The 288,358-nt window shown below is 38.7% G+C and overlaps 4 protein-coding genes across 12 annotated transcripts; 2 read left to right on the plus strand and 2 right to left on the minus strand.

Annotated features, from left to right (window-relative positions):
• Window positions 1-20,803: 20,803 nt before the first annotated feature.
• On the minus strand, window positions 20,804-191,540 carry FTCDNL1 (formiminotransferase cyclodeaminase N-terminal like). The gene is made up of 10 exons (XM_042949635.1): window positions 191,324-191,540; window positions 189,381-189,449; window positions 188,245-188,332; window positions 178,153-178,269; window positions 143,149-143,273; window positions 140,120-140,207; window positions 118,325-118,338; window positions 117,161-117,328; window positions 24,917-25,067; window positions 20,804-21,080 (listed from the first exon to the last, which is right to left on the minus strand). The coding sequence occupies exons 5-10, from the start codon at window positions 143,261-143,263 to the stop codon at window positions 20,885-20,887; spliced, it is 732 nt and encodes a 243-aa protein (XP_042805569.1). The 5' UTR covers window positions 143,264-143,273; window positions 178,153-178,269; window positions 188,245-188,332; window positions 189,381-189,449; window positions 191,324-191,540; the 3' UTR covers window positions 20,804-20,884.
• Window positions 191,541-191,667: 127 nt separating this feature from the next.
• On the plus strand, window positions 191,668-218,066 carry CC1H2orf69 (chromosome C1 C2orf69 homolog). Of its 5 annotated transcripts, XM_042949627.1 has the most exons (5): window positions 191,668-192,109; window positions 202,347-203,241; window positions 204,239-204,311; window positions 214,878-215,039; window positions 217,542-218,066. In XM_042949627.1, the coding sequence occupies exons 1-2, from the start codon at window positions 191,771-191,773 to the stop codon at window positions 203,172-203,174; spliced, it is 1,167 nt and encodes a 388-aa protein (XP_042805561.1). In that variant the 5' UTR covers window positions 191,668-191,770; the 3' UTR covers window positions 203,175-203,241; window positions 204,239-204,311; window positions 214,878-215,039; window positions 217,542-218,066. The 5 variants fall into 5 exon arrangements, with proteins under 5 accessions (XP_042805561.1, XP_042805562.1, XP_042805563.1 ...); XM_042949628.1 differs by lacking the exon at window positions 214,878-215,039; XM_042949629.1 differs by lacking the exons at window positions 214,878-215,039; window positions 217,542-218,066 and adding an exon at window positions 206,861-207,040.
• Window positions 209,180-228,822, minus strand: TYW5 (tRNA-yW synthesizing protein 5). Of its 2 annotated transcripts, XM_042949631.1 has the most exons (8): window positions 228,628-228,822; window positions 223,783-223,937; window positions 218,981-219,050; window positions 216,082-216,126; window positions 214,883-215,020; window positions 212,602-212,689; window positions 212,105-212,221; window positions 209,180-209,779 (listed from the first exon to the last, which is right to left on the minus strand). In XM_042949631.1, the coding sequence occupies exons 1-8, from the start codon at window positions 228,703-228,705 to the stop codon at window positions 209,523-209,525; spliced, it is 948 nt and encodes a 315-aa protein (XP_042805565.1). In that variant the 5' UTR covers window positions 228,706-228,822; the 3' UTR covers window positions 209,180-209,522. The 2 variants fall into 2 exon arrangements, with proteins under 2 accessions (XP_042805565.1, XP_042805566.1); XM_042949632.1 differs by lacking the exon at window positions 214,883-215,020.
• MAIP1 (matrix AAA peptidase interacting protein 1) lies at window positions 228,720-238,632 on the plus strand. Of its 4 annotated transcripts, none has more exons than XR_006205638.1 (5): window positions 228,720-229,473; window positions 234,390-234,461; window positions 235,079-235,205; window positions 236,503-236,656; window positions 238,328-238,401. XR_006205638.1 is itself a non-coding variant. In XM_042949633.1 (5 exons), exons 1-5 carry the CDS (start codon window positions 229,033-229,035, stop codon window positions 238,404-238,406), a joined length of 867 nt encoding a protein of 288 aa, XP_042805567.1. In that variant the 5' UTR covers window positions 228,741-229,032; the 3' UTR covers window positions 238,407-238,632. The 4 variants fall into 4 exon arrangements, 2 of the variants coding, with proteins under 2 accessions (XP_042805568.1, XP_042805567.1); XR_006205636.1 differs by lacking the exon at window positions 236,503-236,656 and adding an exon at window positions 236,364-236,465 and having other exon boundaries at window positions 228,731-229,473; window positions 238,328-238,414; XM_042949633.1 differs by lacking the exon at window positions 236,503-236,656 and adding an exon at window positions 236,318-236,465 and having other exon boundaries at window positions 228,741-229,473; window positions 238,328-238,632.
• The last annotated feature ends 49,726 nt before the right edge of the window (window positions 238,633-288,358 follow it).

Raw genomic sequence — 288,358 nt, forward strand, 5'->3', positions numbered from 1 at the left:
ACAGACTCCCTTTGGATTTTCAGAAGGTGGTCAATATAGGGTTTGGGAGCAGATTCTAGAAACTGTAAGTAAGTAGACATGATATTGTTATCTTGAAGAATCCTGGAAAGGACAATTAAAACAGGTGGGCTGTTGACCCTAACAAAACAAAATGCTGATCAGTAGGATCTGGTGTGTGTTCATAATGAAAATCCACTCCAAATGTGCTTCATTCTCTGTATAGTAAATAGAGTAAATAGATGAGCAGGTAATAAACATGCACCATAAACCTGGCACAGAGGAACTCTTATCAGGTAGTCTCTGTAAACACCAATGTGAGAAGCAACTTTTCAGCAACCTTTATGCCACAAGGGATTTTTTTTCCTTTTTAAAAAATAATTTATTTTCTAAATATATAAGCAATATTTTTTAAAGCATGTGGACATACAGTTCTTTTCCGACTCCAAGATGCAATTCATTTTGAGATAATGCAGCAATATAAAAACAGCTTTTGGGGTTGAGAAAGGAAATACGTTAAATATATAATACATCTTAATTTATGAAGCACTAAAATATGAAAAATGTACCTTAGAATTGAGGAAACGCACACACACACACATTTATAGGACTAAAATCATACATTTCATTCACTTGACATCTGATTATAATCTTTGACTCCATGTCATTTAAAACTCTATAAACATAGGGGCGCCTGGGTGGCTCAGTCGGTTGGGCGTCTGACTTCGGCTCAGGTCATGATCTCACAGTTTGTGGGTTTGAGCCCCGCATCAGGCTCTGTGCTGACAGCTCGGAGCCTGGAGCCTGGAGCCTGGAGCCTGGAGCCTGGAGCCTGGAGACTGGAGCCTGCTTTGGATTCTGTGTCTCCCTCTCTCTGCCCCTCCCCCACTCATGCTATGCTCTGTCTCTTTGTCTCTCAAGAATGAATAAACATTAAAAAAAATTTTTTTAAACTCTATAAACATAATTTCTAATGGATCCATAACACATTATAATTTATTCAGTCATTACTCTATTATTCTGAAAATTTTTTGTTTTTATGTAAATAATTTTGCAATTTATTATTCAGAAATAATTACCTGCATTTCTGATTATTTCCTTAGGACACATTTCTAGAAGTGAAATTATGGAGCAAAAAGATGTCTTAAAGATTCCTGATACACAGTACTGAACTAATTCTTTGAAAGCTTGCACCAATTTACATCACTACCGGAACTGGTTTGAGAAAAAACCCATTTTACTATGATTCAAAATAATCTTTCCTTTTCAAATTCTTTGTTGATTTGGTAGGCAAACAGAGCAAACAATCTCAAATTTTCTTTTAATTTGGTTTGGATTTTATTGACTAGAGCAACACTGAGTATTTGTTCATACAAATATTACCATTTGTGTTTCTTCTGTAAATTGTTATTCTTTTATTCATTTTTCTAATGGAAATTTTTTTTTATTTTGTCAATTAGTATGGGGTCTTTATATATCAATGATATTAATCACTTTTTGTTCAATTAGTTGTAATTTTTTATGTTTTTATAGTAAACATTTGTGTCATTTGGTTTAAATCTGCCTATTCTTTATCTTTTCTTAAGCTCATCCTAAAGAATATATGCTTTTAGAAAGCTTGCAACACTTACTTCAATTGTTATACCTGATATTTAACTTTACCTCTAGTATTTTGTTTATTCCTTCTGTTTCTGGGTAATGTCTTGCTGTTTATTTTGTGTGTGCCTGTGTTTTGCTCTATGATTGGTGTTTTGATTGCTTTTATCTTCCACAGTGATTTGGAACATAGACATCTTATCTTTTTTTATTTTACTTGTGATTGCTGCTAAGTTTTTCAAATCATATGGGAACTTGTATTTCACAAGATATCAAATTCATGAATGAAACAAAACCTTTGATTCTCTTTGTGTGATATTAGGAATTTGGTATATTTATATTCTCCCTATCTCATTCACTTTACTTCATGCACTTTCTGGCCTTTATTGATATAATCTGGGATTTAGAGCTGGATCATTACTCCTCAATTATTAATTTTCCATTTATAACTTTTAAGATATTTTTATATTTCCTTTCAGAGGAATTATTTTATGTTTGCATTCAATTTTGTTCTCATGTAATACTGATCATTTTTATTTAAATGTATGTTTATTTGGTTTCATTGCTCACACGCAGCAACAGTTCTTTTACATTAGAACCTTAATGTTTCTGGGTCCTGGATATTTTATGTAATTATCAGACAGCTAGATTTTGAAAGGCCAGAACAATAGATTGACCAGATAAAATTTAACAACGAAGATGGAGAAGTAAGGATGGAGAGGTTCTTGACTGGCAATGATTGTAATGAAAAAGACCAGGAGATTTGAGTTGTTATAATCTCAACATGAGGGGCATCTGGATGGCTCGGTAGGTTAAGCATCTGACTCTTGATTTTTGCTCAGGTCATGATCTTATGGTTCGTGAGATGGAGCCCTGTGTTGGGCTCTGTGCTATAAGCTTAGGATTTTCTCTCTCTCCCTCTCTCTCTCTCTCTCTCTCTTTTTCCCTGAAACTCCCTCTCCCCCCGCTTTCTCTCTAAAAATGAATAAACATTAAAAAAATAATCTCAATATGAGCAAACCATGAAAATGATGGTTAATAAACCAAATGTAACTACAATTGTCATGCTAATAAGAGTAAGTCATAGGAAAATACAGTAGTAATTCCACTTTACTAGTGCACTTTGGCTGGTGTACTTAGGTCAGTTCTGAGGCATAACATTTAAATCTAGCAAACATCCAGAAGCACAATTAAGAGAGAGAAGAGTCTAAAAATCATGTCATATAAAGATTGATTGAGGGAACTTGGGGCTTTAAACTGGGAAAAATGAGATTTAGGAGCATGTAGTAGTCATGTATTTAAAGGGCCATGATAGGTAATAAAGACTCATTGTTCCTGGAGGCAGACGTAGGAGAATGAATCAATTTGCAGAGGAGAAGACTTTGACACAAAGGAGAAAATTTCCAACAGTTAGAGCTGTCCAAAATTGATATGTGCTGTCTCACACACTACCATACTTCCCATCCCCTTACAGAGTGGAGGGCATCAGTTGAAGAGGGCATATGACTTACATGATTTAGGCAAAGAAATGATTCATTAGAAATGTCCTTGGGACAAATATATTATTATGTGTGATCTCCCAGCTTTCTCCTCTTTGCTACACAACCTTCCCTCACCCCCACTCCCAATACTTCTAAGGTTCTCTTCTGCTAAAGAGAACCTTGCTTTCACCTGCTCATTCTTCTCCTCATTCATCTTTAAAGAGAGTTCTGCTTTTGCAGGGTAAGGCCCTGGGCTTGTTGTACAGAGATATCAGGTCTGGAGAAGGGGAAGGAAATTGGGAAACACTCTTGCTTGCTGGCTTAGTTTCTAGAATCACTTGGTTACTGAGAATCCAGGAAAAGTATGATTAATATTTTTAAAAGAATTGCCTGATTCTTGAAAAAAGTTAAATGGATAGAATGCTGTGAGAAAAGAGAGAATGGCCAAGCTTTGTCTCTGAATGTTTGCAGGTTTTAGAGTATGAGAAGCTCTGAATGTCTGTGAGATATTGCAGGGCAGGAGAGAAGAGAAAAGTAGATATGATCAAGTTCAGAAGACTGCCACCCTGAAATAAATAATATTCCCTGCCTAGACTGGCTTGAGACAAGAGTCTTATGGAACAAACAAAAGATGAGAAGAATCTAGAAGAGTTTCTGGATCTTATTTACATAGGCAAGTCACAAGACTCTCAGTGGGAAGGAAGTAGAATTTTAAACAAAATCCCTTCCCCCACTTTAAATATTATGCAAATGGATATATGTACTGGCTAGTGTTAATTATCTGGCAAAATGTATAGTGTTGTCATTTCATAATGTGAATCCATTCATTCTCTATTAACTATTCCCTGCTTTCACAAAATCTAACTATGAACTCCTGTGTGTGTGTATTTGTATTGCTTCCTATCACAATCAAAATTGTGCTGCCCAAATTGGGAAAAAAGAGAAAAGCAACACTCTCCTTCAAATGCAGCTATTGGCTATCATAATGGTTAACTTTATGTGTCAGCTTGGCTGGGACATGGTTCCCAGATATGAGGCCAAACATAGTATTCTGAGTTTTTCTGTAAGGGTGTTCTTGGATGAGATGAACATTTAAATCAGTGGACTTTGAGTAAAGCAGATTGCTCTCCATAACGTGGGTGGGCCTCATCTAATCAGTTGAGGGCCTGAATGGAACAATAGGTGGACCTCCCATAAGTAGGAAAGAATTCTGCCAGCAGGCAGCCTTCAAACTTGAACTGCAACATCAGCTCTTCCCTGGTCTCCAGGCTACCAGCTCATCTTGCAGATTTTGGACTTGCCAGCCTCCATAATTATGTGAGCCAATTCTTTAAATATTCTTTTTATATATACACACATCCTGTTGGTTCTGTCTCTGTGGAGAACCTTGGCTAATACAGGTTTTCCATACACTGGAGCTATAAAAAGTCACTCCATCTTTTCTTTGAAAGTCTCCATCTTTTATTTGAAAGACCAGACCACATGAACCTACAACTCTGGGCCTACTCTGAGATTTTATATTCTAACAGGCTCCAGATTCCATATAAAATTACAGCACATTGTTTAACAGACACAGTGTTTATATGGACAGGGTTGCAACTCACCAAAACTTTGAAAATGTCTTAATCTACCTACAAATAGATTAGGCAAAAATATTCAGGAAGGTACTGTTTGGGTTGAGTGATGATAATCAAGGCATATGTATATTATGTATATTATCAAAAAATGTGAGTAAATTCTTGAGTTAAAACAGAACTGGTGGCAAGTAATAGATTTCTTCTCCTGCTCAGACCCTTTCACTTAGAGAACACCTATCTAAAATGGATTACTTACCATCAGATGCTACAGTGAGAATTCTTCTATAGGAAGCATTTTATAGGTTCTCTTCAGAACACAGAGAAGATAATCTGTCCTCCAGGAATTCATATTCAAGACAGATTATTCAATGACATCATTTGGGTGTCCTATTCTGCAACTGTAAGGAAGGGACACATTGTTTTCAAAGACCAAAGTCCCTTTCATCTCTCCCCCCACTATACAACTCCATTTAGGTCTGAAGTTTTGCATCCATCCAAAACTATGAGCTTTTAAGACTTAGATCTGATTCATCACAATCCTTTCCAAGAAAAATTATCTTGCAGTTTCTTCCAAATTAAAACAGCAATAGAATGCTATTCCATTAAAAGCACAATGACATTATGTGAATTGTGAATAATATATTAAAATAGAGTTTGTATTTGGATGAAGTTGCTAAAATAAAGAGCAGAGAAGAACAAATGATCATGATGAGTCACAATGCATATGATAGGGCCTGCCTTACTGCTTACATATGCTAGAAAAACAATAAGTCATAGGGTCCTTTTTTGCCACTCAAATATTCATATTTCCAATTAAATACAAGTTCAAATCCAGTGTATCACTCAGGGGAATATTAAAATTTAAATTTCCTCTTTAGCTCAAGCTCATTGCAAAGCCTGCAAAAATAAGCCCGCGAAATAGAGACAGGAAGAATAATCAGGAAGTGAAGTGTCCTAGGTTTTGGGACTCCGTTGTGTGTCGGGGGGGAGGGGGGGCGGGGGGGGCGGGGTTCTTACATATTTCCAATAGGTTGTAAACCTATTGTTAATTAGACAGCAAAGCTTTTATTTGGTATTTCTGAAAATGATTCATCTCCTTTACTTCTCACAATAGGCAGGGAAGGGGACATGTGGGATGTGCTCTTCTAGGCACTCCAGTGCTATCAGGGCTTTTCTGTTCTGGTGTTTGGAATGTTCTGGTCATTGCAAAATGTCTTCATCAGTGTCTCAAGGAAAGGCATTAAGAAATAAACACAATGCTTGGGTGGCCTGGGTGGTTCAGTCGGTTGGGCATCTGATTTCGGCTCAGGTCATGATCTCGCAGTTCGTGAGTTCAAGCCCTGCATCAGGCTCTGTGCTGACATCTCAGAGCCTGGAACCTGCTTTGGATTCTGTGTCTCCGTCTCTCTCTTCCCCTCCCCTGCTTGTGCCCTCTCTCTCAAAAAGAAATAAACATTAAACAAATTTTTTTTTACATAATAAAAATTAAAAAAAAAAAGCACAATGGGGTTAAGCTAGAGCATGAGTCAAAAAAAAAAAAAAAAATTTAAATTTCCTACAGCTTTAATAGGCTTGTTTTGAACACTGCCAGTGACAATCTCATGTGACTGACATTTCCATATAAGTGGGAAGTTGGCTAAGTGGCCTTCAAGATCCTACCCAAATCAGATACTCCGGAGCTTTCTTCTGGGAGAATGCAATTGGCTGGTGGAAGGATGAAGTGGCCCATTCACATTCTTGACAGAATTTTCCTTTGATCCTGAATGTATTTTTGTATTCACGCACTCTTAGGGTAATACCTGACTGAGGCATTAAGACTTTCAATTCCCTGTGGAAATCATAATTCTCCATCTTTTGTCTTAGAGCTTACATTTTCTACGGCAGTTTGCCCAGGGATATACGGCAGCCAGCAAAGTCATGTTGTTTGAAAAAACAAGAGGATTGAGAAGTATTCAGTTTGCACACATGATGATCTGCTGCTATCTGTTCTCTCTGGTAGGTGCCTAGAAGTCAAGGTCTATGCCCACTTTAATTGTTAGTATAATCCACCGTGTGTGGCCAGTGGCCTATGGGTGCTTAATAAACACTATCAGGTAAAGTGATGATGGGTAACTGTTGCTGATGTTGTTATCACTTGCCCAAGAATTAGACTACATTATACTTTCAGTAATTACCTCTTATGCCAAATTGTTTCCATATGGACCCAAACATTGCCACATTAGGCTGGATTCACATGATAGCAGTGATTACTTAATTATTCTACTGCGAACAGAGGCCGGTATGCAAAAGAAACAACTTTCACAACTCACTAAACAAACCTTTGGTTTGCAGAGGGTATGATCATGGCCCAGTTGAGAATGAGATGGGAGTGGGATGCAGCAACTTTTACTGAAGACAGATGGCGCTGTAACTGCCCTGCTTTCCAGAGCCATGGCGCCTAAAGTCCCACATCTTTTCAATAAAGCAGTTACATTGCTAACCATCTCAAGTATGAAACCTTAAATGAGGTATACACAAACATGCATTATATCAATAGCATTTTTGTACTGAATCATGTGCAACTTCGATGAAAGAATCTGAAGGTATGGATTGGGATAAGGCATATGCTGCCACAGACTCAGGCATGCTCAGCAGACCACAGCCCTACCCTCCTCTTTTCAGTTAATACTCTCAGTTTCCAAATTCTCTGGATTAAATACCCACAATGTTGAATAAGAACATTTTTACTGAATCTCAGATTAGGTGTCAATTTAGTTGACAGGGGAGAGAGGAGTTGGGGGCAGGGCAGATTTTAGAGAGTATCAAAGTCACTTATAATCTTTTTTTTTAAGTTTGTTTATTTTGAAAGCACACAAGCAGGACAGGTGAAGAGAGAGAGAGAGAGAGAGAGAGAGAGAGAGAGAGAGAGAGAATGAATCCTGGGGGAGAGAGAGAATCTGCACTGTCAGTGCAGAGCCCCATGTGGGGCTCCAACCCATGAGCCACAAGATCATGACCTGAGCCAGAGCTGGAAGCATAACCAACTGAGCCACTCAGGTACCTCTAAAGTCACTTACAGTCTTTAAGGAACATTTCACTTCTAAGCATGAGGTACATATAATTTCTTTCTAAAAATTATTAATTTGGTAAATAATAACTTTTGAGAAAATACATATGCTTTTTTAAAATGTGGCAATAATACAGGTGACATATCTAGGAATAGATTTAAACTACAAAGGATGGTTGTACTTAAGCTTCTCCACAAACAGACAAAGGTTTCTGTGGTTTTCTTTTTTCCATTGAGTCTGTAATCTTTTATGATGATCACTTCATTAAAATTTACCACATGCTGACTTGTATTTCCTCTGTGGAGTTGTGCTTCTTCCGTGATGATGTTGCTTTCCCTTTCTCTGGACTGATCTTGACTTGACTGAAATAATGCGCAGTCAAAATAATAACTTAAAGATGTAAAACCTTTTATTCCAGATCATGATATAATCAGCTTCAGTAATCTATAATGGAAACACTAATACAAAGAGAAACACCAACCCAGAGGCATATAAGGAGAAGAAATATTCAGCCAATATTGACCACCATTTAGTGCCTTCGGCAAGAATATGACTCAAGTGACAGGATTTTGAAATAGAGCCTTAGATTGGATAAAAGTGCCTTTATCCAGATACTGTACTACCTCAAGAACCTCCTAAGATACCCTCGTCCCCAATACACACATACATCATCTTTCTCTCTATACTTCAGGCCACCCATCCATTCCATATTATATTCATTTGACTGTACAGATTTTTCTCAGCCAAATGTCTCCCAGAATTTACAGGTAGCTCCATTCTTACTGTGTGGCTGATCAGCATTACAGTCTTGTTATAATTCTAATGTGCTTATGCATGCATATATAAGGGGAAAAATTAAAGCAAATCTTTTAAGTAATCCAGTTAAGTTGCAACCAATTTATATAATTCAGTCAATAAGTGTTTTGAAAATACTATACTCCTAATCCAATGTTGCAGGAATATAGAACCCAATTTCTGCACCCAAGAGCTTGTAATATTAACCAGATACAGAATGCAACCTCACAAACAAAAGTGACAATACAGCAACTGATATTAAAATATAGGCTAGTAGAAGTTTAGAGAAAGAGCCAGTGTGTGAAAGATAAACCAATTGGAGCAATCAAAGGCTCCCCTTGACCTCACATGTTCCTGGAAAGCTCTAGGCTCTTCTTCACTTCATATGTGAGAAAGATCTGACTGAAGTCTTAATCTGTAGCACGAATAGCTATGGAACATAAATCCTACATTTTACTTAGTAGACCACTGGGAAAATTTCAGTTAATAACTGAAAACTAATGTGGGTTATGGCAGGACAGCTGGGGAAGTATCCCAAACTCACTGCACACCCCAGAAGGAAGCCAGTGGGCTATCTCCACCGTTCATCATGAGTGTGAACAGAGATAGGATCATGTTGGTAAAAAAAAAAAAAAAATCAATTGGTTTTCTAAAAGGAAACCTTGGGTAGTCAGATTTATTTTTCTTTGTCATACGCTATGAATAAAATGATACTCATATCACTGCATGGTTCAAATTATTTCCTGGAGTGCCGTTGAGCTTTGGAAGTCAGTGATTTTAAAGTAATTTTAAAGTAATTCTCGGGGGTGAGGGGCAAAAGGAGTTGGCATTGCACAGTGAAGCATTTCATCACCTAAGCTCCCTCACCCCCTACCCCCTAAAAAAGAGAGAGAGAGAAAAAGAAAAAACTCTTTATATTTTAGGTACAAAAATTCTATTACTTTAGCCTGAGATTGAGTTTCATCATTCCATAGGTTCAGTTAACACACTCCAAATGAAAGAATACAAACAGACATTTGATAAGCTATCTACCATGTATTGAGTCCATGCCAGGTGATTAGACGAATATATTCTGAAATGACTAGCACTTCTTTGACAATACTAATTTATTACCTGTCAAGCTGCAAGGTACGCTTTTGATATGCAGAAGTGAAATAATATTGAAATAAAACTAACACAAAGTTAAAGCAGGAGTCATGCTATTCCAAATAGATCCCAGATGACTACGAAAAACTTATTTGTCTGGAGAATAATAATTAGATAAGTGACACATGGTTATTACATAGATGACAAACTTCAATGCAGTATACTGTGTAAGTGCTTCTACCCTATTAAAATACAAGACAACACTGAACCCAGGAACACAAATGGAATATAAATTTGGAATTAGGAATTTGAAGAGTGATATACGGCAAAAGTTTGGTAAGTAGCATCAAGGATATGAGTTATTTCCTTCAAGTCAGTTAAGAAAACATCAGGAAAAGTCAGTTTACCTCTGAGTTTCAGACCCATACTTTAGAGAAAATGTGTTATAATTGGTTCACTTTGGGTGAAATGACTGATATTTTCAACATACGAAACCTGTTATTTTGTAGCTGAGGTTTATCCTGCTTTCCTATAGCTTCACAAACTTTCCATTTTAAATTACAGAACTTCCATGCTAATTATAAACTTTTATCTTTAAAAGTGCTGCTGCCTTTAATCATTTGCTGTAGTTGAACCTTACAGAAACAGTACTGTTCTTAATTTTGACCAAGAAAGATTTTATTCGTTTCGCAGAAGCTCAAGGTCTTATTGATATTCTAGGAAGTCTTGGTAAAAGGCAGAATTTGATGCAAAGCAAGATGTTTAAACACAAGAATTTATCCTTAGAACATACAAATGTTTATCTAGGTTAGCAAAGGAAAGAAAAGTTCTCATCGTTTTCTACCTGTGGAATATATTGAGTACTATTTCTCCCTTTCTCAAAATTAGCCATGGCTGGGTTGGCTCAGGTAATGAGGAAAGCTGTAGTCAGCTCATGAGGGGCCAGTTAGCATTATTCTCTTCTCTATCATCTCTAGCTGTGCCCTAAGCTTGAAAATCTGTGCCTCCGTGCCTCTGGAGGTGAAAGTCGAGGGGTAAGTGTAGATCCATCTCCAAAGAAGCCTAAACTGCTAAATATATGTGGCCCAGGGATAGTGGTTCAGTAGCCTTAACCTCAAGTGACAAAGAAACACAGGAATGGATGGGCTGTGGAAGACTACATTAATGCTAGTCATTAAGTACCAGCCAGTGTAAACAGCAACAATAATAACTGTGATTTAATTTAGTGCTCCTTAAGACCAGGCATTGTGCTATGTATGTCCTCCCTCTGTGTAATGTGTTTTTGTCTACATTTTACGGAGGCTCAAAGTCTATATAATTTATGCAGTGATGGACCCATGATTTGAAGCAGGCATGCCTCATCCCAAAGCCCATGCTTATAATCCAGAGGCTTTCAAACCTGGTTCTATAGACCAAGAAGATCAGAGTCACCTAAGAAGTTTCTTGTAAGCATATTTCCTGGCCCCAGGAGCCAAAGAATTTGTTTCTGTGAATCTAGGGGCAGCCTGGAAGTTTGGTGTCTCCTTTTTTTTTTTTTTTTTTTAAACTGTTCTCTAGGGGATCCTGACCCTGATCTAGACTTGGAACCCATTGCTTTAACCAGTGTCTCCCAATCTTGTTCACATCAAGCCACATTAATAATGACACTATCTGTATGGTTTACAGGGAAAGATGGACAAAACTACTCCCAAACAGAAGTGATGGGTCTGGATCTAGCCAACACTGATCCTACCCAGGCTCAAGGGGTCAAAATTCCAGCACACAGGTAAGCCAGTCCAAGAATACTAGTGGGATTCGTGTTGCCTCAGTTAGGACTCCCCAATCTAACACCCTAAGCCAGGCGGTGAGAGCCCTACACTGCTTCGTGTTTTGATACCATCATATAGAGAAACACTTGTATCAGAAACCAAAAGAACCAAACTTATGAAATGGCTTCAAAGTTTCCAAGCCTGTAACCCACTCCCCAGGAAAGGCTGCTGTCCTGAGAGCTATATTACTCATTGGTCTCAATCTTGGCTGAGAAGTGAATTACCTTTCAGACAAAATGTAAGGAGCTTAGAAGTGGAAGGTTGGAGAAGAGAAGGGAGAGAATTTTTCGTCACTTGTTTCATGAAGGTGATTTTTCTAATCTTGATAATACAGAATTAGCCCATAAGCTAGCAAATACTCAACAGATGGATAGGTTTCTTTGAACTTCTCTGTAATGTATAGGCAGGATGGGGCAAGGGTCTACCTAAATGCACTCTCATGCAGCTTTGCTCGTAGGTTTTTGTTTTTTTTTTATTAAAAAAAATTTTTAATGATTATTTTTGAGAAAGAGAGACAGAGAGACAGAGCATGGGTGGGGGAGGGGCAGAGAGAGGGAGACACAGAATCTGAAGCAGGCTCCAGGCTGTAAGCATATAACCTGATGTGGGCTTGAACTCAAGAACCATGACATCATGACTCGAGCCAAAGTTGGACACATAACCGACTGAGCCACCTGGATGTTCCTGCTCATAGATTTTTAAATCTGGGTTTGCATTCGGACTCTGTCACTCACCAGCTTTATGATCTCCTTAACCTAATCACGTGAACCTCCTATGAAGACTACATGAGACAGTATGTTGCACAGCAAGCATCCTTTAAATGCTGGCCTTATTGTCCAACCACATTCATTGTGAATGAATGGTAGCCTGCATGGTGAGAAAGGTGAAGGATTCCCCCCTGCCCAACCTTTCTGTATTGTTAGGGTCATGCTGTGAGCAATTAAATGTGGCAGGTCCCTTATGTTCTGAATAATGAAGGGCCACCCTGGCACCAGCGCACACCCTAACCATACCACCATCCATGAAATGCCCAAGCTGGAAATCTGGGAGTCACCATGATTCCTCCTGCCTAGACACGCTGGAAGTCTTTCAGTTCCACTACTGCAGCATTATTTACAATAGCCAAGATATGCCCACTGATAGATGAAAGGAGAAAGAAGAAATGATAAACGTACACAATGGATAACAGGTAAAATAGATGAAGGGGGTTAACTTACAGTTAAAAAATAAATAAGTCATACAGATTTAAAAAAAATACAGCATACAGAACATAGTCAATGATGTTGTAGTAACATCATATAGTGACTACACTTAACCTGGTGAGCATTTCCTAGTGTATGTAACTGTTGAATCACTAAGCGGTACACCTGAAACTAATATAACATTTTTTTAAGTTTATTTATTTATTTTGAGAGACAAAGAGCATGCAAACAGGGAAGGAGCAGAGAAAGAGGGAGAAAGAGAATCCCAAGCCATTCCGTATTGTCAGCAGGATTGAACTCACGAACCATAAGATCATGATCTGAGCCGAAATCAAGTCAGATGCTTAACTGACTGAGGTACCCAGGTGCCCCAATATTTTATGTCAACTGTACTTCAATAAAAACAAACCAAAAACCCCACCAATGCCTCTTTGTTCTCTCTCTGTGTGTCCCCTCAGCCTAGAACACTCTATTTTTCATCTTCTTCTCTTCTGGTTAACTTTCTCCCAAAGATGCCAATTCCTTTGTAAAGACCCCCTCTGATGCTAGAGTCTGGCTCAGGTGTCCTCCTGCAGCTTTCCCAACACCCTGTATGTCCAGTATCTTAACACCCACTGACCTGCATCGTAATCGCTTGCTTCCTTGTCTAGATGAACCTTCTGCTACTAAAAATGTTGTAAAGCGACAATCTTGTCTTTATGTTTATCTCCCCAACACAGAACATAGCTGCTGGCATGTAGCAGCGACTGATAATTATGTGTTGAATAAGAGATTTAACTCTGCCAACCTTTCCTATTTGAAACAAGAAATGTCCTAGGTAATTAAAACTCCATTCTTATTTAACCAAGACCTAGGCAGTGCTCTCAAGTCAACCCTCTGTGTTCACTTTAAGAAAGAGGTGTTGTCTTTAAATTGTTGGCTCCTGGCTCAGGACTGCACAGGATGGGAGAGGGGAAGGATATAAGGTGGAGAACCACAATGGGGTGCCTGGGTGGCTCAGTCAGTTAAGCTTCCGACTTTGGCGCAGGTCACGATCTCGTGGTTTGTGAGTTTGAACCCCTTGTCAGGCTCTGTGGTGACAGCTCAGAGCCTGGAGTCTGCTTCGGATTCTGTGTCTCCCCTTCTCTCTGCCCCTCCCATGCTCATGCTCTGTCTCTCTCTGTCTCTCAATAATAAATAAACGTTTAAAAAAAAAACAAGGTGGAGAACCACAGGACCTGAGTTCTATTCCCCTGTAGCACTCTGAAAACATCATTTCATGCATTCAGGCTCAGTTTTTCATCTATAAAAGGAGGAAGGTTAGACAAAAAGACACTTTTTAGTTCTAAAATTCTGTGTCAGAAAAAGCACATGCCTGGCTTGGAAGCAACATCAGTGCCGTTCTGTCTTTGGTTGATACTGAATTCCTTCATTCAGGGCCATGATGATAAAATACCTGCCCCAAGCCTTTCCAAGTACACATCCTCGAGTTTTTTTGTTGCCCCCTTTTCCTGCCCTCTCTATAACCACCATGTAAAGAGCTGCGCATAAAGAAACTACTCAGGTAATGTTCATTTGAATTAAGTGGGGTCATTTTATTTACCTTAATAGAGAATAAAATAAAAGAATTTTTAATAAAAGAAAATTAATAAAAGAGACTTTTTCTAATGATTTAAGTCTCAGCATTTAGATCAAAAGAAGTTAGGGGTGCCTAGGTGGCTCAGTTGGTTGGGTGTCCAGACTTTGGCTCATGAGTTAGGGCCCTGCGTTGGTCTCTGTGCTGACAGCTCAGAGCCTGGAGCCTGTTGGGATTCTGCGTCTCCCTCTCTCTTTGCCCCTCCCCCACTCATGCTCTGTCTCTCTCTCTCTTTCAAAAATAAACATTTAAAAAATTAAAATAAAAAAAGAAGTTAAAAAGTTGGTGATGTAAGGAATAGGGAGTAAGGCAGAATACTCGTTCCTAAGAAAACTTAGGGTACATAATACAGGACTCCTGTACTATCTTTGTCATTTAGGTATATCCATGTTTCCCACCATCCAAGATAGGAAGCTGGAGGTCATCCCAGTTGTCTTCTTCTTTTTTTTTTTTAAATCATTCATATATCAAATATTTATTTAGCACATATTATGTACCAGGTAGTGTGTTTGGGCTATAGGCAAAAAAAAAAAAAAAAAAAAAAAAAAAAGAACAAAGATCTAGCTTCTGACTTCAAGGTTGTCTCAGACAGTTTGGGTTAACAAAAAAGACATAATAATTACAAGATCTATTGCAGATGCCTTCCTTTTTTGATCTATCACATTCAAAAGGTCACACTGATAATTCTCATTTGATCAACAGAAACAGTCTTCTAATATATCTCTTGGCCTATAACCCTACCCTTCTCCAGGACAATTTTCATGTTTCTCTGGAGGGCGATCTGGCAATATGTATCAAAGTCATTGTAATTGTTCCTAATCTGTCAGCTGGCAATTAAACTTTTAGGAATATATCTTAAGAACCTAATCACATATGGGCACAAAGATGTATATACACAACGATGTTTCATGGGCTGTTGTTTATGACAGCAAAAACATATGAAAATAATACATATATCCAATAATTTTTTCTCAATTGGAATTCTTCTCCATGATGGAATATTATGCAATTGCTAAAAGTCATTTTGTAGGGGCGCCTGGGTGGCTCAATCAGTTAAGCATCTGACTTTGGCTCAGGTCATGAACTCAGTTTCTGGGTTTGAGCCCTGCGTAGGGCTTTGTGCTGACAGCTCAGAGCCTGGAGCCTGCTTCAGATTCTGTGACTCCTCCTCTCTCTGCCCCTCCCCTGCTCACACTCTGTCTGTCTGTCTCCCTCAAAAATCAACATTAAAAAAAAATAAAAAAATAAAAATAAAAATCATTTTGTAGAAAAAAATTGATATGGTAAAATGTTCAAAATACACTCACTGTAAAGTGAAAAAACAGGTTATCAAACAGCTAGTATGAAGCCATTTAAAATATGTGTGTGTGTGTGTGTCTGTGTGTGTATATATACACACACACACACAGATAGATACATACTACAATATATACATATATAGAAGAGTGATCAGAAAAATCTATACCAAAATGTTAACAATAGTCATCTCTAAGTTGCTGGAGTATTAGCATGTTGAGGTTTCCATTATATGTGTTTAATGTGTTGCATTTTATAATAGAAAATATATTATTAAGATGCAACCACAGAAATCCAATTATGTCGACTCTTTGAGTGATTAATTACCTCAAAAAGCAAAATCCTAACATGGCACCTAAGAGCCCTCCCAACCCAACTCCTGCTTAACTCCTGCCTAACCTCGGTCCTCACGCTCCCTTCCATTCACTTCACTCTCCAACGCTATCAGACCTGCTTCCTCTTTCACCCACTGTGACTTTGCACACACTGGGCTCTCTCCCTGGAATCCCCTCTGCCTTTCGTGACTGGCAAATTGTAACTGACCCTGCAGAGACCACCGCAGAGAGGCTCTCCTCAGAGACAGAGACGCTTTCCCTTCCTCTTCTGCCGCAGGCCTGTGAGGTGGTCACAGCTTCCTTTGCGCTATGTCCAAGGACACCCCCTTCCACTAAGGTTCTACGTTAACTTTTCTGTTTTCCCTACAACACTGTGAGCTCTGAGAAAGCAGGGACCAGGTCTGGGTCTCACCAGAATTAAGCACTGAGGTGGAACATTTTTCAGGGATTCAAAAATTACATGTTAGATTGAAACAAGTGACAGAAATTGAAGGAGGAATTTCTGCTTCCTCTGCATTTTTGGTAGTTAGGCTTCAAGTTCACAGCTGGCTTCCTCTACATTAATTTACTCCAGGTTCTGAACTTTTGGACCCAATGAAATTTGCATGCCCAAACTATACAAGCTTAAGCTCTTTCAAAGTAGCTAATTTCCATCAGATAAGCTCATTAAAATAGTGAAATGACCCACATATACAAATACAGCTAAAGTCGATAAATAAAAAATGAAGAACAGTTTCACTCCTGAGTAAAATGGTTTCGAGATCCAAGAAGAAAAGTGTAGTACTTGTTAAGTTGCATTGCTTTTGGTTAAATGTTTTGGTGAGAATAAATATGGCCAATTTTTATCAACACTAAATAATTGTTGACATAAGAGCCACATTTTGTAGAATTATATTTTTCTATGTAAATATTTTCCTCCAAGAAAACCCCAAACTACTTCAGTCATGCCAATGTTACAAATGGTAAAGTGTAAGTCCAATAAGATCATAAAACTGGAAATAAAAATTATTTTTAGTTTGGTCGTTTTACCAGAATTTCTCAACTTTGGAGGTAAAATATCATTAGCATTTTAAAAAAATTTTTTAACATTTATTCATTTTTGAGAGACAGAGAGAGATGGAGTGTGAGTGAGGGAGGGGCAGAGAGAGGGAGACACAGAATCCAAAGTGGGCTCCAGGCTCCAAGCTGTCAGCACAGAGCCCCACGCGGGGCTTGAACTCACGGAGTGTGAGATCATGACCTGAGCAGAAGTTGGATGCCCAACTGACTGAGCCACCCAGGTGCCCCTCATTAGCATTTTTAAAACTGTTCTATACTGTTCTTTTGCCACATCATCATACCATGGGTGATTCTGCCTTAAATGCAAATCCAGCTGAACATCATTCATTATTCATTTTAGCAAATATTATAGCTTTGACATTCTCAAGTTTCTCTTCCTCTATCCCGCGCATGTACCTAACTTTATGAGATTGGTATTTAATGTGCAATTGTCTTCCAACTTTAAAAAAACAAATTATTGACCAATAACAGCAGGGCAAGAGACACAAAAGGTTTTATTGATAGAACTCATAGAAATAACATACTGAGATGACTCTCAGAAATTTCTCCACTCATGCATCTATATTCTTGAAATAGCTTCTATTAAAATATAACAACACTCATAAGGTATATTCTATGCTATTAAGTCAAAATTTAGAGCAAACAAGTAAGGGCAGCAGAAGAAAATGTGTAAGAAGAATGGCAAAAAACGACATTATCCAGATCTTTTTTTTTTTTTTTTTTTGATGTAACATAGATCAGACTAGCTTCATTCTTCCAAGGCCTCAATAATACTCTACCAGGCATTAATTTTAAAGCCTCAAGCCACCTTGAGTCACTCAATAGAAACAAAAATCTAAGCAGGGGGCAGAGAAGACTAGCAATTTTTTTTTAAAGAAATGCAACTAGAGAAAATGAGATGTGTTTTGTTCCACTAGAAATATGACTCTTCACTTTCCCAATCTAACCAGAGCTTATTCTTGTAATATGAATAATATAGCTGTAACTCATCAGAATTGTCTACATTCTAATTTGAAAAATAGTTCCTATGTTAATCTTTAATAGCCTGTCTTCTGGACCAACAGAAAGAGTTACAAAAGAAGTCATTTACAGTGGCTTAATTAAGGCCTATGAGAAGCATATTTAGTAATGCGGTGCTGTTCTCCTTTTCATCCAATGGCCTTGCTGGTATATAGATCCACCATTTGATCAGTGCATCTGGCCCCAGGGGCTTCATGGTCTGCAAGCCACAACCTACTAATAAGCACCCTCCAGCTTGTTTGCTAAACAGATCAGTCCTGGCAGGCACCCAAAAACTCCAGTCCTTGAAACTTGGAGCTCTTTAACTTGCAGGGTCTATTGTGTGGCAAGCAAGAGAATAAACTATGTACCTCATAAATGCAGAGCAATTATGGATCAGTTAGTAATACAGCTGTGGCTCAAAAGATTGCTTACCTAAACCAAATCGAGGCCTAATTTATTTTTGTATTGTCTTTGTTAAAAACCAAACAAACAGCTCTACAGAGCTTAGATACACAGTTAAGAAAATGGCTCCATTTTCCTTATAAACAAGATGGCAACTACTGGCTAAAAGAAATCATACTCACTAGCTGAAGGTTTTCATTCTGAACCGAGCCATTGCTTGCTGTAGATTTATTAGGTTGTTTAAGGAGACATGTGGAATGTTTTATCTGATAGAAGTTCAATGTGCTGGAGGCTGGGGGACTATATGGTGCTATTTCCAGTTATAGACACCAGGTAAGGTACCATCAACTTCAGGCAAAAGGATTTAAAAACAAAATAGCCTTCATTTAAAAAGAAACAGTAATGGAAATCCTCAGCATACTCAATAAATATTTTCCCAAATGCTTATTTCAATTTTTGGTAAATGAATATTAGCAAATAACCCCTGGCATGAATTCTGAAATGTTCCCAAATCAGTCCTAATTTCATAGGACTCTTTTTCTAATGGCCCCTCGGAGGTCAACTGAACCATGCCTCTAGCAGAATATAGCTCTGACTAGAAAGGACCTCATATATACAGTGTTACCCAAATGCTAAAAGGTGAGAAACTGAAGAAATTTATAACCAAGGTAAGAGTTCCTAAATCAATTCATATCTCTCAACATATTCTTAAAGAAAGAAAGAAAGAAAGAAAGAAAGAAAGAAAGAAAGAAAGAAAGCAGCAACAAAGAAGACTACATAAAAACATGCCCTCAATGTGAATAAAACTCTGAATATCCAAACTTCAAACTATTTCAGGTAAAAAAGTATACATCAAATCCCAGAAAGCCACCTTCATGCTCCTATTGCCCTAAGCCTCCAAGAGGAGAAGGGCAGTCTGGGGAAGACTTCAATGGAAGAGAGAGAGGGCAAAAGCCATAGACTGAACTAAATTAACAGAAAGAGAAAGTCCATCCTGCATGTGAAAATGTTGGAAAGGAATCACGGTCAATCAGAGCAGAACTAGGGAAGAGATTTAGTGTCTGCAGGATTAGAGGTAGCATCTTAGAAAAGCAACTTTTCCAGAAAAGGGGGAAGGGGAAGCAGTTAAATGGGAAGGGAGAGGTAAGTGCTTTACAAAACTGCATAGTGATGGGGGAGAAAGCAAGAGTGGAGAAGTTGGGATCCTTGAAGACAAAAGATTACTAAAAAACATCAAAGAATGCATAACTCTTCCTCCCATCAGTACCCTCAACACACACAAACACACACACACACACACACACACACACACACACACACACACACAAACATACACAGAGGCAACCAGTAAAAAACCACCGACCAACCAACCAAAAAATCTCACCCATACTTTGCCACACCAACAGCAGAGGGAACTCTTGAACTAGGAATTGTGCAAACCATCCCAAATCACCACCCCATATGTAGAAATGCAGAGATGTTAAGAAATTTTTATTTAAGGGGTACCTGGATGGCTCAGTCAATTGAGCTTTTCTTGATTTCAGCTCAGGTCATGATCTCATAGGTTTGTGAAATCAAGCCCCATATGGTGCTCTGCACTGGGAATCTTTCCCTCTCTCTCTGCCCCTTCCCCACTCTCACTCACTACTCTCTCTCGCTCTCTCCCTCTCAAAATAAATGAATAAATGTAAACAAAGAAAAATTTTTATTTAAAAAATATCATAAAATAAAGATTAAAACAATTCTGCTGATGTAATTTACTGCCTCCCCCCCCCCCCCCACACACACACACATACACACACACACACACACACACACACACACTCCCCAGTAAGTCAGGTTCCTTGGAAGCCTCCACTCAGGAGTCAGGACTGTTCTGCTAAGATACATGCTCAGATAAATGTTTGCTTGTGAGGTCATGGCCCCTGAAACAGCAAATGAAAGCACAGAGGCCAGTTAAGAGATCATGAAAGGGAGACAATGTTGGAATGCTCTAGGAGAGGTGGTGAAAAGTAGTAGGATTCAAGATGTATTTTAAAAGTGGCACCAGAATTGTTGATGGACTGCATATGAGATGAGGAGGGGGGAAAGTAAATATATCCTATGGTTTTTGTCTGGATAGCCGGCAGAATGTAGGTACTATGGGCTGAGACAGTACTGAGGGAAGTGAGTGAGAATCAAGAATTTGGTCTTGTTAACTTTCAAATGGCTTCTAATACATATTTACAAATTTCATGGGTTTTATGCCATTATAAATTGTATTATTCTTTTAATTTTAATTTCTAATTGTTTAGTTCCAGAATATAAAATCATACTTCATTTTTATACATTAATCATGTGTCCTGCTACCTTGCTAAACTCACTTATTAGTTCTAGTAAGTTTTTTTATAGATAACTTAGGATTTTCAATGTATATAATCATGTCATCTGTAAGTAAAAGCAGTTTTATTTTGTCTAGTCTAGTACATACACTTTTTATTTATTTTTCTTGCCTTGTTGCTCTGGCTAGGACCTCTAATACAATGTTGAATTGGAGTACTCTGAGTATATGTATTTGCCCTATTCTCTGTCTTAAGGGGAAAATACTCAGTGTGATGTTGTAGATTCTATGTAGATGCCCTTTATCGTGTTGGTCAATTTCCCTTCTGTGTCATTTGGTTCCCCAAGGAAGTAGATGTCAAGACTTGATGAGATGTGCAAGAGATTCACTGGGGGGAAGGATAAACGCGGGGCGGAAGCGAAGTATTCAGGAGAGACTTCATATCTGCTGCAGGTCCAACACCTGTGAAAGGAGAGTAGGAAATACTGGTAGCTAACTCAGTGATATGAACCAAACCTTCACACTTCATGGGTCTGAACTCTTGGTAATAATACCTTTTTCAGGCAGAGATTGCCGCACATGTCCATTCACAGTTACAATAGGGTAAAAGAGTACCAGGCGGTGCCCAGGAGGATCACCTGGGTTCCACATGTTGAGCCTTTGAATATTTGAGTCTGACTCTGGAGCTCAGAGAAGAAGTCTAGTCTGAAGCTATAAATCTGAGAGTCGTGTGGCATAAGTGTTTCTCCAGAATTGATTACACTGTATGGAGATAGCACTCCTCTCAACCCTCAAGGCAGCTGGCTGAGAACTGTCGCCTGGACCCGGCCAATAGCTCCAATAGAAAAAAATGTTAAATATATATTATTTTTACCTATGGTACTAGAAGAGTTATATGAAGAAGAAGAATATAGAGCAAAGGGTTAAGCCCTGGGCATTCTAATATTTAGAGATTTGGGCAAAAAGGGAAAATCTATCAAGGGAAGTAAGAAGAAGCACTCGTGTAGTAGGAGAAAACCAGGACAGCATGGTTTACTGAAGGCCAAGTGACTAAGATGTTTTAAGAAGGCTACAGTGATAAAATGGTGTTAGAGGTTAAGTAAGATGAAGAATTGAACACTAGATTAGGCAAAATGGAGAATTAATAATCCAGCAAGAGTATTTTCAGTGAAATGGTGAGAGAAGTGAGGGAAGGAAGCAGACAAGTTGTCCTGAAGAGGAGCAGAGAAGGCACCTAGAAAAGAGGGGAGGTGTGTGGGGGGATGGGTGAAATAGGTGATGGGGATTAAGAAGTACACCTGTTGCCATGAGTGCTGGGTGATGTATGAAAGCGTTGAATCTCTATATTGTACACCTGAAACATATAACACTATATGTTAACTAACTGGAATTAAAATTAAAACTTTCAAAAAAGGATGAAGAAAGTAGGATGGATTAGTTTTCAAAGACAAGTGTTCTTTACAGAGAAGTCCTATTTATTTCTATAATAAAAGGTCCCAGTGTTGCCACAGAACCTCTTTTGTACCCCTAGCTTGCCCCATTCACAGATTTTTTTAAATCACCTTTTCCATATACAATTGATCCTCATTATTTGTGGATTTCATATTTTCAAATGCCAAAATCAGGATTCATAGCATTTTTGTGGTCATTCGCAGATGTGCAGAATGGTGAAAATCTGGAGTGGCCCAAGGTGTGCATTGCTAGCTGACGTGAACAAGGCAACACACTGTCTCGACCTGTTTCAGCTCTCAGGCTGTAAATACGTGTCCCTTCACAACCTATGCAGTGCCACATTTATCACATTTTTGTGCTTTTTGTTGGTGAGTTCACTGTTCAAAATGTCCCTCAAGTGTAGTGCTGAAGTGATATCTAGTGTTCCTAAGAGAAAGAAGGCTGTTTATACCTTATGGAGAAAGTGTATGTGTTATATAAGCTTCCTTCAGGCCTGAGTTATAGTTCTGTTGGCCATGAATTCAAAGTTCATGAACCAATAATGTATTTCACATAAAATGTCAAACACACCATACACTGACCAGCTGACAACAGTGTTGTGACCAGAGACTCACAGGATCCTAACCCTGTTTTCCCCCTAAGAGCAGTGATTCAGTGGTTGCCAATTAGCAGCAACTTTATAGAACTTACCTGTTGCAAATTAATGAGAATTGACTGTATATGTTTTTCTTTATTTTTTTAAATTTCTTTTAACGTTTATTCATTTTTGAGAGACAGAGAGCGTGAGCAGGGGAGGGACAGAGAGAGAGGAAGACAGAATCTAAGGCAGGCTCCAGGCTCTGAGATTTCAGCACAGAGCCCAACGCTGGGCTCGAACTCATGAACCACGAGATCATGACCTGAGCTGAAGTTGGATGCTCAGAAAGACACTCAAAAAGAAAGTATGGTATAGTACAAAAAGCACTAGACCAAGAATTTCAGACTTTGGTTCTAGTTCTGATTCTTCCAATAACTAGTTGTATATCCTTCAGTGAATACTCTGGCTTCACTTGTTTTCTTCATCTATGAATGGAACTCTTTGAATTAGATTATTGCTAAGGCTCCTGAAAGCCCTAGCATTCTATGACCTTGACTTATCAGGCAGGGAAATTCCCAATGATAGTCACTTCCCAAGAAAGTCTCTCCTGCTTTAGATCTAACCACCTCACTCCGTAAGAGGAGTGCAAGAGGGAATAAGGATCTTTTTTATTTTTAATTTTTTTAATGTTTATTTATTCTTGAGAGAGACAGAGCATGAGCATGAGCATGAGCAGAGAAGGGACAGAGAGAGAGGGAGACACAGAATCCGAAGCAGGCTCCAGGCTCTGAGCTGTCAGCACAGAGCCCGACATGGGGCTCTAATTCATAAACCGCGATATCATGACCTATGCTGAAGTCGGACGCTCAACTGACTGAGCCACCCAGGTACCCCTAAATAACAATCTTATAATAAGACAAATGAGCACCATATTCTAGAGAGTGCCACAGAGATAAAATAAAATACACTGATTTTAAAAAAAACTGGGAAGTTTTCCCAGGAAAAGAGTTGCTTATGTCTTTGGAAGTCATATCAAAATAACCCCCACATGTTAACAGTACATGTCACATTAAGAAATAGATATTAATGAGGGATTTTAAAAGAAAACAGCCACAGTAGGTTTAAATAGGGTGCAGCCTTCTGATGACAGCTTTGAACACAGAGTGCCAAAATGCAGCCAGACTGAGTGAGGTCTGGGCACATTGCTAAAATTATAAGGAATACAAAGAGTACGCTAAGGTGGCAACCTGAATTCACACTCAGGGTTTTTAATATCAGAAGCAAGAAAGCCATTTGCAACTCTTTGCTAAAGGATGAGGCTCTAAGTGTTAAGAATACAGGCCCATATGTGTAATGACAGAAGGTGAATATCTTACGGGGGATGCAAGGGGGCAGGGAGGGGATTGAAAAGTGAAAAGAATTCACTGCATAATTTGGCTTTTTTTTTCTTTATTAGAAAAACATTTATAACAGTAACTTGAAAAAAGTCAGGAATAGATTTTTTTTTTTAAGTTTTTCCCTGAGTAGCCTTTGGTGCTTTGTGTGGACCTCGATACAGGGTTGTTGGGGACCTACACCCCATCATGGGTTCTTGTTTGTATGGGATCATGCTGTTTTACAACACTGGAAGTGAGGTTTGCCAGCTGGTCTGTGTGGGTCAGAAATGCTATCAGGAAATTGATGGCAAAAATCAAACTGGGGTAGTTTCAAGAGAGTTTTTAAAGGGACCATTAAAAAAAAAATCATGTGGAGGGTTGCCTGGGTGGCTCAGTGGGCTGGGCATCCGACTTAGGCTCAGGTCATGATCTCACAGTTCATGAGTTCGGGCCCTGAGTGGGGCTCTGTGTTGACAGCTCAGAGCCTGGAGCCTGCTTTGGACTCTGTGTCTCCCTCTCTCTGTCCCTCCCCCACTTACACTGTCTCTGTCAAAAAATGAATAAATTTTTTAAAAATGTTGAAAAAAGGGTGTGGGGAAACCACAAAGAATAGGGCAGTCCCCTAGGACTGGTAACAGTGAAAATGTTGCCACCCTTCTCTAGAGCAGATGAAGGGAAAGATGGGTTTCCAGATCCTGCGTTTGCAGACACTGGAATGAATCATGAGGAGAAGGTCATGAGAGTCATGAGGAGTCATGAGGAGTCATGAGGAGTCATGAGGAGAAGGTCACCTTGGGAGGAGCAGTGAGAACTGGTCAGTCATCAGCCAGCCCAAGACAAGTCTACAGGAAGGGAACTATAGAACATATATTGCAATTGTACCCACGTCTCACCTCCTGATGGCTTGCCTCTGTTGCTCACTGCACAACCAGAAACCAGAGAGTAAAAGGCCTGATGATGTGGCCCAGCCAGGAGAAGCCAAAACAATTCCAGGCAGAAGTTGCTGATTACTTTCAAGGTAAAGGTAGTCTGAATAAATACACACTTTGGTCAAAAAAGGAAAAAAAAAAAAAAAAGACCAAGAATGAAAATCTATATCCAGCCAAAGCTAAAAATCGCCATCATTGAATGAACCTAAGAGATGCAAGAATAAATTTGAATTTTGTTTCAGAATTTTTTATTTTTCAAAAAAAATTTAGTTAAATTTTAATAGGGCAAGAGAAACAATTGTTCAGAACTGCTCCTAACCTGCTCCTGCAGTCACTGCAGCATTTGGGATATTAAGTTGGCCTTCACTTCAACTGGCACTTTTAGTAATGTCACTAATCTTTTATATGCAAAAATATATAGTTCAGAATATTTTGAGTAGTGTGCTTTCTAGAAGAAACCCTATACCTATAATGCACTGTTATCCCTTATCTTCAAGAACTTAAAAATGGTTAGCAAACGATAGGAATCATTTAGTAACTTTTTAAAAAATGTAGTCTCCATTTCAGGGCTGCCAGAGCAAAGTACTGTAGACGAGGTGGCTCAAAACAACACTGATTTATAGTCTCACGGTTCTGGGGGCTAACCCTCAGAAATCAAGGTGTTGGCAGGGCCACCCTGAGTCTCTGGGCAGATTCCTTCCTTGCCTCTTCCCCTCTTCTGGTGGTGGTGGGCAACCCTCAGTGTTCCTTGTCTTATAGCTGCATCCCTTTACTCTCTGCCTTTGTGGTAACTGGCCTTCTTCCCTCCTGTGACTCCATGTTCATATGATCTTAGAAAGACACCAGTCAGGGAATGCAAATTGATGCAGCCACTCTGGAAAACAGTATGGAGGTTCCTCAAAAAGTTAAAAATACCCTAAAACCCAGCAATTGCACCACTAGGTATTTATCCAAAGGATACAAGGTTGCTGGTTTGAAGGAACACATGTACCCCAATGTTTAAAGCAGCACTATTGACAATAGCCAAAGTATGGAAAGAGCCCAAATGTCCATTGACTGATGAATGGAGAAAGACGATGTGGTATATATATTATACAATGGAATATTACTTGGCAATCAAAAAGAATGAAATCTTGCCATTTGCAACAGCATGGATGGAACCAGAGTGTATTATGCTAAGTGAAACAAGTCAGAGAAAGACAAATATCATATGACTTCACTCATAAATGGAATTTAAGATACAAAACAGATGAACACAAGGGAAGGGAAGCAAAAAATAATATATAAAAACAGAGAGGGAGATAAACCATAAGAGACTCTTAAATACAGAGAACAAACTGAGGGTTGATGGAGGGGTGTTGGGTGGGGGTGATGGGCTAATGGACAAGGGGCATTAAGGAGGACACTTGTTGGGATGAGCACTAGATGTCATATGTAAGTGGTGAATCACTAAATTCTATTCCTGAAATCATTATTACACTATATGTTAACTAACTTGGATTTAAATTTAAAAAAAAAGAAAAAGAAATGTTTGAAGCTGCATTGTAGTGGTGGCTACAAAAATGTATACATTTACTAAAAGCCATTGAATGGTACCCTTACATGGGTAAATTGTATGCTACCTAAATTACAGCTCAATAAAGCTCAATAAAATTTTTCAAAACCCCCCTCCCAAAAAAAAGACCTCAGTCATCCTGGATTAAGGGCTCACCCCACTGCAGTATGACAGTGTCTTAACTAGTTACATCTGCAACAATGCGATTGCCAAATAAGGTCACGTTCTGAGGCACTGGGGTTAGAATTTCAAAATATCTTAAAAAAAAAAAAAAAACTAGAAGTTTTCACCTCTGTTTTTCTTTTTATTTCAAGTTCTTATTTAAATTCTAGTTAGTTAACATATATGATAAAAATGGTTTCAAGTATAGAATTTAGTGATTCATCACTTACATGTAATACCCAGTGCCCAACACATGGAAGTTTGCACCTCTTAATCCCTTTCACCTATTTCACCCATCCCTCCACCTCCTCCCCTCTGGCAACCACCAATTTGTCCTCTGTATGTATAAATGTGTTTCTGATTTTTTTTAGTGTCTTTATTTTTGAGAGAGAAGGAGAGTGCATGCAGGGACGTGGCAGAGACAGAGGGAGACACAGAATCCGAAGCAGGCTCCAGGTGCTGAGCTGTCAGCACAGAGCCCAACGTGGAGCTTGAACCAGTGAACTGGGAGATCATGACCTGAGCTGAAGTCAGACGCTTAACCAACTGAGCCACCCAGGTGCCCCAGTATGTCTGTTTTTGTTTGTTTGACTTGTTTTTTAGAGTCCACATATATATGAAATCATACAGTATTTATCTTTTTCTGTCCGACTTATTTCACTTAATATAATACCTCTAGGTCCACCCATGTTGCAAATGGCAATATTTCTTTCTCAAAATGTCTTTTTGGGAGACACAATTCAAACCATAATAGTGCCATCAACTCAAAATAACAGGCAATTGCTTCTTAAATTTTTTTTAAAAAGTTCTTTAAGTTTATTTATTTTTGAGAAAAAGAGAAAGCACAAGTAGAGGAGGGGCATATAGAGAAGGTGAGAGAGGATCCCAAGCAGGTTCTTTGCTGTGAGCACAGAGCCTGACATGGGGTTTGATCTCACAAACCATGAGATCATGACCTGAGTGAAAATCAAGAGTCAGAGGCTTAACTGGCTGAGTCACCCAGGCACCCCTTAAAGCATTCTTTAGTGAAGTTTTGTAGAATAAAACAAATGTGTTCAGAGTTCCCCATTTTTCACTAATTTTTCTTCATCTGGTGCATTTTTAAAATTCTTTATTATGTCTGGATCTTTAATTTAAACCATCGTGAGCAGTATTCTACTTGGTTTAGATTTCCTTCACGTAAAAATTTAAGTTTACGGTACTTTCACCTCTAGTTAAGATGGAATATAGGAGCCATATTTATCCTTCTGCTTAAAACACCTGAAACACCAGACAAGACATATAAAATGTTCTTTGGGACACTGGGCATCAGGCAACAAAGGAGAATGATTCTTAATACATGGAAACAAACTAAGTAAGCCCTACAATTGATTCAGTTTATAGCCTGGAGAGAGTTTCCAAAACACAGCACAGGGAAAGAGAAGCCCGGCAGTGCCCAGAGATCTGCCAGAGGAGGAGAAACAGGGCTGGGAGTTACCTATCACATACTGTCTCCTAATGGTACTATTAACTCTCAATCTCTTTGCCTCCTTGTTTAAATATTTGAAAGTTCTTGGTAATCATTTTTAACATTGTAATATTTATTCTTAATATCACTACTAATTATTAGTGTGACATTTTAGTCTTATCATAACTATGACACATTTATACTTTGATTGATAGAACTTTAAAATACAAGAAAATGTTTTTCTTACTAAAAGACCTAAAAGGCCTACCTATATTTAAAAGGACTAAGATATTAGCAATATCTGAATGTTAGCAATCTGAATGACATGTCTTACTTGTAATATTATTATTAGACCGATTAAATAAACTTATCTAAGCACATGATTATTGATCATACGTAAGTTCAGGGACACCAGAAATGACATTGAAATCTCATCTATTTTGACTTGCAGTGGCTGAAACCAAAACCTCACAGTGGAATTGGGCCAAATACCAAGACTAAATCAAAATATGGCATATCCTAACAAGGGAATGAGAGTCATATTGACTTTGGACATCAAAATAATTGAATTCCAGAAGTCAATGGAACCATATTTCAAGAAGTCTGAAGGAAAACTTGAATTTAGAATTCTACAAAACCAGGACTAATAATTTTAAGAACACAAAGTGAAGACATGTTCATATATGCAATGATTCAAAAGGTTCACCTCTCATGTCCACTTCCTGAAAACATTAAGGATATGCTCCAGCAATGCAAAGAAGAAATCCAAAGAAAAGGTAAAGTCCTAAGAGTTAAGAAACAGTAAAACAACTAAAGGGTTCAAAGGAAAAATAATCAGTCCTAAAATGAACTGTGTATCTGGCTCAAAAGACAGTATGTCCAGGGGCACTTGAGTGGTGCACTTGTCTGGATCAGTCAGTGGTTCAGTCAGTTAAGCATCGGACTTCAGTTCAGGTCACGATCTCACAGTTCATGGGTTTGAGCCCCACATCGGGCTCTGTGCTGACAGCTCAGAGCCTGGAGCCTGCTTCAGATTCTGTGACTCCCTCACTCTCTGCCCCTCCCCCACTTGCGCTCTGTCTCCCTCTCTGTCTCAAAAAATGAACATTAAAAAAAATGGTTAAAAAAAAACCAATATGTCCAAAATTAACCATCAATAGTATTTGTCTCCTATTAACATCAGACATGAATACAACATTAAACATGACTATAGTAACAGAATAACATGTGAACGTTACAATTTATGGCAGGGCAAAAATAACGATACGGGAAGAGCAGGGAGACGAGAGAGGAAGGGAAGTGTGGGAGGTTAATTTCTAAGAAAATGATAACAGATTGAAATGTGATAGATCAAGAAAGAGGCTTAAGTATTTTATTTAAAATGGTAAGCTAAATAATAGAAGAACCAAAAGATAAAGTTTAAACTAACAAATTGAAAGGCAATGGGAAGAGATGGACTAAGTAAGTGGGAAATACATCTCTACTTTGAGTCGGTGTTATTTTGTGTTGTTGATACAACTAATCCTATCTGTTACATAGGAAATCATCTCATTTAATCATCCCAGCAACCCTAGGAGGTACGTAGTATCATTACCTTTACTTTACAGATGAGCAAACTGAGGCACAGAGAGGTTAGGTTTCTTGTCTAATGTGACATCAATGGTAAAAGGTATTGCCAACAGGGCAAGGAGAACGACAGAGAGTAGAAAAGCGTTGACAAGAGTAGCAATCAGAGTAAGGGCACAGGAATGGGTCCCTAAACCAGCAGATTAATCCACATCCAAAACGCATCCTTTCACATTTTGTCTATAGGAATATCAGTCCTGAATTGTCTGAAGTCTTTAGAAATTGACTACCACAGGTAAAATGGGATCCTCAACTATACAGCCTATACAAAAGAAAAAAGCAAGAGGCACACATAACAGATTTTAGAGCAGAGAAGTAGCAGCCTCAGGACACCCTGGTAATTGACGGTTCCCTTTTAATTCAAGATTGGGCACAAACACTATTTTCACTCTCCTTTCAAAACTTTATCAATTGGTTTTCCTGCTTTACTAAGTGTAACGAGGATACTGTTAGTTTTATTTGACAAATGATGATCTAGAAATTGCTCCAAACCATTACGCCGGATAAAACAGTCACCTTGGCAATTCAGAGGCCATGGTGGCCACCGATGAGCTCCCGATTTCAGACCTTGCAATTGACATCCTGGGTCTCTGTTTCCTCATTTATTAATAAAGATGGTTGCACTACTTCATATTTTCTAAGGCCTTTCCAAAAGTCCTAATTGTCAATGATTCTGAATATAATTATATCCCGTATAAATGAAGAAAAAGTAGAAGGCGTTTCCCGAAGGTTTTTTTTTCTTCGTAATTCCCTGTGAGGAAGTTGTTTAACTAACCCTGTTACCTAGCCTCCCTGCACCCTGAAACAGCAGCATGCAGTAAAAACATGAGATTGATGGAGGTTCCTGATTATTTAGGAGCTGCTTAAATAGGACTTTATTATAATACTATTTACCATGAGGCCCGAGAAAATTGGTGGGATTAGAGTTACAGCCCTAATAATTTGCCTTTATAGATTTAACCTGAAATAACAGGCTGAAAGGACAAATAAAATTAGCAGTTTCCTGAATAATTCCTGGATAAATGTAAGTATAAAATCCTGTTGAAAAAAAAAAGCAACAAGTTGGTAGCTATGGTTCAAAAGAGGCAGAAAGGGAAATAGGTAGGGTTACTCAGACCCCAATTAAGGTCTTGGCAAAGTTCTGGCTCCTGTAGAGTGCCTCACCTTGGAGCCGTTCTGTTCCTTTTCTTGCAGTGTTAGGTGTCAGAATGACAAATGTCTTTCTTTGTGGGCAAAACCTCCCTCATGTGGCACTTTGCCAGGTATCCAGTAATAAGCAAGATGGGGGGAGGGGGAAGCCCTCTAAGGAATCCAACAGGGACTATGAATTTAGTTTGTGTCCTTAATATAATCTCATTCATTCATTCATTTATTCATCCACTCATTCATTCATTCATTCATTCAAGTACCTTCCTTTTGTTGGCACTTGTCTAGGGGCTGTGGGACACTAAAAGATCTAGAAACTATAGAAGATATAGCTATCTCAGTCATCATGGAAATGACTGTATCCCTGATACTTCAGCTTCCACCAACAGAAGGGTGTTTTTAAAAATTTTGTTTTACTGGGTGTTGTATGGAAACCAATTTGACAATAAATTTCATATATTGAAAAAAAAAATAAAAAATAAAAATAAATAAATAAATAAAAAAAGAAAAAAAAAGAAAATATATTATCAAAAAGAAAAATTTTGTTTTTACCTTTGCATATTGATTTAGTACTGACTTTGGCAATTTTAATGTTCATCCTTACCTTTACCTTTGCCTCCCAAACCTCCATCTTTGTGTCTCCTTTCTAAAAAATTTTTCAACGTTCTCCAATATTTCTTTAGAATTGCTCAGAAGAGAGAGAATCTCACGGCGGCAAATGGCCACATGACAAGGAGACATTTTCTGCTTCGTCAGGCATAGCAAAGCCTGTTTTCACTGTCATTTCATAGAAAAATATTACAACCAACAAGGACTGTTTCCAGGTCTTTATAAAAGCACCTTTCTACTAAGAGGAAACAAATTTCAGTGGTGATGCAGACACAATGGATTAGCACTAGCTCACTCCTATGTGATCATGAAGGTAAGCAGGGCAGGATTTCAGAGCTCTTCAAGGGGCAAAGCTTCACTCCCAGGGCGGGACAAATTAAACCCACTTCATCACTTCCAGCACTGTCAGCAGTGCCTGAGCATCCTGGCCCAGTCATTTTCAAAGAACAAGATCCTGATTACAGATGCAGCCAGGAGATCTACAACTGACTAACTTGCTACTCTACCAACCATGGGAAATAGGCCAGGGGCAAAGGCTGTAGCAACACAATCATCCCTGGATTCACTGCTCAAAACGTTCTCTTAATTCTCCTGCAAAAAAAATTCTCCTGCAAAAAATGGCCTAACTAATGTTTCCAAAGAACTTTTGAATTGTATGATGCCAATGAAGCTGTCCTTGGGAGTTCTTAACTTCCTGTAATAAAAATTGGGCAAGACTGATGAAGAGAAGAACTTTATAGCATAATATGAAATTGGATTTGGCTGGTGAGTTACTATGCACATTAGTTTCCTAGAGCTGCCCTCACAAATTACCACAAACTGGCAATAAACAGCTTAAAACAGCAGAAATTCATTGTTCTGGAGGGCAGAAATCCAAAGTCAAGGTGCTGGCAGGGCTGAGATCCCTTCCAAGTCTCTCGGGGAGAATCCTCCCTTGCCTCTTCCACGTCTCGTGGCTCCAGATGTCCGTTGACTTGTGGTGGTACAACTCTAATCTCTTTTTGTGTCTTCACATGGTCTTCTTCTCTGAACCCTTTTCCATTCTTCTCATCTAAGGACATTTGCCATTGGATTTAAAATCCGACCTCAACTAAGATGATTTCATCCTGAGATCCTTAACTTAAATTTTATCTCTGTAAATATCCTTGTCCCAAATAAGTTGATATTCATAGGTTCCAGGTAGACAGGTCTTTTGGAGGCCATTCAACACACTATACTATGTAATTCTTTTAATTAGACCTTATCCACTTCAGAAAGTTTTGTACTGGACGCTAGTTGAGATCTTCCTGCTCTTTAAGATACAGATGTAATTTGCTAGAATCCCTATTCCATGCCCTGGGAAAATCTGCAGATTCCCGGAATTGGGTGAGAGAGATAGGCAATAACCTCCACAAATTAATTCAGTTCATAAATTGTCTCAATGTCTATTATTTCTTTCCTTCACTTTGTAGACCCAGAAACACAATTTGATCTAGTTCTTCAATTAAAAACAGCCATTCTCACAAGGCTCTTACAGAAATAACAGATTTTAGTGGATTATAGATAATAGGGGGTTGAACACAGGAAGGCAAATCCCTTTAAACTGAATATAAGAAATTCCTGTTCTTAAATTCTTCAGCCACATTCCCTGCGACTTGGCCATCATCCCTCTTCTCTTTCTTTACTACCTTCTCATTCCTATTTATTTCTTAGTAGGACAGCTTCATTACCTACCTTCTTTCCTCTGTCAGCAAGGCTTGCCCTTAGGGGCTTACCTTTTACCCTGACATCTTATTAAACTAGTTTCCTTTTAGGGACAGTCTCAACCTGAGAAGAATTCTGGTATAAGCTATCAAGATTCTAATCCCCTCTTCCCTGCCTACTGCAAATCATTTAAGATCTATTAGAAAAGATCTTCAAGATCAAAACCTCTGTGCTAACACTGTTTCCACAGGAATATTACAAATTAACCTTACTACTTTTTACAAAATTTATTCCAGTGCTGCTATTTAGACAATAAAAAAGAAGAGAGGGAAAGTGCAAAAAAGAAGAGTCTGTATTAATGACTAGAGGAGTTGCTGCTACGATCATATCGAATCTGATCTGTAATTTAATCACACTGAGGCTGTACTGATTCCCTCATTTAACAATATGAAGTCACAGGTCACTTTCTTCCTTTCTTCGGAGAAATGTGAGCCTCTACCAAAGCTTGTGAGCTGCAATATTCAGAGTGACACTAAATGAGCAGCAGGACATGATTGATTAATATGTGCTGATTTTCCAGGTTTCCAACAGCCCTAGACTACCAAGTGCTAAAAGTGCAACCCCCAGCATGGATTTGTCCTTCCAGATACCCGGGAGGGGGGAGGGCAGGGAGCGGGGGGGGGGGGGGGGGGGGGGCGCTAAGAAGAGAAAGGTGTGAGGAAGCAGCTGTTGCCAAAAATGTGGATAGACCTACAACACTGAGGTCTAAGGCAAACAGTCAAGGCCATTGAGAAAAGAACCTTCACTTCCTCAGTCAACTACCTTGGGATGAAATGAGAGAATAGACAGTGTTCGGAAAATAAAAACTGGAATGTATAGAGACGATGACTTAAATAATCCTTTTAAAGGCACAGGTCTGACACACGAATGTCTATTTCTGGGATTAGGCCTGATTTCAAAGTCCATCCACTACCAGGTCATGGCTCATTGATGCTGATGGAATTGTAGCCTAAATGGAGATGAAGGAATGAAATGGCAGACTTCAACAGCCAATCTACCTGAAAGAATTTATGTCCAGAGAACCGTATTTAAAAGATGAAGAAAGGGGCACCTAGATAGCTCAGTCAGTTAAGTGTCCATCATGATCTCTCTTGGGATTCCCTCTGTCTCCCTCCCTCTTTGTCCCTTTTCTGGTGGTGCTCTCTCTCTCTCTCTCTCTCAAAATAAATAAATAAACTTTAAAAATACATATATATAAAATTAAAAAAAACTTTTTAAAAAGATGAAGAAAAAGAAGTTAAGAACAATACAATTAAATAGATGATCTGGACTCTCACATTTTACCCCTTCGTTAACATAAAAATAGTGCCCCCTAGGAATTTGAGTTTGCTGAATCAGTTACAATAGCACAAGCTAAGGGCTTACAGATAATTGCGAGCTAATAAATTCTCCACCAGGAAACATCCCTGAGAAGTCATCTATGTCAGCTCCTTTGCTATCTATTAGATAAGAACACTGTTATACTCTTCTTAGAGAGGAGAAACAAATTTGCTTTAAACGTCTCAAAAGGGGGACTCATAGTTATCCTGGATGTAACAATTCTCATGCTGACTCTTCTTATGTTCACAGTTTTCTCTGTAGACAGACAGCAGTGATTGTCGCAGTTACAATATTATCATGTTCAAAGACTCCATTGTAGTCTTCCTTCCTAGCCCTTATTTTTGACTCCTCTAATCTTTTTTAGCCTCCTCGAATCCCCCATTTATGTTCTTCATGTTTCACCCTAACTGTGAATACCAAATATGAGCTGTCCTCCAGGAAATTTCTTTAGGCCACCACAAGTGGTTCACGTTACTTGTGTCCTAAACAAAAAGTTAAAAAGTCAAAAGAGCTTGGGAAATCAAGTCAACTCCACAAACATTTATCAAGTACTCATATGTGCAAGGCACTGTGCTAGGTTCGAGATAAGAGAGAAGCAAGTGTTTGTAATAACACAAAAGCAAAAACAATCCTTATATGCAGTGGTTAAGTGACCTCTGCTGCCTCCATTCTTGGAATGCTATGGGCCAGTTACAAAGTCAGGCAGATCTATGGGTATTGATATGATCACATTTCTAAGACAGATTGCTGAATGACATAGATAAGTTGCAGAACAAAAGTAATAATAGCTAATTCTAATATAGGTCTTGGCATGTGTACTCAAAAACCAAAACTACTTCAACAGTCATACATGTAAATACAGAAAAAAGGAAAGGTGTCAAAAAATGTATCCCAAACAACTAAACACAGGATTATGGTTACCCAGGAGACTGAGATTAGGAGAAGTGATCAAGGGAAAATTACCTTTCTCCGTATTGCTTGATTGTTTTTATGACCAAGGGAATTTATATATTTACTCAGTAATTAATAACTTTTATTTAAAGGATTAGTAAAAGTCATGGCCCTTCACTTCAAATTGTCCATAACTGAGTTGGGGTGGTGGTGAGGAAAAGCAGAGGGAAGCTGTTCAATCTAATCCACAAAGCTATGCTGGGCAGAATAAGTGAGAGGTCCAGTTTGTTACAGAAAGGACAGAGCACATCCCCCAACAGTGACTTCTCTGGGAAGATGGTATGTGACATAAGCTTGAGAGGTGAGGAGAAGGCAAATGTCAGGATACTGGAGCTGGGGGGCATTTTAAGCCAAGAGGATAGCATGAGAAGAAGGTAATGGGCAGTAAAGAGGAAGGCAGGCAGTGCTTAATTTGACAGACAGCAGGGAACCTTAGAAGATCTGTGAGCAAGGGGTGATGTAATTAGGGGTGCGGCTGAGGAATGTTAATTCTGCTATAGCAGGAGGTGCCTCCGACTGAACTGAGGCTGGAGTGGCCCAGCAAGAGTACCTCTCCAGAAAGGTAGCAACAGCAAGAGAGAGAGAAGAGAGATGCCTGAGGAGTACAAGTTATGGGTATGGGAAATGGCAGAATCTAAGATGATGCCAAGGCATGAAGCCTAAAAGAGCATCACTGAACATTTAAATGTGAAATATTCAGAAATATGTCTCATAAATGGAGCTACTGCATCTAGGAAAGCAGAAAGATGGCAGTTGAAAACCACACATGACAAAAGTTAGAAACCACCGATGTCAGGAGCCGGAAGCAGAACATCCGTAGGATAATAAGTTGTCGTTTCTTCCTGCTCCATCTGCCAAAGCACAGCTACTCAAAGTGTGGTCCGTGGACCAGTGCAGGTCCGTGAGCTATTTGTTAGCCTTGTGTAAGGCTATAGGAATTGAAATTGAGAGACAGTATTTAGAAACTTTTATACCAATTTAACGGATTAATCTTGTGTTTATTGTCTCTAATCATTCTTCAAATTGCACTTATATTTTTGTATGTCTTTTAAATTTCATTTTTCTAGCAATTCATTATTGTATTCTATAAAAGTTTCAACCCACAAAAGATTGAAGGGGAAAAAAACTCATTCACCAAAAATAGTTTGAGAATTACTATTATAGATATGCTTCACACTTAAAGATTTGATAGTTCTTTTTGTTATTTCACTTTATCCTGAGAAACATATTCAAATAAGTACTACAAGCCTGTTTCCCCCAATTTTACACAAGGAAAGACCCAGTCTTAGAAGGGTTTTATAAATTATCATAAAATCACACAAAAATGCAGGGGGCTGATGAGGGGTGGGGAGCAGGTCTGGAAAGCTGAGTTTCTGACTATGAGCCAAAGAATTTCCAGTATTCCAGGTTTCCAGAATTTCTAGTATGGTATAGGCCAAAATTGCTTTCTAGAAGACAGATGAACCATTTTGCTTTATAAAACATGCAACCTGTACTGCAGGGTTCTCAGAAGCAAATTTAAGATACCATTGGATAGAGGCAAAAAGCTTCCAACTTTTTACTTTCTCTTAACTCAAGGATCTCAAATGAATCTCAAAGAGCTAGGCTGGCATCAACAAATATTTTAATGAATTACTAATGATTATATAGTAGGCAGGATATTTGGAGATGATCAAACTTTCCCAAATATCCCCTTTTTGGGAAATCTTTTAGAGTTGATATTTAACTTAAAAGCCATCTTTATATCAAATTATTTTTCTTATTTTTGCTCTGTGCCCAACAAATTTGAATGACACACCATCATCAAAGGCTGTGAACACGTTGGTATTTCAAATAGCACCAGAATGATTGGTTCCTGTAAATATAGAATCATGACGTTCAAATTTTGTTTATTCTCAGAAACAGTGGCAGAAAAAGGATAGCTTGCTGGAGGATTCACCAAGCTCCTAGACAATGAAAGAATTCTAGAAAAATAACATTCTGATGAGCTAAGTGTAAATGAACTAGGGATATGTAGATTAAATTTCTTTTGAGACACACATGGTTTTTTAAAAATTACCAAAAGTGCTTGGCAAATGTGCTAAAGGAATATGCCAAACCCCAAATGTTTGACAGACAGTTGGAGAAATGAGGCCAATACAGAATCTCTGGTTGGTCATCCATTCCCTCTAGGTACTAGCCACAAAGGTGTCTTAGACCCCCATCAAGGCTACAGGAGACTAGAATATTCTTAAGCTACTTTACTAGTCAAACAAACAAACCCCATCAACTTTAAAAAAAACTGATCATTTTTCAGGGAAATTGGTCCTAAATTAGCCTAGTGATTAGCAAGACAGAAACTCTAAGAAAGGCTTGATTTTTAAAGAGAAATTGACCATAGGGCTGAATGACCTAATCCTAATTTTGACTCCTGAATTGATCAAATGTTGGTCAAGGTATGGAGGACAACTACGTGCCACATCACTGACGCTGTGCTTCCGTGCAAGCACACCAACATTAATGACATAGACTAAATGTTCAGCTTTATGAGATCCATTGTACATAAAAGTATTTTATAGAGTAAACGGTTGGTTTGATTTACCCAATAGTGAATACTACTCTGCTTTTTCTTTTTTTTTTACTTGTGTCTAACAAATTAAAGTTTACAGCTTAAATTATTATCGGGGCCTATTCCATGCTTCCTTGGTTTTTCCCTAGACATATCTTTAGTGATAGGCAGGAAGATTTGTATCTGCCCCTCAGGTAAGAGCTTCTTTTATAGAAATGGGCAAAGAAAACAGGAGAGTTCTTGTTTGTCTTCTTATGTTTGGTAGTGAAAGTGTATGTATCCAGATACCCCATTTGCGGGTTTCTCTCTCACTAAAAATTGTAGCTTTTTGGAGGCAGCATTCTCATCTGCCTCATTCACCACTCTACTATCATTCATAGCATACCCCTAGGCAGAAAGAAGGCACTCAATAACTATCTGTTGAATATTTATGAATGAATAAAGCAGACCCAGAATAATTCGCATCTATTTTTCTCTCAGAGACTCACATATGACAGTGGACAAAGCCATCATCTGAGTATGTACACTATCTTCTAATAGCCTTTCCCTTCATGGTGCTGAAGTCATTCAGAACGTTCCAAGATTTCCTGCCCAGCAAAGTTGTTGGAATAACCAGTGCCAAACCTGAATAGCTTTGAGACTGTTGAGAAGTGAGTGGGACAGAGGGCATTTTTATCAGTCAATCAGCTCCAGCGGCAACCGCCTTTAAAAAGTGCTTTCTGATAAGTAAAGCTCCCCAAGCCCCGAGGCACTTAAACATTGATCTGTAAATATTTAACAGTGATAAAGAGATATGTGGAGGTAAATGGATCATCCTGCTGATCTTTACAGAGCAAAGAGACTACCCACCTGACTCTTAAAAACATTCCTCAGGTTTTGAGTCTGCTGCCTTTCAGAGCTTCCATGAGCCTCCTTGGATCACTGACCTGCCTTAACCAACCTTAAACAAATACGGGTTTGTCCTCTGGCCTCCAACTTGTTCTTCCAGAGCCATAGGGGATACCTGACTTGCTTATTGGCTTTAGAACTCACAAATGTGGGCACTAACCTTGACTTTGTGGATAGAAGAAAATCTTCTCAAGTATTGTCAGCAGCATTCTCCCTTAAAGGTATAAATAACAGTAGGCCTTTGTCCTTTATTTCATCTTTTCCACTGTATTATAGATTCAGTCCATTATTTAAACCATTTAGCTGCCTTCACAGAGGAATAACAACATTTTAACTTGCTTAGATTCAGTCAGGGAAAAAGCAAATGCCCTTTCCACAGAGTCAAGTCTGATGATTTGGATTTTGATAGTGAAAAATTGGGACTAATGTCACTTAGCATCACAGTGCTGGCACATCACTTCAATCAAAGGCTGTGTCTGCACTGCCCTGAAACACCCAGATGCCCATTCACTCAGTTCAGATAACCAATCAATCAGCCAAGTCAAATAAGCAGTCAGGAAAACTGGTGATTTAACCAAGTTCAATGGTTGTTTGACTGAACTGATTAATTCAGTTCAAAGCAGTCATCCTGGGGCCCCATGTTGTCCATACCTGCCTCATGGTGGAATGAGCGCTGACTATAGAGGACACACAGAAATATAGGACTGTCTGGCAGAAGGTGACTGGCTGCCAGACTGCTTGACCATAGTACCTGAATGGTCATGGGATAAACTTCCAAACCAGCAACGTGTCCAAGGGGCGTGATGTATAGGGAAGGGGTATAAACTCTGGAATCAAGACTGCCTGGGCTGAAATCTCAGCTCGGTCATTTAGCACCTTTGTGACCTACATGTACCTAACTGTTCTCTGCCTCCAATCTATAATTTGAACATAATATGACTTTATCTTAAAGGGTTGGGTGTTTGATGGATCAGTGAGGTAACATAAAGCACTTAGTAAGCACCCAATAAATGTTTGCCATTGTTTTTATTATTATTATTTAACAGAAAGAAACTTCAGATCAGTTGGAGCCTTCACTGTATGACTAGAATTTCCCAGTGCCTTGGATGCTTTTAAATTTGAAATGATATATCTCCCAGCAAAAACATTTTCATTTGTCAATAAATATTTTATTTTTCAAGAGTTCTCTAGGTACTCATAGTTTATACTAGGTGTAATATCAACAGATAGGTTACCTGGAATTATCCTGTGGAAAACTTCCATATCGGCTCCAAGATGACCAGAAATCTTCTTGTGCTCACTGAAACGTATCATCTTTTAGGAAGGTGAAATATGTGGGAAAAATACATGTTGAGTGGAGGGCGAGGGCCACTGTGTGTCCTAGGTGCGGAGGTGACTTCAGAAGTGTACAGCCTGTGAGGTTTCATAGTGCAGCATGCGAAGAAGTCCCTGCACTTGGTGCAAGGTGCCGCTGTTCTCGTCTTGAGATTCTTAATAACTTTTGAATAAAAAGCGCTGCAAATCATTTAGCTGGTCCAGACTGGGTGTGGCCTACTATTGGTAACTAAGATTCTAGAGTAACTAATACACCTCCACAGATCAGAGCCTGTTAGAAGATTTTAATAAAATATTGATTAGCTCAGCTGGTGTGATACTCGTAGCTGAAATATGAGTTTTCCTGTGGTTATTATCCGTGAAGGAGCTACTTCAGATGACCATGTGACCATGACTGCCTCACAATACGGACTCACAAGACAGAGCCACAGAGTGTCTCCATGAAGCACTTCACTGGGTTCTCAGGTGGGGGGATGCTGATGAGCAGGAGTGATTGGGGGTCATTTCTCTCATGTGTGATTCACTCGTGTCAGCTCGTTATTCAAGAATGTATGTTGAATAATCTCAAGAGCCTAAAAGTATCTCATACCAAACGCTAGAATAAAGATTTGGATTCTCTGTCCTTCATCCAGCCTTCCTTAGTTCACATCCCATTCGTAAACTCTTGACATGATCTCTGTATTGTTTTTCTACGGCATGAGACAAACCACTGTTTTAAGTTGTTTGATTTTTACTGTGTGATTAGTCTAGGCATGACAGAGAGAAAAGCACGTAAAGCATTATTTTATTTGAAAGCCAGAAGCGCATAATGTTTATTAATAAAGAGCCTGGTTTACATAGATTTTATTATTATTGAGCATAAAATGGTTTATATTACAAGCAAGGGTGAAATTACTAACTAATTAGCCTGTGAAGATCATGTTTAATGGAATATATAAATCTAGGGTGTTGCTTTTTTTGCAAACCTTAAGGGTCTTATTCATTAAACATGTATATATGCAGCCTCTATGCTGAAACAGGGGGCTGTGATACACAGTTCAAGGTCAAATGATTCATTTTGTGTTTCTCAAAGTCCAAAATCGAGGACTTTAAATTCCTTAATCCTTATCAAAGTCAATTTCAATATACAGCTGCCTTAGTGTGAACAATGAATTCAACTATAAATGATGGCAATTGAAAAAGCAAAAGTGAAGAATTTAAGGGCTACATTCTCCCTCTCTCGCTCTCTCTCTCTTTGGGTACTACAGCTTAAGACCCACTTAACTCTTCCAAAGGAACTTTGTTTCTATTAACTTAGAGGGTTGCACAATCTTTGTAAACACACCATTCTCATATATTTCAGTTTAAATTTTGTAATAGCACCATAAAATGTGTCAAGCATTGCAATAAACTATCAGTCACAGGAAGCACAAATTGTATGGGAAAATTACTAGAAACCATGTCTTAGAAGGAAGAAAAAAGCGAAATTCTTCAAGAAGTTGGAAAAATAATCCTAAATGTTTCCTTAAAATGTGTGTTTCTCATTTTTAATAAAAATAAAGACCGTGTGTTTTAAGTCAGATTTCCAGGTCTGAAGCAGTTGTGGCTCCTTTAATCCTCAACAAACGCTGGTTCCTCAAGGCCACTGAAGAGCAGATAACCTTCCCTCTTTACCCAGCCCCCGCCGCTTTGGAGTGAGGGCATTGTTAGCAACAGGGGGCTAGAGCAGAGAGATGCACAGGAAAGCATGCTGCTGTTTCTTTCATCTCAGAAAACGTTCTGTGTGTAAAACTTAGAGGACATTGGGTTCGTCGTATATTACATTGTTGGCTAAAAGTTGACTTGTGACAGATCCTGAACCTAGTCCTTTCACTCAAAATCCAGCTCAGCACAGGTGAATGATTCACTTCAGTTCTGGGAGGCTATAGAGTGCTCATTCGAAAGAATAAAGAAGCCTCATTTGATTGAATGACACCCAGTTGTCTCTCTTTGGTCTCTTGCTTGTTTGAACAGCCTTAGGGAGGCTACAAAAAGCAAAATCGAACCCAAACAAAAAACTCCGTTTAGCTGCTATGATAATACCACAGTGATTTTCACTTACTCTGTGACCATCCCCAAAACCCCAAACTATTAAAACATTAGTCACAATGATGATAAGGCAGTGTGCTGCCATAAAGTCTCCAATGTTCTGTTTTATGAAAGTGCTTTGTTTTAATGTCACGACTAAGAGCAAATCTAGACTTACCAAGCCATAGATTTGTATTCAGGAAATTTGTGTTTAGGAAGAACCTTGAATGTTTGCTCTGGGGGGGTCTGGGATTCTTGGACAGGGGCAGGCGTTTGCAGGCTCCAAGTTGGGCCAGCCAGGTTCACGTCATTTAAAGATGAACACTGCCCCCTGCTGGGAAGAGGCCACATTACCTCCAAAGAACCACATTTGAAAGTGAAAAGCCACACTGTGTAACTAGGGAATTTAATTTTTATTTTTTCATCTTTTTTCAGTTCTTAGCTTGACAGCTAAATTCAGAAGAATTGTAACTTTGGAGAAACATTATTGCATTTCAAGACAATCTTATTCTTGTTACTCAGCCCATTATTATGAACTACCAGCCCTGGCAGAGAATCACCCAAAAGAAAGGATAAGAAAAACAAAGGCAGGGACTGTGGTAACTGGGGCGTGGGGGGTGGGGGGTGGGGGGGGGGGCTTTCGAAATAGAACAAGACATGGAAAAGAGAAAACTCTGCAAAAGGTTTTGATAGTTGATAGTTCGACTGTAGCCAGCGACACCACCAAAAGCTAGAGAGAACCAAAGCTAAATTATCGTGCTCAGAAGAGCTCGCAAACAAGTCTGAATCGCCTTATTTTCTGCCCATACCTTTTCCCCTAAACGAGCACCCCCGACAGAGCTGCCTGGAAGAATGTGTGGCGCTTAGGGCTGGAGACCAAGCCCTAAGGAAGGGGTAGAACACTACAAGGACGTTCCACGCCCTGCCCTCACCCTGACTCCCTTCCTGCTTCCTGGGGTTTAATGCAGTTGAGCTGAACATCAAGAGCTGCAAGGGAGAAAGACTTGGAAACAAAGAGCTGCCTGCTCATCTTGCCACCTCAAAGGCAGTGCATTTTGTGGAACCTCCGGAAGCCCTCTTTGGTGAGGAAAATGTGTGGCTCGGTTGCTGAAGGGACCCTGTAAAGCATAGCTCAGATTCATGTGACAGGGAGCCGACAGTCCCGGGGAGAGGTCACAAGTGACTACTCTCGATTTTGAAAGTCCAGTCATGCAGACTGAGGAAGCACCCATTTCCCTGCTGCTAGAAGACAGCACCAAGACCTGCTTTTATTGAATGGTTCAGCAAATGTTATTGAAGGCCCACAATATACCAGGTTCCTCTAGTGTTTAACAAGTACTCATTTTGGGAGTTCTGTCTAGTTCACAAAGTACTTTAATGACATTCTATCATCACAATTCCTGGAGGCAGGAGACAGTACTTGTCACCTGTACAAGCTAAGAAATTTGGAATTAAAAAGATTAAATACCTTGCTCATGGTCATGCAGTTAGTAGGTTGAATAGACCCTGTGTTCATCCTACTTTATACATCTCTAGACTTGACATAGCTCTGCTTCTCAAAGTCACTGTATCTATCTATCTGAAAGAATAAGACAGGAGAGACAGAGAAATGTGCTACACTGAGTAATCCAAGAATTCTATTAAATATTCACCCAATTTGTTGATAAATTCCCCGTAAGAAGTAGGGCACTGGCCTTCAAAGCACCACCATGCTTTGTAAATAAGAACTAATTCAATATTTTAGTTTTTAATTAACAATCCCTTTAGATTATGTGACATTTTCATTGCCCAATTCCAGAATAATATTATACTTATAGAACAAATTATTATATTCCTTTGAAAACATCTTTCCTTCATAGAAGTTAACCCTAAATAAAATATGATAATATGCCACTCCCCTCCTTAAAGTTATTCATGATTCTCTGAAACTGAATGTTAATAGATGCTCAATATAAAAAGTATTCAAAGGGCGCCTGGGTGGTTCAGTTGGTTGAGTGTCCGGCTTCGGCTCAGGTCATGATCTCACAGCTGGCGAGTTCGAGCCCCGCTTTGGGCTCTGTGCTGACAGCTCAGAGCCTGGAGCCTGCGTCTGCTTCTGTGTCTCCTTCTCTCTGCCCCTCACCCACTCGCATTCTGTCTCTGTCTCTCTCAAAAATAAAGAAACATTAAAAAAAAATTTTTTTTAAGTATTCTAAAATCACATTAGTTTAGAGAAAGGTTCATTTTATAGCCTCCTCTTGGTATACTAACAGCTCTAAACAAAATCCTACAGTAAGAAAAACTATTTAATTTTGTTGTTAATAAACATTTCTCAAACTTATTGGGCCACAGAATTTTGTTAACAGAATATCTACTAACATATCAAGGAATCTAGGAAATGCAGTTTAGGGAACACTGGCTTTCAGGATAAAATCTAGACTCTTCAGCTCAGCACATAAGCCTTTCATAAACCAATACTTGCCCACCAACTCCAGCTTCATTTCCCATCAGTCCCCTCCATGTGCCATGGACCATGGCTGTTTCCTGAATTCATCTTGTTCTCTCATGCCTGTATGTCTTTAAAAATGCCAGTCCTTCTGCCTGGAACATCTTTGGACTTCCTTTTCTACCTGGCCATCTCCTAACCATTCTTTCAAGTCTCAAATCAACTCTTCTCTTCTCTGAAGACTCTCCTTCCCTAACTTCCCCTAGGAAGATTTAGACACTGCTCCCTCTGTATCTGGACCTTTATGGGTACCTCTCTCCACTCACCACATCAGTGTGTACTTTTTCCTCTGTTTCCCCACTAGCTCTTCCAGGGACTCAAAAGTTATCTGTTCCTCAGGACTTATGGTACCTGGAACACTCATGGATCCTTGCCTGGTGGATTTATTCTGGGATTTCCTTCTTTATTTACCATCCTTTTTTTTTTTTTTTAATAATTTTTTTAATGTTCATTTATTTTTGAGAGGGAGATGGAGTGCGAGCAGGGGAGGGGCAGAGAGAGGGGAGACACGGCATCTGAATCAGGCTCCAGGCTCTGAGCTATCAGCACAGAGCCTGATGCAGGTCTCGAACTCACGAGCCCTGAGATCATGACCTGAGCGGAAGTTGGATGCCCAACCGACTGAGCCACCCAGGCGCCCCTAACATCCTTTCTTTACTAAAGTAATTTTTTTCCTTCATGAAATTACACAAAGTAATCTTAAAAGTCTTGATGATACTACTAATAATAATAGTAGCTAATATTTATTGAATGTCTACTATGGGTCAGGCTCTACACTAATTATTCTTACCAGACTAGCCTATTCAATTATCACAGACAAATTATATGAATATATGATTATTTCCATTTTACAAATCAGGGAATCAAGGCACATGGAAGTTAAGTAATTTGCTCAAGGTCACACACAACAGGTGAATGCAGAGCTAGGATTATTCGTAACCAAAGATTCTCTTAGTTCCTACATTATAGTATGCTCATGTCTATTCAAACATGGAAAAGGTTCACAGCAATAGAAATAGAAAAACAAAGTATGAGTTTTCCTCCAATTCCCCAAGGAAGAGAGGGAAGGCTTAGATATCTGCGGTACAATGTAAGGAGGATCGTAGAAGCACTACACACAGGTCTCACAAAGAAGCCACCTGTCCGCTTCTAGGGGAAAAAAAGAGAGCACTATAAAAAAGATTAGAAATGTTATTTATTCATAAAAATGAAGCAGCCTTCAGGGGTTACCTGCAGTGCCAGCTGGAGGCTAATCTCTGATCAAACCTGTTCTAGAACTGGAGCCGATGGAGGGGCGCCTGGGTAACTTAGTCGGTTAAGGGTCTGACTTTGGCTCAGATCATGACCTCGTGCTTCATGAGTTTGAGTCCCACATCAGGCTCTGTGCTGACAGCTCAGAGCCTGGAGCCTGCTTCAGATTCTGTGTCTCCCTCTCTCTCTGCCCTTCCCCTGTTCGCACTCTGTCTCTCTCTCCCTCAAAATAAATAAACATTTAAAAAAAAAATTTAAAACTGGAGATGATGGGAATATCAATGGCAGGTGTATTAATAGTAGTTGGAATCACAGTCATGTGGCAATAACAACCACAATGACCACTCCAACAGCTCAGATGTATCTGTCCTCACCCCTGCAGTTTCCCCTTTACAGGTAGGGAAAGTGAGGTTCGGTGAACTCCATCATGGCTCAAGGTCACCCAGTTAGTAACACAGTTGAGTTCATCTAGATCTGACATCAAAGCCACTTGAAACACTCCAAGAAAACCAAGCAGTCTTTAAAAGCCCACTAGGCTTTAAAAGCCCACTTCTGTGATACCATGGTTTGTTCTTGTATTTTTTCTTGAATTTTAGCCTGGTCATCCAAAACCAGTGACATCTCTTGAAACAGAATGTTAAGCTTATCTCTATTGTTGTTAACATAAAGCACAGATTCACTTAACACTTGTTCACTGATTGATTAAATGAGGCCCAAGAACAAATGTGTCTGTCAAGTGGCCAGAAGCCCTCTGTGACCTTCAAACATCTGTCAAAGTCAGCCAGTGAGAAGGCTCCAGGCATTTCCTAGACCACACTGGAACCCAGGCACTTTTGTTCTACCTCTGACTGGCTGCAAACATTCATTAAGTCTTTTCTCTGGGTCTGCAGTACCTTAGTAACAAAATGAGGATACAGATTTCTCTGAGCGTCCTTCTAGCTCTAAATTTCTAGAGTGAGATTTTCATCCCTGAAGGAAATAGGAATTTCCCCAAGAATGCTGGCATTCCCGGTAAATAATTTGTATTTTTGGTACTTTGCATAAGAATTTGAAAGCCTAAGTACCAGGTTTCCAGTATATAACTTGGCTTTAAAAATACGTGAATAACGAAATAGATGGGCCCTCTTTCTAATTAACATGCCCGTTGTCTAGGCTTTCCAATCATAAAGCAGGCCTTAGGTTTCATATGTATCTTGTGGCATAACTGACTGCCACAATTCAATAGTAATAATGGTGCTTTAAATAGAAGTCAGAGATCATTGACATGCCTTACATTGCCACCACCTTAACACATGAGAAAATTCTTAATTTTTAATGCCCCTGCTTCAGGAAAACTCCCCCGTGGCTGGGCCTCAGAGATGGCCCTGGATGCTGGCATCTTCACTTTAATCTAAGAGTGGAACTGTTTTACCCCCTGTTATGGACTAAAGTGTGTGTCTCCCTGAAATTTATACATTGAAACCCTAACTTCTGATGCAACTGTATTTGAAATAGGTCCTTTAGAGAGGTAATTAGGGTTAAATGAGGTCAGTTAGGATGGAGCCCTAATCCCACAGAACTAGCGTTCTTTTAAGAGGAAGAAGCTGCAGAGGTCTTTCTCCGGACACAGCAAGGTGGCCCTCTGCAAGTCAGGAAGAGAGGCCTCAGGAGAAATCAACCCAGCCAACACTTTGGTTTTGGACCTCAGCCTGCAAAACTGCAAGAAAATAAATTCCTGTTGTTTCAACCACCCAGTTGGTGGCACTTTGTTTCGGCAGCCCTAAGCGGGGTTACACATTCCCTAAAACCAACACTGTGAAACCCCTAAAACAATTCCAATTTTTATTCAGCAACTAAATCAGGGCAACTTGTTTTTATTATTCCAGAGTTTATGGATTGAAGCAAAATTTCTAAATTCTCCTACCCTCATCTCATTTCTTTCCTCTATCCCCACAGCCATTCTGGGGGTAAGAGATTTGATTGTCCCAGAACTCCTCCTTGTATCCCAGCCCTGGAGACTTGGCCACAGGCCAAGGGACAGGAAAATGCCAAGTCCTCACAAGAGCCCCTCCATTTTGTTCTTAGAGAACAAGTCCTTGACTTGCCTCTCAGCCAGTATCATTCCCAGACATATCGTGGAAGCATGGCCACTCAGGGCACCAGGATCCAGAATTTCCCACTTTATGCATATGTCTGCCTATCTGCCATGTTCCCCATATGTCATTGTACTGCTTTGCCTGAGGACATCTCTCCCCTGCTGTGCCGAGGTGTACTGATATTTTTCCACCCATTCTATCATTCAGGAGATATTTATTGAATGCCTTCTAGATTCGAGGCATGATTTCAGGGACTTGGGAGATTACAGTGAGCAACATAAGCAAAAATCCCATCTTCATGGAGTTTATGTCCTAATGTAAACCCTTCTGATGAAATAAGTTCCAATGGAGCAAAAATTCTCTTTTATTGTATCTTATTTGCTTTTTCTTATTTTAACACTGCTCTTTATTTTGCCCTCTCCTACTCTACGGCAGGTTTCTGTCTTTAACCATTTCCTTGATCTGCTCTCCCATTTCCTCAAGAAAGCGAGTAACATTACCACAAGTCCATTTTACCAATAGGGATGTTGAAGGACAAAAAGTAATTGAATCTGCTTTTCCCAAAGCACTCACACACCTCATATCAGTGCAAGGCTTGGAAATCAGGATTTCTAAAGTCTGGAGTACAAATTAACCATCAGAAAGCAAAGTACAAGTGCTTCATATTCTTAGTTTCCACTTAAGCCCTGTACTGGCAGTAAAAATACAAACAAAATTCCCCATAACTTCTCCACAGGGACCCTTCTTGGCTGATTTCTTATAACTCCACTGCACTGGTTCAGACAAAATCAACCAAGGTCATCACAGTGAAATGCATATTGCACGCTGATTGGAGAACCTGGATGGGAGTTACAAGCATGAACTCAAAGCCAGAACACTGAATTTACTCTGTAATTATTTTATTTTCGACTATAGCAAGTCTCAATCAAAGTGCTATCCTGGGCTCAAAGCACTGTTTTCTAAAAACATCTAAAAGCCAACTTATACTTACGTGTATAATGTACATATTAAATATAAATGATTCAGCAACATGGATCAGATTTTACATAGTGTAAAACTCTCTTCTTTAAAGTTAACCAACCAAGAAATTACCTTTATCATATTTAAAAATGTGTTTGAAGATAAAGTCTTTTTTTTTTTCCTTTACCAAAATTAGTTGACAATTGTCAGTATCCCAAGGTTTTAAATTAAAGCGGAAGACTTTCTCTAGGCTGTGGTCACCACCCTCTGCACTGTACATTCTTTCTTAATTCCTCTGACAGTCTGTCTCATTGAAAGCTCACCCCCTCCAAAACTAAGGCTGTGACAGCAATGCCAGTGAGGGGTGGGGGTTGGGGGAGGAGTGTGTTTAGGGATCAAAAAAAGGATGGAGTCTAATTCCAAGAAACTTATCTTAGAGAAGTTGCCTAGACTTGGCCTTCTTCCATGGAGGGACAAGTGAGAATCATTTCTTGGACTGGTTGTACAGAGTCAAGGCAATCTGGTCATTAAGGCAGCACTTAATTTCCACGTCACAAGGTCCAGATCACCACAGAAATCTAAGTCCTTGTCCTTGGACTGCTACGAGGTCAGCATCTAATGTATACATGAAACCAGCTTGGTAGGCATTAAAGATAACAGGCATTGTTAAAAATCACTACTGTTTGGCCACCATACTTCAAGCTGGTTTTCAAAAATCAAACTTAATCTTCCTACCAAGGGCTCAGATTCTCTTGAAGACAAGTTGAAACACTAAAGCCTCATGCCTGAGATAATAAAAAGACAGCCTCCACTGCGAATCCCAAGTAGATAGCCAGCGCATCCCATGAACAAGAAAGGTGTTCTTTGTGTTTATTTTTCTTTGGGAAATCAACTGAAAAGACTCCAACCCCGGCACCCCAGTTGAAGAAGAGAGAATGTTCCTTGTGTTCTGCCAATTCGACATCCTTCTTAAACCCTCCTCCTGCCTTCATCTCCCACTACCTTAAACCTGTCAGGTTGCCAAGGTCAGATTCAGATTGACGTTCTGATTCTGTTAGGCTGGTGTTGGCATGAGGAACATCCTGTTTCAAATAATAAGGCTTATTTAAAAAAATAATAAAGCTCCTTGGACATCAAATGACTCTTACAAAACAACAATTTGATGAATTAAGTGTAAATGAATCAGAAACATGTGTATTAGATTTCTCTCAGAATACGCATGGGCTTCAATACTCAGAGGAAAGTGCTTGGGAAAACGTATTCTGAATTGTCCTGGACCCAAAATGTTTGAAAAATAATCTCAAACTTACGCGACAGCTTCCCCACCCCAGGTCAAGCCAAGTGATAAATATATGTATATAGGTATAGCGCATGGTCACAGAGACGTTCACAGCTCTGCTGCCCAGAGTAATAACTATGGTATATGGAGTGTGCCGTGAAGACAGGCTGTGAGGCCTCGGGCTTGTCTGTGTTCCCACTCACACAGGGTTTGTTTTTGTTTGGTTTTTCATATGAGAGAAGAACGTTGTAAAGATTTCCACTACCACTCACCCACCCCCTCCCAATCATTTTATTCCCATCGCTGAAACCCTCGGGGAGAATCTACTGTGTGTGACAAAGAAATATGTCTTTTCTCTGTGTTACAGACCTTGGATCGCATCCAGGGCCCCCTTTTCCCCGGAGGCCAGCTCTCATGGTTTATGATTTGCATTTCATTGCCATACACTGAACCCAGCAAGAAGTAGTCTGAACCAGCAGAATGACGAGAGCTAAAAGTAGCAAGCAAGAAGTCTCCATTTTCCAGCTCATTCTGCAGAGTCTGCATTGCCAGAAATCTAAAGCCAAATATGATTTAAAATTTATACAAGCAAAGAACATCAACACTAGTACACTCAGTCTCTCTTCCCTTCCCCTTTCCTAAGACCCTTCTTGGCCTGGGAGTCTCTATTTTATGTTTAATTTAATTTGGATTGCTAATTATTACCTTTTCTCTTTCCTCTACCCACATTTAATCTTGTCATCTACTTTCACAAGGTCCTTATTTTCTTGAGCTCTCTTTACCCATGAATCTTTCACTTGTAAAACTGAACAAAGTCAACTTCCAGGATGTGAACAATATGAATTTGAAAGAGGAAAGAATGAAGAGTAGTCTCGTATTTGGAGGGAAAAATTCAATTTAGAAGGTATTAAAATACATAAAATATGCCCTATATAGGGAAGGAAAATCTATTCATCCTGTCCTGTACATCATCAGTCTTACAGATGTTAATGAAAGAGTTACAGGAAAGATTTTTTTTTAATGAAGTCATCTCTGATATACCGATAGGTTAGTTAGCACTACAAAATAAATCTTCTAATTTGAAAACAGGACTCTTTCCATAACTATACATTTATTTCTTTTAACAGATATCAAAATGTCTCCATGGGGAAGTCTTACTGGCATCTCCAAATAAAAAGTAATCTGCTTTCTCTCCTATAGTTCTACGTTTGTTAGAAGAAACCTCCTCTTTCCACACACCATGTCCGAGAGGCCATAAAGAGCGATCATTTTCTAAATGCTTCCTTTTTTAGCTCACCCCTGAGCCCCTCTGCCTGAATTTGTACAATCACATGCTAATCTGTCCCTGATCTATATGTCAGTCCAGCATCCACACTGCAACCCTAATGATGGTTCTGAACACACACCCCTGAGTGTGCCCCTGCCCTGCTAAAATCCTCCCATGTCTTCCACTGCAGGGGAAGGTGGTTCTCAAGGGTCAAGGGATGGATGGAAAAGAATTTACCCAGATCTCCCCAGGAAACTTTTTTTAAAAATATTTTTTTCATTTTTATTTATTTATTTTGAGAGAGAGAGACAGAGCATGAGCAGGGGAGGGGCAGACAGAGAGGGAGAGAAAGAATCCCAGGCAGGCTCCTCACTGTCAGTGCAGAGCCTGATGCAGGGCTCAAACCATCGAACTGGAGATCATGACCTGAGCTGAAACCAAGAGTCGGATGCTTAACCATCTGAGCCACCCAGGCACCCCTGCCCAGGAAACTTTTGTACTCTGTACCATTTCTGCAATAACTGCCCCTCCTCCCTCTTGCCTGGGATATGCTATGAGAGTTTGAAGGGGACCTGGGAAGGTTCTAGTTCATTCATCCCCTTCCTGCCAACCTCCTCTTCTCCCTCACCACTAACCCCTCTGACCTAGAGGATGAAGTCCAAACTCCTCAGGGCACAGGAGGCCTTGCAGGAGCTGAGGCCTGGCGGCCATTCCCCACCCCTCTGCCCTGCACATACCCCATTGCAGCCATCCCAAGCTCCTTGCCCATCCGGACTCTCTCTGTTTCCATATTAGTAGTGCCTGCTTCTCCCTCCATTTGAAACGCTTTCTTTCCTGGCCATTCCCCCGCTTCTCTATCAAACTTCAACTCATGAATTCCTACTGGAAGGGGCTCTTTCATCACCTGGGGCACACTGGCCCTTCTCACAAGTGTGTTACCTATCTTTTTCCCAGTCAGGACTTTCTGAGACCAGATCTTATGAGTCTTTGTCCCCCCTAGTAAGTGCTTGATGTTTTTTGAATGACCACATGCACTCATGTGCAAATAAATAAATGGGTGAAATCATGGTAATCAGGACTATATGAGCTGATTGATCATATATGTTTTGCAAACAGTTTGTAGTAATATCATATTATTATACAATCAATCCAATTTGGCCACTAAGCCACCAGCAATAACCAGAGTATGGTACAACTGAAGTAGTTATTTTGGTTATCTTAACATGTAGACAAGATTTAGCCATTTGTTGACTGAGTCACACATGAAATAAACTCTCCATCTGAAAAAGAGTATATACCAACTATTATGAATTTTTTAAATGCTAACATTTATTTATTGACTGCTTACTATGCACTGGGCAGTGTCTTAAGTGTCTTATGTGTACTAGTTTATTTTGTCTTACAAAAACTCTAAAAGGCACATGAATTTCTGGTGCCCACTTTACAGATGAGAAAGCCACGTACCCAGTGGGCACACCGGGACACACACAGCCCATGTTCTCACCCACTAGGCTATACTGTCTCTCAGGACACAGATGGCTAATGGGTGATTTCTACTAGAAACAACAAATGATTTTTCCAAAGTAGAGCCATAATTAAACTATCTTTAGCTTCAAACTTATATTCAGATCAAAAAGACACCAGAAATCCCAGTTGCTCTGCTCTAGATCCTGTCCCTTCCATCGTTCACTTTATTCATAATATATAACACACCAAAAATCCGGCAAGAAAAAGTTTCCAACTTGACCAAACTGATTTTTCCCCATTCCCTTGTAAAAATGACCTCTCTCTCTCTCTTTTTTAATGTTTATTTATTTGAGAGAGAGAGAGAGAGAGAGAGAGAGAGAGAGAGAGAGAGAGAGACAGAGCATGAAGGGGGGAGGGGCAGAGAGAGAAGGAGAAATAGAATCCGAGGCAGGTTCCAGGCTCTGAGCCATTCATCACAGAGCCTGATGCGGAGTTTGAACCCCCAAACCATGAGATCATGACCCAATGTGGGGCTGAAACCCACAGTGAGATCATGACCCAAGCCAAAGTCAGACGCTTAAGTGACTGAGCCACCCAGGAGCTCCTGTAAGATCTCTAAGATGACCTTTACTTAATCATTATCTGGAGAGCAAAAAATACAGGTGCCCTGCAGCGTCAAGTACACTGGGTTCCAGAAATAACCAAAGAAATGTACTGAGGGGCAACACAGAATCCGAAATGAACAGGAGAGAAAGGGAGGGGCCCCAGGACTCTGAAATGAACAGTGTTTCCGTGGCTGACTGTCCACACATCCTGATTTCCCCTCAAAATCTGAACTTCTGAATAAAATCCACTACTTTACCTGCCTGTCAATATTGTTTATCCAAGACAGGAAAATTGACTGAAAGGAGATAAAAAAAACTTATTTGCAGTCATGCTACCTTTTGCTACTTCCTTTGGTAACCCTGTATTATGTTATAATTACTACAAAATAACAATGAAAATTAAATCAATAATAGTTCCTCTTTCATAAACGGTAGGAGGGAGGCTTTGATTTCTCATCCTTACCTTCATGGCCCCACCTGTTTCTGAGTGAGTGAGAGAGAGAGAGAGGACACCTCCAGCCCTACCACACCCTGGGTTGAGCCTTCTGATCTACCAGGAAATCCTATAACCTTATGGACCTGAGATTGAATTCTATGCCCAGTTCCTCAGTGGAAAGTGGACTATTTAACCTCCCTTCACCTCTACGTCTCCATCTGCAAAGATCTGAAATAATGCAGGCCACCAGCTGCCCTCACAGGAGAGATGAGAAGCAATGACATTAGGTGAACACCATCAGCTTTCTGAAGGGCTCAGGGAATTTGGAACAAGAGACTCAGCGTGGACATCAAATAGGGTTTCCTAATCAAAGGACTTTGGGCTGTCCATATATCTTCAGAAACAGGAGCACTGCAACACCAGCTTTTCTATTTGTTTTTTGAAATGGTGCCCAAAAGAGAAGAGGACAAGACATGACTGAAGGATATGATCGCGGCAACCCTTCTGGTGACTGTCCATTCAACATCTGTCCAAGGGGAGGTGATTATGGGCCCTCAGATTGCCGAGTCCATTATCATTAGCGCATTATTTGGCGCTGAATGCGTTGAAAGGACAGGTCAGGCCACAGATGTCTTTGCTAAACGCAGAGTAACCCCCACAGTCCAGCCTCCCGTTCCAGGTTATGGTACAGTGAACCGCGGGGCGCCTTTCCCCCTTCTGTGTACCCCGCCTCTGCTAACACCCACTCCTGGCCCCCACCCTTCGTTTCGGAGTTCACAAACTGTTCCTGCCAGTTTAAGCAAAAAATGTTCTGAGAGGTAACAGGGCCACGGTAATTAATTTTGTTCCTTGACTGGAAGGTGAAAAGCTTTTTATTATGTAAATTATAAATGTCCTGAAGGGAAACTTTATCTCCCTCTCACCAATGAGCCCATCAGGCTGCCTGAATCAGGATTTTTTTTTTTATGTTTATTAGTCTAGGGGGGGCAGTTAGGACGTTTCATAGCTTCTAAGTGCTGACATTTATCTATTGCTTCCAAATAAGCCTAGTGGCAGGGAGCCACGGGCAGATCAGTAAATATGAGGAGGGGGGGCATTCTGTCCACAGACAGGCAGAGAGCAGGGGAGCACCTCAAGGCCTGAAGGCTGGGTGGGAGCCTGCCATTATCTCCAGACTCAAGGCTCTTGCCTTTCTCATTTGTTGCCCCCCCATCCTCCTCCCCACCATGATTCCTCCTTACCTGTCTCATCTCTGCCTTGGGTCAGTGACACCCTAGAGCTCTGTGCACAGCAGACTCTCCCTGGGGCTGAGGATGCCCTACTCCTCCCTCTACACCCCTCCCACATCCCCAGCCATGCTACTTCTGGTCTTTGGGGACTGTTCACGCTCTCAAAAGGACACTGGAACTTTTTTTCCTCCAGAAGGACAAGTTTGTACACTGTGATGGTTACATTTAACACATCACCTTGGCTAGGCCACAGTGCCCAGATATACGGTCAAACATTCTGGATGTTTCTGTGAGGGTGTTTTTGGATGAGATTAACATTTAAATCAGTGGGTTTTGAGTAAAGCAGATTACCCTCCGGAATGTCAGTGGCTATCTTCAATTAGCTGAAGGCCTGAATAGAACAAAAGACTGACTTCCCCTGAGCAAAAGGGAATTCTGCAGCAAATGGCCTTTGGACTTGAACTGCAAGAGGGGCTCTTCCCTAGGCCTCCAGGCTGCTGGCTCACCCTACAGACTGGGGACTTGGCAGCCTCCAGAATCACTTGGCCAATTCCTTATAATCTCTCTATCTATAGATAGAAAGTCATAGTAGATACAGAGTAGATAGACAGAGACAGAGTCTATTCGTTCTGTTTCTCTGGAGAACACTGATGACTATATATGCCAACGAGAAAATATATATATATATATACATATATATATACCCACACACACATATATATATATATATATATATATATATATATATATATATATATAAACACCATTCCACTCCAAAAAGTTAGGGTATATGGTAGTGATTTGGGTCTAACAGGCCTTGAGAAAGACTGAGTTTTGGCTTTCTTATTTTATACAACAACATCTCTTTATCTATAGCTGGGCTGTCATATAACACATCTTTGGCTACGGGGTAGAGCAGAAAGTGGATGGAAATGAAACAGGAAGAGGTGAAATGAGCATTTCCTAAATAGTCCAGATTTGGTGTAGGCTCTGGGTAGGTAGAAGGGACATATCTATTATAAGAGGCTTATAGGGAGAATTTCACCCTCAAAGGTCTAGGTACATGGTGGTCGGTGCAATAGTGCCTTGCTTTCCTGAAGCTTATAGGCTAGTGAAGAACTCAGGGATTAAACAAATAAAGTCACATATAAATGTTCGTCAAGGTATCTGCTAAATCCCGTTAGAGGAAATAAACCTGTTTCATTGTAGACTGCCAAGTCAGGAAAGGCATCTCTGGAAAAACAGCATTTCAGAGAAATCGACAAAACACATAGGAGTTGCCTGAGTTGGGGAGAGCACTTCAGGTAAGGCAGCAGCCGAGGTGGAGCTTCTAGGCAGGAAAGCTCTGGATGAAGAGCAGAAGGGGAGACAGGCTGGAGTGCAGGCTGGAGTGCAGGGACCCTGGCAGGAGGTGTGGTGGGCCCAGCCACACCACAGGGAAGCCTGTCTGCCCTGCAGAGGAAGCTGTGTTTTCTCCCAGTGCAGTGAGAAGTTTGTGAAGTATTTCAAGCCCAGGAGTGACATTATCCTAATTTATATTTGTAAAAATTATCTTGGCTACCTCTGTGTGGAAAATAGATGGGAGAGTACACATGGCAAGACCAACATGACGGCATTCTCTTGTCACTGCCCTGTCCAGCTGTATTTCCAGGTGGTAGATCCAAGGAAGCACAGTCCAACAACCAACAGTAATGAATACGTAACTCAAATCCTTAACTTATTTTTCTTAATAGATATGGAAAGATCCCATCATAATCCACAGTAATCCTATATTTGGAAACACAGGAAAGCCTGTATTTGCCTTCTCCCCCTTAGCTTGTTAGCTTTCAATCGGAGAGACTCTTGCTTATAGGAAATAGACCTAACTGAGGTATATGCTTTAAACATGGAGAGATGGGAGAGACAAAAAAAACCATTTGGGCTGAATATTGAAAAAAATTTGTGAGAGAGGGAAAGGGGTTGCTAGTAAGTAAGATGCTTATTTGGGGCTTTTTTTTTTTCTTTAAAAAAAATTTTTTAAATGTTTATTTATCTTTGAAAGACACAGAGAGACAGAGCACAAGCAGAGGAGAGCAGAGAGAGAGAGAAATCACAGAATCCTAAACAGGCTCCAGGTTCTGAGCTGTCAGCACAGAGCCTGACACAGGGCTCAAACCCACAAACTATGAGATCATGACCTGAGCTGAAGTTGGATACTCAACTGACTGAGCCAGCCAGATGCCCCTCTTGTTTTTTTTGTTTGTTTGTTTTGTTTTTGTTTTTTTTTAAGAGCAGTTTCCCAGGATAGAGAATCAGGGAGAAGGCCAAGGGAGATTTGAAATTATTACTGTGGATTATGATGGGATCTTCCCATATCTATTAAGAAAAGTAAGCTAAGGATTTGAGTTATGTATTCATTACTGTTGGTTGTTGGACAGTGCTTCCTTGGATCTACCAACTGGAAATACAGCTGCACAGGGCAGTGGCAAGAGAATGCCATCATGTTGGCATGTGGTTCCTGGTATCTACCATTCCTCCATGACTAGACCACATAGAGTTCTTTATAAAGGGTCGTAACTTTACAAAGGGATGCTTAAGCACCCAACAGATGAGAGCAATAACGGCTTGGATTTCACTGTGAGAAACTAGGGCCTGACCTTCTTGTGGCGGCGGAGACATAAAGCAGAAGAGGTAGCAGAGCTGATATTGCTCCCAAATAGCAGTTCTCTCTTTCTTCCATAGTAATAACATTTTTACCTCAGCATTTGGGCACCCAGAATATAGATTTTAATTCCAAGCTTCTGGAATTGAGTGTGACACACAGCCAAATTATGAATAATAGGAGAGTAGCGGGAATAAATGCAACTTCCAGACCACACCTCAAAAGGGAAGTGGTGTACTCTCTCCTGGCCCCTTATCTCCATCTCCATGGACTGCACTATGGGTACAGTGATGAGCCATCTTGGATGACAGGACCATGGAGCATAGTAGGGGTGGAGGAGCTGAAGACACAAACAGCCTAGATATTTGACACCATGGATCCCACATCCCACCAGGCCCAAATGGCTAATGCCTGGGCTTGTATATAAGAAAAAAATAACTTCTATCTTTTTTAAGCCATATCCTAACTAATGTAGCCTCCAGTGCCTTACAATTTTCCCATCCCCTCCATTCTAGAGGTATGGGGGTTAAAGAACAAGAGGAGAATCTTCCCACAACCCCGTTCACAGATCGGAGGACTCAGGAGACCCATCACTGTGCCCAGAAGTTAAGGTTAGCAGTGATTTACAAGGTTAGTCCATGTCCTGTAACTACTTTCTTAGTTTCAATTAATTACAAATTAAAACACACACACAACTTAAAAAAAAAAAAAAATTCCCAGTATCTCTTCTTTTTAAAACAGTTTAAATGCTTTCAGTGTTAGAAAACTCTACCCAGGCTTTGGAAATCTCTGCAAAAGACATTCTCAGATAGTTGAAACTGTGAAATCCATCATATAGAACGTGATATCTGAGTAAAAGGACCTTGGTTTTACTAGCAGCCCCACAAGTGACATCAGAGTTAAGCAGCCTGAGCACTTTAATATTCTGTACCTCTATTTCATGTTTTAAAAAAGAGGGGGGAACAATAGCAACTTTCCTAAAGAAATATTGTGAGAATTATAGCGTCATACAGACGAAGGGACCAGGTGCCTGGTCCAAGCACCATCCAATGCCTGTTTCCCCTTCATCACTTCCTTGATGAGAAGGTTGCCATCTGCTCAGAGGCTATGTTTCTAGGTTTTAGACCTCACTATTATTCTACTTAGTGCATTTGATCCATAAAGCAGTAAAAATTTACTGAAAGCAATGCCTTTACTCTGTCACACTGGTTTTTTGGTTTGTTTGTGTTTTTGTTTTTGTTTTTTTGTAGAGAGGGCATGAAAAACAAAAGCAGCATGGAAAAATGAAGGAAGGATAGACTTTGAAACCAGATGGATCTGGCCTTGAACATCAGGTTCACCATTTATGTGACCTTGGACAAGTCACTTGATGACTTTAAACTTCCACTTCCTAAGATATTGTAATACATATTTTAGGGATCACAAATCAACATAAAATGATACACTGTACCTGAACATAGCAATTGCTTTATTATTACTTAATCACTTCATTATTACATGACTGTTGTTGCTGCTACTGTCCCTTGATCATTATCATCATTATAGCCATTCTAGGGACAGTGTGGCTAGGCTGCCTCAGTACAAATCCCAGTTTCACCATTCACTACCTATGTGACCCTGGGTAAGTCACTTAACTTTTGTGTGCCTTCATTTCCTCATCTGTAGATGAAGAGTGATAATAATACATCGTATCACACATTTGCTGTAAGGGCTAAGTGTATACAAAGATATAAGGCATTTTGAATAGTGCTTTAGTAAGATTAACCATTATATACCTGTGACCTTCTGTTATGATTAAGGAGCAACAATTTACAAAATAAGAAGGCCTGTTTTCCAGGAAGTGAGTGGAACCCTTCATATGCACGAAAGTAAAATTAGACATAACCGATTTAGAAAAACAGTTGCACAGAGACAACTCTTAACTCTATGGTAAATGAAGAGGATGGTGAATGTGGGTATTTTGGAACAGTGCCTAAAAGAAAAACCTCTTATGCTTGTCCTTTAGAGTACAGCTTCTCTAAATATGCATTTCATTTTGGTAATATTAAATGTCTTCAACATGAAGCAGCAGTATAGGGAAAGGGAAACAATCTGAGGTTTCCAGTGGGCAGATGGAAATTTCACGTGTGGAAGGCTTTCAGACATATTTTAAATAAAATCATAGAAAATTTTTACTTAAGAATCTTCTCTTAGATCTCTTTAGCACTGCTGGTGAGAATGCAAACTGGTGCAGCCACACTGGAAAATAATATTGAAAACAGTATTTTTTGAGGTTCCTCAAAAAATTAAAAATAAAACTACCCTATGACCCAGCAATTGCTACTACTAGGCATTTACCCAAGGGATACAGGAGTGCTGTTTTGACAGGGCACATGCACCCCAATGTTTATAGCAGCACTATCAACAACAGCCAAAGTATGGAAAGAGCCCAAATGTCCATCAATGGATGAATGGATAAAGAAGATGTGGTGTGTGTGTGTGTGTGAGATATACACACACACACACACACACACACAATGGAGTATTACTTGGCAATCAAAAAGAATGAAATCTTGCCATTCACAACTATGTGGATGGAACTGGAGGGTATTATGCTAAGTGAAATTAGTCAGAGAAAGACAAATATCATATGACTTCTCTCACATAAGGACTTTAAGATACAAAACAGATGAACATCAGGGAAGGGAAACAAAAATAATATAAAAACAGGGAGCAGGACAAAGCATAAGAGACTCTTAAATATGGAGGCCAAACAGAGTAAGGTTACTGGAGGGGATGTGGGAGGGGGGATGGGCTAAATGGGTAAGGGGCATTACGGAATCTACTCCTGAAATCACTGTTACACCATGTGCTAACTAACTTGGATGTAAATTTAAAAAAGAAATAGAAAAAGAAAAAGAATCTTCTCTTAGAGTTTTCTCACTGCTAACTGAGCAGAGAGCCCCAGGAGAAGCCATGGTTGACAGAGCACGGGAGTGAAGACTGGCTTCCTCCAGTCTAGACTGCATTCTTCCCCCAACCAGTTGGCTGGATTCAAGTGTATCACTTAACATCTTGGAGCCTGTTTCCTTATGTGCAAATTGAGGGCTTCATTAGAACTCTAAGATCCCTGAAATTTCTCACATATTAAGATCCCCTGTTAACCTGGCCAGATACACATTAGCAGGCAAGCAGCACTGCCTGGTTTTAGGGATAACTTTCCTAGATTTCTTATTCCATGTTCTACCAAGTAATTTCAGCGTGTTAAGAGCATTTTATCATAGAGATCTACAAATGAAAGGATATAGTGTCAGTCAGAGCAGGCTAAGTTGTGCTGTAGTAGAAATCCCAAATATCTCAGTGGCTTTCAACAATTGTTTTCTCTAGCACTATGTGTCCATCAAGGCACAGCTACTGAGCTACTCTAAGTCTTTGTTTCACGACCTAGGCTGATGGAGCAGTCAGTCTCTGTCTGAGCATTGTTGCCCCTCTGGCAGAAGGAAAAAAGACTTTTCAAACAAGGTGGCTCTTAAAACTACTGTGTGGAAGTTACACACATCACTCCTACCCACATTTTATTGGTGGAAGCAAGTCACATGGTTTCTCCTGACTTCAACAAAAAGGGGATGAATAATCAATCCCACCCACAGGGAAAAGCAAGGGGGGGGGGGACGGAAAATGACAAACACTAGTGCAATCTACTACAGATGTCAATGAAGAATTTCTCTCCTGAAATGGAAAATGATTTGCTCCTAAATGGAAGGAAGAACCACCTCTTGTGGTGGGGAAACATCTATACAGGAGTATTTGGAACCCAAGTGCACAAATATGAGAACACATCTAGGCAAACACTAGCAGAGGAAGCACTTTCTTTTTGCTGTTTTGTAAAAGAGAAAAATGCCAAAAATAAATCAATAAATAAGGAGGGAAAAACAAGGAAAAGGGTGCTGTTAGGGCTGGAGGGAGAGACCAGGAGCCGGGGAAACCCAGACTTGGAGAGATGACACCATTTGCTGCAGCTCCAGGCGGTTCCAGCTAATGACTGTGCGCAAGCAAAATGTGAATGCAGAGGATGCCAGCAAGTACATAAAAGGCAGAGAAAGAAGGATCAACATGTTTTGCTGCCATTTCCAGGAAAGAAATGGTGTCCCCAGCAGCCTCCCACAGTAGATGACCAGAAAAAAAAAAAAAAAAAAAAAAAAAGCAAACACAAATAACACTCATTGAAAATCTGAGTCGTGACTACTGTGTTTCACAGCACATCCTCCCTCAAATCCTGGCTACGAACCAGCCCAGCCACTTGAAGCAGCGCTGGCAGCCTTGCGCTCTCCTGGCACCGGGGACGCGTGGCAGCTGGATGGCTTGTAGTCAGTGTAGTTTTGCAGCTGGTGGTGGTAGCAATTGGCAGACGCTAACTGTCCAGATGGGCATTAAATTTTCTTTAATGTTTATAATATGTCAAAAGAGAATAATCCCTATGTCAAAGTGGTTTAGAAACTTTTACTCAGGAGCTTACGGAAATTCCTTTCTGACAAGACGGAAGTTGCTTTATTTCAACTACGAATGTGAGTTTTATCCCCTGAATTTAGGTTGGGTGCTCCTCCAGCGATGCAGTGCCCTTTGGCTAAAAGAGGCTGGGGAATGTCCAACCTATTCCCTTTCTCAGGTTCTCCACAATCTGTTGATCTGGTGAGCCCACAGTTAGCAGTATGGCCACAGGATTTGAACTGAGGGTCCAACAGGAAAATAAGGTGGTATTCTGGCATTTTTATGATTCTCAGAGGGACCAATACCATTCAGGTAACATTAAAATATTACGAATAAAGTAATAACTGTATTGTATAGAAGAAAGAGCACTGGGCAAAACATTTTCAGACATGAAACAAGCAAGGGATTAATATCTGAAATATATATCTTTAAATTGCTATAAATCAATGAGAAAAACAAACCAATAACCTATTTTTAAAACATGCTTAGGATATAATATGCAATTCACAGAAGAGGAGATGCAGATGACCTGTATGTTACAAAATGATGATCACCCTCATTAGTGATTAGGGGAAAGCAAGATACCATGCTCATCAAATGCACTGGGGACAAACTAAAGACTGTAAGTATCAGGGGTAGAAAGGATGTGAGGAAACACTCTCATACTTCATATACTGCTCGGGGGCAATAACCAAATATACAGAGCAGTATAGCCACTTTGGAGGGTAACTTCTCAGTATCTATAAATTAAAAATACACAAACCTATGTATGACCCAGGAAATCCTTCTTCATATCCACCTTCTCCTCCCACCCCCGTCCAAGGGCACTCACACATTGCCGGCATTCCCTGAGAGCTTGTTAGAAATGTTAGAAATGAAGTGGATGTCCCATCCCAGGACTACTGAGTATGTGGAGGTGGGGCCCCAGAATCTATTTTAACAAGCCCCTCTGGAGATTCTGTTCCACTGCTCAACTTTGAGGAGTGCTGTGTCATAACACCCGTTGTAACGAAGGAAAATGGAAACAATCCAACTGTCCATCACATGCCTTGGCTTATTTATATTTCAGAAAATTATCCAGCAGTTTAAAAGAATAGGGTAGATATACGCTGATCCAGAAAAATATCCAAGATGGTCATACTGCAGAACCACATGTAAAGTATAATGTTAATTATGTTTTTTAAAAAGTACAGAATGTTATCACATGTTTCTACACACACATTTCCACATACACATGTACACGTATGCATAGGTATAAACAGTCAACAAAATGTCTGGAGAATCCACATTAATTGATAATAGTTGTTATCCTGGGAAGGATATTGGAATTGGGAGGGTAGTCAAGGAAGACTACAGTTGTTTTATCTTCTGTTTTTTTGTGCAAGAAGAGCTCATATATGTACTATTTGTGACACTATTATTTTTATCTGGAGACCCAGGTTCTAGACCCAGTCTGGGCAGCATCCTGCTGTGTCATCTGAAGCAAGTGCCAGCCTCCTTGGACTTCAGCTTCTTAACCTGCCAAACTAGGAATTGGGCAAATTAACACCAGCATCCTTTTACTCAGCTTTATCATGCTATGGTTCTTTTTTTCTTTTTTTTTTTAAGTTTATTTATTTATTGTGAGAGAGAGAGCACAAGTGGTCAAGGGGCTAAGACAGGAAGAGAAAGAGAATCCTAAGCAGGCTCTGCACTGTTAGCGCAGAGCCTGATGTGGGGTTTGAACTCACAAACCATGAGATCATGATCTGAGCTGAAATTAAGAGTCAGGGGCTTAACTGACAGAGCCACCCAGGTGTCCCCATCATGCTATGATTCTTGCCAGAGTTGTCTGAGTATGAAAATCAGATTGCTTAATAAATTTGACTAAAGAAATAAAGAGATGCCTGCATTTCTGTGTCCCTTGAGGAACTAGTTAATAATTATTTCCACATGTCATTTTAGGACAAATGACTTACATGAGATTTCCTGTGTTTAAATATCATTGTGACTGAGAAGCTATTTATTTTTAAAGTAAATGTTTAGAGACCTGATAAAACAAATTGCTCCCCCAAATTTTTCAAGGGCTTGGATTTAAGTGAATCTTCAGGACTTTGGTTCCAGTAGCATCAGTGTGTAAAAATAAATAATATGACTGCCCTGGCAGAATGGATTGGCTCGGATGATAATCATGCATGTGGTGAGCATGTAATTACATTGGGCACATAGGTGATGCCAGATTGAAGACCTAGAGTGATAGTATCACGTTTCCATTCTAACAGAAAAACTAGAGATTTGTGTCATTCACTCTGCATTTTTCAATTTTACATATCATTTTTTTTTTTTAATTAAGAAAGAGAAGTTGCTTGTATCATGTATGAACCTGGATTGGTTTTGACCAAGATACAGAGAAATCTAAACAAACCAGAATTCCCATAGGGAGATAGATAGATAGATAGATAGATAGATAGATAGATAGAAAAAATAGGAATTAAACAGAAAAAAACTGTATTAAAAAGCAAAGAAAAAGGCAAAGCTAATTATAAAACTCAATCAACTTTGACCCTTAAGAAAAAGTCCTGCTTTCCTGATCAAATGCAGTATTCAAACACAGCAGTGAACCAGAAAGAGCTTTAGAGACCATTAACAACCCTGTCATTTTATAACCAGTTAATGATAAACTGGGGACTTGAATCCAGTTTTCCTGACTCTTAAGCCAGAGATCCTTCCTGAGTGTAAACAGAACACACATGAATGCCTTTAGCACCTGTATACAAGTGGATGAGTCAAACCAATTTCATAAGGAAGCTATTTTTGAAAAACAGAGTTAAATTCCTCACATTGTATATCTTCAAAGTTAATTTTTAAAGAAGATTCATGGGGAAAACATTCTTTTGTAAATATAAACACAGTATACTTTTTATTAGAATTTAAGAATTCTAGATATGAAGTAATTTTCTATTAACCTTTAAAAAAATAAAATGGTACAAGGTACTCCACATGTGCCATCCCAGACCTATTCTCCATCTTTCTCTGCTCTGCTGTGGTCCCTGGAAGCTGACCTCCACCTTCAAAGTAGGCTCCCTTGCCTACAGGCTTCTGCTGGGTTTGTACAGTGGGAGTAAGGCAGGAGAGATTAGTATTTGGAGGATAAAGTGAGGTGAGGGTCTTATCCCTTTGCACCTCGGCCCCCATTCCTCTTCCACCTCCTCACTGTCTTGCTGGCAGTGGCTACCTGGCAGTCTCCTCTCTCAAGGCTCCAAGTTCTCTCTGGACTTGGTGACACTGGTCCCTGAGTCCCTCACCATCCCTTATTGGTGTCCAGCCCATATCTCTATAACTAGCCCCTTCACAAAACCCTTTTCAGTTAATTCCTTAAATACACCATCAGTTTCCTGCCAGGACCCTCTCTGCTCACTGCACAGAGTAATAAGAAGCCTGTAGGTAGGTATCTATGAATACTGGTATAAAGCCAACAACTGGCAAATGAAGTCTCATGCCATCCCCGAATAAATCCTGGACAGGGACACATCAGGTCTTGCACAATTCAAGTCTGCCTCTCTGCATGCGCTTCCCCTGTGTTGGGATGGGTCACCTGCCAGGAACCTGAGCATCTGGTGAGTTCTTGCTGGGTGTATGAAGAATGCAAGGGCCTGCCCACTCTTGACCCAGATCAGTTGGATGAGATAACGTCTCTCTGCAGGACAAAGAGCAATCTTGCTTGCCGTTTGTTATAAATAAAGCAGTGGGATCCTGAGCTCAGTGTTACTGGTCTGTACACAAACCTACTGAGTACTCAGCATCCACCTGGCCCATCTATGTTGCCCCCATGGGACTTGGGGAACAAAGGGAACTGATACTATGATGTTCAAGCTGCTTGCTATGCTGAGTCTGACCCAGAAGTCTCAGGTCTTTGTCAGTGTCCACGAAATAGGAACGGGCTAAACTATGAGCTTGTAAGTAGGGTAAAATCTCAAACCCCGACATCCTCATCTACTATACTTGGCCACACTGGCCTCTTCCCTCCCAAGACACACAGCTGGGTCCCAACTGTAGGATTTTGCACTTTCTGTTCCTTTCTTGTGGACTGCTCAGTCCCAAGGTCTTCCCATGGCCAGTTCTGACTTTTCTCAAGCCCCAGATTCCTTATCATCTTCCCAAAGAGGCCCTCCTTCACCATCCAAGCAAGACTGGATCCCATAAAAAACACTCATTTTATTTTCTTCTTAACGTCTTTCAAAGATAATGCCTGAACGTTCTTCTGAACGTCTTTTCAAAGATAATGCCTATCTTTCCCCTAGTAAAATGTAAGGTCCAGGAGAAGAGGGGTCTTTTCAGTCTTGTTCTCTATCTCCCCAGAACATGGAATAGTTTCTGCCCCAGGGAAGTAGCACAAATGGATATTTGATGAATAAATGGATAACTGAATGAATGAATGAATTTCTATAATGTTATATTTTCTTGTGTTATATTAAACTTTCTTTGACTTTTGGGTGTCTCATCTGTACAATGATGGTAAGAAAATAATATGTCTTGTGTCAGATATATTATATTATATTATATTATATTATATTATATTATTACATTATATGTATCATATAATTGTATATTTGTATAAAATAACAAATTTCATCTTATATATGTTCCATATAACAATCAAATAGGATAATATAACAATAACCTGAAGTACAATATCATTCCTATAAAATGCAAGATTTAGTTTTAGCATAAATGAATATATGCGAGGTCAACCTTAATATTTTGTTGTGTATATAATTTAGAGAGATAACATAATAGTTACTAGATGCATGTTCAACTCAGAAAGGGGATGCTAGAGAAATGAAGGAGTGAGAGAGGCATTTCTCAACACATCTAGTTCTAAGTAATAACATATCAGTGTCCTCTAACCAAAAAGCACTGCAAAGGGGCCATCCAGTTCTAAGTCACCACAATTATAGAGACATCCTGCAGAGATGACAAGGCTCCAGTGACTTCCAGGACTTTACCCTCACTAATGAGGTAGATTCCACCAATCCTTCAGGAAAACCAGGCTCATTGCCTGATGCTCCATCTCGGGTTTGGAATGTTCACACTCTCCTCTCCCCCAGCATGACTTGTTTGTACTGAGTTTTGCAAAGCCTCTTGCCACGTGGGTGATTTGCATCCCTATGCTACAAAATAAGTCTGGTACAATATTACAAGGTGGAAGAGGACAGAAGGCTCCCTGCTTTAGATATTTTTATACAGCCCCCAACAACTGGAGATTCACTGGTGGTCTTTGCAGAAGAAATAATGATGCCTTCCTCACCTTTCTTTCAGCTCCCTCCTCGCCCTTCCCCAGCATTCCACTATCCACTTCTGTTCCCTGACTGCATCTGCCTGGCCTCCAAACCATTTCTGGTGGTCCTATCCAGGGATGGGGCATTCTAAAGGCTTCAACATACAGACCATTTAGTAAGAAAGAGCCTCATGCACTGCTGAGAAGTAATTAGAAAAAACTTAAAATTTTGATACCTGTGACTTCATAAATACAGGGTTTTATGGTCAGAACTGGAGAAATACCTATGAAAATTTGAAGTAAATACTACATGCCTAAGACAACTTCCCTCATCTGTTAGGTGACAGAGTTAGAGTATTTATTTAACAAATACTTCCAGAATACACACTACATGCCAGGCAATGTCCAATATGAAAGACACTACTAAAACATCACTAAATTACTAAACATTACTTTGCTTAATCCTCACAAAAACCCTTTGAAACAAGCACTATTATTCCCCCATTCTACAGATGAAAAAATTGAGGCACAGAGAAATCAAGTTACCTGCTCAAAATCACACAGATGACAAAGCAGCAGAACTGGGTTCTGACCTCTGGCAGCCCGGTTTTCAAGGGCCATCTCTCAACCGGTGTGCCATGTGGCCACTTAGATTATCACCAAATCTCATATTGTGCTAACGTTCACGATTTGGCTTCCTCAGTGTCTTAGTATCCAGTATGTTCTAACATCTAATATTCATAAGATAGATTATTTGGCTAGATTCTCTCTTTCTGTCTGATAAACCTGCTTTCTGGATTAGTGTGGGATACAGGAGAGGGATGCCACTGTTATTTGGAATTCAAAGCTATCGAAAGCTACCCCTTTCCAGGGCCCAGAGAAGCCAGCCTGCTTATTTTACTGGAGAACTTACTATGACTACTTTAAAGAAAACGTCTCCAGTGGACCCAGGCATGTGGATCCTGCAATCCAGATGTGCCTTCAGTTGTGATAGCTCTGAGTACACGTGGGACCTTCAAAAACCCTGGGCCCTGCCCACCAGCTCTTCCCTGGCACCCACTTTCCCCATCCCCCTCACTAGCATTCAGACCTGGACAGGCACAGCCTTGAGACTTCTCTGCTCTGGATACACAGTCCTGGTGAAGCTCTCTTGTGTCATCCAAGTATAGCTTTGTGAATGGTCCAAGGCCTGACAATACACTTCAGTGTCACTCATGGCTAAGCGGCCCACATCTAGAACCTGAATCCATCTAAGTCTTCCTTTTCCCATCTCAACACCCAGATCAACAAGATTCAGTCCCAAAATATACCACAGCAAAAAAGCATTGAATAATAACATAAGTAGTGATAGGCAGAGCACAGAGGATTTTTAGGGCAATGTAGTTATTCTATATACTACTGTAAAAGCAGACACATAATTTCACATACTTGTCCAAACTCACATAATGTACAACACCAAGAGTGAACCCTAATGTAAGTTATGGCTTCTGGGTGATAATGATGTGTCAATGTCAGTTAATCAATGGTAACCAATGTAAAACTCTGCTGCTGGATGCTGATAGTGGGGGGAGGCCAGGGAGAGTGTCGGGCAGGGACTTTGTGGGAACAGTGGGCTTTCCACCCAATTTTGCTATAAACCTAAAACTTCTTTTTAAAAAAAATGGAATCTATTTAAAAATGACATGAATCTCTATATCAATCTCCTGAAGAAGAGCAAAAAGAAAATCCCACCTGAAACTACAACCACATGGCATCTTTTCTGTCTCCCCAAAGACTTCAGCCTGCTGTGGTTTTTCTGCCTTGCCATTGGGTCCCTCTCTCATCCTCTGTCCCTCTCCGATTCTCTTTCTACTCATAGATGCACACGCATACACAGCAACATGTAATTCAACATAGCTTCTCTTTTATAGTTTCCCTCACACCCCTTATTCCCATCATTCAGCAATGTACAGACAGCCTGGACAGGCCCTGCATGAAACCTTCAAAGTGTCCGGCTGGAAATGCTGTGAATGCAAGAAGGTAGCATTGTAAGAGCAAATTTAAATTTAAAATTGTACATGGTACAAAACTGGGTGATTTTAATGATACTAAGAGCTTCACTTTACACACAGATTTTGAAATAATGTGCATCCCCCACAAATAAACATTTTATAAAGATTACCTTAAAACTGATAACATAAATAAACTGTGAACTGAATTTAGCCATTGCCATGGCCTTAGCCACAGGAACCTATGAACAGAAATCCCACCATCCTTTGGCCTGAGATGTGGCCTTGAACTATGGCAGATTAGAATTCCATAAGGGCATTGGGATGTATCTTTTGATGAAATGAGAAAGATGGTTGTTATACTTTAATAATTTTGTTCCTGCTATATAATTTAGGTATCATGGCTATGTAGATAATCACAACATACTAAATTATAGCTTTAATACAGAATTCAGTATTTCATTGTCTACTTAAAGTGTTAAGTATTTTCCAAAGAAAGATAATGTATCCATGCACAAAACCATGCATTTTCAGCATATGTGGCCATGAACTGAAGCGCTGACTTGATGGTTAATAATGCGTCTAAGTGTACAGACTATAAAGACAGTAGTTTCTATTGTTCAATAACATGTCCTATTTAATTGCTCTGTTATTGAATAATAATCCCTAAAGAATTTTCACTTCCAGCAATGGTTTCTGACTTTCTTTTGGTGTCTAGACAATAATGATTTACTGAAATGTAGTGGGGGGGGGGGCAACTTAAGAAAAGTCCTCAAAAATATTTAATATTTATAGTTAGTTATTGGAGTTAGGGGGAGGGAAGAGAAAACAAAACAACATCGTGGGTTGCCACTGAGTTTCCAGATCAAAGCAATTTTGATATAAATATGATTTCATGATCAAAAACTCCAATGTAAATTAGTGATATGTGATCAAGATGACAATACCAGGATCAGAGGTGAGAAGTCTATGAAGTCAAAATGCTTTTCTATTAAAAGTTCAAAGTAAAGTGACAAGTAATCTTTAAGAAACAAAAAGTTCCTGAAAATTCTATTCTTTTCCACACCAGGTACCATGTTTTCCATGAGTATTCATAAATAAGTACATCAATCACAGTTTTCAGAGAACCCTGGAAACTCAGGGTTCAGAAGCCTTTAAAGCCTTATCTTTCACTTGGCATCTGAATCTTATCAATTTGATCTCTGTGTCTTAGCCACCAAGCATTAATGGGAGCCTTGGAACCTACTTGAACCTCTCTCAATACCACTTTACTCCATCATGAGGTAGCTTGGTTGGAATTAAATTTCACCCTCTGATATTAACCCTGTGGGACAGATGAAAGAACTGCATTCGTTAATATTTGTATAATCTTTTATTTTTTTAAGTTTATTTATTTATATCATGAGAGAGGAGAGAGAGAGAGCACAAGCAGGGGAGGGGCAGAGAAGGAGAGACAGAATCCCAAGCAGGCTTTGTGCCATCAATGCAGAGCCCGATGCGGGGCTTGAACTTACCAACAGTGAGATCATGACCTGAGCCAAGATCAAGAGTCAGATGCTTAACTGACTGAACCATCCAGGTGCCCCCAGTCTAACTTTTAAAACCTCCAAACAGGGGCACCTGGGTGGCTCAGTTGGGTAAGTGTCTGATTTCAGCTCAGGTCATGATCTTGCAGTTCTCACAGCCTCCGAAGTAGGCTCCAGGCTCCGAGCTGTCAGCACAGAGCCCGACACAGGGCTCAAACTCACAAACCGCTAGATCGTGACCTGAACTGAAGTCAGACGTTTAACCAACTGAGCCACTCAAGCGCCCCACAAACAAAAGTCTTTTACAGTCATCTCAAAGCCTTTCTGAAGGAAGAATCTACAACCCCACTTAGTTTTACTGACCCAAGTAAAATCATGAAGAAGGTAAACTTTGTCTTTGACATTTCTTTCATCTTCCCCTTTTGAGATCAGTTTTTCTCATTTGGAAATCAGAGACGAGAGCATTTAAGGAAGGAGAGGGAGACCACTTAAAGAGTAATGGTAGGTGTCTGATGCTAAGAAAGCCCCCAGAAGGCAGGCCCTCCATGGACCACAAGGTGTATCACAGGACACTGAAGGCTTTCTAGGACTACTTCTAATGTGAAAAGTGAGAATTCGACTTTTATTATTATTTGTTGAGGCTCCAGCATTCCTCATCTGCCTGGCACACACTTGGTAAGAATGAAAAGGGATGAGTGGTGTAGGAGTTTGCCCCTCCAAAAAGGGAAGTTCTGAATGACGGGGCATGGCGAGCACTCTCCCCACAGCCAAGAAACACTCAGAAGTGTTCTCCAGGCTCTTTCACACGCCCAAACGCCGTGAACAATCGGCGGTGGTCCTGCAATGAAGGGACACTGCTCAGCAGCTGTATGTGTGCAATTCCCCTTCCTGACTTTCCATACTCCCTACAGAGAGCTCTCCATCATTCCTTTGGTTTGCACTTGTATACCTGGGAGTGCAGGTCTCTGGCTCTGCTGGATGCCTTCTTTTTGCTTCTATAAATCCACTTTTCACCCTTTCTCAACTGTGCCCCAAGAGGCTGACCTTCATGGATCTTCCAGTTGAATTCAGCCAGGCAGAGGCTCCAGAAGGAAACTGAAGGCACAAGGAGAATGAGGTTTGGGTATTTGTGTCCCTCACTCCTGCCTGCTGGGTCACGGTGGGTTGACTGCCATCAGTGCCTCTACTGAAGGCTCCCCTTCCTTTTCAGTCACTCTGAAAAGTCCTTTCATGGTAAGCATCTAACCTCCTGCTTGTTCAGGCCTAAAGTGGTAATGACACACTTCTGCTAGCCCAGGGCACTGCATCGTGTCCATTCCTTTACTTAAGCCTCGGCTATCCTTGTGTAAATGTCCTCTTTTTTTTTTTTTTTAATTTTTTTTTTTTTTTAACGTTTATTTATTTTTGAGACAGAGAGAGACAGAGCATGAACGGGGGAGGGGCAGAGAGAGAGGGAGACACAGAACCGGAAGCAGGCTCCAGGCTCTGAGCCATCAGCCCAGAGCCCGACGCGGGGCTCGAACTCACGGACCACGAGATCGTGACCTGAGCTGAAGTCGGACGCTTAACCGACTGAGCCACCCAGGCGCCCCAATGTCCTCTTTATTAAAGTCTTCTCAGTTACCCAGTCTGACTGAATCATCGATTTTCTGCCAAGAGCCTGATTTTCCCTCAAACCAGGAATGATCTACTAATCCTTTCTCTACCTACCCAAATCCTACCTATCCTCTATAGCTCAGCTCACATTTCAGTTCAAATCTCACCTCACACTTGTGGATTCTACATTGACATCTCCCATCTGAGGTTCTTCAGACTTGGCATCTACAGCTCACAGCTTATCCTCTGTTTCAGCCTCTTTTCCAGTCCTCTGTTTCAGTTTCAGCGTCACCATACAGCTGATAACATACTTCGTGTGTATCCTTACAACTGAGCACTACGTAATGGTGCTGAGTATCAGGCACTCAGTACAAGTCCTTCTTGGACTGTGGAGGTCACTCCCTCCCTTGAAGGTGGCATGAGTGCTTGCGTACCTGAAATCTTACCAGCATGCCAAAGGATCATAGTTAGAGTAAGAGGAACTAGGGAACTAATTTGACCCGATCTCTCCATTGTGGTGATGAGAAAACTGAGGCTTAGAGAGGTGACCTAATAGCCCAACATCTCACAGTCAGGAGGCAGCAAAGCTGGGGCCCAAAGCCAGAATTTTTTTATATCATTCTTTGCCACCCTGATACTAGTTCTAGTGTCTCTGTGTCTTATTAGCAAAAACTTCACCTCTCCACACCTGGATCCTCAGTATATTCCTTCCTTTTCAAAGACAGCATATATTTGTTTCCCTAGTGAAATACAATTTTCCTGAGTCCCCCAGAGCTATTACCTATTCATGCATTATCCCTACACCTACCACTTTGAAAATTTACCACCCAGTCAAAGACTGGAGTCTATTCTTCTGTGCATATCTGAGAAGGGAAGAATAGAGCCCTTTAGCTCTTTATTTCAATATTCTCAGACAAATCCAAGCTAACAGAGAGAGTATTCTGGCCACTGTCTGTAGCTTCACTCACAGCTACATGCTGAATAGAAAAGGGATCAACGACCCACATTTAAAACATTCAAACTTACACTCTCTGACCCATGAGGAGCACCTGGCATACACATGGAGAACTGCACGGGGCCATGAGCCCCTACTCTGCTGTGGAATCCAGTTTCTTTAGAGGTTGAAACACTAGAGTTCTGAATATTCAGACCAAATTCAAACTCCCAGTACATGTGCACACTGAAGGAGCCGACCTCCTCTCAAGTCTCTGACTGCCACGTGCTAGGAACCCTGGATATGCAGTTGTGAATTTATTCCCTACTCTGATGGAGAGTGAGTGAGAGGCATGTGCATTAGTCACCTGAAGGTTAACCAGACACGAATGTCGAGATTAGCACTTTATTACACCATTCAGTCTAGTCACACAAGTCAACGCGAGGACAGCAGAGAACATGAACCATGGTGCAGTGCTATGGCCCGTGACATGACCTGGAACATCGCAGGGTGGGTTTCAGACAATGAGTGAGCCACCACTTCCTATGTTAGATGCATCATTTGGTGCAACATTTTTTATTACATTAAAGAAGGCTCCACATAAAAATGTCAGCAGCATCCAGTTGACTCATGGAATTGAGAACTGTGCATTAGCTGCCGATTTAAATTAATTTTGCTTCTTGAACCATGAAAAATAGTTCTTTGAACAAGAATTCATGATAAATACACATGTGTAAAAGGCTTTTAATCATAATTATTTTAAATACATAAAACACGGTTTAAGACTCTCAGCCTCATTAATTTCTTATGGTATTAAAGAACAAAAACAAACAGTAAATGAGAGAAGTAGAAGTCATAATTTAAATGTATTACACATGGTCATTTGGCTCATTAAATGAAAAGATTCTTTGTAAACTCTGGGCTATGGAATATTTCTCCATTAGCCAAAGATGAGGAGAATTTTACAATTTTCTCATTGACAACCAATGTTTGATGTCATTTAGATCTTAAAAGAATACCACCTACAATTAAAACAGTAGAATTAGAATAATGTAATCATTTTCTAATACCCTGGACTTCCTTTTTCACATCACTTAACTCTTGTTTTCTCTGCAGAGTCCTAAAGAGCAGGGGTCACATTGTCAAGACATGGCACATAGTAAGGTCTTAGTCAATGAGAAAATGGCCTTAGGTCCCTTGGGAAAAAGTACAGATGAGCCATTACCATACACACTTGCCATGTATACACATGATCCTTCCTCCTAGAGACTGGCTTCCCCTTTCAGGTCTGAGAACTAGCTCACGTCCAGACGCTGGTAAGGGATTGCGACTTTTTTGTGAGATGCTTGCCCTTAGCCTCCTTGAGTTCTTTTCACTGCATAGATTGAAAGAGTCCTTTGCTGAGATTATCTGGCTGTGTTCTAGTAACCATCTCCACAGTTCTACATGGATTACATCCCCGTATTACTACAACCTTGCAACCTACAACCTGGCATGGCCAGCTGGAGACCAAGGGACACTTCAGGCGATGTTGAAGTTCAAATGTGAAGGTGGCCTCCTGGCAGAATTCTCCTTTCTTCAAGGAAGGCCAACCATTTCCTATGAAAGTCTTCAACTGATTGGGTGAGGACCACCCACCTTACAGAGCACACTCTGATTTACTCAAAGTTTACTGATTTGTTTTTTTATGAATATTTATTTAATTTAAATTTTAGTTAGTTAATATACAATGTAATATTGGTTTCAGGAGTAGAATTCAGTGATTCATCACTTACAAGTTTAACAATTTAAATGTTAATTTCATGTTTAAAATACCTTCACAGAAACATCTAGAAAAATATTTGACAAAATATCTGGATACTGTGGCCTAGCCAAGTGAACACAAGAAATTAAATATCATGCTTATATGATGGAGATTTCTGAGGGGAACAGGGCTCCAAAGCAGATCCAAAATCACTTGAGAGAGTTTGGAAAAGGGGCTGGCTTGGGATTTCAATGGTAGTGAGGGGGTGGGGCCAAGGTGAGGGTTCCCACAATCAGGGGTTTGCATGGTTTGAACCTCCCTCCAGCACTAAGGGGGGTAGCACCCAAGCTTCCTTAACATGAATGTCGAAATGTGGGGTACAAGGGGAAGAGGGGGGTGAACCTTAAAATAGGTCAGCAATCACACATCAGAAAATGGAGTCAGATGGTTACAAAAGGGAATGTAGATTTTACTCAATTCAATGGATAGGAAAGTATGACAAAAGAGGCAGCAAACTAAGAGGAAGAAATATGAACCAAAGCAGGTTTAAATCCTGCTGGATTAAAACTGCAAACACCTGCCACTTAAAGAGAAAGCCCACTTGCTGCTACCACCATACACAGTGCAAACTAACCCGGGGTATCATAGATGGCAGCTGGAATGTAGCCAGCCAGTGCATTCCTAGTTCCAGAGAGGAGCCAGGCCATGTCTCCCTCACACATCAGTGATTCTTGTTCTTTACATATTGAAAACATTTTTGAAGAAGCAACAACCCAATAGCCAGTATGTTTCTACTTCCTAGCCAGGAAGAAAAAATTGGGAATGCAGTAGAAATGTAAAAAAATAGAGAAAATCTCCACCCTGTGGGATTACCCAGAAAATTTCCATTTAGTCTCTAACTTTGCCGAGAACCATTTTGTACTTGATGTTATTTAAGGTAACAACATATCAGCGTCAAACTCCAGTGCCCTCCATTCCCAGTGTCTAAGGGCACCTGAGAGCACTTGAGGCCCCTTTAAGCCATTACAAGACTTTAATTCGGCCTTCCAGGGAGCCAGGAGGGTGGTGAACTCAACAAGCCTATAAATTAAGTCATGAGTCTTATTTTCCCAGCAAAGCAAGTTCAGAATGTACCATATAATTCTCCAGGCTTGACATACCTCCATTAAAGGGGATGCCCACTGAGTGTGGGATTACAAAAAGAAATTACAGATTTTCTAATAAATGCTTCAAACTGCCAAGAAAATCTGGTTCTCAGGATATTTTTTTCCTTTGCGGCTGAAAATAAACATGTTCATTGCTTTATAGTTTCCTGAAATGATGACATTCTAGCGTAATTGCAAATTCTTGTGACAGGCAAACAACGTCTCCTGACTGCAATGATCTATGAAGCGCATTTATAATGGCTCAGGGTAGCCTCTATCAGTAGACACCAGTATCAAGTAATCATCGCAAGGACTTTTTTGCTAAGAGGCACTTGCTCATGTATTTTCCCATCAGATTACAACTGAAACCTCTGCTCAGTCTTAAACGGCACCTGTCCAAGTTCATGAGCACAAAGACTGACAGTAAAACAAAGACTTGAGACAGTACTGGTCTCCTGATCATTTAAGAGAAAGCCTAACTGAAATATTCACTACTGCAGTCAGATGATAGTTACAAGGAGAATGAGGGGTTTTTTTGTAAGTTGGCTAAGTCATCTGAGCCAAAGGCTTCATTAATGTTCACTCAAGTAAAACTTCAAGACTAGAACTATAAAGTTGAAGTGAAACATATTCTAGATGAGTTATTTGGTATGCCAAAGAATCTAAATTTCCCAAATTTACTGGACGATTATGTAAGTGTTCTTGTCAATTAACTAGGGCTGGCATCATTGCTTCATGTGGAAGGTCTACCCATCACCCACATTCACACTCCCAATTCCAGTCTATAGGTCTCTCATGGACCAAAGAGATGCTAGAGCGTTCGGGCTCTACTACATGCCTGCAGCACCTTCAGGATACAATTCCTCTCCTCCCTGAGCAGGTCCAGCCCTTCTCCAGCCAGGTTACATTGGAAATCACCAAGTTATTGGTCTGGCAGCCTGCAGGCAGGAAGGCAGGGCATATTCTAAGTGAGCCACATGCTGGCACATCATGTTCAAGCAATAAGGGAATACCAGCCTTCAATAGGAAGGAGTGGACCGCTTCTGCAGGCCTAAAGAGTTCAGATGAATCTGGGGATTCAAGGTTTTTGAGTGTGTCACCCCACAGGCCTCCATTCCAAATCTCAGGGTCCCATTCTTTCCCAGCCATGGCCCTAATCTCAATGCATCCAAACTCTCAGAGCTAAGAAATGGCCTATGTGATGCTCTAGTGCCTTTATCAGTTAAGTCCAGGTTCTGATTCTTAGTCTTTTCTGCCGTTCTATTACAGGAGCTGACAGCATCCTTATATGCTAGCAAGTAGGCCCACTTAGAGTAATTACCCTCTAAACTTGTCTTGTTCCAATGTATCAATGGTTCCCAGGAAGAGCAATCTGTTTCCAAAATCCTTATAATTACTACTCTCAAATTCCACCGGTGCCTTCCAATCTATACATACCCTTTCCCTGCTCACCACCAGGTAAAATTTATGAACTGCATCAAAACCATATGCCAGGGGGCTGTCGGTACTCCATCTAATACTAGCAATGGAGGTCCTCACTGTCAACCAGCAGCACATGATTCAGCTCTAAAACGTCTGCTGTAGATTGTGTTCCTTGGGAAATAAGCTTTGAGACCCTGGGACTTGCACGCTAGAGGTTTATTGAGGGACACTGACAGAAACACTGCCTGTCTGGGGTAAAGGCAGTAGGATTAGGCAGAGGGAGTTTAAATGTGATGCAGTTGCATTAGAGGCCTCAGCCCGTCCCTGGGGGTCAGTCAAGGGGGTCAGAGCAGGGAAGCTCCCTCAGAGTTGCCCTGGTTGTGGCAAGGATGCTCAGGCTTTGTAGCACACGTCTGCCAGTGCTTGTGTAGACTCTTTCCAAGGGGGAAACATGACTTGGGCAAGGCAATTATCCTTGTCTGGGGACAATTCCTAGGGAGAAACTCATCTGTGAGCTGTCAGCAACCAACTGTCCTAGCAGCTGGGAATTGACAGTTTCTAGAAAGGGAGATCTGAGTGGTTCAGCATCCACTATGTCATCGGAGAGGGATTCGTAGCCAGAGAACAGTGAGAACACATAGAACACACAGAACACATACCCAGTTAACTAGAATTGATGGAGACATTTGGTATTCATTTGAACAAAAATATTAAAATTACACAAGGCTATTCATCTGAAGCTCAAAATTAGGATTTCCCAACTATATAATGACATGGCAAGGTTGCTCACCACTGTTTGCTCTTTCATGTTCCCCAACTTATCTGTTCTGCTTCACTCACTGTTTGGGCATATTCTTGTGTAGTTTCACAGATCTCAAATGTGAGTGATCTGAATTATTATATATCATAAGATACTTTTCTTACTTTGCTTTCTATAAGGGTCTTTGAATCCTTACAGATTCTTAAGTTGCAGTGTTTTTCAGTCATAACCTGTATATTGTTTCAAATCACATTTTTATAAAGTTTTACCTATTACTGGCAATAATTCACATGATGGGATTTAGTCGCCAACAGAACAATAATGGTGCCGGAAACAATTTTTGTGTTACACCCCTGACTGCAGGGTAGTGAAATGACCACAGATTTGAATATTGTCTCAATTCTTATCTGGGACAACAATAGGCTGCCTCCAGCCTTATTTATAGTATATAATTGGGGGTGGGATGGGGTAGCTCCAGAACTTTAAAAGAGGATGTCACTGGGGCGCCTGGGTGGCGCAGTCGGTTAAGCGTCCGACTTCAGCCAGGTCACGATCTCGCGGTCCGTGAGTTCGAGCCCCGCGTCAGGCTCTGGGCTGATGGCTCGGAGCCTGGAGCCTGTTTCCGATTCTGTGTCTCCCTCTCTCTCTGCCCCTCCCCCGTTCATGCTCTGTCTCTCTCTGTCCCAAAAATAAATAAAAAAAAAAAAAAAAAAAAAACGTTGAAAAAAAAAAAAAAAAATTAAAAGAGGATGTCACTTAGCCCATTTCCCAGTTGCCACATCAGTTGATTAAACTTTATAATTTTTTTGGCTCTTACGTATTTACATATATTCCCACTTAGCCCTAAAGACCTTTGAACTCTTAGAATCTCACTTCTTCCCATATTTTTATTTGTGGCACCATTATTATAGACATTAAAATGATGTCTAGCTGGATTCTGTGTATCACAAGACCATCTGGGTCCACAGTCACAATTTCTAAGATGATCCTTCCTATGATGCTGATTTAATATACATTTTCCATATTTCATTAATTTTAAGGTACATATTTTTTCACACTTTAATGTCCCTGAAATCAGGGTATGTCATCGAATTCCTATCAGCCAGCTGTCAGTCTTGAAACATTATCATTACTAGTACACTGTACTAGTTTTTTATTGCTGCTGTAACATACTGCCACAAACTTAGTGCCTTAAAGCAATACAAATTTATTACCGTTCTGGGCTTCAGAGTCTGAAAGAGGTCTCATTAGGCTAAAATTAAGGTGTTAGCAGGACTGTATTCCTTATGAAGGCCCTGGAAAAATCTGTTTCCTTGTCTTTGCCAGTTTCTAGAGGCAGCCCTCTTTCCTTGGCTCACAGTCCTCTTCTTCTGCCTTCAAAGCAGGTCAGCTTCTCACAGTGCATCACTCTGGCATCCTGTTCTGCTTCCCTCTTCTTCATGTGCAGATCCTTGTGATTAGGTTGGGTCCATAGGGATAATTAAGGATAATCTCCATATTTTTAAGGTCGACTGACTGAGAACCTTAATTCTATCTTCAATGTTAATTCCCTTTGGCCATGTAACCTATTCACAGGGTCCAGGGATTAGAATACAGATAGCTTTGGTGGCCATCACTCTGCCTACCACCCATGTGTATATTAAAACTTGCAGAACTGGTGTCAGAGGTTGGGAAGAACATCTCAGAGACAATAGTGAAGCATTCTTTTAAAATATACTGCTTCTCTAAGACTCTTAATGTCACAGAGGATATTTTGTGGGGGGAAAATGTGAATATCAATAACTATGATTTGAAGGTGACTCAGAAAAGTCAAACTCTTCCTAGGAAGAAGCTTGGGGAAAACCTCATCTAATTTATTTCATTTATCTGTTCCATTTTATCTATGACAAGAATAATGTATAATTAAAAATCTGTATCTAAGGAAGTCCAAAAGCACTCAGTGACTCCATCAAACATAATAACATTCATATCATAAGGAGTCCCAGAAGAAGAGAGAGAAAAGGGAGCAGAAAATTTATCTGAAGAAGTAATAGCTGGAAACTCCCTAATCTGGGGAAGGAAACAGACATCTAGATCCAGGAGGCACAGAGAACTCCCACCAAAATCAACAAAAGAAGACCCACACCAAGATATACTGTAATTAACTTTCCAAAATATAGTGATAAAGAAAAAGTCTTAAGAGCAGAAAGATAAAAGAAGTCAGTAACTTACTAGGGAAAATCCATAAGGCTAGCAGGGGATTTTTCAACAGGAATTTTGCAGGCCGGAAGGAAGTGCGGCAGCAGTATAAAGAATACTCTATCCAGCAAGGCTATCATTCAGAATAGAAAGAGAGATAGTTTCTCACACAAAAACCAAAAGAGTTCATGACCACTAAATCATCCCTGCTATATGCAGAAGAGGTTATAAGCAAACCAAATGGTAACCATATATCAAAAACTGCTAATAAACATGGAAAGAATAAAGAAAAAGAAATCCGGGGCGCCTGGGTGGCTCAGTAGGTTGGGCGGCCAACTTCGGCTCAGGTCATGATCTCACAGTCCATGAGTTCGAGCCCCGCGTCGGGCTCTGTGCTGACAGCTCAGAGCCTGGAGCCTGTTTCAGATTCTGTGTCTCCCTCTCTCTGACCCTCCCCCGTTCATGCTCTGTCTCTCTCTCTCAAAAATAAAATAAACGTTAAAAAAAAATTTTTAAAAAAAAGAGAAAGAAATCCAAATACATCACTAAAGAAAATCAGCAAAACATTAAAGAGAGAAAGACAAGAAAGGATCAGAGAAAAGCTCCAGAAACAACCACAAGTAATAAAATGGCAATAAATACATACCTATCAATAATTACTCTGAATGTCAATGGGTTAAATGTTCCCAATCAAAAGACATAGGGTGTCAGAATGGATGAGGAAAAAAAAAAGACTCATCTATATGCTGCCTAACAGAGACTCATTTTAGACCTAAAGACATCTGCAGATTGAAAATGAGGGGATGGATGGGGCGCCTGGGTGGCTCAGTCGGTTGAGCGTCCGACTTCGGCTCAGGTCATGATCTCACAGTTCGTGAGTTCAAGACCCACATCAGGCTCTGTGCTGACCGCTCAGAGCCTCGAGCCTGTTTCAGATTCTGTGTCTCCCTCTCTCTCTGCCCCTCCCCCGTTCATGCTCTGTCTCTCTCTGTCTCAAAAATAAATAAATGCTAAAAAAAAAAAAAAATTAAAAAAAAAAAAGAAAAAGAAAATGAGGGGATGGAGAAACATTTACCATGCAAACGGATGTCAAAAGAAAGACAGGGGGCACCTGGGTGGCTCATGTGGTTGAGCAACAGACTTCAGCTCAGGTCATGATCTCATGGTTTGTGGGTTTGAGCCCCATGTCAGGCTCTGTGCTGACAGCTCAAAGCCTGAAGCCTGCTTTGGATTCTGTGTCTCCCTCTCTCTCTGCCCCTCCCCCACTCATTCTCTCTCTCTTTCTCTCTCTCTCTCTCTCTCTCAAAAACTGAATAAACATTAAAAAAAAAAAACACTATTTTAAAAAAAAGCCAGAGTAGCAATACTTATACCAGACAAACTAGACTTTAAATTTTTTTAATGTTTTTATTTTATTTACTTACTTATTTTTGCAAGAGAGAGAGGAAGAGAGAGAGAGAGAGTACAAGTAGGGGAGGGGCAGAGAGAAAGGGAGACACAGAATCTGAAGCAGGCTAGAGGCTCTGAGCTGTTAGCACAGAGCCCAACATAGGGCTCAAACCCACCAACCGTGAGATCATGTCCTGAGCTAAAGTCAGACACTTAACCGACTGAGCCACCCACACGTCCCCAGACAAACGAGACTTTAAAACAAAGACTGTAAAAAGGGACAAAGAAGGGCACCATATAATAATAAAGGGAACAATCCAACAAGAAAATATAACAATTATAAATATTTATGCACCCAACACTAAACCACCTAAAAACATAAGACAGTTAATAATAAACATAAAGGAACTAATCAATAATACTACAATAATAGTAAGGGACTTTAACACCCCACTTACATTAATTGACAGATCACTGAAACACAAAATCAACAAGGAAACAATGGCTTTGAATGACATACTGGACTAGATGAACTTAACAGATATATTTAGAACATTCCATCCTGAAACAACAGAATACACATTCTTTTCAAGTGCACATGGAACATTCTCCAGAACAGATATCAGGCCATAAAATAGGCATCAACAAACTAAAGAAGATCAAAGTCATACCGTGCACCTTTTCTGACTACAACACTATGAAAACAGAAGTCAGCCACAAGAAAAAATCTGGGAGGACCACAAATAATGGAGGTTAAATAACATTCCGTTAAACAATGAATGGATCAACCAGGAAATCAAAAAATATATGGAGACAAACGAAAATGAAAACACAACAGGCCAAACCCTTTGGGATGCAGCAAAAGTGGTTCTAAGAGGGAAGTATATAACAATACAGGCCTATAAGAAGCAAGAAAAATCTCAAATAAACAACCTAACCTTACACCTAAAGGAGCTAGAAAAAGAAAAACAAACAAAGCCTAAAGCTGCCAGAAGGAAGGAAATAAGAAATATAAAAGCATAAATAAATGATATAGAAACTAAAAAAACAATAGAACAGTCGATGAAGTCAGGAGCTGGTTCTCTGAAAAAAATTAGTAAAATTGATAAACCTCTAGTCAGACTTATCAAAAAGAAAACAGAAAGGACCACATAAAATCACAAACGAGAGAGGAGAAATCACAATCAATACCACAGAAATACAAACAATTATAGGAATATTATGAAAAGCCATATGCCAACAAATTGGACAACCTAGAAGAAATAAATGCCTAGAAACATATAAATTACCAAAAGTGAAACAGGAAGAAACTGAATCAGCAATCAAAAAACTCTCAACAAACAAAAGTCTAGAACCAGATGCTTCACAGGGGAATTCTACCAAAGATTTAAAAAGTTAATACCTATTCTTTTCAAACTATTTCAAAAAATAGAAAAGGAAGTAAAACTTCCAAATCCATTCTATTAGGCCACCATAACCCTGATACCAAAATCAGATAAAGACACCACCAAAAAAGAGACCTACAGGCCAATATCCCTGATAAACATAGGTGCAAAAATTCTCAATAAAATAACTAGCAAACCAAATCCAACAATACATTAAAAAAATAATTCACCACAATCAAGTAGGATTAATTCCTGATTTGCAAGGGTGGTTCAATATTTGCAAATTAATCAATGTGATATATCACGTTAATAAAAGAAAGAAGGACCATATAATCATCTCAGTAGATGCAGAAAAAGCATTTGACAAAGTAACATCCATTCATGATAAAAACCCTCAACAAAGCAGGTTTAGAGGCAACATAATAAAGGCCAAATCTGAAAAACCCACAGCTAATATATTCCTAAATGGGGGAAAAAACTGATAGCTTTTCCTCTATTGAAACGAACAAGACAAGGATGTCCATTGTCACCACTTTTATTCAACATAGTACTGGAAGTCCTAGCCACAGCAATCAGACAAGAAAAAGAAATAAAAGGCATCCAAATCAGCAAGGAAGAAGTAAAACTTTCACTATCTGCATATGATATGATACTATATATAGAAAACTTGAAACAATCTGCCAAAAAACTGTTAGAATTCATAAATGAATTCAGTAAAGTCACATGATACAAAATCAACATACATAATTTTGTTGTATTTCTATACACTAATAACAAAGCAGAAGTTGGAGAAATTAAGACCCAAAAACAATAAGATACCTGGAATAAACCTAATCAAAGAGGTGAAAGACCTGTAGTCTGAAAAGTATAAAACACTAGTGAAAGAAATTGAAGATGACACAAGGAAATGGAAAGACTTTCCATGCTCATGGCTAGGAAAACAAATACTGCTAAAATTTCTACACTACCCAAAGTAATCTACACATTTAATGCAATCTCTATCAAAATACCAACAGCATTTTTCACAGAACTACAACAATTCTAAAATTTGTATAGAACTACGAAAGACCCCAAAGAGCCAAAGCAATCTTGAGAAAGAAAAACAAAGCTGGATGCACACATTTCCAGACTTCAAATTATATTACAAAGCTATAGTAATCAAAACAGTATGGTACTGGCACAAAAATAGACACATAGATCAATGAAACAAAATAGAAAATGCAGAAATGAACCCACATTTACATGGCCAATTAATCTTTGACAAAGCAGAAAAGAATATCCAGTGGGAAAAAGGACAATTCTTCAACAAATGGTGTTGGGAAAACTGTACAGCAATATGCAAAAGAATGAAACTGGACCACTTTCTTACACCATGCACAAAAACAAATTAAAAATGGACTGATGACCTAAATGTGAGACCCAAAACCATAAAAATCCTAGAAGAGAGCACAGGCAGTATTTTTTTTTTTTAGGCAGTAATTTTTTTGACATCAGCCATAGCAACTTCTTTCTACGTGTGTCTCCTGAGGCACGAAAACAAAATAAAAAATAAACTATTATGACTGCATCAAAATAAAAAGCTTCTGCACTGCAAAGGAAACAATCAGCAAAACTAAAAGGCAACATATGGAATAGGAGAAGGTATTTGCAAATGACATTTCTGATAGAGGATTAGTATCCAAAATATATAAAGAACTTATAAAACTCAACACCCAAAAAACAAATAATTCAGTTTAAAAATGAGCACAAGACACGAACAGACATTTTTCCAAAGAAGACATATCAATGACCATCAGATACATCAAAAGATGCTCAACCTCACTGATCATCGTGGGAATGCAAATCAAAACTACAATCAGATACCACCTCACACCTGTCAGCATGGCAAAAATCAACAACACAAGAAACAACAGGTGTTGGTAAGGATGTGGAGAAAGGGGAACCCTCTTACACTGTTGGTGGAAATGCAAACTGGTGCAGCCACTCTGGAAAACAGTATGGATGTTCCTCAAAAAAGTTAAAAATAGAACTACCCTATGATCTAACAATTATACTTCTAGGTATTTACCCAAAGAATACAAAAATACTAATTCAAAGGGATACATGCACCCCATACATTTATAGCAGCATTATCTACAGTAGCCAAATTATGGAAACAGCCCAGTGTCCAACGACCAATGAATGGATAAAGATGTGGAATAGTATTTGACCATAAAAAGAATGAAATCTTGACATATGCAAATCTTGCCATTTTCAACAATATAGACGGAGCTAAAGAGTATTATGCTAAGTGAAATGAGTCAGTCAGAGAAAGACAAATGCCGTATGATTTCACTCATATGTGGAATTAAGAAACAAAACAAATGAGCAAAGGAAGAAAAAGAGACAGAGACAGAGAGAGAGAGAGAGAGAGAGAGAGAGAAAGGCAAACCAAGAAAAAGACTCTTAACCATAGGAAACAAACTGACGGTTACGAGAAGAGAGGTAGGTGGAGTGATGGGTAAAAATAGGTGATGGGATTAAGGACCTCACTTGCTGTGATGAGCACTGAGTGATGTATGGAATTGTTGGATCACTATATTGTACACATGAAACTAATATTATACTGTATGTTAACTAACTGGAATTTAAATAAAAAGTTAAAATTTTAAAGAGAAAAATAAAAAAATAAAGAAATCCAAAAGCAATCTTTATGTAAGTACAAAACAAAAATTCTAAGTGTTAGGAAGAAGTATTGAGTCATTGAATTATGTAACTGGCATTTTTTTTCTCAATGGTACAAAAAATAATGGTATGACCTAGATTCAATGGCATCTTGAATTAAATAAAACATTGAATAAAACATATCCACAGCCAATTTAAATATTTTCATAATGAAATAAAAACATAAATCATATGAATATATATGAACACATTTATATGTTTTCCAAGGACATAATTTTGTCTTGTATGCCTGTGGTTATAGTGTCATTACCACTAACTGTAACATTAGAATTGTAAGCATTGCATTTTTTTTTTTATTTCTTATAAAGGAATTTGATTTCTACATTAAAGAATAGGAGCCAAAATGTTATGAAAAGTCAACATGAACACAAGTTTGCAGATAAGGTGCATAACCACAAGAGCTAAGATGCTATAAGAAGGAGAACGTAAACAATGTCCTGTAAAAGACAGAAGTTCATTTTTCTCTCACATAATAGGTTAACAGGAAAGGCCCTGGCAGGGATACGGCTTTTTCAACATGACTATTCAAGGACCAGCTTCTGTCCAGCTTGCAGCTCTGCCATCCCTAGGACAGCTCTTCCCTTGACAAGAAGCAAGGACTGGGATAGCTGTATTGTAGCTGAAGAGAAGGGAAAGAGATAAATTGGAGAGAAAGGGACTTTTTTTGAGAGAGAGAGAGTGTGTGTGTGTGTGTGTGTGTGTGTGTGTGTGAGCAGGGGAGGGGAGAGAGGAGAGAGAGAGAGACAGAGAGAGAGAGAGAAAGAGAGAGAATCCCAAGCAGGCTCCAGGCCCAGTGCAGAGTCCCGACATGGGGCTTGATCTCACTACCATGAGATCATGATCTGAGCCAAAATCAAGAGTCAGATGCTTAACCAACTGTGCCACCCAGGCACCCCAGGGATTTTTTTTTTAAGTAGAAATTTTAACAGGGCATACTCTATGATCACAGTATAATAAAATCAAAAGTAAATAATAAAAGAGTGACCCAAATCATCTAAACAACTTAGAAATCTCGAAATGCTCTCTCAAATAAACCTCAAAAAAACCTTAAATAAATTTACTTCAAAGATGAAGTAAACAGAGAAATTAGAAACTGTTTAGATAATAAAGATTATGAAATAAAGTAAGATCTTTGCAGGGGAAAATTTAAGGCTTCACATTATTTGTTTTTACAGGAAAAAAAACCTAAACATTAAAAAGGTGCTCCCTCTAAAAATATTGCGAAAATAATCACAAAATAAACCTAGAGAAACTAGGAAGCAAAATAGAACACACAACAGAAAGGATAAATGTATCGTAAAAGTTCATTCTTTGAAAAGATCTAAAACGTGATTTTTTTTAAAAAAAGGGACTCAAAAACTTGATTAAAGATAAAAACAAAGATAACCAAAACATGCAAAAAGATGCATAAAAACCACAGAAACAAAAGAGATTAAAAATCATGAGAATACTGTATATAACTTCATAGAAAACAAGTTTGAAAATCTAAAGGAAATGGGTGATTTCCTAACTGATTATAAATCACCAAATCAACCTAATAAGTAAAAACTTGAATATGGTAATTACCACCGAAAAAAGTTATCATTTCGAAAAAGTCACCAAGGCAATATGGTTTTATACAATATTTAAACAATTACAATTATGAACTTATTTAAATTAGTCTAGACTATGGAAAAAGATGTAAAGCTATCAAATTTATTTCATAAGGAAGTAGGACCTTGATATCAAAATCCAGTAATGATGGTAATACAAGGGAAAAAAAAAACTAGATCAATTTTACTATGAATTTAGGCAAAATTCTGAATAGCAAAAATAACATCAACTTGCCAAAAGACTAGTATAGTATGACCAAGGGTGGTTTATTCAAGGAATTCAAGGTGGCTTAATGGTAAGAAATCTATCAACGGAATCCCTTACATCTACACATTAAAGAAGAAAAATCATTAAAAATATTAATAAATGTCAAAATGTTATTCGTTAAAATTCAGCAGTCCTCTCCAATTATAAACACTAAGAATAACAGCAATAGAAGAAAACAACTTACAATGCAGAGTGTTTATAAAGAATCAAGAGCATAGAGATGCCCGGGTGACTCCGTTGGTTAAGCATCTGACTTCAGTTCAGGCCACGATCGCACAGTTCACAGGTTTGAGTCCCATGTTGGGTTCTTGTGCTGACAGCTCAGAACCTGGAGCCTGCTTCAGGTTCTGTGTGTGTCTCTCTCTCTGCCCCTCCCCAGCTCGTACTCTGTCTCTCTCTCAAAAAAAAAAAAAATTTAAAAAGTCAAGAGCATATATTATTCTAAACAGTAAAACATTGCAGTCACCTTAATTATAATTAGGAACTTAGCAGATATGCTCAGTATCTCCATTATTATTTGCTACTGTCTTAGTTTTTAAAGAAAATAAATAGCTGGCCTAAAAACTGGACAAGAAGATGTAAAACTCTTTATTTTCTGTTGGTAACATGAATGCATGGTAATGAGAATGCAAGTTAAAAAAAAATTCAGAATTAACAAAATTGGCAAGATAGCTGAATATAAGATAAATATCTAAATGTCAACATCTTTTTCCCAGTTAGGTATCTAGAAATGAAAAAACATTATATGTACAGTAGCAACAATAAAATGCATAAAGTAAATTTTCCAAGAAAAATACAGGACATTTATGAAGGGACAATAATACCACTGAAAGATATCAAATAAGGTCTGGCTAGTGGAAGGACATACCAGATTCTTGGAAAAGACTTAGCTCCATAAAAATGTCAAATACATCTTGCAATGTCATTCAGTTAGAATTTCATAGGGTTTGTTTTGGAGAGATGGGAGAAGGATTAGATAATTTTATCTTAATATATTTTTGAAGGGCTATGAAAAATATTTTAAACTTGTGTATAGCATAAAAACCTGAAAGGCAAAGAGAGAAACAATGCATATAGAAAAACGTATTTGCATCACAGATGATACACAAAGGGATATATATGTAATATACAAGGAGATTTCACAAATGATCTTCTTAAAGGTAAAATTTAATAAACGGGCAAGGATATGAATAAGCCAATTCTTAAATAGATATAAATTTTCAATGAACATATTCTTTAAAAGCATCCAAATTTTCAACCAACAAACTCATTATTAGTCAGGAAAATTCAGGGGAGCCTGGGTCAGTTGGTTAAGGGTCCAACTCATGATTTCACCTCAGGTCATGATCTCGCAGTTTGTGAGATCGAGCCCTGCATGGGGCTCTATGCTGACAGCGTGGAGCCTGCTTGGGATTCTCTTTCTTCCATCCCCTGGTCATGTACGTGCTCTCTCTCTTGCAAATAAATAAATAAACATTTAAAAGAAATAGTCTGGAAAATTCAAATTAAAGTAACAATGAAACTTTACACCTATAAGAGTAGCAAAACCTAATGAGAATTCTAACACTTTTTGCTGATAAGGACAGGGAGAAAAGATACTTGTAAATACTGGTAGGTATAAATGTAAGGTGTTACAGTCCCTTTGTTTTTTGTTTGTTTGTTCTTTAATTAACTTATTTATTTTGATAGAGAGAAAGAGAACACATGCCAGTAGGGGAGGGGGAGAGGGAGAGAGAGAGAGAGAGAGAGAGAGAGAGAGAGAGAGAGAGAGAGAGAGAGAGAGAGAGAGGATCCCAAGCAGGCTCTGCTGTGCAGAACCTGACATGAAGCTGGAACTCACAAACTGAGCCAAATCAAGAGCCGATGCTCAACCTACTGAGCCACCAAGGCACCCCTTATTATACTGCCTTGGGAAAGTAATATGGTAACCTCTTTGAAAGTTTAAAATAATTAACATGTTTTTTGACCCTGCAATCCCAACCTCTTGGAATCTCCTTCCACAGAAACAAAAACACCACCAGTAAGTGAAGACATGTGTATAATTATTTTAATTGAAGCATTATTCATAGTAGAAAAAAATAGAAACAAAGTGGTTAAATAAATTATGGCCTATTCACAACATGGAATATTAAGTACCCATTAAAAGGAATAAATAGGAACTACTGTATATCAATTTATTTGGAAGGACTTCCACAGAATCCTGCTTTGTTTTTGTACACGCATACATAGGTCTGTATGTAACAGTATGAAAATGGAGGAAAAAAATAAAAGACTACATACCATTTGTTAACATAGATTACTGGGATAGAGAAGGGATGTAGGAATCCAGCAAAAAGAAAAAGAAAAAGAAGACTTTAAGAATGTGTAATATGATCAAATTATACATTTATGTAAAGTTATAAAACTGTATGTGTGTATAAACATTTTTTAATAGGAAAATTTAAATGTCACCTGTTTGGTTGTGATTGAAAACACATGCATCTGAATTAAGACCCAGGGGAAAGACAACATCATAAAGCACTACAATTTAGTCACTATGGTAACTTGCAAAGTATTTTTGCAGAGCTGTTCTCACAGCTCCCACACGTACAATCAAAACAAATATGCTAAACACTAAAATTTAAAGAGAATTGGTCATTTTATGTGTTGTATTAACACATTTAATAGTGTCATTGTACATAATGTGAAATTTATGTTAAATCCATATAATATTATACAGTCAAGACCATCTACTTTGTTTACTTTGATAGCTGTGGTTTCCAAAGGGCTAATAGTATAAAGAAAAAATGCTGATGCTACAGTACAAAGTAATGAAAGAGACTACAGGAAAATGTAAGGTGTGCCTTTCAAATACATGCATATACACATACTTGTATGTATATATACCTATTGCATATACTATATGGTATAGTATATACTATGTTTGTATGTACTATCAGCTTTTAACAATCACATCACTTAGGTGTGTTAATTTCCATTACAGTGCTAAAAGAATTAACTATGCTACCCTTGTTTATGCAGGTAAATGATGTGAAATGATTTCCATTATGAATTTTGCCTTTTTTCTTCTTACAATTTTATATGTAAGAAAAAAATTCACTGCGAATTTTGTTGAAAAGGAAAAAAAAAATAACCTAAAAATGGTGGAAGATGGATTTGGGGGGAAATTATAATTTTTCTATTATACTTGATGAATTGTTATCAATTTTCACAAATACTTGAAATATGAAGTCCCAAAGCTATTGTACAACAAAGTCTCATAAAGTAGTAGGTGTTCTGATAAATTTAGAAATAGTTGATACTAGATTTTAAAGTACATGGAAGATTGTTTCCCACCATAGATCTCACTTCCATCCAACTATATCTGGTATTCTCTTAGCCTGAAAGTCCCTGTCTCCTTCTTCAAATTTTACCTCCCCCTTGAGAAACCTTCCTAGAGTCCTTCCACCAGAGAATTTTTTTATTTTCCATCTATCCTCACTAACCACTGGTGCTATAATGAGTGGTTTGCATATTCTTCTCCCTGCTTGGCTGTGAGCATCTTGAGGTAAAAAGAAAAAAAAAAAAAAAAAAAACAAACAAGGCCAGGTCCTCTCTGGACCTTCTGTGTTAACAGCACACATGCCTACCAATGGCCCATTTATGTATCACTTATTTCCCATTTCTGTGCTCTTGCTCATATTTCATTCTTTAATATGCTCAATCTCCTCAGTAATCTGCATTTCCTGCACAACTGATTGTCTTTCCCTCTGATGCTTTCTTGTCTCTACAGTCCATTTATGCCCAGCATAGAGATTTATCTCCTTCTTGTGTCCATGCACTGCTTCAAATTGCTCTCTAATTACTCCATATGTGCATACTTCACATCCAGAGCAAGATCCTAAACAGAAATCGTGGGGACTATTTAAAAATTTTTCAAACATCCTAGTACTAAACATAAGTAATCTAATCAACAATTCTGGTTAAATTAAAGAACATACCCTTTTTTCCCCTCTCTTTAGATTCTCATTGTACCATCAAATATGTTATTAAATTTATAATTTTCTGATTTGTATTTAATGGATGGATTAGGGAGCACATACACAGACAATGACTTCAAAATGCTTCTGGAATCATACAATGGGGACAGCAGACCTTGAGAAAGTGATGAAATGGGCCTTTCTTTACTACCTTAGAGAGAACCCAAGTTCTTTCTTCCTACTAGAGACAGCCCTTGCTCCTAACTGCCACACTTGTATATAGGGAATTCACATATCCAACTGCCTGCATGTATCTCTATGCCCAAAGTTCTCTTAGAAACATGATGAAACTATAGGAAATGGAAATGATACATGAGGTTGAAAAAATAATAATAAATTAGGTGAAATACGAATAAAGAACAAACAACCCAAGACATAATTCTTGTCTAGTCTTCCACAGAAACCCTCTGAGAGTTGGTGCAAGTTGCCTGGGAATAGATAAGGGAGAGGGATATTTATTTGAGAAGCAACTGGCAGAAACATAAAATATATATGAATGTTTATCCTCAACTTTAAAAATAATTACCAAAAACGAACTAGAGAACAAAGAGGAGATAAAAGTATTTTTAAGCTTGGCATAGTGCATTTATATAGACATTTTGCCCTTGTGAATCTTTACCACAAGATCTTATCCATTCTTCAAAGCCAATCATGATTTCACTACAAAGACAAAACTCTAAGCCAGTTTTTGATATAGACATTCTCATTTTAAAAAAGCAGGGTCCTTGGGGCGCCTGGGTGGCGCAGTTGGTTGGGCGTCCGACTTCAGCCAGGTCACGATCTCGCGATCCGTGAGTTCGAGCCCCGCGTCAGGCTCTGGGCTGATGGCTCAGAGCTTGGAGCCTGTTTCCGATTCTGTGTCTCCCTCTCTCTCTGCCCCTCCCCCGTTCATGCTCTGTCTCTCTCTGTCCCAAAAATAAATAAATGTTGAAAAAAAAAAATAAAAAAAAATAAAAAAAAAAATAAAAATAAAAAAGCAGGGTCCAGTACTGAAATGTATGTGTAGCACACATGAATGAAGGGAGGGTCTAAATAGCTGTTGGAATGATATTTATTCCCCCTAAACATATGGCATTGACATCAAGAACTTACAACTACTTGGGCCAAGACCTAAAACCAGCTGTAAAGTGAATCTGCTAAACAAGTAGAGAAAATTCCTGTGTTGCATTAAACTTCAGTTTCTTTCCAGAGCTATTATTTTAACAGATACTCATTATATGTTCATTTCACTTCATTATCATTTTTTTCTCTGCAAGGTTAGTTCAAAGTGTAGGACCAAAATCTTACAGAAAGAAGCGGCATAGCGAGTAAGATCTGTATCTCTAATTAAGCTGGTAGAAGATCACTTTTCCATACATCGCTGTCCAAATGAATCAATACTCCAGCTGATGTATCTTAGATAGAAATCTTTACACTTCATCACTGAAAATACAGATGCCCTAAAAAATGTATACTTCAGGATAAGTAGTAATAGATATTAACCTTTTGATCTATTTGAATACAGATTGGTAGACAAGTTGAGAGCTGGCAAATTTTTAATACATTTCCAAAGCTACTTTAAAGGAACTGGGTGGATTTTACTCATAATAGTGGGCTGGTTCTATCTGCCTAGAAGAAAGTAATCCTAATAAAGTATATAAAAGTTTAAAAATAAAAAAGCATTGTGGCCAAAGCAAACATTTCTCATTTGAGAGGAGAAAGGAGTCATGTATTATGGGGATCAGTGGCCCTGAGAGCCCAAACTTACAGGATAATGGTCACATTTCCAGTTCTCTGTGGTAGAAAATCTTGCCGCCTTTAATGATACCAACAAGAGGTTGGTAGCCATTTACTTTTCTGACTTTTTCCAGTAGAAAATTCAGCTTTTCTCACCAGTAAAGAATATTAATATCTGCCACATTTTGAAACTATTTAAATAATCCACTCATGTTGCCATTTTCCCATTCATTTTACCTTCTTGGAGAGAATAGCATGCAGGGAGGGACTTCGGTGTAGGACTGACCCCAGATCATAGGCTGGCTTCACCATTCAAAGCTCTGTGGGCCTGAGCAAGTCACTTAACTTCAGTTAAAGCATCAATTTCCTTATTAGAGAAAGGACATCATAAAAACTTTGGACTGTTGCAAAATGCCCAACCCAATGCTTGCCACACAAGGTACTTAATAAATGGTAGATGAAAACACTGCTTTTCCAAGATGGTATGCACCAGAGAACACTCTCGTAAATTGTCTCTTACCTACTTGGTATGCTGTGCCAAACATGATCGCTGAATACAAGGTGGCTAGAGATGAAGGTTTTACCTGCTTTATTCTCGTTGTCTTACTGCTTGCCTTTCCTCCCATATAAGTGAATTCTGTTCTTTCTGCCCTCTGCTCAAAAGGCATCTTATCAATAAGGCCTTCTCTGACCACCTTACAAAAAAAGCAAATGCATTCCAGGCTTGATTTTTTTCTTTTTCTTTTTCTCTTTTTTTTAAGTAAGCTCTACGCCCAACATGGGGCTTGAACTCATGACCCTGGTATCAGGAGCTGCATGCTCTACTGACTGAACCAGTAGGAGCAGGAGCCCCTCAGACCTGATCTTTAAACAGGATTAAAAAATAATCCCATCTCCTTACTCTGCTTTATATCTCTATGTGGTGCTTAGCATCTTCTGAGAATTTTTCTATTTACTTGTTGATTTGTAGACTATCATTAGGCAGCAAGCTCCCTGAGGGCAGGGGTCTTATTTCATCTGTAGCCCTATTTCTTAGAACACCACCTGACACACAATAGATCCTCAATAAACGGTTACTGAATAAATACTTTTGTGAGAAGAATAAGCTGCCTCCTGCCAGGTAATGATCTGGAAACACCAGGAGACTGGCATGTCTTCCAAATCCCCTGTTGGATCTCCTTCAAAGAGGGAGACCCTCTGTGTACCTGCAGGCTGAAAATGACAATGCAGTTTGAGGAATGCATGTTCCTCTGATCTGTCAGTGCACTTGTCTGTATCACACTGTCATTCGGCCTTCTTTTACTTGTTTGGATAAGTGCCAGTTCCCTTAATTTCAAGTTTTGAGGGGAAAAGTACCATGTTTATAGAATTCTCTACCACCACTTACTTTTAGGTGCTTAGTGAATGCTGAGAGGTGACGATTTTTGCTTTGTGGAAAACATGCAGCCCTCTTAATTTTGGCCTTAAAGACAATCTCCATTGTCAATCTCCATTTCAAGAAATGGTACACAACATTTTGGGAGGTATCTTCAGTCTCTTCCAGAGATTTATGTTATGAAAAGAATACAACAGAACATGCAGAAGTGATTTTAAATTATGTGATTTTAAAATTTTAAATAGGATTAAAAATGGCTTTTTACTCTTTTGTTACTGCTGTTTTAAAATCTTGTGTAAGTTTGTCATGGTGACAATAAAAACAATGACCATATCAAATAAATCCAGAAAAGCAAAATTTTATCTGAATTATTTAGAATGTTGCTTCAAATTGCTACTTTCCTATGTATCATATTAAATAATGAACTAAAAAAATCAATAATAATCCAAATACACTCATTCATGGACTTATCCTCAACTGAAGCATATTTCTCTAGCAAATAGTACCGTCATTGGAGTTAAAATATGTGAACTGTATTTATAACACTCACAAATTATATACTGCTTAAAATTGACTTTATTGAATTACAATTAAGAGACTATTGACCTTTTGGATGTTGAGTGCACTTGCTTTTAACTTTAAACAATCCACTCTAGGTCAGTCATTTCTTCAAGTCGATGTTGATTTTAATGGGTAATTGAAGATTTCAGATCACATACTCATAAGCTGATTCATTGTGATTGACACAGTCCCTGCTGCTAAAGTCTGGATCAATGGCAAATTTACTCATATTACAAAATTTGTTCATGCAGTGGTTTCCTTTTGTTAAGTACTATCTTTAAAAAAAAAAAAAAAATTCTGGGGTGCCTGGGTGGCTCAGTCGGTTGGGCGGCCAACTTCGGCTCAGGTCATGATCTCACGGTTCATGAGTTTGAGCCCTGCATCGGGCTCTGTGCTGACAACTCAGAGCCTGGAGCCTGCTTCCAATTCTGTGTCTCCCTCTCACTCGGTCCCTCTCCCCCTCATACTCTGTCTCTTTCTCTCAAAAATAAATAAACGTTAAAAAAAAATTTTTTAATAAAAAAATTAAAAAAAAAATCTGCTTACACCAAAACGCCTTTTCTAGCTCAGAAAACAGGCAGTAAATATTTAACAGTCTTTAAATTCCTAATCCTTTATAAAGTAGACTGTACTAAATTGCAGGACGATATACTTTAAGCCCTCATTGACCAACTCCACACGGTGACCTCTAAATGTTAGTAGTAACACTCCCTCCTTTGCCACTTCTCAAGAACTGACACTAAATATTCCAGAAACAAGAAGTAAAACATAAACAAATGCTACATTTCCTTTTATTAAATATCAGGATCACAACCACAATTATAGCAATAGAGCATTATTGATGCTCATAAGATGCAGTGATTATTTTTAATGAGAATATAATATTGAATAGTTATGAAAGATATACTGATCTCAATTTCATTTTCAATCTATGTTCATTAGCAATAGTCAGGCTAAATCTTATTTAAGTAGAAATGAATTTCAATATGCAGATGAATGAATCAATTTATACCACAGGTGAAATTCCACGAGGTAAACATGTATTTACTCGAAGTAAGTAGAAAGCTACATCTTCCACTGTCTGGGTAGGAATACCTGAAATTTCATGCTTTTGAATGCTTTAATTCTTTTTTTATTTACTAAAAAGTCACACACCCAAAATGCTATTTTAAAATCAAAGAAATCTGTTCTGAATCTCATTTTACTATTTAATAGAGCAGCTGAAAAATGACTTAAAGATGTGGCCATATGGTGTGAAAATCCAGAATCAAGGAAAGAATGAGATACTATAAACATGTAAAAAGCAATAAAAGGAGGCAACTCTGAGCTCAGTTAATGAAAAGCTGATGATGGAGACTGTCTTTTATTGATGACATTTGAGGACAGTGACTCACTGGTGTTTTCCAAAACATGAATTCTGCATCTCAAGTGTTTGAAAGATTCAGCGAAGTCTCTTTCCCTCAGCCTGGGATTGTTTGTACAGAAAGACTCCATAGAATAAATTACTGAACCTTCAAGCACAGCTCAATTAACTGAATAAAGCAGGGAGAGAAAGCTCCAATCTGGTAGCCACAGAACAGAACCTGGCATCATTTTTGCTTAAAGAGTTTACAAGTGGATCGTGGGGCATTTAAAAGACAGCCAGAATTTAATAGTAAAGACGACAGGAAGAGGTGTGAGCACTCAAGCTAACACTTCATCCTCTGCTAATGTTTCCATGGGAAGTGAGAGTCAGGTGTTTGCATTCTGGAGTCATTTTATTGCCTGTCTTTATGAAGAATTTTGGTGTCTCCACCTCGTTTCCCCAACAGCACACATAAGCGGAGCCAAACTCTGTGCTCCCTAGAAGTTCCAAACAGTTCCTTCTTTAAACGCATCCCCTCAGTGTAAGTCAACTTCATGCAACAAAACCTCAGGTCAGTTGATAAGTGATTAAACTATCTATGCCTAGAGAGTCGTCTGGTTCTGACCCAACACCAGGGCTCTGGATTCAGTTATTTGCACATTAATTTATTCAACAAAAATTTTCTGATGCCAGACATTGGAATTACCAAGGTGAACAAAGCAGTCTCTGTGCTTAAAGAGCTCACAGTCTAGCAAGGAAAATACCCTTGCAAACAAAATTTATAATAAATGAGTTAGGTACACAAGCCAAGGTACGTAAAGTTTTCAGAGACTTCCTTCCGAATTGGGGAAGTGCTACAGGTTCTGCTGAGTTACAGTTTACTCATGTCCACAGAGCAATTTTAGATTTAACTTCTTAGGAAGCATGTGGATGCTTTAAAGCATTCTGAGATGCTTCCCTTACTTCCTTGAAAATGTGACCCTTCCCACCCACCTCTTCCTCTTAATTCCAGCATGTGGGTGGCAGAGAGAGATCAGAAGGGACTGCTCTGAGGCTGACTTGAAGAACAAGGAAGTTAAGACTCTGCCCCTTGGCTCTCCCAAACCACTTGGTGACAAGACAACAATAAAGGAAGAATAATGCTAACAGTTGTAGGGTTTGCTTACACATTAACAACTCACTCTTGCCCCTGACCATACATGATCCCACAGTCAAATAAGTCAGTAGCTGTGGAAGTTGGGAAAACCACAACGTAAAAGCTGAAAGCACCACATTGTATCCAATGGTGTTTTCTTACAAATAGATGACATCCCCATCAGTAGCAAGTGCTAGGAACACAAAGAATGACTGAAAGATAGGAGGGGTGGGCATTTGAGAAAGGAAAGAGATGTTTTGGAGAACGAGAGGAAATCCTGACACACCCACCTGACCCTTTTCCCCCCAGATCTCTACGTCTCCTTTCAGCCAATGCTCCCTCCTGCCTGGGGAATCTGGCCTCATTCCAGTGGCAGTGCCCTAATGTGCTACACCAAAAATAAAACAAAGGATACCATTCATCTTATTTTTCAACAACTGGTTTCTTAGTTGGGAAGAAAAACTTGGCAATCATAAAGCTAAGTTTTTTATTTTTATATATTTTCTTCTTAGTGTCAAAATAAACTGAAAGAGAAAAAAAAAGTTTGCCCAATGGTAAGAAAAGAAAAATACACAAAACCCTTCAGAGCTCAGTCGGCCACACACTGCCATTCGACTGACACCAAAGCGTGGAATGCAACACTCTCAAGCTCTCCCAGTCCACAGATCTGCCTGCCTTCTGCTTCTGTAAGATGTGGCTACTTAGGGAAATTCAAATAGGCTCCCAGTGTTAACTGTGTTGCATATTTACTTTAATCAAAGTGACATTTCCCAGATGGTGTCATCTAGAAAACCTCATCTGAAATGGGGAGTATAAGAAAACTAAGTTGCACATTCCAGGGAAAATTGGATACAGGTGTTCCCCCATTTTAAGATGACTCAGTTTACAAAAATACAAAACCATGAAATGGACGCACTTATGGCACGAATGGCCACTACCCCACCACCTTGGAAATGGGTACCCATTCGAGGCACCAGACATCCATATGAAGGTGAGAATGAATCAACAGTAACATCTCTCCATGACCAACTGCACAACCCTAACACCCTCAGGGATTCATCCTGAACCTAATGTTTTGTGTTTCCAGACACCACCTCTGCCTGGGAGGAAGAAAGGTGAAAAGAGGTCTGGAGCAAAAAGCTCTTCTAAGGTGCCTCTGAAAATCAGGCAACCTAAAGGAACTAAGTCACTGACTATGCGTGCTGAGCCCCATGTTATAAACAAAACAGCTTCCTCCACGGAGGCTGAAGCATACTGATGACATTCTCTTTAGTAATTAAATAACTGTAGGGGCGCCTGGGTAGCTCAGTTGGTTAAGGGTCTGACTTCAGCTCAGGTCACAATCTCACGCTTCGCGAGTTCAAACCCTGCATCAGGCTCTGTGCTGACAGCTCAGAGCCTGGAGCCTGCTTCAGATTCTGCATCTCCCTCTCTCTCTGCCCCTCGCCCACTCACTCACTCTCTCTCTCTCTCTCTCTGTCTCTCAAAAATAAACATTAAAAAGTAATAATTAAATAATTGTGATATGGGCTATGAAAGAAAAGATGGAACATATAATCTAACCTGGTGGTCTCAGAAGACTTTTCTAAGGAAATGTCTCATTGTTCCAGAAACTAGAGAGCAATGTGTAAAAAGCATGAACTTTAGAAAGGCCAGACCTAAACCTGGTCCTACAACTTACTAGCTATATGACTTCAAGGAAGTTACTTAATCTCTCTGAACCTTGGTTTCTGAACCTGTGGTACAGAAATAATACCAATATCAGATGGATGTTGTGAGGATTAAATAAGATAATGTATGAGTCAAATGCATTCGGCACACAGGTACAGACCTAGGTTCTGTGAGGCCTGAAACCTATACAAATTTGGGTGCCATCTTGAAGAAAAATAATCGTATGGTTACAGATGTTACTGGGCTTGTTGCAGCGATCATTTTACAATACATACAAACATCAAATCAATATATTATATAAGTGAAACTAACATAATGTCATGTCAATCATACCTCAAAAATAAACAAATGAAAATTAGATACTAAGCTCATAAGTGAATTTAGAATGAGAAAATAAATTAAAATAAATTATACATTTTTAAAATCAGAGAATTATTATCATTACTGTAAATTCCTGAAAAAATAACATGGCATGTTTACTAATTATCTCTATAATGCTTTTCTACATGTTTCCACTTTTATGGCTGCATACTCTTTGATCACCTATTCAAATAACAATGAATTGACATTTATATAGAGAGAATATAAAGCAAATTCATTCTTTTTTCTAGAATGGTTGATAGAAATCTGTTTATAATTATTAACATTTGGAATGCAACGTCCCACACGGACACACTCTTTTTAGTTTTACCAGAGATCTGTTCCCCGCCCCCCCCAAAAAAACCAGGAATCTTGAGTTCTATTTTATATGATTACCATGAAAAAAGCAAATAACCTAGTGTATTTACAACTGTATATACTACATCAACATGTATATTTCTGCAGGACAGTTTCTGTTTTAGATGGGCATTATTAAGAACCACATCCTTTGCTTACAGTTTTATGCTACTAAAAATGGGAAAGATTTTCCAGAGACTAGCTTCTAGCTCCATACCTCCTGAACCTTGTTTTCCCTCCACAACTTACATATTTCTGGTGCTAGCACCAGAGGACACATTCATTTGTGACAATCCTCTTGCCCAGCTTTGTGGTGAGCCATCACAGTGGGTGAGAGGATTCCTGGAAGCCATTCCTACACTGGAGAAGTTGGCACTGACTTAACTGTGTATGGAAGTAACTATGAACCCATACGTATATCCTGCTAAATCCAAATTATCCCCAGCTCAACTTCCCCTTTAACTGGGTCCGAAAATGCCCATGGCGACTCCCAGAATCAGCTACATAATTTGTGGGACCCAGTACAAATGAAAATGGGGGTCCTCTTCTTAAAAATTATTCAGAATTTCAGTGACAGCAGAGCATATAAACCATGCACAGGACCCTGTGCGGTTGCACAGGCTGCAAGCCCACGAAGCTGACCCTGGTCACTCTAATACCACCTGTCATGAGAGGAAGTTTAATGGAGAAGTATAATTGGGAAGAGACACCAGTTTGAACAAACTGTGGCAAACACATCATATGTTTGCCAGTGTTACAAAATCATATGACCTTATGAGCTTATTACCAGGACCTGTCCAAGGCCTTACAAGGGCTTCATTCAAGTGAGGGCATCTGTAGCTTACATTTCATTCACATCATGGTAAATCTGCACCACTAAAACATAGTAGGTGCTCAGTAAATGCTGTGAATGAAGCCCAAGAGACTGTACAGTGTAGTCAACAAGACAAATAAGAGATGAATAAACCCCTGCCACAGCTCAATGTGTCCAGTCCAAAAAACATCATTGCATAAAATGTGGAGAAGTGAATTCAAAGCAAAATAACCCAAGTGACTCTCTACAGTCAGGCAGCCAGGAGTGCTAGGGTACTGGCTGCAAACTCAAATCCACCTGGTCCTAGCTGCAGTTTTGGCACCATCTGGTGGCAATTTTCCTCCCTGAGTTAAACACTGATGGGGACAATTTTAGGTCCTGTGACGGACTTGACTCTTTGAGGACAGTGGGAGCAATTTCAGAAATCTCCTAATTAATTGGAGTAAGTTTTGTGCCTCAATTTTGGAAATTCAGCTGGGACAAGTCTGAGGGTGTGGGGCTTCCTCCTCTGCTTCCTCGCTTGAGGAGGCAGGGTTGTGCCTAGTAGCACACTCCTGCACAGGATGCAGTGACAGTCCAGGGGAGGAAGCTATGAGACGGGACGCTGATGGATCTTCCAGATGCAGGAAGGAACAAATGAGAAAGAATTCAGTATATTCTAATTGTGTAAAAGACAGAGCTGGATGAAATTTTAAATGAAAAAAGAGTAGAGAAATATTGGAAAGAGGTCTAAGGTCTGGAGGAAATTTCAGGATTCTGTGGTGGACTATCCCATAGAAGTACCACAAAAGGGGAGGATCAACCTCCTGGATGTACGAATCTAACTGGATCACAAAAAACTAAAGACAAAAGCTAACCAGGACCAGGAGGAGAAGCCTGGAGTCCATGGGAACTGTTTAGGGTTAGAGCAGTGGTATAAATCTACAGGATATGGGATATGGTAGGAAAAGGATCCTGGTTGACCCAGGGAGCTAAAAGGAACTTGGAGAATTTTATTACTTTACAGTCATTTACTCCAGAGAGTTGTTGTGAAATCATATAATAGTACCTGACACCTCCTAGGAATTCAGTAGAAGGTAGTCACAATTAATGACGCTAACAGAGCTCAGGGCTCACTAAAGACTTCTTTTCCTGCATGTTGCTATTTTATCTTCCTTTAATCCTTGTGAAATATTGGTGTGGACATCATAAAGGAAGATGAACTATTAAACATAATTTTGGGACAAATACCACAAATTCATTATGCTTACTGGACACAATATAGTTTTACAGTAGTAGGTCCTTACTAGACTACATCAATAACAATGATTACTTTTTCCAAAGAAGTTGGTGTTCATGAAGATGTAAGTACCTAAGAAGTTAGGAAACAGTGACTGGCTGCAGTGACTTCCTTTCTACTAAGAAAAGCTAGTAGGACGCTACCCAGAAGGTTTGGGAAAGTTATTTGGCTGAGAGCCTACCATCAGCTAAAAAACATCATTTACCTGGCAAGGGAAGATGGTTACAAAAGGAAAGACACATAAATATCATAACTGAAAAGAATTTAATTTTAAAAATTATATTAGTCTACATTTTTAATTGAGGAATAAGCTACCACATGAAAGACATTCATTGGAAAACTCCACCCAATAGTCTACCATGATATTTCACACCCTTAATGCAGGTCAATATTCAGTCTCCCTGTTAGCTGAAGGAATAACAAGACTGTCAAAGGGAACATAGGATTCAACAATAAAGAAAACATTGAAATTATGAGAATAAAATGCTAATGTCAAAAAAAAGGCAAGTAACCATCAATGGGTTGTTTTCAATAAAACTATATTTACACTCAATATTTCCTGCCTTATTCTCCCTTCCTTCAATTCAGTCTGCTGATAGATTTATTTCTGATAGGATCCAGTCAGGAAACCAGTAACTGCATTAAGTATTTCAAAAGAGATAACATAAAAAATTGGTCAACCAAAATTGTTGGAAAACAAAAAGAGGAAAAGACAGAAAATGGTAACCCTGCGATACAACGACAGGAAGCAGTAGGCCGTAAGGCTGAAGGAACAGGGGAGCCTGGGGTTCTCAGAGCCTAGAAGCTAGAGGAGAGCCCTTGCAGGGGCTTCTATGGAACAGGAAGAGGCCAGTTCTGAAAGTGTCAGAAAAAAAGTGTCCTGGAACGGGGAGCCCCTGTCAGTTCGAGAGCCACTGCCGGGGTGGGAAGCAAATAGGGAAGAGAAAGTCCCTCTCCTCCTCCAGCTCCACAGCCTCCCCATCCAGCACCCCATACTGGCAGAGCCTAACAGGAAACCAGCTGGCCAAGAAGAAATTCGGTGTGCAGAATCCCAGTGATATAAAGCAGTGCACGGAAGGAGGGGCGTGTGGCTGAGAGACAATAGCTGGACAATGCGCATACTACACCTTTAGAGAGAGAAATTTATTCCATGCTGAGGTCTCTGACTCACACCTTAATTTACAACAAACTAATTTGCCTCAAAATGCTGCAAACAGGGACAAAAGAAGTGGCCGAGTTACCCAATGTCAGAGTGAGTCCAACAGAACCACACTCACCAGGGCTGCTCCTTATACCCTAGAGAAGTATTCTAATTCTGCCCTAATTGTTCCTACTTATGAAAAATGGGCTCCTACGAAGCCATATGCAGGCCTGCTTAAAACAATAAGCTTTTCTAACCCCTCGAGCACGACATATTCCGGGAGCATGGTCTGGATGCTTATCAAACAAGTTCCTGGGCTGTTCTCTGAAGTTTCTGGGCAAGTACAAACAGAGTCAAATAAATGCCTTTTAAAAGCAAGGCAGTGGAGCACGTACCCTGTCAGTGAGATCCTCATATCCCCACAGAGTAAACAGTAACATGAGAATATTTATACTAAACAAAATTGTATATCAAGCCTGCTTTGGCTCAGCCAGAGGGAATGATAAATTCCTTGCAGATCTCTCATAGAGTGGTCCTTTGTGGGCCGTGGACGCCACTTCCAAGACAGTACAAACCAATTATAGAGCAAGGCTTTTCATTATGTTGAGGAATGAAAATACCACCCTCCCCCATTTTGTTTTATTTTGCAGTTATATTTTATTTTGCCCACCCTCTGCCCTTTATGCTGAAAGTAGTTTTTATTTACTGTTGAGTCGAGCCCAAATTCAGGTTGGAAACAAATGACAACCCACTGCGCAATAACAATGGCAAAAGTCCTTATCACCCTCGGAACCTAGCTTTTTGCTTTCCTTGTCTCTCTTCTTAAGAAACTGAACGTTGAAGTTTAAAGTGGGAAAGAGCAAAAACACTAAAGAGATGATAGACTGTAAAATCTATTCGTCCACATGGATTTTGTTCCATTTGCAACAGGCACAAGTCATGGGCAAAGCCATCTGGCAGGAGCCAGAGGTCAGAGGAGCTATGAAGCCACACTCCATACAATGTCCACTTTGTGGTCCGATGAAAAGAAAAATACCGCGGAAACATTTGCATGAACCGTCAGTTTGTTTTTAGGAGGCCAATAAGAGAAAAGGTTAGTATGAGTCAGGGTACTTCTTAGCTCATTTTGTCAGATTTTCTCAATCCAATTTGATAATCCTTAGTTGTTATAGATCCATCCCAGCTATTTCCACCAGTTCCTGCATAGGAAAAGCTGGTGATACATGCTGTATCCAACCATAGGATCAACCTTCGGGAACGTACAGCTGTTTCAAATTTTCTAAAGAACCATGATGGAGCAAGGCAGAAGGGGGGAGAAGAGAGAAAATAGAAGGAAAAGGGGAATTAGAATATGAACAGGAGGTAAGAAGTATGATGGTGTTGGTTTTGAAAATTATTTAAGGAAAATAGTAAATTACCCTTTTTTAAATAGCTGAATCAAAGGCCAAATTTAATTAGCTCTATTTTACACCATTAACTAAACTTCATATATAGTTGCAGGGTCCATAATAACAGATTAAAAGGGAAAAACAGGTCTCACGTTTGTATACTGTAACAGATATTAGAAAATTGCCAACATTTTATTTAGAAAGTGTAGGCTTAGTGAAATTATCTTATTCACATGCTTGTTTTTTTAACTTTTCTGAAATTAATATACACTTTTTAGTAATTAATTGTGGTAAAATATACGCAGCATAAAATTTACCATTTTAACGATTTCGGAGTATATAGTTCAGTGGCGCTTAAGATTCACATTGCTGTGCAACCATCCCCACCATCCATCTCCAGAATTTTTTCAACTTCCAAAACTGGAACTCTGTACCCATTAAATAGACGTTTGGTTTTCAATGGGCCTTGCTCGAAGCCAGTGGTCTGGAATGCAGTGATAGGAACCTGAAGAAGCTAATCACATAACTGGCAAATCTCTCAACTCCTACAACTCCAAATGACTCAGTGACATCATGTGTTTTTACCCTCTCTCATCTGTTTAATACTGATGCAAACTTCTACTAAACCAAACTTCTACAAGAGATCTGGAAAGAGTATGAATAATACATTTCATTTGTACATTACAGGTCTACCAAGTACTTCCGTTTTATTCCCTCAGAATACAGCCCTTCATCAAGGCGAGAACTATTTTCCCTACTCAATAGGTAATGGAACTGTGGCTACATGGAAGGTGAGAACAAAGAGCAGAACCCTAGTCCTCTAATCCATTGACCAGTGCTCTCCCCCTACTAGGCCACATGGCCTTTGCCAAAGTAAGAGAAGAATGAACTGTTTCTGCTTCTCAGCTCTCATCTCACAGATGGAGGAATTGGCCCACTGGGTCTAAATGGACAGCATTTACTCTCTTCACTATAGCAACTAAACTTCTTTATGACTTAAAACCATACCTACTCCAGCATTTCTCTATCTTTGTGGTATTTATATTGACAGTGAAGAGAAAACACTCACAGAAACACAATTCTGTAGTAAAATTAATGTGATCATATTCGAGTCAAATGCAAGTAAAAAACATAAGGATAGGTGACTAAATCTTATAAAGAGATTAAGTTCAACCTCTTTTTTATTTTTTTATTCATTAAATAAATTCCTATTACATGTTCTTCCTAGACAACAATACAACAATCTTTCTTGCTAAAAAAAAATCTATGGAAAAATTTGTTTCTTTGTGCCTTATGGAGAGAAATCACCTTGTACTAAAGCAATATAAATACTAAAGATTTACATAAAATTGCCAGAATCAACAAGTGGCTTCTCTTAGTTCACAAAGAGGCTACATATTTTTATTTCTTTCAAATGAAATTCTTCCACTAATACCCTTCTCTTCACTCAAAAGCAATACATTCCCTAAACTTTTAGACTTTCCATTTAAATTCCAAAAAAGATAAACACAATTCCTTGAAGTCATGCCCAATACCACCATTCCATCTCCCTATATAAACATTAAAAAACTAGACAAATCTGGCTGTTGGAGTTACCTCTAGATTGAACAACAGGTCATCATAAAAGTGGGAAGGCAGAAAAGGACAATCATGCTTTGAAAAAGGAATTGTATTTTCTAATTCTCCCCCTAATGCTTTAGTCATTTAGTGTAATCTTTTGGTTTTTGTTTTGTTTTATTTTGTTTTTGTTTGTTTTGACAGAGGGATATGCATGTGCAAATGGGAGGGGCAGAGGGAGAGAGAGAATCAAGTAGACTCAATGCCCAGTGCATTGCCTGATCTGACAGGGCTTGATCTCAGGACTGTCAGATCATGACTAGCCAAAATCAAGAGTCAATGCATAACTGACTGAGTCACCCAGGTGTCCCAATACTTGATCTTTCAAAGTGTACATTTAAGAAAAAAATGATTGCTTGAAAACTGAGAGTTGAATACAAAACTCAGGAATAAAGAGTTCAGGAAATTAACTGAATTCATTCAATTAAATTGAATCCATTTTTAGTTTGTTCACAATAATTAAAGGTAGTTCAGCATCCACAGCCATTTTATCCAGCTGATTCAGGATGGCTTCTAAAGTACACAAGGGCATAAATAAACTTGATACAGAGTTAGGTTCTCATGAAGCAAGACGACAACTAGAAATACCATCGGGTGATTATTGACAATCTATAAACACCTGTTTTTGTTGAAGAGAAAATGCTTCCAATTTTCCAATACACAGCTACAACCAAGCTCTTTGTATCTTCCTTTTATCCTCATTGGCCAAAAGAAAACTTTGTAGTGATGGTTATTTTCCTTAACATTTTAGGGACGCCTTAGATTGGATCACATGAAAATACCTCCCAGTATCTTCTAAACTTCCTCAATACTTCCTTTTATGGCATATTCAGCACAGTTCTTACACACTTGGGGTGTAAATCCAATTAACACACTCCCCATAGTACCAATTCCCGGATCACTCGCCAACTTTTTAACTTGAGCTTCTATGTAATTAGGAGATACATAAGAAGATTGATCCCAAGGACACTGTAAGCCGTGTATTGAAAGGTTTCTGAGGTTTCTGTAGCTTCTTGGTCTTCAAAACCCTCTACATTGCAAGCTATCTCAATTTTCCCTTCATGAGGAAAAGTCATTGTTTGGACGCCATTCAATCCCTGGCATTTGAGCCCCCAGTGGCACTAGTGGTCTCTTTTCCCAAGGCCAAGTCTTGAGAGTCTATAGTAACACTGCAGCTCATCACATATGGGCTGGCTCCAATGCCCAAGTTATTAGAGGAGCATGCTAATCAAGCAAAGCAAAAGCCTCATTTTTGAAGGTTCTATCCTTTAGCCAATTTCAGTCCAAGGAATTTCCTTTATTTTATTTAAAAATAGTACAAATATTCCTCATTATCAACTCCAGAATTTTCTAAAAGTTATTTATTTATTTATTTATTTATTTATTTATTTATGTATTTATATATATGCTTATTTGTATATAACAGAGCTATCTGAGCTACAAGCAAATACTTTTACCTACTCTAAAAGTATTTGGAGGACACTTTTTCTAGAATAGTTAAGAAGAACCCAGACCTTCCAACATTTCAAAAGAAAAAGGAAAGCACACTTGATAACTAAATATCAACAGCAGTAAAAGGTCTTGGAGGTCACATCCAAGGCCATTTCAACAGGGGTTGCAATTCAATGCCAAGCCTCAGGGTCAGGAAGACAGGAGTAAATCATACTGTGTGCCCATCCCTTCCTCCTCAAATACACACCTGGCATCATTGAGTTAGGCTAACATCTGATTCAAATTAATCTCAACAACAGTCTTGATAAGGGAATAAGGTCACTAAAAAGTGACAAACAGCCTTGGAATTGGGAAGGGCAAAGATACTTGTGTGTCTCATGACAATGTGGATTTGACAGGCTTTGGAGCATTATGTATACCTTTTTTGGTATAACCTGTTGATGGCACCTCTTTCTTCCATTTCCAGCTTCCCAAGTGACTGGGACTGACATTGCCACTCTAGTGCCCTGTTACTCTAGAGCCCAGGGGCAAATGTCCTGCTTTTCCCTGCTTCAGGGATGGTGTAGCTCATGTTACATAAATAGCCCTGCTCTAATTATAGTTTGTGTTATAAGACGGACAACTTGGTTAAATTAGCATTGATATAAAAAGCTTAGGTTTGCAATTTCTTCATTTGGGGGGAACCTTACATTTCTAAAAGCAAAGCTGACTAGAGATTGATGGGGGATAAAAGGCTGACCTCATCTTCAGCATATGACAATTCCTTAGCTACTACTTCAACATTATTTTACTGTCATTGCTTTTTCTTGCTACTTTCAAACTTATTACTCATGATGTCAGTATCCATCAGAGATATCCTGCTGAGTTCACTTTCTCCCAGACAGCCGTGGTTTGGGGGTTTTGCTGCCTAGTCTGTGTACTTTCATACTAATAGACGTTTTACGGAAAATCAGCACACGGAAACCACATTTCATCTTTTTCCCACACATGTACATAATGAAACATTTCAACTCCCGAAGCTGGGCCTCCTCCTACTGGGAATTCTGCAGGAATGAATCAGATTACATTTCTCCATAATGCTGATTTCATAAAAATTAAATTTCCTAACAGTCAATACATCTCTCTCTCATAATTTCATATACCAATCACTTACTCTAAATATCTTTGAGAATTATATCGGTTTTAACATTTCACAGAGTACGATTGGAAATTTTTTTGTCAATGCTAATGTCATTCATTAACAAAATATCCAAGCATGGTTTCTCTCTCCTCTACCCCCCAACAGGTAATGTTACAAATAGTCCTATTTCCTCAAAGCCAATATACATACCTTACTCTGACTAGAGACGGGGCCTCACCTCTACCATCTTTGCAACAAATAGTTGGATCACACTCAGATTTTGCTGAGGAATATCCATGTACTAGGTTATACAGTAAGTTCAACTATTCGAAATACATATTGGACCCATTGTGCTTTGCTATTCCAGAACTTCGATATGCCAACATTCAGATATTCACATGTAGTTTATCCGAATGGGGAACAAGTCACCTTCAACAGAAATTTCTTCATATAGACCCCAGGCTCTTCTTCCCCACACTACGGTGGCATGGGCCATTCCATCCCTATAGTCACAGGACTTTTCCGCTCTCCTACCCAGCAAATTCTAAAGGGCCTTTTACCACCATGAGCCTCATAACTCTCCCCTTTTTAGTAGACTTTGCAAAACTGATCATTCTTGCTAGTAAATGAATTCATTTCCTAAGATAAATTGTTAAAGATTTTAAAAAGTTTAGATATTAAGCTTATAGTGCAAGAGTTCCATAAAGAATACACTTGTACCAACAATGATTTATTTAATTAAAATAAAAATTCCCTCAAAAGCCTACTTTAAAGTTAATTGTTTCTGAGAAAAAATAAAATTAAACATCAGAAGTAACTTTTATATTCTTTTACCTAAAATAAGAGGTAACCAATGAACACAGAATGATCATTTTCTGCATATGCCCTTGTTATATGTATTTTAAATTCTGTTAAACTTTACTTACACAATAAGTTATTTTGTTTTAGTGCTTTACCTTATTCAAGCAGTGAACACACAGAGACATTCAATGAATCTGAGAACTTTCTGACCTAATCAGGTAGTAGTTTCCTCCCTATGGGGTTATGAGGCCACGACCCATTTCTCCCTTGGAAAAAAAAAGAGAGAGAGGAAAAAAAAAAAAACCTGCTTTCTGCCCAAATGCATGCTTTTCCAATTTCCTCAATTTAATCCTCCCCAAGTCCAACACCAATATGGTGATCCAATTCTAAAGAATCTAACTCTGCATTTAAATCCAGCAGTCCCATTGACCTTATTCGAATGCTGAATTTGATTTTTTATGCTAATTTAAACTTAGTGAGAATTTTTAAATAAGGGAGATAATTAATCCCAGCAAATCATATTTCTAGTTAAATGTCACAATTAAAGTAATTCCATTTTTTGCTCTAAAATTAGAAACCTGATGTGAAAGTTTGTTTCTCAGTTTGCGGTTTCGCTAGGCTCCCGCCTCCCGCAGATTGGCACTCGGCTGCTCTGGCGGCAGCATGAATCTCCTCACTGCAAAGCTGAAATTCCAATTTTATTCCAACGCAACTGTCAAAACGCCCTGAAGCAAGCTAAAAACAAGGAAAAAAATCTTTGGTATGGTTTCGCTTTCCATGTGTTCTTTAATGAAAAATTTATCATTCTAAATATTGGTGTTTACTCCTAAATACTTTTTTTTTTTTATCAAAAAGAAAAAGAAACTGAGATTCAGTTGCTATTATTTCACAGGGATATATAACAGGCCTGATGTTTTCCTGACAATTCTGTTATTTTCTTGTGTGGAAACACAGTATTTATCATATACTGTATGGCTGGTGATTCAGATATTGTAGAGACCTTATGGTGAACTGATATAGATGTAAACTCTTTATGCCAGATTGTTTAAGCAGAAAAAAACCCAAATGCACTTAATTAACATCTGATGTGTAGCTTTGCAAACACAAATGCAATATTTGTGTTTGAGCACTGGCAGTAATGACTGTGAACTATGCTATTAATGTCTGGTTTAAAGATGCTTGCGGTAGGACCACGTCTGGAATAACACAAATAAAAAACTGCATTCAGACAAAACAATAGTGAAGAGCCCATTAGAAAAATGAAGAAGCAGCACTCAAAAGAAACACATGTATTTTTTTTTCCCCTTTAGATCAAGATTATTTTCAAAAATAGTTCCGAGCACCATTATCTTCAATCAATTAAAGGTGAAACAATTCTACAGATTTTCCTCTACAGAAAGATTTTCATTTTAAGGGGTCAGAAGTTGCTTAGGGATGTGTTTAGAAGTTCTACTTATTATATTAAGCTACTCTTCGGTGGGTAATATCAAAACATGAGTGAGGAAGGAGTTGAGATGGTGTTTCTGGATATTTTGCATTTTTGTATTTGAAGAGAGAACTTCAATAGTTGCATTGCAGTTTGAATAAATACAGAGACTCTTGTGGACGGAGGTGCGACTCCCTCATTAAATGTTTTTACTGAAACCCTGCTGAGTGCCAGGAACCATACAGGTTGCTGGGTATGAAAACACAAAGAAGGTTAAAATAAGATAAATCCTAGCCTAAATGTGGTCTTTGTTTCAGAGTAACAAACACAGGAACAGACAGACTTGGAACGCAGGTTCAAAAACATAAACAGCTATTACACCAAAAGCAATTAGTCATCATTACCTATTGGTCCTTTACGTTTTTAAGAACGTGCACTAAAGGGAAACCGCGGCCGGAACAGGACATTTGATGACTAAAGCTGTAAAACGCAAACATAATTGCTAAGTCTGATGCTCCCATGGCATGAAGAACGCAGGACTCTTATGCATGTGGTTGGATACACAGAAAATAAAGCTAAGTGAGAACTGTGTGGCACAGGGTGGGGAGTGGCACCCCAGGAGTCTGAATTCAAGTTCCACCTCCTAAGGATGCTGCTTCTGCTCAGCTGTCTTTTGGGGAAATGGCTATGATGCTTTCCCACTCTGCGAGGAATTGTGAGCCTCAATTTCTCAACTTTGAATCTCTCAGAGTAACAACAATTCAGAAAGAAATTACAGAGGTAGGTACACATTAGCATCATCATGGAATGAAGTCAGCCCAGGTGAGGGAACCTCTGGTGACTTGCCTGCTCCCAGGTCTCCCATAGCAGAAGAGCACCCGTCACCAGCTCATGTGGCAACAACACCTAAGTCCTTCACATTTCAGTTTTAGGTCACATACTTAATTACACATTGAGACGTTCATTTTCCCTCATCCCAACTAGATTTGCAAGCAAACACAGAAAATTGTGAAAACAGGTTCCTTAAATCAAGACTCACTCTCCACTTAGAAATTATTTCTCAAAGGCTAGACAAAATTTTTTGGTGTGGAGTAAATTTGGTTGTTCAACATCAAGAAAAGTGCTCGATGCTGCAATTCTTATTTATGGAGAGAAAGGGAAGCAGGGGCAGCGCTCAGTAACCCATTTCAATTCCAGGACATACCAATTCCTCCATCCACGATTCCCACGAAACCACACCTCAGAGAACTGTCCTAGTATTTTTAAACAATAATGCATATATGCAGGTCATTCATACAACATATCAGCCAGGAGTGTTTAAGTTATCTCATAAATGTTTAGGGTTTTTGAATATATATGTATAAAGTATTTATCTATAGACCTAAAAGTATCAACTACTACTGCTTTGCCCTTATTTATGTTCCCTATGAGTTAGCCAACTACAAACTTTTAAGAAGAACCTGGCTTAAAAGATTTTGCATGTTTGGCATTGACTAAGGGTGGTTTGTTAATCATTTCTGAACTCACTTTTTTTTTCTCTCTTCTGTTTATAATATTCTGAGGGAACTTCAAAACAGAAACCTGTTCCCGTATAGGTTCTGCTTCCTCTCGAGTAGTTTAGTAAGTGTTCAGCTCATAGCACCAACCATTTCTACTTAATTTTTTTAAGAAAAGGAATAAACACAGCCAACAATGTGTTGAGACTTTTCTGTTTTGATGGGAGGAATGAAAAAATATGCTGAGAAATACTGATGTCAATTTAAAAAAAAATGTTAGAAGAGTATATTAAGTCATTATATTAACAAATAAGAAGGGAATTGGTCATTGTTGGAAACTAAATTCACTGAAAAATTAGATGAATAACATCTATCTTAATGACAGAAGTGTTATAAGTTCTCCTTCAATAGATACTGCTTTAAAAAATTAAAGCATTTACTCCTTCCTACATAAATTTTTTAAGGGAGAATTCATACAAATATAGTAACCTAAGATTTCAGTTAATCATATCTCAAACTTGAATTACAATCTGGTTTGTGAAATATTAGAAACTAATTATTTATCCAAATTCCTTATTTACAGTTCCTCCTTGAAACATTTCATTTTTCTGCTCTTAGCATCTGCTTTGAGCTTCCTTAAATGAGGGGTCTCTGGATGAACATTGCCTGCCTCACCTTGGCAACTCTTGTAATTTTCATGTGTTTTGTACAAACTAAGGTCTCTATCTTGTCAGGAGATATTAGCAATAAAGACATGGGGGAAAAAAGAGTTGTGCTAGTTTTTCCTTCTTATCTTAAACCTTCCATCAAACCCAAACTGAATGAATACACTGCAACACAGGTTTTATAAAACTGACCACTGCAAAACCTTAATAATTGCCCTTCAAGATTGATTTAGAGAAAATTTGAAAGTTGGAAGCATTAAGAATTTAAAAATTGTTTTTCTTATAAAATATATGAGATAAATAAAATACATGCACATATATTGTACCATACTGAAATCACACTGTTTATACCACTTTAATTATTTGGCCCTGACACTGGCTGTCCCCTTTGTCTGAGACTCTTCTCCACATCTCCATGTGGCTAACAGTCTCACCCCTTCAAGTCTTTCCTCCAGTACTGCCTTCACAATGAGGCCTACCTACCCTGGATTATCTCATTTAAAATCACAATTCACTCTTACCCCAGAACTCATGATGATGCCCCTTGTCCTGTTCAGTTTTTTTTGTTTTTTTTTTTTTTTCTTTTGGCCACATCACCTATCATTTGCTAGCTCACTATAGAATTCATTATTTATTAGGCTCATTATTTATTATCTTTTCACCCCCTTCCCACTGGAATATAAATTCTTTGAGGGCATATAAATTCTATTTTGCACACTGACCACAGTGCCTGGCACATACTAGGTACTTAATAAATATTTGTCACATTAGCCCATTAGTTACAAACTCTTTCTACATTGTGTTGTATTTTCCATATCACTAAAAATTCTTCCAAAACTTCACACCTAATTGCTTCTATAGTAATCTTTCATTTGGGGATGCTATAGTTTATTTAATCATTCCCAAACACTGAATATTTACAATGTTTCCAGTAGTCGCTATTATAAATAATGCTTTGATAAACATACTTGTGCATAAGTACATGTACCTTTTATTATTTCTGTAGGATTTATCACTACAACTGGAATCCCTGTAAGGCAGTTATATACATTTTTAGAGCTGTTGATACATATCTCTGACTCACTTCCAGGAGGTTTTTTTTATACTACCATTAACAGTATGAGTGCCTCTAACTACATCTTTCCCAGAACTAAACATTACCTTTAAAATACCATCTTTAAACATTTTCGTGCCAATTTGGGCATCTTAAAGTCTTAACTTAGGATTTGCAGATGTTGATGAAATTATTCATGTAAGTCATAGATCTCCGTGTAGAGTAAAATAAGGAAGACATTAGAAATCCCAAAGGGTTGTCTATTTCAAATCAAAAACATGTAAAATAGCTGATGATGGAGTTGAGACACAGATAATCCCAACCACAAGCAATTCTTTCATGAGACTGGGAAGCAATATTCACTTTGGGTTAAACAATTACAAACCAAGTTTGCTCCTAGGAGACTTAATATGAACATTTAACCTAAATATGCTTTTTCTATTGGGTCCCAAATACTGACCCATTCATTCTCACTGCACTGCAAAAACAAGAATTAAGTTTCTCAAGGGTTTGCTTAACCTAATGCTAAAGCCAGTTCTTCTGTCCCCCAAGACTAGCAACCTGTTTCTAACTCCCATCCACCTGACCAATCCCAGTCACCTGGAGCTGCACTGGCTGGGCCTGTGGCACGATCCCTTCCGTCTTTAGTGAGCTCAAATTAGAAACCAGGAAACAGATTTCTGAAAGTTAGTTACAAGCCTTACACTTCTACATTTGTGAGACAAATTGTGGGAAAATATGTGAGGTTCAAATTGGCAGGGAGCAATCAGTTTCTTCCTTTTTTCCATAACTAAATACTGAAAAACATTTATAAATCACGTTTTAATAAATCTCTCTACAAAGAATTGTTAAAATGGCGCTTCAGTACTGTATCTGCCACTTACTGGCTGTGATTTCAGCTTCACAGTCTTGTGAGGGAGATATAATTATTATGTCCATTTTATAGATATGGGAACTAAGGCTTCATGAGATTAATGGCCAATACACAGCCAGGCCAGGATTTGAGCACAGCCTCACAGCTTATGCTTTTCTCATTGTACTTTCTACTTGACTGTACACATCATTTGTTTAAGAGTGGAATTGTGCACAAGGCCTGTGGGCAACCACGGCTGAGCTGTGCCACAAGGAAATGTCCCCGCCTACCTCTTGCCTCTTGGGCATCTGGCATTTTAATAACTGCTAGATAGGTATTAACTGACTACCAAAATGCTGCTTGACATGATTTAATCTGTGACCCCTGCAGAAGGCATTTGAGAAGGAAAGAATTAAGACTCAAACAAATGGCATTAGCATGGAAAAGAGCAGGGAACAGGGAGCTGGATTTGGACAGGGGCACTGCCTGTTCCTAAGGGAAGCCCTAAGCACAGGAGAGGAGTGGAGCAGCAGAGAGAGGCAGGAGTTGATGAGCTCCAAGGAAAGAGAGAATACCATTCCCAGTGTTTGTTCTCTCTGTTCCAGGAGTCCACTGCCTCAAAAAGCTTTTCCTCAGGGTGGCTCTAGAACTGATTTCAAGCTGTAAGCCTCAACTTGGCCACACGGGATGTTCAAGTACTGAGAGACTTTCATATCAGCTCAAAGCAGCCTCTGTTCAAGTCCCTATACCCCAAGTGTCCCCATCACACCCCAAAGATACAACCCCACGCTCGGAGGCACAGCAGCAGACCTCCAGGTGCCTTCCCCGGTGTCAGGAGTAGCAACCATTCTCATCACCAGCCATGCTGCAGGGCTCATTAAAGATCTCGAATATCACCCTTGGGAGTTCTCATCGAACATGTGACCAGGTTTCCAGCCTCTCTAGTCAGCTTATGAAGGCATGGGTGAGAGTAAAAGCCAAGAGAAGACCCTCATCTGATTCATGAAGGAGCCCCCAACCATAAACCCTTCTGCTTATGTGGGAGAGACCAAAGGAAGGGGACCTCAATATTCTAACAAATTTAAAAACAAAAGCAGAACAAAAACATAATGAGAACCTGTTAAATCACATCTTCGGGCAGGTGCAGCTCCCGGGTCAGATCCAAGAGCGCTGAAATCTCTCCTCCAAAGCCAGTCCAGTCGCTTCCTTCTCTGGAGAAAGTCGGCCTCGCCAAGGAGAAACACGCCACAGCCAGGAACATGCAGAACCAAATTCTCAGCAAGGCCTATGAGCAGTGGGAAATTTTATCAAAATTAAATTGAAATCAAACCCAATAAAAAAAGTAGAGCATATGATTTTTTTATTGTGATAAAATACATGGAACATAAAATCTACCACTTTAACCAACTGTAAAAGTACATTAAGTATCCTCTATCACTGTATAACCATCACCACTAAACTTAATTTACACAATTTTTAAAAATCAAAGCTTGGGTCAAATTAATTTTCCCTTGAAGTTAGCCTCATGATAAAAGTTTGTCTTTGTAGAAGGCTAAAATCTCCAACCTACAATAAATCTAGTTTCACATGGTAAATTCATCACAAGAATTAATGAACTTGGTGCATTCAATTTTTGGACAATTTTATAACAGTGCCAAATTGCTTATATTGTTAAGAAAAATCAAAAGTTAAGAGTAAAAGGATCAGATCTGCACTGTAACCTCTAGCTACATGTACTATTAAATTTAAATTCTAGTTAAACTAATTATAAAGGAAAAAATAAAATTGTCACTATTTGTGAGTGACATATATATAGAAAATCTTAAAGACGCCATCAAAAACCTGTTAGAATAAACGAAATCAGTAAAGTTGCAACATACAAAATCAATACACAAAAAGCTGTTGCATTTCTATACACTAATAATGAACTATCAAAAAGAGAAATAAAGAAAATAATCCCGTTTATAATTGCATCAAAAAGAATAAAATACCCAGGAATAAGTTTAACCAAGGAGTTGAAATGTGAAATGTATATTGAAAATTAGATATTAATGAAAGAAATTGAAGACAACACATAATAACAGAAAGATAGTCCATGCCCAATATTGATTGGAAGAATCAATATTGTTAAAATGTCCACACTACCCAAAGCAGTCTACAGATTCAATGCAACCCCTATCAAAATTCCAAATACATTTTTCACAGAAATAGAATACACAATGCTAAAATTTGTATGAAGCCACAACAACCCTGACAGCTAAAGAAATCTCGAGAAAAGAACCAAGTTTCTCTGTTCTTTTCATCATGCTCCCTGAGTTCAAACTGTATTACAAAGCCATGGTAATTAAAAAAGTATAGTATTGGGGTGGTTGGGTGGCTCAGTTGGTTAAACTTCCAACTCCCGATTTCGGCTCAGGTCATGATCTCACAGTTCATGAGTTTGAGTCCTGCATCAGGCTCTCCGCTGACAGCCCAGAGCCTGCTTGGGATTCTCTCTCTCTCTCTCTCTCTCTCTCTGCCCCTCCTGCGTGTGCGCGTGCACTCTCTCTCTCAAAATAAATAAATAAACTTAAAAAAAAAGTATGGTATTGGCATAAAAAACAGACCCATAGATCACTGGAACGGAATACAGAGCCCAGAAATAAACCCACACATATATGGTCAATTGATTCAGGATAAAGGAGCCAAGAACATATAATGGAGAAAGGACAGTCTCTTTAACAAATGGTGCAGGGAAAACTGGACAGTCACATGGAAAAGAATGAAACTAGAGTACAATTTTGCACCATACACAAAAATCAACTTGAAACGGATTAAAGACTTGAATGTAAGACCTGAGACCATAGAAGTCCTAGAAGAAAATATAGGTAAATTCCTTGACATAAGTCTTGGCAATGATTTTTTTAATCTGACACCAAAAGCAAAAGCTAACAAGAGCAGAAATAAGTAAGTGGGATGACATCATACTAAAAAGCTCTTCACAGCAAAGGAAACCATCAACCAAATGAAATGGTAGTCTACTGAATGGGAGAAAATATTTGCAAATCATGTATGTGATAAGGGGCTAATATCCAAAATAAATAAACAATTCTTACAAGTATAGCAAAAAACAATCTGATTTAAAAATAGGCAGAAGACATGAATAGACATTTTTCCAAAGAAGGCTTACAGATGGCTAACAGGCACATGAAAAGATGCCTCAACATCCTCAGTCATCAGGGAAATGTAAATCAAAACCACAGTGAGAGATCACCTCATACTTTTCAGAATGGCTATTATCAAACAAGTGTTAGTGAGGATGTGGAGAAAAGGGAACACTTGTGCGTTGGGATGACATCATACTGTATGGGAATATAATTTAGTGCAGCCACTATGGAAAACAGCATGGAGGTTCCTCAAAAAATTAAAAATAGAACTACCATATGATCCAGCAATTCCACTTCTGGGTATTTGTTTGAAGAAAATGAAAACACTCACTTGAAAAGATATCTGCCCCACTGTGTTCATTGCAGCATAATTTATAAAAGCCAAGAGATGGAAACAACCTGAGTGTCCACCCATGGATGAATGATAAAGAAATTGTGTCACACACACACACACACACACACACACACACACATATTATTCAGCCATAAAAAAGAAGGAAATCTTGCCATTCATTTGTAACAAAGTGAATGGGCCTCAAGGGAATTATGCTAAGTGAAATACATCTGACAAAGAAACAACAAATACCATATGATCTCTCTTATATGTAGAATCTAAACAAACAAACAAATAAAAAACAAAAAAACAGCAAACAAACAAAAAACAAGCTCATAGATACAGAGAACACATTGGTGGTTGTCAGAGGTGGGGTGTGGGGGGATTGGGAGAAATGAGTGAAGGGGAGTCAAAGGGTAAAAATAAAAAATAAAATTTAAATAAATAAATACAATATAATTAAAAATTAAATGTGGCAGTGGACACATTTCAAGGGTTTAGTAATCACACATGGCTAGGAGTCTCCCTATTGGACAGTGCAGATATAGAATATTTCCATCATCATAGAAAGCTCTACTGGATAAGCACTAAACCAGATATTCTGTAAGGAAGTCTAATATTTAAAATTAATTGGAGGGTACTCTGAATGACAACTTGTTTTGATCCTCTTCCTCCATTCCTTATTTCTGGATTTCCTGTCTCTAACCTTACCTTCCAAGGCAGATTACAGAATTGTTTTCCTATTTATTCTGGAGGACTGCTTCAGAGGACTTCTGTTTGCTGCAGACGGCATCTTTTCATGGGGCTAATTGCAGTCCCCTGTAACCAAGGATAGAGATGGCATACATGTCGGTTGGATATATAAAATTTAGGTATTTAGAGAATTGTGGTATTGCCTTAGGATGGCAGGAGTATGGGCCTTCTTTATTTAGAGGTACGTTATGGAACACCAGAGGATAAGATGGGGCCTCTAGCCACAACAAGCATAGAAAATCGGTCCAACTGCAATTTTAGAGTTGGCTGGTTTTTTTTTTTTTCGTTTCTAATATAGACCACCATGTTGGTGGGAAGGGTAAAATGTGGAAGATACTTAAAAACATTTTGTACCTCTGGGGTGCCTGGGTGACTCAGTCAGTTAAGCATCTGACTTTGGCTCAGGTCACGATCTCGCGGTTCTCGGGTGTGAGCCCCGCATCAGGCTCTGTGCTGACAGCTCAGAGCCTGGAGCCTGCTTTGGATTCTCTGTCTCGCTCTCTCTGCCCCTCACCTGCTTGCACTCTGTCTCTCTCTCTTAAAAAATGAATAAACATTTAAAATTTTTTTAAAAAATATACTTTGTACCTCTGGGTTGTATTAAATCTAGGAACATGTTCTTTCTTTGAGTCAGGTTGGGACTCAAGCATTGGAAGCCCATGATGTTATACACACCACAAAGAAAGTCTCCAAATGTTACTAAGTGATCTCTGCTTCTTTAACACTACATCAAGATACCAAAGGACCACAGCTGGTGGGTGTGGCCAGGTGCTCGGGACACACAGCCAACTGAGGTTTAGGAATTATAAAATAATGTTTAGGCAGTTGGTTAAATTCTCCCTCAAATCTGGAATGGCAGGGGGTGGGCATGGCGAGAACATTTAGGAGAGTTAGGGTATTAAGACATCGTAATATCTGACTACTCTCCAAATTGTTCTGATCACCCATATCTGCTCCACGGTGACTTAGAGTGACTCATACTTTGGCTGCTGCAGGAGTACAGAGCACAAACTGTGATGCCTACAGTCTCCCCTCCTAAACAGTGTGATGTGCTTTCTGGCTTTGCCCAGCTCTCTGCCTATCCAGGCCAGCACCTCCATCTGGAACTATCATTCTGGAGCACTGCATACATTTATAAAGCCCAGAATGTCTTCAAAGAAGTATTCTTGGAGCCTGGTTCCTAAAGACCAAAGCAGTGGGAGAGATTTACAGGAGCAGCCCCCAGCTGTTAGTCAGCAATAGGGGTTCAAGGACAGGGGTGCATTTTGGTTTAGTGCAAATAACATGCCTTTTGAAGCCAGAAGATACCAGTTTGAATACAGTTTCCGCTCCTTAATAGCTATTTGGGATCTTGAACAATTTACTTGATATCTCTGAGCCTCAATTTCTCTGTAAAATTAAAAAAAAATTGTTAAGCTTCCTCTGAAGCACCAACTCCTTATCTAGAAATGTGGCAATTAAAAGGAATAGGAAAAAGCATTTATCCTGCCTTTCCTGTATAAATTGTGTTTCAGGGTAGGTAGACAGCCTGAACTGATGACAGATTTTTTTTTTTAACAGAAAAAAAATCCAACTAATACATGTGTAAGTACTGATATAATTAGAAAGTTGTCATTTCATAGCACCTAAGAAAATAATTATTTCAGACAAAGATAATCAATAGATGAAGCCCTCCGGAAAATTCCAGTAGTAACAAAGGTAATTCATCTTTGCACCACCAGATCTGAGATAACCAGACATTATCACATCTTGTTACAAGTGTAGCAGAAAGCTCTAGGCCCACTTTTTAAGAATTTTTGCCAAAAAAATACTGAACTTCAAACCAATCAAGCCTCTAAATCTAACTTAAAGATTATAAAAAATGTGAGTGATGGAGACAAAATTCAATGATACCACAAGAGAGTAAACAGATTCAGGACAACTTCCCCAGTTTCTACAACCAGTAATGGCAGGAAAAAAGGGAGTGGGGAGGGTGACGCAGGGCGACTGGTCTAGATCAAAACTGAGAAAGAGACAATAAATCAATGCTGTGTGTGAATGAGGTGTACATTCAGATTCAAATAAGCCCATCACAGAAAGACATTTGCCCGGATTATACACTGGATATTAGATGGTACCAAAGAAGTATCATTTTTCCAGGTGTAAGGACACTGTAGTTATGTAAGAGAATGTCCATATTGCTTAAAGATCTATATTAAATATGTAGGAATAAAATAACATGATCTTTGGAACTTGCTTTAAAATACTTCAGTAAAATCAAAGGAAAAGAAAGAGGAAGGGTAAGGAATGGAGAGCAAAATAAAGGAAGAAAAAAAAAGTAGAGAAACAGCTCCACAGAATGAAGGAAGAAATTTAGATTAAATAAGCTAAGAGAAGCACCTAGCACAATCCCTGGTACACAGGACTCTAAATGCTTGCTTCCTTTCCTCTTTGCAAGCCCACCCTACTGTTCTGAATTCCAAAAATTCTGGATACCTTCCTGGATGGGTGTGTCCCTACCTACTAGAAATCCCTAAATATTCTAACAACACCCCCCTTCCATGCTCTCTTCTACACAAAATCATGGTGGAAGGAATCTAACTTAATTTTTGTTCTTTAGTGAAGCCAGAAATGGAAATATTTCATTATTTGAATACAGTGAAAAGACAACAAAGGCCAGAATGATAGAGAGTAATAAGGATAGTATACGACACTCTTCATATTCAAGGAAATACCATTTTTGCTTCTAATAATTACAACTTAGGGGCCCATGGCGGGTGGGATTTGTAATTTTACTGAAAAGTAAATTTAGATTGCCTGCATTTTAAAGAAAAGCATCAATTTAGTCAGAAGCTTACTAGCAAGTTATTTTATTTGTGATATAAATTACATATTCAAAAGAGCTAGTTTTAATTTTATTATTTTATATTCACAATTAATCTATGTTAAAATCATCCCATGTTAACTTCAAATGATCACACCATGCAAATCAAACACATTTTGATACACAGAAGATAAAGATTCTGAATACTTCAAGCTCAAGTCCGTGGGAAACTACGACTCATCAGTTTTCGGATAAGTGACATTATTATTTAAAACAATAGTTCCGTGTGCATTTCCTGTAAAGCTGCCACTTCCTCTACAGTGGAGTCCAATGTTTCCAGAGCAGGGACTTTCAGCACTTTCAATGAATCCCAAAAAACCAGGACTTCTGAACTAATAATCTTTGTTTCATAGATGTGCTCTCCCTCCACTGAAATTCATTTCTCCCTCTCGTGTGTTCACACAGTATTTTACCGCTTTTATACAATATAACATCAAATCTAACCTACTTGTATTATATAGTTAATTGTGGACTTTTGTTCCTCCATCCAGGTTTCATACTCCCTGAGGCAGTGCCTTGTAGTTAACACTTTTTAGGTTGAGTGAATTGAATTTGGTTCCTAAGCACTTTGCAGGCATTGGAATAACTGCAAACCAGGGTGAGTGGTGTCCATTCCAAACGTACAAAAGAGAGTAAAGGGGTTGCTATGTTAACGAAGTGAGAATTGGGTTTAACAGCAGTGGGAGTACAACATATTCTTAGTGAGAAACCATGGATCCGTTTTCCACCAATATCTTCATGTTTTACAAGCTGCCCTCAGAACAGTCCCATCAGCAGCTGTCAAAAGCTACCTGTACCTATGGGCTGCCTCAACCGGTCAGTACCATCACACAAGGCAAACATCTGGATCACCTTGCGCAGAAAGAGTATGATGCCATCATGCTGGTCTTGAAACAAGCAAAGCAAAACCCTGCAGCTTCCTAAATTGTGCTCTATTTAAAGAGTAATAGTTTTTCATTTTTCTTCCATTTTTGACAATTTTTTCCCACCATCATTAACGGTTCTATCAATTTTCACTAGTTTTCTCTTGAAAAGGCTGATAGTAACAATATTTTCTCAATATATTTGAACCCTCCTGATTGGGTGACCTTATTTACATTTCTATGCATGTGCATTCATCACTTTTAGTCTTAACTTTAGAGACATCTATGAGTTTGGTTAAACCTCTTTGTAAAAGGAGGGATCGATGCAATGAGATGCCTCCACTCAATGAGAAGTTTAAGCTTCATATTCTTAACAAAACACTTTTCTCTGAGCCTATAACAGACAGACATAAGGGTGGCTGAAATGCAGTATTTAACGAGAAGCTACAATAAAGTTGTATGTAAAGACAGTAGTTAAGGATCTGCTTAATTAAATGTCTATGCCTTCCTTACACTAACACATACTTCATGTCTCCAGTGGTATTTAATATCATCCTTTTCCCTTCTGCTTTTGTTTCGTTCAGGACTTAGGACTACTGGTATAAATGGAGTTAAAATTTAACTGTTAAACAGAATTGCATTTCAGCACGAGGAACATAACTGACAAACTCAGTTTTGTTATGTTTTTAATAGCAGCCAAAAGACACAACCAGGAAAAAAACTCAGGCCTGTCATTCCTTTTCTTCTAGGAATGGGTAATTTTTTTTTCCTCTGACCGACGATATGATGTGTGGCTTATCATAATTACTTTTAAACCGGAACTCTGATGATACCTAAACAAGAATCAACTTTTTTCGTAAGTACACAGCAATCAGAAAGAGTATTTTTCAACCCTATCACCTCGCACGCAGTAACAAGTAAAGGGAAAGAAGCACAGAATCTAAAAATTAAACTGGGTGCTAGACTTGAAATCTTACAAGCGTCCTATGGTTTTAGTCTAGCTCTCTTCATATAGCCAAGTTTTTTGTTTAGTTGATTTTTTATTTATGTATTTTTTAATGAGAAGGGGAAAAAAAAGATTCTCTACCAGAAGCCATAAAAATCTCTCAGATGGTAAAACAGATAGCCCTAAAAGTTTTTGCCTAAATTCATACAAATACCTAAAATAAAACTGGCCGATTCATCTCACAGTCCTTTCAAAGAGAAGTCATTTCAAAATACAGCATCGTAGTGTCATACTGCACTGCCTCTAATTAAGTGCAGACTAGGAAAAAATTATTCTTCCTTCAGTCCACGGAAAGGGGTGGAAATTTCTCTCTTTGCAATTCAAGATTATTTTAAAGATAGACCATTTCTTTTCCAATATCTTCATCAAACAGAGCTGTTAAGAATTGTCTCTCAACCATCCATCCCCAAAGAGCACGAAGATACCCAGTATTCACCCCATATGCTCGGCTTTGAAGTGTGAAGCTGGGACCGTCCCACTAGACTCTTCCGCCACCATCAAAGCCATCTCATTACGCCCTGCGCTGAGAGTTAAAGCGCGGGGCCCTAACCGCTCCAACACAAACACTGCATTAACAAAGCAACCACAATATTCCTCCCCCACATGGCTAGAACTTGAAGAAATTTTTACCATATGTACATATGCACGAGATACGAAAATTTATTATGCTAGAACATCATTGAGAAGTACATTAAACATGCTGACTAGAACTGGATGTTATTCTAAGGGACTGAAAAAAAAAATAAAATGCAGCTGATCTTTATGATGAAAGAAGAGAAACATCAGGCTGAAAAACGAGATCAAGTGCAATTCCTAAATTGCATTTCTACTGACACATTCTGTTGCCTGTTCTTTCTTGAAGTAGCAGAAAACAATTTGGGGGGGGGGGGAACAAAACTCTAGGGGACATCACTGGATGCTACTGTTCACTCTGTCATGTTCCATTCCTAAAGGGCAAATAAGCGTACAAATAATGATACACTGATAAAAGAATCTACGATTCAAAATGAACAGAACTTGCTGAGAAAAAGTAATTCCACTTGTGTCTCTGAGTTGTCAGTTTTTCACTGGCCTGGCAGTAAAAAATAAAGTGCAAAGAAAAAAAATTTGTTACCTACTATGGAAATGAGCTCATGGAGAAATGAGGGTAAACACTTGATAAATTTTCATGTAAAACTTAATCTGGCAAAATATGTTAAAATATTTGTACCTAATAATTCCATTCCTTTCTTTTTGCACTAGAGAAATTCGTGCATTTGTGCACAAGAAAGACTATTCAAGAAAGTTCACTACTGCATTATATGTAGTCGGGAAAGATGAGAAATAATCTGAGTGTCCACAAATAGGGGAATAGGAAAAAATGTGATGTATTTACACTTTGATACTATACAGCATTTAAAAGGAATAAACTAGAACTATATGTAATACCATGCATGGATAGATTTCCAAGATATCTTGCTGAATGAAAAAGTTCTATTTTGATAGCATTTATATTTACACACACAAGCAATACTATATTGGGTTTATGACTATATACATATACATATACATATACATATACATATACATATACATATACATACATAAACAAAAGCATGCAGAAATTCTGAATTCAGAGTGAGAATAATATACTCATACCATAACTTGGCAGGGAGTGTTCAGGAGACCAGAGATGGGGGTGATGGTCAGAGGTGAATTTTAATCTCATGTGGAAAGCTTGAAATTTTGAAAAAGAATTAATAAAAAGTCCTAGGCAAGGTCTAATAAAGAGTTATGAGGATCCTTCATAATGCTACTGTATTGATGTAAAAACATGAGGTTCTTAATATTTCTAGGTCTGTTTTCAATTACAGAATGAAAAAATTCACCTATCTTCTATCTTTATTATAAAAATAGGAATCGCATGCCCCCAAACTCTTTATGTAGCATATATTTTCATGAAGAAATAGGTATCCAGGAAAATACATAGTATACTAATAGTTTGGGGATACATTTTTTATGTATTTTCATATCCTTGTATATGACATACTTTCATAGAGATATATATACAAAAGCTTGTTATTCCTGTGTAGGGCATATGCTGATATAATTACCACTTGTGTAGGCATGATATCGTTCATTTAAAGAATTATACTTTCCTGAGCGACCCAGCATATGTAATTTATGCTGTATTCAGTAATACGATGTTTTAATCTGTCCTATGGTGTTCCCTAATTGTTTCAGGTACAGATTCCATTGCCCCATCTTTCTTAGGAGAAAGTACTCCATTACACTCCTCTGATAGTCACAATACCATTAACTATGGTAAATGGAAAGATAACAGGCACTCCAGTACCGTCTGGATGTTCACAAATACTTCTTCATGTATCTTCATAATATTTCTCTGAAATAGGCACTGCATATTATTTTGCAAAGAAGAACCAACAGGGAGAAGTTGTCTACTACAGATCTTAGAATTTTAGAGCTGAAAGCACTTTAGAGATCTCCTGCTCAAGAGGTTTTCAAACATCTTGTCTTGCAATCCTTTTACTCAAAAGGCACCTTAGTTGGAATCTTGATAACACAAAAGGGAGAAGAGGGATCTGCTCCCTTTATGGCGGAGGGGAATAGCCTGGCCCCAACCGCTCAGCACCCTTCTCTGCAAGGCCACGGACAGTTGCCACAAACAGTGACGGCTACTTAGTGGTGGGAGGCAGAGTACCAGGACCTTTACACAGGCATTATTTCTCATAATTGTCCTCACAGGAGGATAGTATTCCCCATTGTATAGATACAAAAAAAAAAAAAAAAAAAAAAAAGACTATAAAAGAGACTAAAAAATTTTCCTGATGTCAGCTGGCAAATAAGTGGCAGATCTGAAATTTGGATTCAGGTTTATTCAGCCTCAAAAATCCTTATTTTGACCACTTACCAGTTAGCTTGCCTCTCTAGCCACCCAATGTGATGCAACCCTTTAGTTCATGCTGATGAAAAATGCACAGGCACATAAACATGCATATGTAGGTGGCACTGAATTGGGCATGTCACTTCCTATGACTCTCCCTCTTAAGTAAGGGCCTCTCCCTTTCTTTCAAGCAGCTATTGAGAAGCAGGGGATGCCCCCAAAGAAAAGTTCAGATGGGATATAGCAAAGCCTTGGGAATGGCTCTGCCAGAAGGAATCTTTCTGCTGGCTGATATATCATCACTGTGTAAATAGCCTTCAATAAACAGAAAGCCCACTCCCCACAGCAGCGAAGAGTTAATTTGGCTTTTCCACCCAACCAATGTTCCCCAAATCGTAAACAAATAGTCTGCATGAGTTAGTTTGGTTTCCTTGTATACGTCTGGCTCCCACACATCTTCCTGACCACTGGCCACCAACCACACTCAACAAGCTCTCAGTAATTACAAGCCTCGCCCTTACTTTCCACCATTTGCGCCTTAAACAGGCCACGTTCTCCCAGTGCCCTTTCCAGTCTCCCTGCTCTTCACCATCTCTCATTGGATGCCCATTTCCACAGAAACCATACCCACCTCTCTATATCTTCTTTTGGGGAAAAATGTTTCTTGCTCACTACTAACATTTCTTCTACAAGGAGAGAGTTCTGCTGGTCTTGCTCGGCTGTTAGAAGTTAAATTGTGGGGGCACCTGGGTGGCTCAGTTGGTTAAGTGGCCGACTTCGGCTCAGGTCATGATCTCGCAGTCGTGAGTTCGAGCCCCGCGTCGGGCTCTGTGCTGACAGCTCAGAGCCTGGAGCCTGTTTCGGATTCTGTGTCTCCCTGTCTCTGACCCTCCCCCATTCATGCTCTGTCTCTCTCTGTCTCAAAAATAAACGTTAAAAAAAAAAAATAAAAAAAAAAAAAAAGAAGAAGTTAAATTGTGCCCTACTTCAAACTCCAAATTCATTTGTTGAAGTCATAGCCCCCAGGACCCCAGAATGTGACTTTATTTGGGAATAGGGACATTGTAGATAAAATTAGTTCAGAGGAAGTCATATACTGGAATAGAGTGGAGCCCGAATCCAATATGACTGGTGTCCTCATGAAAGAGACATCTGGACATAGACAATACACAAAGAAAATGACACATAAACTTGAAGAGGGCCATCTACAAGCCAAAACAGAATAGGTCCTTCTGTCCTGAACCTCAGAAGGAACCAACCCTACTAACGCCCAGATCTCAGACTTCTAGCCCCCAGAACTGTGAGATAAATTTTTGTTGTTTAAACCACCTAGTGTGTGGCACTTTGTTATTTTAGCCCTAGGAAATTAACATTGGCCATGCTCCCTCCTAAATTTCATTCCCCGATGGGGAGTTTGGGAGAGAAGCTGGGTTTGCATAGGCATACCCTTCCTCCTTCTTCCTTCTGGGGAGCTGTCAGCAGGAAACACACATTCTGGCCCACTCTTCCTTGCCAAAAGCTTTCCACAGGCAGGCCTGTGCTGCCCAGTGCTGCCTGTGACTGGCTGGATGAGTCTGTCTAATTCTCTGCTTGAGTTAGCTCATCTGTCAATGTTAGTTTCATCAGTATTAAAGGTAGTATTTCCCTTTCTCATCTGCCTTTCTTTACCATTAAACTGGTTCAAAATTTGGGAAAGGAAAAACTGTACTATTTATAACAAACACCCTCCTCTCCAACCCTGACCCCAGTCCTCACCTTCTTCTAGGCAGGGAGTGAGGTGGCCTCCTCCCTTCTTTTTTCTACTGCAATGGTATAAACTTTTTGTACTGGTTTTCCCAGCCTTCTCCTTTTGGTTGTCAAAAATTCAAACATGAACACTGACTGCTACTTCCTCATTCCCACTATAAAAATTCTACACCCCTCAAGGTAGCAAATAACTCAGCAGGAAACACACACGCATTAGGCTCTGGGGAAAGAAGTGCACAACAATTAATATCTTAAGATATTATCTTACTAATTAAAGCTGGAGAATGCGTTTTTTAATATATGCAATTTTAATAGTGAAACAAATGATAATTGATCTAATTGATAACAATGTTATAACAATATGTTGTTGTCATTACCATTACCACATGCTCTGGGTCTCCTGAAGAAGCACACCCTCACTTGATCAATGGATAGCAGGTAGAAGGGCTGTCCACATGAGGGTATGGACAGACTTGGGTTGATGTATTTCATTTCACAGGCCCATCAATGTCTTAGCATCACTATGTCATTTCTTTAGAATTTTCTAATTCTAGTTACCTTGATATTGGAAGTCACTGCAAATGCTAGGAAGCAGGGATTAAAAGGAAAAGAAACCCAGGAAAAGAATTGCCAAGGACAAGGGACCTGGGGTCAAAAAGTTAGCATTGGTGTCAGTCACCTGCTATAAATCCCTTATTAGGTCCACATTCTCTAAGACACCATGAACAATCACATAAAATCAATCATTGGGTACTATACATACCCAAAATCAGAAAACCTAGAGCCCCTAAACTTTGATGACCCCTAGGGATGTCTTTACTAGTAAGGGGAGAGTGTTAATGTCTGCCACAATGATCCATGGTTTCATCATGAGTATGCTGAGACCCTTTACCCAGGTGAACGGGTGGGAACAAGGAGGCCTTCCAATTTTTAACTATAAATCTTACAAGTGACTTATAGACTAGGAAAGAATTATAGGAAGTGTACAGTCAGGTAGCAAAGATTTCATGTACTCCACCCATTCATCCCAATTAGAAGATTCTTAAAATATAGTCATTTTTGTCAATATTTCAATAAATCCTATTTGATACACATCAATAATGAAATGGGGAAGGAGGGAGAGCCAATACAATGGTGTGTTATCAAGCAAGTCAACATTGTGAGCAACTGGGGCTTGGCCTTGCTGGAATGGGTCTCAGGATTGTCCAACTGAGGGACAAAAGCTCAGGTCCCCCCACTGGTCATGGCTTGCCCCATGGGGTGTTAACTTGCTTGGACTTCAGGTTACTGCAGAGTCAAAGTGAAAGAAAAGAGTACAGTGTTTTCAAGTATGGTTGAGTTCACCCATAATTGCCAGTCATGGAAGAACAGGTCAGTTTATCCCAGTTCTCCTATTTGGCCTTATCCTTCCTCATCAGTACCTCTGTTTTTGCATTAGTAGATATAATCCTGTTGCATTTATTAAACCTGTAGCAATATGCATTTATGAACAACCTGGTAACTCCCTTTTGCAGTTAAAATGTGCTAAAGTCACTGGAAATCAATCTTAATATTTTAAGTACTTTCCCAATGCACAACCCCTTGTTTTTTAAGTTTCCTTAGAATATGGTGCCAGTTTCCTAAAATTCTCAAACTAAATTCTATGTCCTAAAACTATGTTAACATATGCTCGTAAAATCAGCCACTGTTTTTATGCTATGGCAATGAGGGCATTGCTGATGGTGGAGAGAATTATATTAGAACCCAGCATCTAAATTGACTAATCTCAACCAAATCCAGGGCTGTTTTATAAGACAATCTCCATAGCAACTAGAGAATCAGGGTAGAAAATTCTTGAAGTGGAAAGTTGTGCCTGATTTGCCAGATCAGCCCATGTTTTGACAATCTGTAATAAGGTAATCAAAGGGTCTCAAGACTATCACACAAGTGTTGACATCGTGTGAATCTGCCATGGCACATGTCCCCCAAGTCATAAAAATACTCGAAAAAACATCTAACAAGGCTGATAATTCTAATCAAATTCATTAATGTTTTATATATATTTATAGATAAATCAAAAAAATCAAAATCAATCATGTAAGATCTATTTCTTTATTCATATAACTTACTTAGCTAGCACATTATCTTTCCAGTCTTCTAAATAATGTCGGTTTATCTGGCATTGTACAAACATTATTTCATCTGATTAATGACATAAAACAAAAAGCAAGCTTCCATATCATTTATAAAATTCAAAGCTATGGTCCAGGCTATTTTTTAATGTTTATTTATTTTTGCGAGACAGAGACAGAGCATGAGTGAGGGAGGGGTAGAGAGAGAGGGAGACACAGAATCTGAAGCAGGCTCCAGGCTCTGAGCTGTCAGCACAGAGCCTGATGCGGGACTCGAGCTCACGAGCTATGAGATCATGACCTGAGCTGAAGTCAGACGTTTAACTGACTGAGCCACCCAGGTGCCCCATGATGGTCCAGACTTTTAAAGTTGAATATCATGAGCCTACATGTTAGGTAAGCCCATTGCCACCAACAAATCACTGGGAGAACTTGCCTGAGCACCTTCTGTCCTGACCCCTCCCCCACATTTTCACTCAGTCCTTCTCATGAAGGTTTTTGTGTGAATGGGAAACAAGGTCATGTTTCAGAAACCCTGGCTCCCACATGTAAAAACACTGAATAAGGAAGAAATGAAAAACATACAGGAAGCACTATGACCCACAGCAACCCTTCAGAGAAAATGCTTATGAAATATGTATAAAAGCCCAGAGATTGAGACTAAATATCTTCACTATCGAGTTGGACATAAGACAAAAAAATATATGTTCCCATAAACTTACCACTGATTCCAAATTAGGTGAATTAAGTGTTCTTGAATGATACAAACTAGTTAAAAATCATTGAAAAGAATTACAGAAGTAGGGACTTCCAAGTAAAGAGGAGAGTGTAGGCCCTTATCTTATGTTTACTTTCACTTCCTCCAAAGAACCCCAGGAAAAAGATGGGAAAGGGATACTTTTTAAAAGCAATGACTCACTCGGACAAATGGAAGAGAAATGGAAGTGGAGGCAACAGCACTGGAACTTGGAAAACAACTACATGAGTGACAAGGGACTTAAGAGCCCCAAGGCAACAAGAGGGACAGCAGAAAAGCAACCTGACTTATACCACAGGCACCTGGTCATGATCAGAAATGGCAGCCTTACGTTTGAAAGGAAGCTAACAGCAAAGCTCAAAACAGGAAGACTGGTGGGAAGTCTGTTTAAGCAGCAGTTAGAGCAACACCCCCTCCACACAGACAGGCAAGTGCCCTGCCTCCACCCTGGCAGAAGACACAAGAGGTAAAACCTAAGGCATCTGGGCTGGGGAACACTGGGCACAGCTGAGGGCAAGGATGATTAAGGAAAAGAAGGGAGCTTAGAGAATAGTCACAAACTAAATGCTGACTCTACCAGCCCTCTTCTACAACTCATTTCTTAAAACATACACAGCTGTGTCTACCCTGTGGGCTGACGATTGGAAGATACTTCTCTGGGAAACTTCAACAGCTCAAGAGGAAAAGACCAAAAAAACCAAAATACTAATTGAGGGGTTCTCCAAAGAAACAACCCAGCCAGATGAGTCTACAGCTGACAAACCCCACCTACTGAGAATACTGAGAATATCCAGGTTAGGGGCAGGGGTTGGAAAGCAGACACAATGCAGGAAGAAGAAAATATCAAAAAGTATCCACCGATACTGTATTCAAGAGATATGACCAGATGTTACTTAAAATAATAAAATAAAATAAACATTCAAAGAGTAAATAAAAGCATCTGGAAACTAATACAGAAGAAATGAAAAACTTACTGAAGGCTTTGCATATAAGGTAGGGGAGGGAAATTTTCCAGAAAGTATTATAAAAATATAAAGTGATGGGCAAAAGAAAGAAAATAAATGTAGAGAACCAACACAAGAGTTCCAATATCCAAATAATGTGTCTTCCAGAAAAAAACTCGAAGAATGGAAGAAATCATCAATGGAATAATTCAGGAGAACTGTCTGGCACTGAGGAATAAGAGTTTCATGGATTCGGGGTGGCTGGGTGGTTCAGTGGGTTAAGTGTCTGATTTTGGCTCAAGTCATGATCTCACAGCTCATGAGTTCAAGCCCCGTGTCAGGCTCTGTGCTGACAACTCAGAGCCTGGAGCCTGCTTCAGATTCTGTGTCTCCCTTTCTCTCTGCCCTTCCCCCACTCATGCATGTTCTCTCTCTTTCTCTCAAAAATAAATGAACATTAATTTTTTTTTTTTTTTTTTTTTTTAAGTTTCAGGAGTCCTTGCATGGCTCAGTCAGTTAAGTGTCTGATTTCAGCTCAGGTCTTGAACTCACAGCTCATGAGTTCGAGCCCCTTGTCAGGCTCTGTGCTAAAAGCTCAGAGTCTAGAGCCTGTTTCAGATTCTGTGTCTCCCTCTCTTTCTCTGCCCCTCCCCTGCTCACACTCTGTTTCTCTCTCTCTTAAAAAGAAACATTCAAAAAAAAATTTAATAAATAAATAAGTAAATAAAAAGTTTCAAGGATTCAAAGGGCCTAGCACATATCTAGCATAATAAATGAAAAGAGTGTCATACAAAGGTGCATCACAGAAATTTCAGAACACAAGGAATAAAGTGAAGATCTTACAAGCTTCCAGAGAGAAATGACAGATCACATACAAAGATCAGGAATCATAATGGCTTTAGAAGTCTCAATAGCAACATAAAAATAAGAATTCAATAATGCAATATCTTCAAAATAAAGGAATTATTATTTCTAACCTAGAATTCTACACCTAGTCAAACTACCAGTGTGAAGGTGAAATGAATGGAATTTTCAGACATGCAAAGTCTCAAAAATATACTGCTCCCACCTTTTTTAAAGAAAGCCAGTAAAAGATATGTGCGACTAAAACAAGGACATAAACTAAGGGGGACAAAAAAGAGAAAATAAGAGATTTAGGAACCAGTGTTTCCAACACAGAGAGAGGTGAAGGGAGCACCCAGGATGATAATAAAGGGAGATGCTGTAATGACAGTTATCCTCAACAAATTTAGGGTTTACTGCAACCGGTCCTGATTGGAACAGGTCAGAGAGGTATAGATGATGGTTCTTTAAGATAATAAAACTGATAGAACATTCAATACGTGGAATGCTCTATCTAAATGCATGGAGAGATCCCATTATTAACAGAGAGTTTGGGGTTAAACCAGTGATCAATATATAAAAAACGAAGTAAACAATCAAAAAGATAATGATCAGTTCCAAAAAAAACAACAAGTTGCATAGAAAGGGTAAAATGATAACATTCTAAGTACTTCATTATGAATAATATTTACATAGTTGTAATAATGTAACCACTAAATATTTATCCAAATTTTGATGTAACTATATCTAAAAGAGGGAGAATTGGGAAGAGTGTGTGTGTGTTGGGGGTCAGGGGTAGGGGTGGGGGTGAAAGGAAGCTAAATTCTCACCCTCTGTAGGGAGAATTCAATAGACAAGGCCTAAAACTGAAAAACCAAAAAGTACCAGTATGAGTTGGTATTTAGATATCTGGAGTTGAATCCTAAATGATAAAACAAAAGAGTGGAAAGTACTTGGCTCTGGGGAGAAGGAAATTAAAGTGATATGGAAAGGGGATTATGTAGGTACTTAGAGTTTTGGGAACAAACCCTGTAAAATATTCAACTTTCAGCTGTGTGTGTATCATTTTAACAATAACAAAGAGGAAAAAGAGGAAAGGAAGGAGGAAAGAAGAGAAACAGGGAAGGACACAATGAGGAGGTGGGGAAGGGAGGAAAGAAAAAAATTTAGAGAGACAGTGGAGATAAAAATGAAATATAACCTAATAGATCAAATGTGATTTTAATTGAAAATGAAAACCAAAGTCCAAAACATTTTTGAAAAAGTATAAGCTTAAAATAAATACAGACTAGATCTCTGTGTCTCCTAGCTCTCAATTTTATATCTAACTGCCAAATGGCAGCATGTAAAAAATGTATTCATGCTCTTTCCCCAAAATCCTCTTTCTTCCATCATTTGTAAGTGATGACACTTTCATGCCACCACTCTGTTCCCACCCCTCAACATCCCCCATTCTATTCTCTCCACTCTTGATTCTGTTATCACCACCTTTCCAAACTGGTCTGCCTGCCTCCTGGCCATCCTCTATCATGCAGGCAGAGTAATCTTTCTAAAATTCAAAGCCAATCATACCGCTTTCTTGCTTAAAACTCTTCTGTGGTTCCCACTGCTTTTAGGATAAGGTCTGAATTCCTTAACCTTGCATATAGGACTTCATGCTCTGACCTCTAATTATCTCTGAAGATAATAAAAAATTATCTCATTTTTTAACATGCCCAGGAATGCCTCTACCATCACAACTCATCTCTAAGTTCTAGCACGCCATGCTGAAGTCCTTTGCAGGTCCTCAAACCCAGGATGTTCTCATCTCTGAGCCTCTGCATTGCTGTGCTCTCTATTCTAAAAGTTCTTAAACTAAAATTATATGCAAAATTATGTGTGTCTGTCCCTATGTACATATACACAAATGCACATGCATAAAACTTGCAAATGATTTCGACATTTATAAGGCCCTGAACACCAATTTTGGGCCTCATTTTAAGAACTCATTCCTTTGGGGCACTTGGGTGGCTCAGCCAGTTAAGCATCTGACTTTGGCTCAGGTCATGATCTCATGGTTCATGAGTTCAAGCTCCATAGTAGGCTCTATGCTGACAGTTCAGAACCTGGAGCCTGCTTCTGATTCTGTGTCTCCCTCTCTCTCTCTCTGCCCCTCCCCGGCTCAAGTTCTGTCTCTCTCGCTCTCAAAAATAAATAAACATTAAAAAAAAAAAAAAAAGAACTCATTCCTTAAGTTACAAGAAAGCTTACAGGTGCTATAAAAAAGTTCTGAAATACATCATTCAGAATATTTGCATATAAAGCGTACATGAATCACACATGTAAATATTAACTATTTTTCATGTCACTGGAATGTTCTCCATTACCCTTCCTCCCAAAGAAAGTTAGTTAAATTATTATCTTAAAGTTGGTTTCTGGGGCGCCTGGGTGGCTCAGCTGGTTAAAGCATCCGCCTTCAGCTCAGGTCATGATCTTGCAGTTTGTGAGTTCAAGCCCCACGTCGGGCTCTGTGCTGACAGGTCAAAGCCTGGAGCCTGCTTCGGATTCTGTGTCTCCCTCTCTCTCTGCCCCTCACCCACTCATGTTCTGCCTCTCCTTCAAAAATAAATAAACATTAAAAAAAAAAAAAAAAGTTGGTTTCCGTGAGAAGGTGTTACCCTAGTGAAAAATGTCCCTTCACTGTTGTGAGAACAGCAAGATCCTAGAATTGAATACTTCTACCTCATAAGAATGCCTGAACATGCTATTACAACAACAACAACAAATAAAAAAAGCTTTAAAAAAATGGATGATATTAGATGAACAGCTGTGTCGAAAGGGGAATGTAAAAATAAAAACTGCATGTTGCAGCCATCAAAATAGTAACCATGTACAGTATATGACTGTTTTTAATCAGATGAAGATTGAAGCTATTACATTTCAAATCAAATGTTATAAATTACTTCAAGAACGCAGCTGAGCTCTCATTTAATTAGAAATGTCCATGTTTAAATCATGAGGTACAGTAGCTGCCAATGAAGCAAAAGGGCAAGGGAAGGGAGAAATACTGTGTCCAGACCATCCGACTGTCAACTGTCTCCTACGCGGGATGAACATCTGGGGAGGACCAGTCCTGATGTAATGGAGAACTTCATGTACTAGCTAATTTGAGATTTAATGTAATTGAACATAATTGTTTTGAAGACAATTAAAATCATTATTCAGGTCTGGACAATTCTGAACTCTTTGTTTTCGTGTGAAACGTATTTCCCCCATGCTGAATTTTAACTCTTTCTTGGATAAAAAGTACAGCAAATTTTGGGCCAAGACTTCCCTGGGAAATAATCCCTAGATTGTGAGGTCACATTAAAAGGCAGCACAAGTGGTGAGGTGCTCCTCTGGAAACAAGTCTCTTTTACTAGTGCCAGTACTTGATGTAGCTCAGTCAGAGTCCAAATCTACATCCCAAATGTTAGACAATTCAGTATGAAATACATGAGGCAACATCATACAGGGATTTCTGAGGTCATACAGAGAAGAATGCAATTATCCTAAGGCGGACTTTCCCCCAAAGGTTATGAGCCTCTGCATCTCGTAATTAACCACGGTGCAGCTAGACAGTCCAGGCAAAAGGTCTTTCTTTTCTCCCAATTTGCCTAATTCAAAAACACCTCAAGTGACATAGCTCAAATTTTCCAAATTAAACTTACCCCTGGGGCTGAAATCAAGCATGTGACAGTTCAGTTCCAAAGCAAATCTTAAAGAGAGTTGTACATAGGGAAAGAAAGAAAAAAAATCAGAGGAAAAAGGGGTAGGAGTTAACATTTAAGTGGTTTTTCAACCTCATCATTACCCCTGCTCAAGAAAATAGGACACAGATGGGCCAAACACACCATTGTTCTGCCTTGAAGAATCTAAGGAACTCATTAGAAACTACTGTTGTTTTTCCTCATGATCTATGGCAAATCTGTAAGGGACAAATGGTTGATTTGCCCCCATCCCACAGCATTTAGTGTTCCATAGTGTCATGGGGTGGAAAGTGGAGAGAGAAGTCACAAAGCCACGGTATGCACTGCAACCCATGAAAGCCTATTATTGATATAATTCTTCAAGGTCGACTCTTCCAGGGAGTGGAGGAATGACTATATTGTCACAAACTGTTCTGATTTGTTTAAAAAAAAAAAGTGGTTTCCAACCAGGAATGACACACTACCCTAAACTTTCTCTTACTTAGGCCACAGCTCCACACTTGTCCGCTTGTACACGAGATAGAGTGTAAATGGGAATGAGGTCCACTGCTCCCAGGCAAGGTGGATCCCCTCTTGAGCCTCCATATTCACAGACTTAAAAGCCTCCACGCTGGCAGCCAAAACGGAATTGCCTTAAAACATGAAACTGGAAACAGCAATCACTAAACTTTCAATCGCATCTAAACCAGCAGCTATGATTTTACTGTCTTACTAGTTGTTCTGGGTTTTTTGTTGTTGTTGTTGTTTTCAATCTGTATAGAAGACTGTTTTTATCCAAAACAAAGAAAAATAAAAGATCAACAGTTCCCTTTTGTCCTCCCAATTGTCATAAAGTTTCGTATTTCTGCCAGCTCTTTATTCCCCAAAGTAGAAGAATTATGCAATGTTCATCAGTCTTAAATAACTTTGTCAGTTTTTTAATTGGTTACTTTCAATTTTTTCAATTTTACCAAATTAATCTGATAAAATTCTATGTTTTCAGAATGTTTTATGATTATGTTAAAATATACACACATACATTTTTTGAAGCATAAGTATTTGATTTTTGCTCTTATTCAGTAGTTAGAGTTTTTCATTGAATCATTACATCGAAGTACATATTATAAACACCTATACTATTGCTACTCTGAGTTTTCATTAGTGTAATATGACCATTTTAGCCATAGAGATAAATAACAAAGAAGCAAATTTTACATCCTATGATTAACATTCAAGATAATCAGTCCTATGCTTGCTGGAAGTTATCAGTCAGCTTTTTGCTCTCCAAACAAATACACCTTTTGAAAGAAGACACTCAGTTGAAATCAGGTTTACTTGAAAATATTTGGAACCCTTTACTAAGTAGTATTAAGATAATATAGGCTTTTCTTTAAACAATTATGATTCTTCCAATTCAAGTTTTCCTATTAAATCTGAGAACATCCCTATGAGACATGGAGCTCATTTCATTTCAACCCATGAACAACTCAAGATTTCAGGCTCCCTGGGGCACCTGGATGGCTCAGTCAGTTAAGTGTCCAACTCTGGATCTTGGTCTCAAGATCATGTTTGTGGGTTCGGGCCCCACATCAGGCTCTGCACTGATGGCTCTGAGCCTGCTTGGGATTCTCTCTCTCCCTCTGTGCCCACCCCCCCCCCCGCCCCCCACTTACACATGTACTGTGTCTCTCAAAATAAATAAACTTAAAAAAAAAAATAAAAGATTTCAGGCTCCCAACCCAAAACACAACTGTTTGGCATATTTCATTATTTCATTCCATGCCAAGTTATTGGTGAAATTAAGGCTGATTTCTACACTATTACTTCACAGGTTAAAACCAGAAAAGGTTTCCTTAACCACATTTGATACAGGATCATCTTCAGTGAAAGAATATTAAACCTTGGACCCCATTGCTCATTTTACTAAAGAGAAAATTGGAAACATTTGAGATATACATGTTCAGAAGAATAATGAAATGCAGTTTTAAGATAGATTCTCGGGAGTATTAGGATTTATACAGGAAATCAGTGATTAAAGAACATTCAGGTCTACCTGAAACTTATCCTTCATCAAAAGACATATACATAAAGACACCGAAATCTTACCTAACTCATTAACAGAAGCTGCTGTTTAATGATTGATCTGTTGTAGTCTTGATCAGAAAATGAAAATATATTGAGCACTGATACTTCAGGATACCTGTGCCCTGTAAAAAAAACAACACATACATGCTAGAATTTTTTTTCTGTGATGAATCCTTAATAATTTAGATCTTCTGGTGCAATTAAATTTAGTTTAACAGAAAAATTCTGGGGGGTGCCTGTGTGGCTCAGCCAAACTTCCAACTTCAGCCCAGGTCATGGCCTCACGGTTCATGGGTTCAAGCCCTGTACTGGGCTCTGTGCTGACAGCTCAGAGCCTGGAGCCTGCTTGGGATTCTGTGTCTCCCTCTCTCTCTCTCTCTCTCTCTCTGCCCATCCCTCACTCACGCTCTCTCTCTCTCTCTCTCTCTCTCTAAAATAAATAAACATTAAAAATTGTGTTAAAAAAATAGAAAAATTCTGGTATTTGACCTTTGAAGTGACATTGGCTAATCATGAAATTCCCAGGTGGTAATGGCTACTTCTTATAGTGTTGCTATATAACTAGATTATAGTTATAACTCTATCTGGTTACTATATAACCAGACGGCTCAGCTCAGATGCTAGCCTTTGGTGTCTACACCAGATCATGCCTTGGACTTGGACTCGCTACTGAGTTTGCCAAGGTTCTCTTAACTCAGTCTAAGATGGTAGCCTCTTCTTTCAGTCGCCACATCACATTACTCTAAATTCTGCTCCTTCTCCGTCTTGTCCTCTAGGCTTTGCCAGTTTTTCCTTCGAAAACCTCCAAATCAAACTGTCTGGATAAAAATCTGACATTTGGTAAAACGAGGATAGGCCAATTAGTGTCTGAAACACAGGCTTCTGGGATGTATGCACCTGTCCATTAGAAACTGTTCTGTCTCCACCATCTCCTTTCAGAGGCCACCAACATCCTTCAGATGTTAACGACTTCCAGCTTTTGGTGGCTTATGACTCACTTGAATGTGTAACCTGGAGGAGAAAGCTGCTATACACTTGTATGGCAGCCGCACATTACCCCAAAGTTATTTTTAAAGTTTACAAGCCTGGTTCAGCCTCCTTAAAAGTCCCCCTTAAGCCTACAAAAGCAAATTCAAAGTGAAGGACAAAAGTTTTCAGGCAGTAATTAAACCGTTAGCTATGCTATTATACCTTTGTCGCCCTGTCCCCTGGCAGCCTAACAATTAATCTTTTCAGAGGAGAGGAAAAATAAGTTACACACAGGAACTACAGAGCTTATAGCAGCCCCACACCATTAATTTTAATAACACGAAAAGATAAACATATGTCACTCACTCATAGCCAAATGAGCATCTATAGAGCCCTGCCCTGGTATACATCTAAAACGTATAACTCAGGTTCCTTTACCTAAGACCTTTTAGGCTACTTAAATGTTTTCACATTGCTTAATCAGAAAAAATATGGACGATATAGTTTTATTCCACCCACTTAAAAATAAACGTCTTTAAAATATTTGTAAAACAACAGGTCATTTTCTTAACTAGTGCCACCTTCCCTCATTTTTAAAACTGTAAAAGATGAAGCCAAGAACACAATTATACAACCTCTTACTTTATGTATTTTTTCAACATCCTCTAGCTCCTGGAAGAAAAGAGATAATTTTATTTTTTCATCCTAAATCTTCTTCTGAAAAGCTTTTATTCTCAGTTTCATAGGATACAATTGAATCAAATGCTAGAAGAATGAAATCCTCTCTCCTGCAATTTCTTAAGCATGCATATAGAAAAAAAATTACTGCTGGCAGTACGAACTGTCAATGGATCTCCGCAGAAGTAAATTGTTTGGTGTTTGTAATGGAGTATAATAGCTATAATTCCACTTGAGCTGCTGCCACTAATAAGTTGATAAAAACGGGAAGTTGAGACTCAGACGTCCATCAGTATATGGCTTCCACAGATGTCTCTGCACGTTCACTTAATCACAGAGACAGGTAGCCCAATCCCATTAGAGGTACTATGTCTGACAATGAGAGACCCAAGCTGGCTCTTCCCACAAAGACAATGGGAAAGCATAGCTGCAGACTGACTCCAGAGGGACTTTCTTATCGGCAATTTATCAGGAATTTTCTTAGACATTTGCAGCTCCTGCAAAGTTGTAAGGCGGTAACTTAAATGTGCTCATCATCAGAAATGGGCTAGGGGAAAACACTTCCTTCTCATGAAAAATAGCCACCGAATCAAAAATGACTACCAGAAATTAAAATATACTGTCTCAAATGCTTCAGGATTGTGACTCTAATGCTCACCTGTTGCCAAAAATTTAAATTTAATATACTTAATGATTAGAAGTCTGAAAATACACTGTTTTGTGTGTGCATGAAAGTAAAAACAAGTGGTATCTAGAACTGTGTGTCACCACATGAACATATTAACAAGAGTAAAATAAAAAGTGGTATCTCTCACAGGAAACACTGGCCCAGGGAGTAAGGAGGCTTGAGTTCCAGTCTTCTGAATTGCTGAGTGATCTTACACACATCACTTAAAGGCAATCGCCTAAGAGTTTTTATATGGAGAAAATGGAGTAGAAATAATAACGTTGTAATGAAAGTATGGGCTTTGCTGGCAGGAGAGCTTTGAAAAGTAGCTGGTATTTGGCAAGTTTATTTTTTATTTAACCTGTCGAATAAAAAGCATAAGGTACAATTATGCTCATTCTATTAATGATCACATAAATGGCCCATGAGGGAAACATTAAACCTTTATGTAAATATATCCTCCTCAGGAGCCTGAAATCTTGAACAATGCTCATCTCAGACACTCGCTCTCCAATGTGAATCAGTGCGCTGCTGAGCGTATGCAGGCTTTTGGAAAAGAGCACATGTGCACATCTGAGTAACCGACCTATCTCAGTATCCTGGGGTCCTGCAAAAGCTGTAACAGCCCAAGAACAAGGAGGGAAGTCTAAGAAGAAAGAAGAGTGTTCTGTAGCACTGTCTGCATTATACAAAAATTACTGTATTTATCAAAACACTACATATTCGCTTCAATTGTCTGTTGTTCCTACCATTTTTTTCAAGAAGAGCTGCTTTTGCTATGTTCTCAACAATGTATTTCCTTCTGGCTTCTGAAATATTTAGTAAACAGGCAGCCAAACAGAGCCCCAGTCTGGAGGAAGACATGGTGATTTTTCTAGGAGAAAAAGTATTGTTCATTTTGGTCTCTGTGGTGTGTTCATATTTTCATGTTCATTAACCTTATAAAAATTAGTTTTTTGGAAACCAAGCAGTCATAATATGAACATTTCACTATTTCATTACTGCAGAACACCTAAAGGATAAAATCCTCAGATCCAGTCAACCAGGAAACCATGCGTAGGTGGCCACACACGTATGAACGTAGGAACATAGTTAACACTACTAGAACACACAGGGCAAGTTACTCAGCCTGAATTGTCATGGAAATGAAACTTTTTTGTTAAAGTATGTTATTCCCTTTGAAACATCATCTTCCTTAGTTTATCCTCTTTTTGAGGTCTGTCCTATTTATCAAATAAGCATGATCCTCTTGTTAAATGAGACTTAACTAGGGAACTGTAACAAAGAGAAATGAAGATTCTTATAAAAATTATTTTTCTGGCAAAAAGAAAGGTTATCTCTATGGGCCATGCCACAGGCAATATATGAACAAATAAAAGGGACTCTTTGGGTGCTTTAAGTGACAACTATTTGACTAAATTCCTCTTATACTTCAGTCTCCAAAATTCCTGTATCAGTTGAAAATCTTTTCACAGGATTCTCTTCCTGGAACTGAAATCTGATATATATCCTACGTGAACCAACAATGCCAAAAATGTGACTGATCCTTTTGGTGAAAATGCATTAATTACACAAGTTTTGGAGGTTGCTTTGATTCTTTTTAGTACCTAGAATGGCATTTTTCAACTCTCAAATATTATTGACTAAAGAAATTTAAATATCTCAAAATAGTAAGAAAAGAATTCCCCTTTTCAAGACCAGGCCATATTTAGGTCTCTTTTAAATATCGTAACTAAAAATAAATGTGGCCCTCACGAATTCATTCAACAAATTATTTGATAAGGGTTATTTTGTATCGGGTAATGTTCTCAGTGTGGGGAATACCGCAGTGAATGGTGCCCAAGCCTGAGACAAACTTTAAGCTTATGAGTTTTGGCTAAACCGTGTGCTCTCGTGCAAATAATAGTACTCTCGATGCATCAATCCTCTGGCTTCTGTTCACTAGGATTGTTCATGGGCCTAATCATCCTAACCTAGAGGGAACGCAAGGCTCCATGTTAGTTCAGGTTTGTAAGCAAGTTTTCATCTTGTGACCATCATCTCATGATTGAAAATTCATGAAAATACGGTCATTAGGCTTTTGTAGACATTAATAACATTGTTGTAATAAAGCAGCTCAGACCTCTCTCTTCTGTGTAAACAAAAAATTGCTTTACACAAGGGGTGTGGGCGTCTTCTGGCTTTCATTTGTTTTCAGTGTGTTTATGTAGCTTAATTGTCTCATCAGGCACTTTCCCAACATAATTATGCTTTTTAACAAATGGTGTTTATGGCAACCCCTAACAGTGCAAAAGAAAGGATTAGTTTCATCCTCTCATTCCACATTTTGATTCCCTGTGGACAGTTAAATCACACAAAGATGGTGTTAGAAAAATCTACCTTCACAGCAAAAGCTGAAATTAGCGGCCACCGGAATTTTGGAGAGCAGTCAAGCTTGTTAGTGAAAAGGGTAAGTGTTTCCCTGCCTCTTCCACTTACAAAGTAACCCAGAGCAACCCCGCAAACACTCTGTGGTTTGGGAGACGGCGCTCCTAGTGCGCCCATCCCTCCAATCCCAGTTCGATTACTTCCGGCCATAAACCAAAAACCGGCCTCCCCCCCCCCCCTCCGCCCCCCGGGGGAGGAACCAGCAGGGCCAGCGCGGAGTGGAGCAGTTCGCGACAGTTCCGCCAGATCACCTGCCTCCTGCGTACGCACCACCGCTCGCGCTGTTAGGGCCGCAAAAAGGCTCCCCGAGGGGGCGGTAGCGCGTGCTCGGGTTGGAACCCGCCGCTGGGTCTCCCTGCGTGGCCCCGCCCCGGTTCCGGTGTGAAGTGGCTCAGGGCCACGTGGGCCGAAGGCTAACCCGAGGGACTGGGCGCGGGCCTTGGGGCACTCCCTCGCCGCCCCGCGATCGGCGTCCACGGGCCGCGGGGCCCGGGAGCGAAGGACGGCCGGCGGCGGGACTGCCCTGGATCCGGCTCTCGAGCAGCGCCCGCGCCTCCGCGTCGGGGAGAGAACCGACCTGCGCGCGCGGAGGGGTGGCGGAGTAGCACGGCGCCGAGTCGGGGTCGCCCCGCGGGGGCGACGCGCAGCTTACGCCGCCGGCCCCGCCCCCCACCCCGGGCGCCCAGCTCGTGCTCCAGCCCGCTGCACGCCTCCGGGAGCCGGCTCCGCCGGTTGCTGCCTGACCTACACTCCGCGGGGCCCCGCACCCACCGCGTGCCGGCGGCCCGGAAGCCTTAACGTTCAGCGTGGAATTGCCTTCTCACCCCCTCTGCTTTACCTTGGGATTCTCCACAATTGTCTCTTGTAAATGAATGACTTTTTTTAAAAGGGCATTAGAATCTAATGATGAGGTCATTACCCATTGATCATACACCAGCAGGGGGCTCTTTGGCGCACGTGCAAACGCACCCTTGCAGTAAAGTCTCTGCTGAGAAATGCTGCCCGGGAGCGCTTGTGAGTAGGCAAGCGCCGGAACCACCCCAGGACAAAAGCCGTACTAATACCTGCCCACGTACTTACGAGCTACATGAACCGGGCATTAATAATTATTTCTCTTTTTTGTAGGCCAGTGAACCTTGAGAACACATTTACAAAAAATTAGGACCTGTTTTTTTTTTTTTTTTTTTGATATATATAGCAAGGATTAAATGTTACCACTTTGATCTGGTTTCGTTCCTGAAGTGAAGTAATCACTAAATAACTACTTTGACAGAATAAATTAATTTTTAAATCTATTTTTTATTTTCTAATTATACTTTTTAAATACAGATTTGAGGAAATTAACATTTATGTGGACATTTGGTTTCTAGCCTAATGTGGCATAAAAATAAGTAACATAATGAGTGTTAAAAAAAATCAGGTTCATGATGCTTCTCACATCATCATCATTGTACTTAGATGTCACAACAGTATTATGTGCGATTGTGTCAGATCCAGCCTTCTCCATCTCGGAGTGTTGGCAGGTAGGAGGGCTGTTGGCAAGAGGAGGGGTGTTAACCTCAGGATCCTGGATCCATTCCAAGGCTGGTAATTACATTCTGCCAGCCAAAATTCATCCCATAATTTTAATTGGATAAATCCTTTCTGGCCTAAGCTACTGCTATGCCTGTCAAACTGTTGCCACATTTCACCCCAGAGGTGTCTGTGTTTTAGTTGCAAGAATGAGTCCCTTTGAGGTTGGCTTATCAATTTAAATCCTCAAAGTGCTTTGGGATCCTATGGAATTAAATATATATTTAGGTATTTTTTTCTACTGAATCTGCAACAGACATGCATAAGATAGACATATACCCATGTTAATGCCCAAAAACCAATACCCATCTAATGTCAACAGATAATTTCAAAATACTTTAACTAGATTGATGTCCCTAACTTTCTCTTTTCTTCTTTTGAGAGCTTTTATTGCCCATAGCATTAGCTTCCAATTAACGGTGGTGTAACCAACCTTTCCTTCCAAGGAGAACGGAACTAAAGGCCCTGTATCTCACCTTTCCAAACAATTCTGTGGTGAGACTACTTGCTACAATGGAAGATAAAGTAACATTACATCTAGGCTTATCTGTCCCTTCAGAGAAAACAGTATGACACCTAGGGGCTTCATGGGTCTAGCTGTAACAGCTGCCAGACCTAAACTTTCTTCCCCACATTTCCTAATCCTCTCGATGAGAATATCTTTCCCCTGACAGGACTGCTGGGGCATTAAGTAAGATAACATTTCTGAAAGCATCAACACCCAGCAGTTACTCAGTAAACCTTAATCCCTTTCTCCACTAGACTGAGGTCAGACACAGGAGAGAAGGCAGGGTCCCAAGTTCTTTGTGGAGGAGGGCAGGGTCTGCCTCTGCTTGAGGATTGTAAACACAGAAAAGACAAAGAGAAAGATGCCAGCAAGTCTGATGAAAAGTTCGGCAGTAAGATTGAAAGTCTTATTTTGTTCTCTTCAAGGATAGAAAAGTACCCTTGGTGTTCGTTTAGCTCAACCACATGTAATCCTGCCTTTTTCATTGTTTGAAAGAGCTTTATGTCACAGGTACTATGTATGGGCATCAAACCTCTCATTATTTAACTTAGCATGCTTGGAGGAGTTTGGGGGTGAATACTTTTTGGGTGAATGTGTTATTCTGATTCCTTGTTTTTCCTACTAAGTCCACGTTCAGAGCATTTGTTCCTTTGCTCATATGGTTTCTGTCCAAAAACAAATAAGCACTGGAAAAGAGCACAGCTAAAAGTCCCAGTTTCAGTTCTATCTGTGATACCTGTTTCCTAATACTCCCATCAGGCCCTTGTAAGACAAAATAATTTTCTGTACCTTTCATTTTCATTTTTATAAACAAGGAGAGGGTAGTTCTTGTAGAAGCTGTCCGTGGCCCGTGAGGGCTCAGGTGGATAAAAGGGGGAGGTTGTGCTCTAGTTTGGGTCCACAGAGCTGCTGGAACCTGACTCAGGCACTTACTCGAGCAAGTCTGGGATTGGGGTGAATGAGTGAGGCACTCACCTCTAGTGCAAAATTTAAGTGGGTGCCAAAACACTTGGTAATGCAGTGTCTTAAACAGTCAAAACTAATGCAAAATAAGAAATCTATGGTGAACAAAATAGCAACATTTTAAGTAAAGACAGAATCCTACCCTGTACTTGTCCAACTTGGTCTCCCTCACCTCACCCTGATCCCTGCCCTGTGGTTGTGTTCCCCTTGGTACAGCCTGTTCCTGATTGTAGGGTTAAGAGGAAACGGCACCACTTTGCCCTGCCTGCATCCTCTCTTTGTGTCCCCAAAATGGGCAACAAAACCAGAAATGTCAAGGGTAGAAATTTCCCAGCCAGTGGTTATATATTATTTATAGTCTGTTTGAGAGTTTTCTAGTCCTCCATATATAGGATAGTTGGCCAACTTATCTCAAGAGAAGGCAGACCTTTATTAGTACAAGCAAAAGAATCAACTCTACTAAATACATTTCCCTACCTACTTACCTTATACATTTCAAAATATGGTAATTAGAAAGTTTCCTATTGGGAAATAATAATTTTGAAATAATGTTTTAAATAACATTTTAAATAATGCTATGAGTCTCTTTTATATCTTCGTATTCCAGCATTTATCCTGTTCAGGAAAATGTGATAATTTTGCTTAGACAGAAATCTAATTCCTAATGCAATTTTTTTTCTTTGAAGATTTTACTTTCACCCTATTTTTTGTACTTTATCATTCTGCCTTCTTCATGGAACATGGAAATATTTTATTTCTTCTCTGATATAAATGTCCTTTGGTAAATGAAAAATTTTAACAAGTGACTTTAGTTATCATTCTAGGACAAGTTAAATGCAGAAGTGGTTTTAATTCCTTGTATTAAACAATTTGAATCGTGATATTATGCAATATGTGTTCTACTAGTCATTTTCTAAAAGAGCAAATGGGTTTCACTGCTGCCATTTTTAGTTTGTAGTGGGGGAAGCTATGCTATTAATTTATTTAAAATGAATATAATGAGCTTAATGTCCACAAAGAAGTTATAACAACTAACAGAAATAACTCCATTGCCCATATACTGCTGTCTTAATTATGGGAAATAATCTCCAGCCATTTTTGTCTTAATGAAGGAGGAAAAAAAGCCCACAGGATTTCCAGAATTAACCTTTTTTCACCTACATTTTTGGGAAATGTCTTTCCCTTTACATAATATGCATTCGGTTGGCTAAATTTGCCATAAAAGACCAGTAGACTGGAATGTAAGCATAGTTATTAGCTTAAAGTGGAATCACTTGTTATGCATTCTATTCATTCATACTAGGAATATCTCATGTAACTAGCCAAAAATTAAAAGTCTATGACCTATCCACCCCTTAATTCATTCTTTGCCTTTTTATACCATGTACACCATGTTTTATACCATGTATTCCTTTTTATTCCATGTGGTCATTCAGTTGTGCACTCCTTTATTATGGAACCTAGGCACTGAATGCAATGAAGTGTCTCTTAGAGCCTCTCTCCAAAGCTGTTTTTTATAGCCATTAGTCATATTGCAGATGAAAAGCAATTCCTAAAATAGCCTTGGAATTTTTGCTGAATATTTGTTTTAACTTATGGGGGCTACATTAGAATTATTTCTAAAACTATAATTCACAAACTGTATCTTATTATATCCAGAAAAAAAATGCTGGGGATATTTAGAAACATTTTCCCCTAAGTAACATGAATTTTTGTTGTGTCATGAGGTTTTGTCAATAAATATTTACTTTAAAATGCCAACCACTAGGTGATGACTGCCAATTTTCATTAAGAAAGATAATACATCTGTAATGCCTGGGTGGCTCAGTCGGTTAAGCATCTGACTTTGGCTCAGGTCATGATCTTGTGGTTTGTGAGTTTGAGCCCTGCTTCCGGTTCATTGCTGAGCACTCAGAGCCTGGAGCCTGCTTTGGATTCTGTGTCTCCTTCTCTGTCTGCCCCTCCCTTACTCATGCTCTGTCTCTCCCTCTCTCAAAAATAAATAAACATTTTAAAAAATTAAGGAAAAAAAAAAAGAAAGATAATATATCTTGTGATAATCCCAGTAGTGGCCAGTCATGCTCCATGCAATTGTAGACAATTCTCTATTATTGTTGTATATGCAAGAGAATGTCAACTCTTACTGACATCAAAAAAGCAACCTCCTCTATGCACAGGAATCAGAGACCTGAACAGAAGCTTCTGTGAATGCATGTGATGTCTGCATTTCCTAATTCACATGTGTGTTCAGAGTCATTCCTTGCTTTAAAAAAAAAAAAAAAAAAAAAAAAAGCCCTTCTAGAGAGAACCACTTCTGCTCTTCAAACTGAAGGTTCAAATGAAGTTTTTCCTGCTGATTTGTTTGTTTTTTATTATATATCTCAAGGTTTGAAGGGATTAACTTTTAAATTTATTTTTCCTTAAGTAGAAAATGGCTAATTTCTTAAGAAGAGGTGAGCAAGATTAATTTTGGGGTGCTGTTGTTTTTAATGTTTTCTTTATCCGACCTTGTGCCTCTCAGTTTTTATGCACCTCTTTTAGCTTGAAGTTCAATGTTTTTTGGAAGGGATTAGAAAATATAAATTCATAGAAGTTCAGGTCAGAAAAGCCCTTAGAAATCATCTGGCACTTCCTCATAACCTTTGTTCAAATGATGTCTGGCCTGGAACAGAGACAACAGACATGGAAGCAGAGCTTGTGATGAAGCACAAGGTTGGGGTGGGCATTACCAGTCACCTTCACTCTTTGCCCCCATCACTGCTTCTTCCATGGCCACTCTTTGAACCCTAAGTTGCCTTGGGAAACCACCAGTTAGTTCAACTACTTTTCTGGGGCCTGAAATCCTTTTTATAGCAGCATGCAAAGATCTCATCTTTGGAGATTAACTCTCTCTTGAAACAAGTCTGTGATGCTGTCTCAAAACATGAGTGCTGTGGAAAATTCACACTTTGAATTATTGGGTTTTATTTATTTTCTTTTTTAATGTTTATTTATTTTTGAGAGAGGGAGAGAGAAGGGGCAGAGAGAGAAGGAGACACAGAATCCAAAGCAGGCTCCAGGGTCTGATCTGTCAGCACAGAGCCCAACACGGGGCTTGAACTCACGAACTGCAAGATCATGACCTGAGCGGAAGTTGGACGTTTAACCAACTGAGCCACCCAGGTGCCCCTAAATTATTGGGTTTTAATAACAATTTCTGTGGAGGGGAATAAATATGAATGGATATTCAAATCTGAAATGATCCATCAAAGGTTTTTATTAATACTCAAGAAAATATGATACAGAAACTGCAAGGATCACTATTTGGGGGAAGGAGAGAAAAGGATTCAAAGAGACGCAATCAGACCGATATAGTGAGACAACAGGCAAGGATGGAAGGGCTTAGTTCCTGCATCCCTACCCAGTTCAGAAGACTGTAACACAGCCCCGCCTTTCCCAGGGCCTCTGTCACCTTTAACATCAGGGTTTTCATTTCTGTTTGGGGTACAATGATGGCAGTGTTTCTCATAGGAGAGTTCTATTTAGATATAGGGCCCATTTTTCTTTTCTGTATTCCCCACCCATTTTTTTTTTTTCTTTTATCTCATCATATGTCATTTGATCTATGGACTTAACATTCTGAACTTGACTGCAGTGGGGTTTCAGCTACCTATATTTTAAAGCTGAATTTCAATTACAAATATAAAAATATTAAATGAGAGATATATCATGAAAATACATTTTATAAATCATACTCAAATTATATCAAATATTCAGTTGATAACTACTAATTTTACTCAAGTGAAATTCAAGCAATTATTAATCTTTAGGTTCTCTTCATTTATCAATGTATGACATAAAAGACTTCAAAGTTTTATTTCCCTAAAACACTCATATTTTTAAAGTAATTATTCAAATTATAAAACACATGGTAAATTACTTAGATCTAATTAGATTATCTAAAACTTATTGATAAAAGGGCCACCTGGTGGCTCAGTTGGTTAAGCATCCAACTCTTGGTTTCTGTTTAGGTCATGATCTCGTGGTTTTGTGAGTTCAAGCCCCACCCTGGTCTCTGTGCTGGCAGCTTGGAGCCTGCTTGGGATTCTCTCTCTCCCTTTCTCTCTGCTCCTCCCCCACCTGTGCTGTCTCTATCTCTCTCAAAATAAATAAGTAAACTTTAAAATTTTTTAAAATAAGTAAAACTTATTGATAAAAGTAGAAAAGGTTAAGGAAAAAATATTTTTAAAAATTTATCCCAGGTACAACCAAAAGTAATAATTGACATAGGAATTAACCAATTGGGGACTCTATTCTACAGAATAACTTGATCTTCTCAACTATATCCACCCTTAAAACAAACACCAAATATATTAATGGGAATATCTTATATTTTGTTCATTATAATGAAAGAAAATATATGTGAGAACACAACTTTTGTGTATAAAGATATTTTCTTTATAGATATTGCAGTTTTAATTGATAGTTGTAATATCAATCTAAGAATATACAGCATTTAACATATCTAATGGACTGTCTTTATAATTACAAAACATAGTTTTAAAGCTAAAGGCAATCTGAAAGGTATCTCATCAAACACTTTAAGGGTGTGAAACCCAGGCCCTAAAGAGGTAAAGGGACCACCACATGTTTAATATCACTCTTCTGTTTTAAGTTTTGGTACCTGGAGGATGAATCCAAGGCCCTTCTCAGTGGGACCCCATTCTACCTTTTTAAAAGTTTCGCCTTTCCTTTTCCCAACCTCCCTCCTCACTCTAATCTCCTGCCACAGCAGCATATGGCTCACCAAACACACTTTGGACTACTGTATATCTCTGGCTTAGCTTATGCTTTGCTCAAAATTTCATTCTACGACCACCCTTCACCCACCCAGTAAACAACTTCCACCCTTGTGAAGACTTCCTGAATTCTGCCCTCTTCTCCAGTGTTCATCATGCTCTGCTATTCTCAGAATATCCTACATTTAACACTGAAACACTGATCACATATTGCTATATTATTTCATAAGTGTCTTGCTCCCTCATAAGGTTGAACAGTAATAGTATAATTTTTGTCTTTTTAATCCCTAGACCTTAGTCTGGTCTTGAATCATAGTAGACACTTTGTAAAAATTTGTTGAAGGGATGAATCCATACATGCAGAAATCAATGAATATATGAACGAATTAATGAATGAACAGACAAACCAATGAAAGAGTGAACGAATAGGACAAGTTCCTCAACCTGGGCACTATTAATCTTGGGCAAGATAATTCTTTACTGTGGATAAGTCTTTCCTGTGCATTGTAGGATACTCAGTGGCATCCCTGACCTCTACCTACAGATGCAAGTAGCAGTCTCACACCGATGTCGTGATAATCAAAAATGTCTCCAAGATGTTGCTAAGTATTCCCCAGGGGTAAAATTGCCCTTGGTGGGGTATAGCTGAAATAGATGGAAGGCTGACTGGATGCAGCCATTCAGGTGGAGGGCAGAGATTAGAACTCTGGTCTCGAGACACCGGGGCGGCTCAGTTGGTTAAGCATCCAACTTCGGCTCAGGTCATGATCTCATGGTCCATGAGTTTGAGCCCCGAGTTGGGCTCTGTGCTGATAGCTCAGAGCCTGGAGCCTGCTTTGGATTCTGTTTCCCTCTCTCTCTGCCCCTCCCCCACTCGTGCTTGTTTGCTCTCTCTCTCCCTCAAACATAAACATTAAAAAAAAAAAAAAAAAAAAAAAAAAAAAGAACTCTTGTCTCTATTTCGGTCCAGTACTTTTTCCATTATGACAGCCCTGCTGAGATCCAAATTCAATTCTTAGTCTTCTCATAAGACATTTTAAAACCTGAGACCAATAACAGAATTATAGAAGTATAATTTTGGGGACAAAGTATTAAAAAACAACATTAGAAGTAAAGGTATGCCTTTCTTATATCAACTAATCCGGTTGACATTACTTTCTTTAAAATGGCATTTACTTGTAGTCAATATTATTAAATGGTACTTCTTTGGCCCTGCCTAAAAGTTGCTCCTAGAAGGCATATGGTTTTCAAAAATTTTCTAAACACCACTTCATAGCACCATCTTGTGGATTTTAGAGGAATTCATTGACTTCAGTTTAAAATGTCTAGTTATTTCTCCAGAAAGGGAGACAAAAAAAATAGAAAAACTGTAAAAAAAAAAAATTAGGACATTCTTCACTTATTGAAATGTTCTACCAAACTCTGAATCAGGGACTTAGTTAAGTTTGTTTTTGACTTTGGTATTTGGCCAAGATTTCAATTTGGCTTCAACTACAGCCTCCCTATGGCCTTTGAAAAGTCAAATAGCCACAATCCTACATCATCATCATGTCTGCATCATGTTCAGACAGCAAAGCAGGGGCATAATGCCAACAAGGAAGGCCATTCTAATGTATTTGTTAACATTTGAATATTCACTTTGAATGTATAGATAAAACTTGGAATTAAAATTTCCTTATATGCTGGACATATTGGAAGAGCAAAGTATTACAAAATTAGGGAAGGTTATGAAAGATGATAGTTATATAGAAAACAAGAAATTTTATTTTATTTTTATTTTTTTATGTTTATTATTTTTATGTTTTTTATGTTTTATATGTTTATGTTTATTATATCTCTCTTCGAGAGAGAGAGAGAGACAGAGCATGAACAGGGGAGGTATGGAGAGAGAGTGGACACAGAATCTGAAGCAGGCTCCGAGCTGTCAGCACAGAGCCCAAAGTGGGGCTGATACTCACAGACTGGAGATCATGACCTGAGCTGAAGTCAGACACTTAACCAACTGAGCCACCCAGGAACCCCAAAAACAAGAAATTTTAAATTGTTAAAATGAGAAATAGGGAAATAGATTGACAGAAATCTGAATATTTGTTCCCGTACCATATCAAACTTTAAAAATTCTATTTAGTGATGGGGTGCTGAGTGACTCAGTTGGTTATGCATCCTGCTGTTGATTTCGGCTCATGTTATGATCTCATGATTTGGCGGATTGAGCCCTGAAATGGGTTCTGCGCCAGCCCTGAGCCTGCTTGGGATTCTCTCTCCGTCTCTCTGCCCCCCCCCCCCCCCCCCCCCCCCCCCCGCCGAGTAAATAAGCATTAAATAAAAATTCTGGGGTGCCTGGGTGGCCAAGTCATTTAAGGGTCTGACTCTTGATTTCAGCTCAGGTCATGATCTCATGGTTCGGGAGCTTGAGCTCCACATCAGGCTCTGTGCTGACAGCATGGAGCCTGCATTCTCTCTCGTTCCCTCTCTCTCTGCCTCCCACCCCTTGCTCATACATGCTCTCTCTTTCTCTCTTTCAAAATAAATAAATAAACATTTAAAAAAGATTCAATTACTGACATTTTTGTAATGTGAAAGTGTAGTTGTGATTACATTTCACATTTCTTCTTAGATCCAAGTTCATTCTATGATGATATCTGGTTTCAACCTCTAACAATTGTTGCAATACTAAGCCTTTTGGCATTCAACCTAAATATGTGTTTATATAAATCTATTCTAAATCTAAAAGGACAGTAAAATGAAAAGAAGATAATGTAAAACATAATAGATTTGAGGTTTCTTCTCTTTTTCAAATATGTGAGTTTTACTTTCTGACTTGAAAAGAAAATATTCAGCACAAACTACCAGGAGCACCAAATGCTAAGGGCAGTGTGGGAAACCTGTATGGAATTGCTGATATGGAAAAGGCATTTCTATTAACAGATGTAATTAAATTCTAATTTTACAGACAAAATGTTCAATTGGTTATAATTCTTATTTGTTTTTCCCATCCCAATACATAATTGCCTTCTCTTCTCCATGAGATAAAGTGAGCATAGCCTTACGCTAAAAGCTTTTGTTCCCTGATACCTCCTTTGTTCATCTCTTCAAATGGAAACACCAAGAATTGCTAACCAGTTTCAGCCTGGGGCAACTGGGTAAGTTACCATTACTTTAGAAAATGGGAGAAGGCAAAGGTATTATTAAGAGAACTTTTCCTGCAGGAACCTTCACATAATTGTTTTGACCTCAAAGTAACTATTTTATGTTACAGGACAGTAGACTACTTTGCTTGCCTGTGTGCCTTTAAGTAGAGCCCCAGCAGGTGGATAATGGCCATGAAATCTAACAACCATGATAATAATTGCAAAGGCATTTAGGTCCCACATTACCGTTGTAAGAAGATGATTGAACTACATTTGTGATTTTGAATTGATATAGAGATGTCCCTGATTAGTAATATTGCATAGTGGAAAGAAATTCAGACCAGAGATCAGGAAGCCATGTTTTTATCCCAGCCCGTCATCATCAAGGGTGTAACATTGGATGAATGACACAGGGTCTCTGCTCCTCAGTTTCCAAATCTGTAAGATGAAGGAGTTGGACCAGGGCTTCTGTCGTCCTTTCCAGTTTAATAGGTTAAGATTCTATGAAGTGGTCTATTGGGTAGAAGCATAGCCCAATCTTCACATTCTCTTTCTTCCGAGAGTGGGTACCAAGGGATGATTTGAATAGTGTTGCCCTGTGCAGTTTAGGAATCTAACAAGACCATCTCTAACTACTTCTAGTGATTAGAAATAGAATTACTATCTGCCAAGTTTTTTAAGTTTTCTTAATGCCATTTATTTTCTTTATATACATCTCTGCAGAAATATTTCATTTTACTTGTAAATATTTCCTTCAAATTTCAGAGCAGAGCTCCTAATTCTACTATTCAAAAATCTAGTTTTCAATTCTCTGAACTTTTCATATTTTACAAACCACTATCACATATCCTGTAAAAAATCTATTCTTGAAGAGGTCCTGCTCAGCATTTACTCCCTGAGGTGTAAGTTTTCCACAATGAAAACAAGATTGCATCTCACCACATAGTGTATTGTCTTCTTGGATATGTATAATAGCCACCATAATTTTAATGATTAGGAAATACATCTTTATCTTTCTTTTTTTTAATATTATTTATTTTTGAGAGAGAGAGCACGAATGAAGGAGGGAAAAGAGAGAAGGAGACAGAGAATCTGAAGCAGGCTCCACGCTGTCAGTGCAAATCCCAATGTGGGGCTTGAGCCCACAAACCCTGAGATCCTGACCTGAGCCAAAATCAAGAATTGGACACTCAACTGACTGAGCTACCCAGGTGCCCCATCTTTATTTTCTTATTGTTTTTCTCTTGGTTTAGTTTATTCTAGTTTTGTTAATCAGGTGGGATTTTTTTTTTGTAGGGGGTCTATTACTTCTGGAAATGGATTTATCCTTCTAAGCCTATCATTTTATCCTGACCTAACACAAAAGCCATTTCTGTGAAGATGTGATGCTTCTCTGGATCTTTTCCAGCTCCTTTGTTTTTATTGTGTTTAATTATTTCTTCCTAGAGACAAAGAAGAAATTCTGAACTTTCTTTCTAATCTGATGGTCATTTGACTGATAAGTGAACTACCTTAATCCAACATTTACAGACTCTCAATGATTCATGTATCTCCTATTCCGTTGCTGCAATTATTACTTCAATATTTGATACATTTAATTCAAAGGTAAACTAAAAACATTTGAGTTGAATTTGGTGGGTTCCTTTGTGTTACCTTGGTCAAACATGGTTTGGGTAGTGAAAATCCATGTGCAATATCAACTGGAATCAAAAGCACCCAAATATGAAAGTTGTGTGCATGTGCGTGCGCGCGCACACACGCACACGCACACACTTATCTGAGAACTGAGATCAGTGTAATGACCTGGAATTTGCTGCGATAGGAAGTAAGAAGGGATAACACTTTTACTTAATGCTAACCTCATACCCTATGCTAACATCTCACCTACTGAAATAATACACTGACTTCCTAAAACCAGAATCCAGAGGTGCCTTATGTTGAACATTAGGCAATTGTTGCGACAAAGGTAATGAGCCAGTAAATCTCAAAGTTAGGCATGGTTTTAAATTTAACCTATGGATACACCAGGCGTGCATGGGTGGCTCAGTCGGTTAAGCATCTGACTCTTGATTTCAGCTCAGGTCATGATCTCATGGTCATGAGTTGGAACTCCATCAGGCTCCTTGCTGGGCATGGAGCCTACTTAAGATCCTTTTTCTATTCCTCTGCCCCTCCCCTCCCTGCACGCACTTGCGCATTCTCTCTCTTAAACAATTTTTTTTTTAATTTTTTAAAAATAAAATTAACCTATAGATGCACAATAATAAACAGTGTTGGGGGCAACCAACACTGGCATTGAACATGAAATTATATTGTCAAGCATTCTGGTAAATATAGTCAAAATATTTTTGGTAAATGAACTTCTTACCATTTCTATGTCTTTATTAATGCCACAACATGGAGTCACCTATTTTAATATTTTATGGCATATACTAATGATAATTGTATTTCTATTTAATATTTAAAGAGAAGATTTTCACATGTTTTTTTCTCTTCAAGTATCTTATACACATGTTATTTTTATCTTATTTACAAATTAAGCACATTTAAATTACTAATCTACTTTTAAATTTTAAATGAGAAATGCTTTTAAAAAAAGCAACAGGAATTAGACATCGAATGCCCAAAATATTGAAAACATAATCCCTTTAAAAATATCCACCATCTCTCTCCTCCCTCTCCTTCTAATTCAAACTAGTTAGTTTCCTTTGAAGATGTCTTTTGCCAATGTTTCTGCAAACTATTTTTGTTTGAAAATTTCAGGGTGGAATAGTTTTTTAGATGAAGGAAACTGTATTTGCAATTACAGCTTATAAAGTAAAGAAAACCATAAAGTTCCTTTGGCATCAATTTGACTCAAGGTCAAAATTAGATTTCCTCTTCCTACAATATTTGAATTATAAACCTCTCTTCTTGTAAGTAGATTTGAAAGGTCAGCTGGAAATTGCAATATATTGTATGAATACTAGAGTTACAGTACAATTTGAAGTGAACAGCTCACTTAATTTTGGCCTTCTTCCATTACAGTATGATTTTTCAGTCTTAGTACTTAATATACAGGGGGTGGGTTTCAATTGTACAATGATGCCATTGTGGATTTTCTTAATTCAATAACAAGTTATGCTTAAAAATTTTCAGATTAACACTATTAAATATGGAAATCACTTATTTTCATGTCAGGCTGTGTGGTGATACTGATGGTTAATAGTACAAAGAAAGGTATTGGGGTCTACTATGAGACACAATTATTTATAAGGTGCTGTGAGAAAATAAAAAAGGTACCCGTGGAGAGATAATTCCTGCCCTCCAGGATTCTATAATACATAGCTGTTTTTTTAAAGCTTTCATGCCAAACATTTGCAAATCAATCTCCATGAAAATACCCTTTGAGTAGGGCAGCATGGGGATCTGGCTAGAAAAATCACTTCATGTCCTCTCATCAACTTGCATTTGAATGCATCATATTACTTATGATGGTGCCTAAAAAATTCAAACTCATTTTACCTCAATTACTTAATATATATTAGGCTGTTTATTTATGAAGTCACAAATCACTGAGCTGAAAAAGACCCAAAAAAGTCCTCTGAAGAGGCAGGGAAAAGTCTCTCTTCCTTGTTAAGAAATTAGACTTTAAGAGAAACATAAAGTCATTAAAGGGTTTGCTATGGTCTGAATATTTATGTCATCCCCAAAACTCATGTGTTGAAAACATAATGCCTAAGGTGATGGTATTAGGAGGTGGAGCCTTTGGGGGTGATTAGGTCATGAGGGTGGAGCCCTCATGAATGGGATTAATGCCTTTATAAAAGGATACAGAGAAGTCTGTGGTCTGTAATCTGGAAGGGGGCTTCATAGAACTCAACCACCAACTCTGATTTCAGACTTCCAGACTCCAAAACTGTGTGAAGTAAATTTCTGTTGTTTATAAGGTCCCCAGTCTATGGTATTTTTTAACAGCAGCCTGAATGGACTCAGATAGGGTTGTTAGGCCAGAATTTAAGATTAATGTAATTTGATAAATAAATCTGGCTCATGATCAAGCAATGAGAATAACATAAAAGCACTACAAAGTAATAAATTCCAGTGCCTGATAAGAGGGCCACACCTAAGTCTTTTCTGCAAGTGGGCAGCAGCAGGTGGGTTATCAAGGCTACCTTCGTTATTTGGTTACCTTTCCACTAATCTCCTTGATTTCCTCAGCCCTCATCCGAGTGTGAAAATGTGCTGAGGACAACTTGGGCTTTGGGTAAAGATATGCTCCTTAGCTTTCCCCCAAGATTATTAAAAACCTGATATCAGTGATATGGCAATGATTTCCATCATAATTTATTGCATCTAGAGCTACAAGTAATTTTTTTGTCATGAAGACAAATCTTTTTAAAAATTTTCTTGATCTATATAGTATAAGTAGGCCTCTTTAAGATTAGACTATCTACATATTAGGCAATATAAATGTTTATTATCTCTGGCTTAAGTGGAGAGTTGTGTGTTTATTGACTTTTAACGTTTCAAGAATGAAAGTAGGGAAGAGTATATGGATCCCATGTATCTAGCTTCAACTATTACCAACATGTAGCCAATTTTATTTCATCAGTACTTCATCCATTTTTCCTGTTCCCCCTACCTTTGCCCTCAAAGTATGATTTTAAAGAACAGACCAGATATCATGTTTCATCCATAAATTTAAGAGGAGGTTTTGATGTCAGTAGATCACTGGTCTCTCCATGACTTACAACTACTTTGGAAAAGTTCACGTTGTCCAAGTGGCCATTTGCTGTCAAGAATCCTTGATCCCGGCCATAGTTCTCTACTCTCAAACATCTTCACTGTGTATACTTCCTACACCACTCACTGTCAGGGGGATTACCTTCAGTTTACCCATGGTTATTAATGTTAATATGGCAACTTGTTAAAAGGTATCCAAAGGAATCACTACTCATTCATCCATCCATTCACTCATTTATTCATTTAATACAAATTTGTTGTTCTAGACACTGGAGATATATGTTGTGCAAATTAGGTAAAGAACTTATTCTCCAAACTTACTTTCTACAGTTCTGATAAAGAGGCAACCACTATGTGGAAGAGTACCTCTTTGGAGAGCTACTGACATTCCTGATTCCACTTTATTTTCCCTCTGGAACACTCTTTACACCCTTATAGCAGCCTACACTTTTTATATGAGGGTTAACAAATTTCCCATATGACTATTGCTGCCATGCTCCCCAGCTCCCACTGCCTGCCCTACAGATTGCTCCAGCAAGGTCTGGAAAAAATGTGAACAACCACATCTTCATCTCTAAAGTATTAATGGTTTAAAAAAAATAAATAAAATAAATAAAGTATTAATGATTTTTAAAAAGTAACTGGTGTCTAAAACTCATGACTTTAAGAATGAAATTTTTAAATAATTACATGACAGCATTCAGAAAATATGTATGTCTCTACATAAAACTGTATAATTTAGTTAACTATGATGTGTTATTTAAAAATGAATGACTAAGCAAAATCAGTTCCCTTATATATCAATCTCTAATTTAAAAACTTGATGTTTAGGGCTATAAAAGTTATCTTTGTTTTTTGCAACACTGAATACTATCTAATTCAAATTCCTTTAGAAAGCCATCTGTAGTACTTTGAGTTTTTGTGTTTCCAAAACTGACTTTTTCTCTTGACAAGTACTTGATACAGAAAAACTCAATTATTTAAGCACACAATACATACCTGTCATGAAAAAGAAAGCAAAATAATAAGCAATCACATAGAAGTTTTCTACTTTTAAAAATTTAGATTAAAATGGTTTTAGCTATTTATTTTTATTTCCTCAATCAACAAAAATTAAATTGTAATATGCTATAAGGAATATTCTGCCTTTGCTTCTTGGCAGATTGAGAATAGAAATGGCTTCTAATTTTAAAGATTGAAAAGATTTAATAACTGGATGAATTATATTTTAAAATTCCCATTAATTTATTTTCAAATGAGGAAAACCCACAACTTTGAGAACTGATTATTATGGGAGGAAAAAAGGGCCTTGATTTGTAATTGTACCCAAATATGAAAGCCTACATTTTGTAAGCATAAAGATTACATTCTCTTCAAAAGATTTGCAAATTCTCATAGGCACATAACTTAGAGAATGAGAAGATTGTAATTTGAAAAATTACAGATTTCATTGTTTTTTTGATGTGTGAAACCTATAAACAAATATCAAGAGATTGTATTGCAAGACTGAAAATCCCTTGTTTAGTTTTGTAAGGGACATTGCCCTATGTGGGTTACAACCCTAACTTAAAAGAAAAATGCAGAGTAATGCAAAAGACACTCTAATCACTGCATCTAATTACAAAGAAGAATAACACAGTAAAAAAATTTAAGTGTCCTTGGGCAGGCGTGTGGTCTAGTGGTCAGAACATGAGATTTCAAGTCAGTAGTCTAAATTTCTATTTTAAACACCACTTCTAAATTTCTCCATGACTTTGGGCATGACATGAACTTTATTTTTAAATATGAAATTGAGAGTCATGCTTGATAATTATAAACTAGTCTTTTAATCCTCTATGAGAGGTATAAGTCTAATATTATAAAAAAAATTAACAGAGGGACAGGTGTTTTCTTGACTTCTTGGTGATAAAAAACTTACTTGACATCATGCTCTGTCTCTCTCTCTCTCTCAAGAATAAATAAATCATTAAAAAATTAAAAAAAAACTTACTTGACTGAAAGAAAGTTCAGGTAAATATAAATGAATTTAGAAATGTTTTCTTTACCATTTGCCAGTAGCACTGCTATACCCATGTATTATTTCAGAGTTCGTTCAGGGCATTATTTAACAATTGACTTGCTGATATGGTGACTGATTCCAATAGTTTTCCTCTAAATTTCTCCTTTGCTTTTGAGGAAATAGTCCTCAATGGAGCCAACGCTACTCTTTTTATACTAATTGTTATTGTCACTCTAAGGAACTTGTACTCCACCCTGATGTGCCTGCTTTGTACTTTGTTTATGTGTAGTGTTTTTTAAGTGTTCCTCCAAGTGTAGTAAGTACAGACAAATTACCATGTAAGTTTTCTTTGAACTACTGCTAGATTTCTAGGGATGAATGCAGGTAAGTGATTCAAATTCTAACATACCTCTATAAATCAATTACGTCAGTAATTTTCACTGGGAATAATTAACATTTGAATTCAAGGAATGTGATCTGACTTGCAGGACTGTTTTCTTCTTTCTTTCTCTTTCTTCCCTTTCTTTCTTTCTTTCTTTCTTTCTTTCTTTCTTTCTTTCTTTCCTTCTTTTCCTCTTTCTTTCTTTCTTTCTTTAAATACCTTACGGATTTTTCTGAGTATGATAATCTTGTATGCTTTTTAGTCCTTAGTTTAACTAAAGACTGTGCTTTATTGTTGGGAGAATCTACCCAGTCTAATTTGCTAAAATTGCCAGTGTACAAATTAGAAACAACAAGCAAAGTCAGGAATATCATGGGGTATTAATACAGCATGCAGTAAGGTTATACATGTGGCCAAAATTTCAACCCCAACAAGAACCTTCAGTGTCTGATCTATTGCACATTTTCCAGGCAAAAAGTGATCTTTAAAAAACAGCAATTTATCAAGATAATGCCTCATGAAAGGAAATGGAGACCATTATATGCCAAGTAAAACAGCTTGAGGACAAATCTTGTTTTATGTTTCCCTGATTAGAAATGCAGTGTCAGAACGCCTTGCTCAAGTACTTAAAGCATGATTATGTGGTCCAAATCTCAGGTGAGAAATCACTGAGTTAAAGGATCACATCCCAACAGGGTCAGTTTGGTCTTCTGGCATTATATAGGAGGAAAATTAGAATTGAGCTTTCATTAAATATGTCCTCTAGGAGAGATCTTCGAATGGAATCCTTGTGTGGGCTTGCAGTAGTTCTAACAGCTTTGGAGAATGCCTCTAGATTTTAACATTTATTTATGTTAAATAAAAAAGGGGGAAATCCAACTTATTAAGATCGTGAGATCAAAGTTATCTGTTTTTTAAAACCTGAACATTTAGGAAAATATTAGTAGTAACTATTTCAAATGCAGAAAATTAGTCCTTATTAAGTCCACCAAAGTCCACTTCTCAATTCCTGCTTGGGCCTGTTCATTGAATCTTGCATTCGAAAGCAGTAACAAGAAAGAGAGTAATTTCTTAAAATTTGTTACCTTAGTGACGGGGTTTTGGGGTTATGGTGGGGTTCAGCACCGATGGCCAAGAAAGAATTCTTGAAGATGTCTTTGATGCAAAAAGGTGACTTTATTAAAGCACTGGGATGGGGGCGCCTGGGTGGCTCAGTCGGTTAGGCATCCGACTTCGGCTCAGGTCATGATCTCACGGTCGGTGAGTTCGAGTGCCGTGTCAGGCTCTGTGCTGACAGCTCAGAGCCTGGAGCCTGTTTCAGATTCTGTGTCTCCCTCTCTCTCTGACCCTCCCCTGTTCATGCTGTCTCTCCCTGTCTCAAAAATAAATAAACATTAAAAAATTAAAAAAAAAAAAAAAAAAGCACCGGGATGGGACCTGTGGGCAGGAAGAGCTGCACTGGGGTTATGAAGAGTGACTGATAATATACTCTCAGGTTGGGAAGGGGTTAGGGACAGTGTAAGTCTCTAAGGAATTTTGGAAGCAACAGGACCTTGAGGGGCTAGGTGTTATTAGGAAAACATAATTTATTACTGTTTAGTAAAACCTCAATCATGAGATCCTTCAGATGTATGTCAGGGGCCATATGCTTGGAGTATAATTGCCGACATATACTTGGGGGTTAAAGATAAAGGAGGTTTGCAAAGGAATTTTTATGTATTTAAGGAGACTCACAGGATCCTGAGGGGTGGGAGATCAGGATAATGTTAAGCCAAGATTCCCTTTTGCCCCTAGCAAGTATCATGGAGGCAACTGAGTTCCTAGAGGAAGGTCACTCTGCTTGTCTCAAGGACTCATCGATGGGCTGTAGGCAGTAAGGGAATTTAATTTTTCATTTGCCTTTGTTTCCCACATCACCAGGGCAAGCACTTAAACCCCCTTACATCTTGATGAGGGTGATATTAGGACTTCAGGAAATGGAGTCTATAAATTTCTAGAGATTAGGCTATGGATAAAATGGCCTTTTTCTTGCAGTTTACTAAGCTATCTGTAAACTGAAAGAAACTCCTGTCCTGCATGACTGTGATCTCTATCAGCCAACCATCTGCTTTCTTTCCTTTCCCTGTACTTGGGCATCCAGGAGTGTCTGAGGAATATCACACATATCCCACCTGGGGGTGGGGGACTGTTAGCCTGTACTCTGCCCTCAGCTTGCTCCTCGCTCCCTAATCATTAGTTATAAAACATTAATTTCCCTTTTTGAATCACACCGTTTGATTCTTCCTGCTCTTTATGGGTTTCCAAATTCACCCACCTACCCACTCCCTAAATATACAATGGATATAGATTTAAAGTAACAAAAACACCTCCTACATATATGATGCTGTCCCTCTGAGGAGGGCAAGGTGGAAAAATAATTTTAACCATGGGCATAATGGGTCAAGTTCTAGAATAGGGAGTGTAGGATTTTCACTTAATTCTTCAGAAGACATTTTTCAAAGTATCAATTATAATGATAAATTTTAATTCTCTGACTAGCTTAGTTGATACTTGAACTTTCCCCAAGAGTTCATATTTCCTCCTGTTAGCTCCAGTTTTATCCAATATTACAACCTAATTCTTGCGTTCCAATTCTAAAGCTGCTAGAGTACTTAATACAGACATAGGACATTTGGCTTTGGTGCAGTAGAGACGGAAACCTAACTGTAAACTCTGGGAAAAGAGAGTACCTCTGTTGTCTCAATGTATTACTTGTCCTATAGCATTCACATTTTGGTTTTGACATAGCAAAGTTATCTCTAAAAAGTTATCATGGGGGGCGCCTGGGTGGCTCAGTTGGTTAAGAGTCCGACTCTTGGTTTCGGCTCAGGTCATGATCTCACAGTGTGTGAGTTCGAGCCCCGCGTCGGGCTCCGTGCTGACAGCACAGAGCCTGCTTGGGATTCTCTCTCTCTCCCTCTCTCTGCCCCTCCCCCACTCACTCTCTCTGTCTCTCTCTCAAAAATAAATAAATAAAACTTAAAAAAAAAATTTAAAAAAAAGTTATCATGGAATCAGAAATAATTATTTTAACAATGGTTTTCTGTCATTTTCACCTTGAGTTCATTTTACATTCAAAGTGTGCTACAAACAGTTCCTGTGTTTGATAACCACAAAACAGAATTTTAACTGTTGTAACTGAGAACCTATAAAAATGGTAACATATATGATAATCACTAGTAAAATACTACATTCTACATTACTACATTAACATGCATTAATACTATCAAAAAACTACATTTAGTATTTTACTAAATGTAATGATTTTTTGTATGTAAATGTAATGAGTATTTTACTAAATTATACCAAATATAGCTTTGTTAACTTTTACAATCATTAATATTTATCACGATAGAATTTTATAACAGAAGTATTTACTGTTTAGGATTAGGTTCAATGGTGAGAGACTAAACCCCAAATTACAGAATTTAAATGAGAGAGAAGTTTCTTTCCTATCTAAAATCTAGAAAGCAGTTCAGGATATTATGGATACACATTCAGACTCAGGCTCTTCTCATCATCTCCAATATTCAGTTTCTAGTTTGTGATTTGATGTGGCAGCTCTACCTCTAGCTGTTGCATTCATAGTCTTGGTAGAAGGAACTAAAAATAGGCATTCCCCACCCAGAACAATTCGTTGTAGCTTTTATGACTAGCATGTGATCATGATTCTTTGACATAGTTAGCATATTCATAATTTTTAATTCTTTTGTCATTGTGTTTGTTTATATGTTTCCTATATTAAAAGATAATTTTCAGGAAAAGGTAAAGTTGTGGCTCTCACACCAAAGCAATCTTGAGAAAGAAGAACAAAGGTGAAGACATAACATTTCCTGATTTCAAACTATATTACAAAGCTATAGTAATCAAAACAATATGGCATTAGAAAAGAAAACAAAAACAGAGACATAAGGGCACCTGGATGGCTTAGTCAGTTAAGCGTTGGACTCTTGATTTTGTCTCAGGTCATGATCTCACAGTTTGTGAATTCACGCCCCACAATGGGCTCTGTGCTGACAGTGTGGAGCCTGGTTGGGATGATCTCTTTCCCCCTCTTTTGTGGCCCCTCCCCTCTCAAAAAAAAAACAAATCCACTTTTTATTTTTTTTTTAATTTTTTTTAAAAGGTCTTTTTAATTTTTTTTTAACGTTTATTTATTTTTGAGACAGAGAGAGACAAAGCATGAACGGGGGAGGGGCAGAGAGAGAGGGAGACACAGAATCGGAAGCAGGCTCCAGGCTCGAGACATCAGCCCAGAGCCCGACGTGGGGCTCGAACTCACGGACCGCGAGATCGTGACCTGAGCTGAAGTCGGACGCTCAACCGACTGAGCCACCCAGGCGCCCCACAAATCCACTTTTTAAAAAAATTTAAAAAAAAAGACACATAGATCAATAGAACAGAATAGAAAGCCCAGAGCTACACCCATTCATACACACTCAATTAATTTATAACAGGGGAGCCAAGAATATACAATAAAGAAATAAATGGTTTCTTTAATAAAAGATATTGGGAAAACAGGACAACCATATGCAAAAGAATGAAACTGGACTACTATCTTATACCATACACAAAAATCAACTCAAAACGGATTAAAGACTTGAACATAACACCTAAACCATGAAACTCCTAGAAGAAAACACAGGCAGTAAGCTCCTGGACATCAGTCTTGATGATGATTTTCTGGATTTGACACCAAAAGCAAAGACAACATACGTGAAAATAAACATGTGAAACTACATCAAATTGAAAAGCTTCTGCACAAAAAAAGAAACCATCAACAAAATGAAAAGACAACCTATCGAATGAGGGAAAATATTTGCAAATTATGTATCTGACAAGGGATAAATATCCAAAATACATAAAGAACTCATACAACCCAATAGCAAAAAACCAAACAATCCAATTAAAAACATGGGCAGAGGATCTGAATAGACATTTTTCCAAAGAAGATACACAGATGGCCAACAGATAACATGAAAAGATGCTTAACATCACCAATCATTAGGGAAATGCAAACCAAAACCACAATGAGATGTCACTGTGAGAATGGCTATTATAAAAAAGACAGGAAATAACAAATTTGGATAAGGATGTAGACAAAAGAAAACCCTTCTGCATTATTGGTGGGAATGTAAATTAGTGAAGCCACTATAGAAAACAGCAATTCCACTTCTGGGTATTTATCCAAAGGAAACAAAAACATTAATTGGAAAAGATATCTGTACCCCCATGTTCGCTGTAGTTGAAATATGGAAGCAACCTAAGTGTACATCAATGGATGAATGGATGAAGAAAATGTGGCACATATATATAACAGAATATTATTCAGCCATAAAAAAGTAGGAAATCCTACCATTTGCAACAACATGGATGGATCTTGAGGGCATTATGGTAAGTAAAACAAGTCAGGCAGAAAAAGACAAATATCTCAGTTATATGTGGAATCTAAAAAGAAAAAAAATTTGAAATCATAGATACAGAGAACAGATTGGTGACTGCCCAGAGATGGGGATTTGGGGGTAGGTGAAATGGGTAAAGCTGGTCAAAAGGTACAAACTTCCAGTTATAAAGTAAGTAAGTCCTGGTGATATTATGTCCAGCATGGTGACTATAGCTAATAATACTGTATTGTGTATTTGAAAGTTGCTAAGAGAGTAGATTTCTCATTACAAGAAAAAAAATGTAACTATGAATGGCGATAGATGTTAAGTAATTTTATTGTGGTGATCATTTCACAATATATACAAATATCAAATCATGATGTTGTGTACCTGAAGCTACTATGATGTTTATGTCAAGCATATCAATAAAAAAAGCAGACACACTTGAATGAGTTTAATCAACTGATCTGTTTTGTAGTCAGCAGTATACTATGGGATTAATATAATCCCATATATATGATAACATTATTATATCTGATAGCTCTTTATGCTAAATTTAAAACAAGTACCATGCCATGGTTCTTAAAATCCAAGGTAATGGAGTCAGACATGGACTTTTCTAGTTACCAGTTGAATGACCTTGGCTCAAACCTAGTTTCTCTACTATAAAATGAATATAAGAACTATCTCAATGGATTTTTATAGAATTAAATCAATTAATAACATGTCTATGTAAAAATAGACCACAATATTGGACACACAATATATACACAAAAAGGATTAGTTCCTTCACTGTCTTAGAAAGCAAAGCTAAAATAGCTAAAATAGAGCAGTGGCTTTTTTCCTCTCTTTTTTTTCTTTCCTTCATTCCTTCGTTCCTTCCTTCCTTCCTTTCTTCTTTCCACTTCTTTCTACCTTTCTTTCTTCCTTTCTTTCTTCCTGTCTTCCTTCTTTCCTTCCTTCCTTCCTTCCTTCCTTCCTTGCCTAAGAATGACTTTGGGGTTGTTAAAAATGGAGATTTCTGGGCCTTATCTCCTGAATCTGAATCCTCAGGTCTAGAGCAAAAGAGCATGAAGATGACTTTTGATGCAGATGGTCCCTAGATCCCTCTTGAGAATAAAGTGGTTCAGGTGACAGTGCACCAGGTGTTGGTAGATGCGGGGCAGTTGATCTCTGATCTAGTTTGCCTTTCTCACAGACTTAACATATGGCTTATGGCAAGATATTTCCTTTCTATACCTCCTTTGGCCATCTGTAAACTGTGGGTAATAACTACACCTTTATCATAAAATACTAAATGAGAATTTAGAGATCAAATCTATTGCTTGGTCCCAGGAGAAATTTTTGTAAGTTTCAAATAATAGAATAACTTTTGTGAGTTAATGACTTGTAAAGTTAAAATTTATAAAGTAATAACTTTTGTTAAGTTTTCAAATAATGGCCAAGAAAGGGAGAGTTAAAGTTTTAAAAGGAATAAAACCAAGAGAAAATGTGTTTGGCACAAGGCAGAAAATTATGTTTGGAATGAGGCAGGACAAAAATTGAAAAGGGACTAGAGACAAGCAAAACAGAGATGCAGCAAAAATATGGGGCAGATTAGCAACCAAATACCAAATCTCGTATGTTTATTTTGCAAATTGGAGAATTAATAGTTACACACTCAGAAAAGGAGAGGAGTTCAAAGGAAAAGTAGCAAAAGGTACAGGGAGAAAAAGAATGAATACACGAGGGAGGAAAACTGAAGGTCACACGCAAAAGGAAGGCAGGGGGGTTCCGAAATTTGTCTCTTGCCTAATTATTACTTTAAAATCCATAAAAGAAAATTCTGCCAAAGGAAAAAAACTATGCAGAATTTTTGAAGGGAAGAGCACAGAACTTAGAGCCTAAAGGGCAATTTGTAGTGGGGAGATTTTTGTTTTAAGTCAGCAAATACCCACACAAGGATTTCATTGAGGGAAATTTGATTATAAAGTCACTAGGGATGATTGAAGGCTCTTTCGTTGACTCAGATGCCAGGATGAAAGACTAACTTTCAGGAATAGACCAATTTAAAAAACATTTTGAAAAAATATGTGTGAGAGGAGAAAAGCTTCTGGCTGTTAATACTATTAAAATAGCATATGGCATTTTCAAATGAACATACTATTTATAACACTGATAGGAAGGGATCACATAAATGGTAAAAATCCTGAAAAAAATTGAATGGGGAAAAAGAAATTATAAAAGCGTAATGAAACATCTATAGCAGAGTAATTCAATTTATTAGTTTGTGCTTGTCCTCTCTCTATTTCCCTGTATTTTTCTCTCCCTCCATTTCAAGCAGACAGCTATGCTTTGGATCCCTTTTATCAGGGAAGTTTTGTAGCTACGGTTCCCTTTGTCAGGTGTGATTTAAAGGAAAAAGTTCCATGTATTCAAACTTCTTCCATCTTTTGTAAAAGCTAAAATTCATCAAAAATATTGTGGTAGGGACCCCATTGGGGAGTGGAGAAAGGGCAGCCAGAAAGAAAGGTATGGACTGTGCCAGTTGAGTTTTGAAATGTTCTAAAGTGTTTCTATGCGTGAAGAGGACCCCAGTACTTAACAACTGTTGTGCTTTTTATAGCAGCCAATTTATTCAAGTTGTAAATGTAAAACTAATTTTTCTTAAGCTTTGAGACACAATTTGGAAATCTAATAAATTCACTTTATTTTATTTTACGGTGAATTTCCAAAATTATGGAGTAGTTCATGCTTACAAAAGAATATATGTATATATAAGTGCAAATACACACATATATAAAATGATACATATAAAATAATATGTATGATTTAAAAAAAAAATAAACATCCATATAGCTACCACCCAGTTTAAGAAAAGGAACATTGCCTTGGAAATCCTTCCAGCCTCTCTGTGATTATCCTTATCACCTTTTCCAGAAGTAACTACCTATCTTATTATTTATAATTCCTTTTCTTTCCAAAATAGCTTTTTCTATAAATGAGTGTGTATATTCCTAAATCACATTTAGTTTGATATGTCTTTGAACTTATATGATATCACACCTTATGTTTGTCTGTAATTTACTTTTTTACTAACATTATATTTCTGACAATCACCTAAGTTATTGCCTTTGGTTATAGTTTGCTTATGTTTCAATGTTGTATAATATTCCATAATTTGAATAAACAAGAATTTATATATCCATCCTTCTGTCAGTGGACATTTTGGAGTAGTGGTTATTTTAGTAGTAAACAGAATGAACCAATAACTTAAATCCAGTTTTCTGGAAGGCTCTCTGAAGCTTTTGTACAATTCTGGGATTGTACAATTTTTTATAGTTATTAGGAGCCCCACTAATGATTGAGAATGAATTACTCTCCAGGTTTACTAATCTGAGGGTCAGAGTTAAATTTAAATTGGCTTTAAAAAACAGTATGGTACTTTCTGCAGACCTGAGTTAGTGGATAAAGATTCACACTGGTCTCAGCTGGAGCTTTAATACTATTTGCTGATCCTTTTACTATTCCCCCTTTCATCCCACCTACCGCCTCAAGCTGCTACTATAAACTTCTACCATTCTCCTCAGGGCCCCGACTCTTACATTCTCAACTGATGGTCTTGTTTCCTTCATGGATTTCCTGTCCATCTGTCTCCTAACATGATCTATGTCCATATGTATCCTTCCCTCCAGGGTCAGAGGAAGAAGTGTTCCTATGTTAGGAGGAGTTAGCTACTCCTCTGAAAGGCTGATTACCCTCCTGCCTCTTGTCTTCTGTAGCTACCTAGACTATCTGTACTGTCAATTTCCCTGATATTCTCACCTATAAAACTGGTGAAATATATATTTTTTAATGTCTATTTATTTTAGAGACAGAGAGAGCACAAGTGGGGGAGGGGCAGAGAGGGAAGGAGACAGAATCTGAAGCAGGCTCCAGGCTCTGAGCTGTCGGCACAGAGCCTGATGCAGGGCTTGAACCCACAAACCATAAGATCATGACTTGAGCCGAAGTTGGACACTTAACCTACTGAGCCACCCAGGCGCCCCAAAACTGGTGAAATCTTTAGCAGTCTTCATACTAATTGTTTGGTCCTAAGTTCCCTTCTAGTCATTCTGCTTTACCTTTTTTTCATTGCCAACTTTCCAAAAATATTTATTCTAAATTATTCCACATCTCTAGTTTAGTCTCCAAGGCACTGTATAATCTGGCTCTGACCCCCATACTTAATGCTAAAATTTCTCTTGCAAAGGTAACAAAGGCCCAGGCCCCAACTTTGGATTCCTTTTGACAGTTTTCAACACTGCTTTTGACACTGTAAACTAAACCTTCCTTAAAGATCTCCCCTCTTCACCTGTCTTAAGGAATTCCTATCTCTCTGACCATTCATTTTCAAGTTCCATCATTGAATTTCTCTTCCTGGAGATAATTCTTACAGACTCTTCAGAGTTTTGATCTTGGCCAACACTGTTTCCACTTATCCAACACTGTTTCCTTGGGCCATCTTATATGCCTCCATATGTCTAAATCCTAATTGGCATATACCTTCTCCTTTGAGATCCAGATCAATATATTCACGTCAAACTCCACAAGAGGCTGAGGTGAGAATAATGGGAGGACAACCACCTACCTTAAATAGTGAAGTCAGGGTAGACTTCTTTAGAGAAGTGTAAGTTGAAACTTGAAAAAATTAAGAGCTCGCCAAAAAAAAAAAAAAAAAAAAAAAAAAAAAAAAAGGCAGAAAAAAGAGTAAACCAGGTAGAGAAAGGCCACAATCAGTAAGGTTCAAAGAGTTGGTTTTTCTAGGAAATTAAAGACCGGTATGGCTGAAACACCAGGGGCAAAAGAGAAAACAGAAATGAGTTTCCTAATGCTGAACCTGCTCACCCAGAACTGTGCAGCACTGGTCCAGAACAGGCCTCTTCCCATCTTTGCCCAGGGAAAAAGCCTGCCTTTAGAGCCTCTTTTTAGGCAGCCTTATCACCAAAGGGACAAAGGAAAAGTTGAGCTGAGCACAGCCAGTATACTCTTCCTAAATTTTCCAATCAGACAAGTTTCTCTACCTCTCCAGGCAGAATGAATAAAGAAGCAAAGATAGGTATTCTCAAAGGAGTCATCATAATAATTGCCCATGTAATTTAAGCCAGACACAAAAGGTAAAGGGAAAAGGGGATTGATTGATAATGAAAATGGGTGGGATCAGGGTCCTGGGAATCTCAATTAAATAGACAGATTGTGGCTGGGGGAGTTCTACAGGAAAAGAGTATAAAAGGATAAAAGGATAATGGCCCAAAGCCAGATATCAACAGCCCAGATTTCAGTGGTACCAAACTTTGGTTCTGATCGATTCAAAAAAATGACTGTGGTAGTATGGCTATGATGTAATGGAGGAATAGTTGTTGGAGGTGAGAAGATCCAAAAACTGAGAAAGCAGGTGGATAATGAATTATCCACACGAATGACACAGTTCTAGGGATGGCAAAGAAGGAGATGAAGAGAAAAACTGAATCAACAGCTGAAGTCTTCAGTGGTTAAGATGGGAGGGAGAACATTAAATATTGGTGATGAGGGGAAGAAGTGGGAATGAGTTTTGAAGAAAGAAAAGAAGGGTGTGAAATGGTTCGAAAGAGGCCATGGATACAAAGCCATCTACTCCACCTCTTGGCCCGAGATGCTTTGGGTGTGCGAGATAAGACAGCTTCCACATGTGCAGGCTGCAATAACAGCAAGGACTTCAGAATTGAGGCAGCTTTCAGTTGTGCAAGGAAGCATTCAAACAAGAAGTTGAGGTTGTAGGACAGTTTGCTGATCACAGAGTAAGACACTCTGGAGGGCATTTTGAAGATCACAGTGAAAGGATTTGGGAGTTAAGGAAGGGACAAGCAGGTCATCATTCATCTTGTACCCTGCGTCCTATTCACATAGAATACAACGTAAATAGTACTCCCTGAGTCCTGCATCATGAGGGCCCTGGGGCTAGTAACTGAAGAAGTATAAGGGTGGGCGTTTGGGGGAAGCTTGGCCCCAATAGAGATAAACAGAGGTAAACAGAGAACTATTTCTTGCAGTCTGTTAAGAAGGGTGGGATTTTGATTCTAATTTTAAGTTATCAATGTCTTTGTTGGTAATGCAGCTTTGGCAAGGGCTCATAATGGCTTTCCCAAAAGGTACTAAATCCTGATACTCTTACTTTCTAAATATTTCTCAAGTTAATCCTCTTTTCCCTCTCCCCACTTGTCACTGCCTTAGCTGAGGATCTTTTTCTTTTCCCTGGGTTTTTGCAGAAACCAGCATCATTATCAGCCCTGCCCCTATGGAGTCCTGTGTTTCCCCACCATGTCAATGCATATGGCATTTTTCTACCCATGCTATGCTTTCTCGTCCCTTTGTATTTGCTCTCTTCTCCTGCATTGTCTTTTCTCTCCTCTATGGTTATTCATATTTTGAGACCCATTTTGAGTACCATTCTTTTAATTTTTTGTAATGTTTATTTATTTTTGAGACAGAGAGAGACAGAGCATGAATGGGGGAGTGTCAGAGAGAGAGGGAGACACAGAATCTGAAGCAGGCTCCAGGCTCTGAGCTGTCAGCACCCAGCCTGATGCAGGGCTCGAACTCAGACTGTGATATCATGACCTGAGCTGAAGTCGGATACTTAACCGACTGAGCCACCCAGGTGTCCCAAGTACCATTTTTTAATGCCTTTCCTGACCACCCCCACTATGATCTCACAGACATTACTATTCCCGATTTGTGACTCTGATACCTTGCAGGACTCATTTCTATTTGTCTCCCCAGTTATGCTGTAAATTCCTTGGGCCAAGAGTTATTTCTTATATCTATTTCTATCCATAGTGCTTCACACATAGTAAGTTGTCACTAAAAGTTTGTTGCATGGATGATATAATTCATCAAATAACCCATCCATCTACTATGTTTTACACCACAGGGTATCTCTCGATATTTTTCCTTTTTCTTCTTTCATTAACATCAAAGGAACGTGGTCCCCCACTTTCCTCTCATGTTCAGTCACAAAGCCCTACTCCCAGCTCTTTTATGCATCCAAAAGATGCTATCAGTTCTTTCATTCCCTCATTTATCTCCTCACTCTTTTTGAACTGGCTTTTTTCCCCTCTGCCATCAAGTATATTCAGGTTTTAATTATTCATCCCCAATATCACCACCTTGGCTATGCTACTCCTTGTAGACACTTTATTGTCACATCTTCCCACTAATGTGAGTTGCAAAAGTATCTATTTTTCTGCTTAAACAGCAGCAGCTGTCAAGATTGCGCACGCGCGCGCGCACACACACACACACACACACACACAAAACCCCACAAAAACAAAAAATAAAACCCTTAAGAAAGTAAATATTTTCCTAATATTCCATAATTTAGCAAGACTAATGCACAAAAGCGAAGCCAAATTTTAGAAATAACTATTCGTTTTGGCCCATTTAATATTTTAGATAAAGGCTACCTTCTTTTTCAGGCCATGACTTGGTATCTTTGTTGCTCAGAGTCACATAGATAAAGCCCAGAAGGATAGACAGTTCTTAATCTTTGAATGATGACACTTTGAGAACCTGATAAAAGGTACATAGATCCCTACCCAAGAAAAATGCACATTGTCATTTTTTGCTTAGTTTCAGAGGTTCACAGATTTTCTGAAGCCCAAGCATGGACCTAGTTTTAAAATTCCAGTTTAAAATAGCAGTTATTAGAGATGGTTTAAAGGTTTCCTTTGTGTTCTTTATGTTCTAATTTTCCCAAAATGAAGATATTTTCTGTTGAGATATGTTTTCTAAAAAAAAAAAAAAAAATCCCATACTATCAGTATACTTAAAAAAATCTTGCAAAATAAATTTATTAAGTAGTGAACTTGTCCCAGACTGACAGACTTTGAATTAGAAATGGTTGCCATAGGGGTGCCTGGGTGGCTCAGTTGGTTAGGCTTCTGACTTCATCTCGGGTCATGGTCTCACAGTTTGGGTTCGAGCCCCATGTTGGGCTCTATGCTGACAGCCTGGAGCTTGGAGACTGCTTCGGATTCTGTGTCTCCCTTTCTCTCTGCCCCTCCCTTGCTTGCACTCTGTTTCTCTCTCTCTCTCAAAAATAAATAAAAACATTAAAAAAAAAAAAAAAAAGAAATGGCTGCTATAGGAGGCACTCAGTTTTCCCATCTGTAAAATGGAGTAATTAACATTAATCAATCATTATGTTGTATAGATTAATACTTGCAAAATCCTAATAATTGTGATTTTTCCGTGCTCCCTCTGGGTAGTCTGTTATTTAGGTTGTAGTTTTCTTCTTTAGTCTGAAGCAGATATAATACCACAGCTGTTTCTTCAGCTATTCTGTTTTTTTGTGAAGGAACACCTGCTTAGAATGTACCTAAGGAGTTATTTCTTTGTTTTTTTGATAATTAAAGCACTGCTATGGTGATGGCTGACATCTGGATTCACTTTTAAAGACTTCACTGTGTTTTTCTGGCTCCTGGGAGATTCATGAACTATAATGCATTAGATGGAAATGTGGTGATGTGCTTCATTTTGCAACAGCAATTTTACTCTTGCTTTGTTATTTCCCCACTGCAATGAGTGAGAGCTGCCACTCTGTTACTGCTGCTAAGAGATTAAGGGAACTGAGTTGAGCTCCAGAAATTTAATATGCCATATAATGCCTGATTTATTTTGATTCTGGCTTTGATTCGAATTGATAAACTCACTTGGGACTACTCTGCAGAATTGACATCCAGGGATTAAATGGGTTTGTTTGTTTGTTTGTTTAATAAACTGGTTCTGAAATAATTTCTTTGGGGGAGCATGAAAATCTAGGTCTCTTAACTATTTCCAACATAACAGAGAAAGAAAAACTTGGTAGAAGTATTCTAATATTATAATTTCCTCAAAAGCTATTCTTCAATCTCCACTCAATTATAGCTCATTACACTTTTCTAAGATTTGCTTTCTAGAACCATGTACTTTTGTTTAAGGTGGCTATACATTACATCATCACTGCTCTATCTTGACATTCTTCTTGGCCTGTTACTTACAGGTGGAAATACCAGTGAAGACACATAGATTAGCCAGGGCTCCCAGTTGTAAGAAACATAAGCTAATTCTGGCTGACAGAGCAGAAAAGAAGTTTAAGAGGAAAAGGGTTTAAAGAATGGCTGGGAGGCTGGAGGGACAGTGTGGAACTGAGCTCCCAAAAACAATGCCCACAACCGCTCCATGGAACTGGCCCAGTGAGGTCACAGCCACTACTAACTACTCCAACAAACACTAAAAGCAACTGCTGCCATTTCTACTGCCCACTAGGGCCACTTCTGCACTAGGAATTTAACCTTGCGAACACTCCCACTCCCAAATGTCTGATGCCTTTGCCAGCAAATTGGTTTACAAGCAGAATCTTTCCTTCCTCAAGCTACTAACTTCCAGTCAAAGTCTTATGCAGGTGTGCTGGATGTTGAAGCCCAGGTCATATGTCTGCGCTCTAGCTGCGAGAGTCTGGAAATTTCATTTTCAGAGCTTACCTTGGGGAAGCAGCACTTACATTAAGACTAGGAATTCCCTAAGCATAACAAGTAAATATTTAAAACAACCTGGGCACCCAGAGAATATGAAAATGTTTTCTACAGGAAAGAATTAGTATTTTGAGAGTGTATGCTAAGAGCCAAGTGCTTTAAATAGATGACACTATTTAATCTTCAACAAAATAAATGTTTTGACCCTGTTTTAATGATGGGAACATTGATGCTCAAAGAAGTTGTTAGTAGCCCCAGATCATTTTGTGGGTAAAATGGAGAACACAGATTCATGTTTAGGCTTTTTTCCTTCAGAATTTTTGTCTTACAACGTACCTTGAATTTCCATTTCCCAACTTCTAATTCATATATAAGCAGCACTGGACCAAGTAGTGAGGTGGAAGGAAGACTAGAAGCAGCAGCTTTAAGAGCAGGCAACAAGGGCTGCATTGGCTGCAAGAAAATTTAAAGATAATAATCAAGCAGACTAAAAATAGGTCAACTTTATCATCATTAATATCATGTGACAGCAATTCCAAAGAATGTCACCAATAAAACATTCCTTCTTGCTGAGGTGAAATGTTCCCTACTCCTAGGTACACCAGTATCTATAAGGAGCCTTCAACTTATTTTTTTTTTTTAATGTTTTATTTATTTTCTGAGAGAGAGAGAGCATTGAGCAGGGGAGGGGCAGAGAAAGAGGAGGACAGAGGATCCAAAGAGGGCTCCGTGCTGACAGGCTGACAGCAGCAAGCCCGATGTGGGGCTTGAGCTCACGAACCCTGGGATCACGACCTGAGCCAAAGTCAGATGCTCAACTGACTGAGCCACCCGGCACCCCAGATGCCTTCAACTTAATTTTCAAGGTTTTTTAAAATGAAGGTTGTTTAGCAATTGTCATTGAAGTGCCATGAACAGTTATATGTTCCTGGAATAGACCATAAAGGGGCCATTTAACATGTGATGTACCTGAGTACCTATCTTTTAATATTATTCCTAAGACAAAATGAATTCTAATTTTAATTTTAGAAGTATATTTCTCCCAAGTGTGGCAGTGTGAGCAGAGGCTCCTTTACCTTCTGGTAGCACCAGAGGCTCTGATAAGGCAGAACCTTCTTGGAGAGTCCCTTTGGTAGCAGAAACTGTCTTGGCAAAGTGGTTCTTGGTGATAAGAAAGGAGATGGATCCCAGTAATTTATACAGTGGAAGAGGAAGCAGTACTTCTTCTTCTTTTTCTCTTAGGTTTTTTAATATTTGTTTTTGAGAGAGAGAGAGAGAGAGAGAGAGAGAGAGAGAGAGAGAAAGCGGGGGAGGGGTAGTGACACAGAATCTGAAGCAGGCTCGGAGCTATTAGCACAGACCCCGACTTGGGGCTCAAACTCACAAACTACCAGATCATGACCTGAGCCAAAGTCAGATGTTTAACCGACTGAGCCACCAAGGTGCCCCGGAAGCAGTACTTCTTTAAGTTGGCATGAGAAAGACACTGTTTAAATGAATCCCCGGGTGTACAGAATATGAGATCTTAAAGAATTCCTTTACCCTATCACCAAGTCTTATAAATTCTATCTCCTAAATATCTCGCAAATAAGTTCTCTCTTCACCTTGGCCTATTCAGATCCTATTTTATCTAGACTACTGTAGCATTCTGCTACCTGCTCTTCCTTCCTGTCATTAGTTTCAGCTAATTCTAATCTTTTATGCACATATCTGTTGGAGTGATCCATCTAAGTATGAGTAAGGTCATGAAATTCCTTGCTTAAAACCTTACAATGACTTTCATGTCCTTCAGGAGATGCCATGCAAATTCCTTTGCAAGACTCAGAAAGTTCTTTAAGATGTAGCTGTTCCCTACTTGTATGGTTTCATCCTTAGACATTCTTTAACTCAAACATTTCAGTATAGCTAATCTGAACTACTTGCACTCCAAATGTGATGCTCTCCAAGGCCTCTCTGCTTTTGAATATTCCGTCCATTCAGCAGCCTACCTCCTATTTGTTGACCTCTGATAAGTCTTCTCTTTCCCAGACTCACACTACATTAAGTACTCCATACTCTGTGCTCCATCCTACAGTACTGGAGGTTTACTTTCATGTTAGAATGTAAATCACAGAAAAACAATTGTATTCTGGTCTGGCTTCTCCTACTAGACTAGTAGGGTTTTTGTTTGTTTGTTTGTTTGTTTGTTTTTAAAGTGCTGGCTATGTCTTTTATCTTGGCCATCCCAGCATTCAGTGAAGTTTTTGGTATAGATATATACTCAATAAAATTTTTTAAAAATACATGCCAGGCTCTACACAGTATACAAGCTGCAAAGGTGGTGGCTGTCTGGTAGTAAGAGTGAGTCAAATTCATATAACTAAAACATAAGGCATCAAATATGCCACAAGTGAAGTTTAAATAAAAAGCTGTGATGACTTTAAGGAGAGAGCTCCTAGTTCCAATTTTGGGGTGAGGTGGGGGTACAAAATTAAGAAGGGTCAAGGGAGAAGATGGCATTTGAGACGGATTCTGACAAGAGGAATTGTGATATTTGGAGATGCAGCAAGTATAAGGAATATGTTAGGTCACATACTGATATAGTAAAGCAGAAGGTATAATACAAGATCAGAGTAGTCTCACTGAACACGTAAGAGAATATAGGGAAAAAGCTGGAGAAGTAGTTTCGGCTTCAAATGCTAGCTAAGGAGTCAGTATTTAATTTAGAAGGCAACTATAGTGTAATTAAAGGCAGTAATTAGCAGAAGACAACTATTAGAGCAATCATAATAGTCTGAGTGAGGAGTTAAAAGGTCATCTTTAACAGGCGGTATAATATAGACAGGCAGACAGACCTGGGTCACTTACTGGCGATATGATCTTGAACATGTTATTTAAATTCACAAACCCCAAATTTCCTCATTTATTTCAAAAGACTGTTGTGATTAAATTTATGTAAAGAGATTAGCACAGTACTTGGCATGTACTAAGTGCTTGAATTAATCAGTGATATTTCAGCTGCAACTGATAAAAATTCAACTCAAATCAGCATAAGCAAATAAGGGAAATTATTAAAAGGCTACTGACAAGATCAATGGAACAGAATAGAGAGCTCAGAAATAGAACCACACATAGATAATCAAATGATCTTTGACAAAGGAGCAAAGGCAATACAATGGACCAAAGAGTCTTTTTAACAAATGGTGCTAGAACAAGTGCACATCCATATGCAAAAAAAAAAAAAAAAAAAATCTAGACATAATTTTACACCCTACACAAAAATTAACTCAAAATGTATCGTAGACCTGGGACACCTAGATGACTGAGTCAGTTAAGTGTCTGACTCTTGATTTTTGGCTCAGGTCATGATCTAACAGTTTGTGGCATCAAGTCCCATGTTGGGTTCCACGCTGACAGTGCAGAGCTGCTTGGGATTCTCTCTCTCCCTCTCTCTCTGCCTCTCCTCAACTCTCTCTCAAAATAAATAAATAAACTTAAAAATAATGTAAAATGCAAAACTAAAAAACTCCTAAAGATAACATACAAGAAAATCTAGGTGACCTTGGGCTTGGTGATGACTTTTTAGATACAACACCCAAAACACAATCCATGAAAGAAAAAACTGGTTAGTGGGACTTTATAAATATTAAAAAAATATATAGCTTTGTGAAAAAAACTGAAGAGAATGGAATGACAATCCACAGGCTGGGAGAAAATCTTTGCAAAGCACATATCTGGTAAAGGATTGATATCTGAAATCTATTGAGAACTCTTAAAACTTAGCAATAAGACAACAAACAGTCCAATTTAAAAAGGACAAGAGATTTAAGCAGACATCTCACCAGAAAACATATAGAGATGACAAATAAACTTATGAAGACATACTCAACATTACATGTCAGCAGAAAAGTATAAAATAAAATGAGATACCACTACACATCTATTAGAATGGCTGAAAGCCAAAACACTGACAACAAATGCTGGTGAGGACATGGAACAAGAACTCGCACTCACTGCTGGTGGGGATGCAGAATGGTGCAGCCACTTTGGAAGACAGTTTGGCAGTTTCTTACCAAAGTGAACATACCCTTACCATATGATCCAGCAATCACACTTCTTGGTATTTACCTAAATGACTTGAAAACTTATGTTCACACACACACATAAAAACGGCACACAAGTGTTTATAGTAGCTTTATTTATTATTGCCAAAATGTGGAAGCAACCAAGATGTCCTTCAATAGGTGAATGGATAAACAAACTGTGGTACGTCCATACAAGTCCATACAATGGAACATTATTCAGCAGTGAAAAGAAATGAGCTACTATACCATGAAAAGACATGAAGGAAACTCAAGAGCATATTGCTAAGTGAAAGAGGTCAATCTGAAAAGCCCACATACTATAGTATTTCAACTATAGGATGTTCTGAAAATGGCAAAACTTGAGACAGTAAAAAGATCAGAGATTGCCAGGGGTTTGGGGTGGGGAGTGATGAGGGATGAATATGTTGGAGCACAGGAGACGTTTAGGGCAAGGAATTTGTTCAGTATGATACTGTAATGGTCAGTACATGGCATTATACAGTTGACAAAATCCATAAAATGTAAAACACAAAAAGTGAGCCTTAATGTAAACAAACTATAAACTTTAGTTAATAATTATGTAACAATATTGGCTCATCAATGGTAACAAAGTTACCACACTAATAGAAGATGTTAATACAGGGAAACTAAGGTGGGGAGATAGGGGAAATATGGGAACTCTTTGTACTTTCTATTCAATTTCTCTGTAAACCCGAAACTGTTCTAAAAATAAAGTTATAAATTTAAAATTTTTCTAAGCAGTATATATAAAATTCATGTAATTGAATATAAATGAAAAGGTTGTGCTTTAAAAAAAAAAAAAAAATGCTACTGAGGTGATTCCCAGAAACAAAGACAGCCCAGGGCTTTAGGGACTAAAACTGAGAATTTTTTTTCCAGGATTTTATTTAAATTCAAGTTAGTTAACATATAATGTAGTACTGGTTTCAGGAGGAGAATTCAGGGATTCATCACTTACATATAACACCCAGTGCTCACCACAAATGCTCTCCTTAATGCCCATTACCCATTTAGCCCATCCCCCCACCTGCCTCCCTAAAACTGAGAATTTGATTTCTGTTTTTTTGTTTGTTTTCTGATAAGTAAGCAGGTTTTCTGAAAACCTGCTTTCTTCATATGTCAGGAATAATGGTATTCCCCACTGCCTCCACCAAGAAAGACCTAGATTGATATCTGAGGCTGGTGACAGTGTAAGGAGTCTGGGATACTAAGTCAACTAGGAAATTATATTGAAGCCTTGAAAAATGATGCCCTATGTTACATGATAGCAAACAACTGGCAAAACTGTTGCCTACAATAAGAAGATGAAAAATGAGTCTAATGAAAGTTTTAAAAACTGAACGTATTTTCAAATTGTAGATTCATGTGTCTTCATTCCTGAATGATATTTTCACCAGGTATAGGATTCTGAGTTGACAGTTCTTTTCTTTCAGCACTTGAAAAACGTTATTTCCTTCTGACCTCCATGTGTCTGATAAGAAATTTCCTGTCATTTCAATTTTTTTTTTTCCTATAGGTAAGGTGTGTTGAAGTAAAATGAACAAACCTCTAGGAATCTCTAAAGGAAAGAAAGTTTTATTCAAGTCCAAGTTAGGACAGCTGAGGGGGTTACACAAACTTCACAAAGAGAGTGCTCCACAGATGAATATTTGGTGTAGGGTTATATACATTTTTTTACATAAAAAGTTACAAATTATTAGACAAAGAACATTTCAGAAAGTTGCAGACCTTATCTTAAGTTGCTAATAGACGTAGGGCTATATGATTTAACTCCTATGGGAATCAGGGAAGTTTCTTCCTTTTCCTTATCTTTTATTCAGAATGCTCCTTTTTGGTTATTTTAACAAAGCAGATGTACAATATGTTCTTGGGGAAGAAATAGAGCCCATGCTTTGAAATTTTGTCAAGTTACTTTGTCCTTGGCTGGTGTTAAAGTATAGCTTCCCTGGGAGCCCAGTAGCAGAGCCCACAAACGTTAAAAGTTGAAAATTTCCTTTATCAGGTGTCAGCTTTTCCTGGATGCCTTCAAGATTTTTCCTTTGTCTTCAGTTTCCACAAGTTAAACTACAATGTACAGTGGCATAGATCTCTTTTGCTTTATCCTGCTTGAGGTTCATTCAGATTCTTGAATCTGTAGGTTATGTCTCGCTAAATTTGGGAAATTTTTAGCCATTATTTCTTTAAGTGCTTTTTCAACCCTACTCTCTTCCTCTTCTCCTCCCAAACTCTAATGACATGAATATTAGACCTTTTGTGATAGTCTCACTACCCTCTACGGCTGTTTATTTTTAATTTTTTTCAGCCTATTTTCTCTTTGTTATTCAGGTGAGGTAATTTCTATTACTCTACCTCAGGTTCACTGATTCTTTCCTCTATTTCCTACACTGCTTTTGAGCCCATCCACAATGGTTCTTATGTAGGTTCTTTTTTTTTTTTTTTTTAAGTTTTTATGTGTTTATTTTGAGAGAGACAGAGACAGCATGAGTGGGGGAGGGAGAGAAAGAATCCCAAGCATGTGGGGCTTGATGTGGGGCTCAAACTCATGAAACTGTGAGATCACGACCTGAGCCGAAACCAAGAGTTGGATGCTTAACCAACTGAGCCACTCAGGTGCCTATGTAGGTTCTTTTTTATGTCTTCTATTGCACTGTTGAGACTTTCTCTTTTTCAATTTTGTTTCAAGTGTGTTTGCAATTGTTTGGTGAAACATTTTTATCATTGCTGCTTTAAATTCTTCACCAGAGAATTATAATACCTCTGACACTTCACTGTTGGTATCTATTGTCTTTTTCATTCAGTTTGAGATTTAACTCATTCTTGGTATGACAAGTGGTTTTCAAACAAAACCTGGAATTTTTCATATTATATGATTCTGTATCTTATTTAAACCTTTGGTTTTAAACTTTGATACCATTCCAGCAGGGGAGAAGGGCTATTAGCTTGCTACTGCCAAGTAGTGATAGAAATCCAGATTCCCTGCATGGCTTGCTTTGACAGTGGATGGGAGGGAAGAGCTTCTCATTACTACTGGGTATAGAGAGATATTCCAGTTCTCCACACAGTCTATAACGACACTGTGGTAGGGGTGGCCTCATTATTGCTGGGCAATGGCAGAAGTCCTGAATTTCCATATCGTATCCACTGACAATGTGGTGGTAGGAGAAGCCTGTACTGGAGATGGAGATAAAAGTCCAGGCTCTCTACTTGAGCCTCTCTGGCACCACCCTAGCAAGGGTGTCAAGATACCTCGTTCAACATGAGGGTAGAAGTCTAGGCTCTCCATTCAGCCTTTGCCTCTTGGGTGGCGCAGTGTTTCCTGTGACATTTTGCTGGAGTAGAACATTGATTTTCTAAAAGTTTGCTATCTTGCAAGGCTTCCCCTTCCCTCCTGCTGTCCCTACAGACAGCAGCCTTTCCTTGAAACTTTTGCTGTCTGTGCCTAATGGAGTTTCTGAGTTGCTGGATTCTTTAATTCTATAGTATACAAGGCAAAAAGAAAACCCAGTGTATTTACCATCTTATTATTCTTTGAGTCTCAAGGTCCCTGGCCTGTCTTTCTTTTTTCTACCTTTCAGAGTCATCTTATGTTTGTTTTATAGATAATGGCTTAGCCAAGTCTGCTTCCCTTCTTATTTTATTCCCCTTGTGCTTAAGTTCAAAGATCTCTGAATTCTATACACTAGAGTAGAATCTGGGTGTGGTTGTTTTAAGATATATCCATAAGTTTTGACATTCTTCCCTTCAAGTAGAGCCTAATTCTTCCCTTGAGTGTGGGCTGCACTTAGTGAGTAGTTTTTAACTAGTCTCCCTCCTCCCCAGCTCTATGCAACTACTAATCTACTTCTGTGCTATTTCCAGACACCTCATATAAATGGACTCATACAATATTTGGTCTTTTGTAACTAGTATTTGCCACTTAGCATGATATTTTCAAGGTTAATTGATGTTATAGCATGTATCAGCACTTTACTCTTTTTTATTACTGAATAATATTTCATTATATGGCTATATCACATGTTATTTATTCATTCATTAGTTAATGGACATTTTATTGTTTCCACTTTTTGGCTGTTTTGAGTAATGCTACTATGAACATTTACAAACAAGTTGCTACCTGGATATGTTTTCATTTTTCTTGAGTATAGATCTAGGAGTGAAATTTCTGGGCCACAGGGCAAATCTACGTTTAACATTTTGAAAACTGTTAAACTGTTTCCTCAGCAGCTTCCCCATTTCTACCAACAGGCATTTCTACCAATGCCTGACAGTTCCCCAACTTGTCCACATCACGACCAAGACTAGTTATTATCTATATTTTTCTATTATAGCCATCCTGGTGGGTATAAAGTGGGATCTCTTGTGCTTTTGATCTGCATTTCCCTAGTGGTGAGTTGAGTATTTTTCATGTCTTTTTTGTCTATTTACAGATCTTCTCTGAAATATCAGATCCTTTGCCCATTTTAAAAATTGGGTTCTTTTTATTGTTAATTGGTAAGTATTCTTTATATATTTTAGATACAAGTTCCTTATCAAGTATGTGATTTTCAAATATTTTCTCACATTCTGTGGGTTGTTTTTTCACTTTTTACTGGTGTTCTTTGAGCCACTGAAAGTTTTTTATTTAGATGAAGTCCAACTTAACTATGTTTTTCTTTTGACTCTTGTGCTTTTGATGTCATGTCTAAAAAGATTTTAGTTAATGCAAGGTCATTATTTACTTTTTTTTTTCCTCAGAGTTTTATAGTCTCAGTGCATACATTTAGGTCTATGAACCATTTTGAGTTAGTCTTTATGTATGGTATAAGAAAGGGGTAACAGCTTCATTCTTTTGCATATGGCTATTCAGTTGCCCTAGCACCACCTGTTGAAAAGACTTCTTTTGCCATTGAATTTTCTTCGCACCCATGTTGAAAATCAATTCACCATAAATTTAAAGTTTATTTCTGAATTCTCAATTCTATTCCATTGGTCCATATATCTATCCTTATGCCAGTACAACATTGTTTTGATTATCGTACCTTTGTAGTAAGTTTTGAAATGGGAGAATTAAGAGCCTTCCAACTTTGGTCATCTTGTTTCAAGACTATTTTGGCTATTTTGTGTCCCTTGCATTTTCATCTGCATTTTAGGATCAGCATGTACATTTATACAAAGAAGGCAGCTCAGATTTTGATAGGGATTACACTGAATCTGTAAATCAACTTTAAGAGTATTGTCATCTTAGTATTTTCTGATCCACAAACATGAGATGTCTTTCCATTTATTTAAGTCTTTAATTTCCTTCAACAACGTTTTGTAGCTTTCAGTATATAAATTCTTCATCTCTTTCATTAAACTTATGCCTATTTATTCTTTTTGATGATTTTGTAAATGAAATTTTCTTAATTTCACTTTTGTATTGTTCAATGCTAGTGTACAGAAATATGATTGATAGTTGTATATTGATCTTGCATCCTACATCTTTGTGGAACTTTTTTATTATTCCTAATAGTTTTCAGTGGATTCCTTAGAATTTTCTGTATACGAGATCATGTCATCTGCATGGTTTTACTTCTTCCTTTCCAATCTGATGGTTTTTATTTCCTTTTCTTGCCTAACTGCCCTGGCTAGAACCTCCAGTACAGTGTTGATTGGAAGTGGCAAGAGTAGACATCTTTATCTTGTGTCTGGTTCTTAGGGAGCCATCAGTCTTTCACCATTAAGAATGATGTTAGCTGTGAGCTTTTCATAGATATCCTTTATTAGGTTGAAAAAAGTCCCTTCTATTTCATAGTTTGTTGAAAAAAATTTTTTTTTCAGTCATGAAAGGGTGTTGGATTTTTATCAAATGCCTTTTCTGAGTCCATTACGATAATCATGTCACTTTTGTTTTTTCTTCTATTGGTATGGTGTATAATGTTAATTAATTTTCAAATGTGAAACCAACCTTGCCTTTCTGGGATAAATCCTACTTTGTGTGTAATTCTTTTTGTGTGTTGCTAAATTTGGCTTGCTAGTATTTTGTTGAAGATTTATTAAGTTTTTATTTGGTATTTCCTAACTTTTTAATAGTGGATTAAGTATAATGTATGCAAGTACAATTAGTTAAATCATTGCATTTTAGCATTCACTGAGTGTTAAAGATAATCCATAAGGTCTTGACACATAGTGATTATATGTTGCTGAAGCAATGGATTTTGCTGAAGTATATATTTAAATCATATGCTACAAGACCAGTGTAAAGAGTGTCACTTAGCTAGTGAGACTAGCCAAAAAGTAAGCTTCCAAATCCCCAGATGCCTTTATTCTCTAATTTAGTTTTGTTAGGCATTTGGGGGCAAAACTATATGCTAGAGTTGCATACCTCATCTGAAGCCCGTTCCTTTCAGTGTCCAATTTTGGTACAGAGGCATATGAAAGCACGCTAAACACCTGTCCAAAATCGAGAAAAACTGAAAAGATTTAAAACATTATTGGAATCTCTCAAAGAATATCAAATGCGATCTGATTCAAGTTCCATAAAAAAAAATTTTAGAAACCTTTTTCCATTTCTTTCACATTCAGTCTCCCATAGGAACCCATATTTGAGGTCTTCTTTTTTCCCCCATTCTCTGCTTTTCTGTATCCATTCATTTTACCTTTTAGTAGAGAAACTGCACATTTGTGACCCGTAGGCCAAATTTGGTCTATGTGTGCATTTAATTTGATAAAACATTTTAAATACAAATTTAATTAGTTTGCAAGATTTATAAATTAGGAAATGACACATAAAAATCTATGTATCTGATTTCTCTTGAAAAATTTGAGTTCGAAAAAAAAAGAAAAATTGGAGTTTGGTAAAATGTTGCCTTCATTTTACTACTGGCTGGCAGTGAATAGTGACTGCCTCCTTCAAATATGATTATTTTCTTCTAGTTTGCTGCGGTCTTTACCATTCCCTATTGTATTACACATGGCCAATTTTACTATTTATGATACAGGCTTAGCCTCTGTAGATATTGGAATTTATGACATTTTAATGCTATCCTTTTTAATATATATTAACTACGCTCTCTCAGATTCCTTCCAATTCTGCAACTTTTTCTATTTATTTTACTGAATAGTATAACAAAAGTTCTGAAAGCCTCACAGGATCCCCTGAGCAATGTCTAGAGTCCAGAGATAAGCTATGGCCTTTTGGGCCCTATAAACATATTAAAATTCCTGTGGAGACCGCTATCTGATGAAAACAAAGGGGAAATCCAAACAACTGGTTACACTAACTTTGTACATGCAAGACCTGTTTCAGGGAAGAAAAGCCCATCTCCAAGAGAGAATAAAGGGGGAAAGTGGTGGGCAGTCTGTGCCTACTGCTGTTAGCTAAGTAGAGATTTACAAAATTGGGTCTTCCTGGAAAAAGGAAGAGGAGATAGGGAAAGAAAAGAGATATTACAGTAACATCAATAGGACCAATGAAAAGGAATTATAATGTCAATGACTTAACATAAATGACATACATACCTCAACTAATGAATTAAGAGCTGTTATTTTCTCTGGAAGTGGTTCCTGTAGGGTTATGTAAATCCTTAACTGTGGGGGAAAAAAAACACCTTGTGCTTATTTCAGTCTGTTTCTTTACTTGACCCTTTAAATCTTTATTTGTATTTCTTAAAGACCTCAATTATCTTAGAACAACTGGGACAACTTATAGTATTTAATGTTTACTACAATTAATCTTTCTAAAGCACAAGAACTCCTCACCCTCTTGGTTTTTTTAAGGGAAAGGGCAGAGAGAAAGAGAGAGAGAGAGGGAGAGAGAAAATCTTAAGCAGGTTCCATGCTGCGCAGAGCCCAACTCAGGGCTAAATCTCATGACCGTGAGATCATGACCTCAGCTGAAATCAAGAATCAGATGTTTAACCAACTGAGCCACCCACCAGGCACCGTCTCCATCCTCTTCAGTAGTGACCAATTCAGTTAAAAGGTCAACCTAAAAACAAGACTACATAAATCAAAAACTGCATTTGGAGTACATGTACATGTTTGGGTTACTGGATTACACTTCAGTAATCCTCTACCTAACAAGAGAAAGTAGCAATATGTATGTGATTCACAAAATAGAGTGAAGGCTGGTTTCCTAAACACGATTCTATATTCATAATTATATAATTGGCCTCAGTTTCTTTTTAACCAGTACTCTGTAAAAAAAAAAAAAACAAAAAAACAGACCTACTTAATAATAATAATTAATTCTTGATTGGTTACACTATTATGATGTCAGATAGAACCCAATAATTTGAACCAAAGTAGGTTAGCATAATACACTTCAATGAAGTCACTATAGTATATAGAAGAAAATTATATTTTATCATTTATTCATTTGTGTTCTTACTTCAAGACTATTTGTTAATATTTGAAATGTGGAGAAAAGAAAACAGTATGTATAAACACAATTATATACAGACTCAGAACAGTTAATAATATGAAGTTCTTAGTTTGTCAAAATGAGCAATCTTTTAGAATTTCTAAAAGAAAGATTTATTTCATCCCAAGTTAGGACAGCTTCCCAGGATGCACAATCATCATAGAGAGTGCTCCAGGGAAGGAATATTTTGTGTAGGGTCTACATAAAAAGTTACAAATCATTAGATAAAAGACATTCCAGAAAATTACCTAATCTTAAGCTTTTGGTACATGCAGGGCTGTATGACCTTAATCTTATGGGAACCAGGGAGGTTTTTGTTTTGCTTTTTTAAACTCTTTATGAATGAAATGCTCTTTTTTAGGTTGTTTGTAAACAAAGCAGATGTACAATGTGTACTCAAGGCAGAAACAGAGCCCATGCTTTGAGATTTTGCTGACTCTGGTAAATGTATGGCTTCCCTGAGAGCCTGTGAGCAGGACACAAAGACTGGAAGTTGAGGATTCCCTTTATTGTATCAACTCCTGACCTACAGTAAAGCCCCAGTAAATGTTGGCTGTAATTTTTACAATCATCACTAATATTGTCTTCTATAGGGCTCTTTACAGTGCCTTGCCTCACAGGCACCTGAAGTTTAGAATACTGGACCCTTCCCCTTCCCCTCCCTGCCTTTAGCATACATTTGGCCAAATCTTCCTCTTACACAACTGGACACAGATGGTTGTTGGACACCTATCATTTTCCTACTGTCCGAACTGGTTTTTGAAAACCCTAAAATAGCAAATCTTGTTGGCTGCAAACCCCAGGGACAACAATTGTGTAACAGCTAATGCCTTGCCCCATTTTTCCTGTTCCAACTCATGTGCCCTGTTCCCCAGTACCAGTCAAAGGTGCATTAGATTTCGTATCTAACCACAAATTCTCATCAACCTAGAAATCTTAGTTTATCTACAAAGAAAACGAGCTGGTGAGAAAAGGGAGATTCCCTTCATTTAACATTCAAAGAACTACAAAACAAACAAACAAACAAACAACACCTCACCTGCAAGGTGAGCCTACTGAAACGGGAGTATAGCATACTCAAAATTCTACCCAGTTACTGGACAATGACCTTCGAGCCACTCCTGCTGCTGCGAGTACGCTACAACTGCTGCCCTTCTTTCAGAGTCCTTACTACATTCCCTCTTCCTTTGCTCTCCCAACTCTTTCCCAGACTTCCGTTCGAACTTCCCGGGCAAAACAGAACCCACCAATCACAAATGTCTTTCCTAGGGCCACGCCCCCATCGCCCCCTCTGGGAGCCGAGTCGGATTTCGTGCACACCCCTCCTTCCCTTACGCACGCTGCGCGCGGACGTCGGCCTCTGACGCCGTCGTCGCCCCCGCGCCGAGTCCCGCCCGGGCCGCTCCCGCCGACCGTTGGGCGGCCTGCCGATGTCCCTCCCTCAGGACCTCCCCCCACCCCTGAACTGCTCTCGCGGCAGCGACCCATGTGGGAGTTCAGGCTCCTGCGGTCGCCACCGCTGCTGCTCCTCCTGCCGCAGCTCAGCCTCGGAATCGCCGCGTCCCGCTCGCAGGCCGAAACCATGAACCTGGGCGGCGGCAGCGGTGCGCCGTTCTCCCCGTCGGCGGAGGGGCGCCGGCCGCAGTGCCTGCAGCTGTCCACGGTGCCGGGAGCTGACCCGCAGCGCAGTAACGAGTTGCTCCTGCTGGCGGCGGAGACAGCCGGGGAGGGACCGGAACGGCGGGCCCTCCCTGGGGACCGGGCGAAGGAGGAGCCGCAGCCAGCGCCCCAGCATCACGTTCTCTATTTCCCGGGGGATGTGCAGGTAACCTGGGGCCTGCCTGGACACCTGTTCCTTCCTCGTGTGCATATGCGAATGCCCCCATTTCCCCCTCGTATTAGTGCGCGGTTCCTTGCCTGTCCTGAACACACCCACACATGCGCTCACGGCGTGGCTCTTCCGTTACTCCACGAAATCCAAAACCGCCCCTGCCACACCCCTGACCCTGTGCTTCTGGAGCCCCAGAGGGAAGGTGTCCTTGGAGGGTTACGACCTCGAAAGAGCCAGCTGTTTAGGCTTCGATGGGGTGGAATTTGAGACAGAAGGAATGAGACACATAATATATATCCATTCTATAACTTGGTTTCTCGGAAGTGTATGTGTGTGTGTGTGTTAGACAGGAGACAGGAATGACTTGTAAATTAACTTAGCACTTTAGGGTTCCGAAAACGCTGACAGTAATTAAAAAGCAAGCAAGTAAAAAAATAAAAAAATAAATAAATACAAGGGTATGACACTTTCAGTTACCCTAGAAAGGGAGGGTGGGTGGAAGAAAAGGGACAGTAATTAAGCATGTCAATATTTTGATGATCACCTAAATTCTTTACTTTTGTTTTTGTATGTGATCTTATCTTAATTATTATTTTTATAGCTTCAGGTAAATATCTGTGGCTATTTTGTCCTGGAATGCCGGGTCTTAATCTGGATCTTAACTCAGAACCGCGTCGTCTAATACACTAGCCATTAGGTATATGTGGCTGTTTAAATTAAATAAAAAATCCAGGTTCTCAGTCACACTAGCTACATTTCAAGTGCTCAGTAGCACCTAAGGTTTGTGTGTTTCCTAATGGACAGCACAAATACAAAGCATTTCCACTGAACGTTTCCATCATCATAGAAAGTTCTGTTCGGTAGTGCTGATGTAGACAGCATGGCTTGTCTGGGCAACATGGCTAGATAGGTTTCTTATACCATGAAACAATATTACTTTATTGTTTTTGAAATTGATGCTTTAAATGATATAGTTACAAACTTTGTGCCTTGTGTCGAGTAATGGTTAAGATATATGTAGTTTTTTCTCTCGTTCTTAAAACAATTGACTAGTCTAATTGACTTCTAATAAAAACTCTGAAAAAACTAGTATTTAGATTTAAGACAAGATACTGAATTTACTTAATTGATGCTCTGTTGCTCAGTTTGGGAAAATAGCATGGCAATGCTGACAGCAGCGACTTCCAGAGATTTGAGGACCAGCTACTGTGTGCATCATAATGATGATGATGATGGTGATGATAGTAATGGATAGTAGATAGTAAAGGATAGTAACTAACCTTTCTTGAGTACCTATTAAATGTTTATAAAGTGTACCAGCCAGAATACAGTATCTTCAGATGAGGTCTAAAAAGTGCTAAATACACTTAGAGTAATACCTCCTTTCGTTTTGACATTATTCACTTCCTAATGTAGCCCGAGATTCCATTAGCTTTTTGGACAGTGATATAGTGTTGATTTATGCAGAATATGAAGTGCTTTAAAAACTCAGGTCCTTTAGAGAAGAATAGGATAATGCATCAAAAGACTTTGAGGCCAGATTGCCTAGGTTTGAACCCTGATTCTGCACTTTTTAGCTATGAAATCTCTGGCCAATTGCAGCTACCTCAACTATAAAATAGGAGTAATAATTTAGAAGGTATCAGTGAGGACTAACTATATGAATACCTAATGACTGACAGTTTCTTCTCATCTTTCTGATGACCTTTTTTATTATTGGGCTACCCTTGGGCTCAGTTTGTGAACTTTTCTACTCTACCTTTATTCCTTTAGTAATCTTTCAGTCTTGTGGTTTTACATACTATCTGTACTCTGATGACCTTCAACACTTTTGTATGTAGCCTAGATTCCTGGAACTTTGGACTTACCAGTCACCTGCACAATATTGCCTTTTGGATATTTAATAGATATCTCAAACATATCTCAAAGCAAACATGAATCTTTGCTTTTAAATCTGTTCTTCTTGCAGTCTTCCCCATCTCAGTTAATAGAATTTTTTTTAGTTGCTCAAGTTAGAAACTTTGAAGTTATTTTTTAGTAACCTCTCTTTCACACTTCATATCTCACTCAATCAACAAAGTTGCTTCTCCTCCTAAATGTATCTGGAAGTGATCAGAATTATCAATTTGAAATGTAAGTCAAATCATGCCATACCACTGCTCAAAACTCTCCAATAGTTTTCCATGTCACTCAGAGTAAAAGCCAGAGAACTCTTGATGGTTTGTATGGCTCTTCACTATCTTTACGTTTTCCCATTCTGTTGCTTTCCTGTCTCCTTTTTCTGTTTTACTCTGCCATAGCCACACCAGCATTCTAAATGTCATTCATGGTAGCCATACTTCACCCCAAAAGCTTTGCACATACTGCCTGCAACAGTATTCTTCCAGATACCTGTAGGATTCATTACGTCATCTGTCTCAAGGCTGCTCAAAAGTTGCCTTCACAATGAGGTGTTTTCTGACCAACCTATTTAGTAATCATATATATGCACAGGATTTCTGTCAGTTTTTCTCTTTTATTTTTATCCATTTCATTTACTGTATTAGTTAGTCATTTTGTTTTTTACCTGTCTTCAAACACTACAATGTAAGCTTCATGTCTGTTTTCTTCACTAATATGTTTTATGATGCTTACTGACTGGCATGTTGTAAATATTCAGTAGATAATTTTTTGAATGAAATAAATGAATGAATATATGTAAGTTGCTTTGAGCAATGCATGATGAAGTGCTTGATAAATCTTGGCTATTATTATATGAAATGCTTTTGGGCTAGATTTTCTCATCTGTATCTTTGTACTTGATTCTTCTGAGCCTAATGTTTATCTCTATGAAATTTACGCTGTTAAATACAGCTCAGCTCTTTTTATTGATCCTTTTATAGAACCATTATTTTGCTTTGTATCATACATAGATTAAATAAGCATTCTTTCTGTATCTTTATTCTTAATTTGGATAAGTACTGAACAGAATAGGGCCAACAGAACTTTGTAGGGTACCATTAAGAGCTTACCTTATGTTAACACAGATTTGGTATCATTTGGATCTGATGGTCCATGTAATTTAAAATTTTAATTATCATTACTTTGTTGATGTTCCTTTTGCAATCATTTTGTCCTTTTTTATTCTATACGTTTTATTTTCTCATATGAATTAACAGATGAGATGAGAACATAGTAATTCATATTTCTTTAGGTGCTCTGATTTTGGAGGGGGAATCTATTTTTTTTTTTAGTAGACACTTTCCAATTTTCTTGAGTTCTCTTGCTTTGTGAAGCCTCAGGGTGTAAAATTATACTTATCTGTCTCTTTTAAGTATAAGCTTACAATTTGATGAATTTTGACAAATGTTACAATTATGTAACCAACATCACAATCATGTTATACAACATTCCATCACCCTAAAAAGTACCCTTGTGTCCTACTTCTGTCAGTCTCTTTTCTCAGCCCCAGGCAACTAGTGATCTGCTTTCTTTCACTATAGTTTTGCCTTTTCTAGATTTTCAATAATTTGGAAGCATAGTATGTAGTCTTGTATCTGGCTTCTTTCAGTTAATATATAATGCTTTTGAAATTCATTATTATTGTTGCCTGTATCATTAGTATGTTCCTTTTTATTACCAAGTCGTTTTCTGTGTATAGATATACAGTTTGTTTACTCATTCAGCACTTGGTGAACATTTGGTCATTTCCAACTGTTAAAGAAATTTTGTTTTCCTAAAGGCTAGGATACATAGTATGCCCTACGTATGTCCTGGTGAGTAGAAGACTCACTCCTTTACTATTTACACTACTACCACACTCACAGTACTTTTGAAACCTGATATGTGGGGTTTTTCCCCATACCAGGTGATCCTCTCTGACACTAGCTGGATATCCTACAGTTCAATTCTGACAGTATCTACCTGGAGTTATTGTCACATTTCATAAGTTAAGGACTGAGTCCCACAAGACTGCTCCCTCCACTTCAGATGCCCATCCAAGTCCCAGGTTGTCACCTGTACTGCTGACCGACTGGCTATAAATTGGGCTTCCCATGACCCCCTCCATGGGTTCAGTTAATCTGCAGGAGCAGCTCACAGAATTTATGGAAACAGCTTACTTACTGTTTACCCACTTATTATGAAAGGATGTGATAAAGGATACAGATGAATATCTAGATGGAAGAGATGCATAAGATAAGGTATGTGGAAAGGGGTATGGAGCTTCCATTCCCTCTCTCAGTGCACCATTACCCTAGGACCTCCATGTGTTCACCAGCCTAGAAGCTACCCAAACCCATATTTGGGGATTTAAAAAAAAATTTTTTTTAACGTTTATTTCTGAGAGACAGATAGACAAAGCGTGAGCAGGGGAGGGGCAGAGAGAGGAGAACAGAATCTGAAGCAGGCTTCAGGCTCTGAGCTGTCAGCACAGAGCCCAATGTGGGGTTTGAACTCACAGACCGCAAGATCCTGACCTGAGCCGAAGTCGGATGCTTAACCAACTGAGCTACCCAGGAGCCCCATATTTGGGAATTTTTTTTTTTTTTTTTTTTTTTTTTTTTAAATGGAGGCTTCATTGCATGGTCATAATCAATCATTAACTCCATTTTCCAGTCTCTCAATTGAGAATGGAGAGTGGGACTGAAAGTTTCAAACTTCTAATCATGCCTTGGTCTTTCTGGTTGACCACTTCCTATCCAGGAGTCCACCAAGAGTCATCTCATTAGAGCAAAGATGTTCCTGTCACCCAGGAAATTCCAAGGGTTTTAGGAGCTCTGTGCAAGGAGCCAGGGACAGGTGTGTGTGTGTGTGTGTGTGTGTGTGTGTGTGTGTGTGTGTGTGTGTGTATTCTATTATTTTGCACTTGATCATATACTCTGGGGTTTCCTGTGCTTCTTGTTGGGCAGCCTTCTTAGGCTATTATGGTCCTTCTAGCTTGCTTACTTGGGATGTCCACTTTATGCTCAATAAAGATGTCCCCTTCCCCCATTTTTGATGGAAGTACAGCTCGTATCCCATATAGTTATCCATGCTCTGGTGTAAGAATAGTTCGCCTAGCTTAAAACTTTATCTTGAATGTCTCCAAACTATTGGAGACACATGCATGTCAAGCTTTCCTAAAAATCTTTTGTACTTTTACTTCAATAGCATTATGGGGTGGGCCTGTAAGTTTTTGCAGGTCAATCTACCTGTGAAATAACCACCTCTTAATTGCTCCAAGACATTCTTTTGCCACTTGTCTCACTGGTGATGAAGAGAAGCATGCCCCACTAGAAGCATTCCCCCTTAAAAGGTAAATAAGTGCATTGCCTTCCCAACTGGGATGAAAATTCTCAAAAGAAAATGCTCTCTCCCTGCAGTCTTTAGCCTTTTCTGTAGATTGGCCTTGTTTTAATAGCCTGAGTTGCAGAACCAGCTCTGGCTACCTTTAGCAAGTCCTATTGGGATGTCTCTTTTTAGAATATGGGAGTACTTATCCATTGTTTTGAGAGCTGCGAAGGTTTTGACACAACAGTAACCATCCTGTTCTTATGTTTTATGTTTTAGTTTTATGCATTAAAAGCATTTTCCCCCTCTGATCATGTAACCTGGGACTAATCAAAGAAAATACCAAGTTTTTAGATTTACCACCTCCTATGTGGTAAATTGTGAGAATTGTAAAATCTTGAGTTCATTTTGGCTCATTAACTAAATAACTATATAATATAATAGCTGTAGTTTCTAGGATCTCCATTTCCTTAGCTATATAAAGGATTTAGATAAGCCCTTTCAGATCTAAGCTCCTATTTTAATTATATGTCACAAATCAATATGCAGAGTACAGTAGTAGAATCCATAAAAAATTAAATGATAGCCTTCTGGGAATTAAAAGTTTTTACATGTATGACAAAATTGTCAACATTAATGAGATTACAAACTGTTAAGAAGGACTTGAGCATCTGGGAAAATTATCAAAGGACATGAAACCGAGAACAGAAGAAGAGAAAGAAAATTGCCAATAAACATAGAAAAAAATTCAACCTGATTAGGAATCAAAACATGCAAGTTAAAAGTAAGCTATTTTGGGGTGCTTGGGTAGCTCAGTTGGTTAAGCATCTGACTTTGGCTCAGGTCATGATCTCACAGTTTGTGAGTTCGAGCCCATGTCAGGCTCTGTGCTGACAGCGCAGAGCCTGGAGCCCACTTCAGATTCTGTCTCCCTCTCTCTCTGCCCCTTTCCTGCTCATGCTCTCTCTCTCTCAAAAATAAACAAACGTTAAAAAAAAAAAAAAAAAAAAAAAAAAAAAATATATATATATATATATATATATATATATATATAATAAAAGATAAAAGTAAGATATTTTATCATAGTAGAAATTTTTTAAAAATTGATGCTAATAGCCACTGTGGGTAAGGATGTGGGTAAGTTCTTATATACTTCCAGTGGAATGTAAATTGATATTAATCTTTTTATGGAAAGTCTAATAATTATGATGCAAATCTATATTTATGATATGGAACCATGCCTGTAATATATTTTTAAGTGAAAACTATATGCATAAGCTTGTTGAGGGAGAAATAAAGAATGCTCTTTTTTTTAAATGTTTATTTTGAGAGAGAGAGAGAGTGTGCATGTGTGCAAGCGTGCAAGGGAGGGAGGGGCAGAGAGAGAGGGAGAGAGAATCCCAAGCAGGCTCCGTGCTGTCAGCGTAGAGCCTGACTCTCCACTCAGTCTCAACAACTGCGATCATGACTTGAGCCGAAATCAAGAGTTGGACGCTTAACTAAGTACCTAGGTGCCCCAAGAATGCTCTCTTATATATGTATTTGTATATGTGTATGTATACTAAAGAAAACTGGAATGCTAGACTCCAAAGGTTTAATAATGATTACTTCTAATTGATAATTTTATGGAGGATTTTTCTATCTTCCTTATGCCTTTGCATATAGACAATTTTTATAGTGAGTATTTTATTAGTTTTAGTTTTTTAATAGAAAATATATGCATATTGTTAAAAATTCAGTTTCTTTAAGGTTATACATTGGTAAGTAAATCTCCTTTTCATCCCAGTCTCTCCAATCTCCCATTTCTCTTCACCAAGGCTACCATTGTTACTGATTTATATGTCCTTCCAGAGACATTTTATGCTGATGCAAACTTTTTAAAAAAAGCACAAATGGTAGCATAGCATACAGTGGATTTTTAGCTCTTATTTTACAACCCGTGTTAGTACTCACACATGTCTATTCTTTTGAAACAAATAACCTTATACATACTTAATTATTCATGCATATATGCAAGTATGCCACTGAGATAAATTCCTAAAAGTGGAGTTACTAGGTCAAAAGAGAAGTTCATTTAAAATTGTTTCACATAGGGGTGCCTGGGTGGCTCAGTCAGTTAAGCATCCAACTTTGGCTCGGGTCATGAGCTCATGGCTCGTGAATTCGAGCCCCTCATGGGGTTCTGTGCTGCCAGCTCAGAGCCTGGAGCCTGCTTTGGATTCTGTCTCCCTCTCTGCCCCTCCCCCACGCATGCTCTGTCTCCAAAAATGAATAAACGTTAAAAAAATGTTTTTAGTTCTAAAATTGTTCAACATCTATGGTTTATGGCTGTTAGAAAACAAAGGCAAATCACAACTCTGTTTCTCTTTTTCTCACATCGTGTATCCAGTCAGTCAGCAAATGCTATTGACTCTACTTTCGAAATACGTTCAGAGTCTGACCACTTTTTACTGCCTTCATTTCTACTACCACTTTTATTCAAACTACCTTCTTTTCTCAGGATTATCCTTCAGTAGCCCCCTACTGGTCTCCCTGCTTCAACTCCCGACCCTTCAACATAGGAGCCAGAGTAATCATTTCAAGACATAAATTATTTCAGCCCTCTGTTCCAAACCCTACCAAGCAAAAGCCAGAGCCCTCATACCTCCCCTCCTCCCCAACAATCTCTCTGACTTTGACTTTTCTATTTGTTTCTGATACGGAGCTACGCTAGCCTCATTACTGTATCTTGGCTCTACCAAACATGCTTCCACTTCAGGGCCTTTTGTGGTTGCAGTTCCTTATGCCTGAATTGTCATGATTCACTCCCTTGGTTCCTTCTGTTGCTTCTCAAGTAGCCGCCTTATTGGAGACCACCCTGTGTTTTAAATAAGAATCTTCCACCCTCTCCAAAGCCTTGTATTCTTTTTGCCCTGCTTTTTAAAAATTTTATTCCATTGCACTTAACTACCATCTAATGTTTTGTGCCGACTACTAGCCGCTTATGGCTATTGACCACTTGAAATGTTAGTCTAATCAAGGAATGAAATTTTTAATTATATTTAACTTTAAATTGAAATCTAAAAACTGATACTCAGTTCAGTTCCTAGAAAACTTTTAAGTATATTTGAACAACTTGGATAAATGAGTCTACTTTTTTGACTGTAAATTTTACGAAATCTAAATTCAGATCTAGTATTTCCAATGAAAATTCAGCATCCAAATTGAGATGTGCTATAAGTGTAAAATACACACTGGATTTCATAGACTTTGTAAGAAAAAGAAATGTAGTAATCTCTCAGTAGTTTTTTATAATGGTTACATGTTGAAATTATAATATTTTACACATCTTGGGCTCAAAATACATTATTAAAGATAGTTTCACCTGTTAACTTTTTACTTTTTAAAATGTAGCTACTAGAAATGTGTGGCTCATGTTATATTTCTGTTGGACAGTGTTACTCTGTTTACTTACACAGTAGTTTATTGTGTATCTCTGTACTAGAATGTGAGCTCCATGTGGGCAGGGGTTTAGTCTGTTCTGATCCATACCCAATCAGTAGGTATCCAATAAATTTCATAAAATAAATGAATAAATCTGAATTTCCTCTTTTTTTAAAAAAGCTACTATGAATACAAATTAAAAGGAAAACAAAATTTATGTGCATATCCTAGAACCTGAGCAAAAAGTTACTACTATATATAGAATGCTTATAAATAAATAAGATCCAAATAAAAAAGGGCCACAGTTATGAACAAACACAAGTAGAAATCCAGGTCGTTAATAAATATATAAACAAAGTTTCAACTTCATTCAAATTTTCAACAAATCCAAATTGGAATAAGCTATCCTTTGCCTAAGAAATTGCACAAAGATAGAAGAAAAATTATACATATCTCTCTGGAAGACAGTATTGTAGTCTGTATAACTAATCTTAAATTATGGATATTTTTTTACCCTGTTTTTCCATATCCAGGAATTTATTTTTAAAGAGATAATCACAGATATATAAAAAGATGTTTCTATTAACATCCATTGCAGCTTTGTACAGATGAAACCTTGAACAATGCAGGGGTTAGGGGCACTGACCCCCACATAGTTGAAAATCTACATATAACTTTTGATTCCCCCCAAATTTAACTACTAATAGCCTACTGATTAGAATCAGAAGCCTTACTGATAATGTAAATAGTCAATTAATGAATATTTTGTATATGTATTATATGCTGTATTCTTACAATAAAGTGACATTTTTCTTAAGGAAATGTTATTAAGGTGGCATCTGGCTACTCAGTAGGTGGAACATGCAACTCTTGATCTTGGGGTTGTGGTTCGAGCCCCACATTGGGTGTAGACATTACTTAAAAATAAAATCTTTTTTTAAAAAAGAAAATGTTATTTAAAAAATCATAAGAGAAAATACATTTACAGTATATGTATAGGAAAAAACTTGCTTATAAGTGGACCTTCACAGATTGAATGCATGTTGTTGAAGGGTCAACTGTATGTAATACAAAAATGAAATCAAATTTAGCATTCAGTTCATTCCAGTAGTCCAAAGAGGGGTGGGGTTCAGGGTAACAGCTTTAAAGGGAAAATATTTTTAAAGTTCTGTCTTGGTCAAAAAGTCTGCTTAATAAACCAGTTTTTATTTTCAGTTAATATGTTAGGAGTAGGAGATTGTATGTATACTAAATAACATTTAAAATTATTTATAATGCTTTTAAGGTAAGTTTTATTTTTAAATTTCTACTGTGCTATTTAGCTGTATCTCATAACCCTGTCTTTTGATGGTTTTGGGGTTTAAACTGATTAAATGATTTGTTTAAAATTCTATCAGAAAGTAATGACATATTTATAGTTTTCATTTCTGGTATGTTAACCATGGGTCGGTCATATAACATCCCAATTTTCTCCACAATAAAAATGGGAAACTATTTTGTGGAAATAATTTTATGTAAATGTGTATTTAATGCTTGTTTCATCTTTCTTACCTTTCAGAATTACCATGAAATTATGACTCGTCATCCTGAGAATTATCAGTGGGAAAACTGGAGTCTAGAAAATGTGGCCAACATTTTAGCCCACCGGTTCCCCAATAGTTACATTTGGGTGATAAAGTGTTCTCGAATGCATTTGCACAAATTCAGCTGCTATGATAATTTTGTGAAAAGTAATATGTTTGGTGCTCCAGAACACAATACTGACTTTGGAGCTTTTAAGCACCTTTATATGTTATTAGTTAATGCTTTTAACTTAAGTCAGAACAGTTTGTTATCAAAGAAGAATGTGAAAGATTTGAATCAGGACTCCAAAGCATCTAATTGTAGATCCAGTTCTTCTCACACTACTAATGGTTGCCAGGGAGAAAAAGAGAGGACCTGTGAAAAGTTTGATGAGTCTGCCATGAGTTTTTATCCACCATCACTAAATGGTGCTTCTTTTACTTTGATCGGATTCAGTAAAGGTTGTGTTGTTTTGAATCAATTGCTTTTTGAATTAAAAGAAGCCAAGAAAGACAAGAACATAGATGCTTTTATCAAAAGCATAAGAACAATGTACTGGCTGGATGGTGGTCATTCCGGAGGAAGCAATACTTGGGTTACTTATCCAGAAGTCTTGAAAGAATTTGCACAAACAGGAATTATTGTTCATACCCATGTAACACCTTACCAAGTATGTGATCCAATGAGATCTTGGATTGGAAAGGAGCACAAGAAATTTGTTCAAATACTTGGAGATTTTGGTATGCAGGTGACTAGCCAAATTCATTTTGCAAAGGAAGCTCCTTCCATAGAGAATCACTTCAGGGTTCATGAAGTATTTTGAGACTACAAGAACATTAATGTCCTTGTTCAGTGGAAGAGCAGAAGCACTTTGAGTGTTATAAATTCAGGTAGTGAGATCTAATTCATAGATGCACTGTCAGTTTTTCGGGGGCGGGGGGGCGGGGGGAGGAAGCACACATTCCTAAAGAGTGTAATGTGCAATAGTATTCCTTGCTCGTGAATGTGAACAGTTTTTAATTTGGATTGGGTTAGAATTAGTTCATTTGAAAAGTAAAAGGTGATTTGTGATAACCTTACAAGGAGATACAAGACCCTTAGGAATGAAAGTTATGATATAGTCCTTCTAAAAGGTAATGAAAATTGTTATTGTTGGAAATAGTTTATTTTCTGAGTACTAATGTTTGGAACTAATTTTGGTGACACTAACGGTAATTAGCTATTTTGGCACTCAAAACTCCATTTTTCTTCAAATAAAGCAAAGGCACACTGATGTTTTCCATAATTCTGGAATAACTATATCCTGCCTCTCCTGTTTTATAAACTCATAGTCATCCTTTAATGTGCCACCAAGTGTTTTTTTTCTTGAAAGTCAAAATGTATTTGTTTCCACATTTCCAAAAACATGTAGTAATGTACAGTTGGTTTTTAAAAACATTACACTTAAGCACCGTGGCTTTTAGATAAGACATTTTGGACTTGACTCTTGGCCAAAAACCAGCTCTTTGGCAAAATTGTTTTAATTAGAACATAATTAGGTATACTGCGTAAAAATAGACTACAAATTTAAAATCTTTTCATCATATCAGTCTTTTGAAAGAGATCAACTTAGGTGAAATAAATATATAACACTCGATTTGTTACTGCTCTATTGAAAAGGAGGCAGATTCTATACATCTAAGTCAGTGTTTCTCCAGAAGCTTGATTTTGTCTGCCAAAAGAAAGCAGCTCTCTTTGGCCAAAATGCAAAATTATATTGCTATAAGAAAAGTTACAAGGGAAAGTTTGAAGACACAAATGATTTAGTTTTGGCTCAAAAACTGAATTTGCTTAACACTGCTACATAATTTGGGTGAGGTTTCCTTCTGCCTGTTTTTCTTGACCTAGATAAATACATTTTGAGAAACCAAGATCTAATGAGTGTCAACTAACACTGACAGCTGTATGATCACAATAAAAGGTGAGCAGTCACTTTTTTATTGCTTATTAATAATTAGCTTTTGCAGGTCATGAAATAATTAAGCAGGCATTGCCGCTTTCAAATTGATAAAAAAAGATACTGAAGCTTAATATCTTAATAACCCAGAGGACCTAAATTTATAAAATACAGAATTAAAATGTTAATCTCTTGGTTTCTTCCCAGACTTATATTTTAATGACTCTATAATACATTCCAAATATTCAAACTTATAAGAATTCTTGCTCACCAAATGCTTAGAAATGACATCCCTTAATTGTATAAAGTACAGAATAGTATCTCAATTTTTTTTAAGGACAGGTTAGTTTATGTTGGTTCAATTTCTTTACCGGCTTTTAAGACCAAAAATTCCCAGTAAGGAAACCAGCAACCTGATTCTAGCATTTTATTACCTAATCTTAAAGTATCATGATTGATCGGATGGCTTCTTTCAATGTTTAATAATCCTTGGTTAAATTCATGTGTATCTAATGTTAAGTAGCTAAGTTACTGAATGCACTACTGAGGGGGAAGGAAAAGCACTTATTTCACAGGATTAGGTAAAATGGAAAAAAGACTTTTGTAGAAGGATTTATTTTAAAAATCTGAGATATTTAAAAATCTGGGTTCTTTAGCTATCTAGTCATATGACTGCTTAATTATAATTGTTATGTGTTCAATGGATGTTAAGAATAACTCACTGGACACCTGGAACTGCCATTGCAACAGGATGAGAGTGTTGAAAGTAGAAATATTTTCTTGAATGAAAATATATTCCAGCTGATCCATATTCAAATATTTATGACTTCCAATTTGTTCTTTCTCTACATTTGTTTAAAACTATTGTAAATGTTAGTGTATCCTTTTGGATTGTGCCTTTGTGTTTGTGTCATGAGAATCAACTGAGAAGTCATATAGATAATGTGAAAGTTGTTACCGCCACAGCATGAATGTACAATTGTATTAAATTTAATCCAGAGAAGTCTGTTTGGATGTGCTTTATGTTAAGAGATTGGTTAAAATTTAGATTGTTACTTGGAAGGAAGCTATTTCTATCCACTTTGCTAGTTTAGGTTTGTATATGTCTTCATTAACCTTCCATGTCTTTTCATATGAGCAACTTTGAGTCTTTCCTGTAAAAATACATTTCTTCTCTCCTTTAAGTTGCCCCACAAAAGTTTGCTTTATTTCCATTTTTGCTGAATTTCTTGTGGAAGAAAAACTCAAGTAAGTAGGTTTTTCCTTTCATGTGCTAATAATTTCAGGTATATGTATTTCTTGTGCTCTCCTTAAGAGTCTTAGTTAAAATATGGTGTGATCTGCTTTTCATTTCACCCATGTAATGACATATATAAGCACCCACCCAGGCAAGAAAGATCTAGGCTCGGACAAACCAGTCTCAAGCATTTGAGTATGGAAATGTGTAATAGACTAAGGCTTCAAAGTGAAAATATGAAACAAAAGGTAGTATTTTTAAAAGAGCTATTCTGTTATACTTCATTTAAGGGCCTCAGAGGATACGATCGACACATAGGTAGACCTCATCTGTAAGTTCAGGTTGGTCTAGTAGCTCTTAGTGGTAGAGACAGGCAGTTGCTTAGGGTGGTCATTTTAGGATCCCATTTAATGGAGCTTTAAAAATAGAATACAACTTAGGCGTACTTAAAACACCAAACACTCAGCATGTGTGCTTGCAACAAGACTGAGGTAACAGCAAGGATGTGTGAGTGACTGCCGGTCGACTGGCTCCTCACCACGTCTGGTCTCAGCCCTGGAGGAAGGAGTCCCAGCAGCACAGCTCTGACCCCACGCATACCTGCACTCCAGCTTCCTGCATTTTGCTTTCCTTCAACTTCTCAGGTTCAGCTTAGATGTCTGTTGGCAACTTCAGATAGGTGAGAGAAAAGCCTCCTTACCAAGATTCTTTCCAAATGTTCCCATAGCCGCTCTTCAAAAGGGTGGAAAGATACAAAATAAGCCTTGTTGAATTTATTTCCCTTTTTAAAACTGTAAGTGACAAGTTTTAAATCAATTACTGAATAAGTAGAATTCCAATGTAATTATGTGCCAAGGCAAATACTGTTAGTGTTCATGAAAAACTAATACAGTCTAACACATGTATTTAAAAAAGTTGTTTTGAAAGAATGATAGAGGGGCCAAAAAAAAAAAAAAGTCAAGATATACAACTGCAGATTCCAGTCTGCCCACCTAAATTGTCTAACTTCTTCCCAAAGACAATCACTATCACTGGTTTCTTGTATATTCTAGCAGAGATAATTCTATACATATACAAATATAAATGTTTACTTACAGCAAACCTTTGTTTTACACAAACGGCAGTATACTATATCCATAGTTTCCAACCTTTTTCTCATTGAATTACTCATTTAATTACCTTGAAAACTTTCTTGCCAATACTACAATACCTCTGTCTCATTGTTTGACTGCATAGTATTCCATTTTCTCTTACACTCTGTTGTTTACTTGTTAGTCTTACTTTGTATCTATGTGGTAGATAGATATGTGTCTATATCTATGTCTATGTGGTACAGTGAGTGGTACAGTGACAAGTTTTGCTGACAGAGAAGAAAAATTCCTTTGTGTATCAGGTCAAGCCCCCAAACTGTAGTCAAAGAATAACAAGAGATGTGCTGCACCTAAGGGAGAAAGCGTGGAGAATTACTGACCTGGTCACCACAGCTGTAATTCCAGTTTCTGTCACAAGACTGGACAATCACTTAGGCGATGTGGATTGATAAAATGATTTCTAAGATCCCTTTCAGCAATAAAGTTCTAAGATTTGGAATTCCTGAGACGTTGCAGCTAACACATACTGTTTAATATGTTATATGTTAAAAATATCTCATTTGGTCTCAATCAGGTCAGCAAAAAAGATAAATGCAAAATTAAGACTCTAACATTAAAAAATATGACCAAGGAAATCATTTTAAAGTTTCCCTAAGGGTTCACTTCTAGTTTTGTAGGCATTATAATTTAATACTGCCACAAGAGCCACCCCAAATCTCAAAGCTAGCACCAGCCATCACTGTCCCTGCCCTGGAATTATCTCTGTAATTTTGTAGCAACCCTATAAAGTACAAGTTTAAAGATGAGGAAAAGAAGCTTCAGAAAGATTAAATTATTTAACTTGCCTAAGGTCACGCAGTGTGCTTCCCAAATAAACTGAATTAAAATGAATATTCATTGGGAAGATTATAATCTGTTTTACTTCCAAGTTTTCTACATGATTCTGGATATATACTTTGCACTGATTCTCTTTGTGTTGTTGTTTTTTTTAAAGAGGCAAAACCCAGGAGGTTTATTAAAGAGCTGAGCATAAATACTGTTCAAACTAACAGAGGTTTTTTTTTTTTTTCTTCCCAAAGGAAAAGGAATCATTAAAGAATTTCTTTGCTTAATCTAAGAACTAAAGATAATTAAAAAAAAACAACTAGTAATTAAATCAGGCTAATGTGACAATTGCTTTTCTAACAGACCGTCTTTTTACTTTTGTTGACCTGAGTAACTTCAATATCTCTTCCCAAAGGCACCTAGGGAGTTCAGAATGATTTTTTATATACTTTTCCATTATTTATCATAATGTTTTTTATACCTGAAATTAATCAAACTCCAAACACAGGATATGAACAGACGAATTACTTTAACAGAAAATTTTGTCCATAATTAAAACACACCAACTTGATGCACTCAGATTGCTTTAGATGAACACATTTGTGTTCTGTAAATATATCTGGTCTTTCTTCAATGAAATTGCAATATAATTACAAAGAATGGCACAGATCCACATACAATGGCTCATTGTCTTCAATGATGACAACATTATTGGGATCTCTCCTGTATTCTTAAAAAAAGAATTTTTCTCTTTAAAAAGAGGTGGAAAAGCATTTAGTGGGGAAAACTAATTGGGCTGAGATTTAGCTGTAAGTATAAATTAAAACAGATTTGAACATTTTCTGACGTTGAATAACTGAAAAAAGGGGCAGATCTGACTTACATTGAGTGCCAAAAAACCCCAGGATCAGATTAAACTTTTTGGACAAATCACAAAACCAATAATCCAAATTACTATCATTTAATCCAGTTGTTCTCAATCCTGATTATACATCAAAACAACCTATGAGGTCTACCAGATACAGATACTATACCAAACCCTAAACATACCGAATAAAGTCTACAAAGTTGGTGCCTAGACAACTATGTTTTAAAAAGCTCAAAGGAAAAATGTAGTAGACATCGTTGGTTGCTCATCTTCTTTTCCTAACCTGAATCCTAATTTTAAAAATTATCCATGCTGTCCGCATGTATACCTCATGTACCTCAGAGGAAGAGGATTCTACTTATAAGCTCCAGGAGACCCAGTTGTTCTAAGGGTTATTCCATACCGTTTCCCAGTGACTGGCTCAGCGGTAGACAGGTCTAAGCCACTTTAGATCAATGAGACCCTGGGAAAGCTTTTGCATATTAAGAGAAGGCCCTTGGAATCCAGCCTGACTTCTCCTCTGCATGTAAATGAAGAAGCACATGGCTCCAACTGCTATTGGCAATCATCCCGTGACCACGAGGGTAGCCAGCCTTAGGATGATGCCAATGCTGCATCTGAAAATGGGGGAAACAAACCTAGGTTCTTGGTGACACTACTGAATCACTGGATCAGAAATACTGAAGCCCGTTTATCAGTTGACTTCATGTATAATGATTCAGTATATTTTATTAAGTCATTTTATTTTTTTTTAAGTTTGAGAGGGAGACAGAGAGCACACAAACAGGGGAGAAGAACAGAGAGAGCACAAGCGGGGGAGAAGAACAGAGAGGGACAGAGCATTCCAAGCAGGCTCACCACTGTCAGCATGGAGCCCGATATGGGGCTCAATCCCACAAACAGATCATGACCTGAGCCACTTAACCGATTGAGCCAACCAATCTATTTTATTAAGTCATTTTAAGTTGGATTTTTAATTATTTGTATCTGAAAGCTAGAGTGGTCCCACCCAGTACAACATTCTTTCAACCTACTGTATTAAGTAGAAACCATATAAATACAAATTCATATTTAATCTATAAGTCTGAGATTGATTTATCTTTCCTATTTTAACAAAGAATCAATCTTTAAAAAATATTTTATATGTTATACTTTTCTAATATTTGAGTTGAACTGTATTGCAAAGTTAATATTCACTGCATTCACTTCATTATTTACTCAAAGTTTTTACTATAGGCTTTATCTTGAATGTGTAAGACCATTCGCCGTGCATAGAAGTCCCTGTATTCCTCTGGTAATTCAGACAGTGTTTTTAAAGCTCTGTCCAGAATTTGTGCAGCTCTTGATGCTGCCGTAGGGTCTTTGTTTCCATAGGTATCCGTTTTATCATAGCATTCAGACGGAAGGTGCTTCCAAAAAACATTCACTCCCACTCCAAACTCTTCAGAGATTACGTTATGGAACCATAAAGCTAGAGAAAGTTAAAAAAAAAAGAAAAAAAAAAAAACAAAAAAAAACAACCAAGTTAAAAATAAAACCTAGAGTAAAAAAAAAAAAAAAAACACACCAAAATGTCAGTGAAATATCACAAATTGCATATAGCCAATGTAAGAAATTCTTGTAACTAGATGCCTTCGTTAGCACACTCCCAGCTTTTAACAGAATCATTTTAACTTTTATGAACTGCCAACCAATTTAAAGTGTCAATAACACAACCCTACGTTTAAAACCTTTGGAAATAGCAATTTTCCCTTTTAACTTGAAAGACATAATAAAGTTGTATTTGTTTTGTAGTTCTGTAATTTGGGGCTATGTTTTGTGTTACTTGTTTACACTTCCTGAGTCCTACAACCACATCAAAAGTGTTTATTTTTTGTACACAGAACATTTCAATTATTTGAGGAGTATCTTTGACCTTTTCTGCCTCAGCACAGTACTTTTGTTCTCAAAGACTTCCTATTCAAGCTGCATATTTGGTTTTCTAACTTGCTTAAATTTGCATTCATTGTAGCCTCCTTAGTTTCATATTTCTAATTAAATTAATTATAATTTTCTTATATTTCTTTCAGCTCCTTTACAATATATAAAACTAAAGCACATATCTGGTGGTGGAGATGATGAGGAAACTTTGTCAAATGATATAGCTAATTAATTTTTCACTTCCTCTAGAACATTTCTTTGTTTTCCATTGAGTCTAAACATTTTCAAACTTACAGGTGCTATAGGAATATGAAAGCAACATCACAATATAATAAAGATGAAATACTAGTCACATCAAAAAATGTTTAATCTTGTGAATGGGAGAAAGTAAGATTTACAAGATGCTAAATTTTACAAACAAACTCATTCTAAGAGTGCTCTAGGAAAAACAAAGCTTAAAATATTTTGATTTGCAAAACTAGTTTCAAACATGGATTTAATCTTAATTATTCTTTCTTTAAGAATCTTTTTGCCTTATTCAGTATAACAGGAAAAAAAGCTAACCATTCTGTTAAATTTGAATGCAAAGATGGGGGTTTTGCTTTTATTTCAAAATATATGCAAATGTTCAGTATTTCTGGCTTTTTTTTTTTTTAACTTGTATATAGAATAAGGGAAAACTGCATAGCTCCTAACCATTGTCTAAAGATATAAAACCCCAAGATTTAAATAATGGCAATAGATTTAAAGACTAGTATGCTGGTTGTTTACAGAGAACATAAGGATAAATAAGTCAATGTATCAAATCAGTATTATGTTAAGGACATGGTAACAGGCCCCTTAGAGAATACAAAAATTACCAAAACATGGTTACTTATCCTCAAGCAGTGTATAATGTAGCCCCAAATGAAATCATCATATTAAAAAAAATTTTTTTTAATGTTTATTTTTGAGAGCGAGAGAGAGAGAGAGAGAGAAGGACAGAATATGAGTGGGGGGTGGGCAGAGAGAGGGAGACAGAATCTGAAGCAGGCTCCAGGCTCTGAACTGTCAGCACAGAGCTGGATGCGGGGCTCAAACTCAGGAACTGTGAGATCATGGCCTGAGCTGAAGTTGGACGCTTAACCGACTGAGCCACCCAGACACCCCTTATCATATTTTTACTAATACTTTTTTACTTAATTCTGTCCCTGAAAAAGAGGTATTAATGATTAAAAATATATTAAATATGGGAAATAGGACTATATAAACAGAATTTGTTAATGGACTCCTTTAATCTTAATTATGATTTTTTTATCTTCAGGTATTCACTTTTGAATAATTACAGATATTAATTACATCACTAACTACAACAACTAATGCCTATTTATTGTACAAAGAAATTAAGCGACGCTAATTCAGACCTTAGAATATAATGCACAAAAAAGACATCATAGGTGTTAAGATTATAATAATTTGATACTTAATAAAATTTCTAATCTCCTTTGGCTTTGAAATATATTTACCATTTCTTTGTAAATGCTTAAGTGACATAATTCTAAAATATATAAATATTTTAGAAATGAAGTGATTAAAAAGAACAAACTAATCTTTTCCCAGATATAAATCTATTGCTTGATGTCATTAAATAATTAAGAGTATTATATTAATTAATAATATATTTATAGGTTGCCTTTGAAAAACAAGATTCTTAATTTTATAAGAATTTGCTTAAGCATACTTTAAACACACATACACAGTTGTATATAAAAATCAACTTGTATAGGACAGAACATATAATAAATATACTTTTGTACTAAAAAAAATATCATATAATGGATGAGTGACAGAGTACAGAGTTTATAAACAGCAAATTAATGAGGTCTAGAAATCTTACCAGGAATGAATAATACATCTCCAGCTTTAAGGGAACATTCATACCTTCTAGCCTTGCAAAACAGTGGATATTTAGCTAAGTCTGGATTATCTATATTCAGTACTTCTGATTTAGTACCTGAAAAGTTGCAAAAAAGGATAATAAAGTTAGCAAAGTTAGCATTTCTTAAAAGGTAATCGCAAGTATAAACTTGAAAGTGTATTCTTTTCTGTACAATTATTTATTTTATCCACACTGTGAGAACAATTACTATTCTGAAACCTAAGCCAGTTTTCAGTGACCCACCCTTTATGACCATGGACATCCATGTAATATAATTAAGAAAATTTGAAAATTTCATTGTTCACACAGCCTATTACCTATATACACATGCACAGTGAACACAAATACATCATAATTAGGAAGAAGCCCTAAGATATTTTTCTATGAAAACAGAATTCTTAAAAAGAGAAACTGAATAGACCAGACCTTAGAAATATAAACTTAAAAAAAAGTACCTGATAAATATAGATACTGGGCATCTCGAGGACTGAATAGTACAACACGTTTTTTTCCTGTCACTTGTATCAAGAAGTTATCCATTACCTGAAGGCCAATAAGAACTTATGGATAAGCAATATCTAAAATTCAAATAAATAGAACCAGTGGTATTCCAAACAGTTAAATGTAAACCCTATCCTTTAGTAAGACTTGCCTCACATTATCTAAAACTCTTAAAGTAATATTCTAATCTAACAAAGAAAACATTTGTATTCTAAATACAACTGTGCCTTTATTAGAGGTATTCCAGCAGCATTGCCTTAAAATGGTAAGGACTGGCAAGCCATTAGGAAATCTGAGGACTATTTGCCCTTGCCCCAGTATTCTGACAGAGAAGGTAGTTACATCTATTTGAGGCTCCCCTTGGTTAGTACTTATTTTACTTATCTGTCAAGGGATGCTATGCAATGAACATTGGACAACAGATTGAAAGCACTTAGAAAAATTAGGTGCTGGAAAAACACAAAGTATTGCTGTAATCAACCACTACTAAACTCTTATATAGCCAACCATAATTTAGTTACAGGCATCCTGATTTCCAAATTATTTCTACCGGACTATAACTTGGCAAATGTTCTTTATGTACTTACTAATGGAGTAATCTTGATTTCTGCATATGCAAGGATATACTTTATTGGTACACATTGTGGAAAATGTTAAAAGGTGGAGATACATAATTCTTAGCCAAGGAATTAAAATATATACTAAGCAAGATATATTCATAATTATTTACATTTTGCTTCTACCTAAGCATTTCTCCTTTCACTAACCCTTTTCTTATGTAAACCTTAACTATATAACAAGCACTCCTTTGACTTATTTTTAATTTAAGAAAAGATTTATCAAATTTCATTATAAATCCAGATAAAAGTGATACTAGTTAAAATTTAAAATAGTCACATAATACAATTAAAAATATATTTCAGGGGTGCCTGGGTGGCTCAGTCGGTAAAAGCGGCCGACTTCGGCTCAGGTCATGATCTCTCGGTCCGTGAGTTCAAGCCCCGTGTTGGGCTCTGTGCTGACAGCTCAGAGCCTGGAGCCTGTTTCAGATTCTGTGTCTCCCTCTCTCTGACCCTCCCCCGTTCATGCTCTGTCTCTCTCTGTCTCAAAAATAAATAAACGTTAAAAAAAAAATTAAAAAATATATATATATATATTTCAGTTACCATATCATTTTCTCACCATATCATTTATGTAAAACATTTAAAAACTAAGCTAAGAATTTGTCTACCTCATTTAATTAGAGTTATTATGTTACAATCCTCCCAAGAGATCCTCAGCTGAATTATAATACATTTATAAAACAATATAGCTTGATTTAGAACTTAAAAAAAATTATTTTATCCTTATTTATTTTTAAAGTTTATTTATTCTGAGAGAGAGAGAGAAAGTGGACACATGAGTGAGAGCAGAGGGAGGGACAGAGAGAGAGGAGAGAGAATTCCAAGTAGGCTCCGCAGTGCCAGCGCAGAGCCCGACATGGGGCCAGAGCCCACGAACCATGAGATCATGACCTGAGCCAAAACCAAGAGTCGGACACTTAACCAACTGAGCCACCCAGGCACCCCCAAAATTATTTTATGTTTAGAAACTTATTAGGTATTGCTTTAGCTTCCTAAATTTCTCCACACAACAACAAACCATACACAATCCTACACTTTTAATGTGTAGGATTAATGTGTTTAAAATATTTATATGCATATATTTAAGCAAGTAAAATTATAATACCATGATATGATCAGGGACAATATTCTATACATCTTGCTGCTCAACCAATACAGTTGACATTTCACATTCTCAAGGGATATATAATCTAAGATCTTCAGATATCCCCAAATTCTTACAACTGGAGATGGCTCTCCACAAACTTCTGCCTTTCTCTCGAAAAACAGTTCCACCTAGTCACATGTGTCATCTTCACATCCTCATATCATAACCTTATGACTTTTGCCATTTGTGCAACTTTCCCCCCTCATCTGGTGGCCATTTTTCACACACACACACAAAAAAACTGCACAAAACTTACATACACACAATATAACAAGACCACAGAGAAATGCAAATATGAGAAACTAGGCACCAACTTGCAGAGCACCTGTTTTCAAAGCTCATGTTTCAGCAAATTATATCCCCAAGATCTTTAGGGCAGTCTACAGAACGTTAAAACTGTAAATGTTATATCTATAAATGCGAAAGATTGACTATAGCTTCAGATTTCTCATTTACGTAGCATACATCATAGTGGGTCCAAAGTTGTAATCCTGGTGAGCTAATTCGAAAAACACTGGAAAAGAACTGCTCCTCTTTGAAAAATTTTGGAAACTTAATATCTCCTTCCAGTAAAGGAAACTGCTTTCTGATATCTGCAACATCCTGCATTGAGAGAAACATGGTAAAAATTTTAATGATAAATGCAATATTGGTGTAATGCTTGTTTTACTTCAGTCTGCCATCAGAGCCCAAGATATCAAGAAGGAATGGGGCAAAAGTCTGTTCATTGCTTTAAAATACTAGTAGGTGACCACAGCCAACACATGCTCTTTCAAATGAAGTAATAACAGACTATGTAACAAGACTGCAGATTCAACAATATCAGTACTGTTAAGCTTTATATGCTTAATTAATAGAGAGGTTCTTCCTATTTAAACAACAATCATACAATTGCCATCTACTCCAATATTAAGTATTTAAAATCTATGAGTCAACAATTTGAACATTATCAACTATGTAAGACCTGTGGGTTTTACTAAGGGAGGAAACTAAAAGAAAGTAAAGAATGAAATGGGAAATAAAAGGAAAAACCAGAATCTTATTTGATTGTTTTATTTTTTAACTTTTTTAATGTTTATTTTTGAGAGAGAGTGAGCGAGAGTGAGCATAAGCAGGGGAAGGACAGAGAGAGAGGAAGACACAGGATCTGAAGCAGGCTCCAGGCTTCTGAGCTGTCAGCACAGAGCCCGATGTGGGGCTCCAACCCATGAACTATGAGATCATGACTTGAGCTTAAGTTGGATGCTTAACCGATTGAGCCACCCAAGCGCCCCTTACTTGATCATTTTAGGCAGCCATATTAATTTGACTCTGAATACATGTCAAAACTTATATAATGAATTATTCAGAATGTTTATAATTATTTTAGATTATATTTTATTAGTTGAATGGCCATCTGTAAAATATATTGTTGAAAGGATTTCTTAATTATATAGAGATTAGAGTAGATGACTTTAAACACTAAGATACTATGGTCCTGCTTAAGAACTAAGTAACCAACTTTTAATAATTTTATCTTATTCAAGGGCACAAATCATTGAGAAAATAATGGAAAAAGATGAAACAAGTCATGTGTCAGGCACTAAGTATAAAACTACAGTGCCAATTAAAATATATATATCCATTTAGGTTTTAAGCATTTGTTTTACATTCAGAATTCTTACCTTTCTAGGGTCTTCCCCAAGTGACCGTAAGTAGTACTTCTCATCCTTAAATATTGCAAAGAAAAATAACATTAATATTCACTTAAAAATATTAGAAAGTAAAGACAGAAGGAAATGAGTCTTAAAATCTAACCCAGTTAAGTTGTTTTCGAAACAGTTCTGTTCTCTTACCCTTTCTACTAATGCTCTCTGGTGGCCATATGAAGAAATAGCTTTATAGGCCGCTTATTAGAAGGACTAGATCCACAAAATGTTATATGAAATAAATTTGAAAGGCAACACATACCTACTATGTCTAAAACACAATGCTTAATTTATTTTTTAATGTTTATTTTTGAGAGAGAGAGAGCACGAGCAGGAAAGGGGCAGAGAGAGAGGGAGACACAGAATCCAAAGCAGGCTCCAGGCTCTGAGTGCTCAGCGCAGAGACCCACACAGGGCTCAAACTCACAGACCACAAGATCATGACCTGAGCCGAAACTGGAAGTTTAACTGACTGAGCGACCCAGGCGTCCCTACAATGCTTAGTTTAGATTTTATGCTCTAAATTACTTAGACTCTTAACAGTTTACAAGACTGAAAAGAATTCTCATTTGTATAACACACATGATCTCAAGGTAATGTGGAAGCTAACAACAAACTTTTTCATGTAATGCAAATGTAGAATAGGAGATAAATATAACAATTTATATTTTCAGTAATAAATATTTTAAAAATCTGGAACACTGCATTTTATCCAGGTAAGCCTTATAACTGATCATATAAATTCTCAAGCCAAATCCTTTAGAGTCAGCTCATGTATGAATTAGAAATATGTCACATCAGAGTAGTAAATTTATGTTGATACTTTAAAAAACTGTCAACTACCCTTCACTGAGTAGCTAGAGTAGAGAAGTGTTTGAATTATAAAACACTACTGTTGCTTGCATTTCCTCTAAAAATTAAAGAACTGAGATACTGGGTCAAGTACAGGGGCAATCCAACTCAGGAATTCTGCCTCTTTTATACCTACACCTTACCATCATAACACAAAATTCAAAATCTACATTATTTATCTTAACAACATATAAATCTAGGACCAAAAATTTAACTCAGCTCTCAGATCCAGTGTTTTCAATTTTTTTTTTTTTAACATTTATTAATTTTTGAAAGATAGAGAGAGACAGGGTACGAATGGGGGAGGAGCAGAGAGAGAGGGAGACACAGAATCCAAAGCAGGCTCCAGGCTTCAAGCTGTCAGTACGGAGCCCGCCGCGGGGCCCAAACTCGCGGACCGTGAGATCATAACCTGAGCCAAAGTCGGCCGCCCAACCGACTGAGCCACTCAGGCGCCCCTCAGATCCAGTGTTTTTATGTTTTTAACTAGCCTCATATAATTTCTATAAATTTCTTACTGGGTAAATAGGTTTCAAAGTATGGTTTTCGGAATTCTAAGTTTTCTGTCCGTTCTAATATTTCAGGATTGAAAAAAATAAATTCAGCCTTTCAAGGTCACGCTCTTGTTGGGGTAGCCCCAACCACTGACTGAGCAAGATGGAAAAGGACTAGACACTGTCACCCACCCACACAGGACTCCTCTAACAGGCAGTCTTTGCTGAGGAGTTCCACCTTGAGCTGGCAGAGATGCTGTCTTCCCCCACCTAACCCTCCCCTTTCTTTTCAGAGGTATTACTCCCCAATAAATCTTTTTGCACTCCTAAGCCCATCTGTGCACCTGCTTCCTGGAGGACTGAGTTGATAGTCTATATTCATCTTACACCTAAAAATTATGGATTTATGTCTAAAAATTATGGAAAGTTGTAAATAAGATGAATATATACTGTTAGTTCAGGTAAAGCTAATGGATTCAGTTTTAGTAGACAATCTAATCATATCATAGAATCACAGCCCTGCAGAGTGTGGAGGGATCCTGGTGATAATCTAGTGTAACCACTACCTGCTGAAACAACTGTGAACAGGCAGCACCCATCACAACCAAACTGGCCACCAGCCCAGCTGGCTCAAAAGCAGACAACAGCTTTATTCAAAACTTAACAAGCAGTTTATTTTTAAAATGTGCTTTTGAGATAACAGTGAATTTGTTAAAAATGTATTTCTATATAAGCCGCAATGTCTTATCTCAAGATATTTAAATTGAATTATTTAAAACTGGATTATAATGTAAATAAGTAGAATTCTTCTGCATTTAATCCTGAACAAATGTTACAGCAAATACAACAGCAGTCACATTGATAATAACTAACAATAATAAAATACAGAAACAGTCTAACAGTCAATAAGATACGAAAATAAAGTTCTCTTTTAGCATTTGAACTTTGCATATCAGACCAAAGCATTTTCTTAAAGCATTTTTTTTTTTTTTTTTTTAGTTCGTTTATTTTGAGAGAGAGAGCATGAGTGGGTGAGGGGCAGAGACGGGGAGAGAGATTCCAAGCAGGCTCCACACTGTCAGCATGGAGCCTGATGTGGGGCTTGAACTCACAAACCGTGAGATCATAACCTGAGCTGAAGTTAGACACTTAACTGACTGAGCCACCTAGGTGCCCACACACCAAAGCATTTTCTAAGAAAGTATTATTAATACCTAACATTTAGTGAGTAGTTTCTACATGTCAGGCATTGATTTTATTTAGTTAACTGTATCAAAAACTTTATCAAATAGGTACTATTATTGTTCCTGTTTTATAGATGAGTATATCAAGGCACAGAAAAATAACATGGCCAAGGTTTGAGATCTAATAAATAGCAAAACTAGATCTATGGCATATATAACCAAACCTTAAAAACAGCTATCAGAGAAGGCTACAACTCTGGTATATCTAATGTTCTTGTACAAGAAAATCCACCTAGTATACAGATATTAATGCTTTCTAAAGAAAATAATGTTCAAAGCAGTTACCTCTGAAATAAAGAATTCTTCATGCTTTTCTTCAGCTGCCCTTTGAACCAACTTATCAAAAGGTAAAGTTCTGAAATAAACACAAAAGAAGACTTAGACTTAATAAATCAAAAGGTAAAGTTCTGAAATAAACCAAAAAGTAGCCTTAGACTTAATAATAAATCAACCAGTAATATTCTATAGGTATATATATAGGTTTGTTGGAGTTGTATGATCTTCTGTTTTACAGTATCCATAATTTTTATTATATCTATTATGTGCAATTTTTCAAAATTCATTTAACAGTGTGCTTATTTGACCTAGATTGTCTAAAATTTTGATTTCAAACATTAAAGGTTTTTAAATCTATGGTGCAAATGAATCATTCTAATGTCAGTATCCTCCTATTCCAAGTTACTGTTAGAAAAATGTTTCTGTGATATCTGGTTATCTCTCCATATACACAAACTTTCAAACTTGCTACTTATTTTCAAGTGTCATGGCAAAACAAGTCTTGTGACTGACAAATGGAACAATCTACTAGTGCTACTTTGGAAGAGATAGTAAGCGAATGGTCCAGTGAAGATCAAGTCCTTCCCTCTCTCACTGATCTTCCTGCCTTTAGGCACTACCACAGAAAACAGAGGCCCATCCATAACACTGCTCTCAGTCTCCTTCACTACTATGTCATTTAAAAAAAAACATTTTTTTTAGTGTTTATCTATTTTTGAAAGGGAGAGAGAGACAGAGCATGAATGGTGGAGGGGCAGAGAGAGAGAGAGAGAGAGAGAGAGAGAGAGAGGGAGACACAGAATCTGAAGCAGGCTCCAGGCTCTGAGCTATCAGTACAGAGCCCAACACGGGGCTTGAACCCATGATCCATGAGATCACGACCTAAGCCAAAGTCAGATGCTCAACTGACTGAGCCACCCAGGCGCCCTACCACCACTCTGTCATTTTAAAGATCCTGAGGTGGGGCGCCTGGGTGGCTCAGTCAGTTGAGCATCTGACTTCAGCTTAGGTCATGATTTCACAGCTTGTGAGTTCGAGCCCCATGTCGGGCTCTGTGCTGACAGCTCAGAGCCTGCAGCCTGATTCAGATTCTGTGCCTCCCTCTCTCTCTGCCCCAACCCATTTGCATTCTGTGTCTGTCTCTCTCAAAAATAAATAAACATTAAAAAAAATTTTTTAAGATCCTGAGGAATACCTCAAGAAGAATTCAGTGAAGTGACCAAATTTTATTCTTCTTCAATATTTCTGTTTAAATGGCTATCTCCTTCCACCCTTATAAACAGAGATGAACATCACAGAAGCAGTTTGTTTCCTTTTGTCTTACTCTTGAGCCTGGAAGGCTACCATTTCTCTGGGTCCCATCCTATCTATTCAACATTCTAGAATCAAAAGTACTGACCCCCACATGAAGATGACAACAGTAACATCAAGACAATGAAGTCTTCAAAAGCATCTGGGTCAAAAGCCTCTCCTCCACCCCTCCACTGCACTCCAACCTCCAAAAGTCCAATTAAGAGTTGTAATCTTTTCATTCTTCCTACCTAATATCTTCCCACTTAAATGTGTACTGAGGAGGTGGGGAGAAAGGGTTAGCAAAAACCCTTTCTCCTTCTCTATAATAAGATGACCTTGGGTCTACCTTCTCCTAGCAATGTTTTCATAAAAACTTATTGATTTAAGATAAATGTGGAATGTTAGCTGTGATATCAGGTAACATTGTTTATTGTAAAAATGACCCTTGATTGATAAACTATGTCTGAACTAAAAGGCTGATGAGTGGACTGTAAATATTTGTTAAGAAGCAAAAGATTTGGCTTCCCTGTGTTCAGTGTAACTCTTGTAACTGAGTTTGTCCCTTGGTGGAACCTAGAAGCTAAATTCACGGGGCCATTTCATGTCACTGGTTTCTGTGGATTCTGTGGCTTGACTAAACTAAGGTGTTTCTGTACCCACCTATATAGTCTTGTTCCCTTACAACTAAGCTGTCACTTGGTGAGCCAAAAAATGGCTACTGTATTGGAATAAAGAGTTCCACTGATCCTATACTGCTAGAATGTGGTTTCCCGCCTTGTATCCTTTTGTAAAGCTAAGTGAATCTGATGCCAGATTACGAACTAGTGAGTCCTGTGGCTATGAATGTCAGTCTGAACTTGAGGACATTGCTGATAATTATGTACAAGAGTGAGCACTGCCAAGAGAGAAGAAAGGAGTCTGCCATTTGCTCAGACCAATTTCCTACTACAGTTTCTGGCTAATTATATCAACAAATTTACTTGGAATCCCCCTATGCAATGTTTTCCTCTCTGACCTCATCACATACCCTTATTCCTACTAAAGCATCTTTGAAGAGTTTGGGGAAAATGTAGAAGCTTCTCTGGTCCAGAGCTACCCCTGTAATTGGCACAGTAGCCCAGGCTTATCTTTTTACTAGGAAAACTCAGAAGGGTTTTAAGACCTGCACGAGAACAAGGCAATGAAGAAAAGCAGAACTTGGGTGCTATTAGCAATCTTTTCCCTCATGTAGTGGTGCCTGTCAGAGCTTCTATGTAAGCAAAGCTGAGAGAGGTGGAAATGAGGTATGAATTAGGAAGTTCCTTGGTCTAGAGGTTTTAAGTATCCTATGCATGTTTCAAAAAAAAGGACACCTGCTATTTAAATTCCATTTGTCTGGACTGGTAGACAGACCAGTAAGGGAGATAGTATCAAAGAGGGGTTAGTCTCATGGGCTCTGTGGAGTCAGGCAAATTTGGGTATAGATTTGGTTCATTATTTCAAGGTATATGATCTTGGGTAAGTTACTTAATGTTTTTAAGCCTGTTTTCTCAACTGTATAATCATAAACAACAACAACAAACAACAAAAACTACCTCACAGATAGTTTCCAAATTAAATGACTAACATAATCTAGGATGCTTGGCACAGCACCTGATATATAGTAAGTGCTCAGGAAAGGACAGATGGTAGGGTGAACAACGATGATAATGTACCCATTAGCAGCATGAAAGTAGTTACCAACATTTTAAAAAAGAAAAAGAAATCTTCACTGTCCTGGTCCCCATTTGCAAAGGCTGCTTTGCAAAATCAAGATCAGGATTAATAAAAGTATAAGTAAGAGCAGGATGATGACAGGAATTAGATGATGTGATAGACAGAAGCAGTTAAATAAAGCTTATGTAAGAGTCAGACTTATTTATTTTTTTAAACGCCCAGAAAAATACCAACAATATTCTTTCACCACACAAGACTCTCCTCATACTACCCTGATTCTAGAGGAACAATGAGAGGCACCAAGAAGGAAGAAGTAAAAGCTAAGACTTGGGAATGTATTGCTTTTCAAATATTTAGTAAGCAGAAACGCAACCCTAAACTGAAGTGGTAACAATGATACATGTGTGTAGGATTTCTAGACTCCTTTTGACCTAGATGCCTCCCTTCTTTCCTACTCCCTGGTTGGTAACTGCCAAAAATGACTGCATCTATTTTTTTCTTGCACTAAGAAAATAATCTTGCAACTCTTTAGTAGCTCTAGTGAAAGGCTTGGAGAAAGCTGGGATAAGAACTATTACATAATGTATGTGCTTCAAAACAAGTTTTGAAAAGTTTATGGAACATGACAAAACATCAAAGCAATTCAAGATGAAGTTTCAATGCCCATTTGTTATGGTTTTGGACGCTCTGGAAAATAAACATCATTAATTGCTGGCTTAAAAATGTTCATCATTCCAGCACTTTCTTCCACTTTTCTGGTTTAATAAAAAATGAAAAGTTCTTGCACTTATTAAAACTTATGGCAATTAAATTCAATTCATGGCCTACTAAACACCAAAACTATAATGGTGAATATTCAAAGGCTCAAAAACTAAGAAATACTTTGGCAAGCTGCTATATGAGCTTGGATATTTCTAATGAGAAAGGAATGGCTCTGGACATTAGAAGCTCTGTTTAACTCATCTCTAAACTCTGGAAGGAACAGTGAGAACCACCTTTCTTTAAAAATCAGTCTTTTGTGAACTACATGGTTTTTCAACTGAATTTGCTGGAAACTGCATGTGCACAGAATATAAAAATTTGTTTTTTTTAAACATTTTTAATGAAACTTATAGGAATAAATAGCATATTAAATATGTAAGATTATAGCATTTAAAACATTGAAGTTTGGACGTTCAGCAGCTTTTAACTATCTTACTTACTTTTAAGACATCTCAAGCATAAAATGATAAACACAAGGGAAATTAAAAGTATCTAAGGTTATTGTGTCAAAAAAGAAAATTATGATTTTTTAAGTTATCCAAGTTGATGAAAACCTATAGCAAACATAGCAACTACCTGACCTATATTTCTGGAGGGAGCAGAAAAAAGAAAACATGGGCTTATGCTTTTCTAACAATGAAGAATTAGAAAATCTTTTAAAAATAAGGGCATTAAAAATCAAGCTAGGTTATGAAGGGAAACTTTAGAATTCATTACTCTAGATAACAATTACTAATGAGGTAGGATCAATTAATTAATGAAGCACTGAATGACTACAGCAGACCCAATTTGGGGGTTAATCTAACTCAAGTTATAGAAATCTGGTTCCTTCCAGAGTTCCAGAAGGTAGCAGGCATATACCCTATTTAAAAAATGGTCTTTGAAAATGTCTTTATATAATTATGCAAATTTAGAATTTAAAAATTAGTAAGCTATTCCATGACTGTATCAAACTAGCCAAAAGATGAAATGCAGTATGGTCTTTATATAATAATACAAAACTATTTTATAAAGGTTTAAAAGCTATTTGTAATCCCAGAGTAAGCCTCAGAAGAAAATACCTATATACAAAGTTCTTACTAATGAAGTCCATCTGGGCAACTGCAGCAACATGAATCTTTACTTCTTTTTTCCCTCCAACTTGGCTCAGGTAATCCACTGTCCATTTGCTTGTACATGCCCCCAAATCGATTCCTTCCAACACTAGAGGTTTTCTCTGTAAGTGGCAAAAACATACAACAAAAAATTAGGGAAAATGAATAATATATGAGGAGTTATATCTGGCAATACAGGGACAAAAACAGTAAGAAATGATTCTTGATCCTAAGATGCTCAGACTCAGACCTTTTGACAATTCATGCTGTAACTGAAACAGGAAGAGCAACAATGTAATATACTTAGAACAAAATTTAACATTAGGAAAACAAACCAAACAAAACAGCAGTGCCATCACTAGCTAGGAACAACAAATCTGAACATTACTTACAGCATTTTCACAAGTGCTATTTATAACAAAAATATAAATAATTAAAATGTGTACTTTACAGTCAATATTGTTTGTAACTTTTTATTTTGATACTATTCCAACTTGTGAAAAAGTTGCAAGAACATTACAAAGAACTCCCATATACTTTTACTCTGATTCACCAACTGTTAATATAACATTTTGCCCCATTTATTTCACCATTTGCTCTCATGTTCACTATGTGTATAGAGAGGAACATATTATTAAAAATAAATTAACTTCAAGGTAAGTTGCTGACATCACACTTCTTTATCTCCAAAAACTTGAGTATAGTTTCTGAGAACAAAGATGTTTTCTTACATAGCCACAGAATAATTATCAAAATTAGATTTAACACTGATAAAAATACTACTACTTTACAATCCATATCCAATTTGCTAATTGTCCAATTATCTCTTATAGCTTTTTTTTTTTTTTTTTTTTTTGTCTATTTCTGAAATCCCACATTGCATTTAGTTGCCATGTCTCTTTTAATCTGGAACAGTTCCTCAGCCTTTTTCTTCCATTACCTTGACATTTTTGAAAAGTACAAGCCAATTATTTTGTAGGATGCCCTTCTATTTCAGTTTATCTCATGTTTCTCCGTGATTAGATTCAGGTCATATATTTTTGGAAGAAATGTACCACAGAAGCAATGCTGTGTCCTCCTCAGTGCAACACATCAGGTAGCACATATTTTGCTCTATTATTTGTGATGTTAATTTTGAGCAACTGGTAATTCCTGCCTGAATCAAGTATTACTATGATGAATGCAAAAATCATGATTTTAAAAAAATTTCATCATCTTCTACATTAGGTAGGATTCTAATGTCAAAATGAGCTCTAACATCTCCATTTATTTATTTTACTCACTTGGTTTAATCTACTGATTTAATTTGATGCTCAAAATATCTCACATTTGGTCAGTAGGATCCAATCAAGCTGGCTCTTGTGAATTTTTACCTGAACACTTCCTTTCTTTATAGCAAAAAACCACAATCCAGAATCCTTTTATACTTTTTCTGTCCCAGCCCTACAGTCATTTCATATTTAGAAACCATGATCTTGGTATTAGGTGTGTTCATTGCTATTGGGCTGTCATTACTTCTAGGCCTTCTCAGTGGACAAAGCTAAGAAATGTGTGAAAGTCTGTGTATATTCATTTCTCCTTTTCCCAAAGACACACACATAATCACACATAGCCCACATATGTATATACCTATATCTATTTCTCTCTCCAAGCATACATATACACTATATACACATATGCACTTAATAGATGTATGTATGAACGAACCAAAATACCACCAACACTGAAATCCCAATACCGATCTTACACCACAAGGTTCATTTTAAATTTCATTGTTTATATATTTGTAACTCTCTTCTGTTAACAGTGAGAAACCTTGTTGCTATCATCTTCAATGTTTAATCAATTGCATAATCCCAGAATTCACAATAAATACTTTCACGATTGCTAAGTCATATCACTGTAAAAAGCAAGTCTATTAACTAGAGTTCAGTATTTGTTTACAGTTCTTTTTGTCTTTAGACTGAAGACATACCAAGTACTGTGTTCAAAAGTGATTTGGGTTACTTATCTTCCTCCCCCTTACTTAAGTTCACTTGTTATTTTTTTAAATTCTACATTAGAGTTTTGGTTTTTTTAATCACTACTCATCATTAATTTTATTATCAGTATTACTTTAGAATGTAAAACATTAATGTGATCTCCAGAGTCAAAACTATGCGAAGAGGTCATCCCATCCATATTCTTCCACTTCCTGCTCACTCATCCCTTATAGATAACCAGTCTCATTTTTGGCTTATCGTTCCTGGTTTTGTTTGTTTGTTTGGCAGAGAACAGAAACACATATACTTCCTTATTTCCCCTTCTTTTTTACAAAAAAAAAAAAAAGTGGCATATTTTGTGGGGTTTTTTTTGGCAATTTGATTTTTTTTTTTAATTTAAAAATATATCCTGGAAATCACTGCTATCAGTTCAGATTATCTCCCTCATTCTTTTTTACTGCTTTGTACACCATAATGTAAATGAACAATTTAACCAATCACTCTCCTGTGCATAGTATTTTTAGATTATTTGCAATAATCCCCAAAGTAAACTCCTCAAAGAGGGATTGCTGGGTTATAAAGTAAACACACATAGTTTTGTTAGATATGCCAAATTCCTCTCCACAAGGGTTGTACCACTTGGCATAAAGTGTGAGAGTTCCAGTTTCTTCACAGCCTCACCAAGAGTATTATTAAAGCCATAGATAAGAAATGGTATATCAGTGTAGTTTTAAGTTCTCTTATAAGTAAAGTTGAACATCTTTTCATGTGTAGAGGCTATTTTTTATCTTTTTTTTTTTTTTTTTTTTTTTGGTCAACTGCTCACATTTTATCAGATTTTTGGCCTTTCACACCCCACCCCTTTAATTTTTAGAAGTTCTTCATATACATGGCCTTTTCTGCCCTTTTATGAAACATGTTGCAAATACTTTCTTCCCCAGCTTGTATTTTATGTATTCAAATTTTAATCTGTTACCACACCTGAATTTTCAGTCACAGTTAGACTGTCCACTGACCTAGATTATGGAGGAATTTATCCATGTTTTCTTCTAACACCCATGTAGTTTAATTTTTCTACATTTATTTCTCTGATCCATTTAGAGATTTGATTATTCTTGTGTATGATGTCAGATATAAATCTAATTTTATCATTTTTTAAAATGACTACCTAGTTGCCCCCGCATCATTTATTTAAAAGTTCCTTTGCCCCAGTGATTTTTTTTTAATATTTTTTTTAACGTTTTATTTAATTTTGAGACAGGGAGAGACAGAGCATGAACAGGGGAGGGTCAGAGAGAGGGAGACACAGAATCTGAAACAGGCTCCAGGCTCTGAGCTGTCAGCACAGAGCCACACGGGGCTCGAACTCACGGACCACGAGATCATGACCTGAGCCGAAGTCGGCCACTTAACCGACTGAGCCACCCAGGCGCCCCTGCCCCAGTGAGTTTTAACACATCATGGTCATCACATACTAAATGCCCATATGAATGGAAATTTATTTCTAGACGTACACCTCCAGACTTTCTATTCTGTTTCTCTGGTCTATCTATTCATGCACCTATATCACACTGTTAATTATTAAAACATGTTAAAAATCTGAGGACTATGCCCCCTCATCGATTTTCTTTAGTGTTTCCAAGTAGAAAGGTCTTGTTTCACAGTTTTATTAGTTTCTAATTTATTACATCGTGGCCAGAGTGTTGTTTGCAATACTCCACTTTAGGAAACTTAAGTATGTCCACTTTGTGACATATTATATGTATCTTGTCTGTAAAGATTACGTTACAAAATACTCTTTGCCATGCATCTTAGGAAGCATTTTCACATGCATTGTTTCTCCACAATCGTGCCCTGCAAGCATCTTATACGATCACACCCTGAGGTGGGAGTAGGGAGGGCAACAACAACCCATCCAGCACTAGACCCTCAAATAAATGAAGGCTTAGATCTTCGCTCTAGATTGCTAACTCCTAAAAACAAACAAACAAACAATCAAAACACTTCGTTCCTGACTTTTTTCATACTGAGAACTGTAGCTCTGTGACCACCCTTCTAAATATCAAGTAAAATTGCTGAGGGAGAGTTCTACCATAAGCATACTAACTGTAAGCTTGTGGATTATATTTTTCTTTTAAGTACCTTTTGGACTCTTTAGTCTGTTCTGAAGCCTGGATTCCCTTACAAAGCACCGCGAGTCAAAATACTTCCCTTTAATATTATCCTCTTGAGTATTCTTTTAAGGAACTGAGGTTCGAATTACACATATAAGAGGTTCCAACGTCTGAACTGGAATTCAGGTTAGTTAGAACCGAAGACCAGGGGAAGTCAGTTTCCCGAGGGATTCCCATTGCTTTCCCTTTTGGCTCGATGCAGTGAAAAATTGCTCTTCTGAACCCAGTCAGTGGAGTAGACCAACACGCGCCTTTCACGCAACCAGTGGGGCGACGAAACCTCTAAACTTTAAGAAACCCAACGCAACTCCCTTCGTTGCCATGGTAACGGAGGAAGACAAAATAATAGAGTCCGTCCAGAGCCACCCTTCGCAGCGAGCAGCGCTTATTAGGCAAGCTATTTCTCGCACTCCTGGCTCCGCTATCACCCTGCTCCCCGAAAACGTGGCGCTGTTCTCCCTGGAAAACTTGACAGATGATCCATTCGACATCCCCCATGTGCTCTCTCCCCTGGCCACAGAGCCAACAAGCCATCTTCAGCCGCCTGCCGCCTCCTCCCCATACCCTGGGTCTCCAGAAACCAGTTCGGAGCCGCCCGAGTGGCAGGGACAGGTATTCCCTGGCTCCCTGCGGTTCGGCCTGCCCGAGGGCCTCACCTGCGGGTAGAGCTGCTGCGTGAACTGTTCCTGCGAAACGCCCTCCAGCCGGGCTACCGGGATGCTCTGCCAGGCCATGGTCGCTCACGCCCGTCCCGCTCAAGTCCCAGGAACCCCGGCCCGACACGTCCGTCAGCGCGCCATCCGCCCGGAAACGCGACCCGGAGAGAAAAGGTCCGCGGGGCCGCTCGACTCGCTAGAGCGGCTGGTCGGAGATCCGGGCCCGGGGCCACAGGGCCTCCGCGTGAGCTGCGTGCCGGAGAGCCGGAATGAGGCCGACTCACCAGAGGTGGCAGCAACAGGCCAGATTCACTCTCTAGTCTCCTCCGGATGCGGCCAAGCTGGTTTCCCACCGACTTTCATTCGACACGGCACAGACAGGGACTGGGGTGAAAAGCCATAAAGATGGCGCTGGCTTTTCGTCTTTTGCCCCGCTTGCTGCTCGCTCCGCCGCTGCCCGGCGGGGCCGGCCGACCCCGGACTCCCCGTGGAACCGAGGTGAGACCGCCGTTGGCTGAACTCTGCCGCTTCTGCCGCCGCCGCCTCGGCTCCGGACCGATACCGCTTCCTCGAGTCACTTGGGCCTCGGCGCTGCCCGCTCGGGGCCCGCAGCGTCCCCTGCTCAGCCCTCCGGGACTACCCGCAGCCCTCTCCGCTTTCCCTGCCTACCCCCGGCGCAGCTACAGCGCCGAGGAGCAGCCCCAGCCGCGCCAGAAAACCAAGATGATCATTCTGGGATTCTCCAACCCCATCAACTGGGTTCGGACTCGAATTTACGCCTTCCTGATCTGGGCCTATTTCGACCAAGAGTTCAGCATCGCAGAATTCTCTGAGGGAGCGAAGCAGGTTTGTTCATTTGTTTGGGGGTGACCTGTTCGCCTCTCCTGCATTCAGCGGTTCCATGCAAAAAGTGTTTAGCGATGAGGTTTCCTCACTGGGTCCCAAGGTATCCAAAGTGGGTAGTGACCCAGACACAGCCCTCCGCTACTTCTTGACTAAAATTCAGCTGCTTCTTACGTTTGCACGGTCGCCGAGGAGGAAGAGGGGTTCGATTGAGACACCAGTTCCACCAGCTGAAGTCCTCCAATTCCTTTTTCTGCTCTACAGGTTTTGAATCCGATAGAAATGAATTCGATTCAAAGCCCATTTCTGCCACCTAAAAGCTACATGGTTTTATCTTTCTGAACATCACTTTCTGCAAAATTAAGAAGACCATGCCTGGCACATAGCAGGCCCTCCACAAATGTTAGTTGAATAAATGAATGAGTAGATGCGATCGTTTTGAAGAGTAAATAAGGTAGCATTTTCAAATGCAATAATGTAATTTTAGGTAGAAAAACAAAACTTCCTGCTAGCCATTTGGCAGAGCTCCCCAGCCCATCTCCCTAACCCCGAATTCTCCCCCATCATACTCTTTAAAGACTAACTTAGAGATAAGGAGTTTTACCCTTTCAAAGAATTTGCTGAGCAACCTGGTCGCTAATAAGTGCATAACATCCTACACACTGAGAAATAGCCTTTGGTGATTCATAACCCTGACCCCTTCCCTTTTCTTTCTCTTTCTTTCTGAGTGGCTGATAATACCTTGCCTTACCCTTGTCCCATAACAGTCACTTTGGGTCCTGAGATTATTTACGGATTTTTTTGTGTACATGCATTTTTCTGGGATGAAAGTCCATCTATAAATGTCTTTCGAATCCCTCGGAGAGTTTGTCATTCCCGAACATTTCAGAACTGTTGATAAATAGAAGTCATAGTTTATTTCCCAGTTCATACTGCCATATACCTTAAACTTATGCTATAACTGTAATTATTTCGCAGTACTGATTGTATAAATAAATGTTTCCAACTTCATATAATCAGTGTCAATATTAACTCCTGCCTCCTGCTTCCCTGAGTCAACTCTTGACTGATTTATGTGTTTATAAAAAAGTTAAAAAGCAAAAGGCAGGCTTGATTAATAGCGTTATAAGTGGTAAACCTCTGCTCATATCAGTTCTCAAAATCTTTTGTCATGTAGAGGTAAATTGGTGTGATTCTACTATCCTCCACAATGCCCACTGAGGACACATGAACTTGTGTGCCTCATAACATATTAAATGACTGGACCAGCTCATTTATGTGTCAGTGAGGAATGGAAACCCTCTCCCCTTCTTGGGCAGGAATCAGGTTTTACACCCCATTTCCTCTGAACACAGAGGAGCATGGGACACTTTTTAGCCACTCTCTGATCCAGACCACTCTCTGGTCTCCAGCTATTAGCTATTTTTGCCCTCATCCTTGCTATTAAGTAGTATCTCCATCCTTTCATCAGCCAGTCTGTATACACGTTTTGCCTCATCTAAGTCGGTTTTTGTGCATTTAACCATTGTGATTTCCAAAAGGAATGTTGGGTCATCCATGGCAAATATTTATCAATTCCTTTAAACCAATGCTTACTTATAACATACCTTTTATATCAAGCAAAGCAGTTATTTAACACCTAAGATTTAAGAGGACATGGCCAAAAAACCTCCACCCTACTAGATCTCTTTATGCAATAATGCAACTGTGTCTTCTTTGCATGGGTTTAAAAGTCTAGGGTTTAGGAATAATCTGGTGCAAAAGCCTTAGCTAGTTCATCTACTCTCATGGGCTCCACTTGCCCTTTCTCCTTAATCTAACCTCTCAGCAAGAAAATGTTATCTTGGGTTGTGAATATCAAGTTATCATTAGAGCACGTTCATTCAGATTTTTTTTTTTTTATATCAGAGAACATGAAAACAAAAAGGCATCATCAGGACCATTCTAGTCTAATTCTCCTTTACAGATGATAAAACAGTTGGCTCAAGGATGCATTGTAAGCAATGTCTTGTGACCCTGTCTATAAGCAGTCTTGGTCTCCAGTCACTAGAAATTGAGAAGGTTAATTATGGTCTGAATAAGCTTTTATTCATCACATGAGCCAGAGAAATATGTGGTCCAGTGCTATAGCTTTATTAGCTCCACAGACCCTGCTTTCCATTAATATGTACATATAATATGGAATCTTCCCTCTTACTGCCATCAAACAGCAGTAATCATATACTGTATGTTTTCTTATATATCTTAAGTTTTGTCCTTTTCTATGAAAAAGAGGACTATTTCTTAGTAGCCTCTCTAGGTTAGATACTCCTTGTCATCAATGCCTCATCAGGGCACTTACAACAGTTCTGACACTAACTCCCTGGAGTTAATACAGATCCTACAGGTTAAGGGCTCAGTCCCACATGACTGACTCCACTTCGGATGCTAATTACAAGTCTAGGCCTCCATTTAACTGGCCAGTTATAAATAGAGGGTTCCCACATTCTCCTTCCTCAAGTTCCATGATTTGCCAAAACAGCTCATAGAACTAAGGAGTGCACTTTACTTGCTATTTTCAGTTTTTTAGAAAGAATACAATTCAGGAGCAGCCAGATGGAAGAGATGCATAGGGCAAGGCATGTGGGAAGGGTATGGAGCTCCCGTGCTTTCTGGGTGCACCACTTTCCCAGCATCTCCACATGTTCACCAACCTGGAAGCTCTTCTAATTCCTTCGTTAGGGTTTTTAATGGAGGTTCCATTATTTAGCCACGAATGATTAAATCATTGGCAATTGGTGATTAATTCAATCCCCAGCCCCTCTTCCCTTCCTGAGTCTAGGGGTGGAGCTGAAAGTTTCAACCCTCCGATCACGTGGTTGGTTCTTCTGACAAGAGTCACCTCCTTAGCCTGAACTCCGGTATGGTTGAAAGGGGCTTGTTTTAGGAACTCTGTGCCGGGAGGTGGAACAGAGAACAAGTGTATATTTTCTTCTTATATCACAATGTCACACTATTGATATGTGCATATGATCCATCTTCCCTATTACTGCCATCAAACCACATTAATCATATAGTGTTTATTTTCCTGTATCTTCCTGCATCTTCTTGCATGTTGTATAGGCTATTTCCTAGCCTCTTTAGGTTAGACACTCCTGTATCATCTAAGCCTTCTCAGAGCAGCCTCCTGATCGATATTATCTGATCAGATAATTTGCTCAGGTGTGATCTTCTTAGGCCACACAAACATCACACCTTGGCCATACAAACTAGAATGTAGTGGTTGGTTTCACCATGATTGTTATGGTCTTTTTTCTTCTTACCTAAATACCACCCGTCTTCCTCACATGAAGGCTTATTAATACAGATAGTGTCTTTGAACCCTGAGGGCCTCTCACATGTTTGCAAGGGGTCCTGGAATCCATTTGGATATATGCATTTTCTGAAAATTCAACAACTCTTATTATGTCTGTTTGCCAGGGCTGCCATAGCAAAATACCACAGTCTGGGGCACAGAACTTTATTTCCTCACAGTTCTAGAGGATAGAAGTCCAAGATCCAGGTATTGATAGGTTTGGTTTCTTCTGAAGTCTCTCTCCTTTGCTTGCAGATGGCTGTCTTCTGTGTCCTCACTCTTGTCCCCCCCCCCCCCCCCACCTCTGTGTGCATGTGCCCCTGGTGCTTTGTGTGTCAGTATTTCCTCTTATAAGGACACTAGTCAGGTTGGGCTAAGGCCCCCCCTCATCTTACTTAATCACTTCTTTAAAGACCCTGTCTCCAAATTCAGTCCTGAGGTACTGGGAGTTAGGGTTTCAACATATGAATTCGGGGGAAACAGTTCATCCCATAACATTCCATCCCAAACTATTATTGTCTGTCTGACATGCCTTTGCATCTGCTTTGTCTTGCCAGTTCCTTGCATTTCATCTGAGATGTTCCTTCCTTTAAGAGGCCCTCTCTGGTCCTCCCAGATTGACTTAAGTGGTGCTTCTGCTCAAGTCATCCTGTTCTTGCCCCTGTCATAATTCTTGAACTTGTCCGTTTACTTGCCTCCCTTCTCAAGTAGACTGAAAGCTACTTGAAAACAGGTAGGTCTTATACACAGTTTCATTTCTCACGGCTAAAAATATGGAGGATTGTAGTCGGTTCCTCCCTACTTTAAAATGGGATATCGGGGCACCTGGGTAGTTCATTTGGTTAAACATCCAACTCTTGGTTTTGGCTCAGGTCATGATCTCGCAGTTCATGAGTTCAAGCCCTGCATTGGTCTCTGCACTGATAGAGTGGAGCCTCCTTGGGATTCTCTGCGTCTCTCTCTGCCCCTTCTCTGCTCATAATCTCTCTCTCTCTCTCTCTCTCTCTCTCTCTCTCAAAAATAAATAAAATATTTTTTTAAATGGGATCTCATACATCTCACTGTATTAGACTGTGTAAACTCATTATATTTTCTCCCACTTTCCCAAACCTGCCTTCCCTATCTTAATGAGGTTCAGATTGCAGCCCAGATCTCCAGACTCCCATTACAATCTGGAATGTACTACTTACAAAATTCTTTGGGTTCTTGAGGAAGGGGGAGGGGTCATATAATAGTCATTTCAATGATAACAGTGATTACTTCATTATTATTTTAAAAGGAATTCTGTAGGAGGATTCTTATGTGAAGAGTTATGCTTATACATATACCATCTTTTCCCAGGTCCTAAGAGTGGTTACCTAATTGGCAATCAGCTCACTACTGTATATGTGGGAAGGCCATATGAGAAGAGACAAGCCAAGCAACATTGAAGCATATCATAGTATTTGACATTGCTTATCCTTTATCATAAAATAGTCTTTGTGATATCAAGCTAATTAAGTATGAGCATTGTATGTTGTATGGTATTTTGCATGATGTTTTGAAATAATGATTACCACTCCTCACCTTTTTTTTTTTTTAAAAGGCTTTTGCTCATGTGTCCAAGTTGCTGTCACAATGTAAATTTGATCTATTGGAAGAACTTGTGGCCAAAGAGGTAAAGTATACTTTTAATTTTCCTTTAAAAATAAGTGTATTACTCTCTTGCAATAGAATGATATGCATTACCCTTATTTATGCTTAAAAGTAGTATGTGTGCCATCAGCCAAAGTAGAGTCCTTGTATCTTTACTTTTGGGTACTTTGGGTCATATAAAAGCATAGAATGCTTGCTACTTAAGGTATAGCTAAGTAAATACGATGTCTTACACTTGTTTTTGTACTGAATGTTCTGTAGGAATTACCTGTTGAACAATTAGATGCCTTTCAGGATTGCTTTTGAATATGAGTAAATGTAGTAAATTTAAAAATAGGTTTAGGGGTGCTGGGGTGGCTCAGTTAAGCATCCGACATCAGCTCAGGTCATGATCTTGCGGTTCGTGGGTTTGAGCCTCACGTCGGGCTCTGTGCTGACAGCTCAGAGCCTGGAGCCTGCTTTGGATTCTGTGTCTCCCTCTCTCTTTGCTCCTCTCCTCCTCATGCTCTCTCTCTAAAATAAATAAACATTAAAAAAAGTAGGTTTAGAAAAATTCATTCCATAAAGAATTCATCTGCTTACTGAAAGGCTTTTGAAAATTCAGTAGGTGAACTATGGTTTGCTTTTTTCCATACTTAGGTGCTACATGTATTGAAGGAAAAGGTTACTTCATTACCTGATAACCATAAAAATGCCCTTGCTGCTGACATAGATGAAATTGTATACACATCAACAGGAGACATCTCCATTTACTATGATGAGAAAGGTACTGCTGGAACATAGTCAACTTTAAATGATAAATAATTGCCCAGATAGGCTAAACTAGTGGATAATCATGAAATAGTGGGGTTTTGTTGGTACAGTGGATATGTTTAGAAATTCAAGAAAAATAATACGTTCATTCTTTAAGGACCTACCTACGAAAGAGTTAAGATATGGTAATAGTTATTTAAGCCCTTCTATCTAAGCACCTTCCTCTACTATTATTTCATTCGCAAGAGAAGATATTGTCACTTAAGTTGATGACAATTGTCTAAGGCTGCTATCATGTCTCAAATAGAAAATATATGTTTCAAATTTCCTAATTTGAAGGAAACAATTGAACATTTTAAATGTCTAGCTGTAGATTAAATAAGAGTGAGGAGTAAAAAGTAAAAAATATCAGTTAAAGACTGTTTTGAAAGTAAGATTAACTGTGGAACTCCCAAATTGGATTTATTTGGAGATAATGAAAAAGATTAAAAGGAACTTTACTGGTTATCTCATTTTTCTCCTTGTCCAATGCAAACATTTTTCCCTATAATATTCCCCAAAATTTATTGACTCATTTGTTCCTTTTACAAATATTTGCAAATGTATTATGTGCCAGGCACACAGGAAATCTAGCCTTTGCTTACATACTTTCCAAGGCAGTTCTGATATAGGACTCTTTAATAGTTAAACATTTTTCATATGCATGTTAACTTGAAACATTTCTATAGGTACTTTTAGTGACAAATATTTTCTTCTCCCTAACATTTCAAATTAAATCTCAGCACCATGGTCACTACTTGATTTTAACCCAGGACCTTGTTAGAATCACTAGGCACATAGCAGAGTGAATGAAGGTAAACAGTACATGTTCAATAAATCATAACTATTATTTCTGAGATACAGAGAAGGTAAATATGTCATAAACCCTACGAGAATTTTCTAAAAATAAGAAGAAATCAATGTAAGTATCTTACTTTGTTATTCTAGTTAGACTAGAATACGTACAAAATAGGATCTATACAAACTCGTGTAGCTACTGCCACTTTCTAATTTCATTTTGAATATATGGATGATAGATTATTGTGATTTGTATTTGTATGTGTGTGTGTGTGTTTTTTCTCTAAGGAAGGAAGTTTGTTAACATCCTGATGTGCTTTTGGTATCTAACCAGTGCCAACATCCCCAGTGAAACTTTAAGTGGAGCCAGTGTATTCCAGGTTAAATTGGGGGATCAGAACGTGGAAACTAAACAACTTCTTAGTGCAAGCTATGAGTAAGTCTAATCCCATCTCATTGTTTCCTTTCTCTAGAAAATGGAAGGTAGTATGAAGGAAGTATGAAGGTATGAAAGCTAAAGGGAGCTTTAGGAAGAAAAGCATTGAAATTTGACAAGTTATTTAAGAAGAGAGAAAGTCATAAAGGCATACTGGATATGAAACAGAAGTGTTGAGAAATTAGAAAGAGGTAATGCTGCTGAATGTAATTAAAAGGTGTTTCAGCTGTCTATCGATGTGTCATAAACCACTCCCGAACTCAGTAACTTTAAGCAGCCATTTATTTTGTCTGCTGCTTTACTGCTCAGGAATTTTGGAAAGGCACAGCCATGAGGTTTTCGTTGCTTCACCTGCCATCAACCAGGGTGGCAAGGGCTGGAGAAATCATTTCCACGATGGCTTCTTCACTCACACGTGCCCCACTTGGTGCTCCTTGGCTTCCGCACATAATGTCTCATTCCCCAGGGCCTCTCTTCATGGCTTGGGCCTGTGGCAGTCTCCAGCTGTTCACATGTTTTACCAGGTGGTCAGCTAGGCTGGTAAAGGGCTATCCCAGGATTGGAACATCGTTTCCACCTTAGTCTACCTGTCAAAGCAGTCATAGGACCTACACAGTTGAAAGGACATGGAGAGATTCCACCTTTTATCGGGCAATAGCAGGGTCCCATTGCAGAAGAGCATGTGGGATGGGGCGTATGGTTATAACCTTACTCGGGAAATAAAATATGCCACAGGTGGCACATGGGTGATTCACTCACTAGACATTTACTGATCATTCCTTATTTATCAAGTACCCTGCCTGTTAGGGTTTCAGATACAAAAATGAAGAGTTCCTGCCTGTAAAGAGGTACTATCTAGTAAGTTAGCAATGTATTTAAAAGAGACACTATCGTGTATTTTTTGCTAATAAAATTTGGAACAGTGAACCAGTCAAGCAGGTTACTGGAGACATAATTTAATATTTAAAAGAGAATACTATTATGTTGCCGAAAGTATATAAACCTAATTTAAAATAACAAATCCCAGAAATGACCTAAGAAAATCTATTCTGTTTCAGTAGGGTAAAAGGGAATTGTATCCTTATTTTTTCACTTTATTTAAAAGAAATGTGCTTTTTTTCTTTTTTAAATTTTGCTTTATTTGTAATTATATAAAATATATATTTAAATACTTCAATCTACAGAATCATCTCCTTTTAAAGATATCACTTGTAATTAAAGAACAATATAATCAATACTCATCTTTGATTCCTCTGATATTCCCTACTAAGGCCATGGGCAGCTCATAAACACTGTTATTTTCAAGATTGATCTAATGTATATAAACCAAATTCCACTAAAATACCCTTTTCATCACCATTGCCCAATTTATTTTTCCTCATATTAGGCATATGTTCTAGCTAGTATTTAACAACAGAATGATACCCAAGTTTCTCTCAAGGACTGGTAGATGTTGGAGTATATATCAGTTCATTAAAAATACTCATTTTAGGGGCACCTAGATAGATCGGGTGGTTAAACGTCTGACTCTTGATTTCAGCTCGGGTTATGATCTCACCATCATGAGTCTGAGCCCCACATTGGGCTCTACTGGGCGTGCAGCCTGCTTGAGATACTCTCTCCTTCTCCCTCTGCCCCTCCTCTGTGCATGCTCTCATTTTAGTGGAAAATGTTCTAATTTTGTGACGATACTTTTCCTGATTGAATTGGTAAATTAAACTTTTTTGTTTTGATTTTTATTTATGATTAACCATTAGCTTGTTGCTAAAAATTGCCTCTAATGTACATTTGGAAATGATATAGTTATCCAAGAAGTATTTGGACTAATGTAAGATTCATATTATTTGTAATTTTTCCCCTAGATTTCAGAGGGAGTTTACACAAGGAGTAAAGCCTGACTGGACCATCGCACGGATTGAACACTCAAAGTTATTAGAATGATCTTTCTTGAAAAATCAGCTTGTTGGACTTTTGGCAATTACTATGAAAAATTAAGGAAAAAAACATTTTGGATCAGTTGATCTTCACATAGTCAAGTCTGTGGATCACTTTTGTATTATTTTGAAATATTCCTTGTAGTATATTGGCATGGTACAGTAAAGCCTTTTCCACAGATTATTATCACCTTCTATAAAAGAGATCAAAGTAAAAAAACTACAACAGCTCATTGTTGGTGTCATATTCAGTATCATTTCTTTTTTTGTTTTAAATTAAAAAAAAAAAATTTTTTATGTTTATTCATTTTTGAGAGACAGAGGGAGACAGAGTGTGATTGATGGAGGGAGACAGAGAATCTGAAGCAGGCTCCATGCTCGGAGCCGTCAGCACAGAGCCCGACCTGGGGCTCGAATTCACATGCCGCGAGATCATGAGTTGAGCCGAAGTCAGATGCCCAACCGACTGAGCCACCCAGGCACCCCTTTAGTATCTTTTCTATTCTTTCCTTTTCTTTTCTCTTCTTTTCTTTTCTCTTCTTTTCTTTTCTTTTCTTTTCTTTTCTTTTCTTTTCTTTTCTTTGTTATATTTGTGTGTCTTTTATTTTTATTTTATATTTACTTTTTTTTTTAATTTACATCCAAATTAGCATATAGTGCAACAATGATTTCAGGAGTAGATTCCTTAGTGCCCCTTACCCATTTAGCTCATCCTGCCCTGCTACAACCCTTCCAGCAACCCTCAGTTTGTTCTCCATATTTATGAGTCTCTTCTGTTTTGTCCCCCTCCATGTTTTTATGTTATTTTTGTTTCCCTTCCTTTATGTTCATCTGTTTTGTCTATTAAAGTCTTCATATGAGTGAGGTCATATGATTTTTGTCTTTCTCTGAATTTCACTTAAGGATAATACCCTCCAGTTCCTTCCACATAGTTGCAAATGACAAGATTTCATTCTTTTTGATTGACAAGTAATACTCCATTGTATATCTATAACACATCTTCTTTATCCATTTATCCATCGATGGACATTTGGGCTCTTTCCATACTATGGCTATTGTTGATGGTGCTTTTATAAACATGGGGGTGTATGTGTCCCTTCGAAACAGCACACCTGTATCCCTTGAATAAATGCCTAGTAGCGCAATTGCTGGGTCGTAGGGTAGTTCTATTTTTAGTTCTTTGAGGAACCTCCATACTGTTTTCCAGAGTGGGTGCACCAGCTTGAATTCCCACCAGCAGTACAAGAGATCCTCTTTCTCTGCATCCTCGCCAACATCTGTTGTTGCCTGAGATGTTCATGTTAGCCATTCTGACAGGTTCTGACAGGTATGAGGTGGAATCTCATTGTGGTTTTGATTTGTATTTCCCTGATGAGAAGTGATGTTGAGCATTTTTTCATGTGTCGGCCATCTGGATGTCTTCTTTGGAGAAGTGTCTATTCATGTCTTTTACCCATTTATTCACGGGATTATTTGCTTTTGGGGTGTTGAGTTTGATAAGGTCTTTGTAGATTTTGGATACTAACCCTTCATATGATATGTTGTTTGCAAATATCTTCTCCCATTCTGTCGGTTGCCTTTTAGTTTTGCTGATTGTTTCCTTCGCTGTGCAGAAGCTTTTTATTTTGATGAGGTCGCTGTAGTTCACATTTTTGCTTTTGTTTCTCTTGCTTCCAGAGACGTGTTGAGTAAGAAGTTGCTGTGGGCAAGATCAAAGAGGTTTTTGCCTGCTTTCTTCTCGAGAATTTTGATGGCTTCCTCTCTTACATTGAGGTCTTTCATCCACTTTGAGTTTATTTTGGTGTATGGTGTAAGAAAGTGGTCCAGGTTCATTCTTCTGCATGTCGCTGTCCAGTTTTCCCAACACCACTTGCTGAAGGGAATGTTTTATTCCATTGGATATTCTTTCCTGCTTTGTCAAAGATTAGTTGGTCATATGTTTGTGGGTCCATTTCTGGGTTCTCTATTCTGTTCCATTGATCTGAGTGTCTGTTCTTGTGCCAGTACCATACTGTCTTGATGATTATAGCTTTGTAGAGTATAGCTTGAAGTCCGGGGTTGTGATGCCTCCTGTTTTGGTTTTCTTTTTCAAGATTGCTTTGGCTAGTCGGGGTCTTTTCTTGTTCCATACAAATTTTAGGATTATTTGTTCTAGCTCTGTGAAGAATGCTGATGTTATTTTGGTAAGGATTGCATTGAATATGAAGATTGCTTTGGGTAGTATTGACATTTTACAGTATTTATTCTTCCTATCCAGGAGCATGGAATCTTTTTCCATTTTTTTGTGTCTTCTTCAATTTCTTTCATAAGCTTTCTATAGTTTTTAGTGTATAGATTTTTCACCTCTTTGGTTAGATTTATTCCTAGGTATTTTATGTGTTTTGGTGCAACTGTAAATGGGATCTATTCCTTGATTTCTCTTTCTGTTGCTACATTGTTGGTGAATAGGAATGCAACCGATTTCTGTGCATTGATTTTATATCCTGCAACTTTGCTGAATTTGTGAATCAGTTCTAGCAGCTTTTGGTGGAGTCTTTTGGGTTTTCCATATAGAGTATCATGTCATCTGTGAAGAGTGAAAGTTTGACCTCCTCCTGGCCGATGTGGATGCCTTTTATTTCTTTGTGTTGTCTGATTGCAGAGTCTAAGACTTCCAATACTGTGTTGAATAACAGTGGTGAGAGTGGACATCCCTATCTTGTTCCTGACCTTAGGGGAAAGCTGTCAGTTTTTCCCCATTGAGGATGATATTAGCATTGGGTCACTTGTATATGGCTTTTATGATCTTGAGGTATGCTCGTTCTATCCCTACTTTCTTGAGGGTTTTTATCAAGAAAGGATGCTGTATTTTGTCAAATGCTTTCTCTACATCTATTGAGAGGATCAGATGGTTCTTGTCCTTTCTTTTATTGATGTGATGGATCATGTTAATTGTTTTGTGGATATTGAACCAGACTTGCATCCCAGGTATAAATCCCACTTGGTCGTGGTGAATAATTTTTTTAATGTATTGTTGGGGCCAGTTGGCTAATATCTTGTTGAGGATTTTTGCATCCATGTTCATCAGGGAAATTGGTCTATAGTTCTCCTTTTTAGTGGTGTCTCTGTCTGGTTTTGGAATCAAGGTAATACTGGCTTCATAGAAAGAATTTGGAAGTTTTCCTTCCATTTCTATTTTTTGGAACAGCTTCAAGAGAATAGGTGTTAACTCTTCCTTAAATGTTTGGTAGAATTCCCCTGGTAAGCCATCTGGCCCTGGACTCTTGTTTTTTGGCAGATTTTTTATTACTAATTCGATTTCCTTACTGGTTATAGGTCTGTTCAAATTTTCTGTTTCTTCCCGTTTCAGTTTTGGTAGTATATATGTTTCTAGGAATTTGTCCATTTCTTCCAGATTGCCCATTTTATTGGTATATAATTGCTCATAATATTCTCTTATTATGGTTTTTATTTCTGCTGTGTTGGTTGTGATCTCTCCTCTTTCATTCTTGATTTTATTTATTTGGGTCCTTTCCTTTTTCTTCTTGATCAAACTGGCTAGTGGTTTCTCAATTTTGTTAATTCTTTCAAAGAACCAGCTTCTGGTTTCGTTGATCTGTTCTACTGTTTTTTGTTTTTTGTTTTGGTTTTGATAGCATTAATTTCTGCTCTAATCTTTATTATTTCCTGTTTTCTGCTGGCTTTGGGTTTTATTTGCTGTTCTTTTTCCAGCTCCTTAAGGTATAAGGTTAGGTTGTGTATCTGAGATCTTTCTTCCTTCTTTAGGAAGGCCTGGATTACTATATACTTTCCTCTTATGACTGCCTTTGCTGCGTACCAGAGGTTTTGAATTGTGGTGTTATCATTTTCATTGACTTCCATATACTTTTTAATTTTCTCTTTAACTGCTTGGTTAGCCCATTCATTCTTTAGTAGGATGTTCTTCAGTCTCCAAGTACTTGTTACCTTTCCAAATTTTTTCCTTTGGTTGATTTTGAGTTTCATAGCATTGTGGTCTGAAAATATGCACGGTGTGATCTCAATCTTTTTGTACTTACTTAGGGCTCATTTGTGTCCCTGTATATGGTCTATTCTGGAGAAGGTTCCATGTGCACTGGAGAAGACTGCATATTCTGCTGCTTTAGGATGAAATGTTCTGAATATATCTGTTAAGTCCATCTGGTCCAGTGTGTCATTCAAAGCCATTGTTTCCTTGTTGATTTTTTGATTAGATGATCTGTCCATTGCTGTGAGTGGGGTGTTGAAGTCCCCTACTATTATGGTATTACTATCGATGAGTTTCTTTATATTTGTGATTAATTGATTTATATATTTGGGTGCTGCCACATTTGGCGCATAAATGTTTACAATTGTTAGGTCTTCTTGGTGGACAGACCCCTTGATTATGATATAATGCCCTTCTGCATCTCTTGATACAGTCTTTATTTTAAAGTCTAGATTGTCTGATATAAGTATGACTACTCCGGTTTTCTTTTGTTGACCATTAGCATGAAAGATGGTTCTCCATACCCTTATTTTCAATCTGAAGGTGTCTTTAGGTCTAAAGTTGTAAACAGCATATAGATGAATCTTGTTTTCTTATCCATTCTGTTACCCTATATCTTTTGATTGGAGCATTGAGTCCATTGACGTTTAGAGTGAGTACTGGAAGATATGAATTTATTGCTATTATGATGCTTGTAGAGTTGGAGTTTCGGTGGTGTTCTCTGGTCCTTTCTAATCTTTGTTGCTTTTGGTATGTATGTGTGTGTGTGTGTATATATATATATGTATATATATATATTTTTTCATCTTTTATCCCCTTAGAGAGTCCCCCTTAAAATTTTTGCAGGGCTGGTTTAGTGGTCACAAACTCCTTTAATTTTTGTTTGTCTGGGAAACTTTTTATCTCCCCTTCTATTTTGAATGACAGCCTTGCTGGATAAAGAATTCTTGGCTGCATATTTTTCTGATTCAGCACACTGAATATATCCTGCTACTCCTTTCTGACCTGCCAGGTTTCTGTGGATAGGTCTGCTGCAAACCTGGTCTGTCTTCCCTTGTAGGTTGAGGACTTTTTTCCCTTGCTGCTTTCATGATTCTCTCCTTGCCTGAGTATTTTGTGAATTTGACTATGATATACCTTGTTTATGCTCAGTTTTTGTTGAATCTAATGGGAGTCCTCTGTGCTTCCTGGATTTTGACATCTGTGTCTTTCCCCAGGTTAGGAAAGTTTTCTGCTATGATTTGCTCACATAACCTTCTACCCTATTTCTCTCTCTTCCTCTTCTAGGACGCCTATGATTCTGATGTTCCTTTGTAATAAGTCACTGATTTCTCTAATTCTTAAATCGTGCTTTTTTGCCTTAATCTCCCTCTTTTTTTCTGCTTCATTATTCTCTATAAGTTTGTCCTCTATATCGCTGATTTTCTGTTCTGCCTCATCCATCCTTGCCGCTGCTGCATCCATCCGTGATTAGAGCTCAGTTATAGCATTTTTAATTTCATTCTATTTTTTACTTCTTTTAATTCTGAAGAAAGGGATTCTAATCTATTTTCTACTCCAACTAGTATTCTTATTATCGTGATTCTAAATTCTGGTTCAGACATCTTGCTTGTATCTGTGTTGGTTAAATCCCTGGCTGCCCTCTCTTCATGCTCTTCCTTTTGGGGTGAATGCCTTTATTTTGTCATTTTGAAGGGAATAAAGGAATTAATGATGTAGAAAAATTAAAATTAAAAAAAATATTAAAATTAAAAAATTAAACACACACACACAAATCGATAAATGATGCTAGATCCTAGGTGTGTTTTGGTCTGGGTGTTGAAAGTGGTTGAAAGGGTTGGGGGTGGGGAGGAGAAAAGAAAAAAAAAAGGAAATTGAGAATTTGAAAAATTGAGTACACTGAAGTAGACTAAAATGAAATGATGGGAGTAAAATAGAATTTGAAAAAATATACACAAAAGTAAAGAATATAATAGGAAAAAATTAAAGAAAAATATTTTTAATAAAAATTAAAAATAAAAATGAATTATTTTTCTGTATTCAAGAAAAAATGAAAAAGGGAAAAAAGATTTAAAAAAGAAACAGTTTGAAAATTTGAAAAAGTGAATACCCTGTAGTAGACTAAAATAAAATGATGGAAGTAAAATAGAATTTGAAAAAATTTACATAAAAGCAAAATATATAGTTAACAAAATTAAAGAAAAATATTTTTAATAGAAATTGAAAGTAAAAATGAAGTTTTTCTCTTTCAGCATTCAAGAAAAAAAAGAAATGAAAAAGAAAAAAAGAAAAAAAAGGAAATCATTTGAAAATTTGGAAAGGTGAATACACTGAAGTAGACTAAAATAAAATGGAAGTAAAATAGAATTTGAAAAAATTTACACAAAAGTAAAAAATATAGTAATAAAAATTAAAGAGTTTTAATAAAAATTGAAAACAGAAATGAATTTTTTCTCTTTCTGTATTCAAGAAAAAGAAAATAAGCATAGAAGAGAAAAAAAAAGAAAATTGAATAGATGGAGCTGGTAACAGATTGAAGTAGGACTGAAATTACTTTGTTTTCCACTAGAAGTCAGACTATGTAGTGCTTTATAGTCCATAAACTAAGCAGCCGTTGTGATTTGTGTTCTTGATGAGTGAAGTTGGCCCAGTTGGGCGGGGCTCAGTGTAACAGCTCAGCTCTCCACTAGATGGCACTGCTAGCCTACTGGGTGGAGTGTTGTGGCGCTCGTAGGTGCGTATGCACATGCACGGGAGCGGTGAAAATGGTGCCACCCAGCTACCCAGTCTCTAGTTTGGGAACTCTGTTCTCCAGGGTCAGCAATCACGCACCTGTCCTCTGTCTCCAGCTTTCGTCCACTCCCCACTTTTTCACTCTCCATGACCAGACCCCAGGCAGTACCTCTCTCCCGAGTTTTGTCTCAGATGCAGCTGTTTTCCCTGACCCCTTACTTCTGAAGGACTGCAGCTTTGACCCGTTCCACCCCTCTATGGGAGGGTCTCACCAAGCAATGACCGAATGAGCAATGGCCAAATGTCGGCTGCACCCAGGAACGCTTGCTGGACCCTGCTGCTGCCGGTGCCCCGAGACTGCAGCCAGGTGCCAGCCCGCCCCAGAAAAAGTTCACGAGTTAGTGTAGCAGCAGCTTTTCAGGGATTATGGGAAATCACATCACACGTCTGGCACCAGGCTTTACCCTTAACCACCTTGTTCCAGCACCAGTGAATGTGGTCGTTTTCTGGGGTCTGCTTGGACGAGGTGGCTTCAACAGTCTCTACCAAATGTCCTTCCGGCAGTGGAACTGCTTTTTCCTGTGTGGCCCGAGAACCTCCCGGACCCCACTCTGTTCCTGGGGATTCGCCCTTCCCACCAGAGCACCACCAGGTATCGAGCTGCGGAACTGCAGCCTTTGCAATCCCCTTGTTTACAGTCTTAATGGAATTTAAACCCTCTCCTTTCTCTTTTCTCCCTTTTTAGTTTGGTCCCTGTGGCTGTTTCCAATTTTCCACTTTCTCTCCAGCTGCTTTTGGGGAGGGGTGCTTTTCTTATATTCTCTCCCCCCCACCCAGTCTCCGTCCTCTCTCCGCTTGCAAAAGCACCTCCCTTCCTGTGCCTTCTCGCTCCTGAAGTTCACTTCTCCGCACCGGGTGCCTGCTGAATTCTGTGGTTCAGGTTGTGCAGATTGTTGTGTTAATCCTCTAATCAGTTTTCTAGGTGTGCAGGATGGTTTAGTGTTGGTCTGGCTGTACTTCATGGATGGGAGACACACAAAAAAACTTCCATGCTGTTCCCCTTCAGTATCATTTCTAATGTTACCTATATTATGTATATACATAAACTAATTTTATAGACAGTAAAGAAGGTATTGAAAAAACTACACATTTCTAAATTAATAGTCCTTAAATATTTTGTGGTTAATACATCTATACCAATAATTCAAGTATGTCTAAGATTTATTTTTAAAAATCACTGCTGCTATTTGATTACCTCTGTTCACTAGCTAGTTAAGAAGGACTAGATGGAATTCTATATCGGTCACTGCAGAACTAAAGATCAATGAAGTTGAAGCTTACTACAAGCACCAAGAGAAAAATATTACAACAGTGCCTCAGCCACCTCTGGGATAATATCAGGTCTTCTAACATTCTTGTATTTCAAATCCTAGAAGCTGGGGTAGGGGAGACGAAAACAATGTAAGAAATAATGTCTGAAAATTTCCCTAATTGATGAAAACTATAAACTCACAGATCCAAGAAATTCAACAGGAAGGGTGACACATAAAGAAAACCTCTCTCTGGGGCGCCTGGGTGGCGCAGTCGGTTAAGCGTCCGACTTCAGCCAGGTCACGATCTCGCGGTCTGTGAGTTCGAGCCCCGCGTCAGGCTCTGGGCTGATGGCTCGGAGCCTGGAGCCTGTTTCCGATTCTGTGTCTCCCTCTCTCTCTGCCCCTTCCCCGTTCATGCTCTGTCTCTCTCTGTCCCAAAAAAAAAAAAAAAAAAAAAAAAAAAAAAAAAAAAAAAAAAAAAAAAAAATTGAAAAAAAAAAAAGAAAACCTCTCTAAGGTATACCATGATCAAACCAGAGAAAATTGTAAAGCAGCTGGAGAAAAAAAAAAAAAAGGACACATTCCATACAGAGAATGACTGTATATGTCTTTTCTCAAAGTGGAAATTAGAGACCTTGGTATAACATCTTTAAAGTGCTTAAAGAAAAAGCTTGGCAACCTAAATTATATATTCAGCCAAAATATCCTTCAGAAAAGGTGAGAAAAGACTTTTTCAGACAGGGAAAAGATGAGTAAATTTGTTGCCAGTAGACCAGCACACCTGGTTTATAAGAAATGTTAAGGACCATTGCACAGAATGGAGTTCAGAAATAGATCCATGCCTATTGGACATTTGGTTTTTGACAAAAGTGCGAAAGTAATTTAGTAAGGAAAAGGCAGTCTTTTTTTTTTTTGAAGTTTATTTATTTTTGAGAGGGAAAGAGCTTGCATGTGTGTGCATACGAGTGGGGAAGAGCCAAAGAGGGGACGAGAACCCCGATGTGGGGCTTGATCCCATAAACCATAAAATCATGACCTGAGATGAAATCAAGAGTGGGACGCTTAATTGACTAAGCCACCCAGGCACTCTGAAAGGTAGTCTTTTTAACAAATGGAAAAATTACATATTCAAATGGGAAATAAAGCTCAACTTTTGCCTCACACCATACGTAATTTTAGTACAAAATTGAGATTGTGAAATGGGTCATAGACTTAAATAAAAGCTAAAACTCTAGAAATTCTAGACAGAAATTGAATTTTGAAATCGCTTTCTTTTGATAGACAAAGATTTCTTAAGACACACAAAGCATGAATTATGAAGAAAAAAATAATTGGAATATATTAACATTAAAACTTATGCTATATTTGGGATAAATATATTCGACAAAAGACCTATACTTGGAATATATACATAATGCTTATAGGTCAATAATGAGCTAAATATTGAGCAGGGAAAAGCTCCAGCCTAATTCCAAGCCCCTGAGGCTTCCAGGTGTCCACTGGAACTCCCTGCTGGCTTCAAGGCTGCACAAAAGGCAAAGGGCCCACCTTCAGGGCTGATGTGCCAGGTTATTCCTGGGGTCAGAACATCCTCATGGAGCAAGAAAGAGGCCTTCTTCGAACAACCTCCAGTTAAAATCTGTCCTGGCCTCTGATAGAAACCCACTAAAAGCAAACATGCTGTATGACCATGGGGAATCACCAGGAAGGCTCTCTCCAGTTATGTAAACTGCAAGAGAGATCTCACCTAATAAAGGCTTTAAGGAAATTAAAAAAATAAAAATAAAACAAAAAAATGTCAATGGATGTTCCATGAAAGACATTAAAATTGCCAATAAACACATAGAAGGATGCGCTACATCCTTAGTCCATAGGAAAAGAAAACCACATGGAGATACCACTACAAACCCACCAAATGGATTCAATAACAAAAACTGCCAGTACCAAATATTGATGAAGATCTGAAGCAGCTGGAACTCTCTAATATTGTCAGTAATCAAAATGGTACGGCCATTTGGAAGGTATTTTGGCAGTTTCTTATGAAGTTAAACATGTGCTTACCATAGGATCCAGCAATTTTATTCCTAGGTACTTATCCAAGAGATGTGAAAACATACATCTACACAAAGTGTTGAATGTTCATAACAGCTTTTTTCTTAATGACTCCAAGCTGGAAAGACCCCCAAATGTTCAGTAGATTGACGGATAGACAATCGAGTGAAGGAAGCCAGATACAAGAGAGGACTTACTGTATAATTATATTTCTGTGAAATTCTAGAAAAGTTAAAACATGTTCATTGCAGCATTATTTACACTTGCCAAGGTATTAAATTGGGAGCCAGTTATTTTGTCTAAAGGGACATAAGTTTGGTTTGATTTCTAGCTAGTTAACCATTTAAAGCTCTTTGAAAATGTTCAGCTACATGTTAGAACTCTCCAAATTGGCAAATTTCCATTTCATTGTACTTTTTCTGATTAAATCCCCTATTTTAGGTGTGAGCCCAGTCATGCTAAGAGAACAAAGTTCCTTTCTTTCAGGTGGTGGGTGTACTCTGTCTACTCTAACTGTTTAAAAGTTTCCTGAAGTTTATTTTTAAAGTCTGTTATTAATTTATCATCACTTCCTTTACAATTTTGAACCTGCCTTCAATTATCCATAACAGAAAAATGACATGTCCCTACGTAGTGCAATTCATATATATATTTTTTTCCCTTTCGAAGCCATTTTCTTATGCACAGTTGGGTTATTTAAATCTCCTCCTGCTGTCCCCCAACCTGCTGCTTTTAATCATTTTTTTGCTTTTTGAGAGGCTAGAAATTAAGCAAGCTAACTGTATAAACTAGATAGCCAGGGAAGATACATATATAGTAAAACCTTGGATTGCAAGTAACTTGTTCTGCGAGTGTTCCGCAAGAGGAGCACACATTTCTGGGGCACCTAGGTGGCTCAGTCGGTGAAGCGTCTGACTTTGGCTCAGGTCATGATCTCACCATTCTTGAGTTTGAGCCCTGCATCGGGACCTGTACTGACAGCTCCGAGCCTCTCCAAGCCTGTGTCTCCCTCGCTCTCTGCCCCTCCCCCACTCATGCTCTGTCTCTCAAAAATAAATAAACATTAAAAAAAAAGATGAACAAGCATTTATAGTAAATTTTAACTTGATAAATGAGCAATGACTTGAATTACAAGCAGTATGTGACGTCCAATGTCACATGATCACAACTGGGCCAATGGTTCTCTCTCTCTCTCTCTCTCTCTCTGCGGGATTGTGGGTGATCGTCTCCTATGCTTGGATGCTCAGTCTCAGGGTATGGTGTTTGGCAGAAATTAATGATTTTTCACAACGTTGGAAGGTGCCCACAACTGGCACCAGTGTAATTTTTGTCACTTCAAAGCACGTATGGAGCGTCCTTTCTTTTTCCATGCAAGAGTAAGCTTAGGAATGCTTTGCTTCATTCTAGGTCAGGCTGTCTAGAGATATAGACCCTTTCCTCTGCTGTCTTATTGCCAGTTACATTAAATACAGTATATTACAAGAGTTTATTAGTAAGTACTGTAGTCAACATCTGTGCAAGCTAATATAATGGCCCCATGCAGAAAAAGATTCCATCGAGCCAACAGATAGCAGTGATTCCATTAGCAATAGTGGAAGTCGTCCTGCACAGTAACCCTCCTCTCTCTTTTCTCTCTCACACCAGCCACAAAGGTTTTCAAAGGTAAGTGCAGCTAATTTGTTTGTTTTTCTTATATTTTGTATTTTCTTTACTATTTTATATTATATTACAGTATTGTAATAATCTGTATGTGACTATTTTGGGTTTTTGGAATGAATCATCTGAGTTTCCATTTCTTATGAGAAGTTCACTTTGATATATAAGTGCTTGTGATTTCAAGCATGTTTCTGGAACGAATTATGCTTACAAACCAAGGTTTTACTGTGTGTATACATATATATATGTATATGTATACATATATATATGTATACACACACACACACGCAATATATATACAGTATATATATATATATATATATACAGTGTATATATATATATACTATATATATACACAGTGTTTGTGTGTGTGTATATATATATATATATATATATATACACACTAGGACATATATATCCTATTATGTGTGTGCTATATATATTATATAATGCTCTATATATGATATATAATAAAATATTTCCTGGTATACATGTGCTAGAGATAGAGGGAGAGATGGAGGGAGAGATTTTAAGGAATTGGCTCATGTGATTGTGGAGGCTGGCAAGTTCAAAATCTGCAAGATAAGCAAGCAGACAGAAGACCTAGGGAAGAGTTGATGCTGCAGTTCAAGTCAAAAGTGGTGTGCTGACAGAATTCATTCTTGCAGGGGAGTGGTATCCATCTTCTTCCGTGAAAGCCTTCAACTGATTAAATGAGGCCCACCCACAGTATGCAAGAAAATCTGCTTTACTCAAATCTCCTGATTTAAATGTTAATCTCATCTAAAGATACCTTTATAGAAACGTCTAGAATAATGTTTGGCCAAATATCTGAGTGTAATGACCCAGCAAAATTGACTCATAAAAATAACTGTCACAGGTACAAGATACAACTACATACTCTCTCCTTAGAGTCAAAAAACATTAACATTTTGCCATAATGTTTGCTCTTTCTCCCACCTCTCTACATATACAGTTTTTATCTAAATCATTTGAAAGTAAGTTTCAGGCAGTGTATATTTCACTCCTAAATATTTCAACATGCATTTCCAAAAAAAAAGGACATTATCCTACATAAATATCAGAACATTAGCAATAATTCCACAATATCATCTAATATTTAAGCCAAGTTTAAAGTTCCACCAATTGTCTTTAAAATAACTTTAAACCAAGATCCAATCAAGGTTTATACATTGCATATATTTATCATGTTTCTTAAGTTCTTTTAAAACTTTTAAAGGAGAGGAGCACCTGGGTGGCTCAGTCAGTTAAGCGTCTGACTTCGGCTCAGGTCATAATCTCACGGTCTGTGAGTTCGAGCCCTGTGTCGGGTTCTGTGCCGACAGCTCAGGGCCTGGAGCCTACTTCTGATTCTGTGTCTCCCTCCCCTCAGCTCCTCCCCTGCTCACACTCTGTCTCTCTTTCAAAAATAAATAAAGATTAAAAAAACATTTTTTTTTTCAAACTAAAAACACTTTTAGAATATCCTTCATTCATTTTTATGACATTGTAATTTTGAGGAGTCTAGGGTAGTAAACACATAGCATGTCCCATATATGGAATATGTGTTGTTATTTTATTATGGTGTCATTTCTGTAAGCTGGCTGGAACTTAGGGCTAAATGTTTGATTAGATTCAAGTTAAACATTTTTGGCAAGAATATCCTACAAGTGATCTGTGTACTTCATATCATATATATATGTATGTATATATATGTTTGTGTGTATATATATATGTATATGTATATACACATATATATGCACATACACATATATTTACACACATATATACACATATATACACACATATATATGTGTGGTAGGCTGTATAAGTCTCCAGAGATGTTTATATCCTAATGCCTGGAATCTGTGAATATGTTACCTTACATGGCAAAATGATAGTTTGCAGACACCATTAATGATCTTGTGATGGGGAGAGTATCCTGGATTCTCTGGGTGAGCCTGATGTTATCACAGGGGTCCTTATAAAAGGGAAGTAGATAGGTTAGAGTCAGAGAGAAGGAGATGCAATAATGGAAGCAGAGGTGGGAGTGATGCGAGGCCATGAGAGCCAAGGAATGTAGACAGCATCTAGAAACTAGAAAAGGCAAGAAAGAGATTTGCCCTAGAGTCTGCAGAATGAAAACAGCCATGCTGACCCATTTTAGACTTCTGACCTCCAGAACTATAAAATAATAAATCTGTGTTGTTTTAAGCCACTAAGATTGTAGTAATTTGTTATGTCGGCAAGAGGGAATTAATATACAAGATGATCCTTGCATGAATTTCTATTACAGTTTGCAAAATAATGATTCTCTAATTCCATAATACCTTCTATTGGCACTCTATAAAACAGAGCCCCTTCCCTTCAAAAAAATAAATCACCGCAAACTCATGATTTTTAATCATCCAATGTAATATCAATTATAGTTACTGTTCTTTTGATGCTTAACTAGTCCCCATTTTGGCTAATGGGAGCCCCTATAGTTTGTTTACTGTGACAGGTTAAAGACTATCATCACCCTGTTTTTTAGTTTTTGAATGCTTCTGCATTTTTTAGCATAACAAAATGTCCCAGGATCTTCATATCTATTTCCTGCCTCAGACTTGAAAAAAATCAATGTTACCTCAAAGAATCATGATTTCTTTTCAGAATGATTGCTATAGACTGAATGTGTCCCTCTCAAATTCATATGTTAAAATCCCAACCCTCAATATCATGTCATTAGGAGATGAAGCCTTTGGGAGGGATTCAGTAATGGGGGAAGAGACCTCATGAGTGGATTAATGCACTCAAAAAAGAGACCCCAGAAAGCTCCCTAGCTCCTTTGCCATGTGAGGACATAGTGATAAGATGGCCATTTACAGTCCAGGAAGGGGATTCTCACTGACACTGAATCTGCTGTCACTTTGATCTTGGACCTCCCACTCTCCAAGTATGAGAAATAAATGTTGTCTAAGCCACCCAGTCTATGGTATTTTTATTACGGCAACCTGAATGGACCAAGACAGGATAATGTTTAGAAACCAAGCTTTGGGTATCTTGAAACATTGAATATCTGCAAGAGAATGCTCATATTTATATATATTTGCAAATTTGGATCATTTGTCTAAAGTAACTTTGGGGCAGCTAAATGTAGACTGTTTTCTTTTATTTCTGTCAACATTTAAAATAATTCCTTCCCTTTCACTCTCTATGCCCTGGCCCAGATTTATTTTGGTTTATAGGACTTATCATATCTGCCATTGTAGTATATATTACTTTGTTGATTTATTCCATTGTCTGTCTTTCCAACTAAGGCAAGGACTTTGTCGATCTTGTTCATTGCTGTATTTCCTGGGCCCAGAACAATATCTGGTACATGGCAGACCTCAGGAAATATTAGTTGAATGAATAAATCAATGAGCAAGCCTCACTACTACTGAGTTTCCATGCTCACATGACAGGAACATTTTCCCTCCTGCTTTTGATTTGATGCCCTAGCAAGGCGTATGTAGTTTCTTTTATTATGTATAATCCCCTTCTCAATGGGTAAATGGTATAATTTGATAGGTGAACTTGCTTTTACAGTCCTATAATAAATGTCATTTATTCTAAATACCACACGGTGGCGCTAATTGTGTATGGAATCTAAATGCCAGGATGGGCAGTAAATTTGATAGGGTCTGAAGTCACTGAGCAATGGGAAGATGGCTTTGCTTACTGGCAGATTTTTCGTAGATAGATATGTTGTAGGAAACTGCTCAATAAAAAGTTTAATAGACAGAATTTGTTGATGTTAAAAGGGTTAAGTGCATCAGTCAAATCAGAGGGAACTTACCTACATCTCTTCTCTGATTGCTGGAACCACAGATTTTATCATTGAGTTCTGCTGTGATTACCCCCATCCTCAGAAGGTTTTTTTCTGGATGGTGTAGTATATCAGTTAGGATAATATAGATTATGCAGTAACAATCAATCTCTAAATCTCAGTGGATTCAAACAAACAAACAAAAGGTATATTTTTTATTCACACTACGTGTCCAGTAAGAGATACTTGGGGGCTGTGCTCTGCAGTGGTATCACCTGCCCTCCTGGACTCAGCTGATGGTCAGCCTCTACCTGATATGATGGTAAATGAGACACTACCTCTGAATGATCTCACATGAGCAATTAAATACTAAACCTGGAAGTGATACAGTTTATTGGCCAGAACATGACCCTTCTCAACTACAGAGGTCCCCCAAGTACAATTTTATCATGTGGCTGGAAGATTGAGAAGCATTGGGTAAGCAGTAACAATAGTTAGCACATGTTGCAGGTAACTATCTCTCTTGTTTTAATTCTAAGAATGGCTATTGTAGAGCCAATTAACTCATACTATTACATCAGAAAGATCAGGAAGCTCAGGAGAAAAAGGAACTTCCCAGATCTTCTGGTGACTTATTATTAGTTGAGAATTATTTACTACTCTGCTATAGGAGCCTGAAGGTGAAGGTCTCTATTTCTATATACCAATGATTGCAGATCTTAAACCAGTGTTAAATGAAAAAGGCCATAGAACACCTGAATTCCATTTTCTTCATTTGATGAGATCTACCAAGTTCATTAAAACACCCCTTTAAGGGCTAGTATCCAAAATCTATAAAGAGCTCACCAAACTCCACACCCGAAAAACAAATAACCCAGTGAAGAAATGGGCAGAAAACACGAATAGACACTTCTCTAAAGAAGACATCCGGATGGCCAACAGGCACATGAAAAGATGCTCAACGTCGCTCCTCATCAGGGAAATACAAATCAAAACCACACTCAGATATCACCTCATGCCAGTCAGGGTGGCCAAAATGAACAAATCAGGAGACTATAGATGCTGGCGAGGATGTGGAGAAACGGGAACCCTCTTGCACTGTTGGTGGGAATGCAAATTGGTGCAGCCACTCTGGAAAACAGTGTGGAGGTTCCTCAGAAAATTAAAAATAGACCTACCCTATGACCCAGAAATAGCACTGCTAGGAATTTACCCAAGGGATACAGGAGTACTGATGCATAGGGGCATTTGTACCCCAATGTTTATAGCAGCACTCTCAACAATAGCCAAATGACGGAAAGAGCCTAAATGTCCATCAACTGATGAATGGATAAAGAAATTGTGGTTTATATACACAATGGAGTACTACGTGGCAATGAGAAAGAATGAAATATGGCCCTTTGTAGCAACGTGGATGGAACTGGAGAGTGTGATGCTAAGTGAAATAAGCCATACAGAGAAAGACAGATACCATATGGTTTCACTCTTCTGTGGATCCTGAGAAACTTAACAGAAACCCATGGGGGAGGGGAAGGAAAAAAAAAAAAAAAGAGGTTAGAGTGAGAGAGAGCCAAAGCATAAGAGACTCTTAAAAACTGAGAACAAACTGAGGGTTGATGGGGGGTGGGAGGAAGGAGAGGGTGGGTGATAGGTATTGAGGAGGGCACCTTTTGGGATGAGCACTGGGTGTTGTATGGAAACCAATTTGACAATAAATTTCATATATTGAATAAAAATAAAAAATAAAACACCCCTTTGATGCAGGGCATCTGGATGACTCAGTTGGTTGAGCATCTGACTTCGACTCAGGTCATGAACTCACGGTTTGGGAGCTCAAGCCCCATGACGGGCTCTGTGCTGACAGATCAGAGCCTGGAGCCTGCTCTGGATTCTGTGTCTGCCTCTCTCTCTCTTTGCTCCTCCACCACTTGTGCTCTCAATCTCCCTCAAAAATAAATAAGTGAATTAAAAAGAACAAAACCTTTTAGATTAATGGGGGCATCAAACAAACTCAAAATTGATTGGCTAAGACTTTATATAGTGTCAACCTTTATTATATATTGTTTATTTTTTAAAGTTTATTTATCTTGTTTTTAATGTTTATTTATTTTTGAGAGAGAGAGAGAGACAGCATGAGTGGGGAAGGGGCAGAGAGAGAGGAAGACACAGAATTGGAAGCAGGACCCAGGCTCTGAGTGGTCAGCACAGAACCCCATACAGCGCTCGAACTCACCAACAGCGAAATCGTGACTTGACCCAAAGTCAGACACTTAACCAAATAAGCCACCCAGAAGCCCCAAGTTTATTTATTTATTTTGAAAGAGAGAGAGCTTGAGCAGGGGAGGGGTGGAGAGAGAATCCCAAGCAGGCTCCATGCTATGACTGCAAAGCCATACAACGCGGGGCTCCATCTCACGCATCCTGAGGTCACCAGCTGAGCTGAAATCAAGAGTCGGATGCTTAACCAACTGAGCCACCTGGGCACCCCTATAAGTTGTTTATTGCTTCAAAATAATAATTTTAAGAAACTTAGATAAAATAAGACCTTATGAGAGTACTTAATCTTGGTCATTCAATCTCAATTTGAGTAGATTATGCACATATCGATGTATCATTTAGGATTAGTTCTGACTGCGTGAAATAAACTTTTAAGATCATGACTTAAATAATATAGAAGTAGTTGATTTTTCTTACACACAAAGTCCAGATATAGGGTTCTTTGGACTGGTATGCCAACTCCATAGAGTTGGGCGTCTCCACAGAGTTGGGAGTGTCCACAGAGACGCTCTTTGGGCGTCCACGCTTCTTCCAGTCAGCATTGCCTTCCTGAGAGTATGACCCTTGTCCTCATAGTACAAAATGGCTAGTGGAGCTCCAGCCACTAAATCCATGGGGGGGAAGGAATGGGGGGAAGGAAAGAATAAGCAAAGATATACATCAGTTGTCTTTTAAGATGCTTTCCCAGATATCATACAAAACCCTTCCACTTAATTTCGTTAGCTGGGAATTAGTCATACGATCATACACAATTTTGTTAGGTCTGGGAAATACAGTGTTTTAGCTGGGTACATTTAATTGCCCCAAATAAAACTAGGGGTTCTAAGACTAAAGGAAGAGGAAGACGCAACTAGCAATTTGCTCTAATTAGGTTACTTGAATCGTGAGTGTGGACTCTGGTAGTTGGCTGACAGGTTCGCCTTGCCAGATTTGCTGACTGAGAACGAGCTTTTAGAGACCCCACATGCTTTCTAGCTGGGGTCTGGTAGTAGTCCTAAACATTGCCCAACTAGTTTTTAAAACCTTGATGTAATAGAGCACCCAGAGAAAATTTTGATTCCAGAGTGGCTTAAGGATGCTCCAGATAATATATCCAGACCTTTGAGGGCTCACTTCCTGTTGTTTACACCACACACATTCCTGCCTGGAGGACTCTGGATATAGTTTATCCCATATTCAAAAATAGAAACCTCCTCTTGACTGTCCCCCCCTCCATTTTACAAACCAAATCAGTCTATTGGACATTCTATCAGAATTTGCCTCATACACTTGCTTAATAAATTACAACTCTGGTTCAATTTTGTATGAGTAGTAGTTAAAGTATCCTGTGATATTTTTGCCTTCATGTGAAGAAATCCATCAGGAACGGTGGAAAAAGTACCTAATCAGATCCTTTGGTGAGACTTTCCTTAGCCTCTGACTGTGAGTGCAGGGGAGATATGGGCAAAGCTGCATGGGTTTAGCGGAGCACCCTGTCTGCCCCCCTCCCTGCCCCCTATCCTGGCTTTATCCCTCCTCAGAATGTGCATTGCGATACAGCATCCTACTCAGGGCAAAAGCTCTGATGGAGCAAAATACGGTTGATCTCAAACAGAAACAGCAATTCCAATAATTGGCTAATTTATTGTTAACTAATTTACTGCTAGGAAAGAGACTCCCTCTTATTGCTCCCTAAAGGAGGAAAAAGACCAACTTAAAATTTACGCCACATAACAAATCATGTATTTTAGTTACCATCAGGTGCTTTGAGGCAACATTTTTTCCTAGGGAGTACACCACGAGGCAGCATTGTCCAAAAGAAGCCATTCTGTGTGGCCTGATTGGAATTTCACTTGCCTTTCTACCTCCTTCCTCAGCACTAGCTTCCTATTCTGCTCCTGAGGCACATCCAGGTTGTCCCTACCGTGGTATCTCTGCAAAACCTGTCCCTTTGCCAGCTCCGTGCTCTTTGCTCAGATCTTCAATGACTGAAGGTTCCAGTTTAAATGTCACCTCTTCTAGGAAGACTTTCTGCTCGTCCAGTCTGAAGCAGCCCGACCCGATCATGCTCTGTTCCTGCTTTATTTTTCTCACAGCATTTACTGTCATCCAGTAGTTTCTTGTTTATTTATTTGTGTATTGTCTGGCCTTCCTCCACTAGGATGGGGGCTTCTGATTTCAACTTAGTGCCTCCTCATATCTGGCAAAATACTCTTTACCTAATTTGTGTTCGGTTCAGGGCAGAGTTTCTTAACCTCAGACCTACTGACACTTGGGCTACACACTTCTTTGTTGTGGGAGGAGCCGTCTTGTTCACTGGAGGGTATTTAACAATATCTCTGGCCCCGAGTTGTGACCACCAAACACGTCTTTGCAATTGCCAAGTGTCCCCAGGGGAACAAACCGGCCGTCAGTTGAGGAACACGGTTTTAAGCTATTGGCTGCTGTGTTGCCGTGTTGGTATTCAGGAGGCAGTATTGTCTGAGAGTGATGGTACCTTTCATTTAGTGATTGCTACAGATATTGGGCACTGTTCTGTGGGTTTTACATGTAATCAATGCAACATCCCTTACTACAGGTACTGTTATTATCCTCAGTTTACAGATCAAGAAACTGAGGCACAGAATGATTCGTTAACTTGTCTAAATTCACACCATTAGTAGGTGGTACAGCTTGGGATTCAAACCAGACAACAGGGTCCCGGACTCTGTGCCACGATGAATGGGTAGTGCTGTGGGTATCTCACTATCCTGCCTCTGGTGGTGGAGACTGGGCATCAGATGGGCTCCCATCCCCCCAGCCACACGGCAGTTCATTCAGTGACCATGGGCAAGTGACAAGTTTCCTCTTCAAACTTCATTCACATCCGTATATAAAATCAAACACACAAACAAAATAATCTAAAAATTCCGTGCAGAGTTGCTTTAGGAATTGATTGCGATAGCATATTTGTACACACCCTGGTTTCCAGCACAGTAAGTTCTAAATTCATTTCTGCTCTCCTTCCCTTCCACTTGTCTCCATGCTCCAAGTACTGAAAGCAGGTCCTAAAGATCTTGATTAGACAAGCCCATTGGGAAATCTAACCTTTAAGCAATCTGCAGGGTTTTTGTTATTGTTGAGCAGGAGCAGGTCAAAGCAGCCCCCTTACAAACAGCCTGCCAGGCTGGCATCTCATCCTCTTCAACTAATGACCAACAGCTACAAACCATCAGCACTTCCCCATTAAGCCAAATGGAACTTCTAAATCTGCACTGATTAGATACCCCAGAGCCTGGCTGACAAGTAGCTTTCCTGCTCCATTTCTTGATATGAGTCAGTGAATTAATTGCCTGACCCATTGTTTTCCAACACGGCCAATTAAATGAATTTTCCAAGGACTAGCATGAGCCCTCCGGCCAGCAGGAGGCCTCCTTTGCCAACATAACTGAGTTGGTGCTCAGGCTAGCTCAGGCTACCCACCAGAAATTGGGTACCTCTGAAAAGCTTGCTTAGAACAGGGGTTCTAAATTTGGGGGCCACCAATCTCTATGGATAGAATTCTGTGAACTTGGGTGGGGGAAAAACTATGTTTGTTTTCACTAATCTCTAACTGAAATTTAGCATTTTCTTTAATTATGAATGCAGGTAACAAATCACAGGTATCTGTGGATCCCAACATAGTTGTGGCAGAGATCTTGAAATATTGGTTGTATCCCTCATTACTTCAAAATTCCAGTAGCAAGAGGACCTGCTGCTGGATCTTGTTATTTAATACATTAATAAAGAAGCACGTATGGACCATAGCGCAAATTTGTTGTTTTTTGTTGTTGGTATTTTAATATTGAGAAAATTAGTTTACTTTGTTTTTATTTTATTTTATTTTATTTTATTTTATTTTATTTTATGTCATTTTATGTCATTTTATGTCATTTTATTTTATGTCATTTTATTTTACTTTGTTTTGTTTAAAACATTCTGAGTAGAGGCCCATGGACTTTACCAAACTGTCAAAAGTATTCATGGTATAGAGAGAAGGTTAGGAACACTTGGCTGAGAAGCCACTAGGCTGGTCTCTGGGAAAAAGAAGTTAGTCTTCAAGGGAATCTTTACACTTAATAATTTTTAGTTGTGACTCACCTCTTGCTCTTCCATCTCCTCTGGTGACATAAAGATATGTCAAACATATCAAAAGTATTAGTTACAGTGCTTGTCAGTGTACAATTTATATCAGAATGAAATTTTAGTGTATTCAGAATTGTGTTGAGTAAATTTTAGGGCCTGTCATCCTGACCTTGGGGAGGAAGGGACCTAGCTTTTCCAGTGCCTTTGATTTCACATTTTCACTACACTTGGTTGAAATCACCTGAGGAATCATCTGAAATTGTAGGAGTTTCTGTCTATGCTCAGCTCTGAGAGAGAGTCACTTACTTTTCAGTGAGAAGGCCTCAGCCCATGGGAGTGTGGCTTCCAGAATCTCTTCTTCTTCCACTCCTGTAAGAAATGTTCTGAAATACGTACACTAGAAGTGGGGATGTGGAGAGTTTCTTTCCCCAGATTCTTCTGTTCCTTTTCCCTCATAAAAGTTCAGCCACACTGGGAGATGGCCAGGCTGTGCTCGGCTGAGGTCCAGTTTTCCTGACCAACGTTGATAGCTTGTCCTGGGCCTCAGCCTTGGGGGCGCTCAGAAACCCAGCAAGCCCACACAGTAATTGTCACCTCAGCACTTTCTCCTCCCTCTTTCTGAACCTCCTACTTTCTCTGTCGGGCCTTTATGCTGTCCCTTCCCCTACCACTCCTCAGGCCTGCCCTTTCATTCCCAGGTCAAACCTTTTTTAAAATTCTCTAGGAAGAAAATGGTTCCAGGGGCAGCAATAATATCAAAACCAAGAACCATTCCTTTCTGAAAGACCTGTAACATGCAAGTATTGTGTGAGGCACTTTTCATGTACCCTGTCCCCAAATTCATGTCCACTTGCAACCTCAGAATTTGACCCTATCTGGAAATAAGGTCTTTGCAGATGTAATTAGTTAAGAATCAAGATGAGATCATCTGAATTAGGGTTGGCCTAAATCTAATGACTGATGTCCTTCAAATAAAAGGAGAGGACATAAAGATGCAGAGAGAAGGCAGTGAGAAGATGAGGCAGAGATTGGAGTTATGCTGCCATAAACCAAGATATGTCTGAGCCATAAGAAGCCAGAAGGGACAAGGAAAGATTCTTCCCTAGAGCCTTCAGAAGAAACATACCCCTCCCTGCTAACACCTTGATTTTGGACTTCCAGCCTCCAGAACTATGAAAGTAAAAGTCCCTGTTATTTTAAGCCACCCAGTTTGTGGTGCTTTGTTACAATAGCCATAGGAAACTAACATGCCAGCCAATGAGAGGGGCATTATTACTCACCTTTGTCAAATGAAGGCACCAGGCTCAAGAGGCTACCTACCTGCATAGATTTGCACAGCCGGTGGAGGACCTGGAATTTGAGCCCTGATTTAAGAAACCCCCAGTGCCTTCCAACTTCCCTTCAGCAATATTGGATCAATTAGTTGTTAACTTTGATAGTGGATTAAAGTAATTCACTTTCAGGTTCCAGGGAGACATTGGGCACAAGCTGTGGCTGCATTGCAAAGAGCGTATGGAATTCCTAAAAGACCTCCAGTCCATCCTGGGAGGGGAGAGGAGAAACAGGAACCACGTGCCAGCCTCCTGCTTAGTTGTTGTTGGAGAGCCACCGTGGAACATGCACTCCAGGACCATTCTTTGGGGAGGCTCGTTCTCTCCCTTCACTTGCTTCCTTATCCAGGCTCTTTCCTGGGCTCTATGGATATTCAGATGAAGAATCAAGATCTTCCTCTAAGGCAGGACTCTTGTTATTACAGTGAGCCCTCTATTTCCCAGCAGAGTAGGGTCCTAAAGGCTATTAGGGACTTTTTCATAAGCCCAAAGTGGCATATGTTGGTGGAAAAGGCTTGATTTAGCTCAGGTGCACAATTTTTTTTTTTTCACAGGGACATTTCTAAGAAAATGGGTGTCTGTCCTTATAAAAACATTTAATTCCTGAGGCTCTTAGGGGTTTTGTCGTATTTTACCTATCAGGCCTTATAGTGGGGTGTGAAGTTCCCGGGGATGTCGGACACCTGGGTACCCCATCAGCATGGTGGACAGCTGGCCTGTGACTTGCTTTGGTGATGCTTCCAGGAACTCAGCGGTGTCGGGTCATTTGACTGAGGGGCTGGCAATTTATTAATGTCCCTATCCCTGGCCTGTCAAGAGTTACAAGGTTACACGCTGACAGGAGAGTTTTTATTTAAAAACTAGGATTTCTAAGACAAGATCAGTTTTAGTCTTGGCAGTCCTAGTACTGTCACTATAGGTAAAACTCATCACAAGTTCAAATCCCAGCTCAGTTCTTACCAGGTGGGTGTCCTCAGGCAAGTTCTCAAGCATCCGTGGTCTCTGGGCTTTTCCATTTTGAAAACACTAACCCATCTCAAAGGCCTGTGGTAGACTGAAAATTTAAAAGTCAAACAGGATATAAAAATGGGAGAAAAAAAGTAATAAAAAAAACATGTGCTATCCTCTCCCCAATTTAATACTAAGGACTACAGTCAGATGTGAAATGACCACAGTGCCACATGCCCAAAGCAAGAAACAGATTATCCTAAATGATTTTTTCCTAAAAAGCTATTGATCCCCTTCCTTTTGTTTCCCACCTAGCTCCTAGCAGGAGAATAGATGATGGAGAATAATAACCTATGTCAAGTTGGCAGTTTTTGTACTGAAGTACAAGATTGTGCTGTTATCAGTCCTGTGAGATCAGGGGTCCCTAAATATGTGAGACAGGCTTTCTTTGTAGTTATGTTTTAGTCAGGACCCTTGAGCTTTTTTGTAGTAGGATCCTAGTGTCTTGTAGAAAAAGGCTTCAGTGTCAGCTGGTCCAACCTCCTCATTTGACAGACAGGGAAACGGAGGCCAGAGAGTCACAGTCTCTTCAGGCTTCATTTTCCTAATCTGTAGATGAGGCCCTATATTTTTAGGGCCTAGAAAGGTGCCTGGCATGTGATAAGCCTCATATAAATGTTTGAGAGGCAGCAAAGCTTGTTAGTGGAGAGAAAAATCTCTACATCAGACTGCTGGGTTCATATGCTGGTCTTCCCCTTACTATTTTGTGGCCTTGGGTGAATTAACTAAAGTCCTTATCCTTTTAAAGAAAAAAATTTTTTTTAATCTTTATTTATTTTTGAGAGAGAGAGTGAGACAGAGCATGAGCAGGGAAGGGGCAAAAAGAGAAGGAGGCACAGAATCTGAAGCAGGCTCCAGGCTCTGAGTTGTCAACACAGAGCCCAATGTGGTGCTTGAAGTCACGGACCTCGAACTCACCGACTGTGAGATCATGACCTGAGCCAAAGTCAGATGCTTAACCGACAGAGCCACCCAGGCACCCCAAGTCCTTATTCCTCATAGAAATGTTGTAAGGATTAAATTAGTTACTATATGTAAAACACCTAGTGCTCAACACATAATAAGCACTAGACAGGGATTAATTCTTAATACTGCTATTTTAAAAGAGATTACATGGTTTGTATGAGACTGCCTACTTAGTGGCAGAGCCAGAAAAAGAATAAAACTTGTTGGCTCCTACCTATGCATACTCTCTACGAAACCAATGTTCCTCCCCAAGGAAACTAGTTATGTTTCTAACCTCTTTGAGGCTATTTCTGACTCCTAGAATTATGATAGAGCTGAATTGTTTATTTCACCCACAAGGATCGTAGAGTTTGCAATACAACTTACTCGATAAACTGTGAATAAGGTTCATCGACAAGCTATATACAATTCCCTGGGACTGAAAGGGAAGCTCTGCCATTTGTCTCCATTAGGGGGCGCCAAAGAGGAGACAAAGGTGCAAGGAGGAGGAAGAACTAGCTGCTTCCTGTTCTTTCTGTTCCCGTGGGGGTTACCCAGCAATGGCCCTTCCCCCTGACTCTCACCCAGAGGCAATGATTTCAGTTGTGCAGTTTTCCCAATCTTCTCTGACACCCCTTGTCGGAGATCTGAATTCATTCTCTAAGATCCTCAGGCACCAGCACCAGCCAAGCTCCCTTCCAAACGTCTAAAATGTAATAATCCAAAAAATACTACTACTACTAATCCTGGCCTCTCTTTATTCCCTAGATGGAGGTGGTGGGTACTTTGTGCAGTTATTACCTCTGTGATACTTCAGTGTTCTCTTTATGCTTTTTTAATTCTTTTACACCTGGTTAAAAATTCTTTATGTTAAATTCTCACTGTTAAAATAATTAGGGTGGTTTATTTCTTCTGAGACCTTGGCAGATACACACGGAAACATGCATTTACAAAAATAAAAATAATCCACTAATAGAGGCAAATGCAAGTCCTTAATCATCCTTTCTCCCTTCTCACACTCCATATTGGATGTGGTCAAGTAAATTAGGACTTTTTTGAGTGCCTATCAGTTACTCCATTCCCTAGAAGAAGTCACAGTTATTAGCAGGTATCTGTCCCTCCAGAATTAAAAAAAAATTTTGTTTACGTACATGTGTGTACACACTCATATATCATAGACTATACTTACATAATGAAAACATAATGAAATAATGTAGCATAAACATAATCCTATATTAGCATTTAAAGTCCTTTTTGTCTTTTCTAAGAAAGTTGATTTCTTCCATTTCAAATCTTAACTAGAATTAGATCCCAGTTCTCTAATTTTCATCTGTTCCTACTTTATTTCCCCACTGAAAATGCCATAGTCTTTCATTTTTTTCTTTGATATAACTTATGCTAGGTACAAGGTAAACGCACAATAAATGGTGTCACGAAAAGAAGAGAATGCCAGAAGGGTTCAGAATAGGAAGAAATCACTTTCAACCGAAGAAGGCAGCAAAGACTTCACAGAGGGGATAGAATTTGGGTTGAATCTTGAAAGATGTGTTGGGCTTGAAATAAGAGAAGAGAAAAGCCAGAGAGAACATTAAGAAGCCTGATGTATGTGGTCTAGAATCTCTATGACGGTGAAACAACCTGCTTTCTGCCTCATGGAGTAGGATTACACAAAACCCACCATGAGGCTGATCCAAGGAGAAAAATATCCATACATAAAACCATGAGATGGACCCAAAAAGGAAAATATCTATTTCTCTGGTCTCGGATGGGATGAGTCTACCCTGCCATGTCCAAGATGCTATAAGATTCATTTCCTTCTTTGTTTATCCTTCCCACTGTTCTGACAGCAGCTCCATTGTGCCCTCTTTCCCAACACTGCTCAAGGCCCCTCCCCACCTCAGAAAACCCAAGCCCTCACCAATGAACAAACAGGATTTTTTTTTTTACATTTTTAAAATTCACCTAAATTTGCAGACCCTGGTCTTACATTCAAAATCAAGCAGCCCTGTTGCATTATCATTTGTAATCCCTTTAGATTTTCCCTCAACATCTCAATGAAATTCTCTCATAAATCCCCTTCTTTGCTGACCAAGTGCTGTGCAGTTGCTGATTTTGCAAGATACGTGCTAATGTAAAGTATGTCTCCTTTGAGTCTCTTTATCACTTGGTTGCTCTCTGCTCCACCTTCTCCATATTTATGTCCTTATCAGAGCTGCACACCGTATTTCAAATGAGCCTGTGTTCTTCCTGCCATGCCAGAATATTGACTGTAACCCGATAGCCTATCTCAAAATTGGTGAGGGGGGGTGGGGAGGATTCTTTTTCTCATTGTGGTTAAAATAGCTTGCCTTGTAAATGCCAGAATATATTTTGGCAGATTAGGGTTTTTACAAAGAATGGTGTCAAATGCTTTCCAGAAAGGTGTTTGAATTATTTGGATAGGCTGCTTCAGCCATTAACATGTTCCTTTGCAGCTTAACCTCACAGGTTTGCAAGAGAGTTTCCCTGCTGAAAATGTGTGCTGATTTCTTTGTAATTAAACATAACTTTCTTAGCAATCCCTACATTCAAGCTGTGGCTTGGAGCTTCAAAACGCTTTCCCTGCTGCTGAAATCATGAAGCCCGTGGTCTCCTAGATATTTTCTAAAAGCCTCGCTTAACAGAGAAGAAGCCTTCACAGCTTCTGTCTTATTCAGCTGTTGCCACTGATAATTTCAAAGACATATTCACAGACTCTGCTCTGCATCAGACAGCTGTTATGTGGTTACTGAGTGTTTGTGTGAGAGTTTGTGGCTCCATGTCTCATTTCAAGTTTCTACTTGCATGGAAGATCGTCTGTTTGAGGAAGGTTTTGTGCCCCGCCCCACCCCCCCCTTCCCTGTGCGCGTGTTTCCTGTTTTCTTTGGGAGGGCTCTGTGCTGTCATCGTTTTTCCATTCCAAGTGCCTTCTGGGCTGATTTACTTAACTGTTTTGACGCCTTCTCTGTGTCTAAATTTGCATTTCCGCAATAACAGTTTTGGCATTTATTTCCTATGGGCAGAGCACATTTCACTTCTGTCTCCTCCCTATCATTTCTCTCGGCTCAGTTTATCTCTGCACATGCCGCATCCTTCCAGACCTGAGACCTGAAACCTCAGTTTTGCTTTCCTACTGCTTGGATTGATGTCAAGATGATTTATAAAGCACTCTCATCCCAGTGCCATGGGCCAATGATACCATCAGTTTCGCCGCTTCTGAACTGCTTACCTGGACTCGCCTATTGATTAAGGCCACTACCAGATGCAGCTACTCCATGCATTCCATCCAGCAAGCCCTGGTTTATAAGCCAGTCATTTATGATGAGCATCATTTCAGTCATCATTGCTCGATGTGCCTTTGGCACTTTTTTGATTCACATTCATAGACTGCAGTCACCCATAATTAAGTCCTGTTGCTGTTGCATGAATTATTTTATCTCGTCATATTTAATTCACCTCTCTCTTCTTTTGGAAATCTCTAGTGAGCTTCAGGCTTCATCCTGTAGATCTTTTGTCTATTTCTGAAGCTAAAGCTAGATTGATTACACATTCTGGCCTTTGAATACTTCGTGCTCGTCCTCATGCCAGGAATAAAAAGCAACCTATCACCAATTTCATTTTCTCCTTGCTTTCTTTTGTGGTATCCAAGGCTTTTCAGATCACTGTAATCCACCTGAAGACGGTAAGTGTTTCCCTAGACCGGTGGTTCTCCACTGGGATGATTTTGCTCCCTAGGGATGTTTGGCAATTTCTGGAGACATTCTTGGTTGTTTACAACTGATGATACTGGCATCTAGCGCACAGAGGCCAGAGATGCTGCTGCACATCCTGCAACACACATGGAAGCTCCTCACAGTAAAGAATTATTCAGTCCCTCAATAAAGAATTATGGAGGCTGAGAAACCCGGCACTAGACCATATGGTTCTAGATGTACTTGAACATGGTAATGATATATTTCTGCATGTGCCTTCCCAGATCCCGGATACCTGGTCTCTGGATACAGACGCCATCAGACTCTCCTTTAATAATATATCTATACTTCCAACTCCGGTTTTAGGATTATGCATGTGAGTGGTTGAAACTGTGTGTGCAGAGCCCAAGTTCACTGTTAATCCTTGCTACTTTCTTAATTTCGTTACACATGATCCTTTCTTTTAACCAGAAAAGAAATAATAGCCAGCCGGTGTACATTCGTTCATTCACGAACATTTCACAAATATATTTTGAGTGCTGAGCACTGTGCTAGGATGAACACTGTACTAGGTGCTGGGAAGCAAAATCAAAATGCTTTTTTGTATTTTTGGAATTTACAGTCTAGTCAGGAAGACTGACAAAATGGAGAAAAGTATTATGAAGAAAACCCAGACTGGTGATACAGAATAATGGGAGGGAGGGAGAAGGGCAGAGGGAAAGGGGTTCACAGAGACAGAGGACAGGGAAGACCTCTCGGGGGGCGGGGGGGGGGTGACGTTGTGGTTAAGGAGGATCCAGTCATGCAGAAGCAGAGATGGAGGGGAGAGCATGTGCTAAGGACCTTAGGCCAGAGCAGCTCGGCTTGTGGGAGGCACCAGTGTGGCCATCCCACAGTGAGCAAAGGGACAGCAGGCCTATCCCAGGTCAGAGAGAAAGAGGAGGGCTGCCCCTCGCAGGGCTTTTCAAGCCATAGGATACAGTAGACTTTATTCAAAGTGTTTTGAGGTTTCCCCCACTCCAATAACCCCATCAGTCCTTCCTCCCCTCATTCTTTACTTGCTGCTTCCACAATGTTAGGTAAATGACACTCAACAGTCCTTCTTCCAACCTGTATAGAAATTCTGAAGCTGCTAGTGCAGTGGAGGCTTTAGCAGGACAGAGATATCATCTGATTTGCATTTTAAAAGATCATTCTGGCTGCAATGTGTGGAAAATGGGGAACAGAGAGAAGAAAAGGAAGTGTCTGGAATTGTAATCACACCAGTGTCGATTTGGGCTGGGCTGGTGGCAGTGGGGATGGAGAGAAGGAGGTGGCTTTGAGAGATCTCTCTGAATGTCTGGCCTATATACTGAATTTGGAGGGAGTGGAGGAAGGGGAGGAGTCATGTCAGTGCCTGTAGTGCTACAGAACTACTCAGTGAAGGAAGTAAAAGGACTTTGGGTCCCTACTGACCACAAACATCAATCCAGAAGCCCCCTAAATCCTCACTTGTAAGTATCCCAAGTGAGTTATGACTGAAGGCAGAGGAGAAGAGACTGAGTAGGAATTCATTTAGTCATTAATTCTGACCAAGTGACCTCCACTGAACCTAATCTAATGAGGTAGCAGTCAAGAAGGCAAGAGGCAAAGGAGGGTGTAATGGAAGCATTGGTAGTAGAAGCCATGTGGAGAACAAGAGTACAGCTCTGGTCATCAGGGGGACTGCGCCTGGCCCAGTGGACAGGCCCCAGCTTCCTTCAAAGGCTTGGCTTACAAAGGAAGCATGTTGGGAGAGGCAGTGAGCTGGGAGCAAGCATTGGCCCTGTTTACCATCTGTGGGGAAGAGGACAGCCACAGGAACGACAATAGCCACTCATTTCTCCACCTCACCATGGATCCATAGATGGTGGGACGGTCCTCTCTCTGTTCTTTCTAGAGCATGTATCTCTCTCAGTAACCCACAGAAATATTGATGCTTACCATTCCATGTATAATCCCATTCCCCATTAATTTAAGCAAGCCGGCAATGGCTCAGACCTCTCTCTAAAGTAGAAATTCTTCTGTATTTAGAGACCAGGTTTTCTTGACCTGAATGGTCTAGAATATATCGACTTGTACTCAGAGCAAAAGAGAATCTACTTCAATTGCAGAGTAAAGTCTGAGAGTGCAGTTTGCTCTGAGCTCTGGGGAGTCAGCTCTTATGTTCCTTGGGTAATCTAAACATGACCTTTCCAAATGTTTTCATCTAAAGCAAATGATTTCACTCTCTTTCACCAGAGGAACATCGTCCTTTTATTATTTTCCTTATTGTTTCTGAGATGTGTGGGGTTTCTTATGTGCTCAGAGTTGTTCTTTAGAAATCAAGTCAAACCATTGCACTGGTGTTCCATACTTTTATATCCAAATAAGGATTCCTATTTTTTCTCTGGCTCCAATATTAACTGGGATTTTTGTGAATGTTTTAAATCCTTTTCACAGCTCACTCTACCAGACTTGTTTACTTGGTCTACCTGAGCCAAGGTATACAACAGGTACACTGTGAAGGAGTGGAGGTTGGGGGGCTGCAGACCCAGTCAAAAGGAATCTTTGCTCAGACTCCAAAGTCATGACTCATCGAGAGTGGAGCCCATGGGACTCTGGCATTTCCACAGGTGTTCTTTGGAAAAAAACAAAACAATGGCCCAATCATTTCTATCTCTGTCTCTATCTTTATCTCTGTCTCTATCTCTGTCTCTATCTGTTTCTATCTTTATCTCTATCTCACTATCCCTCTATCATCTCTCTATATCACTATTAATGTAGGCACTTATAGCAATAAATATACTTCTCTTAATTGGTACACAGAATAAGTAGGTAAAATAGAGTAAAAAAGAAGTGCTTTTTTGAACCACAACCTGAAGTCACTCTGTTTCTAAGGCACCGGACTATGTCTGTATTTATTTGAAAGGCAAGTGTTGCTTTTCCCCTCCATTTTGCTTTTTCCCACCACCTTCTGGTTTAAAAGAACAGGAAAAGAGCATTAAGCTACTTTTGAAAAGAAATCAGGGGAAGAACAATAGGAAAGGAGAAGAGGAGCCATGAAATGTCATCCGTGGAAAGTCAACAATGGCAGGTGGTGGTGGTGATGGTGGTGGCTCTAGGACTTTTAAGAACAAGAATGCTTAACATTGAAATTTAAAGCTATTTGTTGCTTAACATTGAAATTTAAAGCTATTTGTTGCTTAGTGCCGAAGTGTAAACACTGTTGCTTCCCTGGCTTCTTCTCCATCCTGACTAATGCTCCAAGACTTCAAGAAAGTCTGCTTCATCCTCAAATGCCTGGTCAGGTGGTGTTTGGAACCAATGAGAAAGCCATTTCTCATCTGGGTCATGTTGGAGCAGAAATCTAAGAACAGCTTCGTGAGGAAAGATGTGAATGAGACGGAGAATTTACAGGAGCAGCAAATTAAAACCAGAAGTGCTCTTGAGAACATAAGACACCAGGAATTCATAAACATCCTGAAGAGGACATTGAACTTTTGCAGGAAAGAGAGTTCCTCTCAACTATATGTAAATCTGAAAGAATGGGTACCTCAGGCTGATGTCTGAGTTGCTTAACATTCAAATACCTGTGAAGGAGGACCAGATATCTCAACAATGCACATGTAAATTGACAGATGAGGCACATCTGAGTCATTCACTCATTATTCAATAAATACAGTATAGAGCAAATGCTGGTACATATACCAGACCCAGTAGCATATGATGATGGACAGGACAGACACAGCCTCTGCTTTTATGAAGTTAACATTTGTGTGGGAGGAGTAGGGGAAGACTCAGGGGGAGAGACAATAAACATTTACACAAATGGTCAAAATAATGATAGATTCTGGGGTGCCTGGGTGACTCAGTTGGTTAAGCACCTGACTTCAGCTCAGGTCATGATCTCACAGTTCGTGGGTTTGAGCCCTGCGTCAGGCTCTGTGCTGACAGCTCGGAGCCTGGAGCCTGCTTCGGATTCTGTGTCTCCCTCTCTCTCTGCCCTTCCCCCGCTCACACCTTGTCTCTCAAAAATGAGTAAACGTTAAAAAAAAATTAAAAAAAAAAAAGATAGATTCTATCCAATGTTAATAATGGGAAGACTGTAATAAAAAATACCAAGGCAGGCTATTTATGTAGGATAGTCAATGAGGTCTCTTAGGAAAGGAATATTTAAACTGAGACCTTAATTCTCCATACAAAGAGCAAAGAGAAAGAACACTCCTAGGCAAAAGGAGAAGTGAGGGAAAAGACCCTGAGGCAGAAGGAAATTGGAGATTTCCAGGAATTCATGGAAGACCAATGACTAAAAGTTAATGAGGTTAGGCACTTATAGCCTAACCATGAGGTTATGAGGTTATGAAATGAGGCACTTATAGCCTAACCATGAGGTTACCATGGTTATGAGGTTATGAAATGGGGTCAAAAAGTTAGAGCCATTCAAATCTTTGTAAACCAAAGAATGGAGTTCATATTTTCTTGCAGCCCAGTGGGAAGCCTCTGAAGGATTTTAAGCAAAGGAGTGATATCATCTGATGTTATAGAGAAAACAGATTGGCAAGGAGCAAAAGTGGAAGCAGCAAGACAAAAAGAAAGGCTATTTCAGACATCCGGGTAAGAGATCATCAGAATGGTACCCATGAGATAAAGAGGCATGGGCAGGTGGGAGTATGGTTTGAAATAGAAGTATAATTAATCAGATTTGCTGATGGATTAGGTGTGGAGCATGAGAAAAATTAAGGGAATCATTTATTCAACAAATACATATTGAGTGCTTACTATGTGCCAGTCACTGTTGTAGTTGTCTGGGATATGCCAGCGAGGAAAACAGACAAAAATCCCTTCCCTTGTGGATCTTACATTCAACAAGGATCACTAGCGAGAGCAACTAACTTGGTAGAATTGCTATGCCTTTTTCTTGGTTGAGGAATGCTGAGGAATAAAAAGAGGTTTAAGGTAATCAAAAGTTTCATTTTGGCCATTTGCAAATAAATACCTATGAGATCCCCAGTGGAGAATTCTACTAGTGAGCTGAGTCTGAATTTCAGAGGTGAAGTTTGAGGAATATTTGTGAATTGAGGAGTAATCAGCATACAAATGGTATTTAAAGAGATCTAAACCCAAGAGAATTGAGGAGACATATCTGGCCCTTGATAGGGTGTAAAGAAGGAAATGAGGTTCGGACTGAGCAGTGAGAAATCCCAGTATTTAGGGGTTGGACAGAAGAGGGTAGACTAGCAAAGGAGCCAGAGAGAGAGGGAGATTAGTGAATAAGGATGGAAATCAGGAGACAGTTGGCATTATGGATGCCAAGGAGGAAAGGTTGAAAGGACAGTGGTCAACTTCACTGAAAGCTGATGTGAAGTCAAGCGAGATGAAGATAGAAAATATTCTCCTAGATTTTCCAACATGGAGATCATTGGGGGTCTTGATAACAACAGTGGCAGCAGAGAGAAAGGAAGGGAAGCCACAACTATGACTATGTCGTGGAGGGAATGGGGATGAGAAAGAGGAGGCAGATAGTACTGACAATTCTTCTAAGAGGTACTGGGAAATAGAATAATGGTTGGAGAGTGATGCAGGGTGAGGAGAGAGTCTCTTATTTTGTTTATTAAATGGGAGATGATAAAGTGTGTTTGTATGGTGTTTGGAATGATCCAGTCCAGAAGGAAGCATTCATAATGAAGAGGAGAAAGGAGATAATGGCAGACACCATTTCAAGGACTGGGGTGTGAGCCCAAGCAGAGGGCTGGCCACCAGGGTCCTGGCCCTGTGGCTGCAGGAAGAAGACAATAAGGCAGATGCAGTTCTCCCCAGTGTGTCTTATTGAGAAAGCAAGTCAGGATCAGGAGCAAGTTCTGTGTCTGCCACTCTAAGCCTCTAGGGTTAACTGGATTCCCAGTGGCCAGGCTCCTTTGGCCGCAGCTGATGTCACAGGCCAGAGGCAGTTGAGGAAGGAATGAGGGGATTTGAACTGCAAATACGTGCAACAGCCCAGAAGGAAGTTTCCAGGGTTCCAGTTTCTCCAGTTAGTCCTGTATCCTGCTCTGATCCAAGAGAAGATTTTAGTCCCTGTGAGGGTGTTGTGGAGGGCCTTCAGAATCAGGGGACGTTCAGTTATGAGGACTGCATGTTTTCACAGCTGTGGATTTACCGTCACCCTGGACTGGCCAGAGGCAGGTCATCTGGGCTGAGGTATCGCTTAGCCAACAAGCAGTTTTCTGTAGCAGGAGAAATTAAAGACTTCCTCCATGAGTCTCTGGGGCAGGGAGAACTTGATGCAGGCCAGGCAGCTGTTGAGGAAGGACATGCTGTGACTGCTGAGAACAGAATTGGATAAGGGTGGGGCTCCATCAGAGAGTCAGGAACAGCAGCCGAGAGGGAGTTTGTTGCTGGGAGCAGTGGGGGTGGGCAAGAATTGTTAGATACAGCAGGTCTTCCTGGCCAGGTTCTACATACGCTTCGGTGTTTCCAGTGGGGAAGAAGGGAAGATGAAAGAAGAGTACAGCTCATACACCTGAATGGGCCAGAATGGATTTGGGGTTTTATTCGTACTATCTTGACTCAAGCCTCATAGCAATCCTGTGAGGTATTTCCCCCTCCCGTTCCTTTTACAGGTAGGAAAATTAAGGCTCAGAAAGCTACTATGTTTAAGACTACATGGGGAGCCTGGGTGGCTCAGTCGGTTAAACATCTGATTCTTGATTTCGGCTCAGGTCGTGATCTCACAGGTCGTGAGTTTAAGCATGATCTCACAGGTCGTGAGTTTAAGCACCGCTTGGGGCTCTGCACTGACAGCACGGAGCCTGCTGGGGATTCCCTCTCTCCCTCTCTGTCTGCCCCTCCCCCACTCGTGTGCGCTCTCTTGCTCTCAAAATAAATAAATAATTTTTTTAAAAAAACCAGACTATGTAACTAGTAGATAGCAGATCTGGAATTTTAACCTGGTCTACTTGGCTCCAAACCCAAAGCATCTGCCATAATGGTGCTCTGCCATCCTGCGGCTGCAGTGAGTGATAAGAGGTGGAAAGATCAGATCAATGAGATCGTTGTTCTGGTGAAGGATTTAGCAGGTGAGGCAAGTTGGTGCTGGGACTGAGCCTGAGTGGCCACTTTGCTGGTGCCCCAAGGGACTTGTGCTGCCATCTTTTCTTCCCTAAGCTGCTGTGTGATGGCGTGTGGAAGACTTCTGTCAATAAGCTCCCAGGAAGTCTTTGGTTTCGAGGGGCTAATCAGGAAGGAAAAGGACAGACTCTTATAGGGAAGACTCCACTCCTTATTTTTTTCCCTTTCCCTCATTTCAACTGCCTCTCCTTCCCTAACTTTGCCACACTGGGCTGATAGGATTTAGAATTGCCCCTCCCCACAAGGACTGGATTAAAGCCCTCCCAGGACCCATTGAGCCAAACCAAACCTCCTATGATTTACCCATGCAGAGCACATCCTCAGTGTTTACATGTTGAATAGTTTATGATTTGCTCTACATCTGATCAGGCAGAGTCAACTACCAAAACTGCTGATCCGTGGAAACTTCACAGCCTTTCCGGGCATAATAACGGCTACAGCTACAGCTCATTCAAAGAGAGAAATAGCCTTTGATGAGCAGAGCAAGGACAAATTAAGACGTGACTCTCACCCAGTATCTAGATACCTACTGCTGCAGGCTTTTCTTGAAAAGGAATGGGGCTGGGGAGTAGGGGAGGTTTCTGTCACCCCCTCCTAAACAGCAGCAGAAGGACCAGGGTGTAAACATGAGCATACCCTCGAGGACCTTTCAGTGTATCAGAAGCAAAGGGAGGCTGTTGCTAAGGCAACTTTGTTACCTCTTCTCTTCTAACCTGTGGCAGAGTCCCTAATTGTCTGATTGTCCCTAAGTCTCCATTCTATTCTTTAGTAATAGAATCCCTCATTTTAGGGAAGTGAGAAGATAATCCAAGTTGACTGGAATAAATGCCATATTTCCAAGCCTCTTGCGGTTGGATTTGGCCATGTATCTAAGTTCTGGACAATGAAATGAAAGCAGAAATGCCTTGCGGGACTTCTGAGAAATGTCCTTAAAAGGATAGGTATATACTTTCTTCTTCTTCTTTCCAGCTTGCTAGGATGTGGATGTGATGACTGGAGCCTGAGCAACTACCTTGAGCCATGAGGTAGAAACTATTATTCAGAATGATAGATAGAAGGAGTCTGGGCTCCTAGTGATTGCAGCACCAACACTGCAGCTTGGACTGCTACTATATAAGCCATTAATATTTTTTGGCATTTGTAGTCACACCTAGTCTTAGTATACCTTCAAATGCCCCTGATGGCCCCTGGTAAGCCATGTATCCTACTAAAACAGCCTTACCAAGCAAAGAGAGGCAACAACATTTGCACTGTTAGGAGCAGTGATTTTAGGGGCATAGCAAAGCTCCACTGTCTAACAACTTTCTACCATCTGTCAGTTAGTATGGGAAATCCCACTTAATTTTTTTCTTTAGCTCAGTGATGTTCAAGTTTCTGTTATTTGTGTTGCTTTTTTTTTTTCTTTTTAATGTTTATTTTTGAGAGAGAGAGAGAGAGAGAGAGAGCAAGCGCAAGCAGGGGTTGGGGCTGAGAGAGAGGGAGACACAGAAGCAAAAGCAGGCTCCAGGCTCAGCCTGACCTGGGGCTTGAACTCAAGAACTATGAGATATGACCTAAGCCCAAGTCAGACGCTTAACCGACTGAGCCACCAGGGTGCCCCTGCTGTTTGTGGTTCTTTGATCAAACTTTACATCCATATTTCTCTTCTTTTATTTTCTTTTCCTTTTCCTTTTCTTCTTGAGAGAGAGAGTAAGAGGGCACGCAGGAGTGAGGGAGGGGCAGAGAAAGAGGCAGATGCAGAATCTTAAGCAGCCTCCATGCCCAGCGAGGAGCCCAACTTTGGGCTCCATCTCACAACTGTGAGATCATGACCTGAACTGAAATCAAGAGTCTTAACCAACTGAGCCACCCAGGGACCCCTACATCCATGTTTCTAAAGGCTTTCAGGACATCTCCACGTGGGTTTCTGGCCACATCCTCAAATTGGACACATCTAAAGCCAAACTTCTTCATTCTCTCCTAACAGCCTCCAGGCCAGGAAGAGGAGCCCTGCATTGGACCTCAGGCATTACAGGACCTCATTCCCTCCCTTCCCCACCAGTCCCCACAAGGCAAGAAGTCCATGGGTCACAGGAACTCTCCATTTAAAGCCACATCCCCTTCTTCAGGCCACATCTGTGTGGGTATCCAGTACCCCAGAATTCCCTGTCCAGATAGCCTCAGGCCTGCTTCCAGGGCCTGTGCTGGCCTCTTCCCTGGGTTAGTCACCCCAGGGATGGGGTGGGAAAAGGAAACATGTTTTCAAGGAAAGTGGATGGAATGTGGGCATGAGGACTGGGATGTCTGTCCACACATGTCCTTGCACGATTGCTCCCCATGTGGAGCAAAGCCAGGTCAGAAAGAAAAGGGGGTTGTCGGCAGGTTGGGGCCTAGTTCTTATGCACCTCCACACTCTGGCATAAACTCTGAGGAGTTCAATAAACGAATTTTCAATCTAGACTTCAAGGACAGTGTGAAGGTATATTTGTCCAGATAACATAATAGAACATGTTTTATTTAGCGGTTGGTTGGCCTGATGTATGTAGAACTTCAACATATTTAGACATGCTATATATAGACCTCTATTTGTACTTCTACTTGGGGCCCAGGTCCTCCACGTGACCCTGCCCGGGACACAGGGCCTGTTGCCCCAGGGAGGGCACCAGGAATCCCACCTCTCCCAGGCAGGAGGTGACAAGTCAGATGCTCTACCTGGGTGAGCAAGAAGGTATGTTGGAGCACAGGACACAGCTTCTGCTAGAAGCAGGGAGCAGAAAGAGCCAATGAGGGAAGCCAACCAGGGGTGGAAAGAAAGTGGAGCAAGGAGATGCTGAATTGAGAAATTCTGGGCTGGAGGGATGGGATGAAAAGGAGCTCCTAGCCACAAAGGTAGAAACCGGGCACCATCAAGGCTGGAAACAGGGACAGCAGAGGCCAGATGTATGGGACTCTGCTTGAATCAAAGACTTGCCTCTGGTTCTCTGTGTTCACATCTCGTCTATCCATATAACTAGTTTTATGGCTCCCCACTGCCCAGGATGTGAAAGGGAAGAATAGCTCCAGACAAGCTCAATGGGGCCCATGCCAGCGGGTAGGGAGGGGCCGTGGGGATACAGGCAGCAGGTTTCACCACAGCCAGACAGGTAATGGCACTAGGCATCTAGGTCATTTTATTGACTGGGGCATCCAGTCCCTGTAAGAGGAGCTGGGAAGAACTGGAAGGGTATCAGGGCTCCGGTCAAGGACACAGGAGTCAGGGAAGCATTCCAGCTCTAGCAAGTGGACTGGGACAGAGCCTCAGTTGTATGGACTTTGCCAGTGTAGCAGGGAGTGGGATGAGCCAGGAACAAATATCAGATAGAAAGCAATGCCAGCTCCAAGCAGAAGTATGGCCATAGCAACTGCTCATAATCTGTGTCTATTTTTACCGGTAGAATGGTTGGATGATTGGATGGTACTCATGCTATGTTCATTTTAAAATAGCTTTTAGGGGCACCTGGGTGGCTCAGTCGGTTAAGCGTCCAACTTTGGCTCAGGTCATGTTCTCACAGGTCATGAGTTTGAGCCCCACGTCAGTCTCTGTGCTGACAGCTCAGAGCCTAGAGCCTGCTTCGGATTCTGTGTCTCCCTCTCTCTCTGCCCCTCCCCCACTCGTGTTCTGTCTCTCTCTCTCTCTCTCTCTCTCTGTCTCGAAAATAAATGAACATTAAAAAAATTTTTTTACAACAGCTTTTAATGTCATCACCAACCTCTTCTTGAGTCATGGCTTGCTTTTGAAGATGGAGAAAGGGAAGTGGTGACACTGAGAGCTGAAGGTATGAGGAGTCTATGGGACAAAGGGAACACAGCCATTAAGGGGACCCTGACTCCCTTTCTGAACCATACTCCAGGTATCTAGGGCCCTAGAAGTCTCTGCCCAACAGGCCCACTTCCTGTGCAAACCACTGCCTGGGCCTGCCTTGCTGAATGTGGACAGTACTCCCCCAGCACACTCTTCAGCCTGACCAGTGGCCAAAATCACTAACATTTATGGAGAGTATGGTTGGAGCTTGGGCTTGAGGACAGAGATGTCCACATGTGTGTGATCTTAAGACCCCCTCCACGTGCAGGATGGAATATAAAGGGTGAGCTAGGAGCCACCATGTCCTGGAAAGGAAGTCTGAGAAGCCTGAGGAATTCTAAATTTGAAACTGGCCTTCAAGGTCAATGTTTGTCAAAATATGAGAATACAATATATTCACCTAACCACTATATTATTTCACTTGGTACTTTAAAAATTATTTTTTTTTAGTGTTTATTTATTTTTGAGAGAGAGACAGAATGCAAGCAGGGAAGGAGCAGAGAGAGAGGGAGACACAGAATCCGAAGCAGGCTCCAGGCTCTGAGCTGTCAGCACAGAGTCCTACACAGGGCTCGAACTCATGGACAGTGAGATCATGACCTGAGCTGAAGCCACCCAGGAGCCCCAGTTTACTTGATACCTTAAAAATATTTACACACAGAGAATGTGGATTCCCATTCTTCCTCCTGCCCCAGGCCCCTCGAAAGTAAGGGGGTATGGATAAAAGGAGTGTAGAAATCCTGCAGGCACAGAAAGTGTCCATTGATCCAACGTGATGAGTGGCACCCTGTGAGTGGCAAAACAGGTTTCATCATCCCCATTAGTGAATGGGAAAACTGAGGCTTAGTGAAGTTACATAACTCTGAGATCTCATGGCAAATAGAGGGAATGGCCTAGGTAGGAAACCAGGCCTCTCTACTCGTACGTTAGCACTCCTTTCACCTCATATGGCCCCAATTTAACTCAGAAATAGACGTGCCAAAAGAAAACTCCAGCATTTCTTTTCTGAAATAGCCTGTGAACTGTATTTGCTCAATGGTTGGCCCGTCTATATATGAGACTTCTTTAGTTCCCTTTGGTTAATGATATTTAATCACATGTACCTTGTAGTAAGCCAGCATAACGGGGAAGAAATACATAGAGGTCAACTAACAACATGTAATTTGATAAAACCCTGAAGCTTTTAGGGAGCAAAACTGATGCATTATATAAGGTTTCATAAGCCAAAGGTAAAATTAAAGTCAGAGAAACTGCCTAAAAATGTCAGGTAGGTGTACTGGACCATGAAGTTTCTTTTTCTCAGGCAGCTTCAGGATCTGATAACCTCGCAAGATTGCAATCCTTATGTGTGAAAGTTGGACATATAAAACAAGTCAGTAATCAGAGTGGCCAGTGTTCCTTTGGATAAGCTGGGAACTTTGATGTCTCCAGTGAGCCAGATAATGAAGCCTTCTGCAGCGCCATCGGGAGAACTTCACAGCGGCTGTTGGTGGTGATGAGGTTTCTATCGCTGAGAGATGGGAGTTACTACATCAGTTCAACTGTGTTATATAACAAACCATCCCCAAAACTTAGCGGATTAAAGCAACAATTACCAATTAGATCATGATTCTAGGAGTTGGCCATTTGGGCTGGACTCACATAGGCAGTTCTGCTGGTCTTCCAGGCTTACTCATGTGGCTTTGGTCAGCCCGTGGATGGACTGGATGGCTGCAACCTATTTCCATACCCTCTTATTCTTTAGGAGGCAAGTTCAAGCTTGCTTACATGGTTTCCAAGCAATAGTTCTGAACCCCAACATGCAAGCACATTTCAAGCTTCCTTTGGTATGTTTGCTAGTGTCCCATTCATAAAAGCAGGCCACAGGACCTGCTTTTGTGGTCCTGGGTTTGAGAAGGTCAGAAGCACAGGACAGAGTAGAATCTAACACCATGTTAGTGATTTCTCAGTTGGATGAGGCAAGCTAAAATGGACGGACACTTTCCATTCTGGACTATTGATTAAAACCTGGCAGGTTCAGCCTTGTAAGTTAGTCCATGATTTTAGTTTTCAACAATATAGTTACTAGTTCTCTAGATCAAATGCCTAATTTTTATAACATTCTTATTTGTTCTTGGCTTCAATTATTTGAGGGACCCTCAAGTTGCCCCTCTCTCAACCTGCCCCTAGATTCAAGTCTTGTATGCTTTAAGATACTGCCTAAGGGCCAATTAATTGATCCTTATTTTTTAAATGGTATCTCATACTAAGATGCCTTAGTCAGGGATACCTTCCCCTAAGACCATTTGGAAACACGGAGGAGAATTTTTGATTGTCATAATGTTTAGGGGGCACAATGACCATTCATGAGATAAGTGTCAGGGATTGTATATATTCTGCAATAAACAAGATGGTTGTGCATAGTGAATAATTGATGCATGATCAACACAACTTTTACACATCCCAAAAGACATCAATGTAGGTGAATAACCTGTTTATAATTATGTAAGCCTAAAGCCTAACTCTCCTTTCACATAAACACAGACCATATTGGGTATAGTTTAAATATATACTGAATTATCTATGAGTGTAACTACCATGCGAATTGATGGAAGATTATACTTTGCTTTGTTGTGAATTTAACAAAACTTGTTAGCCACTTCAGAAAATTGTTATCACTGACAGCAATACTGCTTGGGGCACAGGAGTTGCCAACATAGTGCCTGTAACACTGGCGTTTTTAGGTGTTGTGGTCATAGTAATCGTACATATGGGTACCAACATCTGACATTTTCATTCTTGTAATGCAGGCATGTCTGAGCTTTTACATATTGAAATATACAATATTTTATTATAAATTACATTCCTTTTATTTCTTAAAATTTCAGCTATGGCATTATATTGATTTTTTCAAGTTATAAGTGAAGTTAAGATACGTTATCTGTGATTATCATCTCAAAATAGGAAAGAAGAGTCTATAAAATACTTGCTCTATAAGGAGATATTGGGTCTGACAGGGTTTTGAAGTACTACCCTAATACCCGAATATCTCTGAGGCTTAAGTAGCACACTTTAAATATGATCTGGGCTGTGCATTCCATGAGTCATACTCAGGGTCATGTGTAAATAGAAAACTATCTTTAACATTGGAAATACTTAGAAACTAGATAAGGTTCTGATGGGTTTTCTTAGCACACTGCTAAACAACATGATTTTTTTTATAGGTTTAGAAAGGTATTTTCTTATTAATTTTTATTTCAATATGTTCCAGAATTTAGCCATGCCTTTATGACCTCCTTAGATTATTTCAGTCAGTGGTCTTGGGTTCCAGGCCATTGTGTGGAAGCAACTGTCCTGTGCTCAGTTCCTCATCCCCTTCCTCCAGACTCAGGCTTGGTTGGGAGGTTGGTGCTGCTCTTGCTTCAAGGCCAGAAGGAGCTGTGGTTCCCAGCAAGGCACTTGCCTCTCACAGTGTTCAGAGAGAAGATGAGCCAATGTGATGCCTGGACAAGCCAATTCTGGCTCTGAAACTGGCTTGCCTCCAATCCTGCCCGACATTTGTATCCCAGGTTTGACCCGCATTTTGGTCATATCAACTCTACCGATGTTAACCTTCACCAAGTTGCAACTTTCTTCTGGGGCTTTTGGTATCCCCTACTTTAAAAACCTGGACTTGACTAAATCCTCAGAGGAGACTAATTTAGATAAGAAGTGGAAATTTTGTTATTTAGTTCCAGAATCATTGTCTGTCTCTGTTTGTGAAAATGAATCTTAAACAATCTGGTTTTCCAAATCCTTGACTAGATTCCATCATGATGGATAGCAATTTTTTTCACCACAATAGAAAGAAGTTGGTCAATCTGCTCACCCAACCCCTTTTCATTAGTGTGGGTCCAACAGGAACATTTCACTCTGCTCTACTTCCAGACTTGCTTGGCCTAGCAAAGCTGTTAATCTTTTGTAGATAGTAAGTCAGCTATTTTACTTTTTTGACACCTTCCTTTTCCATCTCTGCAGCTCTGATAGAGGCTATAAACTAACCAGCTGGCATTTTAAAAGAGCCCTTCTTTCTTCCATCCTAAATTATGTCTTTTGGGAGGTAGATGTATCTTATTTGGCTTTAGAAGTTTTCTATTTCAAAACTTGGTCTATCACACTTGGTAGGTATATTGTAATCCATTGCTAACTTGCACTCTTGATATACCATGTCAAGGTGAGTCAAACGATGTTTTTAAAGCCATGAAAACATTTGGGCTGAAGAATGTGCCATTCTTTTTGGATGGAAAGGCAATACTCCCAGCCATTGTTGAAAGTACTCTGGCAAAGTATTGAAGAAATGCTTGCCAGGCAAAGCAATAGACAGAGGGGTTGCTGAGCTTCAAATGCCTCTTGGTGTCACCTCTCAGTTCACAGCTATTTTCCCGTGCCTATCAGAGAAATGCCCTATGGGAAGAGGGGGCAGTCCTCAGCAGCCATATTATGTCAAGGTGCTTTCCCTCCTGGCTAAAGTTGAATGATACAGCAAGGGACATCTGACCTAAGCTAAGAAAATCAGATTCCAGAAGGATTCTCCCAATTTGGGATTTTGAATGGAGACACACAGAGATGGGACCACTTGGAGCTGATTCATGTCAGGGGCAGTGCTACAGAGAGAAGGTCCAGGGATTCCTGCTGCCAAGATTTCAGCCAGCAGGCTTGGCTGTTTTCTTCATCATTAGATTTTGAGAACTGCTTCACCATCCTTTCAATAAACTACTGTTTTACTTAACTTAGCCAGAGACTGTTTCTCTCACTTGCAACCAAAAGAATGTTAACTAACATACAGACTATGGCAGAGAATACCAATGTAGCAAAATGTCTGCCACACTTTAATGATAGAGGAATGAAGACAGACAGCCTGTATGGAAACAGGGCAGTCTTTTCATCGTGGGTGTACTAGTGACCTTGGTCTCCAAATTAAAATAGCATAACATATTTGAAAGCAGAAGTGTCTAGAAATATGTAAGATGTATGGTTACTTGATGTGTAAGTGTACATACAAGACAAAGAAAAACATAATGGGGCATACAGAGGAGGGGAATAATAGAGGATTTGACAAGCCATTCTAAAATTAAAATTAAAAGCCCACTTTACTTTACCCTGGGATGGCCCTGCTTTCTCCTGCTAACCCCAAATTCAACGTTCTCTCTGGAAGAAGGCAGGAACAGCATATTAATGAGAGTTCAACTTTACATTCTTATGATCAGTGAGAACAGCCTAATATTCTCTTGATCACATGGGGTCACCTTCCTGTGCTGTTTGTTTGTTTCAAATGCAGCAGAAAAGCTGATTTGTCTACAGCTCTGGAGGTCATTGGCTTCCAGTGGGAGAAAGGACAGGGAGATGAAAGGAGCCTGTCATGTGTTGCTTAGAAAGGTACCTTTTCGGATGTGAAGGATAGTTTGGCTTCCTAAACCTGATTACAGGGGGTCATCTCTAGGAGAATACACTTTAACTCCTGGTCCCCTGAAAGAGTTAATGTTTCTCCCTAGTCCTGACTCAAAACAACAGAGTACCATGATGTCGAATGGCATGGCAATATTTATGATTTGCCAGGTGATCCATTTTTCTTTGTAAGTTTAATGTTTTCAGTTCGATAGGTGATAACTCTGATTGGATTTATGCATCCAATAATCAACTGGGAAATAGTCCTGATTCAATAAGATACATTATACAGTTGCATCCATTTCAGTAAGTAATATCTCTGGATTCCTGTACACTACTGGGGAATTCATCAAATTTTTTTTAAAGAGGGCTATATCAGATTTTTAGGACAGTATATCTATCTCAGAACAAAGACAAACTATTGCCAGTAACATAAGCCTGCTAAGTTAATCTAGTTTGCAGTAATGTAGTCATTTTGAGGTCTAATTCATGGATACTCTTGGTAAAATCTGAAGTGAAATGAAGATGTTCATGGCCTTTGATCAAATGAAGGATGAACCAATAAGAGCAAATGCACCATTCTGTATTCCACTAGTAGTCTGACTAGTTATAGTTTATGTAATTTGGAGAAAACAAGCAGACACAATAACTGCCTCAGTTAATGGGATGTTCACTTTACAATCATTGGATGGGAAGGAATGCTTTTAACCCTAGTAGTGCCTTTCCCGCCCAACTGTGGTACGCAACATAGTGAAACTGTTACTACAATTCACAGCCTCTTGATTCCCTGCGAAAAGCCCTATCAAGTTCATAACTGCCTCTTCCCTGAATAGAAACCATTATTTTCAGAGAAATATATAGGCAGGTTCAAATTTTCAAAAGTCCATATATCTTTTTTTTTTTTAACTTGGTGTATTAAGACTTGCACAATAGTGTATCTAAGCAAGAGGATCCACTTTACAGTTCTTTTTTGGTTTTCTAAAAAAGAACAAGATTCTAACATTTATCAAGTACTTCTTATATACCAAGCACTTTTTAAGAGCCTTATGTGTGTTAAGTCATTTAATCCTTATAGTGGTCCCACTAAGTGAGTGCCATCATTATCACCATCACCATATTACAGCTGAGAGGTTAACTAACTTGTCTAGGGTCTCATACATTTCATGTGTGCTAGAATTTCAAGGTCAGTGTCTATTACTGGGTCTCTAGAGGGAGAAGATATGCTAAAAACCTTGGAGTTGAACAACAAGCTGGAGCATGTTTCCTCTGAATGTGTCTCACCTCTGTTCTCCTGTTTTACCGACTCTCTTTTTTTATAATGTTTATTTGGAGAGAGAGAGAGATACAAAGTGAGCACGGGAGGGGCAGGGAGAGAGGGAGACAGAATGCCAAGCAGACTCTGAGCTGCCAGCACAGAGCCCAACGTAGGGCTTGAGCCCATGAACCGCAAGATCATGACCTGAGCTGAAATCAAGAGTTGGATGCTTAACCAGCTGAGCCACCCAGGCACCCCTACCAACCCTGTCTTAGTAACCGTTTTTGTCCTCTTATATATTTTTTGGTCAAATAATATCTTTACTTTCCTCTCACAGTAAAGTGAACACATTGCAAGTGTAAAGTTTGATGAATTTTGATGAATGTATGCACTTATAAACCAATATTCCAATCAAATTATAGAACATTGCCATCACCCTAGAAAATTCTCTTTGAAGTCTACAACCTCTCTCCTCTATATATCTCCATATATTAAATTTGCCTGTTATTGAATACACAGCATGTAGGTTAGGGGTCTAGCTCCACTCACTCAGTAGTCTTTTGGAAATTCATTTATGCTGTTGTATGTATCAGTAGTTTCTTCCTTTTTATCACTAAGTAGCATTCCCTTGTGTGATTATGCCATAGCTGGTTTCTTCATCTTTTTGTTGATGGACAGTTTGATTGTTTTTAATTTTATGCTATAATAAGTGATACCATATGCTATATGTGATACTTTATGCTATAATAAGTAAATTCTTATTTCAGTATTTTTCTGGACATGTTTTCATTTCTTTGGGGTAAATATCTAGGAGTGGAATTGCTGGATCAAAAGGTAGATATATTGTGAACTTTATAGAAAACTGTTTTCCAAAGTCATTGTAACATTTAACAATTCTGTAAGTCATTTATGAAAGATCTAGTTGTTCCACGTAATCCCCACACTTGGTATTACCATCACTTAAAATAAAATAATTTAAAAATTCTTGGCTATTTCTATCTCCATAGAGTTGCAGTCCCACTTTTGAGTAGAGTAAGTTGACTATGGGTCATGTAAAGGTAATGTTCACACACTGCTTCCCTAACCTGATTTGAGATCCAAATCAAAAGTGAGGCAAATACATTTCTGATATCTGCTTTGCTTGCCTTTCTCTGAAATTCTGGCAGAAAAATGTTAAGTTATCACCATCTTTAGAAGTCTTGAAAATTACTATAGTGGTTGAAAAGTTTCTTATGCGTGGTTGCAAGAACAAATTCACTCAAGTTGGGCTAATTAAGGAGAAGTTTATTTTAAGGATATAGATGCATTTCAAGGTGCCCAACTTTAGGATGTATAGCCAATTTTTACAGAACCAAAGAGTTATCGGTGAAATTCTCTCTTTTGCTCACTTTTTTTCTTTCCCTGTTTCTTTGGCTCCAGGTCCTATCCTGCTGCACCTGCTTCATGCTTTTGTCTGTTGAAAAATATTCTATTACATATGGCCCTAAAAATAGCAGCTTCCATCTCCAATTACAAATGGCATTTTAGTTTGCATATCCAAAACCAAGAGAGAGAATGTAATGGCCTCAGGTTTGGGGAGATTTCAACCTTGGTCCAATCAGCTCACGCTGTCTGCTAGGCAAGGACACATTTTCTAGGATCCCTTCTGGTCACAGTCAGACATCTTCTCTAAGAGGAGAAAGTGGGTAGCAAGAAAATGACTGGTGGGTAGAATGGTAGTCATCTCCAATATAAGGTCTTGCAAGCTGGTGTTCATTTAATTTCTCAATTGCTATTACCAATTATCAATAACTATCTTATCTTTAGACTTGTAATTTGGGATAGATTCACCAAATGATGGACTACTCACCCATTCCCATCTGTCAAGAAAATGTTATTGTATATACACTTTGATTATAATTCCTTCCAAATTATTATATTTTATAGATGTTATGAAAAAAGTATATAAATGGCTCATATCCTTCAATAATAATGAAATCTATCTTAAAAAAATTTTTTTAAACATTTATTTATTTTTGAGAGAGAGACAGAGTGTGAGTGGGGGAGTGGCAGAGAGAGAGGGAGACACAGAATTCGAAGCAGGCTCCAGACCCTGCGCTGTCAGCCCAGAGCCCGATGTGGGGCTGGAACCCATGGACCGTGAGATCATGACCTGAGCCGAACTCAAATGTCTAATTGATTGAGCCACCCAGGCGCCCCTGAAAATGATCATTCTTAATGAAACCAGTTGAGAAATAATACCTCATATTTAATATATATGTTCTCTTTCTGGTATGTGACATTAAAATCATTTACTTAAAGATTATCATTGAACTTTTTCCTTTAAAAATAAAAATCCTCACATATTCAAATTAGAGAGAGGCTAAAGAGAATGACTTCAATCCCTAAAAGCAAGACTTTGGTAATTACCTTTAAGAGCTAAAACATTACCATAAAATTATCATAAAATCCTTCTTTTTTTTTATTTTAGAGAGAGATGCAGGGGAGAGGGAGAGTATGTGGGAGCAGAGGAGAGGGGCAGAGGGAGAAGGGGAGAGAGAGAGAGAGAGAGAGAGAGAGAGAGAGACTCTTAAGCAGGCTCCACCCTCAGTGTGCAGCCCAATGTGGGGCTGGATCTCACAACCCTAGGGTCATGACCTGAGCTGAAATCAAGAGTTGGGTGCTCACATGACTGAGCCATCCAGGTACCCCATAAAATCCTTCTTAACTTTTTTCTCTCTCCCTCTCTCTCAGAATTACAGATATTATAGACACTTAATAATTGGTCCTAACAAAAGTATATATATTTAAAGATTCTCAGTTATTGGGTGTGAATTGCCCATTTGGTAATTATTTGTGGCAAATGGCTAGTCCCGGGCTAATGGACAACTGCCAATGAGCATACCTGTGCCATTCATCCCATTATAAATTAGTGTGTGGTCAGGGATAGCAAATGAATTTGAGCATTAACCGAGGGAATATGCAATTAGAAAGACCTAGCTGCAAGAAAAGGAAGTAATTGATTATGCTCCCAAACTAAAGAGCAATGTGTTTTTGAATGATCTACTGTTGGGATTATCTCCATCTCTCTCCTTTTTTTAATGTTTATTTATTTTTGAGAGAGACAGACAGACAGACAGAGACACAGCAAGTAGGGGAGGGGCAGAGAGAGAGGGAGACACAGAATCCAAAGCAGGCTCCAGGCTCTGAGCTATCAGCACAAAGACCAACACGGGGCTCAAACCCACAAACTATGAGATCATGATCTGAGCCGAAGTCAGACGCTTAACTGACTGAGCTACCCAGGCGCCCTGGGATTATCTCCATCTTGCTACTCTCCACTAATGCAGGAAATTGGGGGAGTGCATCTCTGATAACAGTTCCTAAAACCAGGCCTGTTTCTGTGCATGTCCTAAGCACTTGTAGAGTAAAAAATTACATTTCCTAAAAAATGCAGATATCAAAACTTTCTTAAATTTACAAAACTGACTTAA

Source organism: Panthera leo, chromosome C1 (genome assembly GCF_018350215.1).
Source record: "Panthera leo isolate Ple1 chromosome C1, P.leo_Ple1_pat1.1, whole genome shotgun sequence".
In the NCBI taxonomy this organism is placed as follows: domain Eukaryota; kingdom Metazoa; phylum Chordata; class Mammalia; order Carnivora; family Felidae; genus Panthera; species Panthera leo.

Excerpts from the sequence above, each read along its gene's own strand:
- CC1H2orf69 (XM_042949627.1), top strand. The coding sequence starts at position 191,771 with ATGTGGGAGTTCAGGCTCCTGCGGTCGCCACCGCTGCTGCTCCTCCTG. Across the intron at positions 192,110-202,346 it reads ATTTCCCGGGGGATGTGCAG|AATTACCATGAAATTATGAC; the intron begins GTAACCTGGGGC and ends CTTACCTTTCAG.
- TYW5 (XM_042949631.1), bottom strand. The coding sequence starts at position 228,705 with ATGGCCTGGCAGAGCATCCCGGTAGCCCGGCTGGAGGGCGTTTCGCAG. Across the intron at positions 216,127-218,980 it reads AAGAATTCTTTATTTCAGAG|GATGAGAAGTACTACTTACG; the intron begins GTAACTGCTTTG and ends GCAATATTTAAG. Across the intron at positions 209,780-212,104 it reads AGATGTATTATTCATTCCTG|CTTTATGGTTCCATAACGTA; the intron begins GTAAGATTTCTA and ends AACTTTCTCTAG.
- MAIP1 (XM_042949633.1), top strand. The coding sequence starts at position 229,033 with ATGGCGCTGGCTTTTCGTCTTTTGCCCCGCTTGCTGCTCGCTCCGCCG. Across the intron at positions 229,474-234,389 it reads TCTCTGAGGGAGCGAAGCAG|GCTTTTGCTCATGTGTCCAA; the intron begins GTTTGTTCATTT and ends TTTTTTTAAAAG. Across the intron at positions 236,466-238,327 it reads CTTCTTAGTGCAAGCTATGA|ATTTCAGAGGGAGTTTACAC; the intron begins GTAAGTCTAATC and ends TTTTTCCCCTAG.
- FTCDNL1 (XM_042949635.1), bottom strand. The coding sequence starts at position 143,263 with ATGTCTTCCTCCAGACTGGGGCTCTGTTTGGCTGCCTGTTTACTAAAT. Across the intron at positions 25,068-117,160 it reads CCGAAGATGTGATTTAACAG|TGTGTATTTATTCAGACTAC; the intron begins GTTCTCATTATG and ends TTTTGACCAAAG. Across the intron at positions 21,081-24,916 it reads CAGAGGCAAGCCATCAGGAG|GTGTTGGACCTGCAGCAGAT; the intron begins GTGAGACGTGGG and ends CTCCTTTCACAG.